This window comes from Pholcus phalangioides, unplaced genomic scaffold, assembly GCF_987345545.1.
Source record: "Pholcus phalangioides strain wild (caught in Gottingen) unplaced genomic scaffold, Ppha-v1.0 ptg000011l_1, whole genome shotgun sequence".
Lineage (NCBI taxonomy): Eukaryota > Metazoa > Arthropoda > Arachnida > Araneae > Pholcidae > Pholcus > Pholcus phalangioides.
This window is the reverse complement of record NW_028301604.1, coordinates 729,668-1,002,847: the sequence shown is the minus strand read 5'-3', so window position 1 is coordinate 1,002,847 and position 273,180 is coordinate 729,668. Positions and strand designations below refer to the sequence as shown.

The following is a 273,180-nucleotide window of genomic DNA, read 5'->3' as shown; positions in this document are numbered from 1 at the left end:
ATTGAGTTCGCTTAGAGATACGTAGCCCAGAAAATTAAGTATAAAATAATTAGCCGGACCTACTTTTGAGTTGGATGTTCATGCAATAACATTGATTTCAACTTTTTATCTATATCTTTTCAAGTACGAAAATGAAAATTAATGTCTCCGTATTGTCTTATATTATCCAACTGCATGGAGGAAAGAATAACAGGAGGTGACGCGACCAGCGCCTCCGTTGAGAAAGCACGGGGAATCTGGGTTGCCAGATGAAGCCAGTGATCGCTCTATTAAAGGGACCAAGTAAGCCCAAACAAACCGTGGCTTCCCATGCTTTCCTATGAGAAACATCCCCGTTTTTAAAAATCATTTAAAAATTTACTATTCACTTTAGGAACTCGATTTTTTTCCCTCAAATTCTTTGGATATATTTATACAATTGAACGAGAGCTTTTACAATTTTAGTTGTTATTTGTTTTCGAATATTAACTTCAACAATATGGAACCTTTTGCAAAAAAAAACCAAAATTTACCCATATCTTGTGCCACAAAATTTCTTCTCGGCATTTTAATTTAAAAAGAATTATGCCAAAGTATGTAACACCTCAGTGCTGAGAGAAATACAATGTTTAAAGACACTTGAACAAGCGGTGTTTGAAAAAATCTGACTTTTTTTGCGAGAAACATTATATATATGCAAAACATTAGCATATATAACATATAACATTACCTTAACATATATAGCTGTTTATATTAAAATATTGTAGAAATATTTCTCCATTCCAGGCAAAAACTCGAACACAGACACAATTTTAGATTTCAATTTAGAATTCAATTCGAAACTTTTTTGTGAAATTTTCGTACACATACCACTTTAAAAGCAAAGTAATTGGTACAAAATGAAGAAAAAAAAAAGCCCAGATTATTTTTCTAAATACTATAAGCCAGATAGAGATGACTTATCGCGGTTCGTAAAAAAAGTTTTTTGTTCTTAAATATTTTTTTCTCAATACATCTACATAGCGGAAAGTTCGGATGGGCGGCATATATTTAAAGTGATACGTATTCAAGAATATGAGAGTGGAACGGAAGAAGGGTGGCGAAATTTGTACAGCCTACAGGCAGAAAAACCATAAATACACTGTGGCGGACGACTTTCGAGCACTTCCAGTACTTTGAGGCACGGGGGCGGCAAAATGCTGTTTGCCCCGGACGGCTGAATCATGTTTGCCCCGGGTGGCAAAAATCCTAGCTACGGCCCTGTCAGAAGGTGCTCGAGCACCTCAGAACTGATTCAGAAATCAAAATTCCTTATGTAAAGCTTAAGACGAGCGCCCACGGGCCTGAAACACTTTGGAAATGTCCCGGATCTATCATAATGATGAACGAAACAAAAAGGCAACATAAACAGTTAAAAGAAAAAAATTATGAAATTGCATTTTATTGCAGCTTCATATTATTTTAATTAATCATATTCCCATAGACATTAATGTGATGCATCAGATTTTTAAAATAAATTGAAGCACTGAACTAAAAACTTATGACGAGTCGAGAGTGAAAAGTGATCTTCCCCTTTTTCAAAAATAAATTAAAAATATAACAACCACTTATATAAGGATAAGATTTTATTTTCCCCCTTTATTAGATCATGTAGCTTACCTGAAGACGCATTAAATGGTCATGGTGCTTAAATTTATTTAGATATTAATATTTTAAGAGAATTCGATCCGGCAAAACACATGTTAAGTATAGGGAAAAGAGCGGTTTGTTTGGGCTTACTTGTCAGCCCATAGGGTTGCCACAACGGCTTCAATTTTCGTTCCTGATGTCACCTCCTGTTATTCTTTCCTCCATGATCCAACTGCATCAATCCACACAGTTCAAGATGTTGTGAAATTAATTATAGAGCTATAGTTTATAGCTCTATAATTAGTTCAAGGTGACCATACGTCCCGTATTTCCCGGGACAGCCCCGGTATTTTCTGTTTTATTGGCTGTCCTGACTTTTTAGCAAAAGTGTCCCGGTTTTTCCCGTATTTTGCACGAAGCTTACTTGAATTTTTATTCTTTATTTAAGTCAAAGATTGAAATTATTTTCAACTTATAAATTATATTATGATAATTACAACTATAAATGAGAATATTAATATCCCACATTTGTCTTAGTGAACGTTTTTTTTTCGTGGAATTCATTTTAATCCACTGCAATTAGCAGTAATGCTGCATTTCCCGCCATTGTGATTTTTCCGTTATTTTAACAATATTTGGTGACTTTGTTCGGTTTCGGCGTCATTTTTGGCGATAATTGGCGATGTCCCGTATTTCCCCGTATTTGGAATCCCAATTTTCCGTATTTCTCTCGAGGAAATATTGTCACATTAGCTATAAAATTACATTGAAGAAATTCCGCTGCTTTATTCAAGCATGTTTTGATGCAAAAAATAGGCAGATAAATAACTTGAACTTGAAGAAAATTTTCGAAATATTAACGGCCGTATTCACCAACACAGTTTCAACTGCAATCGCAGGTTAAACGATCAGCGATCGACACGGATTGGTTAAAATTCTTAATTTAACCAATCCGTTTCGATCTTCAATCCTTCCACCTGCGATTTCAGTTGAAACTGTGTTGGTGAATACGGCCGTTAGAGCTCATCAAAAAGGAAAAAAACTATTCATTTTTACTTTTTTTTAATTTAGATTTGTTTCTTTCATGAGTCGAGCAGGAAGTCGCCATATTGGTTACCTTGTATGTCCCTCAAGAAAGAGGGAAATATCACGTGATCCAAAAAGCCTCATTGGCTGCCATCATGACTAGGCTGACCATATTTCCTCGAAAGAAATAAGGGTCATTGGGATTCCAAATACGGGAAAATACGGGACATCGCTAATTATCGCCAAAAACAACGCCAAAACCAAACAAAGTTGCCAAATATTGTTGAAATTACGGTAAAAATCACAATGGCGGGAAATGATGCATCGCTGCAAATTGCGGTGGATTAAAATGTATTCCACGAAAAACAAACGATCAAGACAAATGTGGGAGATTAATATTCTCATATATAGTTGTAATTATCGAAAAATAATTTATGAGTTGAAAAATAATGTCAATCTTTGACTTCAATAAAGAATGAAAATTCAATTAGGCTTCGTGTAAAATACGGGAAAAACCGGGACACGTTTGCCAAAAAGTCGGGACGGCCAAAAAAACAGAAAATACCGGGACTGTCCCGGGAAATACGGGACGTATGGTCACCCTAATCATGACGTATCCTCATGAATTTAGTACTATGCCCATATTTATCGAGGAAAAAGTGATTTGAGATGGAAATACGGGAGGTTGCCACGATCCACTTATCACTCCTCCTCCTAACCAACACCTTCTATAGCAGAAAGCCTCATCGCGAAGCTTTGATGTCACTGAAGTCGTCCATCCCACCAAGAACCCCTTTATATATCACAGCGGTATATGAAGGCGTCTTAATTTCACCTGTAGCCATTGGATATAGCTGTCCGACATATGCGAAATTTTTACTTTTTTTGCAGTATATTCAATAACTATAGGTGAAATTAAGGCAACTGGATAAGGAGCATTTTGTAATATGAGAAACCATTAAAGAAAAAAAATGTATGAACCTTTTTTTGTGGCATAAATTTGCAAATTTCTCCTAATTTTCAACTTTTTTTCTAAAATTATTATGAAAATAAAATCACACAGTAAAATAGGGCACATTAGTGTTCACGTCACGAGTGGCAGCGCTGATTGCAAACAAACATGAGCTGAGCGAGATTATAAAGGTAAACGTCATAGGACGTAGATGAGCCACTGTTTAAATTATTATTCTAAAAAAAATATGATATTAAATAAGACTTGCGAGCTCTTGAAATGAAAACTCCAAACTCTTGTGAATATCCAATGTTAAAAATATAATAATAGTTCGTCTCTAATTAGCGCTAAGGGTGCTTTTTATTTCTCGCATGTTACCCGTTTACGTGCGTTTGGCCCAATTTCTCTGTGTGTGGAGTAGAACCTCTCGATAACGGACACCCGTGGGACCAAAAAATTCTGTCCGCGGACGGGGAGTAACATTATACAATGGAACCTCATTTATATACGACCTTTTCATTTACACAACGTTTTAGCTTCTGTGATATATTGGTTCCTATGCATTTTACTTACCGCAAAAGTGATACACCGGTGGTTATACATAATCATCAATCGTCTCGACATGAATGAATGAATGAATGACAGAACTTTGTCACTGGACTTATCCCGTTGCCGAGATCTCTTCCAGCGCAGCTTCGTGGCAGAGTCTGCAACACTTTATTTTGTGTCCAAGAAAAAAAACCGTACAAAATTTTTACAACATATTTTCCCCGGACAAATGGGTACTGTCGCGATTAACAAATTTTGTGGTGATTACTGACGAGATTGGATTGGGAGTTGGAGAAAAGTTTCGGGATTTAGTTAATATGGATGAATGTACACATATTAGGATGGAGGTATGTTTTAAAAGCAATTGAGAGCCCCCCCCCCCCCATGCCATCTCATCTGTTATCTCACACTTGCCATATTATATACACAGGATACAAAAAGGAAAAGAAATGATAATCTTATTGTGGAATAATAATAAAAAAATATCCATCGGAGCGAGTCATCTCGCTTAACACCTCATTGGTGAGCAAATGGGTTTGATAACTTGCGGACTAGAAGCCAACATCAGTTTTATTGGGTTGAGTTCACTCGCTCCGGTGGATTTAATGAAAATATACAAAATAGAAGTATTGTGTGGGGGAATATGTACAATTAGGGATCACCCGTGCCATCTCGCTTAGCACCTTATTCGGTAAGCAACATGAATACAATATCGGTACGCACGTGTGTTGTGGACATGAAATGCATGAAGAACTTGAATAGAGGAAAGAGAAATACACATATACATTTTTTTCCTTGATGAGGGATGGTGTTCCGTCCTGTGGCGGGTTCTCTCTCGTGTCCGCGGTAGAGGTTCTTGGGGGGGGGGGGGGTCGGGGGTCTCCCTTCGCGGGGCGTGTTGGGGCGCTGTGGACCGGGTGTGCTTTCCCGGCCGGCTTGCCGGTTTGAGTTTTTTCCGGCACGCCCACGATCTCACGATCAATGAGCTTATATCGCAAAAGCGACAGAGCCTGGGCTTGCTCGGTTCTATACTATACTATACTACACATAAACACACATTTATGTACATATATATAACTGCCAGGTTGAGTCGTCTCGCCCTAACCCTATGTTTGTGAGCAATGTGGGCTTGGTTTAAATGAGGGGATTGTCTGGAGAGAGCCTTAGCTAGGATCAGCTTCGGTCTTGGTGTTTTGGTTGACTCGCTCTGGCTGGTTATATTTATATTTTTAAAAAAATAATATAAATAAAATATAAATTACATGTAATGGTTATTGTGAAACCATTCGTGTCGTCCCGCCTAGCACCCTGGCTAGAATAGCGGAATGAAGGACACTTGTGGTTATCACATTTACATCATTGTAACGGGAATGTCATAAAAATTCTTGTTCGCTTCCCGTTAGTACATAATATATCTTGTACATGTAATGGTTATGTATTAGTAGTGGCAGTCATGTGGATATGATTTTTGTTGTTGTTTTTATCCATTTCTGTTTTTCTCCCCCTTATTTTTGTAACATTTAAAACATTATTTTATAAATCTGGTGGACAGATTTTTTGTTTTTCGTTGGCGTGTATATATCTGACAAGGCTTGTAATCCTTGCTGCTGTGTTTTTGTTTTTGATTATTTGAGTGAACCATTGTTTTCTATTGTTTTCGGAATATTTGTACATGTGTAGATGTTTTGTAAATTTGCACTCTGTTGCATAGTGAACAGGAGTACCCACCATACCGCCAGTGCCGTCTTAAGGCATGGGCCCACCCGGGCACTGCCCGGGGACCTCAAGAGGAAAGGGCCCCCCCCCACAAAAATGAGATCTGGTTGAAATTTTAAAGAATTTGCCTGGTAGGGCCTCAGAAAAATCACTTGGCTGGGGGCCCATGATGCTCTTAAGACGGCCCTGCATAACGCAGGCCCATTTGTCTGTTCGGGGGTGTTTCCGTTCGTGTAGATATATAGGGAATGGGCCGTGTCCTGTTATGAAGATAGTCATCTCCCTATTCCAGTTTAGTGTGTTGTATGTGACTCGAGGGACAATTTCGAGCACTTTCCTAGCTGTTGTTCCTTGGTCCCAAATTTGTTGCCATTCATGGAGGGTTGCTTGTTTAAGTCGTCGCTTCAGGAGCGTTAGTGGGAAAGGGTTATCAAGTTTATTGTCACAGTTGATTGCAGCTTTGGCTAGAGAGCCTGCTCTCTCGTTTCCAAGATTACCTACATGGGCCTTGGTCCAACCTAGGAAAATTTTGGGTTATTTAATAGACGCTGCCTCAATACACGTACTATTGTGTTTCTATTTGTTGGATCTCGAAGTGCTTGAAGAGAGGAGCGGCTATCAGTTATTATTAAAACTCGTTCTTCTGCTCCCGCTGTGTATTGTGCAGCTGCTTCTATCGCTAACAATTCTGCTTGAAAGTTACTATTGTTTTTATCTAGCGCTGATTAGCACGTTTGCTTTTCTGTATTGTTTGTGTATACACAATAGGCTGCCCCGACGCCTTCATCGGTTTTCGAGCCATCTGTGTATATGTGGGTGTTTGCTAGTTTTATATCGTGGCCGTCAATCGAAATTTGATTGGGGATAGGTGAGCAGGAGAGGTGGTGGTGCCAGCAATGCTCCCGTGCTTCAAAGTTATTGGGGTCAAAGTCTAGAAGTTCTGGTTGAGTGTTTTTCCTAAACCTAACTGCGTTTGTGTAGACTGCTTCCATTTGGAGCTTTAGGTGTAGGGCAGTTGCCTGTGATCACCTGGAGTCCGAACGTGGCTGTTGTGTCATAAGCTTCGGTTATTGTTAAAAGATATTTCCTCTGTGCGCTATCTAGGGCCTGTTGTGTTTTTTTGGTTGGATGCTTATACCAAGCTGAGGCACCATGGGCTAAGAATCTTTCGACTACCGTCTTGTAATTTGGGGAGATGCGAAGATTACAAGGAAGAAAATTCATCACTGCCCCCACGGGGACTCGAACCCGGTCTCTCACTTGTCGGACGAGTGCTTTCCCATGTAAGCAGTGGAAGCGGATGAAACATTTCAACCTTTTAGCGTACGTATATGTTGAAAGGCTCCGTGCATGGACGGCGGCAGCAATCAACTAATAGCTCGTGAATGACATAGGCAACAAGATGACCACATGCATATATATAGAAATGTCCTCTCCACTTGTTAATACAAGATTCATTGAAAGACTGGTTATTTGTAGCGATGAAGATTACAAGGAGGAAAATTCATCATTGCCCCACGGGGACTCAAATCCCGGCCTTTCTCTTGCCGGACGAGTGCTCTACCATCTAAGCAAAAAGAATGCATGGTCTAACATGAAACACAAACGCGCTAGCGCGTTTCGAAACAGCTGTTCGCTCCGCAAACGTTAAACAGCATTCCTGTTGAAATTTATCGGGAGAAAAAGAACACAATGCATGCAAATGTAACCTGGGGAAGAAGAAGAAACCGTACGAAAATCTGCATCACAGTGAATAAAAGGCGCGGACGTAAGCCCTGTGAAGTTATTCCAGCCTGCAACTGTTCTAACAGTTGTAATGTACAAGATAATGGCACACTTCAGTAATACTGAAAAAGCACACATACATTTCATTTACGGAGCTGCAAACGGAAGTACCACAGAGGCAGCACGAATCTACGGTGAGCGTGTTTTCCACAGGCGGTTGCCCAATCCAAAAACATTCACGCGCTTGCATCAGCAGCTGTGCGAAACGGAATCCTTTCTTGCTTGCCGGTCTGATGCAGGTCGTAGAAAGGACTACCAGAACGGATGCATACGGTTTCTTCTTCTCCAGGTTACATTTGCATGCATGATGTTCTTTTTCTCCTTATAAATTTCAACAAGAATTTTAACGTTTACGGAGCAGCCGTTTCGAAACGCGCTTGCGCGTTTGCGTTTCATGCTAGACCATTTTCTTTGATCACAATTGCTTGTATTGGTCTGTACTATCACCTCTTAAAGTTTCCCCATCTTTTCTGAATCACCCTGTATACTATATATTATATGTTTGGCGATAAGTTGCAGAGGTAACAGCGGGAGACACGTTTTACTGGAAGAGATCGCCTCCTCTCATATCGCGCATGCTCAAGCGCATCTCTTCAAGCGCTTTGGTTCTGACCCGCTCATTCAACCTGCTCAACACTGCAGCGTTACTCTCGTGGAAAAACAATTTCAGAGTGCCGCTCTTCCCTGCAAGGGGCACTGCTGCAGGATGTGAAGGCTATGCCAACACCCGCTAAAGAAGACGTGCGTCTAAAGAAGAGGGGAAGTTGGCTTCTTTACGGCGTATTCACCAACACAGTTTCAACTGCAATCGCAGGTTAAACGATCAGCGATCGACACGGATTGGTTAAAATCCTCAATCCATTTCGATCTTCAATCTTTCCACCTGCGATTGCAGTTGAAACTGTGTTGGTGAATACGGCCGTTAGGGGGGTGTTAATTCACTAACTAGTGAATGACAAAAAATTAAACGTGATGTATGGTCATGGCTTCTTGACTCCGCTCTTTTTCTTTTCATCGGATTGGATCAACATTTTTGGCAAGAAAACCTTAAAAGCTGTAACTGACAGGAAATAAGTATGATGTTTTGTATGTGTTGTGTGTGAGAATCTAACTAAAAGCTAAGCAACATGAAAAATTTAAAACTAATCTGTCCTATGGTTACAACTTAAAAAGTTGAGTTACTGAGAAAGTGGTAAGATTTATTTCTTAATAAATTATTTGATTTTTATTTTACCAAATTTGTTTAATTTATTTTCTCATTTACAGTTATTCACGCACACACAGAACAATATTAAGACATGAAGCAATGTTTAAAGGGTGTATTTTTTATATGGTAGTTTCTTGTAAAGTTTAATCACTTCTTGAGTGGTTAAATCGACCTGTTAACTTATTTGGAGGCTTTCAAGTGTCCAAGTGTTTCTTATAATAATAATAACGTGATCTTCACGTATTCCCAAGGGATCAGCATGATCCGTCCAGGGAATTTGTTAGTGTTAGTAAACATCCATGCCCGAAGCAGGATTCGAACCCAGACCTGCCCAGTGAGAAGCTAGTTCACTAACCACTTGACTGCCAGGCGGCGAATTTCGCTGCCCTTTTATCAGAATTTCGTTTATTAAAGTTAAAATTGAAATATGAATAGGTGACTTGGGTCTAATCTGCTAATGGGAGGATTTTCTCTATTATGGTAATAAGAGAAGACCCCTCTATCGTGGTTCATCCGTCGTGAGAGCTCTCTCTAGGAGACAATGTACATTGCTATGTGTAATTTAAGGGTGAAATCTCTTTAAATTGTAGTTTGAACCAAACACTCACCAATGACACAAATTAACAAAAAAAGGGGCAAGATCCTACCTCTACTGTACTTAAGATCAAGACAGGGAAGAAACACAAACAGGACAGGGAGTTTAGGCCTGACAAAACAATAAAAATTTTCAGAGGTGGAATTAAAATATAGCATTGACTTATTCATTCAGACACGAAAATACTGAAAAAAAAAAAATGTAATGATCGAATTAGGTGCTGACAGGATGGATATTGGAATCCAGACTTGAGAATAAAAAAAAGTTACACAATTGCAAATATGGTCAAATTAGAAGTGAATTTTTTTTTTCATACACATGAAAACAATGTTGGCGCAAAATTCTCAAAATACAAAATTGTTTAACATCATTGTATTAAAAAAATTATGTAAATCAGCCATAGGTGAGGAAAGAATCGTGGGGACTACGTCGAGTTGGCATACTTGTAGAAATCTTGGAGAAATGTCACAGATAAACACGTCAGGAAACAGTGCATGGGGGATTAGCGCCCGAGTGGCACAGTGGTAAGATCCTCACCTTCCACTATGAAGGTTGCTGTCAAGATCCACGGGTTCGAATCCGAGCATAGAACGTCAGAAACAAGTTCTGCGACCACCCCATAGAGGGCACTTTCATTTCCCAATCAACTTCACTAGTTGGAAATTACCGCATGGTGATATATGACCAGAGTTGGAGTGAGGCAGGCCCGTCATTTAGGCTTTTAAAAATACATTAAAAATGGTATATATATAAATATATATATACATACATACATGAAACTTGTGGAAAACGTGAAACCAGCACTTGATGATGTTTTGATAGATAACTAATAAACAAGAAGAAGAATCTTCTCTTAGTAGACTTTCACGAATTTTCCTCACTATTGCAGAGAGTTTTTTGGCAAAGTCTGATGACATGGCGTAATCATCTTCTGGGATACAACTAATCAGGGAATTTTAAAAATTTCCTGAAAAGTCCCCTGTTGACATGTAGGGTCCATGGATTCGTGAGGTTGTCTCCATACCCGTACACGTCCATCAGCTCGAAGCAATTGGAACCGAGACTCGTCAGACCAGGCAATGTGTTTCCAGTTCTAAACAGTCTAATGTCTGTGTTGTCGGGCCCAGGCGAGGTGTAAAGCTTTGTGTCGTGCAGTCATCAAGGGTACACGAGTAAGCCTTCGGCTCCGAAAGCCCATATCGATGATGTTTCGTTGAATGGTTCGCACGCTGACACTTCTTGATGGCCGAGCATTGAAATCTGCAGCAATTTGCGGAAGGGTTGCACGTCTGTCACGTTTAATGATTCTCGTCAGTCGTCGTTGGTCCCGCTCTTGCATGATCTTTTTCCGGCCGCAGCGATGTCGTAGATTTAATTTTTTACCGTATTCCCGATATTCATGGTACACCCGTGAAATGGTTGTACGTGAAAATCCAAATTTCATTGCTACCTCTGAGATGCTATGTCCCATCTCTCGTGCGCCGACTATAACACCACGTTCAAACTCACTTAAATCTCGATAACCTGCCATTGCAGCAGCAGTAACCGATCTAACAACTATGCCAGACACTTGTTTTGTTATATAGGCGTTGCCGTACTCTGATTGGTTCCATATCTGTTTGTTTGCATACGCATGCCTACCTCCTACATGTGTACCAGAACTTCAGAGAGCATTGCTTGCTGAGTGGAGTGATCTTCCCCAAGATCAGATCGATAATTTGATACTCAGCATGCCTAGGCATTGTACGGACTGTATTTCATCGCATGGGAGACATACAATGTATTAACCATCATACCAACCATGTAATAGTAAGTTTTTGTAAAGGAGATATTTTTTACAATTGCTCCAGGGAACAAAAATCATAGTTTTTATGAATGGTATCATACATACACCATCGTTTTTGTTCTTTATCTTTTGTTTAATAAATGGGCTTTATGAATAAGTAACGTTTGTTTTGTTTCTGAACCTTTATTTGCCGGAGCTGGCATTATCCTCAATTTATGGACATGAGTGTAGAAATAACATTTACAACAAACTAAAGAATTGAAAACAGTGTTTATTTAAACAGTTATATGAGACTAGCTATAATACCCGGCGCTGCCCGGGTTTTCTTCAATGAGGCTGTTTGGATCACATGATATCTCCCTCTTTCTTTGAGGGACATGCAAATCGTGTCTAAGTTAATCAATATGGCGACTTCCTGCGCGAATCATGAAATAAAGAAATCTAGATTTAAAGAAACATAGAAATGAATACTTTTTTTTCTTTCTTAAGGGGCGTTAACTATTTCGATTCTTCCCCCCCCCCCCCCCCGAACTTCAAGTTATCCATCTGTCTGTTTCTGCTTCCAAACAATGCTTAGTTAAAGCTGTGGAATTTCTTCAATGTACTTTACGGGCCCATAATTAATTTTAAAACATCCTAAACTATATCCATTTATGCAGTTGAATATTAAAAGACAACACGGAGAACTTAATTTTCATGTTTGAGAAGATATAAATAAAAAGTTTAAATCAAAATGTTATTACATGGATATCCAACTCAGAAGTAGGTCTGGCTAATTATTTCATATTTAATCTCCTGGGCTTCGTATATCTCTAAGCGAACTCAATGTGTTTCAGAAATCGAGAATTCAATACAATTTTTAAAATTATTGATGTGACAGAAAACTCCACCAAATTTCTGCATTTCTACAGTAAAATCGGCAATTTTAATACTGATTTCTATGAGGATCCCCCTTTTCCTGACCCTCAAAGTGATGCTGATGATGATGTCTATTCAAAAAGCCTCATTACTGAGAGTATTGAACATGTGGCAAACCATTATAAAGGCATAAACTATTATACATATACTAACAGGATTAAAGAAGTGACAAACCATTGTAAAGGCATATACAGGTCTGAAACGCATTGCTAGAGAACCACGGTAACCAAAGTAAACGTTCTGAAAGTGATTGTTGGGGCCCAAAAACCATTGTTGCCCGACAGTTTTTCGCCCATTTAGAACACTTGCCCTGCTCTGACGAAATTTTAAAGTAGCCTATTGTTTAAGTCTGGTCTCATTTGGTATATATGCAAAATTTGGCGACGATCGATCTAAAATTGTAGATTTGTATACACACACTGACAGACAGACTGAAAATCAATTTTATATATATAGATATTAATTTACTATCAGATTTCCAGCCTAAAACCATAAATTTGGCGAAACAACTTAGAAAAAAAACCAAATGACACCTTTTTGAAATATTTTTGATTTAATTTTATTTTCTGCTAGTATTTTTTTTTAAATATGTTAGTATCATGAAAAAACCCCCAAAAAATCCAAAGGTTTCCACATAACATTTTGAAACTTAGAGGTTTTGGACAGTTTCAGACACTTTTGGATAGTTTTAGACAGTTTATCCCACGTGTCCTGTCCAAAACCCCAACCCTGGTACATTTACTAGCATTTATAATGCAATGGTTTTCCAATTGAAGCTGTATTCAAACGTGCAAAACAAATGCTTTGGGTATCAAGTCTTCAAGTCTTGTCAGCTCTACTTTGGTTGAGCCCAAAAACCCAACCCTGTTCTAAGGTCACGGGATGATTCATGCAAGAGGCAGGAGTAAAAAAAACAAAATATCATTTAAAAAAAAGCATGCACAAGATGAAACAGTGACAAACAGAAAGCATGTTCAATTTGAAAGAACACAAAATTATTAGAAAATTCATGGGAAGTTATGAAATGGAAAAGAAAAAACTTGTCACTAAATTTAAAAACTGAAAAATGTTTGTGATACTTCTGAAGGCTATAAGAATGAAATTAATTCCCATTTGCTGTTTTTTTTCATGATAGTGTTTTGGATAATTTTCTCTCAGAAGTCCTTGAAATAAGCAGAGGATGAAACAAAATGCAGGACATCACAGATTTATTCACAAAACACACACATATATATATACATATTTACAAGCAGTGGCTTCGAAATACAACAGATAAATAGAGAGTGATTTATAAATAAGACCTTGTCTTCTGACTAAAATTTTACAACTCCTTAGTTCCAGAAAAGTTGCGCCACTTATAAAGGCGAAACAGACCTAGAATGATCTTGATGATTCGTGACATCTTTATATTTCTGGTTTGGCATAATTACATTTGCAGAATCGGAGCTGTTGCCAAACGTGCCAACTTGGCAGCATTTAAAGAGAATTACATTGCCAATTATTTACAGGTGAAAGATGACATAATAAATGATAAATAATCACTATTTACATAATTTTTGTAACAATGGCTTCTCTCATTTCATTCTCAAATCTGTGGTTGAGGTTTTTTAAGAAAAATAAAAGAAATCTTTAATTTCTTAATTCTGTATTCTGCATCTTATTATCATTAGTGATTGTCGCTGTATGGTCATGTGGGCATCTTGCTGAATTCTACTCTGTCATCTTGAGGATCCAGGTTCGAACCCTGTTAACCGGTTGAGCGGTGAAAGGTTTTTCGATTTCTATTTGAAAAATGGCGTGAGGTTATACGGAAAAATACTTGTAAAATGGCGAAGTTTCTTTATCTCAAGTAGTGCTATTCCCCCCATCAAACATGCAGGACGACAGAGAAGGCGTGGTTGGTGGACTTCATCCAAGTGATAGGTTGGCTACACCTATTCCTCAGTGATCCTATTCTTTACTAATACACGCTCAACTTCAGTACCTGTTCTTTTGTTACAGTATTGGCTATTTTTTTCTCCCTGTCGTGGTCACAGAACATATTTAGAAGTTCATTTTTCCTATTGCTGTGGAACCTCGCTAAAATGGCACTTGATACAATGATATTTTTCAAGTATTGTTTGGAAATGTCTATATTCTAATGTTAATCGGCTGCCTCTCGATATAGCAATAATCCCTCTACAGCGATGTTTTTTCTTAGTCTGCTGACAATCGTTATATCGATGTTTCACTGTATGTGTATTGTACTTTTCTCATTAATTTATTGGCGAAAAGAAGCGTTTATATTCTGTAAATGCATAGCAACACTATAACAGGGTATTGGGATTACGCAACAAAATTTTTCTTTTCTTTTTTATTAAAAAAAATATTTAAGCCCGTTCTGAGTCTACGTAGAGTTTCACAGCGTTACAATCCTTTATAATCGCACTTCCTTGCAATTTTTTCGTTGCTCTTTCGCTGACGTTGCATGCGACTTATCATTTTGTGGTATCACTAAAGTATCTTAGCACATTTTATCCGAGCCGTAGTGATGCACTTTCCCAATGCATACTTTTCAGTTTAATCGAATAGCTTTTTCGCAAGGGAAAAAGCTGCACAGTTTTAAACAGTATAGGAAATCTATGAAAGCAACACACATTATGTGTGATAAGGCACAAAAATATACATATATGGTGTACCTTGAATTTCCTAGAAAGTTGAAAATAACAGTAGTCGATGATTTTAATTACATAAACATCGATATTCTATCTTAAAAATAATAAAGAGTAAATTTGAAATATGAAATGAATTGAAAAAAATACCTTCGTTTTTATTTAATCTATTTATACAACACAAAATGATTTATACTTCACATATAAAAACGAACTGATTATAAAATGTACCGATTTTATGTGTATATGGAAGGAAGCAATATTATGATGTATTTAATACATGCCATTAATAATTTAGGATACATTACAAATGCAAGCGTTTTAAAAGCCTATTTGAGCCTCGTTTTGCTGGGTGGCATGTTCAGCAACGCGATGTATCTTACAGAATTTTTTTTTTTCTTTTGATGAAATTTACTTTCTTTGATGATATACAGACCAAAAAAAAACAAAAGGTAACAAAAGAAATGGAATATTTGTCAAAATTTTAATGGAATTAACGATAACAACTGCTTTTCAGGGTTTATCTCAATGTAATGTCACATTCAGTTAGTCACATATAATTGAATTTTTACGCTTCGCGTAAGTTGCATGTGTTATCATAGGATTCTATAAACACATTTGAAGAAAAAAACCCGCATACATACACACATATGCAGTTGTACCCGCTTATAACGAAGTTAGAAAAAACAGCGAATGTATTCAATATACGAGAATTTCATTATATCCGTACCAGCTTGGAAAATGATACGATTAAGCGAATAACACATTTTGCACGAACGATGCACATTTTTCAGTAATCTGAACATTCTTAAAATGAATAGATTAAAATAATACATCTTAATAAAGATTAAAAATTTAATTGATGATATAATAACATTCCATATGAATAAATATGTGGCAATTATTATTTTTCTTGATATGATTGTAAATGTCAAACGTATTGTGTTTAAATCATTTTTTCCAATAAGCATGCAAAATATGTGTTTTGCATAAACACCAAACAATTTTTGGTCTCTTTTTTTTTTTTTTTGAATCATTCAAAGAGAATGAAAGAATTATACAAAACGAATTATATTCTCAAATCCGGACCACAATCATCTCATTCTTTTTTGCATGCATAGTATGTATTACGAAAGCTACTATATATATATCGAGTAGCTTTGTGTATCAAAAGTAGGCCTATACACAGCATAGGCGTTCTCAGGATTTTCTCAAGAATGGTGGAGGGGGGGGGGGAAAGTAAATTTGTTTTCTTCTGAAGTGGGGGGGGGGGAGTGAAGTTTTTACTGAAAAATAATGCTATAATCTCGGGCAAAGCTTGAAACCCAACCCCCCTTCTCCCCTTTTCATACGCCAACGAAACATTCTGTATTTGGGGGGATCGTTTCATGCCTTGATGCTGCTCAGAAAACATGTCAATTTCAATATTATTTTTGACAAACCGACATCTATGATTTTTTCCTTTCAAATTTCACATAAAGAAAAAATTCTTGTGTAGTAAAAGAAATTAAGATGTCGGATAAAACAGTAGATTTTGCTTTCGAAGACAAATTAAACATGCAGCACAATGTTTCAAAAAGGCCACATCACATACATTTTAAAATGAAGGAAGTCTTAGTTTTGACGTATACCGCGTACGAGCGATTTCTTTATAAAATTTAGTTTCTTTGGTAGGGTGCAATTTACATAGACTATTATTGCTTTCAAAAGAGAAAAAAAGTCTTTCTGATCTTTATATCGATCTCTAAGATATCGATATACCGATTCCTTCGATCGTCAGAGTTGCTGTCACTAACCATAATTATAAATGGTCACATTTATCACCAAACAATATGTCAACGTGACGATGACCCTAAATCATAAGAATCGATACATGGGGGCTGGTGAAAGCACAAAATTTGGACATTGGCTGGGCAAACTCCCAATTTCGGGCTTCGCCACTATTATGCAGGGTCACAACCAGATGCTTGGTCACCCGGGGCAAGTGCGCATTTTGGCGCCCCCTTGTAATGTTGAAGGTAAGGTTTGAGAATGAAATTTGCACCCCCCTCTGGTCTAGCGCCCAGGGCACGAGACCCGCCTGCTCCCCCCTAGTTGCGGCCCTGCTATTATGTGTATACAAATACAAATACAACGCCACAACAGGCAAATTGCCCAACGAGGTGGCTGACTTAAGAACATCATGGATCCCCAAGCCCTTTTTTACTCAACCTACTACTGCTACACCACACATGCACCCCGCCCACAACCCCCCGCGGAACCCCCAACGAATCGGTACATGCGGGAATGTGCGTGTACGTGTAGTGAAACCTGACACGAAGTTTTTTTGTTTCTCTGTAATGCTTGTTATGTGTAGTGCTGCCATCTGCCACCAGTTTTTCAAACTATGAGTGAAGTGTTATGATTGAATGATTTTTCGTTGTAGGACTGTTGCTCTCTGTGGCGAGACTTTTTAACGGGGAGATCGGCTCGCATTTGCGCCTTGAAGTTGGGAAGTTGGATATATATTTATTTATGCAGACCAAGAAAGAAATATCGTTGTATATTGGTTATCGTTATATCAAGAGGCAGCAATTTGACATTATAGTAGTGACATTTCCGCACAAAACTTGAAAAAAATATCACTGTTGAAGGATTTACCGCTTACTGTTGTAGCGGGGTTTCACTGTATTTCAAAAATTTGTAAAATATAATTAAAACATATAAAAAAAAATACAGCTATTGTGTATTAACAAATAGCACAAAATATTATGCAAGTCTCGAATTAAATCTATACATATAACTCAGAATAAATTCTAAAAAAAAGTAAATACCTGAAAAAAAATTTAATTTTAATTTCATCTTCCAGTCAATAAACTTTTTTGTTGGATTTTAGTGGATTGCATACGTTTATTTGAAAACAGGGCATTGGCACACAGGGCTTGAGTTATGAAGAGAGACTTAATTTTTTGAATATGTTTACATTAGATGAACGTAGGTGTCGAGGAGATATGATCGAAGTGCTCAAAATTTTCAATGGGATGGATAGGATGGACCATGAACTTTTAGTACACCGCCAATTGACTGCTTTTACAATTGGACACCAGTATCGATTGGTGAGGGACAATGCAAGGTTATGGTGTCGCAGGGAATTTTTCTCTGATAGTGTTGTTAATAAATGGAATAGCTTACCCCCGGAGGTAGTAAATTGTTACACAATTGACAAGAAATTTTAAAGAAATACGATAAACATGTTGGGGTAAATCGAGAAGCTATCCATTCTTAGAATAAGACAACCATAAGTATTCTTTATGGGCATTGTATAATATTTTATCATGTGTATATATTGTTTATTGTTTATATTTATTGTGTATATATTGTTTATTGTTTATATTTATTGCGTATATATTGTTTATAATTTTTGTTAATTGCATTTTTAATTGGGTTGCTGTACTTTTGAAATATATGACATCCATATTTTTATGGGCATCTTTTTCTCAGCCACCTCGTTGGGCATTTTGCCTGTTGTGGCGTTGTACACTGCTCAAAACAATTAGGGGAGCACATGGTTTTAACAAAATTACGCAAAGATGTATACCGATAAGTAACATAAAATGAATCAGCCATAATTTAAAGCCTAGCAGGAAACGGAAGAAGAAAACTTCATATGCAAATCAAAGTTCATGACGTCAAAAACCAGAAAAAGGAGATAAGGGCAGAAATCGGGATGTTGCAGAAACGTCGGTTTTACTGCCGTAACTGTGAAATTCGATTGCGCAGTATTTTTTTTTTTGAGACAAGGTGACTTGAGGATGTCTCAACAACGTGATTTACCGGAATCCATGGCATGGCGTGTTATAGGCAGACTGGAATCCGGGCAAACACAACGTAGTGTCGCGGACGCTGTTGGAGTCGCCAGAAGTGTTGTTGCAAGGCTGTGGAATCGATTCCAAGAAACAGGAAATGTTAGACGTCGACCAGGGCAAGGTCGGCCACGCTCCACTACAGCAACTGATGATCGGTATGTACGGTTAACAGCCCGTCGAAACAGAACAGAGAATGCTACGCGGCTGCGAAGATGGTTGCTCTTGGCAACAGGACGAAGGGTGTCCAGCCAAACAGTACGTAATCTGCTTCATGAGGGAGGGCTCTATGCACGTAGGCCAATGGTCTGCATTCCGTTGACCCCACGCCAGTGTGCGGCCCGAAGAAGATGGGCTGCTGAACATCGAGATTGGGAGCAACATGATTGGAGCCAAGTGCTGTTTACAGACGAGTCCCAATTCAGTCTGGAGTGTGACACCCGACGTGTTCTGGTATGGAAGGACAGGGGCACTCGAAATAACCCCGCATTCGTTCGTGAAAGGTCACAATACAGACGAGCTGGTTGGATGGTATGGAGTGGAATCAGCATAGGCGGACGTATGGACCTGCATATCATTCGGAATGGCACTTTGACGGCCCGAAGGTATGCAGACGAGATACTGCGACCTCATGTCATCCCTTACGCTGGAGCAATTGGAGATTCCTTTGTTTTCCAGGATGATAATGCCCGACCGCATAGAGCTCGTCTGGTGGAGAACATGCTTGAAGCTGAAACAATACAGCGTATGGAATGGCCAGCGTGCTCTCCTGACCTGAATCCGTCGCAATGCGTCGTCTGAGCATGTTTGGGACATGCTCGGACGACGCATTGCTGCGTGACCAAGGCCGCCTGTTACTGTCCGAGACTTGCAGATTGCACTTCTTGAGGAGTGGAACAGTATTCCCCAAAGTCTGATCGATAACCTCATCTCATCCATGGCAAACAGGTGTGCAGCAGTCTTAGCTGTTCGAGGAGACCACATGGCCTATTAAAACTCATGCATCATGTCTAAACAGTACTTTTTTTTATCGTTTACATGTAACCAAATTGTTGCCCTAAATCATTTTTTCATATTTTTTCCATATTTTCAAAGAATTAAAGCTTAATTCCAAATTTTTTTACATCTTTTTTCTGTATTGCGCATTGATACGCGTGTACTATCCATTGTATGCCAATACGTGGCTGTCTCGCACGGTTTTCTTCACTTTTTTGCTTGCTCCCCTAATTGTTTTGAGCAGTGTATTTGTATTTATTTACGTCTTTATATACAGTGAAATCTCGTTACAATGACACTCGATACAACGATAAATCCTACTACAACGATATTTTTTCGTCTTATTTAGCAATGCCTATAGCCTAATATTAAAGTGCTGCCCCTCGATATAGCAATAATCCTTCTACAACGATATTTTTCATGGTCCCGAGAATATTGTCATATCAAGATTTCACTGGAAAATTAAAATAAAAAAAACCAATATTTTTCAGAAAATTTTTTTCGTACATCTTCACATGTTGTGAATATAAGTGGGGAAAAAACAGTTCCCCTCCTTGGAAAGATAAACAGTTTCTCTCTCTCTCTGTACCACCCCCTCCCTAATTTCATTCTAACAATCTAGCACATTCTTACTTTCAAGATACCAGTAAAAACGCCACACCTTATTCTGTACAGACGGTATTTATTGTGATGGTCTATAACCAATTCATTGTACTGTTCAACCGAGCGCTTCATTCATTTGAAGGATTAGGAGGTGTTGAAGATGTCAGTCAAGGTACAATAGGTCAAGGGGGAAGGAACAGGTCTTCCATGACCCATATATTCGTCCCACCGCTCAAGGATTGGAAAAAGTTTGACCCATATATTCGTCGTCACCACTCAAGGATTGGAAACATTATGACCCATATATTCGTCATTGCCACTTGACTAGTTAACAGCACAATGGTGGTTGACTGAAGTTATTTTTCTGTGGTTTTTCAACTTCAAGGCATGAATACCAGTCGGCTCCTGTTTGAAAAATTTCTCCACAGAGAGCAAGCAGACCTTCAACATGATTACTTACATAACATTAAAATTGAAGCCTTTACCATCTTCACTTCAAAATCTGGATGACAGATGGCAAAGCACCAGTATGAACACAAAACAATCACAACTCTCAACATAAATGTTACACTCAGAACACACATTCAGACATGCATGGATTTTTCAAAAATTCTGCAAAGGAATATGTACGAGGTGCATGTACAGTTGAGTAGTAGTACTATCATTAGCAATTGTTACTTTTATAATAGACCTTGCCAGTCTTGTTGCAAAAGAGGGAAAATAGAAAATCACAGTGATATACCAGTAGGGTCTCAATGGAATTTTGTGTATTTATGGTCTACCCATAATTTTTTTAATGTTTTATCCTTCGAAATTGCTACTAAAAATTCTAAATTTTGAAATTAATATGCAGTGGAACTTCACTTAACGAGTGGTTCGGTTAACAAGCAATTCGCATAATGAGCAAAAATTTTGGGCAAATTTTGATTCCATTAATGAGCGATGATTCGCATTACGAGTAAAAATTTTGAACTTTGCTTATTTATTTTCACGTCACAACTGAGCTGATGGTTTTTCACTTTCGTCCACACACGTGCTGTGAAATTTTAAGTAATATTCTCCCCTACAGTCTCTGGTCAGTGTGCCTAACTCGAAAAAATTAACTCCCATACAAATTTCACTGTTTACGATATGAAACTAGCATTGTAACTATGCATATGCACTTAAAGCATTTTTTCAATTGCGCTTGGAGAAAACTGTGGGCTGATTGCATTATTGAACATGACTTTGAGGGGGCTAGTGCATGAACAAGGAGAGATTGCGTCCTTGGGGAAGACTATGGGAGTGGAGGTTCATGAACCCCCTCATTCAAGACTCAAGAACTAGTGGAAGAACATGGTCATATCCACAGGCGAACTGATGAATCTCCATCACACGCCACAGCATGAGCTTACGCACGGGACCTTGTCTGAGGAAGACAAAGAGAGAAATGAGGAGTCCCTCACTTCAAATGAGATTAAGAGATGTGTTGAACGTGGAATTCTGTGCAAAACTTTGTAGAAGAGAACCACCCTAAATAAAGCTGTAGCAGTGCGAGTAATAAATCTGTCCAATGCAAGGGCGTAGTGGGGGGAGGTGCTGAAATGTGAGAAAATGACTGAAAAAAGGGAGAAAGATGACCAAATCTATTGTTCTATCACTTTGCCCCCCCCCCCAAACGAAATTTCTGGCTACGCCCCTGGTCCAACGTTAGTACGATCTCTCATTTCTGAAATAACCAAAAGAAAAAAAAGATACAGGGTTCATACAGTCCTTGAAAATCCTTGGAAAAAAAAGGTTCATTTTCAAGTCTTTAAAAGTCCTTGAAAAATCATTGCAGTACTTGAAAAAAATAATAATGGTTTTCAAGCGCTTATAAGTGCTTGAAAAAAATTTTATATGAATTTCTTCCATCAATTTTTGTTCCCCCTTCAACTCAAAAACCCTCCTCTAAACCATATTCCACTAGGGCGAAAATGTGTAGAGCCACAATGATTACGTGACAATATTCAAAGCAGGACATATGGTCACGCATACCTGAGGTATTTCTATGCTTAAAAAGATGCTGGCTAAAAAACTGTGCTTGCGATATCACTTCGAAATATTTTCTAACTATTGAATGTCATTTGAATATATGTTAGCTGACCATATTTCCTTGATAAAAATACGGGAAAACCACCAATTGTCACCAAAAATGTTAACAGAGGTAAGCAAAGTTGCCAATTATTGCTAAAATTGCCAAAAAAAACCCCATCAAAAGCAGAAAACGAAGCACCATTGCATTGAAGCAGTAGATTTAAATGGATTCTATTGGGGAAAAAACGTTAACATCAGACAATATTTAAAGTCATAACTATATATTGTAATATAATTCATAGGATTGGGAAAATAATTTTAATACTTAATTTCAGTAAAGAATAAAAACTTCAATAGACTTTGTTTTTGAAAATATATGTACAATAATAGGACATTTTCATAAAAAAATTGGGATGGCAAAAAATTACATGAAATTATGGGAATGTCCCAGGGCATATAGTCACGCTAGATTACATGCTTTCTAATTTTTTTTTATCGAACGCTAAGTTGAATGCTGTTTCAAACATAAAATGAATTCTGCTTAAATGCCATTTGCATACTAAACTACAATGACGTTTTTAAAAGCAAGACCTTTAGAACTTGACATTGTCTACAAGTTGAAATGAGAATTATAATTGTTTTAAAAAATTATATATCTTTAAAAAAATTGGCATTTCAAAATTAAAAATGACTAAATGTTGAATATAAATTTAAAAAATCCAAGTAATTAAAGTTTTGTTTAAATGTCACTGTTTTTATCAACTGCGAAAATTACTGTCCTTGAATTTTAAAATCCTGCCTGGAAAAGTGCTTGAATAGTCCTTGAATTTTTTTTACTTTCAAAGAGTATGAACCATGAGATAAAAGCAAGAGTCATGGGTAGGGTTCCTTTTTAAAGTCACACAAAAGAATACAGAAGAAGTGAGTCCCTAAGTCACCCTAAACGATAGTCTTCCTCTCTCTGGTCGTTTAGAGCAAGTTGTAACATGTCGCCCTTTTGGGTCTCCTGTTACGGGTTGCGTTACCGATGTCCCAATAATCCTCCCCCTAGCTAACTAGTTAACACTAGGTCTTTCCCCGGTCAAGGATCCGGTTGTGTCAACGACCTTTGATGATTATGTTCAATATAAGTTGTTATTCTTTGTAAAGAAATAGTTATCAATTACCTTGTTTAATTAGCGGAGGGCCGCAGACTTCCACTGATTCGGTACAGTCTATTGTCTTGGTCTCACCCTCAATAGCCTTACCGATATCTGGGGTAAAGTCCGGTCGGCTGCATTCACGGTTATCGAACTATTGCCAACCAGAAATACAGAATATCCGAAATAATCCCTATTATGTAACGATATGTAGATCAACAGGAATGACGTCATAATTTTCCAGATGCGCCGGAAGAGACTTGTTCACTCAGTGTACCGAGAACAACCCTGTTTTCGACTATTATAAATAGGCTGGATAAACCTGAAACTTGGCATTCAACTTCCTAACCTCCGAGCAGTACATCATCGTGCTCCCCCCCCCCCCAGATTTGCAAGTCTATCTCCGCCTATGGTGGGGATGATGGCTGAATAATCTTTACTAACAACTAGATGTTGTTGTGTTAATACTAATGTCGTAAAAACGTGATTTACTAAGCTAGGCTACTCTGGCTGGTCCGGGTAGTTGGTTCAAACGTAATCTTCTAGTCATTAATAGACCGTTACTGTGCGTTCTAGTCCGATGGAATGTGATTCCTAGAAAGAGCCGGGTGAACCCTATAATGATTCAGCAACCTGCACTTATGTACAAATAAGTCTTCAACATGGCGCAGACGGTCGATAGCATGTTTCGCCGACTGCTGTGATTCAGCGAGATCTACAAGTGTTGCACTACTTAATGGTGCTCCGATCCCTTTAGGTTCCTGAGGTGAACTATCTTGAGAGATCAACGTTGTCCGCCTCACCTGAAAAAAAGGACACTTTCAACGTTGATCAACGACGTCACGCTGTTAATAGGAGCTGGTCCACAGCTGTATTTGGGTGAGACCTAATCTTGTCGTTTTGTGTATCGTTGTAGATTTCAGAATTAACATGTAATCATTTGAACTCTAACGTATAACTTATTTTAAGTACTTGTAACAATAAATGTTTTGATCTGGAACTTGCCTATAGTCCGTTTCAGGTTAACGTTGCAGTGAAGGGGAAGCTACGAGGGAACCGCATCACTCGTTCCTATGAGAACGAAAGCCTCTTAACCAATGTATCGATGCGCGGCCTCGGTAAGGTATGGCCGAATCTCGCCAATCTCACTGAGAAAAATATTTTTTACGTGTAACGTGATTGCACAGTTAAATTAGTAATAATTATAGAATTAAAAGAAAACCATTGCTGATACTTGCAGAAATTAAAGTGAGGTTTTTGAAATCATTTGTTTTGTTTTTTGATTAGAAAGTGTTTTAAAATTTAGAAAAAATAATTATCTTCTATCAGCGTGTCACTTACTCTTCATTGATGTGCCGTAAGTAACATTAAAAATTTCAAAAAAGTCATATATTTTTCTGCAATATTTCCCTTCCCTCAGCTGAAATTTATTTACAAAAAAAAATCCAAACAATATTATGAAAGCAACGACTATAGTTAAAATACTGTATATTAACCATGGCTCTCAAAAACTTGGGTGTTTTTAATTTTTTCTTAAATTTATATGGAACAAATTAATGTTAAATAAAATTTTTGAAGCCAATAAAAAAAAAAATAATAATAAGAAGCAGATTAACTCTGTTTTCACGTGTAAATGCAGGAATAGCAGCAAATAATAATAATGATACGGAAGAGAATAATACGGAAGAGATAATAATGATAATGAAATAAGAATTTTTCTACTCACTTTTCTTGCCGAAATTTCCGTCGCTCGACCTTACCCCCTTCTCCGAACGGTATACGTCGATGCCACTTGTTTTCACGACAGCTTTAGTCTTTTGTTACGGTTGATGTGGTGCGTGGCTATCTCTGGTGAAAATAAAGACACAACTGTCACATAAAAGATGAAAGCCCAAACCACTGTGGACCCCCCCGTCCCCCTTCTCATTTATTTTATCTGAAGAGACACTAAAGGCAAGGGGCATCGAGAGAAACAGGTGGGTGGTTGATGGCATCCGTTCGTGTGAGTGGAAGTCGCGACTCTGTCAACACTCTCCGTGATCGGAAACTAAAACTATCCCATAAACATGGCAAAAAGTAAATAATTAAAAAAAAGGAGGACATAAAACCAAAACTTCTGTACCCATAGAGGACCTCTCATAACAATATCGGTGCTCTCGTGGAAGAAAAACACTTCTTGTAATCTATGAGTGAATATCTGAACTCACTGAGCCTATTTTTGGGAGAAAATAAACTGATTGAATATTCGTTTTTATGTAAGCCTATAACTGCATGTAAAACTGAATGAAAAATTGTATCGTTATGGAAAATTCTACCAAATAACGAAAAAAATATAAATATACAGTATACAATTGTGTAATGGAAAAAACGAGTGATATTGGCGGGGAAAATTTCTAGGATATCGCGCCAGAGTGTCGTCGCCGTTGCTATGGATTTTTGATAATGGTAACCAATATTTTTTATTATTTAAAAATTTTAAACAAGTAAAGATCGGTTCAAAACGATGTTTTTTCAGTATTTTTTCAAAATCATATAAAAAATTGAAATATTCTGTATAAAGGTTCATCTTAAACTTCCGATATATGAGAACTATATTTTACGGCGAAGGAATACACTCTCTACCTTTCTCTTCACTGCAAAGTTAACCTGAAACAGACTATAGTTCATTTATTGCCTGTTGAATTGCTGGATCTTTGTAGCATTGTTGTTAAGCTACATTCCCATGATTCAAAGTTAATTTGTAAACATTATCGCAATGTATGTTTGTTTATGGCATTATATTTATTATATTGTATTATTTATTATATTGTATTATTTATTATATTGTATTATTTATTATATTGTATTATTTATTATATTGTATTATTTATTATATTGTATTATTTATTATATTGTATTATTTATTATATTGTATTATTTATTATATTGTATTATTTATTATATTGTATTATTTATTATATTGTATTATTTATTATATTGTGTTGCATTACTGAATAAATGATGCTTTTATTAGTCATTTTCACGTGAAAGAATAATTGTGGAAAAATTATCCAAGTTTCCATTATTTCCTATGAAGTTTGATTTGAATAACGAGCAATTTGGATAACGAGCATGTTGGCGGAACAGATTAAGCTGGTTAACGAAAGTTCCACTGTATGTGAAACATTCAGAAACAGTAATGTTTCTGAAATGTGAAATGAGTTTTTTATTTATGATCATTGTGGGGGGGGGGGGGGACACCCATAACTTTTTTATAAGAGTATTATAAAATTTTCATTGAGATATTTGAGTGCCTTATTTATTTTTTTTATTTAGCAATATTTTCACGTTATTTAATTGATACAACTGTCGCTTTTGATAATGGCTGATCAGAGTAAAGATGATTTAAATAGAAGAATGGAGGAGATAAGGAAGAAAAATGAACAACTAATGAAACGAAGGAGGGTAACTGAACTTTGGACTTTTTTTTGCATGAAAATGCCTGTTTCATTTTCACAAATGTTTTGTATAAATGTTTATATGAAAAAATTAAAAAAAAACCATATTTATTTAACGTATTTAACGTTTATTTAAGTATCATAAAACATTTCTCCAATCTAAACTTTTCCCATGTTTTTATACCAACAGTTGAAAAAATTAGCACTATTAAACAATAAAATTTGTGTTTTTGAATTGCTGTATATCTAAATACTAATAATTTGGTCAAAAAATTTCATCAAGAGCTTCATTCTTTTAAAAAGATTTTTCAGAGTATCTACTTTATTGACTTAAGAATATCAAATTACATGGAAATTTAATTATTTTTTTTCTATTCTGCTTGTAAGGAAGTTTTAGCTGACCAGCGTCAAGCAGAAGAGTCAGGAGCATCTATCACAAATATCTTGGTTAGTATTGGTTTTTATCAGAATATTGTGTTATCTTCAATTTCTGCTACACAAAACCCAATTTAACAGATGATTTGAATTGTATTAATGTTGTGTATCGATGAATTGCTGCTGAAATTTATTCATTATTGAATCATAATCGCTATTCAATTACTGAATAAAATGTTTCAAAATAAAACTAAAATCACTATATGAGTTAGAACACACTCTGAAAATTCTGATTTTCTATTGTCAATTATAGTGAAAATTTGATATAACCATGTTTTATGAATCAAGAAAAAAATTTTGCTATGGAGAGATTATCATTGTATTCAGGAGCATCATCATGTACTGCCGAACTTGCACATTAGTGTGGGTGGAAAAAAAAAATGATGTAACAGTTTTAAAAGTCAGTTGATATCTTTTGGTCATGCATCATACTTGAAGTTTATGGAAATTGACGAAATTATAAACATTTTTCTTGAATTTTTTAATATTACTTAAAATTCTATGATCAACACACTATAGTTTGTTATGCTTATTTTATGGTTCAATAAAGTAAAATAAATTGATGACTATTTTGATGTTTATTGGTAACAAGTTAGGCACATCTCTCGACTGCCTGAGTGACCGGAGCACATGTAAACTGCATGCAGGAAGACCACTACAGTAGATCATGTGTCTACTCCATTTCAATGAACACTCCCTCTCCATATTTTACAGCATATAGACTGCAATGAATCAATGAACGCCAAGACTCTCCCACCAGACTTCTTCCATTGCCGAGATCTCTTCCATCCCAGCTTCGTTACAGAGTCTGGAACAAAGTGTGTGTATCTAACAGTCTGGGTGCGAATGTAGTGTTTTGTGGATATTTTTAGTGCTGCCATCTATATTTAAACTGAGTGAAGTGAAATGATTGAATAATTGTACCGTTGTAGGCCTGTTGCTCTCTGAGGGAAGATTTTTTAACAGGGGGATTGAGGGGAACCACAGATATAGATGGTGCAACTACAGGACCAAAATCTTTTTCTGGGCCCATTGGATAACAGCTCCCTGTGGTGGAGTATTAATCTGTAGATTGTTTGATTTTAGAAGTAGACAGAAAGATGCTGAGCAAAGACCAGCAGTACTGTATTTATTAGGCATATCAAAAATAATAAAGTCTGGACATTGTCCAGAGCAGTATTTGACAACTTACTTAAAGCTGTTATTCCTGTAATTGAATGCAATCCGTTCTTTGCACACCCTGAAAATTTACTGTTGGCTATGATTGTTAATGACGAAACACATTCGAAAAAGCTTGGATATAGAAGAATTTTAAAAACAAGATAATTCACCTCTAAAGGAAAAACTATTTGACATTTCGTGCTACCTAAGATAAACTTTGAAACTACAGATAACACTGAGATAATTTACTGGAATACTTGCCTGTTGTATCCTCCCCCAACACTACGGGAACTATGTGATGTTGTATTATATCATTCATCGATTCCGACACTAACCGCATCAGAGGCATAGAAAAGTTTCTGTCACACTCAGCCAGTCGAGAGATGTACAAACTTGTTGTTGGGGCCTCAACTAAAGTATGTAGACATGAAGCTAGATGGAGAGCTAGAGATATGAAGCCACATCAGATCTATTACCAAGATCAGTTATGCCTGATTTATTCCAAAAGTCAGATTTTGAGCGTGCCAATTTTGACGACTAATTTTGAAATATAATATAAATTGCACACACGCTTATTTTAGATGGTTGATTGGGTAGGAGTGTGGGTGGAACTCGACATGCAGTTACATTCTGTGATGAATTCTAGGCCGTTTTGTTCTGACAAAATGGGCAGAGGTGCACAGTGAAACTTGCAAAAATTTGGTTAATTCTTGTGTTTCAAACACGTTGCACAACCAATAAACATCAAAATATTCATGATGTTTTAATTTATTTTACTGTGTTGAACCATAAAATAAGCATAACAAACTACAGCGAATTTTAAGTAATATTAAAAAAGTGCAAGAAAAATGTTTAATTTCACCAATTTCTATAAACTTCAAGTATGACGCGCATCTGAAGATATCAACTGATTTTACAATTTTTTATGCCGTTTTTCTTATTATTAAAAGAGACAACTTATCCGCACTATAGCGATTAGAAAATAAAAAAAATTTTTTGACCCACCCTATTGTACATCTCTTCTAGTATAGTTGTCCTTTATAGTTGTGTTGGTTTCTTCATAATATGTGATCATCTATCTCTTCTACATTGCAGGAAAAAGTTGATAAAATATCAGTTATGAAAGATAATCGATTTCCAGTTAAAAACTTGACGGAATACACAAAAATTGAAAAAAAGGAAAATTTACACAAAAATTGAAAAAATGACATGCATCATTCGGAAATCTGAAGTAATGAGATGATGGGAAAAATATGTGTACAGAGGATTCCGCTTATGGCATTTTTCAAAAACTGCTGTGAAAAAATATAAGTGTTAAAACAATTTGAAAAAGAAATCTAGATGAGTATTAGCAAAAGTTAGGAGAGAGACCATGAAAATAAATCGTACTATGTGGGAAAACGTTCTAAGTGGGAACATTATAAACAAGATCCGCTGTATCACTATGTTTGAAAGCATGGAAAATAAAACTAATTAAAATTTTCAGCAGTTTAAATTTGTAATATAAAGCATATATGTATTTAAAATATATATATTTTCATCTTAAAATAGAAGTGTAAAAAGCTCAGAGTAAAAAATATAAAGTTTTATATCAATTCTAATTTTTGTACTTAATTTTCCTTCTGTATTTTGATTTCTTATTTTTTCAAGTCTGATCAAGTTGTTGATTTGTGGCATATTTGCTTTTATATTAGAAAACTCAGAAAGGTGCAGGACAGAGCTCTGATAGTGATACAGAAGAAAAAGTACCAAATTACCCTGTTTCAAATGCTCATGAGAGAGCATGGGATAAAGGGAAGAAGGCGGGAAAGTAAGTATTTTGAGAGTTAATTTTTTCACTTCATATGGACAAGTTAAAAAAATGTCATTAAAGGAGTGAAGTGAAGTTACGTTTTGAGCACAATTTAAAGAAAAAATCACATGGAGTTGTCATGGGAAAAAAAATGCAAATGGCATCTCTTACTAGTTGCGACAAATGAAGGAATTCAATAATGCAAAATAAAACTTGAGCTTTTGGTCACAAACTTATAATGAATAAAGGGTTGAGTGAAATGATATTTTCCTCCTGGTTCATGTTAATAAGTGAAAATTAAAATTATTAAAATCATGTCAGCGGTAAACTAATTTCAAACCAATTCAGAAATTTAACTGCAAATTAAGTCTATGCTCATTTCGAATGACATCCAGTGCATTGCTATTCATTAATCAACTATGCAAAATGTTGCATGAAATAATTCATTGTTTTTTCATTCTGTATAGAATATTTTTGGATCATTTTTTTATTTAGTGGTGAAAAGTCTTATAGCAAGATATGATATTTTAAAAATATATCTTCTCCCTATCAAAATTTTTCATTTTTAGTGATGTGGATTATGAAGAAAAAGAAAATCCTTACGATCATGGAGGATGGAATTCTTGGAAAAGTAAGTATAACTTTTTATGATTCAGCGATAAAATCTGTGAGAGGGATTTCAACCGAATGCTCACTACTTCAGATTGTGTAGTGTTATACCTGTTCCAGCTTCTGAAGAGATCATTTATTTTCTTCTCCATCTCACTGTAGCCTTTAAACATATAAGTTTCAGTTCAAGAAAGACAAGTTCTAGTTGCTCTTGACTTTGTCTATCTTTCACACACTATTCCCTCAATTTTTTCTGTATATCTTTGGGGAAGGTCTCAATTTAGAGATTAAAGGTAACTTGAATATAACTACTTTATATGTTTTTTTAAAAATTATTTGCAGAAAAATAATTTTTTAAGGAACACTTGAGAATGGCCAAGAGTATTTGGAAACTTATAATGGGTATACTGTAAACCAGGGGGCTCTCTCTCAAACTTTTCCCACCCACTTGCGCCCCTTTCCCAAATCAATGATTATCCATAGCTCCCAAGAGCAGTTTAACAAAGAGTTGCTGCCACTCTGTGGCACACAGTTTGAGAACCCCCTGGTGTAAACTATAAATATTTCAAATTTTATAGAATGTTTGTGAACTTAGAAAGAGCTCAGTTTTGTTGATGTCAGCAGCGTCCTTTCAATTATTTTCTTGTTTTGCATTCAAAAACTCATACATACTTACACACACATATATTATTGTCAAGTGATTTGGTCACTATGCTATGAGATGAAGTATCAAGCCTATCTCTCCATAATAGGGAGAAAAACAGATATCTGATACATTGTTTAAGGATTTTTGACACAAAACATTTTGTATCTGAGTGTTGCAATTGTAACTTGGCTGTTTAGCAGTTATGATTCATGTTGTCTTTGTTGAGTCTTTGCAATATTTGTTGTAATGTGGGAAACAACATTTTACCTTAGCTGTAAGAAACAATTAAAATTACAACTCCTATTCAACTTCACATGTTTCTAGTGGTATTAAAGTCAGCAAAGTTGCAAAGGCTAATTTGGCAACTTTGCAAATACGAGTGTTAAATCACCATTGTCTCCAAATAAGTGTTAAATCGCCATTGTCTCCAAATAAGTGTTAAATCGCCATTGTCTCCAAATAAGTGTTAAATCGCCATTGTCTCCAAATAAGTGTTAAATCGCCATTGTCGCTAAATAACAAGTGTAAAATGACCATTTTTGCCAAATAACGAGTGTTAAATTACCATAGTGAGTTAAATCACCAAGCATTGTGTTGATTCTTCCGCAATTTTCTCTCATTTTACAATAATTTTTTTCTGAGTATAACAAGAAGCCAGCACAAATGATGTGTATAAAATTGAAAAAAAAAATCAATTTTTTATATTCATCCATCATCAGTTTCTCACTTACTATTTGAAATATAAATGGTAGCACTTCCCGAGCACATAACACTGTTAATTTACCCAAGAACATTTAAGGTTTTATGATTTAAAAACCATATTCATTCCTTGCTAACAAAGGTAGCTCAAGGGCAAAATTGCTCATGGGTCAGGCACCACTCTATAAATGGTGGCGAATTGGGGGGGGGGATAAAGTAAATAATTGTCAAAAAGAGTGTGAAAAAAAATTGTTGTTGAAGTTCTAACTACAGTAAAACCTCGATAAGTCGTCACCTCAAGTTATCGAAAAATTATGACGGCTTAAGCGGAGTGACGACTTAAGCAGAGTTCCATCAGTTTTAATGTGCAATGTTATGAAAATCGTATAAATTTAAAGTAATATGACATTTATTAATGTATGAATCAAAATAACAATATTAATAAAATTTATAGATTGCGAAAGAAAAAAATAATAGCAATTTTTTATGTTTTGTATCTCTTATTACTTAAATTATTGTGGTGAAATGTACTGTACACTTTGATTTATACTAGTAATTTTTAATTTAGACTAACAGAGCAACTGTTTGAATAGGTAGCTTTTCTTCATAACAGAACTCTCTATTGCACATTAATTTTACATATACATCAAATTTAATTTTAGTGTTTGAATTCTTCATCAGTAGTTCATGATGCAACTACAAAGTAATCTCGAACACTTTTGGCTTGGTGGAAAGGCCCTGGGCAGGGAAAAGTAAACAGAAGACCTCAACTTGGGAAAGAATGTCTAATTTTTTTCAACAAAGATATTTTGTTTAAATTTCAAGCCTTGAATTAGTAGAGTCCATGCTTTCTATGATTATTTATTATCCGTGCCCATTGCACTTTGACTTCAACTTTATTAATTTGATTTTTCGATTTAAATAATTTTTGAGTTCCTTGCACTATATGTAATCTTTGAAATATCAATAAATTTTGGTTTTGCCGGAGATGCCCTGGGGGGTGAAGTGCTTACGTTGGTTCTTGCGACAGAGCTTGGGTGTCTCGTGGTTTCTGCAGTTTCTCCAATGGAGCCCAGGCAGAAATGAGATCTAGCCTGAACAGTCCCCAACATTCCAAAAACCTTAGTTGCAAATGAACTTCTACAGCGTAACTTTCGTTACTTAAACTGTTCCGTTCGGGTATATAGGATTTTATGGTGACTTTTAAGCATATGGCAATAATGTTAACAAGCTTCTTTTAATGGGAGCCATAAAAATAGTCTGTTCCTCTTTCTCAAACTTTTTCATAGTGACGAGTTAACCGAAATTAGCGACGAGTAAACGATGGTTTAATAACATTGTGGTCTATGAGAGCTGGAAGGGTGTGAAGAAAAATGACGACTTAACCGAGATGACAACTTAACAAGGTTTTACTGTATTTACAATGTACAATTATTAATATAATTCTAACAATAAAATGTAGGATACATATCAATATATTGGGGGTGGGTGAAAATCCAGGCATATCCAGTACTTTTTAAGGTGCTGCTTGACACCTATGCATTTCCCAGTCCACTATATGCTCCTTTGCCATGGCAACATTTATTTTTTTCAATCAAAAAGACCTATAACACAAATATAAGTTCAATTACATATCCATTCATCACGATTTGGAAGATAGGTGGCACCAACTACTACTGTGCGCAAAAGTATAAAAATATCAAAAAAAAGATTGAATAAATTACTAATTTAAGGAAAAAAAGAAATTGAAAACTTATAGAAAATTTTCAGCCCATTTAAACTGCTGCTGTTCTAGGCAGTCCTGAGCGAGCAAAAAATGTTTCATCTTAGCATGGCCCCCACAAGAGTGGGGCTGACAAGGCCTGAAACAATTACCATAATTTTTTGTTTTATCAGGCTATAAATTCACTATGGAAGGGTCCCGATGTGGGGGGGGGGGCATGCATCTTAAATAGCTGGTGCGAGAGAAAAATTCGTCTAAAAAATATGGCTGCTTTTTTTTTTTCATTTTTGTTATCAATCCCAAATATTGTTACTTTAATTTGTTTTTTTTTTCTTCTTGTAACCTTAATTATGTTGCTCCAAAATTTCATGACTTACATCTTCGCTCTATAACTTAATTTTTGCTGCTCCAAAATATATTTCATCCCTATCATCATGACTAATGAGCAATTTCAGAAATGGCTGTCTGTATAGAAAGAATTTGAAATGTTTTGTAAATTTTTAGTTTTTTCGTGATAATCTAAATGCCCATTTCAGCATGTGTAAAATATTTTTTCAGTCAGAATGCATCAAAGTTATGTACTACTTTATATGAATCATGCTGTACAACATATGAAAACAGATTTCTTTAGAACAGTTTCTTTTAACAAAGTTGAATGGAAATATATTTTCCTAATACCATAATAACAAATGATTAGCAAAGTAAAATTTGGGAAAGAAACAGTTTCGTAACTGATGATCAGTGTAACTGTTTCCTTAAATCAGGCTTTGAGCATGGTAAAAAAAAAGTTCTACAGTGATACAGGTTCCAGAACAGTGGAATGGAATTTTTTCTGCCCAGAAAAAAATTACCATAATAACGAATGATTAGCAAAGTAAAATTTGGGAAACAGGATTTTTTTATTTTTTCATTCTGGTCATATGTTTTGACTAGGAGAATAACAATTACAAAACATCATACATAATTTTTTTTAATTTGAAAAGCTCTTATTTGCATTTCTTTTGCATGGAATATGAATAATTTAGTTTTTAGATTATGTAACTGAACTTGATTATTTATCTGTGTAATTAGATTACAAGGTTATATACATCTAGATCTATAATGATATTGCTGTTGCATGAGGCTGTATCGTTTGTGCAGATTTAGTTAAATGTTTACTTTTTGTTAGTGCCCTCTAGGGACAATGGTTATGATGCTCGTGCCTAGCACGGCAAATCAATTTTGGGAAGAAACTGATTCTGGTGTCTGACAAGGGCAAGCCAACAAGTGGTTAATAATATAGTATGAAAGTTTTATATGGATTTGATTTGGAAACATATAAGACTGTTTTTCTTGTGAAGTGCATCACCGATCTTCCTGATTAAAAACCAACAGTAATACCCTATTGCTGAAGAGTTCCAATGTCTCTGATAACGATGCTCCATAGTGGGAATGCCTTAGTAAAAGCATTCTTGTTGTTCATTGCTAAAAGCACCTAAAATCTTCAAAAGCAATCAAACTAAAATTGAATTATTAGTAACACCTTGGATCCCGTGTTCTTGTTATTGTCTAACGAATCATTCACTATGAAAACATAGTTATCGTCCTTTCTATTGCCAAAAAAGTGGTAGATAATCATTTTGAAAGAGAACTAGGCAGCTAATGCATGATTTCCCAGCTTGGTATAGAAAGTTGGATCTTTCAACATTTTTCTGATTGTATGTCCAACAAATATGCTCCCACTCAGCCTTCCTTCACTAAATTTGAGAACTATTTTGTTTAAATGATTGAAAAACTGACCTTTATTGAGAGCTGTTACAAAATTCTCAATTAAACCCAACTTAATATGAAGGAAGGTGAAATGTTGTTACTTGGCTCAACCAGTGGAGTATTCTTTTACATTATATCATTTCCACTAAAACATGATTTTATTACGGGCCATTCCTTGGCTTTAAAGTGGTTTTTGGTGTCTCTGCTGTCCCATAGACAGAAAAGGAAGTAGCAGTATTTTGTGAATCCACCCTGTTAACATGTAAAAAGGGGAAGTAACCATCACAGCATATCTGCACTCGTGGTCTTCATATCTTTGTAGCTTAATGCTTTTTTTAGAGTGTGTTGTATTTTTTATATATATTTTCTTCGTGATTTAGTGTTGAGCATTTCATTTTACTCAATTTTTTCGTACAATCTCTTATGTATATTTCGCATTGTAATGTATTTTACATTATTTTAATTTCTTTTTAATGTTTTTCATTTCCCTATTTTTTAATTATTATCTAGTTTTGGGTATAGTAGCTAATATATATAGCAGTGAATACCACATAGCAGCTAGATGATAAAACTGGATATTCAAGGTAGAATTTTTACAGATTTTCATGGTTTTTTTTTTGAACGATCTCAGAAAATGTTTTACACTTTGAACAGACGTTCCAAATCCTTTATGATTTTTAAAAAAAATGTGCATTAGCAATCTTGTAAAAACAAGGCGAATTTACACCATATAGACCGCTGTCTGAATGCCGGCAGATAGCCGCGAAAGCACCATGATTTCTGATATGTAACCAGAGGGGCAAAAATCCGCAAAGAAGTAAAAACTCCAAAATTCTCTTTGAAAATTCTATACACAGCCCCTCATTAAGGGAAACTAAATATCTTCAACAACCCGCGTGTATATTCTAGAAACCTTGCCACATGTATATCACTACAGTACAGTATACAAAGTAGTAAAACCACTTTTCAAGGTTGCGCGATCATGATAGACTGTGAAAAGAAGAAAAAAGTTGGGGAGGTTCTCTACTTTTTTCATCTTGGAACTTTCGTAGTGGACCAAATTTTTATGCGTCCTTTCCTGAAATTTTGTGTATTTGACGCGTTATAGCACATCAATTGCATCTCTGGAATCAGTCGGGTGGTAAGTCAATGGGAAGAATTTAGTGCAAAGCTATTGTCTGTTTTACATGACGTTATTCCCTTTGTTTGAAAAAAGCATGTTTGTACATTGCGACCCCCTATGGTTCACGGATATCATGCGTAGCATTTATCTTGGAAAGAAAAGATCATTCAGAGAGTACAAAAGTGGTGAGGTGATCTATCATTATTTACTGATAAAAGAAAGGCGTTGAAGAAAGCGAAAAGGAAGTTAAGTCTAGGTTGGCAGACAACATTGGCTCTGACCCAAAATTCATTTTTTAGATAAATCAGTTATTGGATATAAGGGGACAGTAGGCCCCTCTCTCGATAGGAGGGTCTAGAGTAGAGAGCAATGTAGGTATGTGTAGTGTTTTCAATGACTTTTTCGCTTTGGTTTTTAATAGAGAATACAATGTTCAATGTACAGGTGTTGCATGGAGTAATAAAATCCTCAACGATATTCAAGTGGAAGATGTGGAAGTCCTAAATCGTCTAAAAAATGTATGTGCAAGCAAAGCACCAGGACCAGATGATATCTGTCCTCAGGGAATGTGCTAATGTATTGCTGGGGCCAGTCACACGGATTTGCAGGAGTAGTGTTGCTGAGGGTATCGTCCCAAGGGATTGGAAATTTGCTATTGTTCCGATATTTAAAAAGAGGTAGTAGAGAGCCCCAAAACAGAATGTGCCAAAATGTGTGACGTACGTCGCAGAACAACCAGTGCTGTTGCAGAACAATCTGGAAGAATTTTAAGAATAGTGTAGAAAAACGTTATTATGTATATGCGAATTTTTACCGCAGAACATTTTCAGTCAGCTGAGGGCTTGTTGCAGAACATCGCAAAACATTCTGCTTTGGGGGTAGAGAGGCTGTGTCTAATTATCGCCCAGTGATTTTGACAAGCTCCCTCTTGAAAATTGTAGAAATTATTATCCAAAGACAGTTGGTGAAGTGGATAGAAGAGAATAATGTATTGTCAGATAATCAGCATGGGTTCAGGAAGGGGAAGTCATGTGTGACTAACCTCCTTTGCTTCTGTGATCACATGACTAAGGGCAAAAATGTAGATGTTGTCTACCTTTATTTCCAGAAGGCATTCGATCAGGTCCAACATGGTAAACTCTTGAAGCGTTTACACAAGATTGAGGGCAACTTGTTGAATTGGATAGAATCATTGTTGACAAAGATAGTTCTCAATGGGTTATGGTGAACGGGGAATTCTCTGATTGGACAGGCGTCACTAGTGGAGTTTCTCAAGGAAGTGATGACATGAAGCTAATGGGGGTAGTTGGGAATCAAAGCACTAGGGAGTTGCTTCAGACCCAATTGAACAGGATTGGAACATGGGCAAATGAATGGAGCATGACGTTTAGTGTTGACAAATGCATGGTTGCTCATTTTGGTTCGAACAACCCATGGTTCTCTTAAGAGTTGAATGGTGTCAATATTCTGGATGCAACTTGGTTCACTGATTTGGGAATTCTCATTGACGAGTGGCCTAGGTTTTCTGAACATTATTCAGCGGTGGGCAAAAAAGCAAATAGAATGCTCGGTTTCATTTTCAAAAAGGTCTCTTCGCATTCTCCGAAAGTCATTCTTCTGCTTTTCTGAGGCTTGGGACTGGAGTATGGTGTATTTTGGAGACCATACCTACAGAGGGACATAGCTCTTCTCTGCACCCCTTCAACCAAGTCTATGTGTGTCCTTATTGTCACACAGGGCTTGAGTTATGAAGAGAGACTTCATCTTTTGAATATGTTTACACACTAGATGAACGCAGGTGTCAGTGAGATATGATCAAAGTGTTCAAAATTTTCAATGGGATGGATAGGATGGACCATAATTTATTAATTCACCGTCAATCGACTGCTTTTACAGGGGGGACACCAGTATCAATTGGTAAGGGACAATTCTAGGTTATGGTGTCGCGGGAAATTTTTCTCTAATAGGGTTGTTAATAAATAGAATAACTTACTCTATAGGGGTAGTAAATTGTAACACAATTGACACGTTTAAAAAGAAATACGATAAACATGTTGGGGTAAATCGAGAAGCTATCCATTCTTAGAATAAGACAACCATAAGTATTCTTTATGGGCATTGTATAATATTTTATCATGTGTATATATTGTTTATAATTTGTGTTAATTGCATTTTTAATTGGGTTGCTGTATTTTTGAAATATATGACAACCATATTTTTATGGGCATCTTTTTATCAGCCACCTCGTTGGGCATTTTGCCTGTTGTGGCTTTGTATTTGAGAGAAATATAATAAAAAGACAAGAGAAAAACGAAAGTTGACTTCAACAGTTCTTTTGAAGTGGTGTTTGAAGGACTTGACACCAATTTCCAACAAGGCTCCAAAATTTGGAGCTCTTGGAGGTAGGAAATTCTATGTTATTTCCTCGAAAGTGAAAAAATATGCACATTTTTCAAATCATTCTGACTGGTGGTTCTTATTTCATAGTGTTTTGAAATCAGAACTTTAGTTTTAATCACCCTGTGTATTGTAAATCATTACTAATTAATCTGCATCAATTATGCTTTATTAAACACATTGTATTTACGTAGTTTTTATCAGTTTTTGCAAAATAGCTTCCTAATTAAGCATATTGAAAGTAACTGGTGAAAATATCTTTATATTAGGTTAAATATGGTTAATAATATTAAGAATTTTCAAATGCAAAGTGATTCCTTGAGTTATAAGCTATGAAATAAATAAATTGCAAAAGTTTGGTTCCATTGACCATTTATATTTATTTAGTATATTTCTCTTTCTGTTGTACATGCTCACTCTATTTGTATTTGTTCATATTATTTTGTATTTCTAACCAGTGTTTCTTTATATAAAGGTCATGTTTGTTTTTCATGTTTCACAGGAATTTAATTCATTTCAGGTTACAACAGAGATAAGAGGAGGGGTCGAGGAAATTTTAGTCGAGGGAATTATCATGACCATTTCATAATGAGAGGGAACAAACAAGGACATTTCTCTTCTGAAAAGCCTAAAACATTTATGTCCACTTCTGCTGCTAAACAAGAGTCACGTGGATCTTATCATAACTACATAATGAGAGGGAACAAACAAGGATATTTCTCTTCTAACAAGCCTTCTAAAACATTTATCTCTACTGCTAAACAAGAGTCACATGGATCTTATTCTGGAAAAGAATGGAAACCAAAATTAGAAGGAGATGGCAGAACATCATCATGGCAATCAAGAAATCGAAAAGCACAATCCAGAGGTAGAGGAAAGAGTGATAATGAAATGTATCATCACTATACAGATGTCAGTCAACCAATATCAAAGCGAGGTGACTTTCATAGGCAAGCTGGTGGAAGTTGGAGGAGACATCAAGATCAGTCTGCTGCAGAATGGAATACTGTACAAGAAAAAGAATCAAATGTTTGGCAAATTAATGAAGCTATTAAAGGACAATCAAATGCATGGTCAGATCTCAGTGATTCAGAAGATAGTCATGTTCCCGATTTAAAAATGCAGAAGTTTTTGTCAGATGTGGAAAAATATTCAACTCTAGGAAATAATGAGAAAGAAAATGCTGATGATAGAGAAATAGCTGTATCATATGAAGCTGTATTATCTGGACAAGAAAGTCAAATAGATCTGGGGAAAGGTATTAAAAATGAAGATAAAGCATTGAAAAATTATATTGCTGATGATGAATTGAAAGTTCTTCAGGAGTCCAATTCAGTTGAAGCAGAAGTGAAGGAAGAAAAAACAGGGAGCCTGCAAAAAGTAGAACTTGAAATTGATCGACCAGATGACCTAGACAGATGGAACAAAAATGAGAACAGTTTTGGTACTGCTTTGGGAAATGACCCTGATCACTGCAATGCCTCACAAAATGTGCCAAAGGAAAAACTTAGCAGTGGAGATGAAAAAAATCAGGCAGAATCCATGCTTTTAACAGAAAGTAACGTGAATTATGAAAAAGATGTTAATTTTATTGTATCTGTGGATAAAAATAATGACACATTATTTGAAAAAACCAAAATGCAAAATTTTGAACTTGTTAGTCAGTCTGAAACTAGACCAAATGTTCAAAATACAGGACATGTTTTACCTGAAATTGACAAAGATTACAGTGATTTCAGTTTGTCTGCTTCTAGAAACCAAATTTCAGAGTCTTATGCCTGTGAAAGTGACATATCTTCTCCCAGTGATGCTAAATCTGGAAGTTCCTTCAATACTAAAGTCAGCATTGACTGTTTTGATGGACAAGAATTACGTGAAAAACAAATCACCAGTTCACATGATCAAAACAACTTGAAGGATTGCAAAGTTGTTTCATCTGTAATGAACGATGACGACATTAATGGACAAGGTATACAAACATTTCTTCCTGGAGGTACTACAGAAAAAGCTTTGAACAATGATGTACAAATATTGGTTTTTCCTGAAGCAATAGACTCTCTACCATGTGATGCAGTTGATTCTGTTTCAGTAAATACATCAGAAAAAGCAGGTTCTACTTTGTATTCTGAAACAGTGAATTCTATTTTATTCAATGCTCCTGAAGCAGCTGGTTCTATTTTATGCAATTCTCCTAATGCAGCAGATTCTACTTTATGCAATTCTCTGGAAGTAGCAGATTCTACTTTATGCAATTCTCTGGAAGTAGCAGATTCAATATTGTGCAATGCTCCTGAAGCAGCAGATTCTACTTTATGTAATGCTCCGGAAGCAGCAGATTCAGTATTGTGCAATGCTCCTGAAGCAGCAGATTCTACTCTATGTAATGCTCCAGAAGAAGCAGATTCTACTCTATGTAATGCTCCTGAAGCAGCAGATTCAATATTGTGCAATGCTCCTGAAGCAGCAGATTCAATATTGTGCAATGCTCCTGAAGCAGCAGATTCTACTTTATGTAATGCTCCTGATGCAGCAGATTCTACTTTATGTAATGCTCCTGAAGCAGCAGATTCTACTTTATGTAATGCTCCTGAAGCAGCAGATTCTACTTTATGTAATGCTCCTGAAGCAGCAGATTCTACTTTATGTAATGCTCCTGAAGCAGCAGATTCAATATTGTGCAATGCTCCGGAAGCACCAGATTCTAATCTATGTAATGCTCCAGAAGCAGCAGATTCTGCTCCATGTAATGCTCCGGAAGCAGCAGATTCAGTATTGTACAATGTTCCTGAAGCAGCAGATTCTACTTTATGTAATGCTCCTGCAACAGCAGATTCAGTATTGTGCAATGCTCCTGAAGCAGCAGATTCTACTTTATGTAATGCTCCTGCAACAGCAGATTCAGTATTGTGCAATGCTCCTAAAGCAGCAGATTCTACTTTATGTAATGCTCGTGAAGCAGCAGATTCTACTTTATGTAATGCTCGTGAAGCAGCAGATTCTATTTTATGCAACACTCCTAGGTTTTCTTTTTGTGATGCTACCAACACACTAAACCCTCCTTTGTGTGATGCTTCCAATGCACCAAGCCCTCCTTTGATTGATGCTTCCAATGCACCAAGCTCTCTTTTGATTGATGCTTCCAATGCACCAAGCCCTCTTTTGTGTGAGGCTTCCAATGCACCAAGCCCTCCTTTGTGTGATGCTTCTAAGGCATCAAACCCCTCTTCATGTGATGTTGATAAATTGTCCAAAGATGACTCGTATCTTGTAGATAATGCTCCTATGGGGGCAGAAATTGATGCTGAAATGATTGATGAGGAAACTGAAAAACTTGAGAAAAATGAATCGCCATCAAAGTCTGAAGGCTCACCAAAAAAATCAGTATCTTGTCATAAAGATGATGATTTAGTACGTCTCTTTGACAAACCAAAATGAATCTGAAAACAATCCTGCCAGATCATGTAATTTCAAGTTTGAAAATAAAATTCATTGCATCATATTTTTTGTTTTCTTACCCCAAAATTTTATAAAAAATTTCAAATTTACTGAATGTAATTGTAAAAAATATCCTAATTAAATTATTATTTTGTAAGATGTTGAACCACAATTTATTAAAAAAAAACTTGGGAAGGATAACCATGATTATACTACCATTGCAGTTTCAATAGCAGGTGGTGTTTTAGACTGGTACATCTATTTATGCTGCAAGGTAATCTGACAGCTGAATGTACAGCGTATGCTGTCAAATCATCCAGTTGCATCTGTATTTAGGTTGTAAATCTGGGGGAATGACCTGGATTTCGCTTTTTCACCCAGTCTTAGGTCTGATCGGGTGTTTTCGCTGGTCTTGCCAGTCTACTAGCTGGAAAGGGTGGGTTTCTCACATACAGAGTTCCTTTATGGTATCCAGGCTGGGTTATAGAGATGCCGTTCAGGGCGAGGACTTACCAGCAAGACAATTCTCGACTGCTTGATTTTTCTTCAACAATGCTATAAAAAAAAAAGTAACACTTTTCTCAATTTCATCAGTTCCATGAGCTATTGCCATAGGAGCAATAAGTTTGGGACAGACTGGGAAGACAGTTGCAGCATTTTCAGAATACTGCTTGATTAGCTGACTACTGGGGAAATTTTGACAATCTTTCACATAAAGACATTAGTGACTTGATTGATTCAATGACAACAAATATCCCGCATAGCTGCCAGGTGAGTATTTACTCCTCTCTTGTCTCAGTCTTGTCAAAACACAATCTCTTGTCTCCATTTCTTAATAAATCACTATTTCGTTTCAAAATTTCCAATCATTTGCACACCCTCTTGAAAGATACATGCAAGGACGCCGGAACATATCTGCTCGTGTTGCTAAAGCAATACCAATCATCATTTAAAAATAGCTCGTATATTATGCTGAACGCGTTTTTTTATGTTTGGCTTGAAAAAAAGAAGGAATTTCAAATCACTAAATTTTATTTGAGTGATTTTTTCGCCTCTTTTACGCACTACCAACGGTAAAAGCTACCATTCTCTCTCTCCTCAACAGGGGACCTATCAATTGATAAAAAGCTTGCATATCCAAAAATGTCTAGCACTAGCTCATTAGCCCTGGGGATGACAAAACAGGATTTGGCTAAAAAGACATCCGTAACTGAATGCCATTGTCATCTACTTCCCAATATTTCTTGTATTCATCCTTCTCCAGTGATTTGTGTCCTGTTGTTGAAATTGTAGGGGAAAAACAGCAGTGTCCAGAGTGCAAAGCCCACGGGAACCATGACACTTGAGATGGTTTTGCAGAACACATGCAATTAGCAATAATTGAATCTGTCAGTTTTTTTAACTCAGTGAAAAGAGAGCCGCTGATAAGCATACAATGAGGGGATGCCTGTTGTCAAAGGTCCCTGGTTGGTTTTTTGAAATGATATACAGTATATTTTCCACATGAGGAAAAACAACTCGGTTTCTACAGTACAGCAACACCAATAATCCTGCCCCTCCCCGTGCTATAAATTTTCATGCTATAAATTCACTATGGTGGTGAATTTGCCTGCTTCAGGATGTAGGGACCATATCAATAGTTACCAAGAGGTTAGACAAGAAGCTATGCTGTGGCAAATTTTTTCAACTCATCTTTGGTTGTAATCCAGCTGCATATAGCATGGACCTTTTATTCCCCGTTCCTGTGCAATTCTTTTTGTCTCGTAGATAGATAAATTATGAAATTAATGAATTAACTACTAATCACCAATTTGCACTGTTGGAATAATGGAACCATGGCCTCCACGAGGGTCGGGTTAAGAGGCTCCAGCCTGGGGACTCTGGACAATTCTTAATTATTTTTTTTGTTTAATTTAAATGCTTTTTGCAAGTTAGTAATTCGGAATTTTTCTGGAAGAAATTCCTTGCGCTCTTAAGCAGACATTAATGGTTTTTTTTTTTGCAGTAGTAAAAAAAAAAAACACTTGGGAATTTTAAAAAAATTAGACGAACCTAACAAAATAATTAGGTAAATTGAAAAGTTTTTGAGAGAGATCAACTTTACCAAATGTCTGGTCTTGTAAACGCTAAAATTAGAGGTGAGAGATTGAGACGAGATATCTTGTTAATTTTGCTTAAAGGGTTGAATATACAGCGTGTATTTCATTAATTTAATAATTTATTAATGCTATTAATTGTATTCAAAATTTATTGATTACAGTTTCTAAAATGCATGCTTCTATAGTGATAAAAATTTCTCAGGCATGTCAAATTCAGTACTGAAATGTGATGTGCTATTATTATTCTACTTCCGGGATCCCGGGAAATGAGTTCAGATTCCAGGGAAATTCTCAGTTGAACTCTAGGTGCGAGATCGCGGAAAACTAGATCCCAGGAGAGAAACCTATAGTGGTGACTAGGGATCCACTTTTCCCTGCAATATGAAAAATTACCGATATGTACCGGATGACGGTTAATTATATTGTGCTGTTGCTTTGGTCATCCACTTCCGAAAGGAATTTCTGGCTACGGCCCTGATAGTACATGGCATAAGAGCGATATTTTTTTTTGTCAGTTTCTAAATCCTTAATTTTAGGTTATTTTCATTTTTTCCTTTATTTATAAATGATTTTTTCTTAGTCCCTATTTTAAAATTTTTTTCTTGCTTATTTTACCTTAATAAAATTTTACAGGCTTATTATCCTGAAGCCTCACATTTTAATTCTTAAGTAAACAAATTTTCTGAACATATGTATTCAATTTGAATGAGCTTCTCGGACTCCTTGCCAGAAATTCTTTCCGGGGGGGGGGGGTTTGAAGTGACAGAACAATAAATTTTTTCTAATATGTTGGGGGCAAAACCGGACCTCTCAGTTCCCCTCTCGCCATAGCCTTGCAGTTCGTGATTGTTTTTTGCCGACGGCTATCCATGCACACAAAAGCATGCACCCAAACCCCAATTGGTGACAAGCATCTTTCTTGCACAGCCAGGTGACACTCGCCTCTAGGTCGGCGTCATGGGAATATTTGAACTCGGTAAGACCGGGACCTGACTGTGGCGCGGTTGTAGGCAGTGTCTATAGTTTTGCATATAGAAATGTCCTCTCCACTTGTCAATACAAGATTCATCGAAAGACTGGCTATTTGTGGAGATGAAGATTACAAGGAAGAAAATTCATCAATGCCCCCACGGGGACTCGAACCCCGGTCTCTCGCTTGCCGGACGAGTGCTCTATCATCTAAGCTATGGAAGCAGATAGAATATTTCAACCTTGGAGCGTATATGTATATATATGTTGAAAGGCACCGTACATGGACGGCGTCAACAATCAACTAATAGCTCATGAATGACATAGGCCAACCAGATGGCCACACGCATATAGAAATGTTCTCTCCACTTGTCAATACAAGATTCATCGAAAGACTGGTTATTTGTGGAGATGAAGATTACAAGGAAGAAAATTCATCGCTGACGCCACGGGGACTCGAACCCCGATTGTTGACGCCGTCCATGTACGGTGCCTTTCAACATACTTATATACGCTCCAAGGTTGAAATATTCTATCTGCTTCCATAGCTTAGATGGTAGAGCACTCGTCCGGCAAGCGAGAGACCGGGGTGCGAGTCCCCGTGGGGGCAGTGATGAATTTTCTTCCTTGTAATCTTCATCTCCACAAATAACCAGTCTTTCGATGAATCTTGTATCTATAGCTTTATTCTGTCAGCGCACAGATGCAACCGCTGACGGCGGTTTTTTTTCAACCGAGAAAGGCTAACTACACACTACGGTTCGGCTGCTGCGGTTGATCTTATCAGCAACCGTGGGATTTCGCGTGGAACACACTGCGCTGTTACAACCGGGGTTTTTTTTTTTAATATCACAAGACATCTCGGGATTGGCTAAATTAGTTTCGCCAAGCTGAAGTTGGCTGCAGTGAACATGCGAATTCGTGCTCATTAGTTGCATTGCTGTAAAACCCCTCTTAACGGACAACTCTCAGATGCGGTCATCCTCTCTTTTACGGCCAAATAATAATTTACAGTTGTATAATATATAAAAGTATGTATCGCAATCCCCTAATTAACGGTCACCCCTCTTTCACGGACGAATTTTTTTGCCATGTCGGTGTCCGGAAAAGAGAGGTTTTGTTGTATATACTAATAAAAATTTTCAGGTAATTAAGTTATTTAATTTTTTGTAACAATATTTGCCGTTTGAAATTAATTCGGAGTTGAAGAAAGACAGCCTACAAGTTAACCCATTTTTGACCGCTCTTACAATTCGTGACCAAATCGCACAATTTTTTTATATATGATGACTGGTTGTTTAAATAACATATTTTTGAAGTTTCAAAAAATTGGACATGAATTTAGCACGTTTTTCTTTGTAATTAAAGTAAATTTCCAATTAATCATAATTATAATTTTGGGAAACCCTATTTTTGACAAAAAAAGTTAAGGAAAAAATTTTTTTTCTCCTATTTTTAAAAATATATATATTTCTTTTGATCAGAAAAAAAAATTTAGATAGAAAATCGGAATGAAATTTGAAAGAATTTCATGTTTTAAAACTAAAAAATCAAATTTGTTGGCCTAGGGTAGGGGGTCATTCAAGTATTACGGCAGCATCGATGGGGGGTTTCCGATTTCCTGACTTTTGATGACGAGGGGTTTGGATGATGCTTACGTCAGCAACCACCATTTATAAAAATATGAAATATTCTTAATGGCGTCCTGAACCAACAGTCTCCCTATTGATAAGTCTAGAGAGCCACTTTAGTGATCTCTAAATGTTTCCTGGATCCTCAGGTGATCTAGACACGTGTTTGGGAGCCGCTTAAGTACTCTCGAACTCGCATCATTCAAGCAATCCGTAATTATGCCGCGGATCATTAAAGTAATCTGGGAATGTGTCGGGGATAACTTGAGTGATGTAGAGCCGCACTGGGGGGGGGGGGGGGGTGCTCTAAAACTGTGCCAACTGTCACTCAAGGGATTTCTAAATGTGCCACGGATCGCTGAAGCGTTCTGAAACTGTTGCGGGTCACTTAAGTGCTCTGTGAATGTGCTACGGGCCGCCTAAATACTCTGGAACTGTGCCATGGGTCACCTAAGCGATCTGTAAATATGCTGCTTAGTTCATTTTTACAAAATTTGGTTTGAGGGGGCAGGCCACATCAGATAACCCCCGCGCCATATTTTGTCCACGGGCCAAGTATTTATCATTATATGGCTTAGAGGGTGGGTCACAATGAATTTCTTAAAAGGAAATTTTGAGTTCTTAGCCTTCGCGAATAGCATTGAAATTAACAAAAGTTGATTATACGTAGTAACATATAAAGGTATTTTCTTTCGCAATTTTGATTTTTAAAAAATATATTTTTTTCATTTAAAATAATGATTTTTTGATGGTTGGGGGGGGGGACAAGAGCCCTCCTATGTCCCCCCCCTCCCCGTGTACAGTTTCTGATCTCACCAATATGTGATAGGAGGTGGGAGGTAGAGATGGCGAAATTTTGCTGACAAAGGGGAGGAAAGGGTCAAAAATGACAAAAATTGCTGACGTTTTAATTGAACAGCCCCTAGCCAGTTTCAGGTTAATTTGCAGTGAAGAGGAAGGTAGAGAGTGTATTACTTCGCCGCAAAATATAGTTCCCATACATCGGAGGTTTACGATGATCCCTTTATACAGAATATTTCAATTTTTTCTATGATTTTGAAAAGAATACTGAAAAAATATCGTTTTGAACTGATGTTTATTCGTTTAAAATTTTTAAGTTAGAAATAAAATATTGGTTACCATTATCAAAAATCCGTAGCAACGGCAACAACATTCTGGCTCGATATCCTAGAAATTTCCCCCACCAATATCACTGTCGTGTTTTTTTCGTTACACAATTATATGTACCGTATATATATTTTTTATATCGTTATGTGATCGAATTTTGCATAATAATACAATTTTTCATTCTATTTTACATGCAGTTATAGGCTTACATAAATACGAATATATTCAGTTTCATATTCTCCCGAAAATAGGCTTCAGTGAGTTCAGATATTCACTCATAGATTACAGGAAGTGTTTCTCTTCCACGAGAGTTCCGATACTGTTGTGAGAGGCTCTTTATGGGTGCAGAAGTTTTGGTTTTAGGTCCTCCTTTTGCTTAATTATTTATTTTTTGCCATGTTAAGGGGATAGTATTGGTTTCCGATCACAGAGAGTGTTGACACGAATCGCGTCTTCCACTCACACGAACGCCATCTTCCACCCACAGCAGGGGTCACCTGTTTCTCCAGATGCCCCTTGCCTTTAGTGTCTCTTCAGATAAAATAAGTGAGAGGGGGCCCACAGTGGTTTAGGCTTTTATCTTACAGTTGTATCTTTTTTTTTACCGGAAATAGCCACGCTAAAAAGTTTTCTCTGCTCTTCCATTCCTGAATACTATATTTTTGGTTTTTGAATACTCGCTGTAAACAAAACTCGATAAGAATCATCCGTAATAACCATGAGCAGCACATCAACCGTAACAAAAGACTAAAACTGTCGTGAAAACAAGTGGCATCGACGTATACCGTTCGGAGGGGGAAAGGGTTGGTGAGCGACAGAAATTTCGGCAAGAAAAGTGAGTAAAAAATTCTAAACTTTTCCGTATCATTATTATTATTTGGTGCTATTCCTGCATTTACACGTGAAAATAGAGTTAATCTGCTTGTTCTTAATTAATATTACTATGAATTATTCATATATATATAATATATATATGAAAATATTACTATGTTTTTCGAAATTTTTAGTGTAACTTACGGCACATCAATGAAGAGTAAGTGACGCTCATATAAGATGATTATTTTTTCTAAATTTTAAAACACTTTCTAATCAAAAAAACAAAGCAAATGATTTCAAAAACCTCACTTTCGTTTCTTAAAGTATCGGCAGTCGAATCCCGTTATAACGAACTCCCAAGAGACCAGAGAAATCACTTCGTTCTAACGAAATTCCAGGTTTTTGCATTGTTACTATGTAAACTTATCTCATAGGCGGAGATAGACTTGGAAGTCTGGGGGGGGGGGCACGATGATGATGTCAATTCATATATACACATATACATTAGATCTGCCCACTCCACATTTGAGGCTGGGGGGGGGCCACATGCCCCTCCGTATCTCCGCCCATGACTTATCTGGAGAGTTAGAAAAGTTTTCGTAAAAACCAGATTTTCGCTACAACGGTATTCGTTGAAACGGGATTCGACTGTATAAGAATAAAAGTGAAATTTTGGTACTATTTCCGAAAACAAGCATCGTTTCTCCTCCGAATATTACGAAGAATATATGTGTGGATAGGGGATACACGCTTCTTCAGCATCGGATGATAGCATTTTCTTCTCGCGATATGGCGTCGGGTTCAGTTAAAAATATTTTTTTTTTTGACTAGAAAATTTTTTTCGGCGACTTACGTAGTGTTTTTCTGTGAAAGATAACGATGGATAACGAACGCTGAACGCACGACTCTTAAGATTGATTCAACTCAATTCTCAATCGATTCATTATCAAGTATATTAATACAGTCAAATCCCGTTATAACGAACTCCAAGAAACCGGAGAAATCACTTCGTTATTTCGAAATTTCGTTATAAAGGAATTCCAGGATTTTGCATTATTCCTATGTAAACTTATCTGGGAGATTAGAAAAGTTCGTTAAAACGAGACATTCGCTATAACGGTATTCGTTGAAACGGGGTTTGATTGTGGTATTACTCAATGATATATATAATTATATTAATAATCATCTCTCAAAGAATTTTTCGATTGTTTTTTACGTTTAATTAGTGTAGTTTAATCTGAAATTTTATTCAGCTGAAAGTTGAAATTCGTTGCAGTCTAACGAGATTTCTGATCAGGGCCGTCTAAAGAGCATCGTGGGTCCCTGGGCCAATTGGTTTTTCTGAGATCCTACCTGGTAAATTCTAGAAAATTTTAACCAGATCTCATTTTTGGGAGGCTCCTCTTCATTAAGGAGCCTCTGGAAATCAATATATAGGGATCGACATATAGGGGCCGGCCAAAGCCCGGCGACAGCTTAAATTTCGGACATTGGCTGCGTCAACTTGGCTGGCCAGTTCGCGAAGTGACCAACTTAGGGCTTTGGCAGTAACATATTCATCTTTTTGATATGATTGTCGCGGAAACATTTCCGTCCTAAGAACACGACATCAGTAAACTTTTTAACTTGGACAAGATATCTACTCAAGGTGTGTCTAATTGACAAGAATAATTTTAAGGACGAGATGACGTAAATGCTAGATGACTTGAGTCGGAGGGAGGGGGGGGGGGAAAGGAGATGTAAGTCATAGTACAGTCACTGGATATATATAGGATATTCCTATTCCAGTCGCCTTAAGTCGTAGTACTTTTGTAAGACAATTTTTTTTGTAAAGAAAAGATTATCCCGCTTTTTGAAGTTGTTCTACTGTGCAAGAATAAATTTAAAAGATTGGTGATCTCGGTAATGATGCACAGGGTCGAAACTAGGGGGGGGGAGGGGGCAGGCGGAGCTGATTCCCGGGCGCTGGACCAGAATATACGCAGAATTCACCCTTTGACTAATACTTCTACGTGCAAGGGGCGCCGAAATTTCGGTTTGCCCCGGTTGACGTATATGACAAAAGATGTACAAATGAACACGCTAAAAATCACATCATGTTAGTTTAATCAAGAAAGTTATGAGAAATAGTTAAAAAAAAAAATTCAGAAAAAATCACACACGTTCTTATTTGAACATCACACACTTTCTTCACTGGTTTCATTCCACAGGCTCCTTAGTCATGCTTTCAGCTTTAGGAGTGAGAGGTCGCAGGCAAAGCTGGCATACTCTAGTTGGCTTGTTTGGGTCATTTTGACTCATTTCTTGAGCGATATTCATCAGATCCATGCGTGAATCCAAACTCAATTGGCGATCCGTGTTTGAGAGCACTTTTATACGACGATTCGGAGTAGGACTGTTTTTCACAATTTCGCTTAAAGTTTTACTGAAATCCGAAAAGAAAGAGTCCCCGGTTTCTGATAGGATTGCAGCAAAACTGCCATCAATTACTCGTGGTACCATAGGAGAGTTTGACAGTAACAAACTGGTTCCGAAATGAGGATTCTCTTTGCGAATCTCTGCAAGTGGAACAGCTTTACGTATTTGCGAGGGCCGCATGAGCTTTGAAGTGTGTTCCTGGATAAGCAGCCAGTCTCTGTTAATGTCATCAGGTGTGGTGTTCTGGGAAGTTACAGTGAACCGAATGACGTACTTGCCTTTGAGTGAAGCGGGGACACAATGTAGCAATCCAGTAAAATTCAGTTGTTTCAGCAGATCCTCCGTTTTTTCATTTCCACCCTGCATTTAAAAAGATGACTGGCTGAAGAACGATTTGGGAAACACTAACTAAACTTCATCTCACAATATTGCAAGTAAATGCACTAAAACAAATTATGTGCACAGAATATTTTAAAATATGTAATCTTAATGCAATGGAAATCGACGCGTTCTGGTGAGAACGTGGATGTGAACTAAGTTTTTTTTGCCCATAAGTTCATAAAAGTTTAAATTTATTAATATTTATCGATTAATTTAAAAAAATGATTTAATATCAGGGACTCGTTTTTTTCACTAGCATAATTGTAGCGATTCTACCTTCTTTCAAATATTCAAACAGTCGACGCTCGGTTTTACGAACCCATATGGACTTGAAAAATCAGTTCGCAAATGGGAAAGACGTTCAACGGAATAGTATATTGTTTAGGATCAGGTGATTAGTTCGTAAAATCTAGCGTTGACTGCATTTATATAGCCTCTGTTCTAACATCTTGTTCAAATATGATTCTTAGAACGCTTCAGGTATGCGAAATCTGTTATACGCAAGAATTGGATGAATAGAACAAATAAAATATAAAGGGGGGGGGGGTAACTATCGACCGCCCAATAATTACACACGCGATTCCTTGTGAAATACTAATACGGAGAAGTGTTTTCCGTTTTTGGATCGGACGAATATTAAGTGAGTTATAAGGTTTTGAAATTTTGTGACGTGTCATTTTTCTAACTGTCAGTTTTGTACCAAACTCCGAACGAAAGTACATTTCTCCGCCAGCAGTGGGTTGTCACTTCTTAAAAATTAACAAATATTTCACCACATTAGAAGCCAAGTTCGGCCTTTTTCCTTCACGATTGGCTCTTTTTCTCTCCATGTAGTGTGATATTATAACCTTGTTATTACGTATAGCTTACGTATCAGGTTCGTCCTCTACGTTGGCAAATTTATCACCAGATTTGTAAAGTGTTAGTCAAATAAGATCTACTTGAAAATTTTTTTAATCAAATCAACACTTTTTTGTGAAAATGTAGTAATTTGTATACTACAAATCTAACTCTTTCACTATTAAGTCGAATTTTTGAGGGAAGGTGCATACAGTGTGTAGTGTTTACTACTCGATCGTTTTTATACGCTGTCGTTTTAAATCAGATCACATGTTGCTCAACGAAACAGGACAATATTTTTTGAGGTATTTTAAAATTTTATCGAAACAGTCACGTACAAAAAACTTCAACGGAGATTGCAAAAATGGTAGCTTGCCGAAGGTGACTTGTAAAAACAGTAAAATAATAACAAGGATTCGATCAGAAACTTTCAATCAAACTAGTCATTTTATGAATTGACATATTCAAAATAATTATTAGTTTTGGATATTTTCTATTGATTATTCATCTGGTGGTCTTCATACCGATTTTTGCATGTTGAAATGAAGATTTTTCATTTCCTTTTGACTGCAGTTGATTTTTATCGCGCTGAAATATTAATAAATATTTTTACTTTACCTTTTCACAAGAAAAATTTGGATTAGTTTGAAATTTATCCCAGCCTGCATGATTCGCACAGAACTTGGCCATTTTTTCAGATGAAGGTTTATTTTGTGGCGTATTTATTGGATTGGATTTCGATTTTTGTGGCGCAAAAACCAATTAGGTCAAACTGCGTCAAAACGAATGACTAATTAAAAATAATTGTGCTTGTCATGTCAGGAAAGGAGGCGTATTTATAAGTCCCCTCTCAACAGAGACGGACTTCAAGATATCGCCGCCCTAAGCACTACTAATTTTGCCACCATTTTGCTCTTATATGTATTTCGTTTCTTAATTTTTTTTCCCGAAAAATCATGCTTACCCCTCCCCAGCTTTTGGTTTTCGAAATGAAAGCCACGTCTTTACTGTTTATTGTTCTAAATATGGTTTTGAGTAGGGGCCTACTGTTTCATACGCACATCCATAACATAAATGAGATGCCGTAAAAATTTTAAACTATAATTGCTAGTTATCATCGTGACAATTTGTAACTGTGATCAATTTCATTCACTATGTTCGTTGTGTTACTCAATTGATTGTGTTGCAGAGTTACAATCAAAAGCTGTGATGCAACATGTAAATCTTCCAAAACTTCTGAATCGGAACTGGAAAAAAAAATCTCATCTCAAAATTGTTGGAGATACTTTATTCATTTAAGAGGTGTCACGACCCCTAAAGTTGATTTTTCAAACATGACTTTAAAAAACATTTCATTCGATTGTGAAAATCAAATGCAAACAATTTCGTGTCAATCGGGTTAATTTTTTTTTCAAAATAAAATAACTAAGAAAATAGAATAAATAAGAAAAATTAATGAATTATAGTGTATATAAACGTGAACAAGAAAAAGAAAAAACGCTTTGAACGCGATTTTCACAAATTGCAGTTTTTGAGCTCATCCGTTTAAGATATGAAGAAAACCTACTACACCAAAAATTCTGAAATTTTGTAGAAATATTTATACGGCATGTTTTAGTAAGATGAACCTCCAACTTCGATATTTGATCATCCGTTAGAATTTTATGAATTTTAAATTTTGAAAAAATGTATAAATTTCAATAATTTGAATTCAACATTTGTTTTAAAAAATACTTGGGTTAATTTCTAAATCTTAGGTTCATTTTACTAACACATGGCGAATAAACATTTCTGCAAAATTTCAGACTTTTTGGGGTGGCAGTAGTTTTTTTTTTTTTTTTAATCTTACGGATGAACTCAAAAACTGCAATCTTAGGAAATGGTAATAACTAACCACGTAAAAACTGGAAAAGTGCACGCGCACACAAACGCATACAACAAAAGAGAGTACAAAAAACTGGTTTATTTTCTCGATTTCTTAGGGTTATATGAGTCGTCCAGTTGCAAAACTCGTTAAACGCCAACCAGATTTTTTTACAGAAAGTGAAAAAAAAACTTTTATACAATGTGTTTTTTGAGCTGACTCTTGTTAAAATGTTAATGTTTTATGCCGTTAAAATTTTAAATTTCAATCAGTCAGCTCAAAAAATACATTCTGCAAAAGTCTCTTTTTCACTTTCTGTGAAAAATTCTGCTTGGCGCTTAACGAGTTTTGCAACTGGACGACTCATATTTTTGTTCAAGTTAAACGTTTGGTGTACGTTCGGTGAATTTGGCAGGATTTTGAAGTGACGTCATCAATTTTTAATGCGTTATAACACATTAATTATGGGTCAAATCAAAAAACTGGAAACACATTTCCATATGAGTTTTCCCACAAGGAATCACGTGTATAATTATTGGGCGGTCAGTAGTTACCATCCTGTATAATATGATCGTACAATCAGATCAAAAAACAGAGCACTTCTAGTTGAATTTTTTTTACTTTCTGCGCTTTCAAATACGATGATACTTCAACTCACTTAGGCCGGGATTACACTATAAAAGTTTTGTAAAAGCGGTTGTATAAAACTTGAAAAATATAACGAATAAGCTGATCGGTTACATTCGAGCCAATGCAATCGATCATTTTATTGGTTTTATTTTTCAAGTTTTATAAAAGCACTTTTACAAAACTTAGTGTGATCCTGGCCTTAGTCGTAATAATTGTATAAAAGAACTTTTCTAAAACTTTTATAGTGTAATGCCGGCCTAGGTGCAGTTTATATTCATATAAAAATATCTACCAATTACACTATCGTGTTTTACAAAAGAACTTTTATAAAGTTTTATAGTGTAAAAAATTTTTTTAGATATATGTACTAACATTAATTTCTTTTTTAAGCTTTGTGACAGAATCAAAAAAACATTCGATAATTTTACAAGAGAAAGTACACGAATAATGTAGAGTAAGAGTCCGTCATAACGACAGTTCGCAATCGGAGGGAAAATCGTCGTTATAACGGACTTCTCGTTACAAACGAATTTTAGTTTCTTGCACTGTAGAAACATATAAACGAGGAAAAAAAAACTACAGTGGATCCCAGTTATATATAACGTTCCCGAACGTTTTCCTGCTTATTGCGATTCATTTTCGTGGTCCCAACTCTTACTAATATTCATTAAGATTTCACGTGTTTTTTTAAAAAGCCTTTTACAACTTTTTTTCCATGATAGTTTTTTGAAAAATGTATGAGAGGGATCTAGAGAGAGAAAGAGACTAGAGTAATTTACCTTTCATTTTAAACTACTTTTGCTCAAATATGCATCTGGAGTCAACTGCTTATGCTTATACAATGTAGGATTGTATAACAAAATTTTGAAATTTGTGGAATGCAGCAGTTTCTGCAACTGGAGTATTCGTTGCATTATAACAATGTTCATAACATTTAAGGCAGAGAAAATGATTAAGAACTATTTGCCCCGTGTCCAGTTTTGGAAGATTCCAAGAAGTGTGTGTGTGTGTGTGTGTGTGTGGGGGGGGGGGGCTTTTGAAAGAAAATAACCACGATGTCAAAACCAGAGCTCGTGCTCGACTAACACACTTACAGATAAAATGATATGCTTTTTAACCTCCTATATGGATAATAAGAAGATAAGATACAGAATGTGAAGGTACTGACATGCACCTAGGCATAGGAAGTAAAGAAATTTATAAATTTCCACTCTCTTTCCAGTCACCAATCCATTATGTGCATAATTTTTAAAGAGAGGGAAAGAAAAAGATGCTTTTCCGTGAGAATTTCCGTGTCGTTATAGCGAATGTGTTACGATTTTGATTTACACTGCTGGCCACCGTAAATGCAACACCCAGAAGGAAGCATGCAAATAATATGAAATTTACAACATGCATTAGCGAAGGTGAGATATGCAAATGATTAGAATTTCAGCGCAGACGCACATCACGCGCGCCTGTGGCGCCACTTCAAAGCGCTATTTAAGGCTTGGAGATTTCGACGATTTGAAGTACGGCAATTGTGTTTTTCTTGTGGTTTTTTCAAAAAAACGATCAATTATGCCTCGTAGAAAACAGCGATCATCTTTTGATCAAGTATCCGAGTTCGACAGAGGAAGGATAGTGGCCTACCGAGATTGTGGATTATCTTTCAGGGAAATCGGTAGTCGTGTTGGACGAAACCAAACAACTATAATGCGGATATGTGATCGTTGGATGCAGGAGGGTACGACGGACCGACGTGTTCGATCGCATCCACCTCAGTGCACCACTTCACGTGATGACAGGCGTATTGTGCGTATGGCAGTGACGGATCGCTCAGCCACATCACGAACCATAGCACAGCACATTCAGTCTGTACCGCATCATCCAGTGTCTGCGCGTACCATTCGATGCCGTTTACAGCAGAGTGGTCTGTCCGCAAGACGTCCATTGCTTCGTCTACCCTTGACGCAGAACCACAGACGTCTCCGCCGCCAATGGTGCGATGAAAGAAGGATGTGGACGGCACAATGGAATGAAATTGTCTTTACTGACGAGTCACGCTTCTGTCTGCAACACCACGATGGTCGGATTCGAGTCTGGAGACACCGTGGAGAGAGGATGCTGAACAGCTGCGTTATGCACCGCCACACTGGTCCTGCACCGGGTATTATGGTATGGGGCGGTATTGGATATCACTCTCGCACTCCTCTAGTACGCATTGCCGGTACTTTAAAAAGCCAGCGCTACATCTCCGACGCGTTGGAGCCAGTTGTCCTTCCTTACCTTCAGGGCTTGCCCACAGCCATATTTCAACAGGATAATGCGCGACCACACGTGGCACGCATTGTCCAAAGGTTCTTCGTCAATCGCCAGATTGAATTACTTCCCTGGCCAGCTCGCTCTCCGGATCTTTCGCCGATAGAAAACATGTGGTCCATGGTTGCTCAACGATTGACCCAGATTACATCCCCAGCTGCCACACCAGATCAACTTTGGCAACGCGTGGAAGCTGCTTGGTCTGCTGTACCCCAAGAACACATCCAAAGTCTCTTTGAATCAATGCCGAGGCGTGTGGCAGCGGTGATCTCCAACAATGGCGGCTACTCTGGCTACTGATTTTGGCAGGAACCACACTTCACAGAAGTCTATAAATTTAATCATTTGATGCTTGGTCAACATGTTATCTACAAAATAAATATTGTTGCGATATCTCTTGTCTTTCTTGGTGTTGCAATTTGGGTGGCCAGCAGTGTATAAATAACTCGCTATGAGCGAAAAAAATATTTTTTTTGTATCATCAACATTAGCTCTTTGACAATCGCGTTCGAATTACTCGTAATAACGAGATGCACATACAGGCTATACCAAATTGTTTTTCCAGCGTATGACGTGTTTTTTTTATTACTATATAAACGTGATCATCACGTATTGCCAAGAGATCTTTACGATCTGTCCAGGGAATTTGTTGCTGTTAGTAAACATTCATGACCCCCAATCGGGATTTAAACCCAGACCTGCTGCACAGTCAGAAGCTAGCTCCTTAACCACTCGAGTCGAGTGGCCTGCATCCGTTGACTTTAGAAACATATTTTCGGTTACAAAAAGTTTTTCAAATGACGTGCGGATGCTTAAAATGTCAGAAATATTTTTGAGGATTTGTATACGTGAAAAATATAAAAAAAATTACATTTTATACAGAGCCTGTGAAATAAAACTTCCAATTAGTGAAATGTAAATCCTGCTCCAGAAAGTGGTTTGCAAAAATTTAAATACTGTATATATTAAATTATAAAAATTGAAATATATTTAAATATGAATCGAAATGTCCGACTTTAAAGTTTCGAGTACTTATCGCCAATAATTGAGGTTGAGAGCGTAGTTCATAAATTGCAAAATGGAATTACCATCGTAAAATTACGATGGATTTTATCAAATATCTCGTTAATTATTACTAGGGCTGGGAATCGATTAAAATTTTTAACTGGTAAACCAAAACTTTTTATCGATAAATTGACTGATTAATCAAGCTTTAATCGAATATTTTTTGTAACTATATAATATTACAGTATTATTATACAGGGTGGGTAAAAAGTGTGTTCGTAGGAACTTTAAAAATGAATAAAAACCGCAAAAATAAGCATCGCTAGATCACGGGAATTTTTTTTAAGACAGGAGAAAAAAAAACTAAAAAAAAACAGCCGATAGGTAGCGCTGGTTCGAGTGAGTTCATTGGAAATATGCAAATGAGACGCTTATAAGAACTTGCGTTCCTAATCCACAATCAGTTCACCGTGGTAAACCGTGTATGTGAACCTGCTGCACTCTGCCGTTGCTGGATTTGGGACTCTCCTGCAATATGTTATCCCCTGTGGTGGTGGTCATGTAGAACACATACTGCTGTAATAAACGATTTGGGGCATTCTATTCGTTATTTGCGCATCTTTTCTTTGACTTGTGTATGTCAGCGCCACGGCTGTTTTTTGTGATTTTTGTTCCTGTCAAAAAAATTTCTGTGACCTAGCGATGCTAACCCTGCAAATCGTTTTTTTATTTCGGTTATTTTTCCGGTTTTTATCAATTTTTAAAGTTTCTACGGACTTTTTGCCCACCCTGTATATACTATATAATATTTGGTGCTACAAAAATATATTTTATTCATTTCACGCACCTCTTCGATAGATGTAAACAAATATAAAAATAGATTAAAGAAGAAATTAAAGGTGCCCGCTGGAAGCAATTTAATATGGTGAACATGTTTTGTCAAAACCTTCTTCACTTGGATCTTGTCGTTTTTTCAAAAAAATCGGCTATATTAGGTTATAGCCACTGATTTCGAAATCACTTTTGATTATACTGTCGCTTGTTTCCCTGGAAACTCCTCCCAAATGGTACTTGTGAGGAGAGGAGGTGATGTTTCCAAGAATACGAAATACTACTGTTCATAATAGAGACAACAAATTTTGGTCTTGTCTTTTGAAACTCCCATCAAACTCAATTTGAAACGGAAATAATCAGTTTTCGTTGAATCAAATTGTATTTCCCTCATGCTTAAAAAATTTGATCAAAATATTGATTCAAATACTTATTTTTAAATGAGAGAGATCACTCATCCAAAATATATATACCCAGTGGCCAAAAAAAATTAGGAGCACCCTGCTACCCACCACAAGTATCGTGTGGGACCTCCTCTGATTTTGATGACAGCAGATATTCTTGTAGGCATGGAACTCTACAAGTTGCTGAAACCGTTGAGGAGGAATGTTAGTCCTTGCTAATGGAATGGCAACTCTTGATTCCCTCAGATCAGAAGGTGGTGTTTTTGGAGCTTTTAACAGACCTTTCAACCTCGTCCCACAAATGCTCAATTGGGTTGACTGAGGGGCGATTAAAGTAATTTAAACTCTCGAATCATTTTCCTCAAACCAATCTGAGGTAATTCCAGCCCCGTGGAAGGGTGCATTGTCTTGCTGGGAATAGCCATCATCATCAGGAAATATTATGGCCATAAACGGGTGGAGGTAGGCGCTGGCATTAACGGTTTTTCCAATGGAAATAAGGAACCAAGAGTATACCATTAAAATGCTCCCCAGACAGTGATTCCGCCACCACCCGCTTGAACACTTGCCATGTGGCATGCCGGATGCATGGCTTTGTGCTGCTTGCGCCACACACTGATCCTGACATCAAAGTCATGGAGAAGAAATCTTGACTCGTCAGGAGTTCCTTCTTCCATTCATCAAGTGAAAGGATGGCGTCACTCTCCGCTATCCAAACAAGATTTTTAACAACTGACTGTTGCGAAGATGAATTTTTGGAAAGAGAAAATTCAACTGCTTTTTTTTTTGCGGGGAATCGAACAAACGTCCTTTCACTTTCCGGGTGAACGCACTAGACTACAAAGGCAACGAATCTCTCAATCTTTCCTTGGAGTTCGTATACACTGAAAGGGACCGTATATGGACTCCGTACTTGACTTGGGTCAAGCTCACAACTGCTGACTGCGGAGTCACGTCCGGCCGTCCATGTACGGTCCCTTTCAGTGTACGCGAGCTACTCTGAATATTGAGAGATTCGTTGCCTTTGGGACGTGAGTTCGATACCCCGCAAAGGCAGTTGAATTTTCTCTTTTCAAAAATTCATCTTCGTAACAGCCAGTTTTTAAAACCTTGCATTCATCAAGTGTCCGATTTTGGCGTTCTCTAGCCCACAAAAAGCCGTTTTCTTCGGTTTCGCAGCGAAATCAAAGGGGTTCTTGTTGGTTGCCGGCTATTAAAACCAATTTGTTTTAAGATCAGTCTTGTAGAGCGTACGGATATGCTTTGCAATGATCCTGCGTGTTGCATTGCGTTGCAAGTCGTTGCGTTGTAGCTCTTCTGTTGCTGCGCACAATGTGTGTGTCAGTCGCCTGGCACCTGTTTCGCTCCCAAGCGATTTCCGCCCACTATTCCGCTTGAAGTTTTTCTGGCTTAACTGCCATTCTTTGAAAACTAGAGATACTGTTGTACGAGAAAAACCAAGAAGGTTAGCGGCTTCGGAGATATACCGGAACCACCCCTTCTGGCGCCCACTATTATGCCGCATTCAAAATCACTCATATCTCTTGTTTTCTCCTTGAACAGGCAAATTGCAACGTTAACTGGTGCTTCTGAGCAGAAAAAAGCTTTTTATCAGCAAATCCGGTTTATTATGTCCGCGCACGTGCTGCATGGATGAGTCGAAGTTTGAGTGAGAGGTGTTCTTAATTTTTTGGCCACTGAGTGTATAGGTACATAATTTAAGACATGTAATCGGTTTCTTTAAACAGATAAACAAATCAAGTTAAATCACAAACTTTTTACGCAGATTTTGCTTGAATTTATCGAGTCGATTTAACTTAACTAAAATTTTCTACTGCAATCAACAATCGATCAATCAACCGACTCGCTGAATCGGACCGGCCCTAATTATTACATTTAACAATGCGGAATTTTCTGTTTATGGCTTTTAGTAGCAGGATGTATATTTCACTAATTTAAATTTTTAGCACACAGTGTTTGTATGAAGAGTTTATTTAATTATTTTACGTATACAAAACACCCTCAAAAAGTTTCGATAATTTATGTAAACTGCACGTTGTTTGAACATTTTATAATGGAATGCATGTTTCTGAAGTCAACTCTTGAAGAGAGATATACAGGTGCACAAAGAATTTGGAAATACTTGTATAATATTATTTCTTCATAGAGAGAATATTGACTAATAATTATTTTAAGAGTGATAATATTATATGCATCATAAACTCTTTTTAAATATACACTATGGTTTTCACCTTAAGTCTGAATACCACCATCCCTAAATGCCTTTTGGCGGGTATTTCGAATCTCTCGTCAGCAAGTACCATCTGTTCGAACATTTCTGCAAGACGAACACTCTGAAAAAAAGAAATGAAAGGGTGGTATTTTTTAAACTAATTTTTTTTTTTAAACAAATGGCCTGTCCTGTAGCGAAACACGTAAATACGAGGTTCGTTTGATTAAGTAAGGTAAAGAACGGTGTTCAAATTTTTTTTGGGGAAAAATTATTTTTTTTAACAGTCTTCAAACTCCACACACGTTTTTCAATTAAGTTCCTTTATCCGATCAGAAAATTACATTTTCTCCAACTCTTCAAAACAGTCACCTACAGCTGCAATGGGCTCTTCATTTGATGAATAATTTTTTGCATCAAGCGAAACTTTCAATATTGGGAGCTGGAAAAGGTCACGTGGGGTCAAATCCTTAGAATTTAGTGGATGAAAGATTTATGCAAAGCCTAATTCCTGAAATTTAGCGATTGTAATGGGGCATCTGTGTGGCATGTGCATTGGCTTGGTGAGGTAGGGCTTTTTTGTGCGCCAATCTTGGTTGTTTCATCTGCAGCCGTTCCCTCAAATTTCCCTGAAATATGACAATGTTCTCCAAGACCTTTAGCCAAATTTAAGGTCCTTACCTAAAGGTAGTCTATATAGACAATGCCTTGAGAATCCCCCCAAAATGTAGCCATCACTTGTTTAGTAGACAAAACAGCCTTTGCGGTGTCATTTCACCACTCTCCATCCACGCTTTGACTGTTGTTTTGGCTCTAGTATATAGTGGTAAAACCATGTGATAATCGACAATAACCAGCAGATAATCGACGCCGCCTCCTAACCAGACCGGGGCGATAGACTTGGAAGTCTGGGGGAGGGCACGATGATGTCAGTTCATATATACATTAGATCAGTCGACTCCACCTTTGACGCTGGGAGGAACCTCCCCCCGTCGCGATGAAGAGATTTTAGCAGGTGGTCGAGGAAGACCTGGGCGATGCTAAAAGCTGCGCTTGTAGTGAACCAAGGTGAAGTTTTTTCCTGTGTGATGCTTGTTACAGTGCTGCCATAAATTTTTCTAGCTATGAGTGAAGTGTAATATGGTTGTACCATTGTGGGCCTCTGTGGCGAGAGAAAATCGACGCCGAAGTTCTAACGGGTTATGAGACAAAACTGACAAATTTTCTTTTGATAAATCGTGACCAATCCCGACAGACATCTTGGACAAAGCTTTTTCGCCCACATCAGCTATCTCAGGCAAATTAATCTGCGATCTTCCATGACGATACTGGAATTTTTTCAATGATTTCCAGGGTTGTGGCTTAAACCAAACACCCAGGATGCTATTATTCCCCATAAACTTATTACAACTCAATCTGGATAGCCACTTCACCAACTCTGGCCATATCGCAATTTACTGCCATTAGTGAGATGGGTGATGATGGAAGCGAAGGCGCTGTCTATCGCCTCGAGTTCGTTAGGGAAAATATCTTATCTATAGCCTCCCTTGGGTTCGGACCCTGACAACAACCTTCACGATGGTAGACGAGCATCTTACCACCATGGCACGGATCTGGACAGCTCGCAACTATTTTAGATGAAAATATTCATCACTTCTCATTATTTACATTACCAGAATAATTGCTACAACCCGAACTTGGAACGACGCCAAAAAATAAACCACAAAGCTCTTTGTGCTCTAACTTGTTCTGACAGGTTTAAAACCTGAGTGGTACGTATAGTTAATAATTTGAAAGTGATCGTGCTGTGCTATCTCATAGAAATTTACCTAACTTATCAAATGACCTACATACTTATGTTTCTTAAAATACCGTAGGTCTTGTGGTCTGTAGTTCAAGCAAGGCCGCAACTAGAAACAAAAATTTACTTTGGCCCAGTGTCCATTTTGGCTATCCCCGTAATTTTGAACGGGAAAAAGCAAACTCAACTCCCTTCCCGATCCAGTGCCCGGGCCACACCAGACCATAGGCGTAGATAACTTGAAAGACTGGGGGGGGGGGCACGATGATGATGTTAAGGCTGGGAGGGATCGTATGATGTAAATTCATATACACACACATACATTAGATCAGTCGGCTCCGTCACTGACGCTGGGAACGGCGCAATGAACTGCAAATGCACCAGACCCACTGCTCTCTCCTGTTGCGGCCCTGCAAGTACGTATTAACGGAGTTGACCAAAGTGGAATTTTTTGACCAGGTGGCGTCTGCTATTTTAAAAATTTTAGACATGAAATTGACGATCCTATTGATACATAGAAAACGTATGCAATTTCAGCGAAAATTTAGCTTCCCTTTTGCGGGTAGTTTTACACGTTTTTATTCGTTCATGCGAGAGCTCATGCTACTCACTTTTCTTATGTGTTGTCGTAGGCCTTTGACTCCGAAGTTTCGAATGACAAACCACAGCTTTAATGCTCTGAATCGTCTACTAAGTGGAATCTGCCAATGCTAAAAATGAATTATGAACACAACTGCATAAAATCATTAATGGAACTGTATGATTTCAAAAGAACGAAAAAAAAAATCTAAATTTTATTTTGCTTTTAATCAAGTCAAAACAATTTTCTTCAAAAATGCAGACTTATTGAACTGAATCTCTTATTTGAACATACAAACACAAAGGCTACAACAGGCAAATTGCCTAACGAGGTGACTGATGAAAGATGCCCATAAAAAATATGGATGTCAAATATAACCAAAATACAGCAACCCAATAAAAAAGCATATATCACGAAAGAAATAAATTAATAATTAATACTATATAATGAATGTGCTGCCCATAAAAAAGACCATGGTTATCTTAAGCTAAGTATATATAGCTTCTCGATTTATCTCACTATGTTTATCGTACTTCGTTTTAAATGCGCCAATTGTATTAGAATTCACTACAGCTGAATGTAAGCTATTCCATTTATTAACAAAAAAACCCTTAGAGAAAAACTCCCTCCGACACCACAACCTGGAATAAAGATAGGAAAACACGATAGGAAAAATTGACATTTATGCAATAAATAAATAACTATTGTAGAGGTATAAATTAATTGAAAGACTATTTTTACGATATTAAGGGTTTTAGGTTTTAATGAATTCTACAGCGGTAATAATTTTTACTTCCGAAATGCTGGGAAAAATGACATACCGTGAAAAATCTTATAGTACGTTATAGTATTAGCGTGATAATGTTTTGGCAAGAAATTTGTATTATCTCTATTTGACGAATCGGCGATAAATATGGCAACCTTGTTCTAACCTAACTGCACATTAGAAAAGGAAGGAGGAGGAAAGAAAAAACATATAAAAGGAAAAATTATAATATACTTAACATATTACGGGTAAAACGGGGTTTCCCGTATTTAATGCTGTTTTTTTCCAAACTTTCCTCCGATTTTCGAACTCAGCAAATTAGAAAATGCACTTAGAAACGTGAATTTTTTTTGTTGGCAACAGGAGAGGCAGGGCAACAACTTTCTAATTGGTGTTTGCGGCACACGGGGACTATAAAAAGTTAATTTTTTTATTTTAATAACTATACAACCCCTTGAAACATGAATGACATATCTGAGTACTACACGTTATTTAAAAACTTTTTCTAATTGGAAATATGCCTCTATAGGATCGATGGTTCGCCAGAAAAATGCCATACTCCCTAATACATATGCACACTGTATATATTCGTACACAAAATTTGATATGACTCATTTGAAAATCTAACCTATGCAGCATAATGGAAAGTACAGTATTTTCGTAAATAAAAGAGGTTAAAGGGGTGAGAAAAATGTGATTATGGAGAGTGCAAAATCACGCGATCAGAACGCTTTTATTCTTTATTCGGAAACAGCTTGCGAACAAAATTTTAAAAGAAATAATTTACCTCCACTCTCTCTCATGGTTTCGATGCCGTTCATCTCTTCTTAACTGTTCAGCATATGTGCGATGGATTTTCTTTTATTAAATGCTATTTTTTAGACAAGGCGAGAGGTTAATTACCGGTTATTATTCATTATCAGAAGAAGCTATTTAGACCATACTCCTTTTTTTCTTATCAAATATATATACTATATGATTAATACTACTGTTTTTTCCGCGTATTTCAAAGCAAAACATCACAACTTCATTAATGCTATATTCAAATTCATAGAAATTTTGTTTTTAACACGGTTGTATCAATAATAGATTCGCTATGCTTCTGATTTCCGCAATTCTGGTTTATATTTTGTTTGGTTGTCACTGTGAAGTATGTATATCAGAAGTATCTCAACATTATAACATCACGTGACGCGTGAAATAAAGACGACACTCTTTGAGAACATACATGTATATTTTCGGGAACTGCGATATGTAAAAGTATGGAGCATGTGTTTACCATAAAGTCCACGGCCAGTCCTGAAAATACATAGTAAAAACTTTTGAAAATTGAAACGGTTGAAAAAATAATAATTCGTGAATTTCATCCGCAATTTGTGAGGAAAAATCTTAACTTATGAGAGATGCATAACTTTGATACTTTTTTTATGTATAATTCACAATCTACATAACGTACAAGTGTATTACCAGAGTTTTCATGCTTGAGATACAGTGGATCCACGTTGAAGGTACGATGCAAATATTCGCTTCTTTTTACCCTGCAAACGACAGTAGAACGTACGCATAAAATGTCATGATGTTCTTCAATGAAACGCTGCCAAAAATTTAGGACAAGAAAAAACATTAAAATACATAACCCCACGAGGCTATGGTCATGCGTCGTACATTTGAAACGTGGGTAAGAAATAATATCATAGACAGTAAAATTTTTTCATCCGTTGTAGAAATGTCTCTTATACGAGATATTTTCTTTTCTTTAAGACTACATATTAATTATATTCACATGATCGGCACAAAAATAAATGTAACTGACCACATAGCTGTGCAATCAAAATGAACCATCATCCATTTCGAAGGGTTGAAGGCGAATGAAGAAGCGTACTCAATTCCTTGCAACCATTTTCTGTATTCAGGGCATATAAAGGAAGTTCCGGCGTAAGCAGCGTCTGTATGAAGCCATATGTTTTCTGAAGCACCTATCGAAAGTTTTGGTTAATAATAATATTTGGTAAACACAGCACGTGAAATATCTATTGTAGATTTTATTGCCTCATTATTAGAGCAGTATGTTTGGATTTCTCTGATGTTCATATCCTTTACTGAGAGAGAGAGAAATAAGTTTTCTGAACCAATTCACATTCAGTTTAAGGATACTGATTAGATTCATGGTTTGAGAGAGTTGTGAGGACGCAAATTTTACCCTTCAACTCCTCCTTCAACATTACAAGGGGACGCCAAAATGCGTGCATGCCCCGGCTGACCAAGCATCCAGTTGCGGCCCTGGTTCGACCAAGGAGAAGCGACGAATTTTGTTATTCAGCAACTTGTACCCACTCATTCAACATTACGGGGAGGGGAGGAATTGAATACATTTTTGGGCGCGGTAGCCCAAGTCGGTAAGATACTCATCTAAAATACCAAAGGATGTTCAGAGCTGTCGCGAGTTCGATACCCGGTTCGTCGTTGTCAGAAAACTTTCCTGACATAGGGGGTACAACAAAAACGGTGACATGACCACAGAAAAAGATTGCTACCGCAGGGAATCCCACATCAAGGAGTTAGCGCACCAACCTCTGGATGAGTATAAAAAAGGCTGCCGTTCGGAATCGGCAATAAATTGTAGGTCCCGATCTAATTAGCCATCGTGCGCAGAAAATGACCGTGGTGCGACAAAAATGATCAAATAAATTTATTTTTGTCTCTGCTTATACACAGAGTATCTAATTGTGGCCCTGAGGTTGAACAAGCTTAAATTAAATCGATGTGGTATTTTTCGTGAGAGTCCAGACGCGGATATTTTTGATAATCTTGAGTTTTTGCTAATTTTAAAAATTTTGATTTTAGATATCAAAATTGTTTAACCCTTTATTATCCTGACGGTACTTTAAAGTATCTGGTTAGATAATTTGTTTTGAACTAACTAATTGTTTTAAAAAAATTGGTTTTTTGTCTTTAATTAGAATTAAAATGACCTACCAAATAATTTACATGGTAACTATTTATTATCATCATTACATTTATACTTTTACTTTAATTTATTACAATTTTTTTCTTATTCTACTTTTCACAATGTCGGATATAAACGGTTAAAATAAATTCTAATTTTTATCTCTTGTTTGTTAGGTACTTACATATAGGTCCAATCTCTTTCAAGCAATCGAATGAACAAGCTCCAGTAGTTCCGAGCGTAGCGCAAAGCTGAAAATAGAGAACTTCGTGCATGTGAAATCATTAAATTTCAATTTAAGAAACAAGATTAATGTCATTGAAATATTTTGTTCTGACAAAAAAGGCGAGATTCACCAAGATTGTTAATTTTTGAGCTCTGCTGTATCATCGTAACGAGCAACCTCATTTTATTATATATGTTCGAAATTTCTTCCTTTATGTAAAGGTGTTTATAATAAAAGACAAGAACAACATTTTCAACAATATTGCATCTTATGCTTACGAAAAAAGGAACAAGTCCATTGTCTTTGTCTTTAGCAATAGCTTCTAGCAATTTATCCTTACGAAGACAGTAGTTTGAATCGCTTTCAATGTAGCGCATCTTCACTAGACCAATCAATCCAGCCTTTTCAACTGAAGAATGAGCCTGTGAATAATTATAGGGAGAATTCTGGATCACTTCAATTCATTCGAGGAATACTTCTAAATGCACATTTCCCCTTTTAAATTCTTTATTTTAAACACAAAATCATCAAATCACTAAAGCAGAATATTTTTTTATCAGGCTTTACGTCTTTAGGGACATGTTTTTAAATTATCACAACCACAGGCATACGCCGGATTTTCTCGGGTGGGAGGTCATTTTTTTTTCTTCTGGAGGGGAAGTGGTAGAACCCCCCCCCCCCCCCCACTCCTGCGTGCGCAAATGATCATAACACATGAGAATCTTAAAGACAAAATGTTAATGTTTGCAAGATGGGAGCAAAGGCTTAAATCAGTAGTTACCAAACTGTGCTCCGAGGGAAGACGAGAGTAAAAAGGAGAGGGCAAAACTTCAGTTTTGTGAAGATTGTATAAGGACAAGTGAACACACACACACTAGTGCCCTGTGACCTAAAAGTTTGGGAATCACTAGCTGAAATATTTGAAGCATTTAATATACCTGATCTGAGGTATAAGCTACCAGTTGACTGTTCAGTTCACCATTTCCCGTGTATTTGCATTCTTCATTCATTTTTCTTATGGTTTCATTACGGGCTGCAAGAAGACAAACTAAAGTAGCTTCGCTAGATGTTGTCTATAGAAAAAGAAAAGTATGACGATTATGCAGTTAAGTACAGCGTGTTAAAACTTGTGAAGCACAGGAGAGGATAACAAGACGCAAAATACTAAATGGATGAATATAGGATGCAAGAACAAAAATAGCATAATTTTGGTTATTACCGAAAAGTTAAATTTTAAACGAAGAGGTTAAGGTTATGGAAAGGAGGTTAAATCATGAATGATTCATATGCATGTTGGAAAAAGAACGGGAAAGGTATTTATAAATTATAAGAGAACACGCGGGTTTCTTTTTCATTCACGTCATTGATTTTTTTTTTTTTTGGGTCATAATCAGTGACGAGGTTTTTGAATTTTTTTGAATTTCGGACGCAATAACTTGCCTGTATGACTCCACCACCGGTACTATTAGGTGTTTGATGCAAAAACTCGGACGGTAAGCCAATCATTTTCGCCAACCAATCCATCACTACAATTTCAAGTTCTGTTGACGCTGGACTTGAAGCCTAAAAGTATATAATTAAGCTATGCGGAAGTTTGAAATTGCTAGCAAAAAAAAAAATTCAAATACAGCAGTTAGTTTTCATCTGAAATGGTGAATTAGAAAGTACTTAGTCACACACACATATAAAACCCTCAGTACATTGTATTTTTAATCTTAAAATTGGATAACTTTAAATAAAAAAAAAATTTATAAAAGGGAAAAAGTTCAATCACACATTTTTTTAAAAAAGCAAGATCAATAATGGAAATTAAATTATCTTTGATTAGAGCCAAAGTATCTATCGTGAAAACAAATATATATATATATATTCAAGCAATGAATCTGCTACGTGCAATATGTAGAATATTTAATGAGCAATCCAAATCGATAGATAATGAAGCATTAAATTTTATTGCGTAACTTGACAAAAATAAATAAAGCTTTTGCAGCGCAAAAAAGGAAACTTGAAAATTCATACCCATGTGAAGCCCAGACAATTTATTCCATCTGCAAGCATGTCGGCTAATAAAGATGCTGGTGAATTGAGAGCCGGAAAATAAGCATGCATATATGGACTTTGCCAGTGAGTAACCTGCAATGAAGCCCGCAAATAATTGGAAATATAATCTCGACAAAGAAGCGATCACAGATTCATACCCTCTATAAGGTTTATTCATAATTTTACTTGTCCAAATTCCTTTTTATAAACCCCCCTTTTTTTACTGCAAGAAGACATATCAGTGTTATTCGCGTAAAACAACTCCAAAGTGCCATGCAGATTGTGGTGGCGTTTCAGTAGAATTTCTCATTATAACCTTATTCGAAAGACTCGAAGAATGTAATAGAAGTGAAAGCTTAAACTTTACCCCGGGCATAATCACTCTTTCAATATCGTCCATTATTTCTTCGAATTTTTGGCCTTCGTAAGGAGCGGAATCTGGAAGGGTATGCCTCATGTATCCAGGTTTCACATTAGGGTATACTTGACGACACCGGATTGTTTCTAGGTAGTTAGCTATGAAATCTATCATTTCTTTACCTGTAAAATGAATTTCCGATATAAGAACGTAACTCAACTTCGATAGAAAGTTTCAAGTAGAAATAAAATTGCCTTTAAAATATCTCTTACATATCGAATTTTTACCATTTATGTAAAAAAAAAAAAAAATTAATACTATCTCCCCAAGCAAACTCACCTCTAATTCGATATTCTTCGATGTTCATATTCGAATATTTTGATATTTTGTTTCTCGAACGGGAAAAAAACTGTTTTTCGTATGCTTGCGGCAAAAAAAATATTCCTAAGAAAAAAAAGAACAATCACACAAAAATTCAGTTGGAACTCTTGGAAACAAAGATGCAACATACAACTTGTATTAACCTTTTCAGCGGCAATCCTGAGATATCGTGTCAAACACTTGATCTGTTTTATTTCAATTACCCCGAAATATCTCATCTTCTAAAAACGCGTTGAAGTTGTTTTTACTACAAAACATGTTTTCCATTCCCTCCTCCGATCAATCAACTACCAGTGGGCGGAGTGAGCTCTTGTTAAAGGCTAGATAGGAAAGGGAGCGAGAGAAAAAGAAAGATACGCTCACACAGTATAAATAATATAAAAAATATTCTTTTCCAAAAAAAGTATTTCTCTTCCTAGAAAGCCACGCACGTCATGACAGGTATTGTGTCATAGTGAGGAAAATAAAATTGGTGGGAGGACAATTTTTTTTGTTGGGAGAGAGGGAAACAGAGTTATCAGCTCCGCAATCGGAAAAAAATAATTCTTCTTGAAAATAGGCGGCAATTTGTGAAGATTTCGAATTTGAAATGTGGCAGTTATAATGCGAATCAAGAAAATTTTAAAAACCACTTGAAGGGTTTACTATGATTATGCAAAAAAAAAAAAAAGAATTATTGTGAAATTTTGTCCCGATTTTCATCAAGTAACAACTATTCAAGTGGAATACAGTCAACGCTCGTTTTTACGAACCCATACGGACTTGATAAATGGGAGAGACGATGAAAAACCTGCGGTAAATAAAAAATGAGTTAGTCATTATTGATGATTTCCATAACAATAACTTATTTTTGTTTACTTCATCGCAACATTTTGGTAAATATAAGAATCCGTAGAATTGATGTAGGACAACATTCCACGCGAAACTCACTTCTCTGAAATATTTTCAGGATAATGGAATGCCACTGGAACCACTTACCATAGAAACGATCTACAATCTTTTGCTGATCTTTGATTAAATGACTCGATAAAATTTTTGAATTCCGTAATTTTTGACAATTTCTTGTCTTTGTAAGAGTTTGTACATTAATTTCTTTCAAAATATTTTCATCCACGGTCAAGCACAATCTTTTCTGGTTTGTTAACATTGCGAAAAGGAAAGTAGACGAACAGCAGTTGGCTGAAATGGAGTTCGGTCGACTCTCGACGAAGAAATGGCCTATCAATAACTTAATGTAGTGTTTCTCAACGTGTGATTCACGACGTCGCCAACCTTAGTTAGGGGCGTCGCGGCGAGCTAGATATATTAGTTTGTGTGCCTATTTATGTTTTGAAGCAGTGCCGTCTCAACGCATGGGCCCACCCGGGCCTCACAAAACGAGTACCGGTTGAAATTTTCGAGAATTGGCCAGGTAGGGCCTCAAAAAAATAACTTGGCCCAGGGGGGGGGGGGCTATGATGCTCTTAAGACGGCACTGCTTTGAAGTGGTTCTTAACATTTCTGAAATTACCAGTTTATGCAATCACAATGTACAAAAAGTTAATTACGTTGTCAATGCATCTTCAATTCATGGTCACCACCGGTAGTGGTGATCAATCACCACATGGTGTGTTGGTGATTGACTATTAAGACACGTAGAACACCCAAATTGAAGTTTACCTTTAATTACAATGAACTCGGAGGTAGCAGGAAGAATGAAATAACCAGGAGGAAAATGGAGAAAAATAGATAGTTGATAGAAGTGAGAGTTCGTAAATCAGTGCGGATTTTAACATTAGCTCTATGGCATGTGGTTTGGGACAGAGGACCAGTTCGTATAAAAGAGCGTCTTCGTAAATTTGAGATTTGTAACTAGTGGTTCAAGTCTCAAATTGAATGTGGATGCGAAACCACACCAGACTGGTGTAAAGAGCTATTTATCGTACGGTTTCTTAACCAATCCTTTAAATGTCAAAATCATTGAGTATATCTTTTGAATGGTATGCGCGCTAACACTTGGGTATCGATACAACTGCAAAATGTTCCGGAGCGACCAACTTATTTTATAGTCACCCTGTACAGTATTCAGATGTATCAAAACAGTTTATTTTATAACTAACTTATCACTTTGTTTGAAAACCTTCGGAACGGAGTATGAAGTGAATCTTGATCATTAGCAATTATAATTTTCAGAATATAACTGAAAGTGGAACATAACTTAGTGGTTTAATTATTTATTTTCCGTTTAAACTATTTTTTATTTTATTTTTTCTTATTGTAGAGTCTCTGGAGAAAACATTTGAAAATACCTTTTTTATTGCATAATTGGTGTGCAAAAATTAAGGATTAATTGGTTTTTCTAATGTAATGTCGTGCAAAAGTGCTCCAAATTGACAAATAATACCATAAGATCCACAAGACGTAAGAACATGGGAAAAATAAACAAAACTTTTCAAAAGAAAGAAATCCATAGGATTTAAAAAAGTTTTTTATTGAAAAATTAGCTTCGAACACAATTGGACAGGAGACCGGAACGTCCACGTGACAAGTGACTGGCCAATAAAATCCAGCCTTTAGTAGGGGATATGATTACCCGACTGCTATGCGGGATTTACGTCGTCTGCCCATGCTGAGTACAAGGTTGTAAGGAGCTGTTGAGACATTGCTGCCCATTCCTGTTGTAGCGCCAATCGCAGCTCCGGAATCGTTGCTGGCGGCTGGTGATGTGCTGCCAAGCGTCTCCCTAGACTTCCTCCACACTTGTTTGATTGGATTTAAATCCGGAGACCTTGCCGGCCAATCGTTGCGTTGAATATCTTCACTCTCCAACAGCTCTGCGACAGCCACTGTACGACGAGGTGTAGCGTTGTTGTCCATGAAGAGGAACTGAGGACCCATAGACCTCTAAAAAAGACGCTCGTGAGGAAGGAGAACCTCAGTACAATAGCGAGCACCAGTGACTGAACCACCTTGGAAGACGTACGGATACCAAGAATGATGCCTCCCGAACGAGAACTCCGCCACCTCCAAACCGGTCTCTTTTGATGATGTTGGAGGGTTATTGCGTGTTCCCCGCTCTGTCCAGATGTGTATGCGTCCAGAATCACTAGTCAGACTAAATCTGACTTTCATCCATAAAGAATACTCGACTTCAATTTTTCAGCTTCGTCCTTAATTTTTGCACACCAGTGTATAACTTTGTCACAAGACTGCGTAACTTTTGAGAGACAAGAATTTGTCAGTCTTACCAGTTTAAAAAGTCGCTGTTTGCATCGAAAGAACTAAATCAACGTTAAAACAACTGCGTAGAGAATGTACAAATGTAGTCAAAATTATCTAATTAACTTTCCGTCAAAAGGCTTCTCGGTTTTTTCCCCGCACGTTTCGAGTTTTATCTAATTGTATGCATCGAACGTAATGTAACAAAACTCTGATTCACTCGACGTAGATTAGTACTCGTTAAATGTTTTATTCCATGAAACTGGACCATGTAAAACGATGACAAACTCATACACAGGGTGCATAGCAAACAGGGGGGGTTATGGTATTTTACTGGCGAACCGTTGATCCTAGAGGCATGTTGATCCTTCCAATCAGAAAAGGTTTCCAAATAACGTGTTGTACTCAGATATGTCATTCATGTTTCAAAGGGTTGTACAGTTATCAAAATAAAAGAAATAAACTTTTTATACACTCCTCGTGTGCTGTTAAAACCCAATTAGAAAGTTGTTGCCCTGTCTCTCCCGATGCCAACAAAAGAAATTCCATGTTTCTAACAAGAAAAGGGTCCAAAGGCGTCATCCTCAAAAAGTTTCAAAACATTATCACTAATTCTGCTCATTCAAATATGCACAAAAATAAAAAATATTATGGTCATTCAAAAAAAAAAAAATTGCAAATATTAATATTTTGAATGCCAATAAAGGCTAAGAATGAAATTGAAAATCCCGCAACCTAAAGTCGTGGAGCGGCGCCATTCAAACAACACAAGATGAGATACGGCACAGACAGAGAAAGAGAGAAGAAAAGAGAAAGAACTAGAGTTTCTAGAAAAAAAAAATCTGGAGAAAAGAGGGAAAAGAAGTTTTTATAGATATCGCCAAAAGAAGCGCGAGAAATGATGAGTAGCCAACTGTTGAAATTTTAATAATTTTTTGTAGCTTTAATAATGGTATTCCGCAGCTAATTTTTTGTTTGTATGTGTTTCTGGGTGAGATGAATGTACTTTAATTTTTTCATAATTTCTTGAGGATGACACCTTGGACCTTTTCCTTTTAAGTGCAATATTCACTGATATATTCGAATTCGAAAAACGGAGGAAATTCGGGGAAAAACATCATCAAGTGTGGGTAAAACTAAAACTGTTTTTCCGCTTTTAGATCTATCTTTTTGAATTCGTTTTTTGAATTCGAGAATATCGCAGTGAATATTACACTTAGAAACGTGGAATTGTTTTGCTGGCAACAGGAGAGGCAGGGCAACAACTTTTTCATTGGACTGGAGCACAGAATGTCCGTATAAAAGTTAACATTTTTATTTTGATAACTATACAACACCATGCAACACGAATGACATATCTCAATACTACACGTTGTTTGAAAACTTTTTTAATTGGAAGTATACCTCTAGGAACAACGGTTCACCAGTCAAATGCCATACTTCCTATTTTCTATGCACCAAGTTAAATTATTGATACCTTCCTGATATAAATATCCCAGTAAGCCACGCAAGCTCAACTCATGATCAACGAGGAAAATAAATACACGGTCACAACAGGCAACATGCTCAACGAGGTTCCCATAACAAATATGGATGTAATATATTTCTAAAAAAATACCATTCATATATATATACATACATACCATTTATGAAATCACCAGTTTATTACAGCAACCCAATTAAAACTGCAATTATAGAAACTAAAAACTAGTATTAAATATAGTACAATGCCCATAAAAATATTTATGGTTGTCTTATATATATGCCTAACAAGGAAAGGGTCAGAAGGTGTCATCCTCAAAAAGCTTCGAAAAAATTACCACTAATTCTACTCATTTAAATATGCTCAAAAATATAAAAATATCCGGCGGAATTATTATGGGTCACTCAAAAAAATAGTAAATAATATTTGAACACCAGTACAAGCGAAGAATGAAATTAAAAATCCCGAAATCCTAGTCTTAGAGTGACGTCATTCAAACAACATATGATTAGGTACAGCTAAGTAGAAGCTTAGCTTCTGCTTTAGAAGGTATTGGTACAGCACAGATAGAGAAAGAAAAAAAAAAGAAGAGAAATACAGTGGAATCGTTTATACGTCGTTCGGTATATGGTTATATGACGTTTGGCTTCCGTCGCATATTGTCACCGCAATAGTCATAAATTTCAGGATGATTGCTGACATATACGAAAATAGTCAGTGAGCTAGCTGATGGTTATTTAGAGCGGACTCTAAAGTGATTTGTTTATTGCTTGTTTCTTGGAATACGCAGAAGCGGTGAGTCCAAAAGGAACGGGTTTCAATTGTTTTGACGGGCAATCTCCTTTCAGAATTTTTCTTCTAATGTTTTTAGCGTCATCCTCAAAGGGTAAGAAAGTCCACATATTGTAAGCAATTGGAGGGTACAAGTCGCCACTGTGGTCGAGTGGTCATAGTGACGGAGCCCCACCGTCGCCACAGTGGTGGTAGGCTGAAGTTGGTTTTCTGTGGTTCTCCTAACTTCGAAGCGCAAATGCGAAGCGATCTCCCCGTTAAAAAGGTTCGCCGCAGAGAGCAACAGGCCTACAAACAGTACAAATATTCAATCATTACATTTCACTCACTTCACTTCTGAAATATAGATGGCAGCACTAAAAAATCAGACACAACACTAGATACGCACTCAGACTGCTAGGTTCCCACACACACCTGAACTTCCGGCACAACTCACTAGATAGTAAATTGCCCAGGGCGATAGACCCGAGTTGTGCTCGGTTTGAAAGAAAGAAAGGAGGATACAGGTCGGCCGATAAGAAACACATACGGTACACATACACAATAAGTTCTTTCGATCGTTTCCTGTGGAATTTTCTTTCGTTGTGGTGCTTTGCTTGCTAGCATTGTCAAATCCGCCGTTCATAATGTCGACAAAACGAAAAGTGCTTTCTTTAAAAAAATAACTGGAAATTTTGAAAGACTTCAACTAGAATTTTAAATTCATGACGAAAGTCGATCTTGCAAAACAGTTGAATATCCCTGTGGCAACTTTGATTTTGTTTCTCTGCTTTATAATCGTTTTCAAAGACCAAGCTGCTGGTTGCAAATCATCTGCTGCCAAAAAAATGTGATTCCAAGATGGGAAATTTTCCCAATCGAGAAGATCTTGTTGCAATTTTTTACCCAATGTCGTACTCTAATTTTCCACTAAATTTCATATCTTTAAGTGATTTGAAATGCGCGATTTAATCATTTTTCCCTCAAGTGTTATTGAAATATTTTTTATAAGAAATTGAGATTCAATTAAACACATTGAATTTAAACACATTATCTAAGGCTGTGTGTATGTGTGTGACGGGGGGAGGGGGAAGAAAAGTCATTTTCTTTAAAAAGTCTCAGTTTAAAAGACACATAATAGGACGTTTTGTCTCGGCCTCTTGAACGTCGTATAAACGAGGCTCCAGTGTTACTAGAGAGTTTCTACGGGGGGAAAAGCTGGAAGAGAGAGAGAGAGTTCTCTCCATAGATATCGCCAAGAAGCTCGAGAGGCGATAAGTAGCCAACTGTTGTAATTTTTAATAATTTTTTGCAACTTTAATAATTCAACTCAATTTTTTGTTTTTGTGTGTTTCTGGGTGAGATGAATGTACTTTAATTTTTCATAATTTTTTGAGGATGACACCTTCTCACCCTTTTCTTGTAAGTATGAATAGCTTCTCGATTTGCCCCAACATGCTTATCGTATTTGTTTTAAACGTGTCAATTGTGTTAGAATTTACTATTCCTGTGTGGTAAGCTAATCCATTTGTTAACAACCCTATTAGAGAAAAATTCCCTGCGACACCACAATCTAGAATTGTCCCTTACCAATCGATACTGGTGTCCCCTTGTAAAAGCAGTCGATTGACGGCATATTAATAATTCATGGGCTATCCTATCCATCCCGTTGAAAATTTGGAACATTTCGATCATTTCCCCCCCCCCCTCCTCCCGACACCTACGTTCTTCCGATGCAAAGGTATTGAAAAAAATGAAGACTTAGTTCGTAATTCAATCCCTGTGTAACAAGGACACGCGAAGCACTTCTCTGCGCCCCTTCAAACAAGTCCATGTCCCCATATGAAATGGTCTCCAAAACCTTACAGCATACTGCAGTCCACGACGAACTAAGCTTCGAAAAAGTGGAAGAATGATTTTAGGAGAATGCGAAGAGACCTTTTTGAAAATGAAACCGAGCATTCTATTCACTTTTTTGACCACAGCTGTGTGTGAACAATGTTCAGAAAACCTAAACCTCACCGATTTAGGAATTCAATGAGAATTCCCAAATCGGTGACTCTAGTTGCATCCGGATAGTGACACTATTCAACACGTTAGAGAAACGTGGGTTGTTCGAACCAAAATGAGCGGCCATGCACTTGTCAACGCTAAACGTCATGCTCGATTCATTTGTCTATGTTGCAATCCTGTTTAAGTGGGTCTGGAGTAACTCCCTATCACTTTGATTCTCGACTACCCCCAGTAGCTTCACGTCATCTGTGAATTTGCTAACAATCCCATCGATATCCTGATTGAATTTATCGATAAAAGAGAAAAAAAAGTATGGGACTAAGGACACGTACTTGAGGGACTCCACTTGTGACTCCTGTCTAATCAGAGTTCACCCGTTCTCCATAACCCGTTGTGACCTATCTCTTAACAACGATTATATCCAATTCAGCAATGTGGCCTTTTGAGTCGTTTGATGTAGTCCGTAAATTCAAACCTAACACGATGATTAATAAATAAAAATGTGAGGGTTAAGAACGATTGACGTTAAACATGAGTTTTAATAAAAGTACTTTTCAAAACTGTTTTGTTTTGAAAAGCAGCAAAACTTTCTTTTACAGTTTGTACTCTAAGAGCATTGGTGAACACTACATGTGAGTCCATGTAATTGGCCCCGTTGAAGGCCCCAGTCGTTGATTGGCCCCACGAAAAATAATAATACTGGTTTTCGTTTTAAAGTCATATTTCGCTATTTAAATTAAAAAAGAAAAGTCTTAATTATAAACCATTCTATTTGATTGTGTAACGTGACCACCTGCGAAACATACAAATTTTACTGCTCTCCTTGTGATTTAGTCTAATTTTCATATATTCTAATGACTACTCACCCCCCGACCACCGCAGGCGACAGGCCGCTTATTCGTTCTGTGTATAGGGCTTTGATTGCGATAGGTTTATAAATGGATCAAAAATTTATTATATAATAAATCTATGATCCCTTTGGTTGAAAATAATCTCCCACAAGGTTGAGCATACTTACGGTCATCGATTGTTAAGAACATTCTTACTAAAATGCAATGCAACTACATGGTTGATATCATGTGGAGATATCATTTATCCATACCCAACATCATATATACACGTATAATTAAAACAGTTACGGAAACAAAATCGTGATAATTACATTGTAAATTGCCAAATTAGTTTCAGAGATGCACCATTTTCATATGCTTTCCACGTTTGATAAAAAAAGGTATCAGTGCTTAGAAATGCAAAAGCAGCTTACCTTCAAACACAGCCTATTTCTTGGAACTAACGAGCGAATGGCTTACTAAGCAGTCGTTTCTGACTTTATTTTGAACGTAGACGGCGTACTTATGCGAGCGAATAGAATCGTCATGATATGAGCAACTATCGTTCTGATACTTTTGCGCCTTACGTTTGAGTGCATCGACGCTGCTATGACGTCAAAATATTTTGCTGAGACACATGAGAATTTTTCCAACAAACATGTATCATATAACAAAGTACAGAATCCCAGAGTACTGAGCTAGTAATTTCATAAGTCAGAGATGAATAGCATCGGGATATCTTTAGACATATTATTCCCTCGAGTTTACCGTTGGAATTGCTCTTTCTGAAGATATACGATACTACAGCAAAGTCTTCTAGGGTAAAGGTGATGAAAGCAAGAGAATTATCATGACGTTTTCCTAATGGGATCGACAAACAAAGAAAAAAATGGTCTTGTATTGGATATGGGAAAAAATATTTCCTTGCCTGAAGATTTTACAAGACAAGCATTTCGAAAGAAATAATCTCACCATTGATAACTTATCCAAGACGATGAATGTTAATTTTTTCACGAAGCTCATATTAATTACAGTAAAAATGGAATAAAAGTTTTACATCCCCAGTAGGAACTAGAAATTAGAATCTGAAAAACAGGGAAATCAGAACCTACCGATTAAGTCTGACGCCCAAAATGAAATCTGAATATTAATAAAACTTTTCGCTAAGATTAGGGGCGTTGATACTTCAGCGGCAATTGCCCCCCCCCCCTCCACTGAAGGGTCTGGGGGTAGAAAGCATGTGTGGGCCATTTGATGACTTATTCACATCACTTTTTCATAGAGAAGGCAATATCCTAAGTATGATTGTACCACGGGGTGATAGAGTCCTTAACGATATTCGGGCGCAGTAACCCAGATCGATAAGATACTCGCCTAAAGTACCAAAGGGTGTTTAGAGGTGTCGCGAGTTCGATACCCGGTTCGTCTTTGTCAGAAAACTTTCCTGACACAGGGGTACAACAGAAACGGCGACATGACCACTGAAAACAATTGCTACCGCAGGAAGTCCCCCATGGAGGGGTTAGCGCACCAACCTATCGATGAGCATAAAAAACAAGCCTGCCATTCGGAATCGGCGATAAATTGTAGGTCCCGGTCTAATTAGCCCTCGTGTGCAGAAAATGACCGTGGTGCGACAAAAATGGTTAACTATATTCGACACCTCATCGTCACCGCGTGAAGGCGTCTTTTTCGCTCCCTCCCTCATTCCGTTGGCAAATAGCCAAAGTAACATCAATGGACCGTATGCATAGGTACTCGGACTCGGGACTTCTTAGAACCTCTTCACACGAAGATACTGTAGTCTTATGATTAATAGAAGACTCGGTACCCAGAGGATTTAAGGGCCTCCTCACACGGGGCTACTTTAATCAAACTCGAGTAGCCTCAACTTGAGAGTTTGGTTTATTTGAACGAGTCGAGTTGCCCAATCTCCCTCACACGGTGCTCTTAAAAAAAATTCTGAAAGCCCGAGAAAATGAGTAAAAACGACAGTGTTTAGTTCACCTTCCTTATCTCCCTGTACATTATGAATCGGGGTAGGAGGAAAATTTTTAGTGATTCTAGCAGTGATGAAATTGATATTTTATTATAATTATAAATAATTATCAACCTACACTATTATATCCGCAAAAAAAAAGAAAAAAAAAAAAGATAGAGACGAAAATTATGGGTATATCTCCATACCTTGAAAATAACATTCAACGTACACTATTCGTTACGGCCAACAGGAATCGGATTTCTTGCATTATACGGAATTAGAAAAGAGACTTGAATGGAATTAATAAATCAGCTGGTTACCTGTCAGCCCTGATGAGAGAGACTGCTAATAATCTTTAATTAAGGTAAGTGAAATTCACGTTGTAAATATCCAATATATGGAGGGAGTTGTACAGTTAAACCCCACTTAACAGACACACTTCAGATACGGTCACCCCTCTTTTACGGTCAAATAATAATTTCCCCTTATATAATAAAAGCATGCATTTCAAACCCTTGATTAACGGTCATCCCTCTTTTACGGTCGAATTTTTTTGTCTCGCCGGTGTCCGCAAAAGAGAGGTTTTACTGTAGTTCTATAACATGAAAAAGCTTCGATTTTTCAAGAGCTGACTATGCTGCTGAAGAGTCAAAAAAACTGGTACACCTGCCTAATATCGTGTAGGGCCCCCGCGAGCCCGCAGAAGTACCGCAACACGACGTGGCATGGACTCGACTAATGTCTGAAGTAGTGCTGGAGGTAATTGACACCATGAATCCTGCAGGGCTGTCCATAAATCCGTAGGAGTAAGAGGGAGTGGAGATCTCTTCTGAACAGCACGTTGCAAGGCATCCCAGATATGTTCAATAATGTTCATGTCTGGGGATTTTGGTGGCCAGCGGAAGTGTCTAAAGTCAGAAGAGTGTTCCTGGAGCCACTTTGTAGCAATTCTGGACGTGTGGGGTGTCGCATTGTCCTGCTGAAATTGTCCAAGTCCGTCGGAATACACAATGGACATGAATGGGTGCAGGTGATCAGACAGGTTGCTTACGTACCTGTCACCTGTCAGAGTCGTATCAAGGGTCCCATATCACGCCAACTGCACACACCCCATACCATCACAGAGCCTCCACCAGCTTGAACAGTCCCCTGTTGACATGTAGGGTCCATGGATTCATGAGGTTGTCTCCATACCCGTACACGTCCATCAGCTCGAAGCAATTGGAACCGAGACTCGTCAGACCAGGCAACGTGTTTCCAGTCCTCAACAGTCCAATGTCGGTGTTGTCGGGCTCAGGCGAGGCGTAAAGCTTTGTGTCGTGCAGTCATCAAGGGTACACGAGTGGGCCTTCGGCTCCGAAAGCCCATATCGATGATGTTTCGTTGAATGGTTCGCACGCTGACACTTGTTGATGGCCCAGCATTGAAATCTGCAGCAATTTGCGGAAGGGTTGCACGTCTGTCACGTTTAATTATTCTCGTCAGTCGTCGTTGGTCCCGTTCTTGCATGATCTCTTTTTCCGGCCGCAGCGATGTCGTAGATTTAATTTTTTACCGGATTCCCGATATTCACGGTACACTCGTGAAATGGTCGTACGTGAAAATCCAAATTTCATCGCTACCTCGGAGATGCTATGTCCCATCTCTCGTGCGCCGACTATAACACCACGTTCAAACTCACTTAAATCTCGATAACCTGCCATTGTAGCAGCAGTAACCAATGTAACAACTACGCCAGATACTTGTTGTGTTATATAGGCGTTGCCGTACTCTGATTGGTTCCATATCTCTTTATTTGCATACGCATGCCTGAACCAGTTTTTTTGGCTCTTCAGTTTATATACCGAGGGAAAAAATACAACTGCGTTTATCTTGGAGGGGAGTACGGGCTTTTCTCATATACTCCCACACGCACGTGTGTGTTGTCGTGATCAATATTTATATTGCAAACTGCATACATTCCATTCGAGAGGGATTTGGGGTTAGGGTTGCATCAGAGAACATTTCTGTAGAAAATAAAAGTTATATATAATATAACTGTTTTTATCTTGTTAAAAAATTCAGCTTCGGGCACCTAACGTAACAATTTCGACCAACGAAAATATGAAGGAACAACCGATTGCGCAACAAATGTTGGCGTTCGACTAACATGCAAGTCGCCAAGTGACTACGTTGAGTAGGATATTTCGTTGCTAGTGCGCCAATATTCTCGTGTGAGGAGCTTAATTGAAATATACGTGTTCAATCCTCTCGATATCCAGTCTCCTATCAGTTGCCAGCCATTAGTATCCCCGTGTGGGGCCTCCTCACACGGGGAGTAATCCCTGCCTTAGGCCCGCGGATCACTTAAATAATCTGAGAATGTGCCGCAGTGATGTAGAACCGCACTGGGGGCCACTTAAGTGCTCTAAAACTACGTCACATGTCACTCAAAGGATCCACGGATCGCTTAAGTGTTCTGGAACTGTGTCCCGAGTCATTAAAGTGATCTGAAAATTTGCAACGGGCCGCTTAAATGTCCTGGAATTGTACCACGGGACACTTGAGCGATCTGTAAATGTGCTGTGCCGCTTGGTTCATTTTTACAAAATTAGGTTTGAGGCGGCCGCATCAGATAACCCCCAGGGCCATATTTGGTGCCGCTGGCCAATGGCCTTTATGCGATTTATATGGCTTAGAGGGTGGGTCGCAATGAATTTATTAAAGATAAATTCTGAGTTCATAGCCTTCGAATAACATTGAAATTAACAGAAATAATAATTATTATAATAACATATAAAGGTATTTTCCTCCAAAATTTCAATTAAAAAAAATTTTTTTTTTGTATTAAAAAAATAAATTTTTGATCGTGGGGAGGGGGGGCAAGCGCAGCGCGTGCCCCCTATGCCCCAATATGCGCTGGGATTCAGAGGGGCAGAGCTGATGACGAAATTTTGCTGACAAGGGGCAGGAGGGGGTCAAAAATGGCTAAAAATTTGCTTACGTAATACTTGAACGTGGCTCCTAATCCTTTCTTAAAGGTTTTTAGTTCTTTGTTATTATTAGCCGTTTTATGTGATTGGGTGGACATCGCGATGACTTGGGTTCGATCCCAACAGGCAGCATATTGGTGGTCGGCTGAAGTTAGTTTTCTGTGGTTGCCCAATTTCGAGGCGTGAATGTGAGCCGATCTCCGTTAAAAAGTCTCGCTCAAGTTTCCTAGACTACTACTCTAGGAATGAAAGCTGGACAAATGCAGAACTCTAGAAAGTAAATTTGAAGACGCCGTAGACAAATGTATTGCTCGGCATCACAGTGCAGCACCTCCTAGAGATAGAAGGCCTCCGCAGTCTGCTTGTGACGTCAGTAATGTAGTCCCTCAGAATATTCAGGGGAAAAAATTCCCTGCTCGTGCCAAGTATTACCGTTGTGAGGAAAAGAAATGATCGGGCTCAGAATTGGCGATTTCTATGCCCCACATCCAATCACTATGCGGTATTTGTGAACCAATCAGGAAGATTCTACGCCAAAATAAGGAATGAAATAGGATGCTTTGTTTCAAAATGTGGCAAACTTGGTAGGTAGTCTGAATTACGTTTATGGCAAACAACTGCAAAGGCCTATCTCTAGGAGGTGCTGTACAGTGCCTCTCGGGCACGGTCCGGGGCCTCAAGAGGGGAGGGGGTGGGGGAGGGGATCTTAAAAATAAGATTTGATTGAAATTTTCGAGATTATGCATGTAAATTTGAATGGTAGGGCTTGAGAAAAATCACGTATAGTGGGGGCCCATGATGATTTTGAGACGACCCTGTTCCACCACATTTCCGGAGCACGTACAAATTTTAACTGGGCTTGTATTTCTTTCAACCACATGGCTCGTTACTATAAAAAATATTGATTTGGGCGTATAAACTTCTATCACGTTTGGACAAATGTCTGAGTCTTCATCTAGGAAGCCTTGAGAATTCCCTACAACGGTAAAAATAAATATTGAATCATTACCATTCACTCGCAATTTGGGAAATACAGGAAATCGGCAATTATCACCAAAAATTATGCCAAAGATAAGCAAAGCTGCTAATTAATGCTAAAATTGTCAAAAAATCACTAATACACACACAAAAATCACAGATTTAAATTTTACAAATTAAAAAAAAAAGTTTGACATTATTCATGTCCATACAGAATTTTTAGTCATAATTATCATAATATAATCCAAGTTTGGAAAAACCATTTTAATCCTTGATTTCATTAGAAGAATAAAAATTCAATTAGCTTTGTGTGCGGAAAATACAGGAAAAAAACGGGACATTTTTCGAAAAAAGTCAGGATATTGAAAATTACAGCAATACAAGTTATGTATATGGTCATCGTATAAAACAATAACTTCCCAGATGCTGGAGGATTTAAAGCCTTAGTCACAAAATCCTGTATAATTAAAAAAGAAAGATTGGTGAAATTCACCTACCGGCCATATGATCCTAGTAGCCGAAAGCCCTGTATAATCATTATTGTATTGTATTGTATATACCGGCCATTTAAAAAGTTGAATATTTGGATTATTTTTTGTTTTTTTTGTAGTTTTACTTTTTTTTTTGCTGTGGGTATGCTTCAAATTTATTGATGTAAAATTTAGTTTTGTCTGTGTAGAGTAAATCAAACATATTTAGAAGGTTTTGAAGAGAAATGTATATTGTATTTTGAGTTGATATTTCCTATACAGTATACTTGATACTGATTACATAACAGAATTTATTTGTTAAACTATAATGCGCCTCTATGAAGGAATTCTAGTAGCTCTAATTTTGAGTAATAAAACTTCAAAACCCGCAAGATGGTAATTGCAAAGAAATGTGTATTGAATCGACCTTATGTATTAAAATTTTTTTTTGCTCTTTAAATTTACTGTAAAAATCATTGCGTGTGTGGAGGAAGCGCTTTCTTTTGTCTTGACTGAGGGGTCAGTCAGAGGCAAAGATGCATTAAGAGTAACTTTGAAGTGGCTTTGGTCAGAAGTATTAAACCCATGATCATGAGAGACTAAAAACGACCCGAATTGCTCGTTCTCCCATGCAAAGAGATATGGGGGGGGGGGGGGGAAAGCAATGCTCCCAGAACCAAAGATGCATATGGGGTAGGTGATCTACGTATATGTATTGATATCATTGTGCCTCTTCATTGTTCTCCCTCCCATGACAGTACTAAATCTAAAATCCCAGGAAACTGAGTAAAACGACAGTGTTTGGTTCACCTTATCTCCCTATACTTTATGGTATCAAATATCTAGCAATGATATGATCCTACACTATTGTCTCTTTTATTAAAAGAGAAACGGAAGAAAATTATGGGTGCGCCCATTCATTGTAAACTATTTATTATGGTCAAAGAATTTAAGGAATCTAATTCCGAATTCATCATATTCTTCAAATGAAGAACAAGACTTACCTGGAGTTAACACAAGGTTGATTGTACTCCTGACATACATTACAGACACACCACAATGGGGGAATGTGTGAGCCCAGAGAGATGAACAACTGCTAATAACCTTGAGGTAAGTCAAATTCACGTAGTAAATACCCATTATTTGGAGAAAGTGGCAGTTCTACAAGAGGAAGCTTTATTTTGATGATGAGCAGATTATTCTTTCATTGTCTCAGAGTCAGAAAAATTGTGTTTATCTTGGAGGCTATAGGTTTTTCACCCATATACTCCCACACACACACGTGTGCTTACGTGATCTATATATTTACTTTATACACATTCCAGTCAGAAGGAAAAATGTAGGGTTGTGTCATGGAACATTTCTATAGAGTATACAAGTTAAATTGAATGCCTCACCACCTATCGTACAATCTCGAACACAAAATTATAGAGAAATATTTTGGCAATCGCAAGAGTCGTGTAAGAGTTCAGTGCGACTTGCATTCCAAGTCGCCAGTGACCCAAGTGTGGGACACAAAGTTTTCTGGTATCTATACGTGACTTCAGTATCCCAGTGTGAGGAAGGCCTATATATGTGTATTTTTTAATAAGGGATCATATTTTTGATATTCCTTATCTATAAATTGATAGTAAGAGGGGGCTTAGTTGAAATGAAAATTAAATTTTCATAGTTGTATTTTATTCTTGTTTTATGCCTGTTATTTTGCAGTCAGCCATGACTATAGTTTATCTCAGGGGCGTAGCCAGAAATTTCGTTCGGGGAAGGGGGGGACCAAAGTGACAGAACAATGGATTTGGCCATCTTTTTCCCTTTTTTCGGCCATTTTCTCACATTTCGGGGGGGGGGGGACCAGACCCTCAAGCCCCCCCCCCCTCGCTACGCCCTTGGTTTGTCTAGATCTCGCCCTGTTAACATCAAATGTATTGAGTAGCACAGAAGTTTTTGTCCACTTCATGTTTTATTATGTGAGCGGTAGGCCTATATGCTAAATTATAATTAAATTATAGAATTTGAGATTAATTTTCCATGAGCGTGGCCAGTGCCAAGCAATCGTTACTTTTGCAGTGGTCAATTCAGTATGGCTGAAAATGAACATATATAATTACAAAAAAAATGCAATTGATTATTCAAAAACCAATTTAATAAGCTAGTCTTAATATGCAATAGAAATATGGCAAGAAATGTGGAAAAACTGAAAAAATTAGGCACAAAAAATTGAATTGATGAAATATGTGATGAAAAAAAAAATATATATATGTATGTTTGGTAAAGGGTTGTCATAACTAGCAAATACTAATGTGGCGATCAGGGTTGCCAATTATAGTGTGAAAAAAGAAAAGTCACCGTGTTGGTACTAGAATTTATGGAAAATTAACCAAATTTGAAAACAATTACCATTTCTTAATGAAACTGAAAAATTAACTTAATGAAACACATGATAGCATTGCATGCTTTAGATTAAGAGCAAGAAAGTTTGGAACAACAAGACAGTTTGATTAACTGGAGCAGTCAAAATGTAAATGTTTGATATTGTAGAAGGAAATTATTCATTGATGTGTGTACTTGGTGGTAAAAATTACAGTGGTAGCTCAAGTTACAATTGTCTCGCACTTGCAGGTTAAGACAACCAAAAAAATTTGCTAGATTCTTCAATTTTAGAACTAGGCCTAATACTTTTATTTTGCATACCCATATATGAAACACTGTCACATAATATTGATTTTTATACGAGTATTAATATTGTTGAAATGTGGAACAAATTAATGAAATTATATTTCAAATGAAAAAGCTTACTTTGAGATTAATTTCTTCATGAATTCATTATTATTTATTTGGTCATCATAGTGACTAAAAAATTGATATTGGCGCCTAAAATTTTCTTTGTGTAGTTATTAAATTGCAGGCTAAGAGCAGCACAAAATGTTTGGAATTTATAGCTGCATATCTGCTAACATGAAAGAGGGTCACTATGCCCTGAAAAAGTAAAAGAAACATTATTTTAGACCTTTTTCTTTAAAAAATTTTTTTTGGCATCTGAAACATTGTTCGGGCACCTAGATTTTTTTTTGTGATGTTTACAGCAGTGCTGGACAAATTCATAGCCAAATTAACTTATTTTTTTTAAATGTTCATAATTTAATTTTTGTTTTCAATTTATTCAAGTTCATACATGGTTGTTTAGCATATCTTGAATAGTTTTAATTATATTTCACAGAATATGCCAGTACCATCTGCTGGACCTTATCAACAAGGCCCTAGTTGTTTTGATCGAATGAAAATTGGATTTGGAATTGGTTTTTGTGTTGGTTTAGCATCAGGTGCATTATTTGGTGGCTTTTCTGTTTTGAGGTAAGTTATATTTATTTTGCATGAAGGATTTGAGTTCATTATGCAATACTATTTTTCACCTGATTTCAAGTGTATGTTAAGTTGGGTTAAAATAACTTACTATACGCACACTAGTATAAGCCAAGTAATTTTGTTAAAAAATTTGTTGCTATATTAATTCAACTTTTATATGGGCCACATTTTGGGACGTATACCTTTCAGTGGATGTATGCACTTGATTTTGCTTCTGTGGTGGTCAAGTGGTCAGAGCAATAAACTCATATTGCAAGGACCCAGATTTGAACCCAATGAACGCCACAGTGATGATTGGCTGAAGTTGGTTTTCTTTGGTTCCCACCTGAAGATGCATATGTGAGCTGATCTCCCCATTAAAAAGTCTCGCCACAGAGAGCAACAGACCTACATTGCTACAAATATTCAATCACTGCACTTCACTCACAAGTTGAAATATAGATGGCAACACAACAAACACTATATACGCACTCACACTGTTAGGTACGCACACTTAGCTTTCGGCACAACTCTCTAGGCAGTAAATTGCCCATGGCAATAGACCTGAGTTGTGCTTGGTTTGAAAGAAAGAAAGGTATCACAAGTAGAGTCCCTTAAGGAAGTGTCCTATATTCCATACTCTTTCTTTATCTATCAACTCAATCAGGGTATCAATGGCATTGTTAGCAAATTCGCAGATGACGTGAAGCTGGGGGGGGGGGGTACTCGGGAATCCAAACAATAGGGAGTTGTTCCTAGCCTTAAATGATACACTCTAAACATTCAGTGCTCTAGAGTGTGATTTTCAAAAAGGGTGCTAAGATTATCTTTTGTCATACATATTTCTTGTGTATGGTGGGAGTTTGACCCTTTAATAAATAGTCGTAGATGGCCAAGGTTGGTGGGAAAGAAGCAGAAAGAGCTCATCAGATTGATTGATGATCGCTCGCGCCAAGAGCTGTTGTGCAAGACAACTTCCTCTCTTTACTTCCTAGGAGGCTGGGTCGTGTCGGAGAGCTCATCAGAGGCAGGAACAAAAAAAAAAAAAAACCAGTCTGAAGCAGAATTGGAATAGCAGAAAAAATTTACTTTTCATCAAAAATTATAAAATATGTAAAATGTGTCTCAAAAATTTGAAAATATTCATTATCACGGAAAAAGAGTGAAATATGCAAAAAATAATATGCAGAGACATAGAAATTTGAGCCTTAATTATAAGCAGGGGCGTAGCCAGAAATTTCGTTCAAGGGGGGGGGGGAACCAAAGTGACAGAACAATGGATTTGGCCATCTTTTTCCCTTTTTTCGGTCATTTTCTCACATTTCGGAGGGGGGTACCCCCTCGCTACGCCCTTGATTATAAGTAACACTATGAACATTTTTGAGAGAGTAATAATGTTTTTTTTTCTCAACCTATTTATTCTACTACTAAAAGGCTGTAGACTACATAAAAAATTACAGTTGTCAAGTTATTCCTGAAGTTTTAATGAGTCATAGAAATTTTTTTGACTTGAAAATTTTGTAACTAATGAATTATTTTCTACATGTAATTCCCTAATTAGAAATCATATGAAGTTATAATACAAATCAAATATTACTTGTGTGCGTGTGTGTGTTACTTGTGTTCTATGGTGTATTTTGTGCCATATCTATGCTCATTCCTTATTTGTTATGCAATATTATACCCCTCTAGCTTGCTTACTTAATATATTTCATTCTGCATCTGACTAATGCATAGTACTAAAGTCTTAAAGCTTTAATTGAAACATTGAAACTTAGAGATATGAATCAGGGGTCTGTTTTTCTGAGATTTTTCCTTATTTTTGTGAAAAGGGTCATAAATTTTGTAAAAAATTAGTAATTTTGTGGTAAGCGAAATCTAATTCGCCATGAAAGAAATTAAATGTCAAATTTATTGTTTCATTCATTTGTATTTTGTTAAGGGTCCGTTTTGCAGATCCAGAATTTTGTGAAGGCCTGGAAAACAGACTGAAATCAAAATATAGTCTGTTTAATGATTAGTGCTTTGATTTGAACCTTTATAAAATGGAAATCTGTCTAAAACGAAAAATTTCAGTTCCTTCATGTTCCATTTCATAACAGGTTTCATTGTATTTGCTTGTATGTAGAATGAATGCATTCAATGCACCTCATCTTTTTTTTTAATGTGTGCACATTTTATATGATCAACAACATACAAAAGTGACATTGGGTGCTACATTATTTTGCTGATATGAATTTTTTCGCTGTTACTGCAGGGGCTGCTTAAGCCAGGGTGTTACCCGGCGGCAGCATAGACTTTAGTTAGAGTCCAAAATTATTAAAAGTGTCACACAGTAAAAATTCACATGACATCACCCGCTTGAGCCATACTTCGATAACAGAGATGTTGAGAAAACTTAAGGGTCTGGGACCTTGATACCAGAAACAAGAATGTAATCTACCAGGGGTGGTTCAAGACAATCTCTACCCATGCAGGACTTATTTTTTTAGCTTTCTGCCTATCCTCTCCTCACATCCTGCATTAGGACCCCTAGGCTGGAATCTTTCATGGCCCTTAAGCCAGATTTTTTATGGGCCCCCTTCTACAGTTAGTTTATAATGTAAAATAATAGAATAGTCCTGGGCTCTAGGACTGAATCCCTGCCAGCCTCACCCTCGTGGAGCCACACATCTCCATCACAACTTATAACAACAATTCCTAGAAATTTTTTTTTTCATCCTTTCATCCAGGATTTGGTGTCCCCCAGAGCAGCAAATCCTTTTCTTTAATTTTTTCAAGTGAATGAAACTTTTTTCACCCATTCACTTTGAATTTAGGACCCCTCTTAAGGAGCGCCCCTGTTGGGCTGCAATGGGTCACATAGCCTAAGAGCCGCTCCTGTACTCTATCACAAGGGGCAAGTGTGCATCTTGGTTTCTTCACCTAGTGTTTTTCCAGAACAGTGAAATGAAGGCAACAAAAAAATTCGGCTTTTATTCTCTGGAGCACCAAAAACACCTTTGAAATAAATTTCTTAATAAAAATAAACCTCATATTATACATCACATTAAACACTATAAGTGCTGTTTTGAGGATTCAGTGATCTTTCCAGGGGCGTAGCCAGAAGTTTCGTTCGGGGGAGGGGGACCAAAGTGATAGAACAATAGATTTGGCCATCTTTTCCCATTTTTTCAGTCATTTCCTCACATTTCGGGGGGGGGGGGGGGGACCAGACTCCCAAGTCCCCCGTCGCTACACCCTTGTATCTTTCATTATTAAGAACTATCAAATAATACTGGACTAAAAAGTAGAAAAATCTGCTTTAAAAGTGGGATGTATGATCACGAACATTTTGCATGCTAAACAATAGTGTGCGGCTTTCTTCTGAAAAAAAAAGTTTATTTGAGGTCCCCCTATATATATAAACTGAAACCATGTCAGCTCCCTGCCAAGGTCGCCTTTAAGGTGCGGTACATGAGGCTTTGCACCCGGGCAGCAGGTAAGCTCATACCATCCCTGTGTTACTGTTCTGTATTTATGAAAACAGTTTGTGATTGTCTGTTATGAAACTTTCCCCAGTTTTTGCTAATCATTCAAGAGGTGCCAAGGAGATCTATTTTAATTTTCCACATTGCACTTCATGATTTCTGACATTTTTTATTTCTATGAAAAGCACATTTTTTATGGCCCACTTTCATTCACTTTATTACATATTACTATGACTTACAGCTTGCTATCAAGGTTGTTAACCAACCTATGAGACTCGTTCAATTTCTAAGCACTTTTTAATGTTGAAAAAAGTTGAAGTGGGCATTCAATTATCTATATGCCTAATTACATCACATTAACCACTTTATGATCAAGAACATAATATTGCATCCAAATGCCAGTGGAATAAATTGAAACAAGCCTGTTTTCTTTCCTCCTCATCACCACAAAAATTTGTTGTAACCCTATGAAAAAAAAAAAATTCTTTTTACTTTCGTGACGAAGAGGTAAAAAGCTTCTACTATAGATTCTAAAGTTAAATAGGTTCTACTATATACATGTGCATAAGAGGGGAAAGAGAATAGGTAGGTGAGCGTGAAAAGAGAGATACACTTCGTACCTATTATCTCCTATCTGTAAGTATTACAGATAAGAGAGAGTATAGTAATATACTGTTTTCCTTTTTTTTTCTTACTTTTCTATTTTTTCCCCTTTATTTTTCTAACATGCCATTATGTCAGCGAAGTGGTTAAAACCCTATAGTTTTGCCAGTTTTCAGATCATTTTTAATCATCTGCATTGTTTTTAATGAGTTGTTAGAAAAATAAGTCCAATGGAAATATTTAAATATGGAATAATATTTAAATGTATTAAAATTTAGTTGATTAAAACTAGTGACACAACTCTTTGTGAATACCTAACAATGTAGTTTGTCAATATTTTATCAATTAAAATGTTAAAAAATCACAAATAAAATCTACATTTCCCTAATTTCTTTTAGCCGTTCTTTACAGCACTGCTCTTCAAGTCAGATGCTAAGGTTGTAAAACCACCAAAAAGACTGAAGTAAAAAGACAGAAAAATCAAACACCTATTGTGTGCCAAAACATACATCAAGATCTTTATAAAGCAGCTCGCTGTAGTGTTCAGCATGTTGAACATTGTTAGAACCAGGATTGGGTTTTTGCTGGGACAGTGGAAAAAACCGGGAAAAAATGGCGAAATTGGCAAAAATTATTATTTTTACTTAACACAACCAAGCTTAGTTTTTCAGTTACAAAATATTCTTTTCAATACAAAAACTTAAAAAAACATGCGAAACTTATGTATGAAAACATATCCAAAAAAAATATGCATTACCCAGATTTGTTATAAAAAATTCATAAAAGATTTTATGGTCATTTATATAATTCAAAACAGATAAATCCTATTTCTAAATTCTATGAATTTTTACCAGTGACAAAAAATGTGGCAAAAATATTTATGGTTATTTATTTATAGAATCAAAAACAGATGAATTCAATATTTAATTCTATGAATTTTTGCCAGTGGCAAAAATATTTGCTTTATCCAAATAAAATATGCATTATCCAGATTTGTTATAAAAATTGATAAGTATAAGGCTTCATAATTATTCAGAAAATTCGAAACAGATAAATGTAATTTTTTAATTTTATGAATTTTTGCCACTGGCAAAAATATTGCAAAATCTGTTTTTACCATGGTTTTTTCCACTGTGGCAAAAACTTGGCAACCCTGGACAGAGAACACATGCACACTTTTCTGATGACTGTTGGTTGCCGCCAACATATTTCTCTGTGATGTTTGATAATAGATATACTTAATTATAAGAAACCAATATCTGCAATTGGTACAGTAGTTAGAGTACGAGACACACATAGCGAAGGTTGTGGGTTTGATTACCTCAAACCCTGCTGAGTTTTTTTTCCTCATTACCATCTTCGTTTTTTGATGTGTGTGATCTTATATATATTTATTTTGATAAAATTTAATTTTTTTATTATATTTAATTTTTTAAACTGTTGTACAGGTTAAATGTGATTCATTATATCACCACTAATTGCCAGATGTACGGGGCTAGGAGGTTGTTTCCAAACACTGAACGTGGCAAAACACGTACGGGGCCACCCCTGTACAATAAATTATTTATTAGTTCACTAAAAAATGCTTTAATTTTTTTTCTGATTTAATCCTTTTACAATTTAATTTAAATGTGGTTCAGCTGCATCAAGTTGAAAATAATATAGCTCCTTATATTATATATATACTATATATTATACATTTGGCGAGATAAGTTGCCAAATGTAACAGCGGAAGACACACTTTACTGGAAGAAATCTCCTCTCATATCATGCATGCACGTTCTGACAATGTTCAACTCTCTCAACAATACAGCGAGACTCTCTCATGATTTTTTAAACCTTCATTTATTTCTTAGGATTTATGGTTCAATCGCTTGGTCAAAGCAAAGTCTGCCATATATTGTAGGTTTTTTCAATCTGCTAGTAGTAATTACAAGATTTTTCCTTCAACTTTGAATTTAACAAGTAATTTTTACATTAAATTAGATGGACACTGTGTGTGTGTGTGAAAGGGAATTCGTGAAAATTTAAATTATTGATAAAAAAAATTAACTACATTATTTTAAGTAATTTTTCATTTAATGTTCATTTTATAACAATTGTAAGTGTTTGATATTTTGGGTTTCTATTTTTAGGTATGGTGTTCGAGGCAGAGAGCTTATTCAGACTGTTGGAAAAATGATGATACAAGGTGGTGGTACTTTTGGAACATTCATGGCTATTGGAACTGGAATACGATGCTGAAACTTATAAAAATTTTATACAAATGTGGTAAATAAAATTTTATGTACCACAAAAAAAAGTCAAACATATTCATAACATCAAATTTATTGTGATCAATCAATTGTAAATTAACACACACAGTGTAAAGATATAAAATACACACACACACACACATATATTCATCACATTTTGTTTCTGTAATGGGTTCTTCAATGTATAAATTAAAATCTGTTTTCTCACATGAATTTATAGTGTTTGTGATTTTATTGTTGAACAATCATTATTACATAAAATCCTTTTACAATAGTATTGATTGTTTTTAAATAATGAAATTTTTAGTTATGCAAATTTCAATGAAACACACACCACACAAAGTAATATGTTTAATTTGTGTCTTACTTTTAGGTAAATATTTTTGACTCTTTTGAAGTATATAGAATATAAAAATAGAGATATTCACACACACATTTTTCTTTCAATTATGCACAATTGTTTTTAATAGAAGAATGAAGGCTTTTGTGTGCAATCTGTCTCATGATGAAAAGCTAGTTCTAGGTCAGGGATCCTTGAATGAGAAAAAAATTCACTCATTTTTAACTGGCTAAATACTGGATATTATTTAATTGGTACAGGGGGGGGGGGGTCCATTGAACGCAAAAGGTTAAGAACCTTTATTCTAGGTTGAGGAGACGTGGTCAAGTAAAATTGATCTTTCAGATGTTTTATCAATATCTCCAAGGGGCATCTATTGTGGTGGCAGGAACCAAAGGTGGTGTGATCTTCTTGATTATCCAGAGGTGACTAGGGCAGAGGCTGGGTTACTAGTGCATGTGGTCAAATATCTTTAAAGATGCTAGGTTTAGGTTGTGTCAGTTCAAACATAGCAATAGCAAGATAGTTGGTTGAACCAGTAAGTGGAGGGCTGGGTTGTCTGGATTTTTATCGAGTATTTTGAACTGGAAGACAAGTTTGATTGAATTGAATTTTCTGTTGAAATTGGGATGGAGTTAGGTTTTACTGTATTTAGTCAAATTGGAAAAACAATCTTTAATGGAATCGCAAGGGACCTAGATTTTTTTCCATTAAACACAGGTTTCCGCTTAATGGAGGCTCAATTGACAGAATGTGTAAAATTATGTAATGAACTCGTATGTAGTTGAAGTAAAATGTAATAAAAATAAATCAATTGAAAATAAACTAATTTAAATCTACATAAAATAATGTGTAAATTATTTATTGTAATATTACTAAATACTTAGGTTTTCACAGCATCTATGAAATTTGGCCCTCACTGTTCATCTGAAATGACTACATTTACATTCTTTTTGACCTTCTCTGAAATTTTCAATGAAGCTATCAATATTTGGGGGGGGGGGGGGCAACAACATGATTTTGCTGTCTCGACCACTGAAAAATTCGATGATTTTCCACGTAAAATTTACTGCCTCCTAAATTTTTTTGCCCGAGTAATTCTTCCTCCCTTCGCCTCCCTTTAATTCTGACCCTGCTGAGTACTTGCAACCACGGGCATCTTGTGAGAAAGCATCTTGCATGAAATTTTGTAAGTCTCGTATATCATTTGGAAATCTAACCATTACACTGATTTCTCGTATAAAAAAGCCAGCTTTGCCGAAAAATTTTGTTACAATTTCACTCAGAGAGCAACTGCTTCACTACATATAGCTTTTCAAAAATCACAGCATCAATTGCGATGATGGTTTTTACAAATCTAAACAGTGGGGGAAGTCGAAGTAGAACTCGCATTGGCAAGTAATTCCATTAAAAATTTTGATAGAAGCATTAATATTTTGTATGATCTTTTAAAATGTTACAGTTGAAGTGTTTATGTGAAATTTTCCCTTAAAGGGTATTATTGTCCTTTCTGTTTCCGCGTTAGACAGTTTCCGTTTAATCCAGGTTTTTTAATGTGCATTTTGGCATTTAAATCACGGGACCACAGCTTTTTTCTGTTAAAGACACAGGTTTTCACTTAATACAGGTTTTGTTGAAGACAGGTTTTACTGTATATATTTTCTCATCTGTTACTGAGTATTGCACCTGTATGAATATAGAAGCCATTGAGATCCACTAAAACCATCTCAATTTAGAAAAGAAATACTCCAAATCAACTGCATTTGACTCCTAGTTCTTGGAAATATTCACTGAAAAACCAGTCAACTTTCCTGCGATTGATTGACAGCTGGATACCAGTCCAAGGCAACCTAAACATGGCCTCTGTATAAATACCAAAAGAGCTCTAGCCTTCTAAGTTGCCTAAGGATTATCCAGGAAATCACAGTGACTAGCGTCTTTCACAATTGTAGATGTTCCACACAAATTTCAGCAAAATATCTCCGGAAATTCAAATTTCATTGACAGTCTTGAACTCAGTCTTGAACTGGCACCTATTTTTTTTATCACATTAACAATTATTCCTATGTTTCACAAATTTTTCGTACAAAATTTAGGATTTTGTTAATAGGTCTAAATATGTTCTTGTTTTCTAATATAAATCTGCCAAAATTGAACAAAAAAAAATTGTTGTTGGTTCTTTCAAGCCACTTTTTTTTACCTTGAACTAATCAAAAGCTCTTGTATGAAATAGATTTTTTTTCTAATGAACACGTGTATAACCATCACATCAATGTGTGTGTTCTGTTGGTGGGGGTCTAGTATATATAAGTTTTCATTTTATTTCTAGAAAGCAAACTTGTAGAATATAATACTTTGTTATAAACGAAGTGATACAAATCAGTCAAAATGTGAAATGTACTGTTTAATTTATTTTTAGAATATTATGTTCACACATGAGTTGCTTAAGCCAAACACATATCCATCCTCTCTCTGAATTTGCTAACTGTCCCATGTTACCAAGCATTGATAAAGAAACAAGTTATGTGTAGGCAAATTATTTTGCTCTTGGTGATGAGGGGCTGTCATGCTTTTGCGGATTATTCTGCTACTTGAAGCAAATGGATTAATTATGCTGATCTAACAATATGCCCATACTTCAGCTTTGAGTTCATTTTAGGGGAAAAGTGGTTTATTCAAATGTATTTTTGTTAAGCTAATGATTTATAACTTTAGTCTCTAAATACCCTGTTCAATGCAGTTGTAGACTGCACATCTGGTTACATGAAAAATTGGTAAATATAGCAACAATGTTTTATTTAAAACTTCAATAACTTTATTGAATTATGATGACCATGACTAAAATTATGAATTTTATTTCAATTATTCTTATTGTATTCTTGAGCACTTGAGAAAATTGACTATTATTTGAGAATAATTTGTGTACTCTCAGTGCAAATGATCATAAGGTCTTTAAATATAAGTTAGAATGAGATAGCTAGCTATTCAGAGTATATTGTGATATATTTCTTATGCAATAATGTGTAGGATATGGGGGTTAACAGAAATATTATAATTCCATTTAAATTCTGGCATTCAAACAAACTAAAATTACAGCTTTGCTATAGCAGTTCTCGTGCAGTAATATACAGGGTGTTAGTAAAGTGTTTAGAAAAGACAATGGGAGGGATGATAATACCCATCAAGACGAACAATATTTACAATGAAACTTATGATCACAATCCACTCAGTGTCAGAAAAGCAAAACTTGACAACATGTCCAACAAGCACAAGAAATTCCTAGAAATTTGTATCTGGCGAATGATTGACGGTTATGCTCAGGAGAACTGCTGCTTCTCCAACAGTAGAAATGAGAACTTGTTCTTCTTGGACGTGTTTCAAAGTTTTGTTTTTCTGAGTAGATTGTGACCACATAGGTTCCATTGCAAATATTGTTCATCTTGATGGGTACTATCATCCCTCCAACTTTTTCTAAACAGTTTACAAACACCCTGTGTTATCACTGCCCTGTTAAAAAAAAAAGACAATATACTATATTATCTTGCACTTTTCACAAGCTTTAGGCGAAAGTGCTTTGATCTGAGGTAGTTTCTGTTGCTCTTAGGATCAGTGATAGAATGATGCCGTCTGAACTTTCAAGAATGCTTAATGACTGTGTTTATAAATCAATGAACATTTTTTTTTCTCTGAAGCCTATGAAATGTTCTAGAACAATGTGTGTGCGTGTGTGTGGTTCCCAACCTTTTTTCCTTCCCGCACCCCTTGGATAATAAATTTTTTTTATATGTTAGAAAAGGTTTATTTTCTGTAATTGATTACATTAATTATCTGATAATTAATTTCTATGAATTCTTTTACTTATTGTTTAGTGTCTTTTCGGCTATGGCTAGTATTTAATTTTGGCTTTATTTTTTTGAAAATCATTCAAAAGTGAAACTACAGAAAACTTACTATTTTTTTTAATGTTTTTTTGAGATTTGGGAAAAAAGATCCATTGAATAGTTCACTTATTGATTCCAGCCACAACTATAAATTAATGTTTCTTTGACACTTGGCTGATTTTTTTTGACGCTTTTCCTGAGTCGTGTGTTCATGACAATATCAAATAAAAGGTCAACATGCTAATAATACGAAGTACCAATGTAAACAAACCACGAAACAGTTTAGGTAAATACATAATAGTATTTTTTCATAATAGTAAGAAACTTTTACAATGCAAAATTCGTGTGATACATTTCTGCGAGCAGAAGTCAGACGATGGGGGGGGGGGGGGGGGAGGGTTTCGGGTTTGCTGACTTTTGATGACAAGGGGGAAGGGGTTTGAATGATGCTTACGTCATCAACCACCCTTTATCAAAATATGAGGTAGTCTCAATGGCATCTTATTGGGTGTACAAAAAACGAGAAAACCTTTCCCTAGTTTGTGGGCTCCTGAACTCACATTCTTCGTATTGATAAGTCCTCTATAGAACCACTTCAGTGATCTCTAAATGTCTCGCTGATCCTTCAAGTGAGCTGGAAATGTGTCCGGGCCACTCAAGTGTTCTAGAAATGTGTAGCGGGCACTTAAGTGCTCTGGAACTGTGCCGCGCGTCACTCAAATGATCTGTAAGTATGTCACGGATCACTTAATTAATCTGGGAATGCCCCGCGGGTAACTTGAGTGATGTAGAACTGCACTGCGGGCAGCTTAAGTGCTCCAAAACTATGCCACATAAGGGATCTCTAAATGTGCCACAGACTGCTTAAGTGTTCTGGAACTCCGCCGTGGATCAGTCAGTTGATCTGTAAATGTGTCGTGGGTTACTTAAGTGATCTGTGAACGTGCCACGGGCGTACTTAAAATGATCTGAAAATGCGTCACGGGTCACAAACGATCTGAAAAAATGCGCTGCTTAGTTTATTTTTATAAAATTAGGTTTGAGGTGGAGGGCCACATTTGGCCCGTGGGTTTAGCATACATGACTTAAGAGGGCAGGTCGCAATGAATTTCTTAAAGAAAAATTTTGTGTTCTTAGCCTACAAATTGCATTGAAATTAACAGAAATCGATCATAATAACAGAAAGGTATTGAGAAATTGAATTTTCTGGATGTTATGCCGACACTGATGTATGGAAAGAAAAAGTTTCCAAACATCAGTTTCGGAATAACATCAAGAAAATTCAATTTTTCAGTATATGTCAGGCCGAAAAAATACCATCTCTTCATACTGAAAGGTATTTTCATCCGAAATTTCAATTTGTTTGCAAATATTCTTTGCATAAAAAAATGTGTTTTTGATCATCGGGGGGGGGGGGAATAGAGACGTTCGCGTGCCCCCTTTCCCCGCTTATGTCTCTTCTGATCCCAATGTGCGTTAGAAGGTGGGGGGGGGGGGAGTGCTGACGAAAATTTGCTGACAAGGGGGTTAGAATTTTTCTGATTTTTGCTGACAAAAGGGAGGGGGGGGGTCAAAAATGGCTTAAAAATCTGCTTACGTAATACTTGAACGGCTCCTGAGGCGTCAAAATATTGGTATGATTAATATTTTTTTCGGAATTGAAAAGTTCAATTTTTATCATTTTAATTTTCTTTAATAATCAGTCAACATGTTATTTTTTTCCATCTCGCTCTCTCCCGAAATATTGCGTGAGATATTGCGTGGCCTCATAAAATAAAGGCGATGACAAATGCATGCTTAATTCGCATTAAAGGCGATTACTTGATGGTACGTGGAACCGAGTCATCAGATCGTCTTTGGAAAGTTTCCGGTGACCTTGTATTCTTGCGAGCCGTGACTTGCTACGGTGTCTCACCACGACAAACCTTGAGGAAGAGGGGCCTCTGCCAATTACCTTCTAAAGCAGAAGCTTGCTCTAGGTGTTGCCTCTGCTCAACACCTCTAACAAGGATAGACCTTCTCACAGATGCTTGTCAGGAGATTCCGTAGATCGTCTCTTTAGAGAGGTTCACCAGAGTTTCAACAGACTCGCGCGTAGTAAATTTTCCTTACACTTCCTTCCTGTACCGTATTTCCGAGTGTGTCAGCAATTGGAGCAACTATGCAGGAGATACAAGCCCAGTCCCACAACTCGGAAGGATAATTACTGGCAAGAGCATGTCACGACAGCTCTCGTAGGAAAGTAGGCTCAGTCCCACTACCCGGGGAGGAGAAGTCACCGGTGCAATTATTTTATGTCAGATAAACAGCGATCAAATCAACGAAGGGGGTAAGCTCAGTCTTAGAACTCGGGAAGGAGACGAAACTCAAACCGGCAAAAGCATGGCAGTGATTAGAGTAGCAGTAGAGGCTATTAAGCTTAGTCACACAACCTCGGATACAGAGAATACATGCAATAGACGAAAGCATGTCACCACAGCGAACAACTCCAGGCACGAACGTAAACTGAGTCCCACAACTCCTGAGGGATACGTAACTACAACCGATAAAAGCATGCCAGTAGCGTTCTTGGAGAAATATAAGTAGGGTTGCAGGCCCGTCTTCCAATTCCGGAAGGATTTTTGTGACATAAACGACCTCCAAGATAATGCAGGTATAAAAGATAAACCTCCAAGATAATGTAGATAATGTGTGTGTCCTACGTATTATACAACATTTGGAACTTTATTTCTGTAATTACAAGTTATCTCGTATGTTAACGCCGTGGTTTACAACGGTTTTTTTGCCATGCCCCATCTAAGCATCTGTAAAATCCTGATGTCCCCCCCCCCCCACCCACATAAGCGTATACAAGGAAGGGGTTATGGGGGGGGGGCTTCTAAATATATTTTTTGAAAGAAATTGAAGTGTCGAAAAACACCTTACATGATGTTTTAATCAATATCTGTATACAGTACCCCAACCTATGCCATCCCGATTTACGCGATTTTCTGAGAAAAATGCTTGGTTCTTGATTTCAGCATATTTCTTACGCGTTAGGCTGAAAACATAGTGAGGCGGTGAGCAACGCAACGAGGGGAGAAGAGATTGGAGTAGCGAAATCAAATACACGGATTCCAATTTTCCTGCGTATAGTGGGTAGTGGGGCGTAACGCAGCAAGACGGGAACTCAGCGACAAACGATAAAAGCAACGGAATAAAGATATTTTGATTTCGCTGCTCTGCTCGCTTGTGTGTGGTTTCAAGATGGCCGTCAGAGGACTTGTTTTCGCTGTGAAAAAACCGTAGTGAGATAAAAAATATCAACCGAATCGTTGATGTTTATTTAGTTCTCGACGTACTTCAAAATGGTGTGGGTGATCAAATGGAAGCAGCAAGTAATGAATAATTTTCATAAATTTCCCGTGTAATCTTTTTCATACACACATGCTTAGCCAAACCGAAAATGATATATATTTTGAGTTTTACGAATTTATCATGCACCGTGTGTAGGAAAATATATTTGAATAGTCTGAATTAAAAAAAAAAACATCATGTATGTTTGTTTCTGTGGAAGAATTAGCAAGCTTTATTTTAAGAAGTCACCAACAAATAAGGCAAATACACAAAAAATACAAAAAACTCCTAATGCATTTCGACACACAATGGACGCTCTCTTCAGATGAAAAAATATTTAACAACTAATTACGCTGACCGAGGATCCCACTTGGGGTGAATGCCAAATCTTAACTCTCGATTGCTCAACGGAAAAGTATTTTGTTTCCATCTCATCTAGTATCCCATAAGGATAAGAACATAGTGGGGCGGCGAGCAAAGCAACGAATAAAAAGGAAGAGAAGCGAGATGAGACTATATAGTCACGAGAAAGGAACGTTGCACACATAAAGTGGGGCGTCTGATATATCAGAGAGTATATCGAGCAGAAACTCGCAATCGGCTTGGTTTTTTCAATTAAAGAATGCTCCACATCTTTAAAATTGGCAAAAATTTCATAATTATAAGAACCAATGCTCAGATATCAAAGAAAAAATGGTGTGATGAATACCATTATTTTTTTATGGATAACTATGGAAATATTCCACTCATATATTTTGGTCGCTTTCTTCCCTAAACCTTTTCCAGCGGCACTTCCCGAAAAATCAATTATATTTTCTACTAAATATATGAGTAAACAATTGAGAAAACAACCAACTTTATCAACGAGCCCCCCCCTCCCTCCCTCCCGCCGTTTAAATTTGGATTATTAGCATAGGCGGAAGGGTGAAGGTGGAAAATTCTGTTCACTTCAAACCAGGATGTTTTTGTTGGGGACTTGTTAATATTGTTGGGCAAAGTCGATCTACCCTTCCATGTTTTAGACGGCAACGGGCCTATCGTGATGAATACGTTGTTTAACATTTTTTCAAGCTTTATTTGTTTATTAATTTTCTGTGTACCGTCAATATTTCCATACTGGAAGAGTACCGAATGTTTGTTATGCTGGATTTTTGTGTGCTAATAATTACTTTTCTTGTATAAAAAACGAAACCAACAAATATTCAAGCAAATAAAAAAGCTATTTGAATGGGGGGGGGGGGGAATTTTTCACCTCCACCCTTCCGCCTATGCTAATAATACAAATTTAAACGGCGGGAGGGAGGGGGGGGGCCTCGTTGATAAAGTTGGTTGTTTTCTCAATTGTTTACTCATATATTTAGCAGAAAATATAATTGATTTTTCGGGAAGTGCCGCTGGAAAAGATGTAGGGAGGAAAGCGACCAAAATATATGAGTGGAATATTTCTGTAGTTATCCTTAAAAAAACAGTGATATTCATCACACCATTTTTTCTTTGATATCTGAGCATTGGTTCTTATAATTATGAAATTTTTGCCAATTTTAAAGATGTGGAGCATTCTTTAATTGAAAAATCCAAGCCGATTGCGAGTTTCTCTCTCTGCTCGATATACTCTCTGATATATCAGACGCCCCACTTTATGTGTGCAACGTTCCTTTCTCGTGACTATAGTCTCATCTCACTTCTCTTCCTTTTCATTCGTTGCTTTGCTTGCCGCCACCATGTTCTTAGCCTTATGGGAAAATAGATGAGATGGAAACAAAAAATATGCAGGGTGCATAGGCAACGGTGCATATGTGTGGCATTTTACTGGCAAACCGTTGATCCTAAAGGGATGCTTCCGATTAGAAAAATCATGTGTAGTACTCAGATATGTCACTCATGTTGCAAGGGGTTCTATAATTATTAAAATAACAAAAAACTCTTAATATCGTCCCCGTGTGCCCAAAAACCCAATTACAAAGTTGTTGCTCTGTCTCACCGGATGCCAACTAAAAAAATCCATGTTTCTAAGTGTAATATTTACAGAGATATTAACAAAAAAACGAAGGAAAAAACGGTTTTCCGCATTTAATGCTGTTTTTTCCTAACTTTCTCCCCGTTTTTCAAATTCGAATATCACTTGGAAACATAGAATTGTTTTAGTTAGCATCTGGAGAGACAGACTAGCAACTTTCTAATCGGGTTTTTGGGCACCCGGGGACGGTATAAAAAGTTATTTTTTGAATTTTAACAACTATAGAACCATTTGCAACATGAATGACATATCTAAGTACTACACGTGATTTGGATATTTTTCTAATTAGAACTATGCCTCTGAGATCAACGTTTCGCCAGTAAAATGCCGTACGCCCTGCTACCTATGCGCCCTGTATTTTTTTATGGTGTTATAATCAAGCAAAAATTCATTGTCCATTCAATGAGAAAAATACATGCAGCCTGGCTGAGCAGATTTTTAAGGTGCTAAACGTAGAAACTATAGGGAAGTAGCTGTGAAGATGTAAACTTAACCACAGATTTTGAAAATCAATTCGAACCTGAGAACCATTTGGAAATATACCTTTCATTTTTGAAGAATTTGTTGGTCACCATTTAATACGTTGAGTTCAAAATTATGCTATTTAAAATTTGTTGACAATGTTCCAGTAGAACATTCCAGTAGTACTGAGTACTGGAGAGTGCCAGTTCTCTCCAAAAGATTTTTGTGCCCTCTCCTGAAACCATCCACTCTACCATAGTGTATCCCCCCTCATGGTACGCAATTCTTATTATTCACAAAGTGAACTTTTATTCACGTGGAGGAAAAACCAAGAAGGTCATTTACTTGGTCTAATCTAAACTCTAAAGCTTTCAAAGAATACACTGAAAGAGAGAAATAAAAAAACAAGAGGACAGTCGAAGAACTGAGAAAGAAATCACTAAGAAATTGTTTAAAAAGTATAAATTAGAACTGATTAAAAAAACAGCAAAAAAGTTTAAAAACATTTAAATAGAACACTGAATTGCATGAATATTAAATAATTTGATAATAAGCATAAGAAATTCAAAAAAATGCACTGTCGAAAATTTATATTACCCGTCTGTGAGGCATCGGCTCTACGTTGGGAATCACCGGGTTGACGGTTTAGGAATTGGTTATTGAACAACAATAAGATTGGACATCCTGTATATCATTTTACGTGAGTATCACCGCAAAAAGGTACTCAAGAAGCGCACCCTGACGCCACGAAAAAAAGCGGAAATACTGTAAATGTAGTTTTATTATTCTATTAGATAAGTGGGATCCATATAATTTTGAAAAACTTTCTCGTTTCCACGAGAAAATTTATAATTTATGCTTGAATGCATAGTATAAATGTATAGACTAAATTAGTTGAACAGAGAAGAAACACATCCATAAAAAACATGAAATACATACATGGCAGAACAAGAGAAACTGGAATGTACGTGTAGAGAATAACGTATTTATTGATACTACAGTATTTGAATGTCCTAGTGAAGTAGATCCCGACGTCTATACCAGACTCTCACGTCATGTTCCCTTCCTCAATGTTGAAGTTCGATGGATCATTGATTCGATGAGAAAGACTTGAAGACACAATTTTTGTACTTTCAGAAGATGAAACAAAAACTACTTTACTAAAAATATTCATGAATTACAGTGATACGTATAATATGTGAGCATCGTGTTTCTATATAAATTCACATATTAAACTTTTCTTCAAACTTACAATTTTGAAAACGGAAACAAGGAATTTCATGCTGCTAAACTCAACTGAATTAAAAATTTCATAATAATTTTTATACGATTGTAATAATTTTTACGCTGTCTACAATTTTTAAAATAAAGTTTGAGATGTCTGTAATGGAATATGGGATGATATATTTTGATATTGGTTATTTTATTTTGCTCAATTTAAAATGATATTGACTTTTGTTTCAAATATCGAACTGTTGTGTACTATAAAGCTTCGAGTGTATAAGGTAGAAACCCTTTTTATGAAGGAAACAAACGGCACATTTTATTTTTTTCCCCAACAAATTAAGATTTTTTACTGCTTCAGCAGTTTAACGCTGTTACTGTGAAATTAGGACGCAGACTTGTTAATTCTTTATGTAACTGTTATAAGAAAACAGCTTTATGATAATGTTACGAGGTTACAGCTATATATTATTTCCAAAGAAAAAAGTAAGATTTAAAATATAGAAAAACTAAAGATATGTTTTCGAAATTTAGGAGGTTATTTATCGAGGTAATTTTTTTTTCTCTCCGGGGAATTGCTATATGAAAAATGATGGTGACAGGAGTTAATTTACTCCATTTCTTCACATAGTTGAATATATTACGGTACTTCCGTTGCTGGTCGAGAAAATTTTCAAGATGGGCTTTCACATTAAATGTAAACGGCGTAGCCTACGTAGATATCTCACGCTGGGAAGCAAATTAAAACGCACTGCTTGACATTTTAACGTTACCTCAACTCCATACTTTTCCTGCCAACTGACTCTTGATGCTTATACATTCGCGCCTCAAGTTTCAGCCTTAATTAAAACAACATAGCAAACTTCAAGTCGGTAGAACGAATTATGACTGTGTGTAGAGAAAGAGATAGAGACAGGCGTTTGCTATCCTTATTAAAAAGGTTAAGTGTTGAAAGTGCGTAATAAAAGTTTACAACATTTAAGTAGGTTCTCGACATTCAACTGCGTGCATATATTTTATTAAGGATATGATCAGGGCAATTACTTATATCGTTGAAATTTCACAATCTGCCTTTAAATATAAATTTACGAGACATGGGTTGTGAAAAACTAGAACACACTCGGGGAAATATACGCACTATGAAAAATAATTATGACAGAGCTGCAAACTTCGAAAAAATGTAAATTTCGCTTGTTTTGTAATCTGCACAATATAAAGTATTGATTGAATAAAAAGTGTACGCAGAGTGGCTGAAACGTTATATTAATGGCAAACGTAGCCTTTAAATGGAAATTAAAGTAAATTATGAAGGGAGTTTCCTACATTTTAATGTAGGTGGTGGAAAACTGTGCATTAGTAGAAATATCATTAAAAATATTAACCATTGATTGATTTCAAATTTGGTAAACATATTTTCGATTGCATGTAATTCAATGCCAGTATAAAATTTTACACATCTTTAATGCTTAATTTTTTACAAATTAAAAAAAAAAAGCATTATTAACAGCTTGCGTGCATGATGAACTGGTACGATATCAACGTACTTGAATAAAAATAAAAAAAATTAAGGGAACTTTATTTTTAGTTCATAAAATGACGAAAAAGATCCATTCATAATACTCGAGTCATAAAAAAAATAATTTTTGTTTGAATTTTTAAAATTTAAGTTTACGATTGAGATGAATATAAGATTGAGCCAATGAGAAAAATCTCAATCATTTCATAATTTTATGAACTAAACAGTTTCCTTTGTTTTGAATCAACTTTTATTCCATTACATTGATGTCACGCTATTTTATTGTGTGTGCAAGCTGATAATAATGAATTTTTTTGAAAATGTGCAAAAAATTAAGTAGTGGAGATATGTAAAACTTTGTACTGGCATGTGACATATGCGGGCATTGCATATACAGCGTGCATAGTAAACAGAGGGTATGACGTTTTACTGGTGAACTGTTGGTCCTAAAGGTATACTTCCAATTAGAAAAAGTTTTCAAATAACGTGTAGTACTGAGATACGTCATTCATGCTTCAAGGGGTTGATAATTGTTAAAATAAAAAAATTTACTTTTTATACAGTCCCCGTGTGCCCCAAAACCCAATTAGAAAGTTGTTGCCCTGTTTCTCCTGATGCCAAAAAAAATTCCACTAAGTGTCATATTCACTGAGATATTCGGATTTGAACAACGGTGAAAAGTTGGAAAAGTCAACTATAAATGCAGAAAAACGTTTTACCAGCATTTGACACTGTTTTTTTTCAATTTTCCTCTATTTTTCGAATTTGAATGTGTCAGTGAATATTGCACTTAAAAACATAGAATTTTTTTTGCTGGCATCAGGAAAGACAGGGCAACAACTTTCCAGTTGGGTTTTGGGGCACACGGGGACTGTATAAAAAGTGAATATTTGTATTTTAATAACTGTACAACTCCTGGAAACATGAATGGCATATCTGAGTACTACACGTTATTTGAAAACTTTTTCTAATTGGAAGTATACCTCTAAGATCAACGGTTAACCAGTAAAATGCCATACCTCCTGTTTGCTATGCACCCTGTTTAATTAAATATGCAGGGTGATTCAGAATTCATAGGACAAACTTAAAGGGGTAATGGAATACACCTAAACAAGCATTTTTCGCCATGGAATGTGTGGTCGAATTAAGGTGTGAACACATTGGTGACACATTAACCTCTTTACTATCACGGGCGCAATATTATGACCAAACACCAGTGGAATAAATTCAAACGATTTCCCTGTGTTTTCTTTCCTCTCTCTTCACCATCTCATCGGAGCTTTATAGTAAACCTTGCGTTTTCTTTCCCTCCTTTCACTTTTGATTTTTTTCCGCACGTATAATGTTCCTTTCTATGCATATAAGAACGAAAGAGAACACGTCGTGTGATGGTGAAAAAGGAGGACTCTTAAAAAAATCTCTTTTATCAACCTTACCTATTATAATTTTCACTTTTATATATAATGTTTTCTTTCCCTCTTCTTTTTTCTAACGTGTGATTAGGTTAGGAGAATGTTATCAAATTTATCGCCTATTTTTCAAATAGAGATAGTCCAAGTTTCTTGCCAAAACCTTGCACGTGAAGAGGTTAGTGACTAATTTTGGCGATGAGGTCTCAAAGGTGCCAATCAGAATCACGTGCACGATTCCTAGGAGATGGACTCACAAAAAGAAGTCGAGTGAGAGGAGATATGGTGGGAGACGGGTGCCATGTAATGAGCTCGACGTATCTAATCCGTTAAAGCAGAAATGTAGTGTTTGAGTAATTTATAATTTTTCCCAGCAAAAATGGACCTACGCCATTATGTTTGAACTATATGCATCCTCGGGGATGGCTGATAGCACATATCGTAGTAAATTCGTTGGAAAAGCATTATAATTTTTAATCACTGAAGTGCTATTATGCACTCTCTAAAAGTACCTCTAACGCCTTTGCTATTGCGATTCGATCACACATTCCATGACCAAAAATGCTTGTATAGATGTTTTATATCATCTCTTAAAGTTTGTTCCATGAATTCAGAATCACCCTGTATGTATACTAAATTTGTGAAATTAACCTATGGTTAAATAATATTTAAAAATATATTTCTACTAGAACATAGCTTTTTACCATGTTAAAGAGTAGGAGACTCCCTTAATTAACGTAATGATTAGTTTTCGTGTGCATTTCTACCTTAATGGCTAAACCATCGATACCAAAAAATGATCAGTTTGGATAAATCATGTCTTCATGATAGAGAAACTATATTTTTTTAGTTTAGTTTGAAGAGATAAATAATCATACTGTAATGTATTTTGCTTTTTTCGCAGTAGCGGACAAGGACAACTGCACGTAAATGTATTCATCCTCTCGAATTATCAGACTTCGATATGCGGCGGCTATTAAAGTTTGGTAATTTACTCCCATGAGGGAGGGGACATTCGAGGAAAAGTTTAGTCCACGTTACACTGGAGAAGAAAAAAAAAGGAAGCGAAATTCGTTAAAGGATCTTTCACTTCATGAGCTTGGGTTTCGTAAAAGTAATTTAGATTATCTATTTCGATACAGCAAGTAAATGGAAGAGGATCCAAAACCCAACAACGATGCGAATTTCAATTTCGTTTTCTCTTCGGAGCTGTTGGAAAAAGACTAGTTGAAGTGAAAATTTTTATCTTCTCGAGCCATGTCCTCATTCTATTTCTATTGGAAGTCGTTCGTGCCGATGTCGAATTAATTTTTTTCTTTTACACATCGCCTATCTAACGCAATTTTTTTTATTAACACTTACTTTATAATTGGATACTGTTTTCCGATCTTGGTACGTATAACATGATGAGGATTTCTATATAAATCAAGCCATATTATAGCTAGAAAAGGAAGTCCAACTATGATTGTTATCACTGCATATGTTTTTCCCCAGCACATGTATTTGTAATTAAAAACATTCAACAACGTAATTTGAAACATAAATTTACTTGTACAACACACTTACCTCTTCCTTTTTCTCTCTATGAAAGCAGGATTAACAGCTTCATATATATAGTCTAAGATTTATCAGATGATATCTCAAAATATGCGTGTTATTTGGATTGCTTTCTACAAGTAATTAAACTTTTCGTATCTAAAGTGAGTTAGGTAGCCGTATTTGATTGTTATGCTACAGGTTAGATGCTACCGAATGCCTACTGGATAGCATGTACCAAATTAAATACCGATTTAGTACTCACTTTTGAATCGTTTTCAATTGCAATCATGATTTGATTTAAACTAAGGCTGGTCCGATTAATCGGGTCGGTTAATCGATCGATTGTTAAACCCAGTTAAAAATTTTATTCGAGTTATTCGACTCGACCAATCCGATTAAAATTCGATAAAAATTTGTGTAAAAAGTTTGTAACATTTAACTTTATTTATTTAATGAAACCGATGTATCGTTGATTAAATTATTTATTAAGAATATATTTATGTATCTCTATTATCAAATAAATGACTAATGTGTAAATTAAATATAATATGTAAAAAAAAAGTAATGTTTTTCCAAAAATAAATAAGGTACCTTCGAATGATATGTTCATGCTACGACCCAATGACTTTTCTTGAAGCCTGTGGTTTAGGAAATTCTAAAAAAAGTTTTTGGTAAAAAAAAACCATCTTGGAATGCTGTTAAAAGAAAAAAGTCCAACTATGATTTCCCCCCATAAAATGGGGGGAAAATACAAAACTTCATTACACGAACTTTCTGTATAAAAAACCGTTGATATTCTCTCATGAGCAACGAATACAGTATAGTACATTCAGGTGATATGGAATGCCACTCTTATTTTTTCGATTATTCCAATATGAAGCATGGTAGAAACCCGAAACCTGTATTTCTATAAAATTTAGTTTCTTGTGTTTGCATTAGCAAGTGTATCGTGTTTAAAAATAAATATTATAACTAAGGAAAAAGGCTTTTAAAAAAATACTTTTCTGATTTTGGTGGGGTAATATGGAATTGCGCCGAGTAATATGGAATAGAGATCTCAAAATGAAGAAAACTAATTCCAATTGAGAGATCAAAAACAAGATTTAATGAGGCTATGAAATGCAAAATAAAAATTTTGTTGTTTGTTTTTGTAGTTGATGATGTGGTGTCATAGTTTGCTTAAAAAAGTCATCAATGTGATCTTCCTATTCTGCTCCAAAACAGTCAAGGTGGGCCGGTCCACAGAAAACAGGACACACATTATTTCTAGACCTTTCCTCTTTTATTTTACTAAACTTTCCATCTTGAAGAGATATTCTATCTCAACTCAAGTAATATACTTATAGTATTCCCTATTACCCGACACACCATCTGTGAAAAAATAGCGTTCCATCTAACCGGAGAAAAAATTGCGAGAGAAAAATTATCACAGCACAATAAAATAAAACACTTGTGATGTACATTGTGCTTAGTTTCAAATTATTGGGCACATTTCCAATAATTAATATACACTTTCGAAAACTTGAAAACTTGCCCAAGTAAATTTCTGAAAGTGGAAAAGTAAATATTTTCTCCCAAATCAGCCGTGATGATAGCGACAATCGAGTGACACTGACTCAATATGGGGGAATGACACATCATGGGGCATTTTGAAGTTGTTTATCAGTGTTCCACTTGGACAGATAGATAGATAGAACAGCTCACAACCCCGGACTGATGCCAAGCAACTTACTCCCGATACCTAAAATGTGGCAGGGTTGTGTCGGAAAAACTTAGCGAGGATTTGTAGCAGTAGCACCCTTGCCCCGTGTTCGTAAATTCGAGGCCATGCCTGATGGCAGAGAAAACCTGATGTTTCATATTACACGACTATTTCATATTACCCGACTATTTCATATTACCCGACTATTTCATATTACCCGACTATTTCATATTACCCGAATGTACTTACTATATATAAATTTGTCCAAAAAAAACCTGTCAAAAAAGCATAATCCTAATCCAAACAATTCTATATTTACAGGCCTACTTTTATATTGAACCACATTAGAATATTTGCAGTCGAAACAATATAAAAACTGTACATGCAACGAAACAGGAGTTAATTTCAGTTTAAGGTCAAGGCAATAGTAATCGGAAAGAAATGGCAGACACACAAAAACGTAATGACAATAAAAACGCGAGTTTTTTCTTACGATACTTCAATACAATTTGGCGAACGAACTGGTGCTAAATTACGCATCTCCATCAAAAGATATGTCACATGTCTAGCCTAGACCTATAGTTATACGAAATATTAGCACCATAGGTTGGATTCTGTTTGAAACAAGAAAAAGCTAGAAAACTGGGCAAATATATATTATCAACTTGGGCACAATTCCATCAGACACCTTATTCTTGTTGTAGTATCACAAACGAGAATTTTTGAAATTCAGTGACATTAACAAACTTTCTTGAATCTTACACAGTGAGACGACTCGATGTGCCTATCAATGAGATCGATGCTGATGCAAAATTGATGAAAATTTTTTAAAAAAGTTAAAAAGAACAAGATTCATTCTTTTCATTTTTTTCATTTTTTTTTTTGAGTGTGTGATTCTTAAGTGTTAAAATGTTCCAAATGCTAGGGGATGGTGAATAGTCTAAGGGAATAGCGAGGATGAGAAGAGAACGGTCAACGAACTCCTTTATCCGCACTCCAGATAACACCAAAAAAGCTAGAATTTATGACGTGAGTCTCCAGGAATAAAAAAATAATAATAAAAGTCCAACTTCGCTCTCAATGGCAAGAAATTTCGAATGCTGGCGGCTTAAACCAAAATATCTTATGTCTGGAAGTAAAAAATTGCAACGTTCTTTCCGTGAAGTTTTATAACAGATTTATTTATATCGAGCAAGAGATTTGATGGTATATATATATACTTTCAGTGATTTAAAGATCACCAGCTTTAGACATCACATATTATCCAGCTCAAGATTCGAACCAGTCCAGTTCGATAAAAAAAGAAAAATAATAAAAAAAACAACAAAAACCTTAGGGGAAGTTGTGTCCAGGGTTTGTTTCTTATAATTTCGGGCCCTGGACAAATATGAATTTTTAGGTCCCTTATAAAGTACATTCGGGTAATATGGAATAGTCGAGTTATATGAAATGCAGTACCAAATTTTCTCTACCTTCAGTTATGGCCTACAAGTCAAACAGTGATAAACAACTTAAGTATTCTATTCTCTGTCGGGCCTACCTTGATTGTTTTGGGGCAGAATAGGAAGATTGCATTTGTGACTCTTACAAACAGACAATGACACCATCGCATCATCAACTAGAAACCAAACGATTAAATTTTTATTTTGTCCCATACTCATTAAATATCGTTTTTGATGAATTGGAATTAATTTTCTTCATTTGGAATCCCTTATTCATATTACTCGACTATTCCGTATTACCCCAAGAAAATGATTTTTTAAATGTTTTTGTTCTTAGTTATAACATTTATTTTCAAATACGATACACTCTTGTCAATGCAAAGATGAGAATCCAAATTTTATAGAAATACAGGTTTCATGTTTCTCTACCATGTTTCAAATTGGAATAATCGAAAAATAAAAATGGTATTCCGTATTACCCGAATGCACTATACAGGGTGTTTTGAAAGTCCTAATTCGGATTTTATCTCATCAACCGTTCGTCGTAAAGTTATGGTTCTAATTTAAAAAATGCTCAAAATATGTTCAGAAATCATTTATACGGTCCTCTCGTCCTCTGATTTCCAATTAGAAAGTAGTTGCTCTGTACCTGCTTAGGCCAACAGAAAAAAATCCGTGTTTCTAAGTACGATATTCGCTAAGATATTTAAATTCAAAAATTGGAGAAAAGTTATGAAATAACAGCAAAAACAACGCTCCTTTCCCTCATTTTTGCTGTTGCTGTCCTTTCACAATTTTTCACCGGTTTTTGAATTCGAACATCTCAGCGAATATTGTATTTAGAAACTTGGAGTTTTTTTGTTGGCTTCAGAGAGACAACTGTAGTGCCAGACATGACCCAGGCTCTGTCCCATGAGGGATAAAAGGGCATGGCCACAAGGGGTTGGGCCACACTGGAGAGAACTAAGTGCGCCTGGGCAGAAGGCTTGGATGCCGAGCCCCCCCCCCCGGTCCGGCGCCCCCAGCGTTCGATCTTCACGATTGGGATTCCAGACCGTGACGCCCGGGCACCCCAACCACCATCACCCAAATACAAATACAACGCCACAACAGGCAAAATGCCTAACGAAGTGGCTGAGAAAAAGATGCCCATAAAAATATGGATGTCATATATTTCAAAAATATAGCAACCCAATTAAAAATGCAATTAACAACCCAGAGAAACTTGCAGCCCCCCTCACTGTGGCCCGAATAACCGACTCAGGCGCCTCCGGTCAGACCCCTCCCCCTCCCTTCCGCAACCCGCTTCCGCCATTTCCCAGGTCGCTTTAGTTACAACAAGAACATTTACAGGATAGTTTATATTTGGTGCTGGGCAGTGCCTGTTCGTAGCCGCTTGCGGGCGCGACTGTTGCCTCTACATGGCACGGCTTCGCAAATATTAGGAGTTCTTCCTCGCGACAAATGTGCCATCGGGGCGCAGGAAAATCATTTCTGCTATTTGCCTCAAGAGAGACAGGGCAACAACTTCGGAATTGGGAGTTAGAAGACGGGGGCAACCGTATAAACATTTAGATTTTTTATTTTGTTACACACTGTATTTTCATTCTCAAAACTGTTACAGAGTAATTTTTGAATGAATTTTGAGTATTTCTTAAACTGAAACCACACCTCTACGAGACGGACGGTTGATGTGATAAAAGCCGCATTAGTACTTACAGGACACCTTGTATACTGTAGTACAGTTCGAAATTTTCATCCTTTTTTTTTTACATTCATCTAATAGGCTACACTCATAGACTACTGAGTAACACTGATGTAAGTTTAGTTATCTATGGTTAACATCGTGGGTGGAGATACGGGGGCAATGCCCCCCCCCCTCCAGCGTCGAAGGTAAAGCCGATGATGTAATGTATTTGCGTATATATGAATTGACATCATCATCATCATCATGCCCCCAAGAACGATCGTGCCCCCCTCAGACTTTCAAGTCTACCTTCGCCTATGGTTAACATACACAAAAAAAAACCCCTCGAAAACTCTGCTCTAGTAAATACAGTGGATATCCTGCTTCTAACGTTTTTCAAAAAAAAAAAAAAAAAACCGCCATGAAGAAACGTTGTAAGCGGGAAAACGCTTTGACCTGAATGAGAATTACTTAGAGTTGATACCCCGAAAATAAGTCGCACTAAGCGGGAAAACTTTATAAGTGGGAACGTTATAACCGGGATCGAATGTATAGCATTAAAAATATTATTTAACCATTGATTTATTTCGAATTCGGTATAAATATTTTCGATTTCATATGCTATGTCATGCTAAAAAAAAATATGATGTTTTACATATCTCTAATACTGTTTTTTCTTTTTTCTTGCAAATTTTCAAGTATTAAGAAAAAAATATGTTAAAACACATTATGCGCATGATAAAGTAACGACATCAATGTAATTGAATGAAAATGAAATGTTTAGAGTTCACCAAATGAGGCAAAGCATTTGAGACCCCCATTCATGAATATTTGATTAAAAATATTTTTAATTTCTTAAAATTTGAATTTTAAATTTAATTTTAGATGAAATTTGAAAAATCGCATTTTTAAAATCGAAATTTTTTTCCATGCTCAGGCATTAAAGTAACAAAAGCTACTATAGGGTGGCGGTGATGATGTAGCTCTATTCATAGTTCAGCATTATACATGGTGATTCCATAATTATTCCCCTTGCCGCTTTTTACTGTCGAATCGTTGATCGTAGAGGCAACTTCCAATTAGAAAAAGTATCCACATAAAGTCATTTATGTTGTCATAGTGTTAAGTGGTTGTATAGTTATTAAAATAAAAAGTTAACTTTTTATACGGACACCCTGTCCTAAAAAACCCTATTAGAGAGTTGTTGCTTTGTCTCTCCTGAGGGGGAAAAAATCCATGTTTCTAAGTGCGATATTCGTTAGGATATAGTATTTAAAAAATTCGCGAAAGTTAGGAACGAACAGCATAAATGAATGAAAGAAGCATTGTCCGTTAGTTTTGCCGTTCTGTTCTCCTCAGGAGAGACCGGGCTACAACTTTCTAATTGCGTTTTTTAAGACAGGACGTCCGTATAAAAAGTTAACTTTTTTTATTTAATTAACTATACAACCCCTTGCGACATGAATGACGTATCTGAGTTATTTGGAGACTTTTTCCAATTAGAAATATACTTCTAATATCAACGGTTCTCCAGTAATGGGATGGATAGGATGGACCATGAACTTTTAGTACACCGCCAATCGACTGCTTTTACAAGGGGACACCAGTACCGATTGGTGAGGGACAATGCAAGGTTATGGTGTCACAGGGAATTTTTCTCTAATAGGCAAGTTAATAAATGGAATAGCTTACCCCCGGAGGTAGTAAATTGTAACACAATTGACACGTTTAAAAAGAAATACGATAAACATGTTGGGGTAAATCGAGAAGCTCTATCCATTCTTAGAATAAGACAACCATAAGTATTCTTTATGGGCATTGTATAATATTTTATCATGTGTATATATTGTTTATAATTTTTGTTAATTGAATTTTTAATTGGGTTGCTGTATTTTTGAATTATATGACATCCATATTTTTATGGGCGTCTATTTATTAGCCACGTCGTTGGGCATTTTGCCTGTTGTGGCGTTGTATTTGTATTTGTATAAAAGGCGGCAAGGGGAATTATGGAACCACCCTGTATAATGCATTAAAAGCAGTAAGAAAGTAATGGAAGTATATACTGTAGGTATATATATGAATATTTCTCAGGAGAAGCTCCAAAATGAAAGGCAAAACACTTGAATATAAGATGAGCACCACCAACAACACTTTAACAACCTTTAAAAATGCCGTAATAACTATTTATGCTTCCATAGAGCACGATTTAAAAACTTTCCGTATCACTGGAAACTGGTTTCTTAGAACAAGAAATTCGCATTAATTTTTTTACCCCTTACATTTTCACACACACAGATTTTGTTTCTCCATTATGAACCCTCGTAGCAGATCACGCATAAACACCTATTGCTGAAAAATAAAAATCAGTACGTAATATGAAATGCAAATTTCCATTTAACAGAATTCAGTTAAAAAAGAAACTAATAAAGCGTAGAAAATCGGCAAATTAAACTCACAAAGCCAAAAAGGAAGAATATTTAACCCTTAAGTACAAGTACAATGTGAACACGATATCATAAAAGGCGTATAGTACCCGCCTTCTCTATTTAGTTCCCTATTATTAGCGTTAGTGGAAAATATATTCTTTACGTGATATATTTCTGCTGAACGGCAAGCAATTATCTGCCTACACGATTGCTTACATAATTCATACGTTGTTGTTACTGTACGGAGACTTGACTTAAAACACCTTTTTTACGTAAAAAAAAAAATCATTAAAACTTTCCGAATCTATTTCTCTAGAATGTAATATTTAGCGAGTTTTAAACAAGTACCAGGTCGATACTTTAACTGGTGTAATAATAGATAACACTGGACGAAAATTAAATTGCGTCCGACATAAAAATATACGATTTCGAACTGTTATGACCTGCTGAATACGAATATCACCATGAAAAAGTTTTATTGGCTCCTGTGTTTTTGAGAGAGATTTACCCTTTTAATAGTTAAAAAATACTTTACGAGCCTTATTTTACGGTTAAAATGTGGTAAGGACCCCCATAGAAAAACGTTACTAGGGAAAATGGTCAACATTGATGCTGGTTGGCTACTGTCGGACAATTGTAAGCGATGCTTCTTATGTCAATTACAAGCGCATTGCAAAACGAAGTAACGCCGCTAATTGAACTATTGTGCTGTGATACTTTTGCGTATTTATGTATTTTTGTTGTGTTTCTTTGTATTTGTGTTTTGATTCTAGGTATTTGTGTTTTGATTCTAGGTATTTGTGTTTTGATTCTAGGTATTTGTGTTTTGATTCTAGGTATTTGTGATTTGATTCTAGGTATTTGTGTTTTGTTTTTATGAACAGGCGTCCATAATTAAAAAACCCTATTTTAAAGTAGCCTACAGGCGAAAGCAGTCATCAGAAAATTGTGAAATTTTGTGGAGGACTTCATGAGGTGATGGGAATTTGCTTCGGGGGGGGGGGGGGAAGAGGGGGGGTTAGTTGCACATGTCGCCACCAGAGGGCGTTTTATTAAGAAATGACACATTTAGGCAAACGTTTACAATTTTAACAATTGTTAAACCCTTTTACAATTGTTACTGCAACAAAACATGCTCCACGTGATAGCCATCATTTTCAGATATCATGTGAAATCGCAAGATGGCATGCTCCACAACTGACCGAAGTGTGTGCGGGGAAATGTTCAGCACGTGGCGTAAAATGCTGCCTTTAAGGTCAGGTAAAGTTCTTGGATTGTTACGACTTACCAGATGTTTCAAATGCCCCCAAAGCCAAAAATCGATGGATTAAGGTCCGGGGATCGGGGAAGCCATAGATTAGGGAAGTGCCGGCTGATGCCACGTTCTTCTGTATAAAATGAAATGCGTTTTAAGAATATTCTTAACACACACTACAATGTGTGGAGGAGCTCCGTCTTGCATGAAGATTGTGTCTGCAAGGCAGTGACGTGCTTGCAAGAGCCGAAACGATTTCGTTCTGTAACAGCAATGCATATCGCTTCCCGATGATCGAACATGTCATTGAACCTGTAGAACGTAACTCCTCGTAGAAGTAGGAACCGAGAATAAATGATGCAGTAAATCCACACCATACCGTCACTTTTGGTGAATGCAACGGAACCTCTAATTAATCCTCGATTTAAGGGAAAACCGTAGCCAGTCCAGCTTTTTACGATTAAATTCGTGTTCAGCATACCAAATTATAGAAAAAAATGACTATTTTTGTTTCGGACGCAGAAACTTTGTCAAAATTTGTTGTTCGGTGATAATATTAAAACGTATACACCAGTGTTTCTCAACCCCTGGGTCCGGACATTAGTCGAACCGGGCCGTGAGTGATTCATTGTTTCATTTTTCCGATTGGAGTTTTTACTTGGGATTCAAAACCTCCCAGAACCATCATTGATCCACCTCCGAATTGGCTTTTCGAAAATATGGCTCTGCCACGGCGCAGGTCATGCCAGTAATATTTAAAACCATTAGGTCCATCCAAATTGAACTTCTTCTCATCCGACAAAACATTCTCGTCCCACGTAACACCGAAAGATACATGTTGTTTGGCCAATGTGTTTTCATATCTATTTCCTCTGTGCTGTTTCATAAGTGAAGGTTACACACACACACACAGTTTAACGTGTTTAAGGCAAGTTGTATTTCTCCTGAATCACACATAAGTGAGATTTTTTTTTTTCACGTAGAAACTGCGGATAATCATCTTTTTTTGATGAATGATGAGAGAAAACTTCTTGTGTGCAACCTTTCAGTCCACAATTCCCGGGCCCATTTAAGAAACTTTAACGAACAGTTTTCAATCTTTTAATCCTTCTCGGAATTTCATTACTAGGAATCGCAGTTTCTCTCAGAGCAAGCGTTTCGCCCCTTCAATATCCAATAAATATGTTGCATTTAGCATTTTCATACTTTCAGAGCAAAATTTGACTTCCCTGTGCATGACTGATCAAAACCGTCTCGACTGTTAGGCCAACATGAGAAAAATGCAAATTTCTTTCCCTGACATCAGAAAACACGCGTGTGTGTCCGTATATATTTTTTCCAGGTTTTTACCTTTACTATAATTTAAAAAAAAAATTTCCGGAGCAGTAGAGTGCTTATCAAAATTATTTTCACTGGAAAATGTTTAGTTTCACTTGTAATTATCGCTCTAAAAGTTTCATATATATCTGCATCCATAAGTTTTCGAATTATGACGATTTTTCGGTTGTCTTTAAACTTTTCTCCAGTACCTTACACGATGAGATCCGGAACTATGACCGAGTGCTATGTAAACGCAAAATCATTTACAGTGAAACCTGCATAAAACGGAAGATCAAGAGACTGAAATTATTTTCGTTCCAGACAGGTTTCCGTTTCATAGAGGTGCGCATAAAAATATATGCAGTGATTTATTTCTATCGTTTACAAAACATGTTTTGAGAACATCACCCCAACTTCTATAAACCAACGAGCGTTAAACAAGGACATGCATATTATTGTTTTGAATTTTTTTCATATTTGCTGTTTCGAATAACTATACATTTGAAATTTCATATTTGCAATTTGATCAATATGCATTTTTCATCAATATGCAATTTATGCTGTTGTTGCCATCTTTTCTACATCGATATTGTTAATACCATCAAAAAATACGCTCTTATGTATTTATTCCCCGCAAAAAATTGTATTTGATTAGTTTATTATAAAAATTCACTAATATGCATTGCCCCTGTAAAGAAGTTTAGCGCATTGCATTTTTGTGTCTTACACAGAAAGTAGCAATAACTGTTGATTTCCTAGTGCAAGATGTTGATGTTATCAGATGCCTTCAGAAGAAAATAAATGACAAGATGGAGTTAAAATTAAATTAAAAACGATTTTGAGCAAAATGTTAAAAAAAATATCGTTTTTTATAGCGGTTTCAAAAATCTCCTAAAAATATCGTTATAGAGAGATTTATCGTAGTAAAGGATATCGTTATATCGAGTATAGTTATAGCAATGTTTCATTGTTTTTAAAATAAAAATTCAGAAATTGCATAGCTTTCTAAAAAAAAACAGTGACAAGAGATCAACCCCCCCCCTCAATAACGTTTATGAAAGAAAGATTCTACATTTCTGTAACATTTTTGTGTTCAAATTCAATACGCGTTTCTTGTTGCTGTTGCTGGTGGCCATCTCTACACCGAATGAAAATCTCCGCAGTAGCCAAAACACGGTATCGCTAAATTGCGAACAATAATTCAGTCTCCCTCGCGTATTACTCTCTCGAAATTATCACTTTTTCCAAGAAATAGGAGTGTTTTCTAACAAAAGTAATTATTTACATCATAAATGGAATGCTAAACAAGCTTTTACTAAATTTTGAAAAGTAAATCCGCTTCCCTCTCAAGCCCGACCCCCCAGAACCAGTTCAGATAGAGATAATAAGCACCCTTTTAAGCATCCGTTTTTCCAACAAGTGAAAGAGTTCGCCTAACAAAAGGGGGGATCAGAACGACTCAACTTTCCAAAGGACAAAAAAACATGCACTCGGCCAAAAATTCTTTCCGTTTTAGAAGGTTTTGTATCTACAAATAGACTAAATATGCTTTCTGTTTCTGCGTTAGACATTTCCGTCTTAAAAAGGTTTCCTATTATTGAAAAAAAACATTAATTATTCACTACACTACAGTATATATTTGTTCCATTTAAGGCAGGTTTCCGTTTCATACAGTTTCTGTCTTAGACAGGTTTCATTGTACTTCTATCTAAGTATGGGGTCCTAGAACTATGGGGTCCTATGGGGTCTGCTGCCCGAGTAGCGCGGTGGTAAGATGCTGATCTACCACTATATAAAGGTTACCGTCAGGTCCATGGCTTCGATCCTGAGGAAGAATATAGACAACAAGTTTTTTTTCCGTACCGAACCTGAGGCGACCACCGGTAGATTGCACATGCATTTCAAACCAACTTCTTCGGTAGTAAATTGCTGCATAGCGGTGTGACCGGAGGCACCATGATGTTGAGATGACTCTGCATGTAAGACCTTATGAATAAAATTTTTGTTCACTGTAAATTTATTTAAAAAAGCAATTCAATCAATAGAAAGGGTGTCCTGGATGATAGAAGGCGGTGGAGCTGGATAATATAGAAGACCACGGGAAGAAATAAGATCCAAAAGAAGCCGTGGGTAAAAAAAAGAGGTTAAGAAACACTGATCTGAAAGCATTGAAGAGTAAAGAGCTGCGAGATAACGGCAAGAAAGGGCTAGAAAAAAAGCATTTTTTGCCAGGCTAAGCGTTTAGTCCAGCCAAATCGGTATACAATGAGCATTGTTTTGTTTTTTAATTGTTATTACTGAACATGCGGAAGTGTTTGATTCGTGCCAAGTGAAGTTGAACATTTCTGATTCTTCAACGATCAAACACATTCCCGAAAGATTATAAATGCTATTTAACTGCGAAAAAAAAAATTAACTCCATTTTTATACATAAACGTTTTCTTATTTTTATACACAAACATTTCATTTTTATACACAAACATTTCATTTTTATACACAAACATTTCATTTTTATACACAAACATTTCATTTTTATACACAAACATTTCATTTTTATACACAAACATTTCATTTTTATACACAAACATTTCATTTTTATACACAAACATTTCATTTTTATACACAAACCATTTTTATGATAAAATTATGAAATATTGCCTGTCTCAAATTGTTTGCACGTCGGATATCTCTGCAATCGTTGACTTAACATACAATGAGTTACAAAAAGTTTCCAAATGACACGCGGTTACTCTCAAAATGTCTTAAATTTCCTTTATACATACAAAAATAGAAAAATCAACTTTTTAGACCCTATGTGCTGAAACTTTCAATTAGTGAAATGTAAGTGCAGCTCCGAAAAGTCATTTACAAAAAATTTCATGGTTTTAAATGCAATGTTAATAAAACTATTTGACTTTGAAGTTTTCAGCATTTATCGCCGACGATTAAGGGTGTGGTTCACCAATTGGGAAACGTAAATTGAAATCAAAGTTGTAAAATTTCCATTAATGAAAAAAATAAAATGATTGAGTTCATTTTGTAGTCGGCGCTCGTCACAGCAACCGGTACGATAGGTCCCAAATATGTTTCCTATTTCCGCCTTGTTATTTTTTATCCGATATAACGACCAGTAAATGTCATTCAATCCATTACAACGTCCGGACTCGGCTCGGCCCTTGTTTTTTTCTACCAAAATCCGTCGTTGAGTGTGTTTGACCAACACCTCCCTAAAGAAGACCCCCCCCCCCTCTTCTTTAGGAGGGTGTTGGTTTGACCCTGACGCTTGAACAAGAAAGGGTAACAAACATTGTTGTTTAAAGTTAAAACACTGTCACTTCTACGGAAAGCTTACGGTTAACTAGTGTCATGACTGGAAACACACACACTTCGCTCTTACCATTTTGTTTTATTTTTTCACAAATGGTGGCACACTCTCTCTCCACGTGATTGATTTTTTATATTATTTCTATTTCATTACTCAATTTTTCTCAATTTCTCAATGGGAGAATATACAGTCAAGTGAACTTTTAGTATTTTGCCACACGTAGCAAAAAATAAATGTAGCTATATTCAAAGTTTAATACCTTTAATATGCAGTATGTTTGTGAGTACAATGTACGTACTATATTATGTATTTAATTTTTTTTGTAGCCTGCTACATTTTTCATTGCAACATTATGACAAAATGAAAGAGTTTTTATTTTACTCCGGTCAATACAATATACAGTTTTCCGGAGAAGATAGACTGTAAGGTATTTCTAGAACGTTCGATATATAATGACCTCCCAATATAGCGTCCGTTTTCCGTAGAACAAAGAGGGTCGTTATAACGAGCGTCCACTGTATTTATGTAGAGTCCTTAAAAATAACTTTTGTGTCAAAATGAAAACTTGCCAACGCAGTGATAAGTTACTAAAAATCATTGTGATTTTATATATTTAATATCTCGATAAATATTGCATTTAAAAATATGAAATTTTTTGCACAAATGACTTTTCAGAGCGGAATCTACATTCGATACTTAGAACTTTTAGCACACGGGGACTGTATAAAAATTTCTTAAATTTTTTTATGTGTACGACCTTTCACAAACAAATTTAGAGAGTAACTGCACGTCATTTGAAAACTTTTTGTAATTAAAATTACGTTTCTAAACTCAGCGTTAGCAAAGATATAAGCTGTGCAAACAATTTTGGATAACGTGTATATATGCACTGCCTGCTAAAAAAATTAGAGGATATGTATAATTTATTTAAATTTATTAATTTATATTTAATAATTTAAATTTATTAATTTAAATTTATTAATTTAAATTTATTAATTTAAATTCGTTAATTTAAATTTGTTAATTTAAATTCGTTAATTTAAATTTGTTAATTTAAATTTGTTAATTTAAATTTAACAATTTAAATATATTAAATTTATTTATTTAAATATATTAAATTTATTTATTTAAATATATTAAATTTATTTATTTAAATATATTAAATTTATTTATTTAAATATATTAAATTTATTTATTTAAATACACTGCTGGCCACCGTAAATGCAACACCCTGAAGGAAGCATGCAAATAATATGAAATTTACAACATGCATTAGCGAAGGTGAGATATGCAAATGATTAGAATTTCAGCGCAGACGCACATCACGCGCGCCTGTGGCGCCACTTCAAAGCGCTATTTAAGGCTTGGAGATTTCGACGGTTTGAAGTACGGCAATTGTGTTTTTCTTGTGGTTTTTTCAAAAAAACGATCAATTATGCCTCGTAGAAAACAGCGATCATCTTTTGATCAAGTATCCGAGTTCAACAGAGGAAGGATAGTGGCCTACCGAGATTGTGGATTATCTTTCAGGGAAATCGGTAGTCGTGTTGGACGAAACCAAACAACTGTAATGCGGATATGTGATCGTTGGATGCAGGAGGGTACGACGGACCGACGTGTTCGATCGCATCCACCTCAGTGCACCACTTCACGTGATGACAGGCGTATTGTGCGTATGGCAGTGACGGATCGCTCAGCCACATCACGAACCATAGCACAGCACATTCAGTCTGTACCGCATCATCCAGTGTCTGCGCGTACCATTCGACGCCGTTTACAGCAGAGTGGTCTGTCCGCAAGACGTCCATTGCTTCGTCTACCCTTGACGCAGAACCACAGACGTCTCCGCCGCCAATGGTGCGATGAAAGAAGGATGTGGACGGCACAATGGAATGAAATTGTCTTTACTGACGAGTCACGCTTCTGTCTGCAACACCACGATGGTCGGATTCGAGTCTGGAGACACCGTGGAGAGAGGATGCTGAACAGCTGCGTTATGCACCGCCACACTGGTCCTGCACCGGGTATTATGGTATGGGGCGGTATTGGATATCACTCTCGCACTCCTCTACGCATTGCCGGTACTTTAAAAAGCCAGCGCTACATCTCCGAGGTGTTGGAGCCAGTTGTCCTTCCTTACCTTCAGGGCTTGCCCACAGCCATATTTCAACAGGATAATGCGCGACCATACGTGGCACGCATTGTCCAAAGGTTCTTCGTCAATCGCCAGATTGAATTGATTCCCTGGCCAGCTCGGTCTCCGGATCTTTCGCCGATAGAAAACATGTGGTCCATGGTTGCTCAACGATTGACCCAGATTACATCCCCAGCTGCCACACCAGATCAACTTTGGCAACGCGTGGAAGCTGCTTGGTCTGCTGTACCCCAAGAACTCATCCAAAGTCTCTTTGAATCAATGTCGAGGCGTGTGGCAGCGGTGATCTCCAACAATGGCGGCTACTCTGGCTACTGATTTTGGCAGGAACCACACTTCACAGAAGTCTATAAATTTAATCATTTGATGCTTGGTCAACATGTTATCTACAAAATAAATGTTGTTGCGATATCTCTTGTCTTTCTTGGTGTTGCAATTTGGGTGGCCAGCAGTGTATATTAAATTTATTTATTTCAATATATTAAATTTATTTATTTAAATATATTGAAATTTGGTTGATGATTAGCTCTTGTGACACAACTCTGTGAATATATAACAATGTTACCTGTCTATATTTTATCAATTAAAATGTTTAAAAATCACAATTAAATAAAAACTACATTTCCCCTAATTGTTTTGAGCAGTGTGTAAGCCTATATATAATCTTAAATTTAGAACATGAAGACGGGATATGAACCTATTACAATATTTCTTGGCTTAAATGACGCATTCGAAAAAAAAAATATTATTCAACGTAAGCATCGCCCAGAAGAAAATTTAAATTCAATCTAACCACTGTTTTTTGTGTATTGACGTTTACGACCAAAAGATGTTATTAGCAGGATCCAATGTATTTTTTTTCCGGAAACTAACGAAAGCCCGCGAAATCGAAAAACAAACCGCGCCTTGATTGATTCGTTTCGAATTTGCCGCATCAAGCGCATGTCATAAACGAGTTACATAAACAATCGTAGTGTGTAAAAGAAGACACGCATTAAAAGTTGAAATTTTCGCGAGTCTTTCGTCCCTCTCTTGTGGAGAAACATCACACACATTCAGTGGAAAATATTTTAACATTTTTTTTTTTTTTGCAAATGTCAAGTGAACGTAGCTCTTGGCAAAAAAGTGTTGGCGATATTTGGCCTCGTCTCTTTCTCGCGCTGACTCAACTCACTCATTGAGTTTTGCATTTCCACCACACGAGACACGAAAGTGAGAGAGAGATGCTGTCACACAGTTGAGCAAGTAGTCCTTTAAGTAGGAGCATCTCTTACTTTTTCCCCTTCCGTTTCCTCTCTTTAGTCCTTAAAACTCTCTCTTAACTCTCTCTTTTCCTCTCCTCATCCCATAATATATTTCTCTCTTACTTTTACTCAAGTAAAAAACCAAATATGTATCCGACTTTGTTGATCTGGAGTGATTCAAAATAACTTGACTTCCTTCAGATTTACCTCTTTTTACGTCAAAATATTCGTAATAACTTAATCTCCAATCCTTAAAATTTCTTTGAATTGAAAAAAGCAAAAAGTAATGATATCAAAATAAAACTCGAAAGAAATGCACAGTTTTCAATATTTATTTAAATTTTAGTGGGCAGTCTTCGTAAGATCTAAAGTAATGATTATTTTAAATTATGTTCTAATATCGAAAGAAGTTTTGAACGGATTAATTTTATATTCATGGTATCTCGTAGAAAATTATTATCGATTATAAATTAAATGATTTCAAGAGAGATTTCCAAAAACTTTTTTAGTGATTCTAATTAGATTTTAATTCAATTAATAGAGTTTTTAAAGACAGAATTTGTTGGAGATTCAAGTTTTTGAATTTTAACTAACTTTCCGCTAACTTTTCCCCGTCTTCGGTTTCTGTTTCGTGATGCTCTGACAGTGAATTTTTTAATTTAATTTTTTTTTGTTTAATTTATATAGATTAACTGATCGGGAAGAACAAATGTATTTCAAAATGAACTGCAGCGAAGCTATGAAAATCGCACTAAAGGAGCTGGTTAGTGTCCCGTCGGGTGGTTGAATTAATAAGAGATATATTAAAAAAAAGTTTTTGTGTATGTATATATATAGATGAAGATCCATCGAAAAAACATTACCAAGAAAGTTTGCGAAATGAAAAAAAAGTGTCGTCTATTCATCCTATATCTAACGACGTATATGGTCGTCGCAAGTTGTACGGCCGATGAATCATGCTCGAAAGACTGCGTTTGTTCCGGCCCGGCCGATTCACGACGTGTCGACTGTTCCAACATGAATCTCACGGCGATACCGACGGATATCGAGTCCTCCACGTTGAACCTGTAAGTAGAAAAAAAATATTTAGAATTTCGTTCACGCAATTTTTATGACGAGATGACAATCTTTCTTGTTTCTTTTCTATACGGTATATCTAGATTAATTGGAGATTTCCTTTCACACACAACAAAAACAAATAAATCACGTATCTTATACCCACCCCATAGTGTTTTATTTATCGTGAAGTTTCGAAGGCTATACGTTTTTGTTTTTTTTATATTTATTTTGTTTTTGTTCGAAATGGAAGCTATGAAAAATGATGTAAGTAAAATCTTTCGAAAGTTTAAACATTGCGTTATTTATTATATACATTATTCATTTTTTCCACATATACATTTAAGCACGAGAATTTCAGACGTGGGTTGAGTACATTGGGTTTTCAGACGAATTTAGTAAGTACATTATTTATTGATTTAATTATTTTATGATGTATAATCCCTGCCGGTCAAAATATTGTGGAACGTAAGTATTTATCAAACTGACAGTATCACTGAGGGGAATCGCAGTATTTCGCGAATCGTGGGTTTATATTTATATTCACTAAGCTATTTATATTCGACGGCCAATAAAAATTTTAATAACAAGTATTCTTCGTTAAGGGCACATAACATGAATTTTAGAAATAATTCTAAAATTGATTACTGGAATCAAAACGGTGTAAAATAGAACGTAACTGAAGCCTTTTAATGTACGAAATAATTAATTGAGTCGGAGAAAGATGAAATTGAAGTTCAGTAGAAAAAATCTTAACTTTCTATGGTCTGTTTTTTCACGGGAAATCACCATACATGTATAATGAAAAAGTTCCTTAACCCTCTAGGTCCCGTGTATATTTGAATATACATGGCAAATACATGATCAAAAAAGAGTCCCGATTATAAAAATTTCTTTTCTCTTTTTTTTTTTTGTGCCAAAAATATCTTTTTAAAAATACGGCTATTATTAGAGGTTCATAAAATTTCACCAAATTGAAGAAATTGGAAATGAAATTCAAAGTAAAAACTACAGTGAAACCTCGTTACAACGATACTTGATATAACGACATATCCCTCTACAACTATATTTTTTCAAATCTTGTTTGGAATCGCCTATAATCTAGTGTTAAACACCACTCGATACAACGATATCCTTTACTACGATAAATCTCTCTATAATGATATTTTTAACAGATTTTGAAACCGTTTTGCAAAACGATATTTTATTAATTCACTCAAAATCGTCTTAAATTTAATTTTAATTTCGTCATTGCTTTCATTTTTCCAAGAGCGGCCAATAACATCGGTGTTTTGTCCCGTATCATCACCGAAAATGTTGATAAAGCTGTTAGTGTTACTACTTTCTCTGTAGGACACCAAAGTGCAATACGGTAAACTTCTTTACAGGGGCAACGCATCTGAGTGAATTGCGTTAATTAACTAATTAATTTCAGTTTTTTGTGACCAATAAATACTTTAACGGCACGTGATGACAATGTTGCCTCTCGATATAACGATAATACCTCTACAACGATATTTTTTCTTGGTCAGCAGAATATCGCTACATCATGGTTTCACTGTACCCAACTTTGATAAACAAAATTTTATCTTTTTATAGATAACATTAACGTCAAGGCGAACTATATGATTTACCCTTAACTAACCATTTTATCTAATTAAAAATCCTCTCTGATTAATTAAATTCCTGTGCTGATGTATTGTTTCAATTAAAAATATGCTAACAACGCTAGTTTACATCCGTATTTGTAAAAAATAAATTCAATATTTTTTTGGGGGGGTGAACCATAGAAGGTTAAAATGCTAAATCAATGTTCCCAACGTGGGCAATCATATTGCCCCCGAGGGGAAATGTCCCAGGGCGGTAGAATCTACGGGTTTAACATAAGGATCCTACGGGTTTAACATAAGGATCCTACGGGTTTAACATAAGGATCCTACGGGTTTAACATAAGGATCCTACGGGTTAACTTGTGTTGGGGGCGATGGGAGAAAAAATTTCTTAGGAAGGGGGCGATGGAACAAAAAGGTTAGGAAACTCTGAGTTAAATGATGTCTAATAACCTTTGATTTATTTATTTATTATTTATTCCAATTGAATTTCTTGAATGAATATAAATTGTTAATTGTTAAATAAATTGACTTATATGTTCTCAAAATTGCTGATTTGAAAAATGATTCAAATGTAAAAATTAAAATTCAGTTTGAGAATACAGACATGTTTGAAAAAAATTTCTAGAAAATTCAAAAAATCAACAACAATCAATAAATAACTGCAATTTTTAATAGCAACTTTGTCACCGACAACGTTTCCTACCAAATTGATTAATTGACGTAAAATCCAGACTCGCATTATTTAATAAATAAATAAATAAATAATAATAAGTGACATGTTTTTAAAAGCAATTTTTGCAATAAAAGGTATTTTTATATTCGGTTAAAAGCTTGGGTTCGCATGAAAAATTGGCTTATCAATTATTGAGCGATAATGAAAGTTTTATCGTTCATCCATTGGCCTCATTACTTTCTTCAGCTAATCATTGTCAGGTTTTCAAAGAAAGATGTTGGGGTAAAGAATAAAGAATGAGAAAAGGGGGACGTTGTGAATTACGACGAAAGCTCGGCCCATCCAAGAATGAAGATGACAAGGTGTATCCTTTTAATTATGTCTCGGGCCTGAGATGTGAAGGCAAACCTCCCTTCAGATTAATTGCAACCACCACAGCAACATAGAATAATACTCGAAGAAAGAAAGAAAAAGGCTTGTCGAGTCATGAACCGTAAGTCTGAGAGACAGAGAGTCTGAGAGTGAGATCAACCGAAGCTATACGACGTAATTATGGGCTGCGATTACGTGCTTGGCCTGTGTGACAACCGGTTGGGTGAGACCGGCCATAGATCTTTGTTACCACGAAATGAGTGAACGCATCTCTCAAAAAAGAAAGACTAATATCTATCGCTTTTCTGGCATCGACCAGTTGTAAGGCAAACTGTTGAACCTCGAAGACACGATGTGTTTCATTTTCCAAAAAAAAATATTATACCATTTGTGAAAAATAGTAGCTAGCCTTACATACAAAGATTTATGATCCTAACTCTTTTTCAAAACCACTTGTACACTGACAGTAGATATTCTGTGTATGTATATATAAATATGCTTTAAAACCCATTTATTTTTCAACTACAGTTATCTCTCACTTATACAATCTATCGTTTATACGTTTCTCTTAGTTATAAGACGATTTTTTTACACTCCCGGCTGAAGATATCGGAAAATAATGTTGATTTTCATTCACACTTAATATGGCTTTTCATTTATGCGACTCATTTTGCGATGTACCTCCAGGCCGGGGTTACACTATAAAAATTACATAAAAGATCTTTTACAGAATTTAAAAAATGCAACCAATGAGCTTATCGGTAACATTCGAGTGAATGTGAGTGTAACCAATAGGCATATTGGTTGTTTTTTTCACGTTTTGTAAAAGACCTTTTATAAAACTTGAAAAATGCCACCAATAAGATTATTGGTTACATTCTAGAAAATGCAATCTTATTGGTAGCATTTTTCAAGTTTTATAAAATGACTTTTATCAAACTTGAAAAATGCAACCAATAGGCGGATCCGTTAACTTCGCTCGAATGTAACAGATGTGCTTATCGGATCTACAATTTATTGCCGATTCCGAACGGTCAGTGTCGCTCGATTGTCATCACGGCTGCTGTAGGAGAATATTTACTTTTCAACTTCCAGAAATTTACCTGGGCAAGTTTTCGAAAGTTTTTATTAATTATTGGAAATGTGACTATATTAATTTGAAACTAAGCACAATGTACATCACAAGTTTTGCATTTTATTTGTGTGTGCGGCCCAATTTTTTTTAATATCGTGACCATCATATATTCCCAAGAGATCATCACGATCTGTCCAGGGAAATTTTAGTTAGCGATTCTCTCTCCGTTTAGATGGACAGCTATTTTTTCCTAGATCGTACGTCGGATATTAAAGAATACTATAACTATTATCTGAGCTGGGGTAGAATATCTCTTTAAAATAGAAACATTAGTAAGATAAAAGAGGAAAGGTCTAGAAATAACACGTGTCCTGTTCTCTGTGGGCCCATCTTGACTGTTTTTGGGCAGAATACGAAGATTGCATTTGTGGCTCTTGTAAATGGACTATGACATCACCGCATCACCAACTACAAAAACAAATGATGAAAATTTTAGTTTTGTTTGTCATAGACTCATTAAATCTTGTTTTTGACCAATTTGAATTTTACTTCGGTACTGGCATCTATCAGTTTTCATGTTGCACATTTTCCAAATTTATTCCCCCCACTTTCACTTATACGCCTATCTCACTTATGTGTCTTTGTCTTTCGTTCCCTTCCACTGACGCATAAGGCCGTGCACATAGTGCGGTGGCCAAGAAGTACTGTAGTGCATAATAGAGACTAGGACGAAAAAATTGTATTGTTATGTTCTACACTGCTCATACTCGACAAGCGCGGCGAAAAAGAGAAAAAGGCTACTCAACGAGGTGCGCGATTCGAACAAACCTGTTTTCACACCGATCGGCTGATTTTCGCTATCTACTGAATGGTCTGGTTCTCCCTTTTCCCCTCTTCTGCGGGGGGATCATCATCATTATCATCATCATATCGTTACATTTCATATATAATCGCTCCGGGTCATATTTTCTCTATCCTCCTCCTGTTTTACTATGTGCGGACATCTCTTCCTCTAACCCTATGCATTTTTTTCTTCCTTCTCGCGATTCTTGCAACTCGTACCTCTTCGCTCCACTAAAAGAGTGCAGCCTGAGTGAGCGATCACTGTATACCTATTATTGATGTTCCATGTTCAGATAAATTTATTATTTTGAAACAAATGAAAGAAAAATTCGTATGAGCGAACGCGAAAAGAGTAGCTACTTTTATGTCGATGACCGATTTTAACTTTTATGATCAGTCTTTACTATCCTTGTTAACATACCAAATAAATGTTGATTGATATCCCAATCAATCGTAACACCAATCGTAAAAATCATCATCATCGATAACTTTCAAATGCATGGTCATGTTTATGACGGTTTCAGACATCATCTTCCATTTTTATCTCGATGTGATCTTGAAGGTATCGAATAAATATTCGACAGGGGAAAATTTCTGAAAGCCGGGAAGGTTGATAATTTCTAATAGTAGTTGAGTAGAATTTTTAGAGCTTCAGCAGAAACTTGAAAGACATGCGAATGCGAAGAAACACTTACGTAAAGAATTTGTAACTTTATGGGATTTCGTTCCAGTCTATAATTCATTGATACACTACTAACGGAACCTTTAGAGACACTCTCTTAATATTTCATTGATAACTGCCATGTATAAAACTGATGAGAATAAAAAGTAAAGTTAGTGGAAGAAAAATGATAAAAGTAATAATCACTCCAAATTAAATTAATGATACGTAAGTTAATGATTTCATTAATCATAAAAATATACAGGGTGCATAGCAAACAGGGGATTTGACATTTTACTGGTGAACCGTTGTTTCTAGAGGTACACATCCAATTAGAAATAATATGTAGTACTCAGATATACCATTCATGTTTCTCAAGGTGTCTATAATTATTGAAATAAAAATATCAGCTTCTTTACACTTTCCCCGTGCGCCCCAACGCCCAATCAGAAAGTTGTTGACCTGTCTCTCTCGATGTCAACAAAAAAATTCCATGTTTCTGAGTGCAATATTCACTGAGATATTCGAATTCGAGAAACGGAAAAAAGTTGGGAAAAAGCAGCTCTAAATTCAGAAAACCATTTTATCCGCATTAAACGCTGTTTTTTTTTTCCTTCTAAATTTCTTCCGTTTTCCAAATTTGAATATCTCAGTAAATATTGCACTCAGAAACGTGGAATTTTTTTTTGTTGACATCGAGACAGACAGGGCAACAACTTTCTAATAGGGTTTTGGAGCACACGGGGAATGTGTAAAAAGATATTTTTATTTTATTTTAATAACTATACAACCCATTTAAGATATGAATGACATATCTGAGTACTACACGTTATTTGGAAACGTTTTCAAATTGGAAGTGTACCTGTATGATCAATGGCCCGCCAGTGAATTGCCATACCTCCTGTTTGCAATGCACCCTGTATATCTAGCAGCAGCAAGAAAAAGAACAGCTGAATAAGTGTTTATAAATTTTTCGTACGCTTCTTCCCCCTTGTTCCAGAGATAAATTTCGAAATTTGACAAAACCAAAAATTGTTGAAATTAAAATAACAAATACACAGATTAACAATCAGAAAGAGATTTTTTACAACTTATCAATATGAAATATTTGCAAAAATAAAATTGTTATAAAAAAATCTAACCGATCTTTTTTATTTGGGAAACTTCCAATTTATTTTCTGGTATTATAACGATCAAAAAGATAGAATCGCGGTAAATTATGTGTCGTGTATGCACTTATAATTATTATACAGGTGATTCCATAATTCCCGTTGCCGCATTTTATGACGAACCGTTGGTACTAGAGGCATACTTTCAATTAGAAAAAGTATCCAAATAATGTGTAGACCTCAGATACGTCATTCATGTTGCAAACGATCGTATAGTTATTAAAAAATATTAAAAAAATTTAAAACTTTTTATACGGACCCTGCCTACCCTGTCCTCAAAAAACGAATTGAAAAGTTGTTTCCCCGTCTCTTCTGAAGCCAATAAAAAAATTCTACTTTTTCAAGTGCGCGCGCTCTACTTTTCCAATATTCGCCGAGATATTTCAATTCAAAAAGAGGGGAAAATTGAGGAAAGAACAGCATAAACTAACGGACAGCGATTCTTTCCCTCGTTTATGCTGTTCTTTTACAACGTTTCCCAGTTTTTTGAATTCAAATATCTCAGCGAATATTGCACTTAGAAACGAGGAATGTTTTTGTTGGCCTCAAGAGAGACAGGACAATGACTTTCCAAATGTGTTTTTGGAGACAGGGTGTCCGTATAAAAAGTTAATTTATATATTTTAATAATTAAACAACCCCTAGCAACGTCAATGCCCTTATCCGAGTTCTACATGTTATTTGGATGTCTCTAGGATCAACGGTTCACCATTAAAATGCGGGAAGAGGAAATATAGAATCACCCTGTATATTATGCTGAATTTTATTTCAAAAACTAGGTTTTTTTGGATAGTTTGAAATGAAAGGCTTTTCAAAGTGGCAACCATTCTTGAGCACAATTGGAATACAATGTTAAGAGGTTAAGTGTGTGGTTAAAGAGGGAGCGAAACCTGATCGGAAAGTTAAAAGAGCAGCTAAATTAGGCATGTTCCTTTGATGTATGTCTTGTGCTTGTGGTTTGACGTCCAAACCGAACCAGTGGCTAGGTTAGGAGTCAAGTTCTTTTCTTGATGGGACGAATGTAGCACTTGAGATCGAATTAATGATTAAAAAAAAAGAAGTAACGCCACTTCTGGTAATACCATAAAAGAAAGCAATTATGTGACGTTCACAAACGGGTCCATTGTATCTCATCTTTGCTTTGGATTTTTATACTCCAGCCGTTTGTTACCAATACATAGTTTTGAGAAGAGAAAAATTTAAAATGTATGAGATCATATATAAAAAATATACAGTGTAACTTCAGTTAACGAGCTTAATTCGTTACCCGAATCGCTCGTATAACGAATCAAACTTCCCCATAGGAAATAATGTCAACTCGGATGATTCGCTCCACAATTATTCTTCATTCACACAAAAATGACTAATAAAAGCGCTCTTCTCATCAATAATACAATACAACAATAATTTATTTAATAATGCAATACACCATAAGTAAGTATATATACAATACAATAATCTCTCAATCTGAAACAACTCTCATTTTGCAACGACCAGAGAGAGGGCTATTTTTTAGGACTAATTGTAATCACCATTTTTTTCTTTTTGTATGAATTTGAAAAGGAACTAATATGAATTACGATTGTGCTTTTGAGGATTTCGCGGAAATGAGAAATTGCATTGTCATTGACAGGGGCGTAGCCAGAAATTTCGTTCGGGGGGGGGGGGAAACCAAAGTGATAGAACAATAGATTTGGCCATCTTTTTCCCTTTTTTCGGTCATTTTCTCACATTTTGGGTGGGGGGACCAGACCCCCCAAGTCAGCCCCCCCCCCCACCGCTACGCCCTTGGTCATTGGACATATTTATTGCTCGCACACTGCTACAGCTTTACTTGGGTGGTTCTTTTCTGCAAAATTTTGCTCGGCTTTCCTCATCTCCGTAATCTGATTTGAAGTGAGGGACTCCTCATTTCTCTCTTCTTTAGACGAGAACCTGTCCATAAGCACTTGCACGGAATGGAGATCCATCAGTTTGTCTGTGGTCAGTTCCTGGATATGCTTCTCCACTAGTTCTTGAATGTCGTCCTCATATTCACCTCTAGTCACATGATATTTCACAAGAACACAACCTCTTTGACACTTTAATGAGAGAACTAAATGAAAAGAACTGTATGAGAGAATTTCAAGAGCTAACCCCCTCAAAGTCACGTTCAATAATGCAATTAGCCTATAATTTTCTTCAATTATAATTAAGTTTATTATGTTAATTATGTTATTATGTTCTCTTGGTGACTCCATCCCAGGCTATATTGATGATCTTGATGCAGTGTGTTGTAAACGGTGTTGAAATGTTTTTTCCAAACTCTAGGAGGGTAAGGTTTGTTCCCCTCAGTCATCTCCAAGCTTCGCTGAAATAGTTCTCTGGTTTCGAGCTTTTTAATGTTGGAAATTATATATTGGTAATTGTCGATCGGAAATTCGAGACTGAAGGGTAAAATATTTCAGCCACTTTATTGGGAGATTTGGCTGTTGGGGTCTTTGCATTTGTAGTTGTATATTACCCACAATTCCACAGTACGTGTGTGGGCGAATGCGGAAACTATTGGCTCAGTTATGATAAAGTGAAACTAAATGAACAAAGTGCAAAAATTTTTTGCTCGTAATATGCGAATTATTCATTAACCGAATCTTTCGTTATTCCACTGTAGAGATTTTATTGAGAATATAACTTGATTTTTCAGCTGTTCATTCGCAGATACTGGGGAGAAAGTTTATTTACATCGCAAAAAATGACAAATCTCCTTGCACAGTCCAAACTCTGCAAATGTATACCAAGTTAGAAAATAAACCGGTTAATCCCTTAACGATCGGGGACGAAATATCTCGGCCTTGAATAAATGGAAGAAATATATTAAAGCTCTCTCTCTCTCACTTCCCACTTCATTGGTAACCCTGCGAAAGAAAATTGTCTTTTTTTTTATTTTCCTATACCCCAGAATTATCTTCGCTACGGTTTAACGATTAAAAAAGTATATATAAATAGTTCATAGGGAAAGGGTAGAGCTGGGATAGGGAGAAAGAACGAAAATCCCTCTCTGATCTCCTCTCCTTCATTTTCCATATGTAAACAATCATACCATTTTTGAAATTTACCTCTTCTAGTTCAACTGCACTTCATCCATATCTGTTACCAAAACCCTGTATACTTTGTGTCCTGTAAGTGCTAATGCAGCCTTTATCTCATCAACGGTCTATCGTAGAGGTATAGTTTCAATTAAAAAAATGCTTAAAAGTTACCCTGTACCAGTTTTGAGAGTGAAAATACAGTGTGTAACAAAATAAAAAAAATCTAAATTTTCATACGGTCCCCCTGTCCTCTAACTTCCAATTAGAAAGTTGTTGCTCTGTTTTGAGGCCGACAAAAAAAAATATCCAAGTTTCTAATTGCAATATTCGTTGAGATATTCGAATTCAAATATCGGAGAATATTTGGGAAAAAGGACATCATAAATGAGGGAAAGGAGCGTTATCCATTATTTTTTGTTCTTTGATAACTTTTCTCTAATTTTTGAATTCAAATATCTTAGCGAATATCGCAGTTAGAAATATGGAAATTTTCTGTTTGCCTAAGCAGGTACAGACAGACAGACATGGCCGATGGCCGCCCAGAGACACCATCTTGGGATGGTTTGCGCTCTCCCCGCCAAAGGGATGGACGGTCTCGGAGAGCTTAAGCTGGTACAGGGCAACAACTTTCTATTTGGATGTTAGAGGACAAGGGGACCGTATAAAAATTTAGATTTTTTTATTTTGTAACACACTGTATTTTCACTCAAAACTGGTACAGGGTAATTTTTGGACGCCTTTTGAGCATTTTTTAAATTGGAATCATACCTCTACGACGGACGGTTGATGAGATAAAGGCCGCATTAGTACTTACAGGACACCCTGTATAAAGGGTTTAAGCAGCTAATTTTTTATAATCCCGTAGGATTCTGATAAAACATCGGATAACTGGATGAAACCACTGAACTGAATACTTATTTTCTGATTTTCAAACACAACGTAATTGATGTTGAACTTTTCTGTTGGTTTTTATTGTCCACCTATTTGTATAAAATATGTAGACAATATGTTTGTTGTAGAAATTTAGAGGGCACAAGCTATAAAAGCAAAATTTTGTAATAAGGTAGAAGGTAAACAAACTTGATGAACACTGTATTTTTGCATGACCGTATAGGTGAATATATACTGCATAAGTGAATATTTTTTTACAGTTCCAACGGTATCCACTTAAAGATTAACTATCGTAGAATGAACGTAAATTAAGGAAATATGGTAAAAAATAAGGAGCAAACACAATCTTTAGCCACATTTTTTTGATTTTTAACCTCATAAATAATGGTCATGAAACACAGAGCCACCCTTAGGGGGTGTGCGAGAGGTGCGGTTGTACCTAGCCCCACGCTTTATGAGGCCCCCTACACTCGCAATGCATTATTGGAGGCTTTCACCAATTCCTAAATTTTCTTAGAATTTTCAAAAAAATTGTCATTAATTTTTAATTTTCATCAAATCTAAAATCATTTTTTTCATGGATTCTGAAATTTCATCAATTCTGGTGTTATTTCTTTAATAGATTCTGAAATTTCATCAATTCTGGTGTTATTTCTTTAATGGATTCTGGAATTTTATCAATTCTGGTGTTATTTCTTTCATGGATTCTGAATACATTACTTTTTTCATCAATTCTGAATTCTCATTTTGGTCCTGGAATTATTTCTTTCAATTATTTTTAATGAAACATTTTTAAAATTTTTATTAGTGTTTCGGGTCTTATTTTCCTCATTAGTTTAAAATTACATTCAGTGCTTAATTTTCATAATTTTTTTTGTTAATTTGCATTTGTGCTTTTAACATTTTCTGCGAACACCCTTCTAGCTACAATTGGTCAAATTTGCTAAAGACTTGCCCATTCCACCAGCTTCCGAAAGAGCTTACAATAAACCATATCGGTTTTCTGGTTCAGGAGAAATTTAATCTTTTTCTTACAATACATCATTGAAATCAGCGTTTGTCGAAGTAGATATTCGGCGAAAATTCGGAATTGGCGGTTACAGATTTTGGCGACAATTTGATTTTGCACAAAAAATCCTATATGGTGATACTACCTCTATCTACAGGATATCTGCATTTAATGGCGAGCTACAAGCACTGAGAGATCGGTGAAGTGAAAAATCGAATTGTTGCCAAAACCTACTAAAATTACTTCGAAGAACGCAGATTTCAGTGATGTATTTAAAACCAACGACTAAATTTCTTCTGAACTAGATGACTAATTTGGTTAATTCTAAGCTCTTTCGAAAGCGGGTGGAATAAACAAGTTTTGGGCAAATTTGACTGATTGTAGCTAGAAAGGTGTTTGTGGAATTGGCAATTAAAAGTTTTGGCGACAATTCAACTTTGAACTTCGCCAATATTTCAGCGCCTGTAGCTTGCCAATAAACCCAGATATATCAGTGAAATTGGTGTGACCTTATAGGACTTTTTTCTGCGCTTTCCAAATATGTGCTTAGTTTGTGCGTAGGTCTCTCATAAACTTCACAAATCTGGGTTTTTTTTTAGACTTCACGCATTATTTTTCCCATAATCATATCCACCATAACTCGAAAACGGTTCGGAATAAGACAGGGTTGGCAGATTGTTTCATGACCTACTCGGGCTCGTCTATCACCCCCTTTTCATTTGGCAGAATAAGTCAGATTCACTCTGTATAATATATACAAATATCATATTGACTATGAACATCAGTTTGGAAAATAGATGTTCAAGTTTTTTAACCCATTAAAAATAATTTATGCTGTTTAACGAATAATCATTTTGGAACGACGATTATAATTAATCAATCATCAGGAGAGACACCGGTATAAGAAAACTGAACAATAGCCCAGATTCTAAATTATATTTTTTAATTCCATGGTTGAGGTTTCGATAAACCTCAAATCGTTGACAAACAGTATTGATATTTCACTTTCATTTTATTCGGTTTATAAGTATGTATGGTATGACAATTGAATAAAGGGACATTGACTCATCGAATGATCTCAAGACAATAACAGTTTGACTTGATGAAAAAGAAATCGACGTATTATGTGACTGCTTCAATTAATCACTCCCACAAAAATCAATTTTAGTTTCACGTTTGACAATTTGGTCCTTTTATCAAAAAAATTTCATTGGCGCTTGACAGTCTGGGAATTGTTTTAATGGAGCTTTCTTTTTATTTCCTATCTATCGATAGAAAAGATGTCGTTATTTTCTTGTGATTAATATTATTATTCCACCTATGACAGAATTCGTGGAGTTTGAAATTTGAATCAGAATGAAACAAAATGATTTGGTCGGGGTTACGTTATAGAAGTTGTGTTAAAAGATCTTTTACAAAACTTGAAAAAAAAAACCCAAGCAATAAACTTATTGGTTTCAGCCGCTCGAATGTAAGAGATGCGCTTACTAGTTGCATTTTTCAATTTTTATAAAATAACTTTTATCAAACTTTGTAATCTTAGCCTTGGGAATGTTGTTTCATCTCTAAGGCCGGTATTACACTATAAAAGTTTTATAAAATTCCTTTTATAAAACTTTAAAAATCTAACTAATAAAGTTAGATTAAATTAAATTATTAATTAATATAAATTATTAAAAACTATTAAATCTAATCTAATAAGGTTACATTCTAGAAAATGCAACCGGTGAGCTTATTGGCTGCATTTTTCAAGTTTTATAAAAGGACTTTTACCAAACTTGTATGTTATCAAGAGGCTCTACTGTATACAGGGTGTCCCATAAATTCGTAAGTAGTTTAAAAATTCATAAAAATGGAAGGAATTGGTATATTTGAATGCGAAAAGTTATTCTCATGAAGGGGGATTGTTTTTGCCACAGAAAAAAATTTAATTTTTTGTCGATAGAGGGCATTGAATGGAAACAAATTTCAGAATTCCATTTTATCAATCTCTTCTGTGTCCGAAACTTTCGTAAAACTTCGGCCGGTGATTCGTGACTGAGGTAAAACAACTTCACCAATAGTGGTGCTTTATCCATCAATGTCAACATCATAATGAAAACTTCATATAAGCATCACTAACAGTAAAATTCAGAAACGAGCTGTTAATCATGCATTTTATAGTACTCAGATTTGCATATTTCTAATGGTTTGTTTTCGGACAGCTCCCTCTATCAACAAAAATCTCAACTGAATTTTTTTTCTGTACCAAAAATAAAAAAAAAGAAGAAAAAACCTTACTCTATTTGTAAAAATAACTTTTCCGCAAACTGCATTCGAATATACGAATTCTTTCAATTTTTTTAAAATCAATTTTTACACTATTCACGAATTTATGGGACATCCTGTATATGGATCATAGCGGCTATTACGTCCCGATTACGACATTTTGAACTGAGTACGGAAATTTTTGACAATAAGGGAGCCTTCAGGCCTCCTACACGGCCTTCAGATTGAATGAAGACTTCGGCTCAACCTTAGCTTTGAAATACTGTATAAAGAAAGAGAAAAAAAACTTTGGACGAACTGATAACATAAACCGAAGTCCAGATAATTAAAAACGAAATTTTCCCCAAGCTGGTTTAGATCTGATTAAGGTCTGTTTTGCAAAAGTGATAATCAAGGCACCCGGATGTTGAGGAAGACATTTGCATTTTTCTGCTTTTTTTTTCACTTTTAGAGCATTTTTTTGGCATCTTCACGATATTTTTTTTTCACTTTTAAAATTTTTTTGACAATGGTAAAGACAAAATCATATTAATACTAATTGCACTGAGCACTTTTGAAAAAATATGCTTGAATTTCTTGGAAAATAAAATGAAAAGATGCTTTTTGGCTTCCAAACTATAAGCATACACAGGATTTTCAGCCCCACCCTTGTGGGGGCTATAACGCGTGTGTTTTATTGATTCATGAATTATAACTCGTTTATTAGAAAAATTGATGTTCTTAATGAAATCTAACGAGAGAGAAAAAGTAAAAAAACTTGAGAAAAAAATTTGCATACGAGATTTTGATGCTGTCAAACCTTTCTCTTTTAACATTCGAAAATGTGACTGGTTTTCCAAGAAAACTTTGTTTTATTAATTTGATGGAATTTTTTCCAATTTTAGGGGCCTTTTTCAAGTTTTTAGGGCATTTTTAGTCATTTTTCAAGATTTTTCAGGGCAACAACATCCGTTCCTTGTTGATAACAATACCCAAATGAACATTATCCGTGATTCTTATAAGCGGCGTCTACTGTGATAAAGTTCTATTAATCTACTCTGAGAGACGAGACAATAAGGGATGGTTGTCCAGATGAGAAAAAAAATTCACTCCTACATTTAAATTAGTCCGTCCTCTAAGCAACTGTGGGAGAATCGAAACCAGCTTGACCATATCCCCCTGTTTGCTGCTGTCAGCGATGTGCATTGGGATGTTCGCGTGAATTCATTCTGGAAGCAAAGACACGTTGCCACTGACAAGTCCATAATAACAAATCATCGATTCCCCACCCATTCGAAATCGAAACGCGATCACAGACACGTTCCCGAGGGGCCCTGCGATAGGTCGTGGCACGGGCTGACGTTTGCCACGAGCCCAAGACAAGTTAGACCGCTTTCGTTACACGCTTCACGGCAGCCTTTTGCTTACGACTGGCGATTCAGATGGAATAATAATTAGCTTTTTACGAATGCAATACGCGAAACAGATGGACGAGAAGTTGGTAATCAGATATCTATTAACAACAAGCGGCTCCTTTGCGATCCACCATTGGGTGTTACGTTTATGTAAACCGAGCATAAATCTACCGCGGAGATTTTACTGTTTGTTTTTCCTTTTGGTCTTAATGATACCATGAGGTAGATAATGTGAAGAATCAATTGACTGCGCGTACAACCACGAAATATATTACCACTCTCTCAGCTTAACCACGTTGATGGTTTTATTGTTCCCTTTGGTATTGATATACAGTGATACCTCGGCTAACGAACGTTTCGACTAACGAATTTTTCGGCTATGGATTTTTTTTTTTCGTGATTTTTCTGCCTCGGCTAACGAGCGTGATTCGGGAACGAATCATCTTCGTTAGCCGAGGTATCACTGTACTTGGACTAAACAAAAAATAATATTTTTCTTGACTTTCACTTTCTTCTATAGATATTTGCCTAAAATTTGTGATTTACAGTGCGTATTCTTTTCAAGTTGTATATGTGTAAACCGATGAAAGGAATGATAATAGCATTTGTAGATTGAAGATGTATGCAAATTCCCTCTCATTCTTATAAATGCCGTTTTCAAAACACACGTAAAATAATCGTGTTGTTTTGTAACACAACTTGAGTCACGAAAACATGTTTCAATGGTTATGAACTGCACTAGGAATACTATAAAAGCCTGAAACTAGCAATGTTCTATTAAGTAAGATGAATGTCAAAAAGTCCATCTAGGAAAATTGATGAAACAAAGTTTGTATTTAATGGAATACACTAAGTAAGTCACCAGTGTTAAGAATGATGAACTTCAATTGGAACACTTTTAATGAAGTTTTCAACTTCGTCGACAAACAGTAAATGAAGGTCAAACTATAAAGAAAGGAATTACAAGTTTTTCGAACCCATGATTTATCATTTTGAAAAACAAATCTTTTGTTAAGGTAAAGTTGAATCATGGTCACAACTGTAAATCGCAGACTTTGTGTATTAAGGGTCAGAGGTTAAAAAAACTCATTATTTTCGTAATTTGGTTTTAATAAAGCCGAATTGTTTATAGAGAGATGGACAAAGTATTCTTTCATAATCTATATAAATAAACAAACACCATACTTAAATAAGGAACACCTGGGGCAAACAACGATTGTTATTAAATTAAGGAAGTGAATTAAAGTTATAAAATACATGAAATATATTAGATTTAAAATTCTACTAGATTGAATAGTAGAATTAGATAGTCATATATTTTCAAGCATTTTTAGGGCGTTGTTGTATTTCTTCTAGACTTCAAACTCACGTTTGAGATCCAGCGTGGAAGTTTATGCATTGGATGAGTATTTTTATAGACCGCAGAAACTGACTGAGATTCAAGGAAGAAACGTATGAAACCTACTGTATATTTGTCTCTCTAAAGACAATGCTAATCCAAACACGGTGCCAATGCTACCATTAATAGTTTTAAATTGAAGCAACCAGCGTTCGCCACTTTACATATAGATGCGCGATTAATGCATCAAAATTCACCTTTACTGCTCCAAATTTTGTTCATGAGTGAAAATACCATTCAATTTTTAGGTTTTTTTCAATAGAGTGTTATTTCTCTATTTTCAAAAAAGAAATACCCCTCTTTTTACAGAATTACCCTTTACAATTTTGAAGAAAAGTGATATTATACTCATCAAAATTATTATTTCTTATAACACTGGTTAAAACCATACAAAAAGTCAGGTTTCCTATGAAGTATCAAATTTACTTATCAACATGGGTTTTCATTTCTGCCAAACTTAAAACATGCAAGGGAAGTTTTTTTCCGTCAGCAAGGACAGGATTTTCACTCATGTAAGATCGGAAAAATGTCCAAATGATGAGGCAAGTTATTTGAACGGCAGGAGAGATATATAGTAATATACAATCTGACATATCTAAGTATATTCGGGTATTATGGAACAGTCGGGTAATATGAAATACCTGATTTTCTCCGCTTTAAGGTATGGCTGCCAAATGGAACAGTGATAAAGTACTTGAAAATGATCCCATGATGTTACAGTGTCAGTGTCGCTCGGTTGTCACCATCACCACGGCTGCTATAGGAAAAAGAACATTTGTTTTTCTACTTTCTGAAATTTATTCAGGCAAGTTTACAAAGGTGTTTGTTAATTATTGGAAATGTGCCCATTAATTTGAAACTAAGCACAATGTACATCACAAGTGTTTTCTTTTATTGTGCTGTGCTAATTTTTAGCTTGCGATTTTCTACGGTCAGATAGAACGCTATTTTTTCACAAATGATGTGTCGGATAATATGGAATACTATAAGTATCAACTGAGTTAGGCTAGAATATCTTTTCAACATGGAAATATTAGTAAGATCTCCGTTTAGATGGACAGCTATTTTTTCCCAGATCGTGCGTCGGATATTAAAGAATACTATAACTATTATCTGAGCTGGGGTAGAATATCTCTTTAAAATAGAAACATTAGTAAGATAAAAGAGGAAAGGTCTAGAAATACGGTGTGTCATGTTCTCTGTGGGCCCACTTTGACTGTTTTTTGGGCAGAACACGAAGATTGCATTTGTGACTCTTGTAAATAGACTCACACCACCGCATCATCAACTACAAAAACAAACGATGAAAATTTTATTTTTCATTGTGACAGACTCATTAAATTTGTTTTTTATAAATTCAAACTAGTTTTCTTCATTTTGAACCCCCTATTTCTTATTACCCGACTAGTACATATTACCCCACGAAAATGATTTTTTCAAATGCTTTTTTCATAGTTGTAATATTTATTTTTATACACTTGTGAATGCAGAGACAAGAAACCAAATTTTATAGAAGTACAGGTTTCAAGTTTTTATCATGTTTCAAATTGGAATAATCGAAAGAATAAAAGTAGTATTCCATATTACCCGAATGCATCTATTCATTACTTCATAACGCATGTCCACACACAAACTGAATAAAAAAACCTTGTCTTCTCAGGTGGGAGCTTTGTAACTTTTTTTTCTAATTTACCTACGCAGATTTCTTCTCTTACCGAACCATCTATGTAATATATCGGACCATCGTTATCAGTTTTCGGTCAATATTAATCGTTCCTTCATGATACCGGTTCTTGATATTTCGTTATAGGCATGAGAAAAAATATTGAATATTTCATATCGGATAATAGTGTGTATATATAACTCATTTGATTCACAATTTTCAAATGAACTTTGTAAAAACACGCATTGTAAGACTACCTCGATGGTTTTAGCAGTTTCAGTCCTTTGACATCACTTTCGATCGGTAAATGTCGATCGGTAATCACGTATTCGTAAGTTGAACCTATTACAACGTTGTTTTTTAACCTTCGCTACTTCGGAATCAGCTTAATGGAGGTAGAAGCGAAGAGGTGAAAGGTAGTATCTCGGCTGATGGCTGCGCAAGATATCCCTTCACTGCCCATTGGATACATTTTGTTTATTATCATCTAAACAACTCGCTAAACAAGTTATATGCTCTTATGCGAAATAACGATGGCATAGAATGTACGAAAGAGTTAAATATAATTGTTCTTGACGGATGATATTTTGAAGTCTCCGTGATGTTATTGCTCAAAAGGTGCCAACGAAGAATTTAGGAGGAACAGTGCCCCTCTCAATATTGATGCTTTGGGCAAGCCTTAGTCCCTCGTTCTGCCCCCGAGGCTGGATGAGAACTCTGCAAGGGCTGGGCTAAAGCTGACGTTCATATCAGCCCTCTCTCAAAGGAACCCTTTAATTAAGTAGGCGATCCTAATCACAGCTGCCGTTGCATCCAGCAAGCAAGTGGCCATACAACTTTCCGCCTTTCGAGGAAGCGCAGATTTTGTAGCTCAGATAAGAGGTCAAGGCGCAGAAATTCTTCTCTGTCTCTTTGGATATAAGAAGATGGAGAGAGAATAAAAACACCAACAGAATTTGAAGCTTTCGTGATAAACGAGGTTTTTGTATTATCATTATTATAGGGCACTATGAAGGCAAAAGCCCTGCACGTGACTTATATAGCTGTCCAAAGTGGCGTGAAGCATCCCGCACGTGACGCGATATGGCCGAGCCATAGAATAACTCCCGCGATCATCGACCACGTAAAGTTAAGAAAAAACGTTTTTTTTAATTTATTTTTTTTTTATTTTGTCTCTTATGTAAACTTCTTTAGATTCATTACAGGAGTTTCGGACAAAAATGATGAATCGTTGTCTGTTTTCTTTTGCGCACGAAGCCAACAATTCATTCTCACGCTCTCTTTCACATTTCCATTTTATCTTCATCTTCCAACAAAGCTGCAGTGGCAATGTAAGGTATACAAGGTGCACGATCCCATTTTAACATTACGAGAGGAAAGAAAAAAAAACCACGTACAAATACAATGTTACAAACCCCTATGCCTATGTGTCTATGATGATGATGATGATGATGACGAGGGCGGTTCTCTTAAGAATCGAAAAGTAAACACTGTGTAATTACCAGCAAGCTATTACGGAAAATTCAATATCAGTTAGGTGAGTTTTTCGGTAGCTGGTAGGCAATGAAAATACGGTAGCCAGGCATTATTTGCCTCAATTCTCATTCGCGGGCAGAGAATACACGCACCCATAGAAAGAGATATATATATAGAGAGAAGGAGAGGTGTGTGTATGGATATAGGATAGGCCGCGTATAGTAGGATTCTCTCTTTTAAGGGAAGCTATTACACTTTGACTGATTAAGTATCAAATCTCGGGAGAAGAAAAACAAATGCCGATCATATACATCACAAGTGACAGATTTTCCCTTGATTTTTGATCATCGAAAAAAATACTAAATTCTGGTATGAATCAAAACATGATCGTACGTATATGAGTTCTTTTCTTAACCCTTTATTTGGTACTGTTGCTCTCAAAAAAGCAACTCGAGAGTTTCTTATATTTTTCAAGTAAAGGTATTTTGAGCTCGTTTTGGCATTGATGCTTCTAAGCAACTTCTAAACATTCAATTTTTAATTGTGAATTGTTATGCGAATTGTTCATGAAGTTTCTATAATTACCAGCAGAATGGCTCAAAGGTACACGTCTCCTACTTCTTGACAAGCTAAGCAAAAACGATTTTCGACCCTTGCATTTTGGAAGGAAATGCCATGTGTGGAGGAGTCATATTCACAATGTTTTCAGTGCATTCTTCAATAGTGATAAAAAAAAGCAAGTTGGCAAACAATAAATGTCATTTTTGTATTATTCTAATCTATGTAAATCATATACATACAGTGTATGTTGCTTAAAATCCAACACCCCATATTTCCTTAAATATTGGCACAATATTTTTTGGTCATGAAATGACATTCAGGGTACCTCATTTGCTTAATATAGACCTTGAAAATTTTTCTCTCCTGGATATTTCTATGCTTGTCAATTAGAGGGTTAAATATAATTGCACATGAGATAATTTCACGAAGATTGTTTTTAACATGAAAAATATTAACATACGATAGCCTAATTAATAAAATAAATTACAAAAGAAACATTAGATCGTCCTGAAAGTCTTGAGCGTTTTCGAGGAGCATGTTTTAGAAGCCTATAGGTTGGTTCTATCATATTGAAATAAACATTTTATGTAAACTTGGGGACGTTGATATGTCCACCATATTTCTAAATCAAAATTTATTTATTTTGAATTATTGTTCCGAGTATTCAATATAATTGATTGTTTATTTTAATCACTCGATAATGTAGTGCGTTCAGTTTAAAATTAGAACCTAACTATGTGTAATGATTTTCCGATGAGTAAAATTTTAAATTAAACAGTTTTTTTATATGAAGGTAATTCTAATGAAACGTATAAATATTTATGATGTCTTCAAATGAATCAGCACTTCGACGGTTTTGTAAGTTTTAAATTCAAGAATTTTTCAGTCTAGAAGATAAAAATTGCAGTGGAGATGACGATTTTATAAAGCCGAAAACCAAAAAAAAAAATCCAAAACTTGCCACTTGTAACTCAGCAGACATGTTAAAAATTTCTAAAAGAACAATTGAGAGAGAGACAAACATTGTCTCACAACTAGTCAGGTAAAACTGTATGTATCGATATTCAGGGCGTAACTTGCTTCTGAAATGCAACCAAAAAGACATATTTTTTGATCACTCAAAACCATAGGGTAGGCTAGAATGTTTTACCAAATCCATCTAACTGTCCAGACATGCACATGATCTCACTTTCATTAGTTTCACTCTCTTCAAAACTTTTTATGTGAAAAATTATTCGCTGATATAAATACTTTAATGAGTTTTTTCGCGTAATAATGATTATACATAATGCAATAAAATATACGTAATACAAACAACACCATGAATAAAAATACAATAGGACAATTTTTACAAATTAACGTACTCTAGTCTAAACGACGAGAGAGAGAGAGAGAGAGAGAGAGAGAGAGAGAGACTTATCGTTTAGAACGATTTACAGACTCACTGTTGTTTGCAAACTTTTTTGCGTGACTTTCAAAAAAGAACCTTATCCAATGACACTTGCTTTTGCCTCTTTTTGAGGATTTCTGGGAAATGGTAAATTGCAATGGTCGTTGGAGAGATTGCATATTGCTACAGGTTTATTTGGGTGGTTCTTTTCTACAGAGTTTTGCACAGATTCCCACACACACACACATTCTACATAGCTCTCCAATCTCATTTTATGTGAGGGACTCCTTACTCCTCTCTTCCTCAGATACCGTCCATGAACTCTTGCTGGCGCGTGAAAAAGAGATCTATAACTTCATCTACCGTCAACTTCTAGACATTTTCCACCAATAGTTCTTGAATGCCATCCTCATGCACCTCCTGTCCATGGTGTTCTCCAAGCGCAAAATCTCTTCCACAAATAGTGGCTCCTGTTCATGAGCTAGCCTTTTTATATATATAAAATCACGTTCAATCATACAATCAACCCAGTTTTTTTCCAAGCATAATTAAAAAAAAACCACTTCAGGTGCACATATGCATCGCTGCTATGTTACATCTAGTTTCGTATCGTAAATATTCACACTCGCACGTGTGTTAATTTTCCGACTGAGACACGCGTACCGGAGACCGTCGGCGAGAATATTACCCTAAATTCCATAACACGTGCGTGGGCGAAAGCAAGAAACCATCAGCTCCGTTGTGTTAACGTGAAAATAAATAAAAAGCGCAAATTTTTGCTCGTAATGCGAACAATCGCTGGTTAATCGAGTCAAAATTTGTTCAAAATTTTTGCTCTTTATGCGAATTGCTCGTTATAACCGAAGTTCTACTGTACTCCCATAAACACACACAGAAAAAAATCAACAAGTTTTTCCTATTGTGCTTGTTACGCAAACATTATATCATTATAAAGAATAAAATAGAGTATTAAGTTCATTGTTAGCCGTATTATACAAAAACATTTCAAGCCCTGTTTGTTCCCTTGAGAAATTCAATTCCTCTTGCTGCTAGCCACTGTTTTTGATGGTATTTCAAGACAGTTTTCTTCACGTATCATTTATCTACTCACACTCATATAGAAGAGAAAAAAAAAACCAAGTTTTACCACAATGCTTGATAAAAACGATGTTAAAACATAAAAAATTAATCACGCAACATTATTTTCTCATTGCTGTTCTCTCGCGTTCCACAACGCGACCCTCCGCAATTCATAAAACGACGGACAACCAAAACGAAAAATATCTACATTTTTTTTTATTAAACCAGTATGAATACTCAAATCTAAGAAAAAACAGGAAAATAATCAAAAATGAAATAGTAATAATAACAAAAAAACAAAACAAAACGAAATTCAAAATAACTGGAAAGAATCCAGTTTTCGCCCTACATTTAAATACATTTGCACTAGTCTCGTATCTGTATATGTATTTATAAATCGCTGCCTTTCTCTTTTCAATGCATAGAGAAACAAAAGTACTGAAAGAAAGGCCGAAAATAGTAAAAATTCAAAAAATAAATAATTTAAAAATATATTTATTTGGGGGAAAAAAAGAGAAAAATGGAAAGACTTGGTACATTCTTATCTTCCTATATCTATTTGAACCGTCTTATATTTTTCTTTCCGAAAAAAAAGCTAAAAAAAATATATTATTTCTGTTTCGAAGCTCATGAAAGAGCTATATTTCTTCATAAAAATACGCTCGAGTTGATTTCGCTTAGTTTCCTACGGCAATAGAAGCGGTTACGGTCGGTAGTCGAGACTTGGCCAATGGTTGCTGCCTGCCACCCATCCACGGACACTAATTTGATCGAGTACTCCAAAAAAGAAATAATACATACCGTAATTTCCGGTAGATAAGCCGCTGGAATGTATAAGCCGCACTAAGAAAAATGACCGGAGAAATAAAAGGTTTTTGTAAAAAAGAAACACCGCTGCTCTTTACGAGCTACACTTAAGGTATCCGACTACCTTAGAACTTCTCTATAAAATGGTACTTGAATGAACTTTAATAAAAATTTTAAAAATAAAGTGACTCAAAATAGTGAAAACAATAATACATTTTGCACTACCTATGTCATTTTCTATGCAAAAGTCATTTTTATGTCACATTTTAAGCAAAATTCATGTAGTATTTAAAGCACGATTGCAAAAAATTCTATTATGAATGAAATGTTTTATTTTCACAGTACATTGAGCTAGTAATGATGCAAGTTATAAACAAAAATTTATAGGATTGTATGTTATGCTCATAAGTTACCCCGAAATCTTTTAATGTACATGTGAATTTTTTGAAATTTCGTTTAAAATATTGCGATAACCTCTCAGACCGTAGCATTTATTTTTATGAATTTTCAAAATGTTTTTGCATTTCGATACTCAAAACATCAATTAAAAACATAAATGTTAGCAAATCTTGATTTTTTAAAATTTTTAATTTTTTTGTGAAAATTAATAATTCACTTCGTTCAATTTTTTTAAAGATAATGCACGGTATATTCATCTTCATATACAATTTTTTCCAGAATTTTATTCCTAAGTTTTATGTAATAAATCGCACTTTTCGGGGAGGCACTTCCTCCTGGAAGCCATCTTAAAAACCCCCTGAAAGTCCAACTTTAAGTGCTGTCCTTTGATGAAAGCCCTCAAATTTCATATTAATCATATTTCTAATTCGAAACGTGCACAATTCTTTAAGTCAGAGCTTAACTCTTTGAGATCAAAATAAAAAATTATACAGAGAGAAAAAGCAACCTATACAGGAATTGTGGAATCAGGGTCACAAATGGGTAAAACACTGTAATTAGAAAAATACATGCGATAACCTTAGATTTTAGTTCATAACTTTAACAATATATGGCAGAATATCTTGTTAAAATTTTGTAATGATACAATTGATAGATTTTTATGAATCATGTTTCAAACTCAAGTAAAAAATGTAAAAAAAATAGCATTCTCCGTAAAACACGTTTCTATTCACAGATCACTTGATGTAAATTTTATTCCGTGAAAATTTCGCGGAATCTCCGATGTCGTTATATCCGAGTTTGTCTGTAATCACAAATATTTCGCAGTTTTTTTGTAACTCGAGGCATTTAAAGAAACCCTAAAATTTTCCGACTGGCACATTGAGAATCACTAAATTAGAGAAGAATGGGATTTATTAACTTCCGAATTTTTCCCAAAGTTACGTATAGGTAAATATTTTATTACAATGAGAGTTTATTTTGATGTGTAAGTATCAGCATTCTTTAAATAATCTTCCACTACATTTTTAAGATTTTTCATGATGTTGCAAGTGTGAGAAACACTTTTTTTTTTAATATGAAAGTCATTTTTACATTTTTTATTGCTTCCTAGAGTCAAAATAGCCAAAAAAAAAGAGAGAGAGAGAGAGAAAATAACATCAACGATCATCGCTTATGTTGGAGCCGCGAAACTTGAGATGGCAAGTCCGTGGGAGTAAGCATAAATAAAGCCATAACCAAGTTGCGCAATCGACTATAATGCTTCTGATATTTTTAATGCTTTTACGAAATGAGGTAAGAGGGTTTTCAGGAATGGGGTATATGACCTTTTCATATACACTTAAGATGAAATAGAACAACGTCAAGCCAACCAGGAGGTCTTCAATTTCCGTGTTTCGCTTCTTTCTTCCGACACGAGCAGAAAGAAACTCTCATTCCGATATGATGACTTTTGCTTTTATATGCGTTAAAAGCAGGATGTCCCACTCGCCATTGGCTCTGGACTTTTCCCACCTAACCGGAAAAATAATCAACTTATACAGATGGAATTACAAATTGACTTACCTTGGCAACATCTACAACAATCTACAATGATGTGTTGGTGTGGTGGGGGGAGACTTGGTTAAAGAAAATGTATTATCACCATTTGTACCCTATTTTACGGAATAGAATCATTATTTTTGGTCCAAGGCTTTTCACGCTGCTCTGAATCCACGCCTGCACGTTGTTTTATGGCAGGCATTTCAATCCATTGCTTGCGAGCTTCCCCTGAAAAAGAAAGACTAAAGAAGGTTTGATGATTGTATGGGATTTTGTATTCTTGAGGCATTTTATCGACATCCCATTCAAGAATGACCATGCATTATGATACGGCATGATGCTGACTTGAGAGTTTGAGCATTTGTTGGAGTCGATGTATTGGTGATCTAATTTTGATGGCCACAACTCGTCCTCGTGACTAGAAAATCGTTGGAGATTTCTGCTCTATGGGGTTGAATGTTGACGTAAAATATGAAGTGCTGAAAGTAGTCACCAATTGTTTGAAGACACAAGTTCACTTTTATATGGAGATGTCTCTATCTAATGCTGCAATAAGTTGTGTGTGGATTATGCAGTTCAGATTAAGGTCTTCTTGATATTTTTGTTTCATCGCCTCACTTTTTGAACCAACCCATTGGATATTATGTACCTGTAGATTCTATCGCATAACCAAATCATCACGAATTGGCTTAGGCTTCTAAAAATGGATGAAAACTGTCTACCCCGAAAATTTGCTTTCTTGAACTCTGCCGGTACGCAGACTCGAAAAACTGGGCAAATTCACTCAAGTCCCTGATAATCTGGCCACGCACCCTCTTTGCCTCTCTCCAGCACTTTTAACATTTCTTACTAATAACTAAATTGATATCTCTCTTCAAGAAGACAGATTTCGACTGTCCGCTTCAACATCATTCCACTTTGCCGATGATTTTTAATTTACACTGTCCTCGCAATCATACCTTGTCTGCAATCTCCCTTTGGCGATTCGTAGGAATATGGCCAGGCTACGCCTTTATCCTTTTATACTTTACACTAACAAAGGTATATTGCACAAATTTAACCCTGATGAACCTTATCAGTTTCGCAACCAAATAAACAGCCGCTGTGGTGGTCGAGTGGTCATAGTGACGGACTCGCATCGTGGGGACCCGGGTTCGAGCCCCACCGTCGCCACAGTGGTGGTCGGCTGAAGTTGGTTTTCTGTGGTTCCCAACTTCGAGGCGCAAATGCGAGCCGATCTCCCCGTTAAAAAGTCTCGCCACAGAGAGCAACAGTCCTACAAACAGTACAAATATTCAGTCACTACACATTGCTCACTTCACTTCTGAGATATAGATGGCAGCACTGAAAAATCATACACAGCACTAGATACGCACTCAGACTGTTAGGTACACGCACTTACACTTCCGGTACAACTCACTAGGTAGTAAATTGCCTATGGCAATAGACCTGAGTTGTGCTCGGTTTGAAAAAAAAAAAAAAAAAAAAAACCAAATAAACAGCCATAATGATCTCTACCACCTGTTTAAGGAATGCACCATTTTTGTCCTTCAAAAAACATACATTTCTAAATACCTCCGCAAAAACCTATTCCCGATCAAACTTTAATCGAATTTTTAACAACCCTTCTCTTTCTTTCTGTCTGAATTTTTTTTTCTGAACCTGAGGTGACCACTGATAGATGGCGCCTTCATTTCTGACCCAACTCGATCTGTAATAAAGTGCTGCATGGTGATATGACCAGAGTTGGAGTGCGGTAAAGTAGTAGTAACAAAACTTTAAGTTTTCTTTGATTTATAGGTGTAATAAGCTTGACATGTTCAACAGCTATAAATCTTCTGCTGTTCCGAACCTGTCAACGATTTTGACCAATGTAGTAATTTCGATTTACAAATAGGCAGAAAAATTAATATGGTCGATGCAGAAAAAATTGAATCGAATGGTCGGTGACATCCCCGGTTTTTCTCTGGTTTTTTTTTTTATCGCATTTACTCGGTATCGATTGGGCCTCCCTCACTTATTTTTCTGTCCTAATCTTAGACTTGATGGCTAGTTATAGATCAGTGGCTTCCGGCAGTGGGATGACTTATCTTTACCACGATGACTCTTACTAGGTATTAGGTACTTCGTCATGAGACCTAAGTTGTCATTTCGCGTCTTCCTCCCATTCACTTACACGTTCTGACAGATCACTTCTTCCGTCTCGTTACCACCGTAATTCTCTTTTCTTTTCTTGGATTTTTCTTTCCTCAGCCTCCATCTTTCTTTCGTCTTCTTGTTCCCACACACACTTTGTCTTTATCTTTTTCTCTCACCCATTTCCTAAAGATTTCACGGCAGCGGCTAGCGATATAAAAAAAAACGCACCCGACACGAACTTCTCACTATTTACGAGCGAGGGTCCGCTTTAAGTGCGTGTTGCAATTACCTGATCAGTATCGATGAACGCTATTATAGTCATTTCATAGCCCCCCCCCCCTCCTCACCATTACCAAGATAATTTTTTCCGAAATCATTGTGATAGGTAATTCTGATGCATGAATGACTTTCATATTCATTCATTATTTTTCCGTTCAGACGTTTCTGTCGGTTCGTTGCACTAGAAACATTTTACTACCCGTTATTACATGTTTCGGGGCTTTGTTGCCTTTTAAGAACACTGTACTTCTCGGAAGAATATATTAAAAAAGATAATAACAAAAACACGTAAAAGGATTGTTCCCTTATCAACATTTTTCTTTTGCTAACCGTGAAAATTCTTAATAGATATTAAAGAGTGGTTCGTGTGATGTAACAAATAATGGGCAAACCAGAGTTTATTTAGGATACATCAGTATTTTAAGCGGCTGTTTCTGTCCATTGTTCTTTGTACAGGACTTCAACCCCACATCCTGGAGCCAGGAGTGAATTCATTACGTTGTGTCAGAGAAAGGGTGACTTACTGCAGAAACGGCTGTCCCATCACTATAAGCAAAAATGCTCACTTAATTTTTTTTTGTGAAAGCTAAAACCTATTTTAATATTATTTATGATATTATTATTTCATATTTTGATATTAACAATCATAAATCCTGTTTTGATAGGCTTACCAGACGTCCGTATAGACAGTACGTATGAAGATTCCGTCCGTATCCACACCATACATATTGTACCCCCCCTCATGCCAGAAGCATGAATGTGCAAATTTTCACTTTTTGGGTATATATATATATCGGCTGGTTGAATCCCTTATTTTTCTATCTAAGATTTGTCGGAAACACGAATGTTTAACCCCTATCGAAATGTATGTTACTAAGCATTTTAGGGAAACGATACTCATAGAGTAACATGGGTAGAGTAAACATTCAAACGTCACTTCTCCAGTTTTTTGGAAATTTGTACATTCACGCTTCTGGCATGAGAGGGACGATATACCTATAAAATACACAAATAGCTCCAACGTCCGTATTTTTAAATATCAAAAACATCAATCAATTTAAAATGAGAAAGAATTCCGAATAAAATATAAAAATAAATTATAAGAAAAATTGTACGTTCCAAAGCAAAACGAGAAGAGGCTGTAATGTTAATTATAGCTAAGTGAGCCTAAAATACAACTACAACGTTTCCAAGTTGATGACTTTTATATAATGTATATTTATACTTTATATTTTTTTAAATTACTATGCATCAATTCTTTCTCACCAATTGTTGAATAATTTCTTTCATTAACTTTTAAATTATTTCTTCATTAGTTCTGTTCAGCGTGCACATATTTTCAACATTTCTGTAGATTCCGTAATTATGCGTGCTTTTTGGAATGCCAACTTCCTTTCTATCTCTCAAAATATGTAACATCGGGGGCTCAAGGGGTATACAAAAACAGTGTTTTGGCTTTCAGGTAACCAAACATTTTAAGACGCGCCTTCAAGCAGATTTTTTGTGGGCTCCTTTTCTATACCCATTAAATTGATTTTCTTTTATATTATGTAGTGTAAGAAATCGAAAAATAATAATATAGTCCATAAGCATGGGCTTCATGGGTATCGTCAGTTTCTTTTTTGTGTGGATATCCATGATCTTAACCAATGAAAATTCACTGTAATATTGTCACGTGGGAACTAAGAATTTCAATGAGTTGATTAATTTCTCATTCACAAACTAGATACAAATTACGCGCGGGTATTAAAATATGTAATAAATCCGAAGAATTTTACGCTTTCACAAGAACAAGATTTTCGTCTGGAGAAATTCCGAAATAAAGTTAAAAAAAAAAAAAAAGTTATATTCCTTTTCACATAAAAAACTCGAGTTCATTTTAACGCAGCTCAACATTTCTCCCAAAGGAATTCCGGTTTGAAGTTTCCAATTTTTCTTCACTAGTTGCAAAATCTTTTGAGAAGTTTCAACGCGTTGAAAGATTTTTCTTTCTTTATTATTATTTTTTTCACTCACGCACAGTTATTGTTACACTCACTTTTTAACAGCCAACGCAAAATGGATTTTCCACTAGAACTATTCCTGGAACCTTTTACTTGACTAAAAACAGTTTTACGAATTTATAACAATTTTCAGCAAGAGAAAGATTTCATAAACATATTGTTATATATACAGTTTCAGTTTTGTAAAGATTTAAAAAATGAGGAAAAACGTGACATCAAGTAAGACCTACATGATTCGTCAGGGAATAGCTATTTCAACTCAGAATGTATGGACACCCACGACTGACGAAACTTCATTGAGATGAAAATGGGATATCCAGCCAAATGTACGACTACTAAACTGCACATGCACCTCGTCCATATTCCCCAGTGGAACTTCTAACGAATTGGTACATGCTGGAATGTGCGTGCCCGTGTCGTGAATCTCACGGGGCTTGTTTCTGTGTAATGCTTTTGTTATATATATAGTGCTGCTATCTATTTTTCGAAATAAGAGTGAAGTGTAATGATTGAATAATTGTGTCGTTGGAGGCTTGTTGCTCTCTGGCGAGACTTTTTAACGGTTCGCGTTCACCCCTCGAAGTTGGGATCCACAGAAAACCACCTTCAGTCGACCATCACTTAGGCGGTGTTCGAGCCCGGGTCCTCGTGATGCGAGTCCGTCACTATGACCACTCGACCACCACAGCTGCAGCCATATGTACTGGATATCAATTAGTTTTATTACCAGTAGTTACTGATGTGACCGTATTTTATCCAGATTTAGGTTGTTAATACCAATTGTTGTAAAAAAATTGCTAGTCTATGACAAAACTTCCGATTATCAAGAAAATTTCTAAAATAATTTCGACTGGCGAGAAATAAAGGGCTGAACTTCACATGAAATCTGCAGTGAATTTAAATATTATTTTTTTCAAAAAGGAGAGAAACCTTATAAATGACAAATGTGCGAGTTTAATATTAATACATACATAGTGTGAAGTTAAATCCTTATATACTAAGGCTGGTCCCATTAATTGATCAATTGTTAATCGTAGGTTAAAACCTTTTGTTGAGTTAATTAACTTGATCAATCCGGTTAAAACTCGATTAAAATTTTCATTAAAAGTTTTTAAATTAACTTATTTTATTTGACGAAACCGATTAACTGCCTTAAATCATGTTCTTATACATAACAATCTAAATAAGTGACTATATTTAATAATATTCTTGGATCAATAATTTTATCAAATTTTTCAGCATTGGGATTCAACGAAAACTGTAGATTCAATAAAAACTGGTTAGGATTTCAGTTCCAAATTGAATTTGATGGGAATTTTAAAAAAAAAGCCCAAAATGTATTGTCTCCACAGTAAACAGCAGTTTCGGCATATAGGGAAAGTCATCCTCCATCAGTTTCTTCCTAGTACCATTTGGGAGCGAAAAACCTCTTAGATATTTCCTGTAGTTTCTAAATGTAACAAGTAACAATGTGAAGATCGAAAGTAGCTTCCAAATCCGTGATCAACCTAAAATAGCCAATTTCCTAACAACCGCTAAGATCCGAGTTAAGAAATTTTCAGGATGCGACAAATATGTAGCATATTAAATTGCTTCCTGCGGGTGGCCAAAATTTCTTAATCTACTCCTATTTCATTCCATTTGTTCAAATCTAGAGGATGGGAACGTTTAAATGAGTAAACTATATTTTTATAGTATACCTTTTTTTTTATTATTATACTACCCATATTTTTATAGCATATATATATATACACCCCTACATAGCACCTATAAACCACTTACCCATATTTTTACAGCATATATATATATATAGTTGCCAATACTACGATTGTTATGAATGGTTAGCGTTCAAAAATATTCGATTAAAATTCGATTAATGAGTTTATTAATTAATTAAAAAGTTTTTATTAATCATTTAAAATTTTTAATCGTTTTCCAGCCCTATATTATATACCCTTTAACTTTTGAAACGCTGGTGATTGAATATTTCTAATTAAAGGTAAGTTTCTAATATATATATAACGTGCAAATTTTAAATATATGTATCATTTATATTACTAGAAGCCCTATATGTACTGAGATTGAGATACAAAATTTAATTTTCTATATGGTCCCCTATACTCTGACTTCTAATAGGAATATTGTTGTACTGCCTTTTCCGAGCTCAATGAATTTCATGCATCCAAGTGTAATATTAACCGAGATATTCTCTCTCTCGAGATAGAAAATTGCTGAAAATTAGGAAAAAGAGCATAACTTATACTAAGATACTGAAGAAAAAAAATTGAAAAATTCTTTCGCAGTTCGTTTTTAAATTTTTTTTATAAATTCTGAGAGGTCCCATTAACATTCAATTAGTAATGACTTATATTGGCTAATATTCTGCTTAAAAACATGGAATTATTTTTTGTTAGGCTCAAAAGACACAGTGCAACAACTTCTTAAGTGAAAGTTGGAGGACAGGGGAAACGTATAAAAAATAAATATTGTATCTCAAAATAAAAAAAAAATATTTAATTTTGAAATACAATAATACATATACGGTCCTCTCTCTCCTAGTAGAAGAAATGGCATATGTAAAAAATGGGCACGTTATTTAAATACTTTCTTCTAATTAAAAGTATGTTTCTGTAAAAAACAGTTCAAAAGATAAAAGGTTTATAAGGTTATATGACTTTACGCCCTGTATATATATATTAATAGCGATAAAATTATGAAATTTTCATTATCCCTGATTTTAGTAAGTATAAAGAATTAATGTATCTTCATTGATAATAACGGGCATTTTTTTTATTAAAGATTCACGAAAGCCAAAAATATAGCGAAGCCAAGTAAAATATTGGTCATACCGTCACTGCCCAAATTATCACAATCAAAACAAAATCACGCCAAGCTAAATGTTATCAATGCTGGAAGAAATACGTACCTTTGGCCAACTGAGGTTCAGCCAACATTACTGACTCTTAGTTTTGTTTTGCATCAATAATACAAACAATACAATACAATATATTATAATTTTTATCGCAGTTGAAAAAGTTCTTTCTCACATTCGAAATCGAATCATATACAATAAAATCTTGGTTTAACGTCACCTTGCTTCTGGAGTCATATCTATTCGGTTTCCAGGGGTGACGTTATATCTGGTTCTGACTTGAAATGATGGTCATTTTTAATTATTAATTATTAATTATTAATCATTAATCATTTTAATAGAATTACAGTACGGACTTGGACAAAATCTTCAAAATACGGATGTCTGTTAACCCTATTAGTAGAATCACCAGCTACAAAGCCATCTATTCGACAACAGGGATTCAAACAATGTTCTTATATGAATGAAAAGTTTATTTCGAACTCAGTGACGTCAATATATACCTAAAGAATTTGAATGTGTGTAATTTATTTTGTAAATTGTGTATATTTCCTTGTATTAGTTATTTCCGAGTTTTTTACCCATACGCATTGCATGTTTGAATATTATGCATGTTGTTGTTGGCCGTCAACAGTTGTTGACCAGATCTTACAAATTAAGAACAAAACCTACGGTGCCATTAAATTGAGCGAGTCAAACTTGAATTTATTATTGCCACGCCTCTGATCAGTGAATTTGCTTCGAAGCAATGAGAAATTTCAAGTTTATAAACGTTTATTGGATATTTATTTTTAATGGCATACAGTGAAAGAAAAACCCAAGAAAATGCTGCCTACTGTTTGACTGATCGTCAATATTGATAAACAACGTGTTTTTGATGATGAATTATTTTTCGACACGTATTATTTGATCTTGACATAAACAATATTATTTAATACTTATGATGAAAATATAATTTTTTGTCAAGAAATAAGAGAGAGCGTGATATATGTGTAGATCTTTATTTTTTTCACCAGAATTATGGCATATATCGTGGCATATATGGCATATCGTGAAAAGACTGAAGAGTGCACTTTTAAATGGATAATATACATCGTATAACATGATGTTCTCAAGGTTGGATTTATGGGTTTCCTCATCCTTTCTTCCATTTCAGTCAAATTCGCTTAATCACACAATCTCCAAATTTGCTGCTCAGGGTGATTACTAGGATTATCAGATTCCAGAACTTACAAATGAGGTTGTTCCATGTGCTCTCCTTCTTTGGCAACGTCATTTACCTATGTTTACAATAGATGGCACCATTATTTTGACAAAGATCAATATAGTCAGACCTAAGTATAACGTCACCTCTGGGAATCGAATAAAAGTGACTATACAGGGTGCATAGACTATACTAGGGGGTATGGCATTTTACTGGCGAACCGTTGATCCTAGAAGTATACTTCCGGTTGGAAAAAGTTTCGAAATAGCGTGTAGTACTGAGATATGTCATTCATGTTTTAAATGGGTTGTATCTATTAAAATAAAAAAATATATTTTTACACATTCCCCCGTGTGCTTCAAAACCCCATTAGAAAGTTTTTGCCCTGTCTCTCTCGATGTCAACAAAAAAACATCCCATGTTTCTAAGTGCAATATTCACTAAGATATTCGAATTCGAAAGACGGTGGAAATTTGGGAAAGAACACCGGGTAAAAACAGTTTTACCCGCATTTAAAGGTGTTTTTGTCCCAAATTTTTTCCCTTTTTCGAATTAGAATATCTCAGTGAATATTGCACTTAGAAACATGGAACTTTTTTGTTGGCATGAGGAAAGACGGGGTTACAATTTTTTTAATGTGTTTTGGATGTACGCGGGGACTTTATCAAAATAAAATAAAAAATTAACTTTTTATAACTATACACAACCCCTTGAAAAATTAATGACATCTGAGTACCACGCGTTATTTGGAAACTTTTCTCTAATTAGAAGTATACCTCTAGAATAAACGGTTCACCAGTAAAATGCCATACCCGCTCTTTGCTATGCACCCTGTATAAGTTGAGTAGTATATTAACGAGCTATTCTCTGATTTAGCAAGTAAGTGAACATAAGCTCTGTATGCATGTATAAAAATTCACGTTCAGAATTTGTTTTACACGTTGAAACAGAATGTTGGGTCAGAACTTATCAAGGTATAGATATCTTACTTATTAAAATAACAAAAAAAAACAAAAAAACAGATGATTTATTTCGAAATGATTGAATGATTTAATGGAAAAATAAAGAAATATGTAGACAATCATTAAACTTATGTTCACACTATTTGAAGAAATCTGATAATACAAGGTTGTGTTTCTCTGCAGACTTGTTAATTTGAACCAACTCTCCTAATTGTTTCATAATGTTACAGTTTTCTTCGGTAAACTCGGATGTTGTGAGGAAACTTTTAACAATATTCAACTCTGAGAAAGCTTCGGACGTGGATACGATGGTCTCGGATTTGCAGTCGCTTTCATTATTACCACTTGAACATTCGTTTTATATAATCTGATACCGATTCAACAATCTCTGTTAAAAAGGTCTCAGAAGAAGTGATGGACATTGCTGCCCATTGTGATATATTAGATTTCATCTGGGTAGCTGCACCACAAACATTCTGGAAGTTCAAGTCATACCTTGACTTGAACCTTTTATCTATTCCTTACCCGCAAAAAAATTTGTAAGCGGTAAAGTATAACACAGTGTTGCGTCAGCCGAGACTTTAAAAATATGTTATAAGCGGAGTGATGTCAAAAACCATAGACGTTTCACCGAGGTCTTACTGTAATAGTTTCCCATCCAGAGCAGAATTGTTGTTAATTTTTACTAAATCTAACCACTGCCCCTACCATATCCCGGGAAAAATATATTGTAAAAATTATTATTTTTTTCTTTTTGACTCAAAATAAAGTGTTCCGTACTCTACCGCGAAGCTGGGCTAGAAGAGATCTAGACAACGAGATAAGTCCAGTGGCAAAGTTCTGGCGTTCATTCATTCATTGCTCCTACCATATTCTAATTGCATTATTGCTATATTGAATCTATTATGCCTGGAAACTATGTTCAACATTTTGACAGCATCTGCTGCAGATTGTTCGCGAACAAAAATATCATCTGACACCTGCTTGGAGGCGATATTGGTTCTTGTTTTCTGTGAATTTCAACGCTTGTTATATGTAGTTCCCCTTATGCCAGAAACATGAATCTGCAAATAGTTGGGGGAAAGAGCTTGCGTGTGGGAAATGACGTTTGAATGTTAACTTATAGATGTTATTTTCCTAAAATGTTCTGTAACATTGTTTCAGTAGGGACGCGTTTGGAGATAGATTTATTTGCACAACAACACAGATGAATACAAAACAAAAAAAAAACCGGGGATTAATACCCAACATTCATTTTATACATACAATATCGACAAAATTATTAATTAATTAGGAAAAGACAAAAAAGTCAGATTCATGGAGGTGAGCGGACAATATGGCTCCTATCTTCCATCGTTGGTGCATTCAGCAATCTTGTGTCCTTCTTGACCACAATTCTTGCAGCACTCTGTTGCTTGGAACTTTTTAATCATGCGGCCAAAACTCCAGCATCGAAAGCGCTGGAGGGGGCTCTACATATTCCCTCACTGTGTTACGAGTCCACATTGATGTGTCATCGTATTGAAAGTCCGTGGATCCACTTGCAGAATCCAGTTCATCCCTCCACTACGCGTTACAAACTTCGGGAACACTCGTATCTTACCAGATTGCAAAATAAGGGATCCAACCAACTTATAAAACAAAAAAGTGAAAACTTGCACATTCATGCATCTGGCATAAAGAGGACGATGCATTAAAAGAGAGCAAACACACAGATGGACATCGAATGAATTTTTTCCCCAGAGAGGTAAAAATAATTTCGGAAATTTAAAAATAACAACAAAAGGGAGAATTGGTGAAAAACTATGAGGATCCTTAGGCTTTGTCCAGACTTGTAAACAATATTGCTGAAAAATTGTGAACTTGTTTCGCAACAGTTCATAAACAGCCCTCGCAACATTCTGCATACATTGCCACAGGTCCAGATTACTAACAGTGTTCGAGCGAACTTTTATATACAAAAGCTAGATAGTCATTGTCAGATAAGTCACACACATTCATATTGCAAATAAAAAAATTAAATTTTTATACGGACACCCTGTTCAAAAACCCAATTATAAAGTGGTTGCACCGTCTTTCCTGATGCCAACAGAAAAATTCCACGTTTCTAAGTGAAATTCAAATATTTGAATTCAAAAAACAGAGAAAAGTTTGGGAAAAAAACAGGATAAATGGGAGTAAAACATGCTCCGACGACACTAACCCTCCTCTCACGTGAATATGTCTGTGAATGTTTTTTTAGAATGGCTTCTTTGTTACATTTCCTTGGTACTGACCATCTTGAGATGCGTCACTATTACTTTCTTGATATAAGTCGGTATTGCATTTTTTTAAAATATTTTAATAGCTGACTAATATATGATTTGTACGATTTATACATCTCCGTCATTAGTCTTTCGTATTGTTTTTCCGGTTTTCCCGTAATTTACTGTTTAATTATTTATTAAAGACCAAACCCATTTTTTCTTGGAAGTCTCAGTAGTGGTTTTACTCATACTTGAAGAGTATTTTCAGTTTTTATCGTTTAATGTTAATGAGCCGTAATCTCGGCAGCCACTTTGTCTCTCGAGGCGGTGCCCGTTGAGTGATAATGATTGATTCGTGTTTGTTTACTTGCCCAGTGTGGTACGCTATTAAATATTCTGTACAGGAAAAACAGCGAGACCTCGATTTCCATACGCACAGGCTGCCACGCTCAAATTACACCCCTTAACTCATGTGTCTTTGCCAGACGGTTAGGTTTGCCGTATTTTGCCCAAGTACATTCAGGGACTCATCGGTGAACGCATTTTAGTATGCAAATTCCTTCTTATAAAGTATAAAAAAAAAAATTCAAGACATGTCGTTCAATGAACTTATGGCCCATGTAAGGAATTAATCTCAAAAGGATTATGAATAAAATACTGTAATTTTTTGGATGGAAGAAAGATCAACTATTAATACAGTAAAAAAAAAAAACCCTCTCAACTGTCACCCCACAGATTCGATCATCCCTCTTTTACGGACAAATAATAATCAAATTTTAAGGCTTAAATGAGAAATCCCTTTTTTACGTGGTCAATCCCTCTATCACGAACGAAGTTTTTTCTTTCGCCGGTGTCCGTAAAAAAGGGGTTTTACTATGCAAATTAAGAAACGAACCAAAAGGTGCATTTCAAAAGACTGAGCACTTGGAAAATTTTCCCTTATATAACCTATTTTTGACCCTTTTTCAATTAGTAACCAAACTACATAATTTTTATATACAGTGAAACCCCTCTTAACGGTCACCCTATTTTACGTCCAAATAATAATTTGGTTTTGTTTTAAAGGATTCAATAGGATATCTTCTCTCTCCTTTTTACTGTCACTTCTCTTTTACACGTGAATTTTTTACTCGCGCTGGAGTGCGCAAAAAAAAAAGAAAAAAAAAAAAGAGTTTTAATGTACATTGATCACTGGTTACTTAAATAACATATTTGAGAAGTTTCAAAAACTTGGATAATAATTCAGTATTAGCTTTTCAATTGATGTAAATTAATTAACTTTATTTAAATGAAATTGCTAGTAATTATGATTACAGGAAACCCCTGGTCCGTGTAACAAAAACATTTGGAAGGAAAAATGAACAATTGTTTTAAAAAATATTTTTGCGCATGGTCAGATAAAAAATTCCAGATTAGAAATGAGGATGAAATTTCCGAGAATTTCATTTTGGAAAAATATAAAAAATGAAATCTTCGCGTGAACAAATTTTGAAAATTACTATTACACTCCTTTGACCTCCTAATTCCCAAAAATGTTCGTTTCATACAAAAATTTGAATTAAAATTACTTGTAGACAAAAAAGACAAAAAAAAAAAAATAGGAAAAAAAGTTTTCAGACAAAGCGTTGCGCTATTGCGACGTCTGTCAAAAATGGGATTTGACACTCTAGTCGTATTTGGTTATAGAGACACAAGAACGTGAAATTTGGTCATTTTAGCCGAAGTTGAGCTTTCTTTTTCTTCTTTTTTTTTTTAAATGGTTTTAAATGTCGTATTAGGTTTTGTCACATGAAGAGTATATTTCACCCTAATATAAATAATACAGAATACCAGGAGACAATGTTCATATACAGACATGCAGAATACACCTTCGAAATCCGAAATGATAAAAGTCACAAGAATGAGTTTTTATATCCCTGACATATTCCTTGAAGTGAATCAAGGAATCCCTTCAGATGAAAGATAAATCTCAAAAAGATAACGAAGGCAAGAAACTATATGGATACTATACAAGGAACATGCTGTATAAGGATTCCCTGCTTCTAAGAACTGTGTTCTAAAGAGAATTTCCATGTACATCGGATAGAAATTGCACAATGATTGCTATCATGTAATGGATCCTCTTTTTATGGTCATAGTTATCCAGGGCCGGAACTAAGAGGGGGGAGGTCAACAGCCCCGGGTGGCAAAATTTAGGGGATGGCAGTTTTAGGTGGGAACAAAGAACACCGTTATAAAATTATCGAATTTTAAAGTTGTGGGGGGAGCGGCAAAATAATGTTTCTACGGCCCTGTAGTTATCAACAGAAAAGATAACCAAAAACAATATGTACAGAAAACTGGCTGTATGAAGAGATATTGATGATGAAGAGAAAATTCATCTCTGCCCTGACTGGGACACGAACCCTCGCCGAACGAGTGCTCTACCAACCAATCTATGAAGACAGAAAATTCCCACCTGGGAACGTATGTATATGCTAAATGGCTCCGTGCGATGGACGGCGGCAACATTCTGGTAATAGCTCGCAAATAGCATCAGAGCCACCAGATGGCGACGTACGACGTACATGTAGAAAAACGTCTTTTTACAAGTACATATAGCCAAATATTCCATCAATTTGTTGAGCTCAAATTCTAAGAATTTCTGGGAAGAAAATCACAAAGCGAAAGCAAAAGTGGTGAAATTGTGTCGTTATATCTAAGCTCTTGCATTTGGATGATGTGATACGAGATCAGTTGGTGAAATGATGATTACGGTTGAAAGGACCATGGTGGCCAGAATGTTTCAATTTCGGATGTTTCGTCTAAATCTTCGATCATATCTTCAGTGGAAATGAGAGCAAAGTTGATTGAATCTCTCGGCTAACCACAGATGATTGAGTAATATATATCGACAGCCGGTTCATATTTAGTTTATTCTGTTTTATTTTATTCTGTCGACAGTGGAAAAAAGTTGAATCACATCAACTTCATTTTAGATATGTATAAAATGTTTAGAACTGAAATTACTTCTTTAGCACCCCCGGAATCATGATTTTACAGCGATGCCAGCCGTCAAAGTCTGTGCCCTTTTCAGAGTCCCTTCTGTTATCCCATGAAATATTATCCACACTAATAAAAAAAACTTAAATTATATGAAGCCTTTCTGCTCATATAACAAATGATGTTCATCTCAAATTATTTTTTGAAATAGTTTTTCCAAGATAAAAGCTTCTTACACACAGAAAAAAACATGACGTTTATTTTCCAAATTCAGGCAGTCTCAATCACTTTGTAACCTAAACGTCTAAAAAACACGAATAGCGGGAAAAACCACTCCCACTGAACATATTAGTTACAACATTTATCTCTCTATATTTTACTTAATACACGTTAGAATGAAATTAGAACTAAAAAATTAAGAAAACTAAAACTGAGCAAACAAACCGGCTAATGAATCTCTTTGTCAATGATCACATTTTATTGTTTGGGTAACAAAGACCAAAACAAGATGGCACCCGTACTATATAGGCGTCTAATACTCTCACACACGTGTATGTATTATTTATTTACAAACATTCTATTTTTTTTTTCTTATATTACCGTAAACCACTCTATTCTAAGAATTTGCCGAATGCGGAGAGAATAATAACAATATATATATATAAAAAAACACATCAAAACAAATCGTTTTTTCTAGCCGCGGAGAGTCTTAAAGCGATGGTGGATTTCAGCTTCTCCGCCATCTATCACTTCAAGTACTTAGAAAGAGACCACAAAAACCTTTTAGCTAATGTAGGATGCGGCTAGCTGCGTTATTGGAATCTTGGGTCTTTTTTTTTTTCGCGTGGATTGAGGGAAAAACGACGTTGGTTTTTATTTATTTATTTATATAATACAGTATACACGTGAGTGTGTGCCGAGGAACACACCAACAGCGCAATCGACATTGAAGCTAATGGTGGAAGCGTTCGGTGCTATTCCACATCACGATCATCAAACGGTAACGGAACGAACGGCATTCGGTTCATCTACGGTTCCAGAACAGCATCAGTGACGTGAGGGTGTAATTCAGCAAAGAAAGAATGTCGTATACTCGTATTTATATATATATATATAAATAAAAAAGACCAGGAGCTAAAATGGAACATCTACATAAAGTAGAAACGGATGAGGAGTGTTCAAAAAAAAAAAAAAAAAATGGCGCGAACGTAGTTGCCTCTGCCTCATCAGCACCCTTCAAAAGAAAAAAAATGCCTTTCTGTTTGAAGAGAGTAAAAATACATCGTAACTCACAATCACGCTCTTGTTTCACCAAAAAGAACGGTTAGCGTAAACAGATGCGTGAAATGCGTCTTCTCCGCGGTTAATCTCGTGTAATCCTTGCTTACAACTCCCTTTGTCTACACTAGAGATAAATGTCTTCATTTCGCATTGAAAAATGCTGAGGGTGCCAACGAGCTACCCATTTACCACCTCAACGCCTGCTGAAACGAATCCGCGCTGTACCTCACACCCGTTTTACGAAGAGAGATCGTTTAATCCAAAGGTGCTCAACCTTTAGGAGAGCGCGGGCCACTTAAGTGCTCTGGAACTGTGCCACGTGTGACATAGATGATGTAGAAATGCAACGAGGGCCACTCAAATACTCTGATACCTTGACACAGGTTACTTAAATAATCTGCAAATGTGCCACGGGTTACTTCAGTGATTTGGGTGTGTGCCGCGGGCTGCTTAAGTACTTTGGAATTATGCCGCGGGTCACTCAAGTGATCTTCAAACATGTCGCTGATTCCCTTAGGTGATCTGGAACTGCGCCAAGGGTCACTCAAGGGGTTTTTTAATATGCCCGCTGTTCCCTTAAGAGATTTGCAAATGTGCCGCCTGCCACGTAAGTGATATGAAACTGCGTCGCGGGTCACTTAGGTGATATATAAATGTACCGCTTAGTTCATTTTTACAAAATTAGGTTTCTAGATTAGGTCACGTGCCACATCAGATGAATCCGAGGGCCACATTTGTCCTGTGGGCCATGGGTGGCAATCCTGTGGGATGTGCGTGTATAGTTTATGGTATCCGTTCGTTTCTCATCTGCATGCTATGAAGCATGCTTTATATAAATATGACAAAATCGAATACAATCGAACTCGGTTGTTACGATACTACTTCTTTCACTGTTAAACTGCTCTTATCTACAGATGATGAGCGTATAAGGTGGTTAGATGAGGTACTTGTGAAACAGTTAATCGAATCCCGGAATTCATTATTAAAAACCGGGACATAAAAATGTAATTCATTAATAAAATCCGGGGCATTCTCAAAACTCCATTTGGTAGGCATTACAGTGTAAAATTGCCAACCTACAATATGAATCATATTATATGCTGCGAAAATATCATCACGTTACTTCCACACAGCGGTGCAAAAACGAGTAAAACATCAGGATTAGACTATTATTGTCGCACGTTCTATTTGTACGGGATTGAAGAGCGTACGTCATATGAGGAGGGAGTGTGTTACATTACGTACTAATAAATTACTGTGGGGGGTGGGCGCTCAAGTAATCTGAGCCCTATGTCCAACGTCTATGCTTTCAGTTATTTAATTACTGTGAAACCTCGCTACAACGATAAATCCCATTTTTACATCAGTAGTTATCAACTTATTCATCATCGTATCATTATCATCATTCTTTTAGAATCTCATTCTGGAATTTTTTTTCACTGCTGTCGCTTCTACATTCATATCCCAACTTCAAAATCTTTTTTTTTACAACAATGAAAATCTGACCGTTCTCTGATGCATCAAGGCCGTGCTCCCGTCACCGGCAATTGATGCAATAAATATGTAAAATTAATTAATCCGTTTCTAGTGCGAACTTATACGACAGTACTTTAAACCTGCATGCTTAACGCAAAATTAATGGAAATCATTAACCCTTTCAGTGGCATTGATGAGTATCTCGCCTCCTTAAAAGTCACTTATTTTATCATTTGCAAGCCCAGACATTTTATAAAGTTGATTTCTTAATGAAACACTTTTCCCTACACCCCTTAGTTTGCACTCGCTAAACATCGGCAGAAGGTCTACTTCATATAAAAAAATATGGCCTCTTACAGGGGGTTCAGCGATTTCTTCTGTTCCGCTTAAGGGGAGTTCATACCTTTAGCATGGTGAAAAACTATGCTTTAATAGAACTAGTATTAAATAGTTATTTAACCATCACTTTTTATTTCAAATGTTTTACACATGTTTTTGATTGTATGTGTTATCCTATGCTAATATTTTGCATATCTTGGGTACTTAATTTTTTGTAAATTTAAAAAAAAAATGCATTCAAATATTTTGCGTGCATGATAAATACCATGACATCAATGTAATTGAATAAAATTTGATTCAAAATAAAGGAAACTGTTCAGTTCATGCAGTGAAGCAAAAGGCTGAGATTTCATTGATTAATCTTATTTAAAATTCAATTTTAAAAATTCAATTTTACAATTTAAATTCAAAATTTTTGAATTTAAAATTCAATTTTAAATAAAATTGAGCCAACGCAATGAAATTTCAACCATTTGCTTTATTTTGAATCAGTTTATTTCCTTTATTTGTAATCAATTTTTATTCAATTACATTGATGTCATGGTATTTTATCATGCGCGCAAGCTGCTTTTAATACATACTTTTGAAAATTTACAAAAAATTAAGTACAAGATAAGTAAAACTTTATGCCAGGATAAGATAGCACATATAATCAAAAACATGTGTAAAAAATTTGAAATTAATCAATGGTTAAATAGTATTTTTAATGATATTTCTATTAGAGCATAGTTTCCATGTTAAAGGTATCAACTTCTCTTAAAGGAATGTGACTGAAAACGATACCAGACAACTAGAGATCGCCTGGTTTCATTAATATGACTTATTATCGCCCTCAAAGCCCTGTCAAAGCCCTCAAAATCTCTGCCTGCGACACAATCTGGGCCCAATATCCTCCAAGCATAATTCATGGATCTGTAAGTCACTTGCTGCCAAGCTTTGTCAACAAAAACCATTCAATGGAGAATATTAATATAATGTTTCTAGAACTTACAGACTGACTGTTTAGTTCTGTTTCCAAAATATTTTCGAAAAAATTATTGATTCAAAGCTTTCACGAAGTTTAAGATAACCTGGAGATTCATAGCCTGAATAAGAAGAGCCGTATTTAAGGGCGGGAACTTACTCTGATGAAATCTAATGCTTTAATCAGCTCTTCGAGAAAAAAAAATCATGTGGCTGTGTATGACTTCTAAAATATGCTTCGTTTTCTTCGTTTCTCTCGATGTTTCGTTCTTTCTCCGTGTTCGAGGTGCTTTTCACTGTTTGCGTTTTCGTAAACCAAATCATTTGTATTGTTCATAAACCGAATTGTTTGCAAACCGAGGGTTGACTGTATAACAATAAAAAAAAAACACACGTTGCAAGAATATTGGCAGAATTCACAGAAACCATGGATTCCTTATGGTATATCCATATCAAGCTATATATCCGATCCCTTTCTCCAGACATCGGAATTCTTAAAGCGACTGACTACCTTTAAATCACCAATTTTGTGGAAATTGTGGAATTTTTTTTTATTTGGGCGTGAAAGAATTTTATTCACAAAATCCAAAACTGTTTTATTCTCATACATACAAAAAGTAGAAATAAAGTTATAGCTAAGTTAATTCATCTGAGAATCAATGGTTTCAAAGGCAACAAATAATTTTCAAAAGCGTTTTTTGAAGATTCTTGTTTTTCGTTACTTAGTTGCATGTGCAACTTAATTGCTCAAAAAGTATGAAAGATAGACTTGGCTATATAAAAAATATTCGTTTTTTGTCAAAATTCACGATTGTTTCATAAAAATTGACAATCTCAGAAAACATTTAGTGCATCTGAGAACTTTTACTTCATCGCACAGACAACTGCTATAGCAATGTGCTGCTCAAAATAATTGAATATATGCGATATTTTTTAGCGTACAGTGTCTGGCGTAAGTGCAAAAATAACGGACATAATGTAAAATATCTCCAAAAGTTATCAAAATATCTCAGAAATTATACTAAATTTCCATTTCCTTGATTTATACTGAATTATGATTAAAACCATACGTTTTTGTATACACCTCAATGTTTGAAAAAAAAAGTGCCTCGAATGTAGTCAGTTTGCCTTAAATATCTCTCTAAAACGTATGGAAATGTATGGGTCGCGAGTTCGATACCCGGTTCGTCATTGTCGGAAAAATTTCCTTACACAGGGGTACATAAAAAAAACGGCTACATGACCGCAGGAAAAAAATTGCTGCCGCAGGGATTCCCCCATCGAGGGGTTAGCACACCAACCCCTCGATGAGTATAAAACAGGCCTGCCGTTCTGAATCGTCAATAAATTGTAGGTTCCGGTCTAATTAGCCCTCGTGTGCAGAAAATGACCGTGGTGCGACAAAAATGATCAAATGGAAATGTATGGAATGAAGAACAATAACTTAGTACGCAATGGAGACGAGCTTCGATTTCATAGAAATGTTACTGTAACAAAAACAAAACTTGGAAATTATTATCGAGGTAAGCTATAAAATTATTATGTCAAATAAGAATGATTTAATTATAATTATGCCAAGTTAAAAGACATTATTTATTATAATTATACCAAGTTAAAGACTATTATTATGTATTATAATTATGCCAAGTTAAAGACTTTAAAAGTAGCTAGAAAATCTAAAGAAAGAATAACCACCACCCTAAACGTGAATTTTTATGATCGTGGCTCGAAGAAGATACAAATCACTCTAGTATAAACAAATCAAAGACTGAAGCACATAATGTTTGGTCTAGGTACAGGGGATAATACTCGTGCACAGATAATGGTATATTACGCACGCATTTAGAATAAAAACGCTCGTAGATGGTAGAAGAGGCGGTTCCCCTTTACTCAACATGGAAAAAGTTGGGAGGTTTCATGGTCATAAATTTCCACCCATCTCCTTCCTTCGCTTTCACTACTTAACGGGCGTGTTGAAGATGGACGAGCAACAACATGAATAGCCTGAATCATTGGTTGTTCTCTGTTTATAGTTGATGGGATTTCTTTAGACACGAAATTTTCCAATAACGACAGCTAATTTTGGTTTCATTATCAAACATCATTTAATGAATCACTTTTGAGCGATTCATTTTCTTTCCAACCCCCGAAAAAAACTAAAGCGGCACATTCCACAGCTATCTTAGAAAATAAAAAAAAGTTCCAGACTCTCTCTGTGTGCGAGTAAGCCGAGCTGGAAAAGATATCGACAGCGGAATAAGTCCGATGGCAGAGTTTTGACGTTCAGCTATCTTAGAAAGAGTCACTTTCATGCCACATGCATTATGCGCGTAAGTCGAGGAATTAATTCATTGGAGAGATAGGGGGGGGGGGCGGGATGTGTACTTCACCCACCTGTAAAATTATAATTTAAATGGATAAAGATTACACTATGTTTATTCGTTCTTTGCGTGTAAAGTTTGATTTCACTTGATTCATGGTTAAACGAAAAACTGTTAAAGTGGAGTGTCCAGTTAAGCATCCTTGTGTCATTAGTACCACCCTGAGATGATCAGAGACCATAATAGAAATGCATGGCTAAATGTGAGAACACTGAGTGGATGACATGTTTTATATACAGGGTGATCAGCGAATAAGCCCTTATTTCAAAATTAAATATCTCTACAACAAAGATTAATAGAATTATGCGGTAAACGGTACGTTTATTAGCAAAACTGTAAGAATGTTGTACAGAAATTTCGAAAATTTAGTTTTTTTTTAAATTTTTTTAAATTAAAAAAAAAACAAAACTGGAGATTTTGGGGTTCCGAAAATCCTCATTTGTGTGAAGAGAAACCACTGCATTCGCCTAAAGTTACTGCATGGGCTGCGGTATGAGCCAGAGGCATTATCGGTCCCTTCTTCGTGCGAGAAACGATTACTACTGAACGTTACGTTACAATTTTGGAACAATTTGCCAGCACACATGGCGCATACCGCAGCCCATGCAATAACTTTAGGCGAATGCAGTGGTTTCTCTTCACACAAATGAGGATTTTCGGAACCCCAAAATCTCAAGTTTTTTTTTTTTTTTAATTTTAAAAAATTAAAAAAAAACTAAATTTTCGAAATTTCTGTACAACATTTTTACAGTTTTGCTAATAAACGTACCGTTTACCGCATAATTCTATTGATCTTTGTTGTAGAGATATTTAATTTTGAAATAAGGGCTTATTCGCTGATCACCCTGTATATACAGTATATTCGGTTTCTTTTTCTTTTTTTACATTTGCGCTGGGGAAAATACGTTTACCAGTGGATATATTTATCCATAAGCATGTAAAGTACAGGGTGGTCAGAAAGTTTATTTGTCGGTTTGAAGGGTTTTGAGAGAGGGTGCGATGAATGGATTATTGCGAAATTTTTGATAAATCTGTTTTCTTTCAGCACGAGCTCAAGATATTTAGCATTACACTGTAACAGTTTGGTTGCAGAATTTCGAAAAAACTGCAATGGCATCACCTACATTTTATTTTAGAATCGGAACAAGTCCGATGGGTCGGAACAAAATACCCGAAAATTTTGTGGGGCGGAGTGCATGTGTGGGCCTCCAAAAAATGGCTCGGGGATTCATGATGTTCTTAAGTCAGCCACCTCGTTGGGCAATTTGCCTGTTGTGGCGTTGTATTTGTATGTCATTCAGGAAGGGGGGGGGGACAAGGAGAGAAAACAATTTCTTGGGGTGGCGAGGCGATGAACAAAAAGTTTTAGTAACTACTAATGATCTACACAAACCGTACATGTACTGCATTTGGTGATTTACTCGCTAGAATCGGTGGGGACGTGGTGATAGGGGTGCACAAAGGGAGCCTATGGGAAGGGGAGAGCTACGTACTACCTCACAAAACCATCAGAAATTTAAAAAAAAATCAAAATATCAGAAGAAAACACCTTTGCACTGTCACCTTAATTAATTTCTGTAAACTTAAAATGCTTTTAGAAGATTAGTAAAATTTCTTTAAAGGAGATTCTTGTGTGCCCCATCCGAAAATTCGATCCTCCGTACGTCTGAGAACTTACAGTCCAGAGTGGTGGTTTGTGCACTATGCCTAACTTTTGAATATGAGTGTTAAGTAGGACCTTGCTGTGAAAGCCCTCTTACACTTTTCACGCCTTTTTTCCTCTACTTTTTTGGAGGGTTTTTGCAGACCCATCTGGACTTGGAGTGAAAATTTTAACTCTCTCTGTGGTTTTTCGTAGAGTGCTTTTCAGATTTCACAATGAAATTAGGGTGATGACGTTGCATTTTTTCGAAATTTTGTAACTATAACCGCTGCGTATTGCAATGGTGGAATGCCAGGTATCTGGAGCACATGCTGAAAAAACCAGATTACTGAAATTTCGTATGAATTCATCCATCATAGCCTCCCGCACGACCCTTCAAACCAGAAGAAACTTTCTGACTACCTTTTATATTGCAACGAATGATATCACCGGCAGGTATAGCGGTGTGGTAGTATGCGTGTCTCTCATCCCGTGATCTCTGGTACGGACAAAACAATGTTTTTCAAGGTGCATCTGTGTGATTTCTAGAATGTTCTCTCAAACTGGAAATACGTTTGATACTGATTTACATACTAGTTTCTGGAATGTTCCAAGAGCAGTATATAACTCGGCACTGAACGATTACGTGTGCACTCAATTCTCTCCTGTAGTGATCACCTTCACGAAGTGTTTGAAAGATAAGACAAATTCATAAGTAATTCGCGTTGTTAAGCCTCGATTAATTCAACAAACTACATGACAATACGAAACTAAAAAATAACTGATTATTTTTAATAATCATTGTTTTTTCTTGAATATTCAATAAAAATAATTAGAAATTTTCCCACTGATACAATTCGCTGATTTGTTTTCTTTGTCCTTCGTGTTCGATCATTGCAGGAACCTACAATTGATTTTTCATAATCGATGAAGAGAAAAGTTTTGCCTTTTGTCAGATGTCGTGGCTTAAAGCCAACTTGAAAAAAGTATTTGGTTTTGGATACAAACGCTCTTAACTTAATTGCGTTTCCATTAATTAAGTTCCCTTTTCTCACGAATCAACTTTCATTTTTCTCACAGCAGTATAATATTCTCTTTTTCATGTATGCTGTTGTTAGCAATTGGGGAAAAAATCGCTGATGTATCGAAAAAGCATTAATCATTTACTTAAAAAACACAGATCTCTCTTATATTTTTATACCAGTTTTATTATTACCCTCGATGTAAATTTTCTACTAAAAAAAAATAAGAAGAGAAAGAGCAATTTTAGCGATAATGGTGAAGAGACTCGCACATAAAGGATCTCCTTTTCAGAATAGTAGAAGTTTCCCTGCCGTAGTTCAATGTTTTCGCCATTAGCATATTTCTTTCGTTTACTGACAACATTCTTCGTGGTTTACGATCCGTTTCGCTCTTATTAAATCAACAAGGAACTCACGAACTGTTCGTAGAAAGGAAAAAGAAAATATAAATCTTTCCAATCAAATGTTTTTCATGCAATATTAAGTGTTGTTCTGGAAGCCACAATACAGTGGAGTCGAGGTCAAGAAGAGTGCATCAATTTTTCATAGCCCGAGAGTCCACATCCATTTATCATCAAAGTAAGCTTAGTTACCGGCCACCGGCCAAATGAGTATTGACTTGTGTGAGCCGAGATAGAACATACACAAGAAGGATGGAATTATCTGCTTAAGCCGGCACAATGGAAACATGATTCTTGATTCAGGGAGAAAGAGAAGTTTCAGTGTGTTTACATCAGGTTCCTTTCCGCCGAGTTTCGTCTCTTCGGCACCATTGAGTTAATATCTTTGGTTCAATAATAAAGGAATTCCAATCTACGCGAATAGCCATCGAGCTTGGTGGCTTTTATGTGCATAATATTGAATATCCGTTTCGTTTTTTTTTTTTGTTTTTTTTCGTAAAGATCTTAAGTTCTATGAGTAATTGAGTTAGTAATACATTATTTCCATGTAAATTTTTAAGTACCTATTAGGTACAGGGCGATTCATATAGAACCGAGTCCCACAAAATGAGGTGCATCACAAAACACACCATACATAGAAAAATGTGCTTGACATAATAATGGACCTTGGATTGTGTACTGTACGTTCGAATGCCATTCATTGTGATTAGAGCAGGTGTTGAAAGAGGGTGCCGTTTTTTTTAAGGCACGAGCCCTCAATATTTCGATGATTGTGCTGATCGCAACAACAATTCTATTTTTCAAATTTTCTAATGTGTGAGTGTGAGGTTTGCTTGTGTACTCTGGTGTACATCCTTCGGGAACGTTTTGATACCTCTCTGAGATGTGAAATAGGGTGTCTCTGGTCCTTCAATATTGAATGTGTACACTTTGTTTTTCAGAAACCCCCTCCCGTAAAAAGAAATCAATGCTTCTGATATCTGAGGATCTTAAGGGACTTACGTGTCCTTGAACTAAGCACCGTATGTGCTGCCACATGTTTGTACCATCCACAAATTTTTCAACTATGCCACTATATAAAGCCGAGAGATGTCCTAATGTTAAGTGGTTATACACCAACTTCGGAATTATTAGCCAATTCATTTGGTCAGTTCTATAAGAATCTCCCTGTAGAATAAAGTAGAACCTCAATTATCCGGGAAGTGAATTAACCAGGGGTAGAAAAACTTCAAACTCCAGAAAGTGAAAGAGAACTGAGCATGAAATTATTGCTGGGATAACTTAAATTTAAGGGTAATACTGTGTAATCAATATCGAGAAGGGTGATATTATTTGGTACTTATTATTATTGAAGTTATGGTTATTTGTTAGGAGAACGAGAAGCAGAAAACAATGATTGTTTATAATGACGTCCCTGAAGCCTAAATTTGTTTGCTTGACTTTTAGTCAGGACATCTGACTTGCAAGGGGCCCTGGAAAAAAAAAAATCTTTGGATTATTATATTACCAAAGTGTTTGAATTCTTTTTGGGGCACATAACATTGTAAGCAAGCCAAGGTAAATACCACTTGTCAGTACAGAAATCAAGCCCGACTTGTCCAGTGTCTACGTAATTGTATAAATAAGGTCTTACCTTTACCACTATCCTTAATTTTAATTGTGATTATTCGACATGCAACATGAGGATAAACACAGAATTCATTTTAAACCGGTGAAATTCCTAGATATATTTATTTGATCCATTTTGTGAATAAGCCATGATGCAACTTATATTTTATTTTTAATGGTTTAACCATGGTTTTCAGTTATCCGTGATCGTCATCCCTATCATTACCCCGGATAATCGAGATTCTACTGTATATTGAGTGCTTTGAAATACTGTACATTACGAACAGAGAGAGCTACAAACTCGGTGTTGTGCTCTGTGCGACCGTACTCCGAGTGACCAAATTAAGTCCAGTCGCGCTCTGAGTGACTAAATTCTTCTTCATTCTCGATTTGGACAAATCCTTTTTTTTTTTTTTGAGATATTTCTACGATAATAGAAAAAGATTTTTTCGTGGAATTTGTGTGTGTGTGTATATATATATATCGACTCTAGATTTTCTTTCTTAATACTATCCGCCCCTCACCCGGCACCAAAAAGCAGAACTTTACTGTTCAGCTCTTGATTTAGTTTTGAACATCGAAATGTAATTGATGAAAGACACCGCTGCACGACTGTCTGACTTTTAGGCACCCTAAATTGCCATGTGTAATTATATACCATTGGTAATTATTGTTTCAATTTATATTTCCCAGTGGCACACTATTTGGTAATCCCTGTGATATATGCTCATTGGCTATAATTAACCGGATGACTCCGTTTTAATCCCAATGAATTACACGCACACACAGTAGGTCTTTTCAAAATCTGAATTTCTGACTTACAAATAACTCGATTTACGGAACATGAGTAAGAAGTTTAGATACATACAGCAAAAAATTTGAAAACGAAAACAATTAGCAACAGAGGCGTGGACACTTTTATGAACGAATTGAAAAGTGTACAAATTATTTTAAAAAAGAGATTTCGCTTCCATCAATACATACAAAACTGCATATAGTAATACCCCGAAGTTACGCGATAGATGGGACAGAGGACATGTACAGTACGAGGACCAGGTACAGTTTTCCATAGAAATACATATAGATATTAGTTAATTGGGACTAAATTTTTAAATGAACACCTGTTTTTTTTTCTCACTATGGCTGTAATGCTATAGTACTCTTCTATGGCTTCATAAAATATAACTTGCGTTAAGACGGCAATTCGATCCAGTAAAAAAAAAGTTATTCTCCCAAAATCTATGCAAATGAAAGTCGTGTTCACGCTTCAAATGCTTTGATAACACTTAGGTCCATCGAAAGAAATGAGCTGCTTGGAGGCAAGAAAACCACTTTCAGGCATGATTCAAAATTAATTGAAAGTTACAGACCAGGTGAATTGTCATTTAAGAGCAACACATTGAACAAATAATATTTCAAACTGGCGTTGGACTACAGGTATGAAATTGTGACTTTGTAAAAATCATACAAATTATAGTCTGATCGAATACAACAATTCTTCACTTAATACTTCTCTATTATTTCAGTAATAATCCAGTAAATATGATTGAATCTCAGAAATGTGCATTTTTCACAGAAAATCGCATAACTCCGAAATCGCACTACTCGGGGTATTACTACAATAAGTTCAGTCAATAGACTACCAGGGAGAGGACAGCACGTAATTATGATATCATAAGATAAGGGCCCGTCCCTATAGTCAAAGTGAGGAATGGAAACGATTTGGTTGCACGGAGCACGTTTTTTTCCTTGGTCGCTCAGAGCACGTAACCTTCGTGTTCTCTGCACGTAACTTACAACTTAGATAACGGCGATTCCGCCCAATCAAATGCAACAAACAGCAGCGCGGAAAATAATATAACCAAGGGAGAAAATCAAAATTACAGTTTTTACACAGCTCAGCTCCGAATTAAAAAGTATCAATTAATAAACTTTACGTCACTTTCAATTATATTGGACGAAATCTACCCGTAAAATTTGGATAAAAACTCACCGAAATATAAGTAATTTTGAAATTCTTGATGTTTTTGCTACTTTTTAAAAGCTAAATTTTCTAGGTCTTGAAAGGTATTTGGAGATCGTTGAGAAATGTGTGTAGCAAAAATCAAGAATTTAAATTATCAATATCTGATCAAATTTGTTTCAGTATGATCGAGAGTTTAATAAATTTTTCTAATCGAACTTAGTATTTTTTGGATTGTGGACAAGCAAATACACATACAACGCCACAGCAGGCAAAATGCCCAACGAGGTGGCTGAGAAAAAGATGCCCATAAAAATATGGATGTCATATATTTCAAAAATACAGCAACCCAATTAAAAATGCAATTAATAAAAATTATAAACAATATATACACGTGATAAAATATTATACAATGCCCATAAAGAATACTTATGGTTGTCTGATTCTAAGTATGGATAGCTTCTCGATTTACCCCAACATGTTTATCGTATTTCTTTTTAAACGTGTCAATTGTGTTACAATTAACTGCCTCCGGGGGTAAGCTATTCCATTTATTAACAACCCTATTAGAGAAAAATTCCCTGCGACACCATAGCTTTGCATTGTCTCTCACCAATCGATACTGTTGTCTCCTTGTAAAAGCAGTCGATTGGCGGTGTACTAAAAGTTCATGGTCCACCCTATCCATCCCATTGAAAATTTTAAACACTTCGATCATATCTCCTCGACACCTGCGTTCATCCAATGTAAACATATTCAAAAAATGAGTCTCTCTTCATAACTCGAGCCCCGTGGGCCAATAAGGACACGCGTAGCTCTTCTCTGCACCCCTTCAACCAAGTCTATGTCCCTCTGTAGGTATGGTCTCCAAAACCTTACAGCATACTCCAATCCAGGACGAACTAAGCCTTGAAAAAGCGGAAGAATGACTTTAGGAGAACGTGAAGAGACCTTTTTGAAAATGAGACCAAGCATTCTATTCGCTCTTGACCACCGCTGAACAATGCTCCGAATACTTAAGCCGCTCGTCAATGAGACTTCTCAAATCGGTGACCCTAGTTGCATCCGGGATAGTGACACCATTCAACTCGTAAGAGAACCGTGGGTTGTTCGAACCAAAATGAATGCCCATTCTGCAATCCTGTTTAAGTTGGTCTGGAGCTACTACCTATCGCTTTGATTCCCGATTACCCCCTTTAGCTTCACATCATCTACGAATTTGCTAGTAATCCCATCGATACCCTGATCGAGTTTAGAAGCACATAACTTAATTTTTACAATTCCCCGAAATTATTATTTTATTCGCCGCTGTTTGTTGCATCTGATGAGATGCAGACACTTTACTATACCAGTATTCAAATTGTATATTGATGTATCTCTTCATTCGAAAATCATTTCAGGTCGAAAGGAATTTCTAAGCACTCCGTTATACCGTATTCCATCGCATTAACCGACACGCCAGAAAACAGTGAGGAATGCCTGCATATTCGCATTTTCTGGCATGCCGGGAAATTAGAGTCACAGTTTCTGGAAAATTCTCGAATATCTGGTCTCTAAGAATCTATTAAATTGGCTAATTATTTGAACCTTGTCGGTTTCTTGTATTTTAGGAGCCTTTCTGTTCTAGAACCTTTATGTTTGCTTTTGCTACCACATGTCGTGATTTATTGAAAATGTCCAATTCTAATTATATTCGTCCGCATAGATTAGGTTATTCAAATAGATATGCAAATAGATAAAGAAATAGTATTTTTGTATTTTTTTTAAACATGTGTAAGATTTGAACTGGCAGAGTGAAAAACTAAAAAATTCACTGCAAAACATGGTATTATAATACAAAAGTGACAGCATATTTCTCCAATCTTCTGAACATGAAGAATCTCTGAAAGATGCAAAAAATAAATAAATAAATAAATAAAAAGAAAAAAATAATGCATCTGTATCTGATTAGGGTGAAGATAAGTGAGATAGAGTCAGAGCAATAAGTAAAAGCTAAATGACTATCGCACTCTATCACTAATGCTGATTTTGATTATCTTTATCGAATTTTTCTTCAAAACACGTTTGCTACAATGATAAACCATTATTTTGTTTTGACTTGTCTATTCCGTGCTTTATATAAATTGATATCAATCTTTTGTGTGTTCTATGATCCCTAATAGACCTCACTTTTTCCGGCATGCCGGGATGTGGTCTCTAAAATTCCAAAAGCTTTATTCCCCGAGTTTCATGGCATGCTGGCTGATGCAGGGGAATACGGTAATAAGAATAAACATAACATTGTTCTGAGATTTCGGAAGTTTCTGTGTATCATAGGAAAGTCCTTTTATGCTGGAATAACTCATGAACCTCCCTCTTCTTTCATCCTAGAAGCATACTTTCAATTAGAAAAAAAGTATTCAAACAACGTGCAAAACTCAGATATATATGTTTATGTGTCATTCATATTGCAAGGGGTTGTACAGTTATTAAAATAAAAAAATAACAATTTAGTTGGTCACTTTGCCCAAAAAAAAATTTAGAAAGTTATTGTTCTGTCTCTCCTGAGCCTACCAAAAAATTCTACGTTTTTAAGTGCAGTTTTCACTAAGATATTTGAATTCAAAACCTCTGAAAATGAGAGAAAGAACAGCATACGAGGCGTAGAATGAGCTTGTCTGTTAGTTTATGCTGTTCTTTCCTTCGTTTTCAGCGATTTTCGAATTCAGATATCTAAGCGAATAATGCACTTAGAAACATGATTTTTTTTAACTCATGAGAGACAGGGGAATAACTTTGTGGCTGGATTTTTTCCCCAGACATTGTGACCAAATATAAAGTTACTTTTCTATTTTAATAACTATACATCCCCGTAACCGAGGCTTACACGTTATTTGGATACGTTTTCCAGTTGGAAGTATGCATCTGGGATAAATGGTTCGCGAGTTATTCCACGATAAAGAGACTTTACTATGCTGCACCCTAGTACATAACAAGACTTTCAGTACTCAATTATGAAAAAATGAAATGATTATCATAAAAATGTTTGGTAGGTCATTTTATTAATACCTCAAAACTAAAAAAAATAATTGTTTTCAAAATATTATTCATTACACAGCGATTTAATTAACCAGGTACTTGAAAGTTTTGTCTCAGCACTAACGCTTACAATTAAAACGAAAAATAACAGTTCACATATGTTGAATCATACATATAATGAATATTTATTAATTTCACCGTAAAGAAAGCCATAATTTGTTTCATACATTTGTTTACACATTTGTTTCAAACATTTATTAGGGAGCGTTTTGTAAAAACAGTGTTTTACTGCATTACACAAAGATGTATATATAATGCAGTACATATTTAAAAAAACTAATAGTCCTGCACTTGTGCTATTATCTGGTAACTGTAAAGCCCTCAAATTTTAAAATACCAACACTCAACAACGTATGTAATGGATTTTACGGGGATTAAAAATTTTGTAATAGTTTAAAGTACCGTCAATATACTGGAAGGGTTAAAATGTATGAGTAACAATGGTATAAAGATGAATAAAAAGTTCCTCAATGGCTAATGATCGCACTTGTTACGATTCCATCAGACAAATATTTTCTCGTACAGATTGTCACGAACGTGTCTTTACGACATGAAACCCAAACATAGTATGTCGGAAACTAATCAAACTTTTTATTAAATTTATGATTTGTGAAGAAAATATACGAGATAAAAGTAAAATCTATTTTCTACACTAATCGTGTGATATATATATTCTATGCTGTCGGTGTCATTTAACCTAGCCGTGAAGAGGATATAGCCTGCTTAACCATATGTCATGTTCAGCAGATTGACGATGCACCAAAAGAAGTAAGATAAAAGGAGCTGTGTTGTTGCAGCTCCATTAGGGGGAGTGTAGAAAAACTTCTGGTTGTGAACGATTTTCTTTGCAAGGGTATGTTTTCCAAGTTCTGATAACGTTTTTCAACACAAAACCGTCTCACAGGGTAAGACTATGGCTATAAATTCGTCGGTCTTTCCCTTCCCAATAGAAGTAAAAGGGTGGAAGGTATCGCAAGCCGAAAAGAACATTGGCGTCGAGCAGCTGCATTTGATATAACGCCAATCTTTCTTTCGCTGTTTTGTCAGGAAAACTATTATAGAAGGTTAGGAAGCCGATCTTTCCTCAACACCCTGCCTATGCACGGTCTATGCTCTTTTAGCTTTTCTTTTCTTATTGCTGAATAAGCGTAGGCAGGAACGTGAGTTCAGCTTCGCACATCATCTTTACAACACTTCATGATATAGTACTTTTTTTTCGTAATATTTATTTTGCAATTTTTATCACCCTCAAAGCATTTGCATAATTTCTCTCGCGTGATAAAAATGAGATTAATGTACATGCTGCGCACAGATTTAAACCACTTCTTTTTTCTTTGGAAGTGTTCGACAATAAATATGTTTAGCCACGAAGTAAGATTAACAACTATGATTTCCAGTATGAAATATTACGTCGCTTGTTTTTTCTATATACATATATTTAAAGGAGTTTTTCTTCCAATTTTAGATTCTCTGATGTTTGTAATTTTAGATCCACCGATTTATTATGTAAAAATATTTCATTGTTTGAGGTTATGTGATTACATGGAATAGCATAATTTTGAAACTTTAAAAACAAAGCAAAATATATTGAAAAGTTCTTATGTCGTAATTAAAGTTATTATAGAAATGAGAATGAAAATAGATGTTAACCGTTTATATTTGGCAATGTCTCTCTCAAAAGCAATATGGTTTTCTTATATTTTTCAAGTAAACGCATTGTTGAGCTCATTTTTTTGAGCTCGTTTCGGCATTAATTCTTATAAGCAACTCCTATACAGTAGAGCTTAAAAGTCTTTGACAAATGCAATAATGTTTGTAACGCCAACTCATTTGCATACACTGCCTTGACTTTGACTTAGCTAAAGCAGAAGGAAAATATTTATCGACATTCTGTAACTGAAATTTCTTTGTGTGGTAAGTGAGCTTTTATTTTCTAATTATTTTTGGGCGGATCGAAAGTGTTTTGACAAATATAGTTTAATCAAAAATATGAAAGTAATTAATTCTTATTCCATATAAATTCATAATAGAATAATGCAGAACACAATGAAAACTCTAAAACATAAAAAAATTTCGGTGGACTTTTTTCGGGAAAGCGTAATAAATCTGTGGTGTTTGGTCAGAACATAACTCCAAAATCACATTTTTGAGATATAAGCATTTTCATTGTCATTTAAAAATCAAAAATAAAGCATACACACAAATACAAATGAAAATACCATACATCAGCATGTTGTTTAGCCGTACGCACGTATTTGTGAATTTATCTCACTTCTAATTAATTATAATTAGTAAGACTTACTTTTAGATCAAAATGCCAATTTTTTGAAGATATCATGTTCTGACCAAACATTATATCTCCAAAAAATGGCATTTGATCACAAGCTCAAGTGGCAAGTAATTTTCGTATTTCAAGACAGTTCATAATTTTTAGAACCACGTTTAATAATCTCGGGAACCTGTGAAAATTAATTTTCTTTCAGTACGATCAAATAAGACAATAGATAGGATAGATAGAGCAATCATCAAAATGCAAGCACAGAGAGGTTCTCCAAATGTCGACTAAGTGAAAAACCTAATGAATTTTATTCAAAATAGGGACTGAATGTGAGTGTCATCACATGTAAAACGTCGGCTGAACATCATAGGCTTGTGTGGTTGTCTTTCAAGCTGAGAAAAGAAATCGTTATTATTTAATTACAGAAGGGCAAGAGAGAGAAAGGAAGAATTATGTCAATCATCTTATTTAAAAGAGAAACAATACAAGGTATACAATAGTTTGACCATAATATTTAATGAATATAAGGTATTACAGGTTCTAATAGCTAGTTATAAGCTGAATTATAAAGAAACTATTAAGATATTATAGTTTTTTATTGTTTAACACGAAGACGCATGTGGGAATGCATCTCTGCTAAAGGTGTCGATCTTTTATTACCTTCTGAAAAAACACAAGGGACACAAAAAAATTTCATACAAAAAAATATTTCATAACCACGTCCTTTATGACATGACACATGCCGCTATTACCGATATTTCAGCACGATAATGACCGTAAATATAGCTCAACAGTTATTAGATATTAAATGAAAGACAACAAAATTAGAGTATTATGGTTGTTGAAGTCAGAGCTTAAATACCATCAAGCATTTATGGATTGAATTTGATAGACGAGTCAGAGTCAGAAATTATGTTAAGGCAACTGACTACGTGCGGGGCACTTTTTTACAAAACTGGGTGATTGTTACAAAACATGTGTGGTTATAATCATAATACTGTATAAAACAAGAAAATTCACTGAGATATATGAAATATTTCTACAACTTTTTGAGAAATTTTTTATTATGTCATCAAAGTTAGCTTATTTTCAGCACTTACGCCAGACATTGTACACTGGAGGAACCGCGAGTTTGTACAGACATTGTACACTGAAAACTACAGAATATATTCGAATAGTTTTGGTGCTGTATGTTGCTATGACTGTTATCTGTGCAACGAACTAAAAATTTTAAGGCACACAAAATATTGTCTGTGATATGGTAGTTTTCGTGAAACAATACGTGAATTTTCACAAAAAAAATCAAAAGTTTTTATTTAAACAGCTGTAAAATATTGAATTCTAAACATGGCCAAGATCCTAGATTATTGCACAGCTAATGTTATCTGGAACTCTGTTGAAAAATTTCATGAGAATATCTTTTAAATAATAATCAGATAATCCGATGAATAATCGGCACAGTTTTTGAGAAATTTGGTTTCGCGTGGAATAAAGTAACGAAACAATGAATCTTAAAAAAACGCGCTTGAAAATTGTTTGCTGCATTTGAAACCATTGCTCCACATGATTTAAATCAGCCATAAATTTTTTTTTACTTATTGCATGTATAAGAATGAAAAATTTTGGATTCTATATAAAACATTCTTGCGAATAAATCTATAAAACCATTTTCGACAACTTAAAAAAAAATCGTCACTTGAACGTAGTCAGTTGCCTTAATTCCATTATTTTTCAATTGTGTGAAAAAAAGAATGAGAAAAAATACCCACTGACCATGGGACAAGCTCATTGAGTCCAAGTGCCAAGTACGAGTTTTACAATCCAAAGGTTTTCCAATGAAGAGTTGATTTATTATACTTTATTGTAATGCTCATGACATGGCGGATTCGACTATTTATTAGTTGTTTGCTTTCTAGTTTGTGTTAAAAGACTTTGTCCCACCATATAAGTAATTAAGTATTTTTCTGATTTTACGAAGTGTAGATAAGCAATTTTTTGGTCATAAAAGTTTGCAATGAGATTCGGTGTTTGTGTTTCAGAGGATAGATTTCATTAAGAAATTCAAATACCAAATTTGCAGACAAATTTATTGTTGGCAAAAGATTTTCGGGAGCTACTGTGCATTCAATTTTTACTTGAGATGTTCATGCAGTTTCTATAATTACCAGCAGTATGGATCAAAGGTACACATGTCTCCTATTTCTTGACAAGCCAAAAAAAGCAAGAATAATTTTAGATCTTCCATTTTGGAGGGTAATGCCGTGTGAGGAAGAGACATATTGCTGCGCATTCTTCAAAAATGATAGAAAAGCAAATTCGCGAACGATAAATGACATTTTTAAACTTTCCAAATCTACGTACTTTAAATCATATAAATATAATGTGTTCCTTGAAGTGCAACACCCCATATTTTTTAAATATTTCAATATTTTGCTCCGACAGGTTATAAACTATAAAAAATTCCTACAATATACTGTCTTTTAGGTAATTTTGTTCTGATATTAAATAAATATAATTCGCTAAATTTTAGTGAATGAATATAGGGCTCTTATGTCGTGAAATGAATTTATTGCTATGAGCCGTATTCGTTATAAGGGATTACTGTATTTTACGGCTCTTAATATTTTACAACCCAATGCAGCAGCATCTTTCACACCTGTCCGATTCCGGTCCCAAATATTTTCATAAGTAAATTTGAAGTCAAATAGTTTGCAATAGAAAAAATTTTCTTTGTTTTTCCCCCCTCTAAAAACCCTAAAATTGTTAACATTTATCATTTGATTGAAGTTTAAATAAAATTTACCAATACCCAATTTCAACATATAGAGTATGTCAAAGAAAAATGAAAATTTTCATCGTTTATTTCTTGTAGTTTTGATGATGCGGAGGTGTCATTTAGTCTATTTAAAAGAGTCACAAATGTAACTCTAGCCCAACTCAGATAATACTTATAGTATTCCATATTATCTGACACACCATCTGTGAAAAAAATAGCGTTCCATTTAACCGGAGAAAATTGCAAGATAAAAATTATCACAGCACAATAAAATAAAACACTTGTGATGTACATTGTGCTTAGTTTCAAATTAATGGGCACATTTCCAATCATTAACAAACGCCTTTGTAAACTTTCCCGAGTAAATTTCAGGAAGTAGAAAAACAAATGTTCTCATATTGCAACCGTGGTGATGGTGACAACTGAGCGACACTGACTCTATAGCATCATGGGATCATTTTCAAGTACTTTATCGCTGTTCCATTTGGCTGCCATTCAAGTCAACTGCAGGATAGAGAAAACCTGGTATTTCATATTACCCGACTATTCGATACTACCCACGCGAATGTACTATGTATTTCCTCGGGAAAGAATAATGTAAATAAATAAATAAAATGGCGTCGTCACATTATTTTATTTTTTCAAGAGAATTTCGTGATATTGAATGTGCATTCATCGGGTTCTCTTCTTAATACGTGCCGCGAGAAAGAGAGAGAGAGTAAGAGTTTCCCATACAAAATGTCTCAAGGGTCTAATCATAAAAAAGTTGCGTGAGTGGAGAAGCCCAATACGGCACGAGTGCTCCGTCACAGCGGCCTAATTAATCTAAAGAAACCACCTCCACACCGCATACTGTAGAAGGAATAAAAACGTTTCTTGTGTGTGGCACTTCCATTGGGGATAAATGCAGAATAAAAAAAAACTGATCTACCTCGCTAAAGAAATATCTTCCAATTTACAAATTTCCACTTTCGATCGTTTATTCACTTGGGGAATCATTCTTCTGTTCCGTGATACTTCCATTTTTAAATGACCGCAATAGGAATATAAGAAGGGGTGTTTTTTTTTATTCTTTCGGCTAAAATAAACTGGCAACATGACAGCAAGTACACGGTAGTGACCAGTTGATTATTAACAAGCTACGTCATTATGAATGTATAAATGTTTTTTTTTCCCCGAGACCTTACACTGGGGATATAAAGGGTTATAACTCAGGTTTAAAGCAGCGGGTGGTGATAACCCGGTATATTATAATATGAGCGATAATACAAAGTAGGACGAAAAATAATTTTTCTGATTAATCGTTCGAAAAGTAATACGTGCGTTTCTCTCAATTAATAATCTAGGATTAACCCCTCTCCTCAAAATTAAAAAAAATAATTGGATATATATTAAAATTTATCAAGCTTCACAGAATCCATTACGACAACAGTTTAAATACAGTCAAACTTGGTTAATTTGAAGTCCAAAGTCACTGGGAAAAGTTCGAATTATCCAATTAATCTACCCTGGATCCGTAAAATGACTACAAATTGCAACTTAATCATCAATATTTATATAGGATAATATAGTTATCAATAATTAAAGTTTTATCATCAGTTGCGAAACTGTTTCCCAAATTTTAATAATTTATAATTGAGTATATGAATTTACAGTTTTTAATTGATGTTAGCTGCTATATTACTCCACTGTTTTGGAATCAGCATCACTGCAGAATTTCTCCATTTTCAAAGCTTGATTTAAGGAAACAGTTCAGGATTATCCGTTATGAAATTGTTTCGCAAATTTTGTTTATCTTTATTTCCTATCAAAGAAATAAACTTTCATTAATGTATTACAATCTAACTTTACGATACTTTTCATATTCTGAATGACGTCAAAAAAGATTCAGATTTTGAACGTTACACCTTGATCCTATAGGTTGAAAGCATAATCGGGATTAAGTGGTACACAGTTTCGATGTACTCCAGCTGAACAATGTTAAAAAAGCCATTAAGTTATCAAAAAAAAGAATAGAGAAAAACACAATTTTCAATTTCAAACTTTTATTAGTCTTTAAAAATTTGTTGTTTAACAACTTAACAGAAAAAAGTTTGGCAAGGAAAGTCTAGAAAAGCAAAATCTGGCTTCTTGTAGAATTTTCTTTTCTTTTTCAAAGTAAATTTGCTCATAAAAATCATGATTTTTCCTACAATTTCAAATTATCAAAAAAAAAAAATCGAGTTGAACAAGAAATTTTAACATTAAATTGGATAGAAATACTCAAGAGGAGTTTGTAAAAGTTGGAATTTTCTAAAATTTGAATTAACCAAGTTTTACAGTATTTAGTACAAATTTAAATTAAGATATAGAAATACAGTATGAGCTAGTGACAAGCTGATATTCATCTTTTACGGGAACTATTTCAAAGACGAATTGATTAGATATCTCAAATTATGTACCTATATACATAGTGCCTCACAAAAATCGTATGGAAAAGTTGGGAAAGAAGCGTTGTTCGTTAGTTTTTGTTGTTCTTTCCCAACTTTCCTCCGATTTTTTTAAATTCAAATATCTCAACGATTATGCACAAGACATCCATAATGAATAAAGACAAGGAAAAAACTATCTAACTAGGTTTTTGGGCACAGGGTGTCCGCATAAAAGTTAATTTTTTTATTTTGATAACTATACAACTCCTTGCAACACGAATGACGTAGCTGAAAAAAATTCCTGACTTCGCACATTTATATTCACAAAAACGACTTTAATATCTGTCACCGTTTCCTAGACCGTTTTTCCCATTTTGAAAACCGTCAGTCGATAGTGGGACACTACATTTTTGATAAGTCACTAAATTTAAAAATATTTGAATCAATACTTTGATCTAATTTTTTGGCATGGGGAAATACAAGTCGATTCAACGAAAAATGTTGATCGCAGTTTTAAATTGTGTTTGACGGGAGTTTTTTAGAAGACACGTTTTCGAAATTTATGTCTCCACTATGAACAGTAGTTTTTCGTATTCTTTGAAGAATCAGCTCCTCTCCTCAAAAGTAACATTTAGGAAGGGTTTCTAAGAAAACAAGCAACAAAATATAATCAAAAGTAGTTTCGAAATCAGTGACTCAGCTAAAATAACTGACTTTTTAAAAATACGATAAGATCAAAGTGAAGAAATTCCAGATTCTGACAAACTAGGTTCAGCGTATTAAATTGATTCAAGCGGACAGCCTAAGCTTCTTAATCTGTTTGTATATTGGTTTATATCCGGCGAATATGTGCGTGAAATGAATAAAATATGTTATGGCGAATCATTCGCCAGGCCGGTAGTACCGCATATCTCATATTTTTACAGCATCGATTATTATTATACAGTTACGAAAAATATTCTATTTAAATTCGGTTGATAAATCGATTAATCGCTTAAAAATTTAAAAAAAAATCGATTCCCGGCCCTAGTACAAACTAAAGTGTTCGTACACCCTTAAAATATTGAATCGACCATAAATACTGAAAAAATCGTACTTCCAATTAGAAAAATTGAGGAGCTTATTTTCAAAAGGGTACATTTTCACTTTTGTTAAATTTACCCGGAATTTGTTTGTTTTACAAAGATAGAAAATATCCCGAAAGGTAGCATGTAGGAATGGTAGAAGAATGTTTAAATATTGTGTTTTTTAGTCAACATTCAAGGGAGTTATCTAAATTTGGAGTTTGGAGTGCTCCCTCCGTTTTTAAAAAAATTAATGGAAAGGTTACGTTTCGATTAAAATTTAAGCTGAAAAATAAGCTCCTCCAATTAGAAATCCAAAATAACGTATGGATTTCATATATGAATTTTTTTTCCTAAGAGGGATGTACTTAATTCATTTTTTTACACACCTTAGGGGCTGTTCAAGTATTACGTCAACAAATTTTTAGCCATTTTTGACCCCCTGTCCCCCGTCAGCAAAACTCTGACCCCTCCCCCTTTGTCAGCAAAACTTCATGAGATCTGCCCCCGCCTCCGAACGCATATTGGTAGGATCAGAGACGTAAGCGGGAGGGGGGCATAGGGGCTGTGTCTCCCCTCGATGATCAAAAATTTATTTTTTTAACGCACAAAAAATATTTTTTTAATTAAAATTTCGGAAGAAAATACCTTTATACGTTATTTTAATCAATTTCTGTTAATTTCAATGTTATTTGATGGCTAAGAACTCATAATTTCTCTTTAAGAAATTCATTGCGACCCATCCTCCAAGTCATATATGGCGAACCCGTGGGCCAAATATGGCCCTGGGGGTTATCTGATGTGGCCTGCCGCCGCCCTCAAACCAAATTTTGTAAAAATGAACTAAGCGGCCCATTTACAGCATTTAAGCAGCCAGTGGCACATTTTCAGATCACTCAAGTTGGCCTGTGGTACATTCACAGATCACTTAAGTGACCTGTGACACAGTTCCAGAACACTTAAGCGATCCGGGGCACATTTAGAGATCCCTTGAGGGACATGTGGTACAGTTTTAAAGCACTTAAGCGGCACCCATTGTGGTTATACATCACATATACATAGTTAGCCGCGGCCCATTTCCAGATTACTTAAGTGATCTCGGATCACTTGAGTGATGCGTGACACAGTTCCAGAGCACTTAAGCGGCCCAAGATCACTTGGATCCGCGAAACATTTAGAGATACATCACTAAAGTGGCTCTGTAGGGGACTTATCAATGGGAGAATGCTGGTCCAAGTGCCCACAAACTATCGAAAAGTTTTTCTCGTTTTTGGCGTACCGAGTAAGATGCCATTAAGAATATTTCATATTTTCTTGAAGGGTGGTTGATGACGTAAGCATCATCCAAACCCTCCCCCCTTTTTTCATCAAAGTCAGCAAATCCCCCCCCCCCCATCTATGCTGACGTAATACTTTTGAATGACCCTTTACCTACAACTTACAGCCAAAAAATTTCCGTTCTGCACTTAATGAGTCACAAAAAAACGTTCCATGTTTTCAAATGAAAGAAAAGCTGACATGTAGCACAATAAGCAATTTATCATGTTGTAAGGGGGCATTTCAGAAGTCAGAAGAGTTTGCTGTTACATGTAATATTGTAACTACAGTCAAATCCCCAATGTGCTAACAGCGCCAATTTAGAAGAGAAGCCAATTACAGCATAAATTTGGTGGCGAATAATCATAATGCTACCTCTCGATATAATGATAACCCCTCTACAAAGATATTTTCTCTTGGTTCACAAAGTCGAAATATTGAGGTTTCGTTGTATTTTATAGAGAAATGATGGTGTTTTATCGGCTGGAAATATACTTAGCAATAATTTTTTCTCGATGTTATGAAAATTTCAGAAAAATCGATTGCTAAGTATATTTCCGGCCGATAAAATACAGTAAAACCTGTACGGAACGTCAACAGACTGAAATAATATTACGTTTTAGACAGATTTCCGTTTTATAAAGGTGCAAATGAAAGCACTAATCAACAGACTATATTTTGATTCCGTTTAAGACAGGTTTCACTGTACTATCATTTATCTATACTGTTGTCATCTGGGGCAAAATTGTTGTAGTTACCCACTTCACGTACAAGCTTTTTACAACAAATTTGGATTATCTTCGTTTGATGAATTGGCGATGAATCTGGTAACCTCATCCTAACCTAACCGCACGTTAGAAAAAGGGAGGAGGAAAGGAAAAAATATATAAAAGGAAAAAGTGTAATAGATAAAGTAGATAAGACAGTTTTTAAGAGTCCTCTATTCACCCTCACCCTACGTGTTCCCTTTCGCTCTTTCATATATATGTTACTGCCAAAGCCGGAAGTTGGCCACTTCGTGAAGTGGCCAGCCCAGCTGACCCGTCCAATGTCTGAAATTCGGGTCTTTGCCGGATTTTACCGGCCCCTATGTATCGATCTTTATACATCCCTATATCGATCCCTATGATTCGGTGTCATCGTCGCGTTCGCGTATTTTTTTTGGGATAATTATGGCCATTTATAATTAGTCACAGCTAACCATAATAATTATGGTTAGAATATCGATATCCTAATGATACATGCATAGGGATCGGCATATAAGGGCCGGCCACTTCGCGAAGTGGCCAACTTCGGGCTTTGGCAGTAACGCATAATAGAAAGATACATTATATATGCGTGTGGAAAAAAATCATTCACAGGAGCATAGAAGAAAAGAGAGAAAGAAAATCTTCACGATGGTGAAGAGAGGAAAGAAAACACTTGAGAACTTGTTTGAATTTATTCCACTGGTGTTTGGACGCAATATTGCGTCCGTGATCGTAAAGAGGTTCAGGGAGGCTGCAATATCTCCACTCAGTACATCACGCTAGTAATGCGTGCTATATGAAAAGGAAAGTTGTGTCTCCGGTGTATTGTTCACACAGTTGCCCAGTATGCAAGAGGAGACGGGTCCGATTCCCGGAGGAGACAACTGACTTTTCTTTCGAAAGATTGAAATCGGCATAAAATCCAGATAAATCTATTGCTAAATATATTTCATCTCGATGCTTTCTATAAAATTACAGGAAACTGTATAAAATAGATCGTCTGTGACAAGACGAAAAGAACGGAACATTTCGAGACTAGTTCGTGAAATTTTCGGAACCTCTTTGAAAAATTCATTTGAAAATTTACAACTGTTTGGATATTTCTTCTATTCGATTTGCTGTTGTTGTTGCTTTATCTCGTGTGAGGTCGTCTTTCTTTCTCAGATGTCAAAGGATTTTCCGAGGGAAACATTATTTTCTTCCTTTGAGTATGTGATCCTGCAGTTGACTTGAATCTTGACGTGGATAGCGTTTCCTTTCAAATGCTTTCTCACTGCCATAACTTCCTTCCTTTCTTCTTTTTTTTGTTATTATTATTCGTTCAATGTCTCTATCTCTATTTCCTAGTGTTTTTCTTCTTCTGTGTCTTCTTTATTTTTCTCCTAACTTCCAGACAAAAGAAAATAGACGTGACGGGAGAGAAGAAATCCGAAGAAATGACTCCGAGGAAATGGCGTTCCATGGCATCATTTCATTCCTTGTGTGCGCCATTCCTTCTTCGGCTTTTTCTTTCCTCATTTTCTGTCCACTGCCTCTAGATTCACTCATTCATTTGTTTGTTCAGTTTGTACGGCAACTGCTATCTCATTCTAGTTTCTATCGTTTTTTCCATACGAATGAGTCTATGTTCAAAGTATGGAAACACCCGTGACTGGATATGCTGAATGATATTTTGTCCCTTTTTTTAATTAAACGGAAGATACCAATAAGATACGAAACATTTCTACTCTGTTCTCTACGCGACAGTGTTTCAAATAAACGGAAATGGGGCTCTTCATTGGCAGAATCTTACCACGTGACGGTTGATTCTAATGCCATATGTCAGACGATGAAGAATGTAGTATAAGATACGTTATGAGCATCTGTGTTTCATATAAAAGGAAAAAAAGTATTGCTGTTGAAGACGTATCTTAGTTGGCACCATGCAGTTTAAGAAAAAAAAACCTATTATTGTTTATGGTCGACATAAAGCAAAAATTGTCCCTTGATAAGATTCAGAGAATGACGTAACTTGCTTTTTGCTCGTATTCTCTAGTAGCTTAGGAAATATCATAGAGCAGCGGTTCTCTACCTTTTTTGACTCGCGGAGCCCTTTCCAGTATATAATTCTTATAGCAGATCCTTGTTTGACTAGAGCCCTTTTTTTGTGTATAATTTTTATTTTGAACCCCCCCGTAGACCTCTTTTTTATTTATCTATCAAATTTACTGATTTATTTTATTTTCCTCGAGTCGCCGCGGAGCCTCTGGGAAGTGCACACGGAGCCCCAAGGCCTCCGCGGAACACCGGTTGAGAACCGTTGTAATAGAGCAATAATAATACTAGAGGAAGCGCGAGGGCTTACAATGGGAAGGGAGGATCCGAGTCACGTAACTCACGTCGAAAGACTGCTCAGGGAATCTTGCTCGCACCTCCACGTGCTGTCTTATTTTTGATCAGAATGGTCACCACTTGGGCAGGTTTCGGATGTTCTAAACGGTTTAGGAAAGGAGGACCAGTATCCTTTCACAAATGAGTATTTTTTTCACTAAAATAATTCTTTTTCGATTGATTTGTGTCAGTTACATGTCAAAATGCCCTTTAAAAAGAAAATCAATTAATTAATTAGTTAATTAGTTTGAGTTGATATCTTTACTAGGACCATTTGAGTTAAGTTTTTAAATTTTATACACGGTCAATCCCGCTTATAACGTTTTCCCGCTTACTACAACGTATTTCCGTAGTCTCTCAACTTTAAGAAATTTTCATTAAGATTTCCCGCTTACTACGTCTTTCATGACGGTTGTTCGAAAACGTTATAAGTGGGATCCACTGCATGTAATTTTTAAGTTTACCTTGAAAAAGAATCATTATTAAGCCATTTAAAGCCTTAAAAAATGAAAGTACACACATATGTGTACCTCTGAAGCAAAGAGGTTACACACATGTCGTATGATTTATTCCATATTTATCGATATTATCGATTTATCACTTTTACTGTAACATATAAATTACATATTTGTTGTACATTTTGTTTCCTGTGTGAGTGTACATATATATATTTAGAAACTGCTAAAAAAAGTTTATTTTTTTATGAATTTTTTTGTTTATATTCACTTTAACGTATTAAATATTCGCGAGGATTAAAATTTAAAAACTCAAAAGTCCTATGAAATTATTAAGGGCTGTCCCTAATGTAAAATAAAAAACTGTTTTCTCTTTTCAATATTTGTTTATATTATAGAATTGATTTGTTTTAAAATCTGAGATCGCCCTAAATATTATATTTTACAAAAGAATGAATTAAATTAATTGTGAACAAATGAAGAAAACTTTTCACCAACTTGATCGAGTCAAATTTCGTTACTGCAATATCCGAGCGTTAACACGAAATCACTAGGTTTTGCGAAAACACGCCAAATGTAATGGCGCAGAACCCGCTTTTCCCTGACAATATACTGTTTATCTTTTCTTCAAGTTCCACAAGTTTTATGAATAGTGAGTGATATATATGCTGTATATCTTTAGTCTATGGCAGCGGCTCTCAACCTTTTTTGACTCACGGAGCACTTTTCAGTATATAATTTTTATGGCGGAGCCCTGTTTGACTCGAGGAACCCTTTTTGTATATAATTTTTATTCCGGAACCCTGTAAGCTTCTTTTTTTATTTATCTATCAAATTTACTGATTTATTTTATTTTGCTCGAGTCGCGGCGGAGCCCCTGGGAAGTGCAAACGGAGCCCCAAGCTCCGGGGAGCACCGGTTGAGAACCGCTGGTCTATGGGAAACACGGTTACGGATTATCGATATCAAGAAGGGATTAAATACAAATACAAAGGCCACAACAGACAAAATGTCCAAGGAGGTGGCTGAAAAAATATGCCCATAAAAAATATGGATGTCGAATACATATCTCTAAACTATATCAAAAATACAGAAACCCAATAAGAGCAATAAAAAACCACTAATTGTGATAAAATATACATATACTGCCCATAAAAAATTATGGTTGTCTCATCTAAGTATGGATAGCTTCTGGATTTATCCCAATATGCTTATCGTATTTCTTTTCAATATAGCCGCTAAAGTGATCCATTATTCATTTGTCTTTTTTTTTACAAGTAAATTGAGATCAGATGGATAACGTGAGGTTATTAATTAATATTTATTGGTGACAATTTTCTGCTTCACCAAATGATAAATTAGACAGACGATTAAAAAGTTCAATTTTTTCCCACCACTTTTTATATTGTTTTTAAAATGAAATTATAAAACAAGATTTTTTCCCCCTACCTTTTACATAAATGTCAAATTTTTGAGCTCACTGTGAATTTCTGACAACAACAAATTTAAAATCGTAACCACTTCGATTCTTCTAGTAATACAATCTTCTCCGAATGTATCAAGTTCTTGATAAGGAAAAATTTTATCGATCTAAATGATTGATTAGAACACTCTTTTTCAATAAACAAATGCATTGTCTAAAATTCTTGATTAGATATAAATGTATATTTGCATAAACGCTTAAAATCGTTTCTAAACAATAGATTCCGGTCTGGCTAGATCTCAAGTGCATGGAACTACAGTCAATTCAACGATAAGTGGAACTGCGATATAACTCGAATATCTGTTTAAGCCTAAGTTTTCACTAGGCCCCAGAACATTTTCCGTATTTTAGTATTAAAATTTTCCCTTAACTCGAAGTTTTTGAGGATGAGAGAAATTTGAAAAATACCATTTAACAAAATTACAGAATTCAGAATTTAGCAATAGAATATAGCATTTAACAAAATTACAGAATTCAGAATTTAGCAATAGAATATAGCATTTAGCAACAGAATTCAGCATTTAACAGAATTCAGCATTTAACAGAATTCAGCATTTAACAGAATTCAGCATTTAACAGAATTCAGCATTTAACAGAATTCAGCATTTAACAGAATTCAGCATTTAACAGAATTCAGCATTTAACAGAATTCAGCATTTAACAGAATTCAGCATTTAACAGAATTCAGCATTTAACAGAATTCAGCATTTAACAGAATTCAGCATTTAACAGAATTCAGCATTTAACAGAATTCAGCATTAATTTGTCTGCTGACAAAAAGTAAATGACTTTCTCATGAAAGAAAGACAAAAAAGAGAGAGGGGAGTGAAAAATCACTGCAATTTATGACAAAAAATGATCTTGTATACACTCTCACTTCATTTACAATTCGTTTCATTTGTACAAGTTTCATGTATGCGTCCGTTTCCATGATACAGTACGTCTAATTTATTGCTAAATATCCTCATTCAATAATTAAATGTGATTAAATTAGAATAACTTACCTTTTTCGAATTTCTTCACCTCCAATAGTTTGATATGTTTTATTAAAACGATATTCGTAATTAGTGCTGTTATTTCAATGTCTTTATTTTTTCGACTATGAAATTGAAATTTCCGATAAGTCGAACTAACGATAACTCGCAGTTTTTCGTCGGCCGCTGCACATTAGTCGAGATTTGACTGTATATAACATTACCTCAACACAATCATTTTCCAATTACAGTCTCATATACCCGTTAGTCTTGATGTATAATAATCTAATACAAGTCATCGATCTGAATGGAAACAATAGTTCTTTAACGATGATGCGAAACACCCATGGAGATCACATTTCAGTGTAACGTCACCGTTTTTCAAGTAATATCGATTTAATTTATATATAAGCGTGGACATTTATATTTTTGGCATAAGAAAATTATAAAAATACATATATATATTTCGCGGAGACTTCTTTGAACCAAAAATCTCATTCAGCAACTTTTGCAGGCCCATGAATTATTGTATATCTGGCAATAGATGCATTATGATAAATGTCCAACTTCCGTAGTTGAGATGCATTCACAATAATCTATACTACGGGAAGTTCTGGTGATAAGAACCATCGTCCATCTGTCTTTCTGCACTGTGTCCAAAGATTTTCTGACAATAGATGACCGATGAGTTCTTCTGTGAATCAGAATATAATCCATTCTACCCACTCTTTTCTTCCGTCCATTTCGAAAAAAAATCATAGCTCTGACTGGACATAATACTGAAGGACGTGAAAAATTCTACGCTGACCCTTCATGGATACGAGGAGAATACGATTCAATAATATATATATAAAAAGAACCAACAAAAATATATTAATTTCATGATTATATCTATCTCTGCATTTTTGAAATGCTATTACTTTATCATAGAGACGCAATTCGATCGTAGAGATTAATAGCATCTTGTTTCATCTAAAACGTCCCGAAACGCGCGTCAATTCATACACCAACCCATTAAGCCAATCTGTATCTTGTATAACAATTATGAGAACACATTAAGAGCTTAATTGAATTCAAATCGAATGAATCTTAGGTTGTAGATGGCACACATCTCAGAGTATTTCTACGCCGAGACATTAATATGACAGTGAAATGAACATTGTAGTCATCCGCCAGTCTAAGAACTTGGGGCGAAACAATAAAGAGTGATAAATGAGCGTTCTCTTCTTTTGTGCGTTCCTTAATTAAAGTTTCACTATTTAAGTGAAAGAATTGCAGCAACGTCTTAGATTAAACAAAGAAAGCTTTCATCTATTTCATCGATGTTCCGGTGTTAACTACTTGGTTGCGACAGCAGATATTCCATCCGATATCAACCAGCTGCTTCTAAATATCGATCGCCAGCGATGACGCACAAACTTCAAAAGAGAGAGGAGAAAAAAAACATCCAGGAGATGTTACTTTTAAAGTATGGGGACCTCTTTCTTCGTCACAGCATGCACATTGTAATTAATGGCTTCCAGCACATACCGAAAGTAAACTGGATTCTTCTTTTAAATAAATGCCTCTTCTTTAAAAAATAATAATAAAAACAAAAGAATCTTCTTCCTTGACCCCTTCCCCTTGTTTTCAACACTGTTTAACGTTAGCCAAAGGGGCCCATTTCCTTTGGCCCCAAAAACCATTAGTCTCTGTTACAGACAGAAGTTCTTCAGACTTATTCCTCCTGGCAATTATTTTTCTTAATAAAAACAAAAACAAAAAAATGTATATTAAGAATTTTTAAACTAGTTATGACTTGTTTCTTATCACATTTCCATAAATATTGGTTTTTGTTTTATGTCTGTAATTCATTCATTTCTGCTCATTTAATAGTAATTACACCAGGCAACAAATTTTAAAAAACTTTTCTGCGTCATGAATAAAAATAGTCTATTCTTATGTAATTCGGTGTGCTGAATACGAATCTAACCATAAAAAAGCTGAATTGGCTCCAGTTTTCTTGGTAATTGCACATTTAATACATATGTAGTAGTACAACACAAATACATTGAAACACAATGGAAAAAATAAATATGCAAAAAATGACATAAATGTATGGGAACCTCGCAAATATATAGAGATACAATATTGATATGCATAAAAACTCAACAAAAATGCATAGAAACACAAATATATTTCACCCCTATAGTTCATTCATTCTTAACAAAGTAATATTTACGATAAAAAAGCCGATAGAACTTCTTCATGGCGATATTCATGTTCAGCAGGTCAAAGCCATTCGGAATTTTTTATTTTCATGTAGGCAATTCCATTGTTGACCATAGACATCGCTCGTAAAGCATTTTCTAACACTTTTTCCATGGTAATATCTCCAAAAAAGGCCGATAGAACTTTTTAATAATGATATTCGCGTTCAGCGGGTCAAAACCGTGTATTTTCATGTCGGACGCACTTTCATTGCTGTCCACAGATACACCTCGTAAAGCACTCTTTCACACTTTTAACATGGTAATATTCATTGACAAAAACAAAACGATTGAAAAAACCGAAAGAAAAAGGTTTTGTTTTGAAAAAAATTTAAATTCATGTAGCTCCCCAAATACGTGAAGCAGGTCGTTGAAAAAATTTAGGTATATATTCGTCGCCGACAGAACATTTACCTGTACCAAATTTGAAGAAAATCCAAATCGGTCATGGAACTTGATTTCAATGTTTTTGGTGAATTTTTTATGGGAAGAGCCTTGTGTAAAACATGAAATATAGAGCACATTTCCTTGCAATTTTGGGATCATTCCCTCCTCTACACGTTTACTTTCTCTGATAAGTATTTCAAATGTATCGAGTAACGCGTTCAAGGTGTTGCATTCTGAATGGCTAGCAGTCTCTTCGTTTTACCAATTCGTATCGACTTTTATTTGAGTTATGTATATGGCTGGAATCAGCATCACATTAATTTCTCTTTCTCTCTCGTTAATATGAATAATTTGAGTTAAGAAGGTCCTCCTTTATTTTTAGAGTAGTTTTTTTGTCTTTTACAATAAATCAAAATATCCTTTTCTTTGATCTACTTGTTTAATGGGGGATACGACTTCGGTATGAAACTAATTAAGCACCCTAAATATAAATTTCTAGTTTTTCCCAATTTCGATTTTTTTTCCCCCTTCAAATAGAAGGAATCAACATCTAAGAGAGCATAAAATGTTTTTTATTCTCAATGTTACTTCATAGGATATTAATATTTATGATTTGAAATACTAAAAAATAGAACTCGTATATTTCATTTTGCATCAAGTGAGCGACCAACGCCATTGTTGAAAGGGACAACAGGATCTTTTGTGAAAAAAACCATAAATCAATGAATGAATTTAAAAATGTCATCTGTGTGTGTGGCAATAGGATTCCAGGCTCTTCAGAAATCTTCTTCGAATGAAATACAGCCTTCGCTTTTGGCTATAATTTTCGTTTTATGACCTGTTAATGATCCGTGACATTCATACGCACGCCATGATTTCAGTTGAAAAAAAAAAATGGGGAAAATTGAGCTTCATTCATTCAAATCTCTGGGGAGACATCAACCAGCTGTAAAAAAAAGTATAATGAATTATACAAGATATACTTCTACGTGAGATTCCCCTCCCATCCTCTCTCACTTCATTCACATAACATCACTTTGTATTTTTCTCATAGTAAAATTCCATGCCTTCGTTATGAATGACCAAGCTGTATAATATTCTTTACGAAATTCCAAAATGCGTAAATTCCCAACATAATGATTTTTTTTCCCGCCAAGTAGAGTAACACGTACATAAAGTTCCGATGAGTGTTATGAAATCATGGGAAGCGATTGCATAATTTTCGTTGATGGAACCTCTTTGACTGCCAAACAAATCATGTTTTTACGATAATTTTTTTAGAGAAAGATGTACTCTCTCCACTTGTTAATACAAGAGAAATATTGAAAAATTGATAGATTTTGTAGAGATAATGATTTTTGGAAAAAATTCATCTCTGCTATTACCGGGTCCTTCAAATGCCGGTCGAGTGCTCTACCAACTAAGCTATCGTGACAGATAGGACATTTAACCAATGGAGCACATATATATGCTGAATGGTACCGTGCAATTGCCGGTGACAGCAATCAGCTAGTAATGGCTCGTAAATGACATCCGACCACCAGATGGCGACATATATTTAGAGAAAGACGCACTCTTCTCTTTATAATATAAGATATATTATAAAAATTTCAATATATCTTTATGATTATTGCTTTTGTAGAAGACAAAATGAATTTCTGGTTATGCGAAGTCCACTCCAGCAGAAATCTGCGGAATTCCGCAGCGCAAAAACCGGTGTTGAGGAGTCTTGAGCACAGCGCGGGTGATTTAAATTGTCAATTTTTCGCCTAACCACACTACAAAACCGGTTTTTGCGCTGCGGAATTATGCAGAGTTCCACTGGTGTGGAACCGGCTTAAGAATAGTGCTGCACTTATAATCTCGTTGTATTTTTACGGGTTTAGTTTGACTTGGATTAACGAGTAATCCTAATAACGAAAGTATATCGGATAGATGGCTAAGCAAACTTGAGAAGCGAGTGTTGATTTATACTTGGAATAATCTTGCAGATCTGCAATTTATTTTGTTATTTTCATTCGAATCTCAGCAGTATCATATGGTTTAGGGGTCATCATCATTTTTATTTTATCTTACCTACTACAGCAGTTGTGAATATTGCATATATATATATATATATTAGATTCGAAAAAAAAAAGAAAGTACAACTCAACATCCGTAAGATTCGTAAATGGATGTCTCATGCTGCGTTTGAAATATGGCTTTATCGTATAGTATAGACTTCCGTATTTGTTTACCGCGAAGCGCGGCTACTAAAAACATCACTAGTAATATTTGCGAGGCTACTGTACTAGTAATAGCTTTTGTTTTTGCAATTAAATCGCACGAGAGATGTTGCTGCCATGGTGACGCCATTTCCTAAGGTCTATATCACATCCGGGATCAGATACTTAGTACGTGAGAGTGGCAAAAAAGCATAAAAGTCACCGAACTTCCCTAAGACAATCCTTTATTCTCCGTTTTCGATTCATTCCCCCACTCATTTTTTTCAACATCAATGCAAATACTATGTCCATGTGTGTGTTATCTAACCTATAAAGAAGGCGCCGTTCAAGTACTATTACGTAAGCAAATTTTTAGCCATTTTTGACTCCCTCCCCCTTGTCAGCAAAACTCTAACCCCCTTCCCCCCTTGTCAGCAAAATTTCATCACTGCCCCTACCTCCTAACGCATATTGGTGGGATCAGAAACATATGCGGGAGGAGGCCATAGGGAGCTCGTGCACCTCCCCCCCCCCAGACGAAAAAAAAATGTTTATTCAAGAAATATTTTAAAAAAAATTAAAATTTCGAAAGAAAATACCTTTATATGTGTTATAATGGATTTCTGTTAATTTCAATGCCATTTGAAGGGTAAGAACTCAGAATTTCTCTTTAAGAAATTCATTGTGACCCACCCTTGACCCGCAGATCAAATGTGGCCCTGAAAGTTCTGATGTGATTTGCCCCCCCTCAAACCTAATTTTGTAAAAATGAACTAAGTGACACATTTACAAATCGCCTAAATGACCCGTGGCGCAATTCCAGAGCATTTAAGTGGCCCGTGGCACATTTTCAGATCACTGAAGTAGGATTCAAAGATCACCTAAGTAACCCGCGACACAGTTACAGAACACCAGAACACTTAAACGATCCGTGGCACATTTAGAGATCCCTTGAGTGACATGTGGCACAGTTTTAGAGCACTTAAGCGGCATCCAGTGCGGTTCTACATCATTCAAGTTAGCCGCGGCCCATTTCCAGATTACTTAAGTGATCCGCAGCATAATCACGAATCACTTGAGTGATGCGTGACACAGTTCCAGAGCAGTTAAACGGCACGGAAACATTTCCAGAGCACTTGAAGGATTCGTGAAACATTTAGAGATCATTAAAGTGGCTCTGTAGGGGACTTATGAATAGGTGGAATATTAGTTCAGGTGTCCAATAACTATCGAAAGGTGGTTTTTTTCGTTTTTGGCGCACCGAATAAGATGCCATTAAAAATATTTCATATCTTCATAAAGGGTGTTTGATGACGTAAGCATCATCCAAACCCCCCCCCCCTTGTCATCAAAAGTCAACAAATCGGAAACCCCCCCCCCCCATCATCTATGCTGACGTAATATTTGAATGACCCCTAAGAACCCACGGGGTGTTTCACAAAAAGTGCCCGAAAGAAAAAATTCTACAGTTCATTTCAAAACTCAAGTGAAATACTGTATGAAAAATTATTATCAGCACAGAAAGATGAAAATGTGATGGTTGAATCTCTTAATAATGATTTCATTAAAATATCAACCTTAGAATTTATATTCCTTTCGGACACTTGGTGAAACACCAAATATATTATACCACATAAAATGTTTTAAATTTTATTGTTACGGATAAAAATTCATTTCAGCCTGATTGCAGTTGGTATACTCAGATGCTATACATTGTACAAAGCGTGAAATTTTTCAGTGAAAAAAATATGCAGTACATATAAGAAAATTTTTAATCGAATTTTTTTTTTAAAAGACTTCGTTGAGAATAACAGTGGAGAGGGTGTTCCAAAACGACTGAATAACCTATCCATGAAAAAGAAATTCTTTAGCATTCTTTCAAAATTTTCAAATGCAAATACAAAGCCAAAACAGACAAAATGTCTAAGGTGGCTGAAAAAAGATGCCATAAAAAAAAATTTGTGAAATATAACTAAAATACAGCAACCCAAAATAAGAGTAATTAACACGGAAAAACGAATGCAAACTGAAATAAAACTAATAAAAATTAATGATTAAGGTAAAATAAAATAAATTGCTCATAAATAATTATGGTTGTCTTATCTAAGTATGGATAGCTTCTCGATTCAACCCATTATAAACATCGTATTTCTTTTTTAAAGGTGTCAATTGTAGTAGAATTCACGACTCCCGCGGATAAATTATTCCATTAATTCACAACCCTGTCTGAGAAAAATTCCCTGCTATACCACTCTGGAGTTTTCCCTTATCAATCGATACTGGCGTTCCCTGGACAAAACACTCGATTGACGATGTAACTCATGGTCCATCCTATCTATTCCGTTGAAAATTTTAAAAACTTCAATCATACCCCCCTCTTCCAACGCTTGCGTTTCTCCAATGTAAACTTTTCAAAAAATAAAGTCTGTCTTCATAGCTCAACCCCGTGTGCCATCAAGAGCACTCGTGGCTCTTCTCTGCACCTCCTCAACTAAGTCTATGTCCTTACGTGGGTATGGTCTCCAAAACCTAACGACATGCTCCAGTCCTGGGCAAACGGAAAACTAAGTCTCGGAAAAGTGGAAGAATGACTTTAGAACCCAAAGAGACCTTTTCAAGAATGAAACCCCGAGCATTCTATTCGATTTTTTGGCCACCACTGAATAATGTTTAGAAAACCAAAGCCGCTCGTCAAATTCCCAAATCGGCGACCCTAGTTGCATCCGGGATAGTAATACCATTCAACTCGTAAATGAAACGTGGGTTGTTTGAACCAAAATAAGCGACCATGCACTTATCAACACTAAAGGTAATGCTCCATTCATTAGCCCATGCTGCAATCATATTCAAGTTTGTCTGAAGCATTTCTCTATCGCTTGGATTTCCGACTACCCCGATTAGCTTCACATCAACTGCGAACTTCTAACAATTCCGTCGATACCCTGATCGAGTTTATCTATAAAAATGTAAAAAGTATGGAGCCAGGGATATTTCCTTAAGGGACTCCACTTGTGACACCTGTCCAATCAGAAAATTTCCCGTTGATCATAACCTGCTGTGACCTATCTCGCATCCACGATTCCATCCAATTTAATAAGTTGCCTCTAACGCTTATCTCATGTAAACGCAAGATAGACAACGTTGACGTTTTTGCCTTTGATCAAAACGTGGTCACATGATCATAGAAGGACAGAAGAGTAGTTATACACTTGAGTTTCCCTTACTTTTTCACCCATACATACATTAGTCTCGTTCATCCACTTCACTAGTTGTCCTTTGATAATAATTTACAAAATTTCGAGAGGGAGCTCGTCAAACTCACTGGACGATAATTGGACAAGGTTTCTCTACTATCCTTTTTAAATATCGGAACCACATTAGCATGCTCAATCCCGTAGGAAGATACCCTCAGCAACACTATTCCTGTAAATCTGTGTAACTAGCACCAACAGTTTATTAGCACATTCCCTAAGGACCCTAGGATAAATATCATGTCATGATAAAAATATCATGTTTCACAAACATGGTGTCGCGTTTGGTTTTATTTTTTTTTTGTCCATGAAGACAAACACAATTGTTACAATCGTCTGGATCGCATAATACTGTAGCTGGTGTTTCACAGAATTCTTTCGCCAAAAAGGACTATTGAAAAAAATGACATCCATCAAAACTCTTTTTTTCGATAAGAGGAGACAGTTTCATATTTGTCAGTGTCAAATATATCTTTTTTTTCGATATTTTCCATGAATAAGAATTTTATTACACGAATAAGGAAGTTCCATACGAGTGAGTGCGTGATATTCTCTGAGATCGATCATTTCATCCTGTCAATATTGACGGACACTTTCGCTACTGGGACCTTACTCTCGATTAGATTCTCAACCTGTCTCGTATTTATCTATCTACCAAATCTAAAATTTATTCGTTGATCTCAACGTTGCTATCTCTGTATACTGTATTTTTTTATGGGAATAACACGGAACATATTATTTATTTATACAATATTGTTGGACGAGGCCTATACAAGAGAATGCGTTTGATACACAACGTTGTGACAGATATTGTTTTACATTGTACAAAAATTCAGAGATCGTGGGAGAAACGACAATAGCGAAGGGGTGTTTGTTCTAGTCAACTATGGTATGAGGAAAGAAGCTCTCTGTATTTAAAACAATCAGTAGAAGCAAAAATAGGTTTTAATTTTAGGGGATGGTTAGGTCTGTTAATGAATGAAATAGGATGGCTTAGTTAAAATACCTGAAGTATCAAAGCTTAGATGACCATGGAAAATCTTATATAGCATGGTCAATCGAGAAATGAGTCTGTGAGTAATGAGAAGGGAAGATTAAGTTTCGTTCGGAAACGGAATTAAAGGACCAGCAGTCTTAGATAAAGGGTTGATTTATTTTGGATTGAATCAAGTTTCTCGATATTCCTGGAAGTGCAAGGGTTCCAGATTTCAGCTGCATAGGACAGTAAGGGAGAAATGTAAGTTTTGTAACAGAGGAGTTGGACATCGTGAGTGGAATGTTTGAGGTTGCGGCGAAGGAAAAGTTCTTTGAGACATTTTTGGTAGATGTGATCAAGTAAATTGACAACATGCCCCATGAATCCACTCGTGTCGTTTTATCCAATAGTTAATTCTTTAGCCGTTAATCTTGGAGGAATATTCCAAAACAACTTATAAACGTTGTCATCTATATCGCCCTAGAAATCGTTCATGTCAAAAAAAAATATTCAATAACTAGTTACAAAATTTGTATTTTCATACAGCCCCTGAGTTCTATAAGTCACATTTAGTAGAAAAAACATCTGTACACATATCTTAAAAATAATGCGTGAGAATCTTGCGTGATAAAAAGTGGAACTTCTTATCTTCAAAGCACGAATTTGACGTCAGTTACCCAGACTAAATTAATTGGGATCAAGAGGTTTGGTTGATCATTTGATCATTTTTGTCGCACCACGGTCTGCACACGAGGGCTAATTAGACCGGGACCTACAATTTATTGCCGATTCTGAACGGCAGCCTTTCTGATATTCATCGAGAGGTTGGTGCGCTAACCCCTCGATGTGGGACTCCCTGCGGTATCAATCTTTTTCTGTGGTCATGTCACCGTTTTTGTTGTGAACCCCTGTGTCAGGAAAGTTTCTGACAAGGATGTACAGGATATCGAACTCGCGACACCTCTAAACATCCTTTGGCACTTCAAGCGAGTATCTTATTGACCTGGGCTACGGCGGCCAAGAATTTTTCAAGTCTAAATAGACCGATGGGTCACTAATTTGATCGTGTTGTTGATTTGGGGTTTTAGAAGTGTTGACACAAATAGTCAACTTGAGCTTAATTTAGGGGATTTCAATTTCTGAGTATATTCTGTGGGGTGCTCATGTAACTTCATAACATCGTTATAACAGAACCATGATGCAAAATACCATGGGTGTTGGAGCACCCACTGCATCCCCGTACCCATCTTTGACTCCACTGTTGATCGCTGTGTATGGCAAACAGAGTATGATCAAACAGTGTGGAGGGGGATTATAGAAATCTTTCACTAATTCTGAAATTATCTGGACTTCATAATCTCATCTTCACTTATTCTAGAATTCTTACTATCATTAATTTTCAGTTGTTTTATTCCTTAACTTTGGTTTCAATTTTTTCATAAATTTGGAATTATTACTTTCACTTACTCACTCACACACACACACACACACACACAATCAGTCAAAATTATCATTATTTCTGGAATTATTTCTTAAATTAATTTTCATTTTTAATTAATTTTTGTTTGTTATAAGTTTAATTTCTTTGTTTAGATATCTATCAGCATTCTTGTGAACGTGAATATCACGTGAAACAAACAGCTATCTGGAGACTGTACAAACCAACTACGTAGATCTCCAACGCCACAAGGCTCACTCGCGACCAAAATTAACTGCAACGAACGTGTTCGCCACAACTCATCGCCCGAAATGCGCTGCCCTGTGGAATCTGGCTGTGATATTAGGGTACGTCCACACTCATAGGCGTACGCAGAATTTTCTCGGGGGGTTTCAGATTTTTTTCCTTCTGAGGGGGGGGGGTTACTTTTTTTTCCTGCAAAATAACACTATAATCTTGGCTCAAGGGGGGGGGGTTAGAACCCCAGAATCCCCCCTCTTTGCGTACGCTAATGTCCACACTCATATACAAAATCACGCAACACGTGTTCTGCGACTTGTCGTTGGACAAATCAATCGAGCGATTTGTTGCGCGACTTTGTATATGAATGTGGACGTACCATTATACCCTGCGATTTCTTCGATAAACTGAGTCACTAATTGTGTACAGCTCTAGAGTAGTCGATGCTCACTTCTATACGTTGGATGTGAAACTGTCAAAAATCACGGAGAATCTCGAAACGGCGAAAAAAAAGATCTGAGCTTCGTATGAAGTGAGGAAACCTTTCGTTCGAGCTCTAACATGTAAATAGGCAGATCGACCGTATGGAAGACTACGAAAGGTTTAAAAATTTGATCTTTGAGAACATCTCAAGACCACTTGAAAACGTTGAGATCGACTGGATTAGCGTAGCGAGAGATATACTGACGTAAAATCTACAGTTGCAATACAGGTGGGCAACAAGTTTGATCGTAAAATTCATCGACCGATTGCAACGTGGCGGTGCCTTCCATGCTTTTAGAGAATCCCGCCGCAAGAATTATCCTGCCCTGAGAGGGATTCGTGTCGATGAGGACTTCTTCTCGGCAGCTACTCGCAAAGGCAAGTATTTGCTTTACCGCCCCTCCCCCCAAGAATTCAAGCATCAAATCAGGTATAAGAGTCAAGACCGCTACACACTAGTCTAACTATATAGTGTAGTATGTTTCGGCCTTAAGATTTATTAATGACATTTACTGATTGATAACGAAGCGGACACAGCAAACACCAATGAAAACTCTATTGTGGAAATTGAAAATCGCGCCTCAAAAGTGAGATATTGACACTGTTGTAGCGGGAGGAACCACGAAAGGTGAAAATCCCCCCATACAAAAATCAAATGAATCATCAAATAAAAAATCTCCGAAATGCTGTTTCATAACGTGTGTGGCCTAAGTGAAAAATGGCCTGAGTAGCATGGAGAAAAAACAAAAACGATGGTAACCGTCCCGGGCCCCAGGATTGGAATCCTGTTAGTCCCACTTTTGTGGAGGGGGTGCTTGAATTTTGGTCATTCATATACTTAGACACGCTCTAGTCTTTTGGTCGCTCCCTGACCTGGGTCCCTTGTCCTTCAGGTCACTCTTAGTCATTCACATGCTTAAAAGAACACGTTCTAGGTCCCTCTTTTGATCACTCCCACGCTTCGAAACTCTCTAGGTCACCCGTTTTGCCACTCACTGACCTAGTCCCTCTCTAAGCAGAAACGGATTTAAGGTTTTACTTCCTGTGGTCTATACAAATTTTTCTGCCTTTCTCCCATCCTACTAATTTTCTTGACCACTCATTCCTCAAATTTGCCATCCTGGTCTATAGCCCACTAAACCCTCTTTTAAATACGAGACCGCACACTTACAAAAACGAACCACTTTGAAGCATAAATAGGCAAATACATCAATATCTCCAGCTCACCACGACGCCCCCTTGGAGCCGCGATACACACTGTGGGAAACACTGTTGTAGATTGAAACATATGCAAATCCGTTCGTTCTCTTTGCTTCTATTCAATTCGGCACTATCTATTAACACTACGACACACACAAAAAAAAACAGCATTTGTTTTTTCTTGCAACGTTTGTGTTTATTCGCAAACAATGAAGAAAGATTAATATTATTTTTCTTTAAGACATTCATTCTTTTTTTTTGCTAGAAACTTCCGCAAAGTTATGAGGAAGTTGTTTCAAAGAAGCAATAACGTTATATACGTTTTATTCTTAATGCTTAAGGCGTCGTTAAAATAACGTGTAAAAAAAAAATTTTTTTTGGAAAGCGGGAAAATTGAAAAATAGTATAAAATAAAAAGTAGGAGCTGCCGTCGTCTGGGTGTCGTCTTCTTTAAGACAGTTTCACACCATCGTCAGCGTGTTTATTGCCCCGGAGATGCGTTGGGTGTGCCAACTCCTAAAAGCCATAAATTCCCGAGATATTTTAAAAGATGCTCCACGGAAGACGATTGGTAAGTTGCCAGGAGAGAAAGATATAAGGTATGACGTGATTTTTGATGTGATGAATGTAGGCAGCACCTGCTTACCAAAGGATTATTGGTTCAAAAGAAAGTTATATAAAATCTCATTGGATTTTCATAGCGTCATCCACACTCCTGCTTCTGGCATTAAACAAAAAAGACAAAGCCTTATGACCGTCTGACCTCGATTGTTTGATTTGTTCGACATTTTGGAATTGGTTCGATCGAAAGAAAAAATTTTTCGATGATATATCATTTTTAATGTCAAACTAATCAATAATACAAATATATATCCGGACAGTCATTATATTTTATACTTGCCCATGGCAATCTAAACAAATGTTGTGATATCTTTGAATTTATGCTCTATATTTTTTAGTTTTATGTTTCAGCCATCTCTCAGTTTATGTGTTGCGAGTTATGTGATGAGTACACGAATGTTACTCATCTATTAGGTTAGTGATGACATTGATAGTAGAGTTGATATACATACTTGTACTGACTGTATTTGATAACACTGTATAACTTCGAGAGTCGTCTTAAGAAGTTCGGAGGCCTTGTACTTTAACATTGAACCCAGGTCATATATTAATGAATATAATCAATGTTGGGGGCCCCTTTATGACTCCTGAGGCCTCGAGTGAAATTTTCTACAAAAAAAGTATTTGGAGCAACTTCAAAATGTATGATTCTTCTATTTTCGGTAAATAAGCCGCATCCAGAAAAATGTACGGAGAAATGGAAAAGTTTTTGTAGAAACGCCGCACGTAATTTCATGTACGACCTAAAAAATTCAAAAATTTGAATGTCAATTTTTTTACGTTTAACTTGCTTTGTATTTTCTTTGAGAATTTTATAATACTACTAATTAAACATTAGACATTATTACCTATTTCCAAAATGTCTATAAAAATGTTTTGGAATCCCTCAAAGTTAGATTGAGAGAGAAAAAAAAGTTAATTGATTTTGAATTATCGCTATATAAGCCAAGGTTTTACCAAGAAAAATTACGGTACTTCATAAATCTTTCAAAATACACATCTATAAATGTATCACAGCACATGAAACGTTTCAGTTACACAAACAAAAAAAAGTGAAAGCTAATCAACTTCGAAATACGAAAATATCCATCATAGAAGATAATTTCAATTTCAAAATTAATTGAATTTTCCAGATTTTTTTTTCATAACTCAGTTGTATTTTATTCTGCTTTGCCTCCAAAAAAACCTCTTTTCCCCCGAGAAATATCTCATACTAATGACAAAATAATGACATTAACATTAACCTAATTCTAAGTTTTTTATTCAAACATTTCCCCCAAGAAAATTACGTTGACGCTGAAAGCGTTTCGAATCAAACATTGAAGTTTCAAGCTGAAAAAACGAGTTCAATATATTTTTATTCATTTCTACATATTAGAAGAAAATACTATGTCGAAATGAGATCGATTTCTTTATTGAAAATATTTTCACTGGAGAGGCAAAATAACACGAGGTGGTGTTTGAGTCAAAACTTGAATTAATTTGAGAGATATTATGGTAAAAAATTTAACAATATATATACCCAATGATTCCAAATCACACGGAGTACAGTGATGTTTCGGCTTACGAATGTTTTGGCTAACAAAGATTTTATTCTTAATTTCTCTGCTTCGGTTAACGAATACCGATTCGGCTAACGAACATTTAGCAGATGCTAACCTGGTACAGTCACGTTGTGAGCCGAATTTTTTGTGCCAATCATCCCATCAGAATTACTGTCATTCAAGCCCGACTAAAGGCCCATTTTAATACTGTATAAAAATGCAGTTTTAATATTTGTCAAATAAAAATTCACATATGTTTAATGTATCGTCATGAGGAATGTTTATAAGCAAATCCTCAAAATCATAGCTTTCGACAGATTGTATATTTTTCCATTCCTGAGAAATTCCAAAACTTTATTATTATTACAGTATTATTAATGAAACCAGTACTTTCATTTTATCGATTTCACCAAGAATTTTTTTTGAGAATGTGAAAAAATTTTAAACCAGTTTTATAATCATAACTGTTAGTATTGCATGTAACGTATCTAAATTTTACAGGATTTTTATGAAATTTAACAGTGATGAATAAATATGGAAATTTTAAATTGTCATTAGTAATTTTAAGTTTTTTGAAGTGTGCAAGATTTCTTTTGTGAATTTCCTTGATGGGTCTATCAACTTTAACATATGTGTTATAATTCATGTGCATTCTTTGATTAATAAATCCTTGAAAAGCACTTTACAAATAATAAAAAAATTATTATCTGCTTTGTCAACAACTGAAATGATGAATTTTTCCTGAAGTTTTTTCACTTCTTGTAATAATTTTTTATTTGCAAAAAAAATCATCATAAAGATTTTTTTTGTTAACTTAAAAATACTTTAATGTCCTTAATAATACAGTATTTCCATTCAAAAAAATCATTCACATGTCGGACATATTTACGTGAAAGTTTAGATATGTATTGATTAATTTCAGTGGTTATATTGTTTAATATATCATTATTGGTAATTGTTTCTCAATTTAAACTTGGTACCAAGATTGAAAATATTTCTCAATTTAAACTTGGTACCAAGATTGAAAATATTTCTCAAATTAATGCTGTCAACAATATTGATAAATCACCAGTGATAACGTGTTTATAGTCTTTGTCAATATAATGTTTATAACTAATACACTTAATCGTTACAAAAAGTCTTTACTATCAATTTCGTTACGATTTTTACTGTAGTATTTGTAGTTACAATAATTTCGATAGATCTGGTATATCTATGGGGCAACTTTAGGAATACATGTTTTCTTTTGTGGAAAAATTATATTTATGTAATAATAAATCATTATATTTATGTAATAACGCAGATAATTTTAATTTATCAAAGATTTTGTCAGGAAAAGTAATAACACAATATTCTACTTCTTGTGTGGTTTGTTTTTAAGAAAGTTTTTCAATATTATCAATTTTTAGTTTATATTTGATTAGATCAAAAATTAACAGTTTAATGTTTTCATTATTAAATTCGAAAAGTTCTAGTTTATTTTTAACAAACCATATATTAACTGTTTAATTCTTCAAAGAGAGTATCTTTTTTCGAATAGTATTGACATTCAAATTAAATAGTGAGCAATTAATTTCTTCAAATACATTTTTAATGTTGACTTTGTTTTTTATTATATATATATATATGGCAAGGTTCGCAATCTTCGTAATGGAATTTCACTTTTGATTTCTTTGAAGATTTCTTTCGAGTCGTTTTCTTTTGAGACGAATCGTGTTCTTTCATCTAGGACAAAAGCATGCATAATGTTTTATGAGAGCCGAATTCAAAGAAACGCATTTGGATATTTTAGATAATTTTTTTGTTTCCATTTTTGAGGGGGGAGGGGATATATTCCCATTGAAGAAAGATCAGTTATTCACATGTCATTAGGCAATTGCATTTCCTTCTAGCCTAATTGAAAACGATTAGCGAAAGACAGAGAAAGCATTGAATTCGGTCTGAAAGTCGGGTATTGCCCGGAACGCGTTTTCGGGAGATAAATTTGGTATCTTTCTCTCTCTCTCTTTTCTTCATGTTATTCGATCTATTTCTTTTTATTCTGAAATGTCGTCTCGCTTTTGTTCAGTTTATCACTTTCAAGAAGAACCATTGAACCATGAGCGATTGGAGACGACGGCGACGACAACAACAACAGCAAGCAAAACGCTGGATATCCATTCATTAATGCATATATCCATCTATCCGGGAAGCACACGTGATACTAAAAAGATCCATTCTACGACTAAAATCTTAGCCCCCCCCCCCCTAGAATGTCTTCTCTGTTTTTTATTTTTTTGCTTATTAACGATTCATCTTTGCATATACAGCACATGTTTTTTCGGTTGAACTTTCTCTTAGCCTTTGTTATCTGTGAATAAGAAACTAGTTCACATCCATTTTATAGCGTATTTTGAACGCATTTTTTTTTCGCAAATATACACTGAGCAGCCAATTTATTATGACCACCTTTTTAGTACTTCGTTGGGTCACCTTTTGTCTTTAATACTGCGTCGAGTCGATTCTTCTTGCATGTACTCCACGAGAATTTGATAGGTGGCTTGTGTGGAACCTGGCATCATGCTTGATAACCAATAACATTTTCTAGTTGTGTGAGATTTGATGGTTCGTGACCGAGCTGTTTTATGGTCTCAAATGCTCAATAGGATTAAGATTTGGAGATTGTGGGGGGTACTAAGTCAAGTAAACTCTCCGTCGTGTTTCTCAAACCATATTATGTGAGCAGTATGGAAGGGCGCATCATCTTGCTGAAAGTATCCATCTCCGTTTTGATAAAATCAACATGATAGGATAAACAATTTAGTAAGGATGTTATGCGATGAACCCTAGTATGAAAGGAAAAAATTTCCCAAACCACATGACTTGCTTCCAACAGCTTAAAGAGTTCCATTTGAGAGTTCACGTTTTCATGCTGTTTCCAAACAATTCCCACTTGGCCATCTGCAAGGTGTAACTAAATTTGTGATTCGTTGAACCACATAATCTGTTTTTAATTAGCGACCGTCCAATCCTTGTAATCCTGTTCACAAAACGGAGACTTTTTTTTCTTGCCAAATGTAGACAGAAAAAGTGTTCAAACAGTGCGTTCGGAGATTACTTGAGAGGATCCTTCATTAAGATGTGCTGTAATTGGATGCACTGTTACCCTTCTGTTGTCTTTCATAAGTCTTGAAACTTTCCATTCCGCACGACTATTCACTAGTTGATGACGTTGAGAGCCAATTTTTTTACTGAAAGTCGAACCTTTAAACACTTTAAAGGACACACAGGACTATTGAACGATCAAACGATCAAAAAATCGAATTTTTTTTTTTTGTTTTAAGAAATTTTACGGATCTTCTTTAACATTTTGATGTCTCACTTTTTGTTCTACGAGCAGTAGAAATCGAGATAGATGGGAAGAAATTCAAATTGAACGGCCAAATTTATTCAAATTTTTCATGGTTTCTTCTCCAAATACGACTTATATCACCCATCTCATGGATCAGCATGTCATTTAACCTTGAGAAGGTTTACATTAAATAAATTTTTCAGAGATGTCACACTGACTTTTGGAAACATTATTTTACTGTCCGACATTGCTCATAGTGCTTTTTAATAAAACTTGATAGCAAATGACTTACAGAACCGTAAAGTTGATTTGGAAAAAAGGCATCATAGTCAAATTGCTTTGCAAGCAGAGATTTCGACATCTTTGACACTTAGATTAATAGATGAAATTAATGGGATTAGGCATGATTCCGACTCTGCCCCAGTATGGGATATAATCCCGTTATCTCGTAAAGTTGGATTGTTTCTCGCTAGGCGAAAGTGTTTCCAGTGTGAATATTGTGATTTCAATTGGTTTTACGTTATACACTTGAGCGTAAAGCAGTGTTAAAAATTGCTGCAATAAAAATTGATAACAGAAATCTTCGGGGTTTCGGGAACGAGTTAATCCATTTTGCACATCGATTTCCATAGGAAATTTTTTTCTGTTGTCACAGTGTTGTGTCACATTATAAAAGTATATTATTATCACACTGTGTGACCGTTTCTCAACCACCCCGTTGGGCATTTTGCCTGTTGTGGCCTTGTATTTGTATTTAAACACATTGGTGACAAATCTTTTCGACGAGGTTCCTAAAGGTTTCAATGGGAATCGCGTACACATTGCCGGGAGATGGGCCCACAAAAAGAAGTCAAGAGAGAGTGCCATGTATTTGGCTCACCATATCCATCCATTGGGACCCATTTTGGGTTGGCAAAATCACGCGATCATCATCTTCGAGCACGTTTGGTGCTTGTGAGCGTGGAATATGTGTAGAAATGGCAACCATTTACTCCACAAGGCCAGTTAAATTCCTGAAATCATAGAATCAGTCTATGTGAAATACAGTATATCCAAAACTTATATGAAAGCTACATATCATACACATTTAAAGGAATTTCGTAACTATGCTAAAAGTAAGGAAACAAAATATGTATTAAAAAATCAGCTCTTGAAAGGAAAAAAAAGGACACAGAACCAAGATTGGCCATACTTATTTTTCACGCCAATTCAACGTTGTAAATGACAAAAGTTCTGGAAGAAAAAATTTTTTGGCGTGGGAAACAGTAACGTCTATTGTACATAATTTAAAAAAATGCATTTTGCGCCTTGTGTCCAGAGTTATTTTTATGCTAGAATAATTCATTGCTCTTAAACAGGTGAATTTTAATGTCATATGCACCAATTATTTCGCTTCGTGTAATATTACATTTCAGTTCTATTGATTGATTTTAATGGCTAAGTCTTCGTTATGTTTTTAGGGACATCAGTTGGAATGGGATCAAAGAATTGTCGAGCGATGCTTTCTCTGATTTGGAACGTCTTGAAGAACTGTACGTACCAGTTAGTGCACATTTCTGTATGAAGTTCCCGTATAGTAAACGTGGAAATAATACCTATAAATTTTCATTCATTTTTGACAGAAACCTGGCCAATAATTTCCTCACATCGATACCAAAGAGCGTTTTCTCACAGTTAACATCTTTAGAAATTTTGTAAGTCAACATTAATGTATTACTTAAGTCGTCTATACGATACTATACCATTTTTATTTTTATATTTCATTATATTGTTCATAATTTCAGCTGCAAAAATGTTTCTTAAATTACAAAAACATTATTTTTGTAGTTAAAAAAAATTGCATTATTTTTGTGATTGTTCCTGAGAGTCGTATTGTTGTTGTTTTAAGTAAACATTTTCATTTCCGTTTCACGCACTGATAACATGAGAAACGGAAAATAAAACAAATCCTATTTTTTTTTCCCAGAAACAATGACCCAAGTATTTACAATGGTACTTCCGTTTCTTGCTTTGTAATGTATTTTGTTCCCCCCACCAAAAAAAACCGGATCTTGTTTTCCAAAAGCAATTATTTGTCACAAAGTAGCTTCCCTACTGTGCGAAAAGCCATAAAAGCATTTAATGATGTCAGTTGTAAACATATCAGGCTCTTATAATGAACATACGTGATGAAGAGAGTAGTACATCACCGAATAATATTTAAAGAGAGAACATGTAGGCCTACTATTCATACTAAGTATTATAGTGGTCCAAACAGTTGCTTTAGTCACGCATCAGTAGAATTCTTGTAATGGTTATGTAATGATAGAGACTATATATCCAAAAGTATGGTGTTTCCGGGAATCTTAAGATTTCCCGTTCCCGAAATCAATTCTGGAAAATCACAGTTGCGTCAAAGCAATACTGTAATAACAACGCTACATTAAAATTTTCAACAAAAAAAAAAAACTAGTGGGAAATATTTGTTGAAAATTCCAGCATTGCTTGAGAAAGAAATATAGGAAAGAAAAAAAGATGGGCTGTTAGGGGGGGTCTTCTCCAGTTTCAAATCCTAAACTGTGCCAGCCAACCTGCAAAAAATGCCTGCTTAATACTTTCATGTTGAGAAAACTATGGAAAGTTAGCCTGCGAAGTAAAAAAAAAGTCGTTCTTCCCTCTTTCATGGGACTAATTTTTATGAGCATGTTCAATGGAAACACGACAGATGAACACAAGAGATAAGATCTGAAGAGAAGCACTGGATTTTAAGTAGAAAGGGTTGGATAGGTCTTTGGCTTTTGTAGAAAACGCATAGCAGATTATCACTCGGGCTTTGATTCATTTTTATCCAGCCCAGATCACAATGAAAGGCTTTCACAATTCCAGGAATAGACAAGCCAAAAATGTGAATGAAAGAAGAGGATATACAACCTATATACAGGGCCGTAACTAGAACCTTGGTCGCCCGGGGCAAGCGCGCATTTTGACTCCCCCTTGTAATGTTGAAGGAAAGGTTTCAGAATGGAATTTGCGCTCCCTCGGATCCAACGCCCGGTGCACGAGACCCGCCTGCTCCCCACTAGTTGCGGCCCTGCTTATATAGCCCTGATATACCTGATAGCCCTGATCATCTGAGGATGATCTAGATTTTTTCAGTTCTTTAAATGACGTATAGATGGCGTACGCATATATGTATTCTAGTCTTTTTTTTATTGTTATATTTTCTAACTGCTGTACAGGTATGCGTGTACTAAGACGACTTCATATACGTGTATTAAGGGGTTCTAGCTTGTACTATGTGGGTGATTGTACGTTGTTGAGTGGTGGGAGAGTGGCTACCTACCCCCGATCACTCTTTTGTGGGTTTGAACCCAGATTCTCAGTTTTTGTATCGCACATTCTTTTTCGCGATCGGGGGGATTATAAATAAAGTTCCCATATAAAAAAGATAAGTGTGATAAAAATATGAAAACATTTATAACCTTTCTTCTCTTCATTAAACTGACGAGCGGCGACACGCTATGCAAATGAACGGAACGTTCCCCATTCCGGGTGATCCGATCGCCACCGATTGCCGGAATCGGAAACATGGGCGGAGATACGGCCCCCCCCCCCCGCGTCAAAAGTGGAGTGGGCAGATCTAATGTATATGTGTATATATGAATTGATATCATCATCATCGTGCTCCCCCCCCCCCCCAGACTTCCAAGTCTATCTCCGCCTATGATCGGAAACACCAATAATTTTTTCTTGGTGTTTTTTCTTTTCTGTTAGTCGTTCGAAACCTCAAAACTAAAGTTAAAAATTCAGGTTTTTAACCAATCAGAAATGAGGCGGGTTTCCAGAATCGGAAAAAAGCGCACTATATGCTTGTACCTTAAGCCGGGTTTTTCCAAGAGTAGAATTTCTGCGCTGTGTCCAGCGTGAAAATGAAGATTGGTTAAAAACCTGAAATTCAGAGTTTTCACGCTGCACGCACTGTAGAAACCTGCTAATCAGCGTTTTCACGCTGCACGCGCTGTAGTAACCTGCTCCTAGGAAAACCTGGCTTCAAGCCGGGTTTTCTGAGTCGAAAAAATCTGAATTTCGGACTTTCAACCAATCAGCATTTTCACGCTGCACACAGCACAAAAATTCTACTCCTAGGAATACCCGGAAGCCGTGTTTTCCTAGGAATAGGTTTCTTGCGCCTCGTGAACCGAATTAGACCATTTTGCGCCTTCAGAAACGTGTAACATAATTACGCTACGCGTTTGTATTTTCCTAACGTGTATTTTCCTAACGTGTATTTTCCTAACTATCAGATCAGGGCGGCTATGTTATAGTATATGGCCTTGGCATCAGCTACTCTGTCGTCTGCATGCTCCGGTTTGAAGGGAAGGGAAATAAAAGACAAAAGAGTGAAGAGAATATCGGCAAAACCACGGCGTACGACGCATTTGACTCCTCCAGAAACAGTCAGCCAATCACGCCTGACGTAAAGCACTGTCGTGAGGCGTATTGCGCTCTGTAGGAAAACAGTCATGCTGCTTTTCTTATTGGTGAGTGGGTGGCGTGTCACGCTGGGCGAATCACGTTGCGCGCGGCACAGGAAACCTGCTCCTAGGAACAGGGCCGCAATTAGATGCTTCGTCACCCGGGGCAAGTGCGCATTTTGGCGCCCCCCTTGTAATGTTGAAGGAGAGGTTTGAGAATAAAATTGCAATTCCGCGTGGAGTTGCATGAGAACCCGGTCTAAGGTTAATTGAAATTGTGCGGGGTATAAATCAAATATTTAAACATTAAAAAATGTATAGAGAGTAATCGAGGCACCGAACTTAAACGTCGCACAGTGAGGTATTTCACCAAAAAACCTGGCCAAAATTATTTTTCAATTTTTAGTGCGGTATTTCGTGCTGAAATATTAACTAATTTATCACTAAAATATAAAAGAATAATGTTATGTGCAAAATTGTGTATAAAGTATGAGCATATGGCAATATATCTGACATATATACAGGGTGATTCAAAACCCAACGTACAAACATATAGGGGAATTAGAAAACACAAGAACAAAACAGAATCACATAGGAATGCATCACAGTTTTTTTTTCTTGTTCATAACTGTTGATAAGAACTTTGAGCACTTGTGAAACTTGACGTGTACACTTACTGTCCAAGAGTAAAGTATCACTAAATAAAGAGTTTTCAGCCCATTAGTCATTTCTGCTAGTCATTTTGGCTAGTCATTTCTGCATCTTCGTTTATCCTCCAGCTGATCAAGTTGGGGTTGCCGGTCATACATTCCTATGTGATTCTGTTTTGTTTGTGTTTTGAATCACCCTGCGTATATTATATAAGTTCCATCATCATATTCAAAATTCAGTATATCAATTAAAAAGAACGCTAAATCAACATTGACGCATTTGTACATGTCTGTTCTAGGTTTTCCAGTCATGAAAAATCTGATTTTCCTTAAAAATCCCGAAAAAAAGGTTAATAGCTGCGAGAACTGACGTGCAATTTCTAACCACGTTTTCAGATCAATCCGTATCCAAAACATGCTTCCACGTGGCCAAACCCCGACGGATGGTAAGAAACCAAGATTACCAAATAAGCCCCCTGTCTATTCAGCTATACAAATAACTTCGTATAGCTGAATGCCTAGACCCATTTTGAAAAAAATCGACTTTTGGCCTGCTTTTTTAGTGCAAATACCCCACTATGCGTCGTATAAACGGGCAAAGTTGTAAAATGGGTTTCCGCATTGTAAATTAGGGATTTCAAGAATTCCCGAGAAATGCAATTTCCCGTTCCCGATAGCTTAAAAATGTCAGGAATTCGGAAACCGTAATTGAGGTCTTGTTTTATAGGATTTTCGTGTATGTTCAAATATTTTAATATTGTTTATGTGATACTAGCATATATATTATCTTCTATAAAATAGGCATTTGAGCTCCAATCGCCTCCATGATTTATTTACTGAGAGTTTTGACGAAATGAAAAATTTGAAAAAACTTTTGCTTGATAATAATGACTTGACTGAAGTACCAGTTAATGCTTTAACACCACTCAGTAAGCTAGAAGCACTGTAAGTGTCCTTTTTTGTGAATGATTCTTCAATTAACACGGAGTATTTTAAGTTACATTGAAAAAAAAAGCTTAACTCAAATTTTATTTTTGCAGAAATTTGGCATCGAATAAATTGCAAGAAATTCCAAATTTTGCGTTCAAAACGTTGCATCGACTTGTTATTTTGTAAGTATGTCACTAGTTGAATGTTCATTTGTCGCTATAACGTAACATTATACAACCTTCTGGAGGAACTATGATAGGTGTTGTGAAAATTGAGATTTCGTGAAGTTTGCATTGGGAAAACTAATATATTCCTTGAATAGAGGCTTACAAAATTGCATCAATATAATTAATATATGGAAACGTGATAGTCAACTGTGTGAATTTTTACAGGATAATTATTCTCATAATTAACAGAAAAAACTGAAACTACGCACCAACTCCGGCCACATAGCTACACTGCAATTTACTGCCGTTATAGAGTTGGGTTGGAAATGAAGGCGGCATCTTTTGGTGGTCGCATCAAGCTCGTTAGGGAAAATATCTCATCGACTTTCTTCCCTAGGATCGAACCTGGGATCTGACAGCAACCTTGAAGGTGGTAGACGAGTAGTTTTGCATAGCTTATCAGTTCTGCTGAGAAGCTGAATTCACATAAGCCTTCATATTATTATAAGTCCGTTGTAACAATAAAGTACCGTTGTTTCCCTGATGCGGAGCTACGTCGAGGTGGACTCAACATAGGTCCGCAAAAGGTTGAAGGCAAATTTGCTCCGATATTTACCAACACTAACTCGCTGTATTTTAATTTCAGAATTCTTCATTCAAACAAAATCGACAAAATTGAATCAAAAGCATTTGATGGATTGAACTCATTGAAAGTTTTGTATGTACATTAGTCCCTTTTTTTTCCAAAATCAATTTAACTTTTTGGTTTATGAAAAATTTTGACTCTAATAATAACCATGTATTACAACCATCTTTTTTTCTGTAGGGAAATTAATGGAAATCGACTGGTTGAGCTCCCTGTAGCTATATCAAGCCTTTCACTTTTGAGAGAATTGTGAGTACCATTTTTTTTTTTTTATCATTTTCCTTCGCACCACGGTCTAATTAAACTAAAACCTACAGTTTAGAGCAGTGTTTCCCAAAGTGGGCAACATCGCCTCCCTGCGGGGAGGGAGACGGGAAGGTGCGAGGAGGGGGGGGGGATGGTAGACTCTGCTCGACGGAAGTTTTCGAAGTGAAGAAATTTATCCAAGCATGGGTAAACGGCGAGAGTGTAGTAATTATGACTCTCAAGGGGTCTCACGACTCTTTCAGTAAGAAAAAAGGAGAAAAATGTTCCCTTACTTTGAGTGGTTTTCAAATATCACCCAATCAATTCAAAACTGAAAACAAATGTTGTTGAGAACATTTCATATATTCATAAACATTTTTAATTTGTTGCCCTTGTTTGTATACTTTTTTTATAAAAAATTCAAATTAAACAAAAATTCCAGATTTTTTTAAACCGCAGTATACCACCATCCGTAAGATTGTCAATGAAAAAAATCAGATAAATTGAATTTTGTGGCACGAAATTAAACTAGGTGAATGCCCAAATCGAATAGACCTCTATTGTGGCAATCGACAAAAAGGAATTATTTTAAAAAAATTTTAAACACAAATTTTCAAAATTTAGTAATTTTTGAAAATGTATAAATTTATAAAAATTGGAAAAACAGTCGGATATCTACAACTGAGGTCTATTCTACTAGTATATGTTACATAAACACTTGCAAAATTTCAGAAAATTTATCCGTAAGATAAAAGAAAAACTATTGGACTAAACTCCGAAAACTACGTTCTGAGTAAATCGCGTTCAAAAATGTTTTAAAGTGAAATTTAAATACTTTTTGTTTTCACTCAATTAAAAGTGCCCCTTTTGATATACCGAACCTTCTTGGTCAAGGATATGTTTATTTGCTTCACTTTCACGCATTCGTCTTGCTCTCCTGGCCTCTAATGTGGTCAAGTCAGCACGTCTTTCAGCAACTCGCACACGCTGCTCATCTGCTTTTGTAGCTGCTGTATGAAAAAAGCAACCAGGCTCCATTCCTAGTGAACTCAGAACCTTTGCCCTAGCAGTTACTCCCTCATTAAAACTTATTACAGCTTCATTGCGAGCAATTTCTGCTATTTTTCGCCCACATCCTGACACTTTAGGGCAAAATTTCCAAATTAAGTTGTTTAGCGACTCGACTTGTTGCTTTGAGTTTTAGCTCCCAAAAATCTCTTGAGAAGTTCAGGTGCTGATAAATGTATAAAAACCTTTTTGATCTGTTTTGCAATTGTTGGAAGAACGGGGTTCCTATGATGATACTGATGTACTTTACCTTTGAGTGACTGTTTATATTTTTGGTACTTACACCAGGAGTCTGGACCTTGAGGACAAAAGAAGTGCATCGGTTCAGCATCAGTTGAGCAAGTACGGCAGTAAATTGCCCAGACAGCTTTCCGCATATCTTCTAACGAGCCACTGTCATTTCTTATTGCATTTCCATAATGACATGATAACTTATCGATAAGTTTGTTAGTTAGACGTCCTTTTCCGCTGAGTGGTTTCCCCCATCTTCAAGTTTTACTCCTTTCATTTCAGTTTTTAATTTGCGAAGTCTAGTCCCCATGCGCTTTTGAACATGTCCCACACATTCTATTTTAGTGATTTCCACATCTTTTTCCATAGGGGGTTACGTCGACTCACTTCAAGAAATGTCTTTGCATCACCATCACCAATGTATTGCACATATTTCACACCCCGTATCTCAATGGATCGTTCGAAAATTCGCTTCATACCGTCAACTTCCATCTTCCCTGCTGATCCCAAATGGTTCTGAATACATTCATGGGAAGTTGAAGCAGAAAATTCACATTTTTTACAGTAACTTGACATTACTTCGGTGTCTATAGCTTTACCGCTTTGTGCACCAACCACAGTGCATACACCAATCCGAGAAGTATGGCCCCTAGTTTTCCAGGTACCGTCTCCACTTACACAAATCTCTGTGGATCCAGTGAGAGAAATTTCATTCTCAGCAGCTTCTTTCATAGAAATTATTGCCACATTTGAAGAAGCATCTCTAATCTTATTTGTAATTTTATCATAGGCATTTTGTGTGACAGATGAAGGAAGATTCATTGTCGCACAGAATGTTTTTAGACTCGCCAGTCCTTTTCCTAAACAGCGCATAGCATGTATGGCTCTTCTGTTTATCTCAGCAATCTGATGGTTCTTCCCAATCATTCAAGAAGACCGTATCGGCTTCAAATATTTACATTTACTACAGTTTATGATGAAATTTGATGCTAAAAGTCTCTGATTTGACCCTCGGTTACATCAATTTCACCATGACAAGTTTTGCAGCACAACAAATTCTTTAAATTTGAAATAAATAGGGATACTTCAATAAGTCTATAGCCTTCAATCGAAGACGTTGCAGGGCTTTGTGGAGTCTTGAAGCTAGGAACACTCAAGTTCAGTTTCTTTGCAGATGCACTTGTGGATGCTGTGTAGTTCATCTTTTCACTCTTAGGAGTATACTAGTTTCCATAAAAGCTACGCTTTCGTGATCTGTACCCACATTGCTTCAAGTACTTTGAATTCATTATCCACGAATAAAGAGAAACAAATTAACAAAAAGTATATTTCAAAAACCCAATATTAAGAAAAACAAGATCAAAAACAAAAATGAGACAACAGTTTTATTTTCTTCCCGAATTCGATCCAAAAAATTTCACATTTTTTTATTCTTTTATTTTATTCTTTTGTTCATTTTACGTTTGTAAGTAGGAAAAATGTTTAACATTTCGAATATTTTTAAGCATTTAGAACATAGTTCTCCAAATTTTTTGTTCCACTGCCCCTTTCATCAGAAATGTTTTTCTCCCATCGCCCCCCAACTTAAGTGAACTCATAGGATCCTATGTTGAATCCGTAGCTTCTATCACCCTTCCCCCCCCCCCCGGATCATTCCATCGCCCACCAGGGGGCGATATTGCCCACTTTGGGAAGCACTGATTTAAAACGACTTTTTTTCACTGCAAATAAAATATTTTTCCTGGAAGTTGTCTTTTCTTTTTACATTATCGCCTAACTGGTAAGTTACATTTACGGTTGTGCATATACAAAAGACATTGCTAACTACCATTTAGAGGGAAACTATGTATACGACTAATTATTAAAAATAGAAGAGAAAGGGACAGAGAAATGAGTTTGGAAATCAGTAAATATCCAAAAACACGGCCCGCACGGCGCACGGACAAAACAGGCAAAGGGTTAAATATTCTTAAGATGCACCCCGGGTTACTTAAGCCCCGTTTACATGGGAAATGGAAAAAGCGGGTTTCAAATGCGCTTCAAAGATTTTCACCAAAACCGGTTTACATGGACCGGAACTTAAATCCCACTTTTCAGATGTCGTCAGAGGTCACGTGGGTCGGCCGGTATTCACAATTCGCCACGCAAAGGATTACAGGAAAGAAGGTTACACTCCCCAAGTATCCCCAACAAAGAAGGGACAATTCCTACTCCCTATTACTTTCCCCTACGAGGGAAAAATGACGTCAAGCGGCTGCTAGAACTCCCTATACTACCGCAATATTGCACATGTAAACGGGACTTTTAATACTGGAATGGTGGCGAACGTTACTCAACTGATACGTGAATTCACCACAGGTGACATAAGTGATATAGGAATATGCCACGGGCCACTCAAGTGAAGTGGAACTGCACAGTGAGTTACTTAAGCGATCTGTGTATATGCTGCCTAGTTCATTTTTAAGAAATTATGTCTGAGGTCGCTGCTACATCACATGATTCGAGGGCCATTGGTTGAGCATGTATGTTTTAAAACCAATTCCAATCGGTTCATCTTACGAACCACTCAATGAGCTGAGGGTCAGTTGCACTCCCCGCAAAACCTGACAATCAAACTCCTTCCCCTCTTATCACATGGATTAGTTGCAAGAGTGTCATCAGACTCTGTACGTACGAACCCCTTACATTCATTCAAACTGAGCACAACTCCGGTCTATCGCCATAGACAAGGGATAGGCTGGAAGAGAACCTGCTAACTAATTTATATACCTATTCCCCCCCCCCCCCACCAGACCAGAATCAGAATTTTACGATGGTGACTGGCCCTTAAAGCGGGCCATTAGCCAACAAACAGGCTGGGGCCCCTTAGGGACCCCCGGTGAAGGGACAGACAAGGGAGTAATGTATGTATAAAAGTGAGAGAATGTATGTGAGAGGAAAGGGGTGGTAAACAAGGCTCTGGTTCTATGGGTAGGTCTGTTGGTTTCTGTTGCAAAACTTGGAAAAAAACGAATCAGCCTGTTAGTTACATTCGCTGGAATGTAACCGATAAGCTTACTGATTGCATTTTTCAAGTTTTATCAAAGAAAATTTTTAGTTAAAAAACTTTTACAGTGTAAACCCGGCCTAATCTAAACTGGAGAATCATGTGTAGTTTTCTTTATTTCATACTTTTATGCATCAATTGTCAAGATACTGCTATTGCGCACTTGCAAATACAGTATGCTTACAGGGCATGGAATATGTTGCTCGACGTATCCTATGACAACGCTTATCAAGCGAATGCACTCAAACTATATCATCTCGTAAATGAATGAAACGTAGAAAAATCTTTTCGCGATGAAAACATCAGCTGAGACCATCAATCTGCTCACTTCCGCAACAATTCCTTTTGTTACCAGTCATTCAAGCGTTCCAAAAATATTAATATAGATAATGATATATATTTCTATATACTTCCTTATATTCGCCAAACTGTAGTAACGTTGTTGCATTCTTATGTCCGTCCATTACATATACAGGGTGGTTATAATAATTAAACTGACATTACCCAGACATATGTAGCACCCGTTCTGGTGACATATTTAGTTGAAATTTGGTACGTGCGTTATGTGGACCATGGGGAAAAGAAAACTGCAATAAAGGATAGTTCAATTTTCACTCACCAGGTGAAAAAGTGGTGCTTAAAAAACCAAAAACACAGATTGTAAACATAAAACTTTGTTTAATTACAGCATCAGTTTGATTTGTAACGATAATTTGCATCATTCACATGCTCAAGACCCTAAAACAGTGTTTCTCAAAGTGTGCGTTCGCGACTCCTAGGAGCATCGCCAAACTTTGTGAGGGGCGTCGCGGCAATCTAGAGATATTGATTTATTTGCCTATTTATTCTTTGAAGGGGCTATTTTATACAGGGTGATTCAGAAAAGATGAGAAAAACTTTAAGAGGTGATAGTACACACCAATGCAAACAATTGTCATCGAATAATGCATGGTGTAACATGAAACGGCCGCTCCGCAAACGTTAAAACGGCATTTCTGTTGAAATTTATCGGGAGAAAAAGAACACCATGCGTGCAAATGTAACCTGCGGAAGAACAAACCGTATGCAAATCTGCGTTACAGTAAATAAAAGGTGCGGGGGTCAGCCCTTCGAAGTTAGCGCCTGAGTGGCGAGGTGTTAAGATGCTCGTCTACCACCGTGAAGGTTTTTGTTACGGTCCTGGGTTCGAACCCGACAGAGGATGTAGATAAGATCTAATTTGAGGCGACCACCAATGGACAGCGCCTCCATTGCCAACTCGTTGATGGCAGTAAATTGCAATATAGCGATATGGCCAGAGTTGATGCTTGGTGCAGAAGCCCTGTGAAGTTATTCCAGCGTGCAACCGTTCTAACAGTTATAACGTACGGGATAATGGCGCACTTTCGTAATACTGAAAACGCAGACATGCATTTCATTTACGGAGCTGCAAACGGAAGTACCACAGAGGCAGCATGAGTGTACGGTGGAATGGAAATGCATGCCTCTGTTTTTTCAGGATTACTAAAGTGCGCCATTATCCCGTACGTTACAACTGTTAGAACATTTGCACGCTGGAATAATTTCACAGGGCTGGCGTCCGCGCCTTTTATTCACTGTGACGCAGATTTGCACACGGTTTTTTTCTTCCCCAGGTTACATTTGCATGCATGGTGTTCTTTTTCTCCCGATAAATTTCAACAGGAATACCATTTTGACGTTTGCGGGGCGACCGTTTCGAAACACGCTAGCGCGTTTGCGTTTCATGTTAGAGCATGCATTCTTTGATGGTTTGTATTGGTGTGTATTATCACCTCTTAAAGTTTTTTTTCATCTTTTCTGAATCACCCTGTATAGATGAAAATATCTACTAAATATATATATATTTACCATGATTACCCATTATTACCATTAACTATTTACCATGAATTGACCAATGGAGACGTGGATGACAAAAGTTTGAGAACCATTGCCCTAAAAGGTTTCATCATAAGTGGCACTTATGATGAAAGCAACGGACATTTGGCAAGTGCCCGTTATGCGCATTCAACACTGGACCGATACTACACAAACGATGCAACTTGCAATTCGACGAAGGTTGTATCAGTTATCGTATATGTCCAGTGTGTACTTTGCCTTACTAAGAACTTCTGAAACAGCAATTCATTTCTTTCTAACAAAGAATGTTTAGATTCTACTGTCTTCATAAAAGAAGGTGCAACACCCCATCTTGGCTGACAAGTGAAGGAATTGTTTCGTGCTCCCTTTAGAGATGCTCGAGTAATTTCGAAAAATTTTCTGAATGCGTAACCTCCTCGTTCTCCAGACATGAATCCCTATGACTTCTGGTTGTGGGGATTCTTGAAAAATCAACTCCATGAAGGAAGCACACGGACTGTGCCTGAATTAAAAGCAAACATAACACACCATGTTGTTGCCAATCCTCAAGAAATGCTTCGCGTTACTATTGAACATACTACAACACGTGATGACACATTGAACGAATCCCGTGATTAAATGGAGTTTTATGTTTACACTTCGTTTCTTGTAACAAATGCGCCACTTTTTTTACACGTGGTGGTCGAAAATCGAACTATCTTTTATTGCAGTTTTATTTTTTCCCATGGTCCACATAACGTACAGGTCAGCAAGAAATAAATTTCCCACTTTAGAGAGGTCTGGAGTGTGTTGTACTGCTACAAATGAATCTAAATTTGCACAACAGATTATTCAAATGATGCACTTGTCATTTATTAAAAATAGTACACAAATCCATCGGCAGATGGCGCTGGAGCAGGTGCATGAATATTGAATATGCTTGTATGTAAAATATAAAGCACTGAAACTGCTCAATATGTCTCCCTTCATTTTGAACAATGTGCTATAATCTCAAAACCATATTTTTAACAGCTGAACGTAGTGAGTCTGCCGGAAAATCTAGACCATGGCGCCGAATGTTGTCCTTGAGATCTGGTACAGATGCAGGTCTTCTACGGTAGACGGTGTCCTTCAGGAAACCCCATAACCAAAAGTCATACGGAGTGATATCCGGTGAGTGAGGAGACCATGTAGTAGTAAAATTCTGGTTGATCACCCGTGCATCTGTGAAATGCTTTTTTTTAGCAATCACTTCAGAGGGCCCAAAAATGTGAGAAGGTGCACCATCCTGCATAAAATGATGTCCTGAAAGCATCCACGCTGTTAAAGTTGTGGGATTACAAAATCCCTCAGCATATCATGGTACCGTTGTCCTGTTACGGAACAGGTTTTGATTCCATTTGCGATTATTTCTTCAAAAAAAATACGGCCCAATGATAAAAGTGGCCGTAAAACCACGACATGCCATCATTTTTTCAGGATAGCATGAAGGTTTTCCACTGCTCAAATTCGACAATACTGAGTGTTAACTTGGCCATTGAGGCTAAAGTGGACTTCGTCAATCCACACAATGTTTCATGGCTAAGTGACGTCAACTACCATTCAAGCAAGAAACTGAAGTGCAAAGATTTTACGAATCTCTGAGTCCCCTTCATGCAACAGGTGCACATGTTTGATTTTGTAGAGATAAAAATGCAAAATCCGCTATATGATGGTTAGTATAGTAGAATACGGCATATCCATGGCACGGGAAACAGCTGACACACTCACACTACCATGTGGCGATTGATACGACCGCAGTAGTCACATCTTCGACGCAAGCAGACTGGGTTCGCTTTCGCCCTCTACCCGGAAAAATACCAAGTTGTCCAGTTCTTTCAAATTTCTTAACGGAGTTTTGTTGGTTCTGGTACAACAATTTTACCAGTAAAGCTTTTTCTTGCAACGTAGGCATGATGTGCAGATACGTAACCACTACTATTAAACCTCACATGCACCTCGTCCACATTCCTCTGCAAAATTAGACATACTGGAATGTTCGTGTTAGCGTTATGAACCTGCCGTGAAGTTTGTTTCTGAGTAATGCTTGTTATGCGTAGTGTCACCATCTGCCATCAGTTTTTCCAACTATGAGTGAAGTGTAGTGATGGAATAATTGTATCGTTGTGTAGGTCTGTTGCCCTCTGTGGCGAGATAAGTAACTAATGCTCGTATTCAATCCGTCAACGCCTTCTCCAACGAATAATGGCAATGGGCAGGCGCTACTAATGGTGTATCACGTGTTCAATATATGCAAATAAATACCATTCGTGTTACAGCTCCACATATCGACAGATTTTTATACTAGCTTTTTTTTATTTGATACATCATAAAAGCACATTATTCAAATAATCTGTCGCATAAATTTCGTCTCAGTTTGCAGCAGTAGAACACACTCCAGACCACTCTAAAGCGGGGAAATTATTTCTCGCTGACCCAGTATATAACAAGTTTCACCAAAATGCGTCACCAGAATGGGCACTACATAGTAATGTCGATGTAGTTATAACCACCCTGTATATAAGTTTCTCTAATCTAGTTTGATTTCTCAAAAATTTTACTCAGACCGAAATAAAACAATGAATCACATAATGAAAATTAACATCTAACGTAAGTAGAGCCGTTATTTCAACTTTTTCCGGGGGGAGGCAAAGTACACATACTCAATGTATGCATACATATATATACCATTTCTAGTGTATTTTTTAAAGCCGTGGGGAACCCCCCCCCCCCCCCCCGCCAAATGACGGGCCTGAATGTATGTTAAGAGAATAAAATATATAGTAAATAATATGTTTACTTAGTTAATTTTTTTTTACATTTTTCTAGGACTTTTGCCGACAATGAGATAACGTTTTTGGACAGTAACAGTTTCAAGTGGAATAAAGAGCTAAATTTGTTAGAACTTTCGGGAAACCCTATTCATTCAACAGCTGAAACGACGTTTTCACAATTGCCACATCTTAAAAAGCTGTAAGGAAATTATGTGTAGTGCAATATAATTTTATTTTATTCTATAAATATCCATCGAATACAGTAAATTTTCGAATATCCACGCAGCTTAGTGTCTCTGGGGCCACGAATAATTTGCAAATTGGTTTAAATTTGTAATAGACAATAAAAATTCGACAGCGGTTGAAAGAGTATTTACTTATTCAACTGTTATTTTAAAATACTTTGCTGCGTGAATTTCGTTAACACAGAGTATCTATAGTTGACGTTCATTTTAATGACCCCCATCGTTAAACGGAAAACGGGCGTTATATTGGAAGGTCGTTATATCGAAAATTTGAAAATAACTTCTCAAGAGAATTCCACATTAGGACGGATTATAAAATTATATTTTTCATTTTGTAAGCAGTTGCGATGAAAATGCAGGTGGTGAGAAAATAACAATAAACTGCAAGCACGCACATATCAGCCAAATCTTCCAATATCAAACTGCAAGGTCAAACACAATTTTAGCAAACTAAAAATATGGATTTTGTTAACTTCTTTGCAAAAAAAAGTGGAGCAGATGGAGCAGACAGGGCTGCAACTAGATACTTGGTCAGCCGGGGCAAGCACGCATTTTAACACCCCCCCCCCCCCGTTACGTTGAAGGAGAGGTTAAAAGGTGAAATTTGTGCCCCGTCTGGTCTGGGACACCAGACCCGCCTGCACCCCTAGTTACGGCCCTGACAGCAGAGCTAAATTCGGAAGACGTATTAGGATAAATGGTATATGTGGGTCGTTATATTGGATGAAAATAAACACTAGTCGAATGAGAAACAATTTGGGACTTATCGTACCGATCGTTATAACGGAAACTGTCGCAACAACGCATGGTCGTTATAACGGGCGTCAACTGCATAACTAAAAATTTAGAGTGTTTCACAGCTGTCTATATCTTTAAATACAATCAGAAAGCCACGGAACTTTGGGAACGTAATTATGAAGGAATAGACTATGAAAATTGGGAGGAAAAAAATTAGTTCCACCACGAGAAACTGTGTTCTACTCAAACTGTAGTTCATGCTAAACATGAGCAAACCTGAAGGCCCGTTTACACGCGGCAAGTGATTAATTCGGTAACTTACCGATTGTTCTTTAAAGTGTCCAAACGATAAGTCATCAAGTAGACGCTCATTGGATAATTTTTATGGAGGCCAGGAGCAACTAGCGCATGCGCGCTTCAGTCTACTCAAATCCACGGAGGGAGAGACGCAACGCGCGGGAGAATAACAGTAATAATTTTTTATTTATCTGGCATTCAGAGAGGTGTTTTTTTTAAAGCTCATAGCGCTTTCGTAACAATGGATGAAGATGATCAGGTAGAACTTATGAATACTGTGATCAGAGGCACATTATACGATTTTTTTTTTTAAAGAATAATATAAATTTATTCACTTTCTCTTACACAAGAGGGGGCAAAACAGAATGCACAACATATTATAAACTTATGTAAATCATCGAGAGAAGAAATATAAGATCTCTATTTCTCCTCTAAGATGTAAATATTGATTATATGATATTTTAATCGAAGTTAAAGAGGAGATAAATTATGAATTATGTAAGCCGAAAATATGGGAGAAGATTCTTGGCATTCGTAGGAAATTCTAAGGGTTAAAAATTAAATAATAAAAATTCATTAAACATAAAAATTATTTCCAAATTTTCAAAATTATTTTTTTAAATTTAATCTAGATGCTATCTTTATGTTAAATATTTGATTATGTATTTTTACAACAGATGACAGCAAATTCGTTCTGGACGAGAGAAATATTCGAAACCCCCTCCCCCGTGTCCAGTTTTTAATATATAATAAATCCTCCACACCAGCACCCGATATATTTTTGAATCCTCAATTTTTTTCAACTCCTGACATCACGTCGACAGAATATTCCATAGCTTTATCCAACATCGAATAATTTTTAGCTTGTTTGTTAAGGTAATTTTCATTTCTATAGTTCAACAAACATTCATGGCGAAGATATTATTCAACAAAACTTGAAGGTTGTGTCCCTCTGGCAACTTTGCCATACTGTATTTCTGCGGAATTCTAGCGAAACGGTAGGAGACGACGGAGCATAAACAGGTTCACGCTTGAGATCAAAATAACCCCCCCCCCCCGAGATAGAGCGAAAAGACCCCTCTGAGTGGCAGGCCACTCCCACTGGCGCATGCGCATATGTCTACTTAACCGGACAAAAAAGAACCGTTTTTATTTCACGAAATTACTAAATTGTGCACTTGCCACTTACCAACTAAAGCCATGTAAACGGCCCTTATCGTCTGCATTGCATGCATTGTAACGTACTTGGCAACTTAAAATTTAGTTACGAACTTAATCACTTACCGCGTGTAGACGGGCCTTGTTTTGTTGAATTTAACTGATTTCACTTACATTATTTGGGTTTATGGCAATAGTTTTCATTCAAAGTTTTCATCATATTTGTAATTAATTAATTAATTTATACAATATTGTTGGCCCTGGGGCCTATACAAGAGGATGCGATTAAAAATGCCAAAGATATTGTTTGATATTGGGCAAAACACTAGTCATAGTGGGGATTGTTCCATTCACCAATGGTATGAGGAAAGCTGTATTTAAAGCCGTCAGTAAAAGCAAAAATAGGTTTTACTTTAAAGGAATGATCGAGTCTTCGAGAGATGTAGGATGGTTTGGCTAAGATACGAGAAGTATCTATGTTGAGTTTACCATGAAAAATTTTATATAACAATGTTAATCGAGAAATGAGACGAAGAGTAGAGAGGGAGGAGATGAAGTTCGTTTTTGAGTTCGGAAACGGAAGATATAACCAAAGTCGTGAGTAAATCGAGTGGATTTATTTTGGATTGATTCGAGTTTGTCTATGTTACTGGAGGTGTAGGGGTCCGAGATTTCAGCAGCGTAAGAAAGAACGGGGAAGATATAAGTTTTTTAACAGAGTAGTCTGATATCCCGAGTGGAATGTAAGGTTGCGGCGGAGGAAGAAAAGTTTGTTAAAACTCTTCTGGTAAACGTAGTCAACATGTTTGTTTCAACGTAGGTCGGCTGAGATCATGACACCGAGGTATTTGATTTGAGAAACTTGGGAAAACGTTAAATTATTGATGGTACGAGTATTCAAGGGGAAGTAATTTACGGGTAACTTTCATGTGAACCGTTTTTGAGATATTGATTGACATTTGCCATAAAGAACACCAGTCCGCGATGGAAGTCAAGTTATGTTGAAGTTCTTGATCAGATTGATGGTGAATGATACGGTAAGTTACAGTCATCAGCAAATAATCTAGTGGTGCACTTGAGGGATTTTGGGAGGTCATTGATGTAAATTAAGAAAAGTAACGGGGAGAGGACCGATCCTTGAGGGGTCCCAGGCATTACGGGGGCGGATGGGGAGTTATGATCATTAAAATGGACAAACTGTTTACGATGTTTCAGGAAAGCCTCCACCCAATTAAGTAATTGTACGTTGAGGCCAAGATTTGAGAGTTTAAGGAGAAGTTTATCATCGGGAACTTTATCAAGGACTTTAGAGAAATCTAGGAAAACGATATCAGTTTGTAGGTTTTATCAATGGCTCCCGAGAGGTCGTGGATGAAGTAACCAGTCTTCATAAATTTTGTCATCAATCAACGTGCTTTTGCATATTCTTTCAACAGGTAGAGATTTGATGCTTCTAAAGCAGTGAAAATTTCCGCTTTACCCGATTACAACAGTTGTTCTTTTATCACTGCCATCTGCCAAGTCATCCAAAAGTATCAGAAAAAGCAAACATTTGATGATTCGAAAAGCATCAACGATGCAGTTTTCACAGAAATAGAGAGGAAAGAGTTTTTCTTTTAATAAGAAAATTCCCAGAGAATACAGTATGTACTAACAGGTAGCGCTTTCTAGTCATACACCACAGGCGTGGATCCAGAGTAATATGTTGGGAAGGGCAATTTAGTGGGAGCAAAGGGCGTACGGTGAATATACGTCCCGCATTTTACGGACGAAACCATCATTTTCAATTTAATTTCTGGCTCTTTTTGGCTTCATTTTTCCAGGTTTTCTTTGCAGTATGTTATATCCGAATCATTTTCTAGGTTAACAGTGTTTTGGTGTGTTATATACACAGCGTATGTTTCAAGCAGGGTATGTAGTTACAGGTACAAATATACATGGAAGTGAATGGGCCAAAAATCGGGGATTGTAAAATCGTATGTTATATCCAGGGTATGTTATAAGTGTACTCCACCGTATCTAGACATCCTATATATTAATGGAATTAGACTATATCTAACTCCCATCACGCAGTAAAGAAATTAATTTCTACATTTTTTTAAGGTACCCGATTACGTTCGAGAGTAATTTTCTTTAAATAATACGGGAATGAACTTTGATATCATTTTTTGATAGAAAATATCCCAAAAATAGTGAAAACAAAAATTGTGGCCTACCAATGCGATTTTCTATGAAAAGGTCATTTTTATGTCAAATTTTAAGCAAAATTCATTTAATATTCGAAACACAATTGTGAAAGATTCCATCAATGGAATTTTTGAACATTTTTACAGAAAATGCAGCTAATGATGATGCAGGAAAAATGTAAAGGATATAATTGTATGGTATGCTCATAAGTTACACTCAAACCTGTTAATGTAGGCCTTCGTGTGAATTTTTTGAAATTTCATTCTGCATATCGTCTATAAAATGCTGTAAGTAGGCAAATATATAAATATATGTGGTAAACCCCCCCCCCCCTGGATTTTGGTTCATGGCCACAACGATATATAGCAGAACATTATATCAAAATTTCGTAATGATACAATAAACAGATTTTTAGAAATCATGTTTCAAACTCAAGTAAAATGCCAAAAATAGCATTGTTCTTAAAACGCATTTAAAGTTTTTAATCATAGATTACTTGTATGTAAAAACGCAACATTAAAGTAGAAGTAACTTTGGTGCTAAGCATCATATAACCAAAACATGGCCTGTTTTGGAATTACAACAAATAGGTTTTCATAAAAAAATAAACTGCAGACAGCTAAAAACACGCCAAATTAAATAATTGACACCTTGAAAAATAAATAAGGTTCTTGGTATCTAAAAGAAAAATGAAAAACCGTAAACGTAGTTTGTGTTTTGTTAGCGCCATCTATCAGCAAAATAATTCAACACTAACGCATTGGAAACCACGCGAGAAACATGTTGCAAAACTCGAAAAAATGTAATTAACTTTATTTACAGAGAGTTTTTGAAAGACTTTTTTCTATTAATGTTGTAAAATATTAATGAAATACAGTACTTAGTGGTTTTCGGGCGGTGTTTACAATAAATTCATAGTACTGGAGACACCCAGATTCTGTCGTAAGAAGCAATTCGGCCCCCTGAAATTATTTCTCACCTTTATTCTGAATTTTGGTAGAAGCTGAAATTATTTCTTGCATTTATTCTGAATATTTATTTGGTACTGGAATTATTTCTTGCTTTCATTCTGAAATCGCGACAGTACCCAATTGTCTGGGGAAAATATGTTGTAAACGTTTGTATGGTTTTTTTTTCTTTTTTTGACACAAAATAAAGTGTTCCAGACTCTGCCACGAAGCTGGGCTGGAAGAGATCTCGGCAACGGGATAAGTCCAGTGGCAAAGTTCTAGCGTTCAACCATTCATTGCTTTCATTCTGAATTGTCATGATTTTAATTTTCTGAATTTTTGATTACCCTTTCCCACAGAGTATAACATGCGAAGCTAAGGGGCCCTAAAATTGTCAAGACGCCTCTAGTTGCGCAATTACTTTCACACAGGGCCCCGCGTCGGGGTAAGGGTAGCCCTGGGACCAGAGCATAGTTTGGTACAGGCAACCAAAATTTATTGATAAGTCAAAGATTACACATAGTGCATCGTGATTAAAATTATGTAAATCGAAAAATCAAACAAATCAAGTTAAAGTCAAAGTGCAACGGCCACCGATAATAAACAATTATAGAAAGTTGTATAAAATCATATCGCAAAAGGCGCAATCAGAAGTTTGATCGATCAAAGACTGCATGACAGAAGGGCGAAGCACCAATACCTTCTAGAGCAGAAGGCATTGGTCTATTCTCTGCTCTAGAAGGTATTGGAAGCACCCCCATTCCGCTCGGACAGTTCAATCCACCCAGTCTAATTCACTCGTCATCACTGTTGAAGATCTTGAAAATTTCTCCGGGACTTCATTAGATTAGGGATTCATCCTGATCCTCGCTTGCAAACAGTGCCACGAGCTCGCTGTGAGGGTGAAGACGAGGCGATCTCCTTAACGGAGGCGCTGGTACCGGAGTTACAGGTTCTGGAGGAGTAGGATCCCTTATCTTCTCTGGATGTTGCTCAAGGAATTTCACCATTTTTTCTTATCTTTACTGCATGTGTGCCAGTAGGGAAGATCAGTGCCGTCTTAACGCATGGGCCCACCCGAGCACGGCCTGGGGGCCTCAAGAGAAAAAGAGAAGATGGGCCTCAGATGAATGGGAAGTAGTTGAATTTTTCGAGAATTTGCGAGGTAAGACCTCAGAAAAATCACTTGGTCCGGGGCCCCATGATGCTCTTAAGACAGTCCTGGGGAAGATCGGGATGTGATTTTTATATTGCTTGACAAATGCTAAAAAAAGGACCAGTCTTATTTTTCGCTGTATCTAACAATAGACATCCTTCAAAGAAATGAAAGTTGACACATTTTTAATAGACAACCTGAAATATCTTTATAATGCAAAATGAAACAGATATCACCATATTGGGAAAAAAGAAAAAGTAGAAAAGATGCTCCTTACAGCAATTGTAAACAATTACGAAAAATGCTAGTTCTGCTGGAAATGAGGACAGATATGAGTTCGTCAGTATGGAGTGTGGTGACCTCTGACACTGATACCCATTTCGCATTTGTTGTGTGCATGCTGTTCACTAAATTGTTGAGGAGAGCTTAAGGGTTTTTGTCCCATTCGTCCTTCAAGGCGATTTTGACTTTTACGACTTATTTGAGGAGAAACGGACTTTTGAGTTTTCCCTCTGCATAACGTTATTGCATTTTGCTGAAGGGGCCTCTAAAACATGCTTTGGTCTCTGGTCTCGAACTGGTTATGAAAGCCATGCTCGAAGTGAGGGAATCGTTTATCAAGTTAACCACTTTACGATCGAGGACGTAATATTGCGTCAAAACGCCAGTGGAATAAATTCAAAAAAGTTCCATCTGTTTTCTTTCCTCTCTCCTCATCACCACGAAGCTTTTTTTTGTAGCCCTATGAAAAAAAGGAGTTCTTTTTTACCTCCGTGATATCCTTCTATTACATACATATAAGAGCGAAAGAGGACAGGTAGGTGAAAATGAAGAGAGAAATCTACTTCGTACCTACTCTATTACATGTAAGGCTGCGGTTATAGTGTAGCGAAGAGATACGAGAGCAACTAGGAAGGAAAAATGCATCGGGATGGAGGAAGAGACGTTGGCACTTAGTAAAGGAGAAGAGGATAGAGAAAATATCCGGAGGGGTTTTGAAATGGAAAAGGGTGTGATGATAGTGATGTCTCTCTAGAAGAGGGAGAGAAAAAAAAAGGGAAGAATGACCAATCGGCAGACAGCGAAATTCCCCGCATCGAGGTGAAAACAAACACCGTTGTTCGAATCCCGCACCTCGTCGAGTGCTTCTTTCTCTTCCTCTATAGTATATGAGGTGTAGAACAAAACAATACAATTGTTTTCGTCGCTAGTCTTCATTATGCACTCCCGTACCTCGTGGTTGCCTGACTATGTGTTCGGCCTAAGTATTACAGATCAGAGAGGAGAGATAAGCGTACATAATATAGATAAGTCTCTCTTATACTTATGCATTATACTGTTTTCCTCTCTTTCATTTGTTTTCTTTCTTACATTTCTACTTTTTCTAACATGCGGTTAGGTTAGAACAAGGTTACCATATTTATCACCGATTCGTCAAACTGACGATCCGAATTTCTTGGCAATCGCTTGTAGCACAAAGCGATTAAAATTTGTTGAAAAAATTTTTGTTCGTCTTGAAAAAGTTACTCGCAATCCAAGGATTTACTCTGCATGTTTATAATTGAAAATTTTGAAGCCTCCGAGTTCATACGACAAGGCTGTCGATACAAGATAAGCTCACCCAAGACCCATTTTCTGCTCGTCTATGAACCATGCAAAATCAAAGTGTAGACGCAAACACCTGCTGAATATCATCAGCAAACTTGCTGAGGCGTCGATACGTGCCAAGTCCCGCTATGCATTTAGATATTTCATATTCGGGACATGATTTTAGTAGCGTCGGCTGTGAATATGGTCATCAGTAGGGCATTTGTGTCATGCATAGTTAAGCGATTCGCAGAATATCTCGTGAATTTATCGCTTCTCTCTCTATATATGCGTGTCTCTCGAATTCCAGGACATTGTCTGATGCCCGTCTGTTGGAACATTTTCCGAATCTCTCGGGAACGAGTTCTCTTGAACATCTCCGATTAGACAGGGCAAGAATCATGGCTGTTCCATCGAACATTTGTGAAATGGTGCCGATGATACGAAGCTTGTAAGTATTTGTTTTACATACAGCCTTTTAATTATACGTATTTATTGAAGTTATTAGAAACTGTCAAATTTGACATTCCATAAATGAGCAAATTAATTTTAAAATGTAAAATATACATAGAGATAATAAAAAAAACAACACAAGGGCATTGTCACGTTGGCTTTGGAAACGTGTTCCCACATAAAAACTAGGGCTGGGAATTGATTAAAATTTTGAAATATCTAGTCAAAAAAAAATTTAATCGATTTTTTTCAAATGCCAATCATTCATAGCAAACGTAGTATTGTATTGATGTCGACTAAACAGGCTGTTCCAAATTTTTTGCACAGCGGATACGTCTACAACAGTCGACTTCAGGAACATGCTTTTCATTACAGAGAGTTTTCAAATGACGTATGGTTACTCAAAATGTCTTGAATTTCCCACGGGGTTGTTATACGTAAAAAAATAGAAAAATTAACTTTTCATGTAGATACTGTGTGCTAAAACTTCCAATTAGTGAAATGTAAATGCGGATCGGAGAATCATTCACAAAAACGTTCATATTTGTAAATATATTTATCAACGGAGATATTCGACTTTGAAGTTTTCAGCATTTATCGCCAATGATTCAGAATTGTGGTTCACAAATTGCGAAACGTAATTTCAAAATTCAAAGTTGTGAAAATTAGGTAAGTGTCAAAAAATGTAATCGTTATTTATTATGAATAAAAAAGAAATAAAATGACGAGTTCATTCTATTTGTGTGCGGTCCCTAAAAATGGCAACTTTCGAGCCAACTAATCCTTGCCAACATAGTTGTATGTTGCCAAAACATAGTTATTTTACACAGAGTGAATATAGAAAAGTATCTTACGTTTTAGAAGTGGACGAATATTTTGGGAATTATAACATTTTGACTGATATGGGAAAGTGTTTTCAGTTTTTTGATTCGACCAATAATTAGAGTTACAACGCTTAAAAAATTTATCACGTAGTTCATAATTTTTCCAAATTCACACTGAACGTACACCAAACGCTTAACTTGGTGTTTTTGAAGTAGATAAATATATATGCTATTAACCTCAACAGAAATCGAGAAAGCTAAAGAGATGTGTAAAGCAGTTTTTTTTCCTTGCACTTTCCGAATTTTTACGTGGACATTTCTATTTTTGTTATACCCAAAAATAGAAATGTTTTCGCTTCGATCAAATGTTACTACAACGTCTATACTCATTTTATTTGTCTCGTTTAGATGAATAAAGTATCTCTAATAATTTCGAGATTCCCCCCCCCCCCAGTTCCAATTTAGATGCTTTGGGAAATTTACATGTTTCATCATGACTTTTGATTGTAATTTTGCATCCATTTAACTTGATTAAGCTTGTTGAATGACATCGATCATAGTTACAAATTGTTATGATGAAGTCTAAAAAATACACGTTTAAAATTTTTACGGCAGCTCATTTATGTTATGAGTGTGTGCATGAAAGAATATTCCCATAACCATTTAGAAGAATGAACAGTAAAAGAGATGGCTTCGACTTTGAAAAATTGAGAGCTGAGGGAGGGGGTATAATTTTTCAGTAAAAAAATTAATAAATGAAATATAAGGGCATCTCAAAGGGGCGGTAAAATTACTATAGTCCGTTTCAGGTTAACTTTGCAGTGAAGAGAAAGGTAGAGAGCGTATTCCTTCGCTGCAAAGGGTGTGGGTCATAATCCCGACAGAGTCGAATTTAAAAATTTAATTTCGCCGTATAAGCCGCACTTCGCTCTTTCTGTCGGTATTCGCATTTCTCGAAGTGAGAGGCGTTGGGGCGCCAATAAGTAACTCACGTCCTGTACGGGCGTAACTCACGTATTTTTATATAACACACATCTATAAATAGATGGAATTTTTTGAAGTCATGGCGTTTTTGCTAAACAGAGTCAAAATGTAATACGTACTCAATATATTAAAATCCGATCCCTAATATTTTGCGGCCAAGCGTGATAGCACCATTCGCACTTGCGTAAGTCTGGCACTAAACGCACATCAAATTTGACTTCATTTGGCTGAATAGTTTTTACCTATTAAGCAACAATCATTTTTCAATTATGACTATCCTGTACTTGTATTCCAAAACTGTGATAAGAGCTTTATTTTTCTTTAAATAATACTTTCATATACACACTTACAGGAACCTGAAATCCAATCAGCTGACAGAGATACCACATTTCAATGGGTGCACCCAACTGCGTTTGGTGTAAGTACCAAAAATTTTCGTATCGTTTTTGTGTTCGTATCTGCACACCCTTCCTCTGTGGAAAAGATTATAGAAATTTTTGAAAATAATAGTATGCACAGCACTGAGGTAAGTGGAACCGCTTTTTTCATTAGTTCATTTTTGTCTCACCACGGTCATTTTCTGCATACGGTGAACAATTAGACCGGGACCCATCAATTTAGCAGAGATTACCACATTCACGTTTTTGAATCATTCTATTTTTAATGCTAGTGCAGTGGTTCTCAAACTTTTGTCGCCCGTGGCTCCCTTGCCCAATTCATGGTTCGTCTACGGCTCCCTTGAACAGTTTGGTAGATATGTTTTCATTTAAAAGAACCACATCAAAGCATAACTAGGCGCACAAATCAATATCTCTAGCTTGCCACAATGCCCCTGACAAAGGTTGGTGACGCCCCACCGAGAGTCGCGAAGCCCACTTTGAGAAACACTGGGCTAGTGCTTTAATCTCATTTTCTTCAGTGTCCTCTTTTCAGGATTAATTTTAATTTTTATTGGGCGCTGGTTCCACTTGCCCCCTCAAGGAGGCAAGTTTTTGGAATCTGAGGCTGATTGTGCTTTAAAATCATTCATAAAATGATGATTCATAAATAAAACAAGTTTAAATAAAAGGAAAAAAAATCATTTAAATCATAAAAGCTCAAACATCTTATTGTTCTCGTATACAAAGCGAATTAACTACCTTAGTATGTATAAAAGTAACAATGTTAATTAACAACTTCAGTATGTAGAAAAGTCAATATAAATAGTACTAGCTCCTCCCGTAAATATTAACCGACATTATATGAGGCAAATGAGAAGGGAAATGTGAATTTTCTCGGACTGCCAAATTTGAGAGTTGAAGGAAAGAACAGAACTTCATCACCTCTAATGATACTTTAACTTTCAATGTTTGGCTATTGAAGGTAGATGTAATAAAAGATTCTTTTTCCAAATTTTGGTTCCCGACGATTCTCAACTTCGTTTAGTTGGTTTAGTTGCCCAACGAACATCTTTATTGACTTTTTATTTTTTGACAACCAGTCACCAACCTTTGCTTCTGAAATTTCTGAAATTTTTTTGATATTATTTCAATGAAATTTTGTTCTTTCTCTATTTCGAAACACTCATAAGTCCATAGAAGCAGCTATGGCTGACTCAGGAGCTTTATCTTTTTCTTCACATTCGTATTACAGTTGGTAAAACCAGGGCTTGCAAACAGCTGGCCCTGGTGGTGATTTTACGTGGCCCGCGAAAAAATTAATTTTTTTTTTCTTTTGATATTGGTTTCGATTGACAAAATTCTGGTTAATGTAGCAAAAAATCATTTCTGATTTGATAAGAATAATCAGTATTTCCAACACGCAAACATAAAACCTCTTTAAGCACACACACACACACACACAAAAACCTACTGTGGGGTTTATGGAAGTAGCAGCAACAGATTTTCTTGCACAATCATCAAAAATTTTCCTTTTAAATGTTTTTCCATAAAAATTCAAAACTAATGTGCTGCCGTTTATTGGTAAAAATATTCCGTCACGCATTATGTTAGCAGGAAAAGCAAACTAGAAAAGCATTGCACAAAAAATTCAGAATAACAAATTTCGAAAAAAATATTTTTTTATGAAAATGCATCTATCTCAGTTAGTCAGTCAGTAAAAATTTGAGTCTGGCCTGATAAGAAATTGTAGTCCACGCTGCAGCTATTTGCGCAGTTTCCATCTGCGCTGATTTCGCTGTCTATGAGAGAACATGTAAATACACTTTTCCAAAAATGAAGAGTTCAGTTAATAATTCATCAATAATTATTTATAATTAGTATTTAATTATATGGAGAGTTTAGTTAATTAGCAATAAATCCCATCAAAATGTTGGTGGCCCACGATGCCATAGCAAGCAATCAAACATACTGCGACTTATATGCCGGAGTTCTCTCCTCTTGTGCATGCGGCTTATATACCAGAGTTTTGTCCGCGGTGCGGTCTCACGATACTGCGTCTGACCATTATGCTGGCCGACTCTTATAAAACCAATGCAAATAGGTACGGGGTTAATGTAAATGCATTGGGTTCGACTTGCAGCATCACAGGGAAAACTTGGAGAACGTGTAACCCTTCTGAATCCTACTTTACCTAAAGAGATATCATAATTATACTAAAATTACATAAAATAATAAGGAAGAAATTAATACCAAAAAACCGATATTAGGCCAACTCGAACTTTCAGGAATAGTTGAAATGTAAGGTAAAGGGCACAACAGGTAGGGACATGACCACAAACCAAACTTCTCCATGTAAAAGCTTCTTATAATATTGAATGAGCAGCTATCGTACCAATTATATTTTTACTGAAAAATTAAGAAAGTATGAAAGAAAAATTTTGCAAGAAACCGTTCCCAGAAGCTAACTGAATTTTACAAATCAGGTGTGGTTCCACTTACCTCAGTTTACTTTATATAAATGTAAATTATTGTAAATTACTTTTTATGTGAAACACAGCATTCCCTTTCTTTTTCCAGGGATTTGAGCTGGAATATGATAAAATCACTGGACGACGAGCCATTCCGTTATCAAAGAAATCTGATTGATCTTTTTCTTAGTCATAATGAAATCGAAAGTATAAATGAAAATTCGTTCAAAGGCTTGGTAAATCTCCAAGTTTTGTACGTATTATTTTAATGCAGTATATTTTTTATTACTGATGTATTACCTAGAACCTGTCATTTCAACAGCGTGAAGCATATTGTATCTATCAATTTGAATTATCATCTCTGTTAGAATTCATATGCACATGCGCGTTATACCTAAAATCCTTGAGCCGGGTCCACACCCGCAGCGCTATGCCGTGCCGATGCACGGATAAAAATGATAGCCACTCAAAATGAATCAGTGGGCAGAACGTTTAACAAAGCGAAGTGTAAGTGATCGAGAAGCTTATTCCATGTGGAACAAGTGCTAGCACTGATAATTTCGGCAGACAGCGATGCGTGTCGAAAGAATACGGCTTTCTAAATAGAATGCAAACGAATGAGCCAATATCTTGTGTCGACTTCCAGTGGATCGGGCTCTGATGAGAGCGGGGATACGCAATGTTGCGCTGTTCACAATCCACATCGACCGCGCTGTGCTCAACTCCCCCAAAGACTGATTTTTCGCTGAACAGCTCTGCGGGTGTGGACCCAGCTTTTGATAGCTGAAAGTATTGCCATAGACCATCGACTGGTGCAGATATAGATAATTAAGGGTCATTCAAACATGACGTAAACAAAATTTTCGCCATTTTTTACATCCTCTCCTTTTTTATCGGAAAAGGTAAGCAAAGCACCACACACGGGAATAGGGGGCCCTAGCAAATGCACCACCCCTCCCTCCATGGGTGGTTATGTAATACTTGAATGGCCTCCAAGGTTGTGAAATATTTTGTAATATTTGCACGAGTTATGGATTATTAGTTTCAATCTTTTTTAGGATAATGCTGGTTATACAGTAACTGTATTACCAGTATCCTAACCACAGATTTAGTTACTGCCCGTTCAGCATCATCCTAAAAATAGTTGAGTCGGATAATTCAACTGATGCGAATTGCACAACATCTTGCAATCTTGTGCTTCGTAAGACGCTATTCATGTTAAAAGTCGAGGATTTTCACAATATATTTACATCTGCAAAAAGTTAGTGGTCTATGGCAATATACAAATTTCCTTAGTTTCAACTCTCAACTTTCTTTCTTTCACTTTCTCTTTCAACTTCCTCACTCTGAAAAAATGTAGGTATATCGCACATGCACAAATTATTTTTGACGAAGTTGCCAATTGAAATTGGTAAATACAATATGCATTACCCAATATAGGAGGGGGTTAAAGTCAGAGTGGTGTAAGTCACATTTTCAACAATTCTGACTCAAGTCCAGAAATGCAATCTACAAGTGCCAAACAGTTGGAAGGAAAAATTAACTAAGTTTCAGCTTCAATAGCTCGCCACTAGATTGTGAAATCACAAAATTATTGACACAATTATTACAATTCTAATATAGAATGTTTTTCTCAAAATGAGGATCAACTTACACCACTTTAACTCTTTCATATATATATAGTATATTCGGGTATTATGGAATAGTCTGGCAATATGAAATACCGGGTTTTCACCGTTTTTAGGCATGGCTGCCAAATAGAACAGTGATAAAGTACTTGAAAATAACCCCCCGATGCTATAGAGTCAGTGTTGCGCAGGTTGTCACCATCACCACGACTGTTATAAGAGAACAGTTGTTTTTCAACTTCCTGAAATTTACTCAGGAAAGTTTACAAAGGTGTTTATTAATAATTGGAAATGTGCGCATTACTTTGAAACCAAGTACAATGTACATACAAATGTTTTATTTTATTCTGCTGTGCTAATATTTAGCTTGCGATTCTCTCTGGTTAGATGGAACACTATTTTTTTTCACAGATGGTGTCTCGGATAATATGGAATACTGTAAGCATTATTTGAGTTGGGCTAGAATATCTCCTGAAAATGGAAAGTTTAGTAAGATAAAAGAGGAAAGGTCTAGAAATAATGTGTGTCTTGTTCTCTGTGTTTTTTCCTTCTCTCTATTGGGCAGAATATGAACATTGTATTTGTTACACTGGTGAATAGGCTGACACCACCACAACATCAACTACAAGAAACATAAAATTTTTATTTTTGTGTGATAGACTCATTAAATCTTATTTCCGATCTATTCGAACTAGTTTTCTTAATTTTGAAGCCCTATTTCTTATTACTCAACCAAAAATGATTTTTTCAATTACTTTTTCATAGTTATAATACATATTTTTAAGTACAATGTACTTGTTAGTACAAACACAAGAAACCAAATTTTATAAAAATACAGGTTTCTACTATGTTTTAAATTGGAATAATCGAAAAAATAAAAGGTATTCCATATTATCTGAATGTACTCTACTAACTCAAAAATTTAAAAAAAAAAGTCTGTTTATAACAATGATTTTTATTTGGAATGTCATTTTGCACATTTAAGTTGACTGTTGAAATTCTACAGTATAATCATTAGTCAGTATCTTGATTTTTCTGTTACTTAGTTCAAATTAATTTATTTCTGATTCTCTTTTTAATTGTATTTAGAGATCTGGAAAGCAATGTTATTAAAGACATTCATCCTGATGCATTCATGTACTTTAAGGATTTAAGAGATCTGTAAGTCACAGAAATCCTCATTTCTCTTTGAAATAACACAAGAATTAGCGTTGTTCAATTGAAACATGAACTACATTTTAGAAACTTGCACTTCACTGTATAGACACATACACTATAACACTGTAATCGCTACGACAGAATACTTATGACTTAGAGAGAAACTACTAACAAATTTATTCTAATATTCAAGGCAACTCTCTCCCAACGCTGAACAAGTTTCTCGTCAACCAACAAGAGACTCGTCCAACCAACTCTTCCACAATATTGCAACCTGCTCCATTGGAGGTGAAACGCTCATCCTTCAGAACCTTATCCAGTGGACATAGAACAGATAGTTACAAGGCTATTGCGTAGTCACAGTGATGGATCGCATCGCGAAAACCCGAGTTCGAGCCCCATCGGTGGTCGGCTGAAGTTGATTTTCTGTGATTCCCAACTTTAAGGCGCGAATGCGAGCCGGTGTTTCCATTCACACGAAAGTCTCGTCATAGAAACCAACAGGACTACAACGATACAAATATCCAATCACTTCACTCATAGTTTGAAAGATAGATGGCAGCACAAAAATTTTACACAACACTAAGCACGCATTCAGACTTTTTGGTACACGTGCCCACTTCCAGCACAACTCATTCAATAGTAAATTGCCCATGGCGATAGACCAAAGTTGTGCTCGGTTTGAAAGAGCGAAAGATGGTCTCAAGGGAAAATACAGGAGCCTCTCCAGACCTATATTTTTGGTGTTCCTCTTCAATTTATTTCATTCCCAACAATTCCTTGAAAAATGCTTTTTTAATCGCTTTATTTCATGTATACATAATTATGATGGACGCTGAGGAAATGAAATACTGTGAACTTTTCGATAATTGGGGGATGCCAATGGGAATGAACAGTTTGTCCACTAACGGGAAGTGTTCGTTAATAGATGAAATATATTTAAGCCCCATCCTCTTGGTAAAAAAACATTTAATTTTCTATCAGGTCACTCAGTCCTCTCTAACTTCCTATAATTAAGTTTTTGTCCTGTCTTTACTGAGCCCAATAAAAAAACTTCCATGTATTCAAGTGCAAAATTCACATAGATATTGCTGATTGAAAGTTAAGGGGAACATCCCAGTATTTATAAAAGTTTTAACCCGTCCAGTGTTTCTGATGTAATATTAAGTCGGAAGTTTTTATGGAAGAAAAAAAAACGCCATTCTTGCCAAATGTGTACCCCAATTTGAAATAAGAATGGGACCTTGAGAATTTTCTGTGTGAGTAGATAAAAAGTTTTTCACACGAAATCTTTTCTTTTTTTCCTATGCTTGTCTTTGCTTGAGGGGTCGTACATTAGAATAATTTCATAGAGAGTATTTGAAACAGACTTATGCGTTATCAAATTAGAAATTATATCAAGTACAATATGCAAAGGCGTGAAGTTATTTTATTGGGAAGTCTCAAAAATATTTTGGATGGGAAATATCTTTTGCCTTCCTTATTTGATGAATTTTAATAATTAAGTATTTTGGAAAGTAATCATCAATCGAATTGATTCGTTTTAGGAACTTGGGAGCAAATCGTTTCCCTCAACTTCCGACAAGGGGATTACATAATGTAAGAGCATTAAAAACTTTCAACAATAGAGAACTAAAAGAGTTTCCTAGCATCGATAGCTTTCCACGAGTCCATACGTTAGCTCTTTCGTATGCCTACCATTGCTGTGCTTTTAGTAGTGTTACATCTGAACCTCTGTCTAAAAGCACGTCTGCTTTCCAAGAAACAATAGTGTGGCTCACAAAAGACGATATCGACATGTCATCTTTAAATATAACGGACTGGCTTGGATATGGTAAGAGAATATATAAATTTTTGAAAGAATATAAACTATTTCTTAGCAGAGAAAGTTACAAATTATTATAACATCACAAAAATATTTTTTATGTTGATGCAGAAAATTTTTCTTCAAAATTCGAAGAGTTTGCTGGTGATCTGTGGAAGCATTTTGGTATTCCTGACAATGTGGCACAGTATGCTGAAGAGTATTTCGAGGATTCAAAGTCAAACTATGGCAGTGAAAGCAGTACGATCGAACACACATATTCAGTACAATGTTTACCAGAGCCCGGTAAGCTCGATGCATACTAAGTATATACAATGTACAGTCGACGCTCGTTTTTACGAATCTGTACGGACGTGAAAAGTAGTTCGTAAAATCGGAAGTTTATAAATGGGAACGACGTTCAAAGGAATACTGTAGTATATTGTTTGGGACCAGCAGATCAGGTTGTCAAAACACGCAGTTCATAAATTGAAGATTCATGAAATTAAGCATCGACTGTATATACTAAGTATATAATGTATAGTGTGTATACACAATGTGTATACTTGAATGGCATTGTTTGTAAACGCATCATTAGTATTGCTTCGTAATACATACAACTGAAATTACATTCTAAATTTTATGTAGGTCCTTTCATGCCGTGCAGTGATCTGTTCGGTTGGTGGAGTCTCCGTTGTGGTGTCTGGGTGGTATTTCTTTTAGCACTTCTTGGCAATGGAATTGTAGTCATCGTCCTACTAGTCGGAAGAAGTAAAATGGATGTCCCTCGTTTTTTAGTGTGCAACCTAGCTGGCGCTGACTTTTTCATGGGCGTATATTTGGGCATGTTGGCGGTTGTGGATGCAAGTACTCTTGGCGAATTCAAAGTAACTCCATGCAAACTCCTTATATGCAATAATGAATTTACGTAATCATATTCTTTTAAATATAACTAAAAAGTTGTATATAAATAGCAGAAAAACCTTGCTTCTCAAAAAACATTTATATATTTAATGGTTTTTTCAAACTACTATATTTCTCTCTCTATAAATCATGCTCAATACATATACCTACATATACCAGGAATATATTAACATCTACTCTAACGTAAACATCGATAATTTGTTTTGAACATTTACACATTTATTCAATCATGAATTACTGATTTGTGCACATTTTGCATGCATAATGTCATTCCTTTTAATGAAGAATTTCTTTTTCGGATGCTTCTATATCAATCTGCTTTGGATGCTTTTATTAAACTTGTAATTTTCTCTTTTTCTCTGCTAGGTTTCAGCTATAAAATGGCAAACATCATTGGGCTGCCAAATAGCAGGATTTCTTGCCGTGCTTAGTAGCGAGTTATCCGTTTTCAGTTTATCTGTCATAACACTGGAAAGGAATTATGCAATAACACACGCTATGCATTTAAACAAGAGACTGTCACTCCGCCATGCTGGGTATATAATGCTTGTTGGATATACGTTTGCTCTCGTGATGGCTATATTGCCTCTCTTTGGAATTAGTGACTACAGAAAATTCGCTATTTGCTTGCCATTCGAAACAGAGGATATCATCTCGCTATGTTATGTAGTTTTTCTCATCCTGATCAATGGTGTAGCTTTTCTGATTTTGATGGGGTGCTATCTAAAGATGTATTGTGAAATTAGGGGATCTCAAGCCTGGAATTCTAATGACTCGCGGATTGCTAGAAGAATGGCTCTGCTTGTGTTCACGGATTTCGTGTGTTGGGCTCCTATCGCATTTTTCTCATTAACAGCTGTTTGTGGTGCTCAGCTCGTTTCATTAGAAGAAGCCAAGGTTTTCGCCATATTCGTTCTTCCGCTGAACAGCTGTGCAAATCCCTTTCTTTACGCGATATTCACAAAGCAGTTTAAGAAAGACTGCATCCATATTTGCAAAAGAATCGAGGAGTCAAGAGTCACCAGAGGTATCGGAAGAGGAAGACATAGTTCCAACTTTTCAAATCTTCATGCACCAATAGGAGCGAATCTGGGTGGAATAGCTGCTCCTTTCTTAGCCAGCAATAGCGAAAATTCTCAGGACAAGATTCCCAATCCAGAGCATGAAGTGTGCAATTGCGGTGTAACGTGGAAGCCTGCCGAGTCTTCAAACAAAAATTGGAAGCTCTGGGCTTTGAAATACCTGCTTTGCAAAAAAAAGGATGACAAAGAAGGAACTTCAAGAAATTTCACATATGCTATCGGAAAAGTTCAGCGCAAAAGTGAAAGAAGAAACAAGCATGCATCTAGCATTTCTAGTGAAAACTTTTCATCACGCTCAGACAGCTGGAGACAAGGTATGTACAATTTTGGATACCAAACAAGTAACTTATTACAGAGGAACTTTGGTTCACAAGCATAAAATTCGTTCCGTGAACGTACTCGAAATTTTCGGCAATCTCCGAATTCGTCCAAAATATTTGCTCGTGTAATCCAAACACTTGTAAACCGAATCAGTCGTTAATCAAGGTTCCAAAGTATATATTTTGTTAGTCTTAGATTGGTAATTGATGCAATTAGAAAACACGGTTTATGTGACACGTCCTGGTTGAACTTAATGAATAAAACTTGAAGTAGTATTTGCATTGAGAAGGAAGCAGAAATACTAACAGGAAAAATATTCCAAGGTGTCGTCCTCAAAAAATTATGAAAAAATTATAGTACATTCATCTCATCCAGAAACACATAAAACAAAAAATAAGCGGCGGAGTGCAGTTATTAAAGCCGCAAAAATTATTAAAATGGCAACAGTTGGCTACTCATCGCCTCTCGCTCTTTTCTTGGCGATATCTTTAAAAAATTTCTTTTCAAGTTGTTTATACACTGTAGCTCTTCTATTTCTCTTCATTTTTCTGTGCTTCACCTGGTCATGTGTAGGAAGCCTAGAAATACTAGCGGGCTCATCACTAAGAGTGGCAACCCTTGTGAGCCCGGTAATGGCCGAAAATGCCTCGGAAATTGTAAAAACAATCATTAAAATTTCACTCCACAAAGAATATCTGGTAGGCGACCACGTACCAGTATTAAAAACAGGAAAAAAAAATAAATCGAAAACATTTTGAGAAATAATGGTTTAGAATCAGGGCAGTCATTTCAATTTTTTTCCGGGAGGGAGGCAAAGAACATGTACTCAATGAATGCATATATATACATTTGTATATATACAGGGTGCGCAAAAAGTCTGTAGAAACTTTAAAAATTCATGAAAACCTGGAAAATAACCGATATAAAAATGGTTTGCAGGGTTAGCATGGCTAGGTCACGGGAATTTTTTTAAGATGGGGAAAATAACTCAAAAACAGCCGATAGGTGGCGCTGATGCATACAAGCCAAAGAAAAGATACGCAAATAACGAACAGAATGCCTCCAAATCGTTCATTACAGCAGTATGTCATCTACATGACCACCACGACAGGGGATAACACATTGCAGGCGAGTCACAAATCCAGCAACGGCAGAGTGCAGCAGGTCCGGATGCATACATGACCCCTCTCGGCGGATCGTGTCTTTCACTTTCGACAGATTAGATGAACCGGATCGATACACCCGGGATTTCAAATATCCCCATAACCAAAAGTTTATCGGTGTCAAATCTGGAGACGGAGGAGGCCATGGAGGAACCTGCAATGCCTGCTAATGATTTTGTCTTCCCCGAACGTCTGTATCAGGAATGCCTTGACCGGGGTAGCAGTGTGACTAGTTGCTCCATTTTGCATGAACGTGATGGTAGAAAGCGGATCTCTTTCACACAAACATGGCATGACCTTCTCGCTCAGAAGCGTTAAATAACGCTGCGCATTCACCGTAGCCGCTTCGGGCGCTGCGTTTCAAAGAAGAAGGGTCCTATGATAAACGAACCTGTGAACCCACACCACACTGTCACTTTTGCGGAATGCAATGGTTTCTGCGTGTACTCACGTGGATTAGACGTCGCCCAGATGCGACAGTTATGGATATTAACGTCGCCATAAAGCAAAAAATGAGTTTCATCTGTCCACAAGATGTTAAAGGTCCAGGTAGGATTCTGTTCGATTTTGGAGAAAGCCCACGTCGCGAATGCTTCTCTCTGTACGGTATCCGTAGGGCATAGAAATCGCCAATTCTGAGCCCAATCATTTCTTTTCCGCACAACGATGATACTGGCAGGAGCAGGGAATTTTCTTCCCTGAATATTCTGAGGGAAAATGGATTACTTGCTGACGTCAGAAGCAGCGTGCAGAGGCCTTCTATCTCTAGGAGCAATGTATGCAAGTCCATCTTAAGAGAATCAATCATGAGCCTCCGGGCAAAGTAATTTTTTTGAGGCCCTTTATCTAGCTATAAATTTTTCCTTTCAATTTAAATGCTCACACTCGAAAATTTTTACCAGATTTCAGTTTCATGAAGCCCCTCTGTACATAATGCTCCCGGGCCATGTCCGGGTTGGGCCCACGCTTCAAGACGGCACCGGCGGTAGGATTGATGTCATGCCGATTCCTAGTTCCTATCCGGCGGTTGAGAAACACAGTAGCTAGACCACAGAGGCCTGTGAAAGAAACTATAGCATTCACAAGTGTGGAGCTGGCAGGGCTCAAGCCCAGGAGCCCGGGACAGTTCTTAAACATTTTTATTCATTCATACTATAAAGTTGCCCTGTGAAAAATCTGGTCTAGGACTCGTACCTAATTTTTAAAATCATTGCATCAAATTTCAGTGTCATGAGGCACCTATGCACTTGAGGCGGTGCCGTCTTAATGCATGGGCCCACCCGGGCACGGTCCGGTGGCCTTAAAGGGGGAGGGGGCTCGTGATAATGAGATATGGTTAAGATTTGCGAGACTAAGTACGCAAATTGATAAGTAGGCATTTCACTAGTCCGATAGAGGGCCTCTGAAAAATCACTTTGTCCGGAGGGGAGATAATGCTCTTAAGATGGTCCTGACTTGAGGCCGTGCCCAGGCCACACCATCTGTAGCAGGCCTACGCGCGAATTCATGACATCACTGAAGAAGTCCATTTCCTATAGTCATTGGATATACTGCAAAAAAAAGGTATCGCATCCGTCGCCCTGCTATATCCGTGGCTACTGGTGAAATGGACTTCTTCAGTAACGTCAAAGCTTCGCACGGACGGCTTCTGCACGATAGATTGTGTTGGCCCGGGTAGGTTTTTGCTTTAAAACAGCCCAAGAGCATGCCCCCCCCCCACAAGGGCGGGGCTGACAGGGCTCTAGTCCTGGTACCCAGGACAATTACCATCTTTTCGGTTTTTTCATGCTATAAATGTAATGTAGAAGGGCCCGTGAAAAGTCTGGTCCGGGGACCCGCCAAAGATCCCAGCCTAGGGGCCCGATCTAGAGTATGTGGGGGCCATGCCCAAGAGAGCATCTCTAGCTCGGACTTACTCAGCTTTTCCCAGAAATCAATTTATTCTGTAAAAAAACTTATTTTTTCGTAAATATAGAAAGGGGAGAAGGTTACTGACTATATGAAGAAGAAAGCTATAAGCCGCAGCTTTGTAGGCTAGAACAGCGTTTCTTAACCTTTTTTCTCCCGTGGCCCCCTGTCTTACCTAGTCTTCGATCCTCATCTAGAAGCAAGATCCTTTGTACGTATTGAATTGATTTTTTCAGTGAATTTATACTGAATGAAAATTTTGCAAATAAGATTGTCCTCCAGATCACTGGCCTAGAATTTATTGAGCTCCCCGCTAATCCGAGTTCTATTCAGGACCGTCTCAACATCATGGGGGCCCCCTAGGTAAAGTGATGCTATGGTAGTCCCATACTTAGCCGGAAATAAACAGCCTACATATTTCCTACTTTATTTAATATTTTATTGTAGTATACAAAATATCATAAGGTGGGGTCACTTATGGACATGAGACCCCCGCTCATGACCCCTCACAAGAGTGGGACTGGCAGAGCTGCATCCTGGGGCCTAATATGGTTTTCATAATTTTTTGTTTTTCACACTATAAATTTAATATAGGACGGGGTCTGTGTGAAAAATCTAGCCGGGGGCCTGCGAAAAACCCCATCCTAGGGCAGTGGCGGATCCAGGGGGGGGGCGATGGGGGCGATCGCCCCCCCCAAGAGCCTTTAAACAATAGGTGAAGGGGCGATCGCCCCTCCCAAGAGCCTTCAAGCAAACATAACTCCAGTTACCTCACTTTTTTTCTTTATTAATCCTTAATTTTTTAAATTAATTTCCTTTTTTTCTCAAAGTTCCTTTCCCTAAAATTTGTTCCCCAAGTTTCACCTTGAGATTTCTTCTGCTGGTAAGGTCGAAAAAATAAAGAAGTCATAGCCGGAGGAGGGTCAATTGTATTCCCACCAAGGTTCTACAGGGATTCCATACGATTCGGCTGTCACGCTGCCTTTTCGCTTACCCCCTAGCGCCTAAGGGCTCGTGTAGAGAGGCAAAAAAATGTACACCCTTCAGTTTTCTTGGTAACGCGCAATAAAGCACAAGTCATCCAATAAGATGAATCATCGTTTTCTAGCCTTTGTTATCTCTTTTTTTTTAAATTCAGTCCTGAAACCCGCAAGCTTGACGTGAATTAAAAAATGACCATGTCTTCGAAAAAAACTGTTTTCAGTAAGCAAAAATTTAAAAATTTTAAAATAAATGGATGTTAAGAAAATTAATTCTATTACTTTTTGTAGCACATCTGGGGTTTTCCCAGAGAATGAAGCTGCATTCGCTTACGGATTCACTGATAATGACATTAACGGGGGGTTCCCCCACAGGGTGAGGCTAACAGGGCTCAGGACGATTCTTATCATTTTTTGATTTTCACTCTACAAATTCACTATAGTGGGGTCTAAAAGTATGAAAAATCTCAGCAAAGCCCCCCCCCCCCTCCTCGAAAACGTAGCTCAAAAGACCTGCGCCAGAAGGTGAGCATTTGAACACACATAGTTTCTCTATAATATCTATGAAAATATAGGCCTCTGCCCCATCTAATAATTAAAGACTTTGTAATTTGAAATAAGTACCTGGATTAAACATTATAAGTGGATCGCGCGTACAATGCTTTTCCAAAAACCGCCATAAAATCGTTTTAAGCGGAAAAACGCTTTAAACGGGAAATATTAATATTTCCCGTTTAAAGCATCTCTATGGTGTGAGCATTAGTTGAAGATGGAACCACGAAAATGAATCGCACTAAGCGGGAAAAGGTTCTAAGAGCAGTGCCGCAACCAGATGCTTGGTCAGCATCTTGGTGTCCCTTGTAATGTTAAAGGGCAGGTAAAATGTTGAAATTCACGCCCCCCCCCCTCCGGTCCAGCGCCCGGGACACCAAACCTACCTCCTCTTCCCATGTTTCGGCCTTGAGGAACGTTATAAGTGGAATCCACTATATAAAATTGATTGTGTGGAGTCGGATGTTCTGCGGGAATTAAATTTAACCACCATCTTTTCAGACAAAAAATCTGAAAATTAATATTGTGCACTTGATAATCATAATTAAATAATAATGAAAATCATTTCAATTTTCATGAAAGTAAGCGTTTGCTATTTAACGTATCTGTGGCGAAAAACTGTTTTTGAATAGGGTTTTGACAACCATATAGTCTGCACAAAATCGAATAAGAAATTTATTATTTTAAATTGCGCAATATTAGAATTTCATTAGGAAGTTTTTTTACTCTTAAATTTTTCTTAATTATGCAGACAAATATCACCCACATATTTTATTGAAATATGCGTCAATTATTTCTTGTTATCGAAAACAGTCTATACTTGTTTCAATAACTTTTCAATGCTATATTTTCATATTTAAAAACATTTTCATATTTTATCTTGACGTCCTATTCGAATAAGCAAGATTTACCATTTAGTATTTCGTGTATTTGTGTTTCCAAGATTTTATATTTCCTGATTAGTAATTCTCTGAAACTCGTGCTAAGGTGGTTCCAAATTAAAGTTTTCATCCTTTATGAGTTGTTTATTTGAAACCGAACCAGAGATTCAGGTTAGGAGATTGAGAGTAATTTTGATGTTCAGTCAGAAGCGCATTTACGGTTTTGCCGATTTGAAGGCTATTCAAATTTCACCGCCCTTCCACTCTAGTCTAATTTTCTCGACTACTCTATCCACGAATTTTCCATCCCATGTTATAGCCCTCCCCCCACTCGTGCAAGTACACCTGTATTAAAGTCACTCTTTTAAAGGTCCGTCCCACGAGAGTTTGCTAGGTGACGCTGGATAAGATAATTAAAGTTAAAGATAATAAAAGTCTTTGTCAGGATCCGCGGTCGTCTCGGGCCTCGGGGAAGCAATAATTTTTAAGGCTTTCAATACAAAGGCAGAGGAACGAGCGTCTTCCTTTGTGAATGACCGAACAAGCACGGTTTACTTCACGCCGGCTGTTATTTTTGCGGTTTATGTCCGACAAAGACTTTTATTAACTTTAATTATCTTACCCAGCGTCCCCTAGCAAACTCTCGTGGGACGGACCTTTTAGTCATTTACATGTTTGCACCCTGTTTGGCCACACACGTGTTTGACGCTGGTTTTGGTAATTGTTTCGTTACTTACACGCGCTCTAGACAATACCGTCTTAACGCATTCCCCGCGGGCGGGGGCCTCAAATGCAGAGGGACCTCTGGTTTAAAATTTTAAAAGTAAACGTGTCTCGCCAGGTAGGGGTCTCAGAAAAATTACTTTTTCCGAGGGCCCAGTATACGCTTCTGACGGCTGACTCTAGGCCACTCACTGAACTGGTCCCTCACTCTTTATGTCACTCATTTGATCATTCATTACTCCCGCTCTAAGTCACGCTTTTGCTCATTCACGTGCTTGCAAACTCTCTAGGTCACTCACTGACACGGTCACTTGCTGTCTGGGAAGAGGTGGGTTTATTTGACAGTTATAAAAATTTCACCGCCCTTCTCCCATTTTGCTAATTTTCTTGGCCACTCAATCCTCAAATTTGCCGACCTTCTGAACTTGCCGCCCTGGGCTATAGCCCATTTAGTTCTGTAAATAGGACATTGTCTTCAGTAACGAGGCATGAGGATGGTTAAAATCAGTGTTGCAAAAAAAAAAATTGAGGGGAAAAACTGAAAAATTACCAGCAAAAAAAAAAAAGGCTGATGGAATTCAATTTTTCTAGAACTAATAGAGATATGAATTATTAGTACAGTAGACTCTCGCTAATCTGGCACATATCACACCAGGGTGTACTGGGTTAACGAAATCGCCGAATTACTGCAGATTGATTGAAAAAGTCCATTTAAATAACAAACTTCTGCTCATAAACATGTGCGCACTGTTTTCCTCTTCTATGCTCGGAGAAAACCGGCCTAAAAACACCGGATTACTGGTGGGATTATTGAAAGTCTGACTCTATACGTAGTAGGATGGGAAACTTTATTTGAAGACAAAAATGGGTTTCAGACGCAAAATATTTTCATAAATCGGGTATACAAAGCTGGAAATTTGTGATTTTTTAAATTTTATCGTCTCGTTTGAAAATTATAAGTGATAAATGAGGAAGTTAAAGGTATTATTTGTAAATACAGACATGTCATAAATGGGTGTTTTATTGTGTGTAGTACTTATTTTCATTTTAAGAAGGGATACAAGTTTGGTGTGCTATAAAATTGTTCACAGAAAGAAAAATTAACTGTCTAGAACGTGAGTAACTGAAAGAAGACTGCTTAATGTTCTTTACATCAATCGCCAAGTCCTCGAAGCGTATACGTGAACACGAAAAGTTGCTGGAGTGAGTGTAGCTCGGCTTTGGATGCTTGAGTTTCCAGCAGCGGTTCCGAACCTTTTCAGTGCATACGCCAAGCAGATCATGAGTAAATACTAAACAAGGTATTGAGCGAAACAAGAGGGACCACCTTAGGGACCCCATGGATGGAAACAAAGTCCCTTTGGTCGGGTCCAGTGCCGAGTGGGGAGTACTGAGCTGATATGAATTAGTACGAGACAAGCAGAGCCAGTTGAGGGCCCCACATGGATCTGCCGGCAAATAGATAGAATTCTCTATCGAACGAGACAGACCACAGAGGGCTCACCTGGAATCACTGATGTAAACAAACCTCATTTGGCCGATCCCATCACCGGCATTCAAAATCTGAACAGGGAAAACATCTACCCTGTGCTGTACTGAAACCGAAACTGCCTTATCACGGACCCTACATATGAGAGGACAAAAGCTGCGCCGCATAGGTTCAGCTTTTTATCTGAAGCCATGAAGTCATTTAAAGTTTGAGCGGTCACAAGAATTTTTCGCAAGCTCAGTGCGACTCGTTACGGGTAAGGGGGCTGTCGGTGTGCGCGTAGTAGCCTACCTATTTATTTGATAACTACTTTGCTGTTGTGCGTAAAGTTCATGCTCCCAAGGGTGGAGCTGACAGGGCCGGGGACGATTCTCATCATTTTTTTTGTTTTTTTAAGCTATAAATTAACTATAAAGGGGCCCGTGAAAAGTCTGGTCTGGGGGCCCACTAGAGGCTTTAGCCTAGGGGCCCGCTCTAGGATGTCGAGGCCATGGTCAGGGCTTTAGATAATTTTTTTTTCCTTCAAATGTTCAAGGATCGTCTCTCTTAAACGAGGTTTCTTGTATCTGAGTTAGCTTAGAATTCATTTCCTCTGGTTGACCGAGATCCTTATTTCATTCATATTAATTTGCCTAATTGTTATCATAACGTCACAAAGAGAAACGTTTAATACTTTCACAGGGATCAAAAAAATTAAATTTAAACGGAAAGTATCTCTCTACTTTGACTTGAAAAGCTGGAAAAAAAGCATTTATCGAATACATTCGGATGAATTTTTATTTGTGCGCATTGTTTTGTCCGGTTAACTGTGAGCCTTAATTTTTAATTTTTATCAAGCGAAGGAGGAAGAAATAGTATTCTAGGAACATTTTAAAATACCAATTCTTCATACGCTTTTCATATTCTGCTCTCTTTTCATCTGCAAAGTGTTTATTTATTTGTACAATTGCTCATGATACTGTTAATAAAAAAACATTTTTAACTGGTAATGTGCATCAGAATTCCTTACAATGTTTCTAAATATAACACACATTATTCAGTCTGCACCTCAAACTTTAAATAAGTTTTTAAATAAGTATGCTGCATATTGAAAAAATATAATTTTTATAAATATAAATTTTAATTTAGATTTAATTTTTAACTGCCTTCAATTTTTAATTAATTTTTATTTTCAATTAAAATGTAATCGTAATTAATTTTAATGTTAATTTTAATTAATTTTTTAAATGAAAATTAATTGAAAGTTTTAAATAATTTTAATTCTTAATTAATTTTTTATTAGTTTTTTTATTTTAAGTACGTTTGGCACCTGCGGACACTAGGTTGGGTCTCACCGATCGACATCTTCATTGTGAAAAATCGCCCCCCCCAACACATCACCCTGGATCCGCGCCTGTCCTAGGGAACCTGCTGCAAAAAGTAGACATGAGGCCCAAGTGGGTCCATGCCCTAAGACGGCCCTGATTTTGTTGGTGGTTTTGTTGGATTGTGTAAGTGTATAGTGACTAATATAAAAGTATTTGTAGTGACCGGGTGGTAAGGCAGCACTCGACAACAGTGTGTGCAGGAAAACACATCGGAGGTTTAATTCATTAATGTGAACTTATTAATAAAATACCAGCTGTCGAAACCTTCATAGTAATAGCGGTGATAGTTATTTCTCTTCCTCGTGGTTAGCATTATCTTTTCTATTATTTTTAGTGTAAGCATACTCCTGTACTACCCGAAGAGAAGAAAAAAAAGTTATATTTAAAAAAAACACTCTCTCTCACCAAAATTTAAACAAAAGCTGACACCATCCACTGGCAGTTGATCCAACAGATTGGGGATACAGAGAAAAATGTTCTTAGGAGAAACCCATTTCACAAAGTATCTTGGGCTCGTCATTGCCAAAATAAGGTTTTAAGGAGGCGAGATAAAAAAAAGTGGGAAAATACAAAGCATCGAAGATAGAAAATAGTAGGTGAGATATATCTCGTAAACGACGCAGATTGGGGTTAACCAGTCATCTAGCCAATTAATTCCTCTGTGTGTGTAGCCGGTCAATTTGTCGCGCTCAACTCGTCGCGCCTCAATTTGTCGCGGTACAAATTCGTCGCAGTGTCAATTCGTTAGCGCCCGAGTGGCATGGTGGTAAGATGCTCGTCTACCATAGTGAAGGTTGTTGTCAGGGTCCCGGCTTCGAACCCTCCCTAACGAACTCGAGGCGACCACCGATAGACAGCGCCTTCGCTTCCAGCCCATCTCACTAATGGCAGTAAATTTCAATATAGCGATATGGCCAGAGTTGATGTTTGGTAAAGTAGTAGTAGTGTCAATTCGTCGCAGCTCCAATTCGTAGCTGTACAAGTGTGCCGCCGTGTCAATTCGTCGTGACGTCAATTTATATATTACAGCGCAGAGTCGAACCGTCGATTCTTCACTGTACATGTTCCACGCGAGGTTGTATGTAGGTTTTTGTCTTACACGTGAAATAAAAACATGAACAAAAGTGTACACGCAATTAACTGAAAATAATTATTTTTTGTTAATGCAAAAAGGTCATCGAAATTAAAATTACAATATAAATTACATTTAAAAATTTAACTGCGTATAAAAGTTCAATTCTATTTGAAAATTCAATTATAACAATTTGAAATGTTAAATAATTGATTTTCGCTGTGATAAAATTTCAATATCATGTGGAAAAATTTCGGTTTGTATGATATTCCCCAAATTACAGTGAGCCTATCTTTAACGGTAAATTTCTATCTGCCCCATTACAGTACATTAACCATTACAGTATCTCCATAAGAACCTGAAATATTTAATTAATTAATAATTCAATTAAATTAATATTTAATTTTCACCGTATAAGCCGCACTTCCCGCTTTTGTAGGGATTTCTATTTCTCACAGCGAAGGGAGTTGGGCGCAGATCAAGGGTGGAAATGTACAGTGCTTATGAATGACGATTCGATGAAATTTTCATAATGCCCACAGGATGAGCACCGACAAAGGCAATGTAATCACCAATAAGAAAGATGACTATGGGTCAGTCGCACAGATACAATATAACCATTAATCTTATTTTTATAATCAGTAGCATATCTTTGGCTGGCTTGTTTGAATATTTTCACATAGTTTTCATTAGCGTCTAAGCTTTTGGCACAAGGTTGGTGTATACTACATATTTCTGTTGGCATAAACATGGAATATTGCAAAACCGAACGTGGAAATATGTTGGTTTACGTGTGTGTTTAAAAGTTTTTTCCCCCATAATTCATGTTCCGAAATTAGAAAAACTTTTAATGCAATTCAATGAATTAGCCTATTATTAATTTTCTTTATTTGAGTTTTTTTGTTGTATCTTAAAGAGAGATACAGGTTATACGGATAACAAAACATAATGTAGCACTTTTTAAAATTAAATTGTTTGAATTCAATTTAAATTTCAATAAATTGAAATCTTCTACGTATCTTTAAAACAAAAGAAAAAAATTATGGTAGTTCAAGATACCATCACTTATTATTCTATAAATCATCATCGGGTTTTTACTGCGATATTCAGGTTATATAAGTGTTTAAATAAAATGATACTCAAAGCACTGAAAATAAATAAAGGTTTAGATATTGTGGAGTGTTTATATGTACGATACGAATTGTTTTTAAAATCAAAATTATCCTAATAAATGTAGGCTATAATCAGAGGGGGATTTATAGTTTTCCCACCTGTGGGCTATTCAAACCTTGCCTTCCTTCTTCCTTTCTAATTCATGTTCTTGATCACCAATTACTTAATTTTGGTCACGCCCTTTCACTCGAACTTGTCATCTTGGGATAAAGCCCGCATACCCCCTCCCCACCTAGGAAATATACCTCTGAATATAATAATCTTACATTGTCTGTTAATGTTAATTCACTTGTACTGTAAGAAGAAATTTTTACTAATCGTTGACTGGAGCCGTAGACCAAGCACACCAACCTTGTGCCAAAAGCTTAGACGCTAATGAAAACTATGTGAAAATATTCAAACAAGCCAGCCAAAGATATGCGACTGATTATAAACATAAGATTAATGGTTATATTGTATCTGTGCGACTGACCCATAGTCATCTTTCTTATTGGTGATTACTAGAGCCCGGATTATATGCACTAAAAAAGTGGCAAAATATGCTCTAAAAATATGCAAATATGCACTTAAAAATGTAAAAATATGCACTTAAAAATGCAAAAATATGCACTTAAAAATGCAAAAATATGCACTTATAAATGCAAAAAGAAGCACTTGAAATACAAAATGTGCACTGAAAATTCCAAAATATGCATTAAACACCCCAGAATATGCATTAGAAATCTTGAAAAAGTCAAAAATTCCGAAATATGTATAAAAAAAGGGAAAATATGCATTAAAAAATACACCATGCAAAAAAAGCGAATGTGTTTTTAAAATACATGTTTTCTATTAGTGCATATGTATTTCATTTTTACCAAAAAATATCCCCTCATATATATGTATACAGCATATGCAAATAACTTCTACATATTTTTTATTCAGGCATTTTTTTAGTTTTCAGTTTGTTGTAGCTGCTCAATAACGAAAATAGCAGTAATAAAAGAATTTCGACACTATTTCTAAAAACAAAATTAACATTTTGACACATCTCTAGAAATAGCCTTACAATAAAACAGTTAGTAATCGTAAAATACTTTATAAATATGTATTAATTCACTAAATTTCACATACCGGGAAAAAAAATCGATGTTATGAAAATATTATGAACAATATTTATTTGGAAAATTATAAAAAAAAAAAGTGAGTTTAAGTAAACCTTCAAAAATATGCACTTATACTGGAAATTCTTTGATTTTATGCATTTATATGCATTAATACTAAAAAAGGCCAAAATATGCAAATGCATATGCACATATGGATTTGCATATAATCCGGGCTCTAGTGATTACATTGCCTTTGTCGGTGCTCATCCTGTGGGCATTATGAAAATTTCATCGAATCGTCATTCATAAGCACTGTACATTTCCACCCTTGATCTGCGCCCAACTCCCTTCGCTGTGAGAAATAGAAATCCCAACAAAAGCGGGAAGTGCGGCTGATACGGTGAAAATTAAATATTAATTTAATTGAATTATTAATTAATTAAATATTTCAGGTTCTTATGGAGATACTGTAATGGTAAATGTTGGCGACTCTCGAAGGGGGGGGGGGAACTCTCGAGCCCATGGGGCAGATAGAAATTTAAAGATAGGCTCACTGTAATTTGGGGAATATCATACAAACCGAAATTTTTCCACATGATATTGAAATTTTATCACAGCAAAAATCAATTATTTAACATTTTAAATTTTTATAACCGAATTTTCAAATATAATTAAACTTTTATATGCAGTTAAATTTTTAAATGTAATTGATATTGTAATTTTAATTTCGAGTGTCATGTACATGAAGTTACATACAATGGGCTAATTAAAAGTCTGATTTCATTCTTTTCACTCGAGAGTTGTTACTTTAAGAGTTGAAAAAAAAAATCAAAAATCGATTGACATTTGCAGTGGTGTCAGAGACAGAGATGCTGTTGGTGCCCAGGGTACTTTATGGAATGGGTATGAGCACCCAGAGAAATGATTCAGAAATCAAAATTTCCTACAAAATTCCTACCCACAAGTTCCAAACACTTCCGGCATCCTTGGCCAGTCAAAGTTGCCGACATGAAGAAAACATTGAGGACATTGAGGGGGGGGGGCTGAAAATCTCCATTCATTCCGTTTATAAGGGACTCAAACCCGTTCTCAGGGACTCAAATCCCGACAAATAGTGAGAAATGCGGCTTATATGGTGGAAATTAAAATTTATTTATTTGATCTGAATTTTTTATTTGGGTGAGCTCTTCAACATCCCTCACTGCGAGAAATGGAAATCCCGACAGAAATGCGGCTTATATGGTAAAGATTAAATTTTAAAAATTTAATGACTTCAATGAATACTTTCCTTCATTTGTTAAAAATTAAAACAGATGGGAAGGGGGAACATTTCCAATAAATGAGAAAAAAAATTAGTTCCATTTTTTACGCCTAAAGCAACTACCCTATTTATAAGATCACAACAAACATGAATTTTAAAGCAATTCAAATTTGTCGCGATGGAATGAGTCTGCGAAAAATTTGTACCGCGACGAAATGAGTCTGCGACAAATTTGTACCGTGACGAGTTTGTCGACACGACGAATTGACGCTGCGACTAAAGACGAATTGTCCCGCGACAAGTTGAACGCGACGAATTGACCTGGACCCCTGTGTGCTACCAGCGGTACCCTTTTTTATGAAGATGCGCACGCTTTTTCCCCTTTTTTCATTTTTGCAAGTTTGAAGCTTTTAAAATATATTTTTCGATTTGAATTTTTTATAAAAACATTAAAACAGATGTTCTTTGCTGTATATTTTAAAATCACAAAAAATAATAATAAAAATTAATTAGAAAAACTAATTCGTTTTCTAAATGAGAAATTTTGAATTCTTAATTGATTTAAATGCAATGACAGCATGGTTTGTTGAAGTTCAAAATGAATGCAGAAAAATATTCCCCAGTAATTCATATTAAAAATGATGTATTGAATTTTATTTATAAAATGATACGTCAAAATTTTATATTCTTTCCTTGTATATTACTAATTATAAGATAGAATATACATAAAAAAACGCTTGAGGATGCAGCCATGCCACAAGCGTGGTGAAGATAATAGTAATAATATAACCCCAGACCTTTTTTTTAAATATGACTGTTCAACTCTATCTAGCTCCACCGTTACTTACGTCCGCAACGGCAAATGCCATCGTAGTCAGATGACTGGTTAAGAAACTAGCCTCACATCAACAGCTTCGTGTAAACAAGAAATTTCAATTTCAACACCCTTATCACTTTGGAATCGACCGGTACTTTTGGTGGTACTATGGCAACGGATGATTTGATTTCCTAAAAAAAACCAAACATGCATACATTAGATACCTATTTTCTAGTCCCCATGGCTACCTGGCACCTGATATTTGTGAATCCCTGCATAATATAATACAATTGAAATAATAAAAGAGTATTTACGTAATTCAGATAAATTAATAATTATAATACCTTAGTTCATATCAAAAACAGATTTATCAATTTAGATTTACTGTAAAGTTTTATCATGTTATGTTGATGATACACGGATGAGTACAGAACCTAAATATTTTTTGAAAACTTTTTTGAATCATAATAATGGAACAATGTTTCGTTTTTTATTATATTATACCCATTGGCTTCAATGCTGGAAATTCACTAATGATTTGAGAACCATAAAAACTGATGCTTGATATACCCCCAGCGATTCAATTTTTTTTTCTTTCTTTTTTAGTGAACATTCCTATGCGTCTGATACACAGAGAAACGGGTAAATGCTCATGGAAATTCCATAGAAAAGCTTCTCAGGATTCCAATGCTTCTTGCAGCCGTCAAGATTCTTCCACATCTACATTCCGTATGTCTCACTCAAGTTTCAGCAGTGATGCTTCGACACAACACAAGCCATGGTGTCCTTCCCACCCTGCAGCATCTATACCAAGCTGTGAAAGAGAATGCCATGTTGCCATCGGACGAGATGGCAAACCTAAACTCTGTCGACAAAGTGCTGTAGAAGAAGCACATAGTATAAGACGTTGCATCAAAACGTGTAATCAGAGTAGTTTAGACACATCGGAAAATTTAAAGACACTCAATGAAAAGCAAAATGAGAGACTTTGCACATTTTGTTCTAAAAGCAACACTGCTGGATTTACCATAATCTATAAGAGTGAAGACTCTGAGGGTAAAATCGAGTGCTATCACAATAAATTAGCTGAAGTTCCTTATGAAAGTAATAGCGCGCGCGATGAACGTTATCCGAAAGACGAAAAACATCATTTGCTAGAGGATAAACTTTGTATTTCGAATGACTCCAGAAACGGTTTTCCCGAAAGGAGAGCTAATCAATCAGTTTGTCAGACCATTTCATCTGGACCAACAGATACTAAAATACCATTTGAGGTATCCGCCACTTCTGAAGTACATGTAGTTTCCTCTTGTTTTTCAGGTGACGCCAAGACTAATTCCACATCAGTTGCCCACGATATATCATACCATAATAGCTGTGATCCAATGATTTCACGTTTCCAACAAAATATGGAAATATCAGTACCCGAAGAGAAATGTCGGAGCTTGACCGATATTAATGACATGCAGTGTTCGATAAAAAAACAAACACAACATTATGGTGATTCCTTCTCTAGGACACTTCCATTCGAAAGACCCCATTCATCTAGTCAACAAGCACTTCCAAAAGATTCAGAAAGTGGAAAAGTTGAAAATAGTCCGGTGAATAGATTTAACTTTGAAAATCTGAGTAAAAACAGTGTTTTGACGAATGAAAACATGCAATAAACATCAATACATTTCCATTTTTCCGACGAAAGGGAAAAATAGAATTGAAACAAACACGAACGCAGTTTAAGAACATGTATGTTGTTGTGGCCCACACAGAGCTTCTAACCAACAAAAATAGTCATGAATGTAGCCAAAATGATACTTTCGTTGTATACTGATCTGTATCGATTCTACTTTGTATAGTGACAAAAGATTAATCCAAAGATAAGCTTTATGATGTTCATCTTTCGCTGCATGTGAAAAAAAATTACCTTATAAACATATTACATATTTCTACATAATTTGTGAAATGATGCTTTTGTGTATCACTTTTTTTTGACAATTTTATATATATATATATATATATGCAGTATATATATATAATATAAGACGAAAGTTTTCAATTTCCCTTACCAGAAATTGTTTCTGTTATTAATGCTAAATAAATTTTCGATGGAACATTCTTATTATTTAGAGAGAGATAGATGGCTTTTTCTCAGCCCAAGATATCAAGGAAACAGTTATTTTCCGGATATTATGCTGAGGTGAACTCGGAAAGAAAAGTTATCACGTCTCCGCCGGGACTCGAACCCGGGCCCTCTTGCCCGGTATGCAAGAGAGCCTGGGTTTGAGTCCCGGCGGAGACGTGATGACTTTTCTTTCCGAGTTCACCTCAGCATAATATCCGGAGAAAATAACTGTTTCCTTGAAATTCTTATTATTGTTCATTCGAAAATTCTTATGGTTAAAACAGTTGTGCATTCATAACAGCATTATTTGCTTGTGTAGAGTATCCCATAAATTTGTAACTATTCAAAAATTGGTAAAAAATTGTACGTTGTTAGCAAAAAATAAATGAAAAGTTAAAAAATTAAGTTGAAAAACAAAACTTTGAACAAGTTTTCTTTTACTTTCTTTTGGACTGATAATGAACATCACAGCAACACCGTCTATAGCGAGATATAACCTACAACGGCTATAGCGAGAGAGGGGACGGAGAGGACACTCCCCCTCCCCTTCCCGAAATGTTGGAAAATGATGTGTAGTCTCGATAATCAGAAGTGAACAGGACTGAGGCCAACTCGGATTACTCCGATTATCCAAAAAACAATAGAAATCGGCTTTTAATGAGGACACCTTAGATATGTATTTTTACTCTCACCTATTTTGTTTTTAATTCGAAATGGTTTAGTTCAGGGGTTTCATAACTTTTTCCACCCGTGGCTTCTTTTCTTTTTACCTTACAGCAAGCACTCGGTTTACGAACTCAATTCGTTTCTGAGGTCCATACGTAAACAATATTGTTCTCAAACCGAAAAAATTTTTCCCATTGAAATCAATATAAAATGAATTAATTCGTTCTTGGGACCCCGAAGATTCCGAGTGTAAACTTTTATGGCTGCTCCTGTGCATAACACAAAATCAATTCAAATCATTAAACTAACACTGAAAACGCTTACCCCTAGAGAGCGGCAATTCCAACCTTACAAAATAACGGGCTTACGGCTTTGGTTCTGTCTCGTTATTGGATATGTCCAGTTTCGTTACTATCATCTGTAATGTCATTGTCAACAGGGCCGTCTTAAGAGTATCATGGGCCCCTGGGACAGTTCATTTTTCTGAGGCCC

At 36.1% G+C, this 273,180-nt stretch overlaps 4 protein-coding genes across 7 annotated transcripts; 3 read left to right on the top strand and 1 right to left on the bottom strand.

Annotated features, from left to right (window-relative positions):
* Positions 1-8,653: 8,653 nt before the first annotated feature.
* On the top strand, positions 8,654-42,791 carry LOC149079918 (uncharacterized). Of its 2 annotated transcripts, XM_089238805.1 has the most exons (7): positions 8,654-8,828; positions 24,186-24,307; positions 26,744-26,872; positions 27,253-27,312; positions 30,156-30,271; positions 30,823-30,884; positions 39,720-42,791. In XM_089238805.1, the coding sequence occupies exons 3-7, from the start codon at positions 26,789-26,791 to the stop codon at positions 42,632-42,634; spliced, it is 3,237 nt and encodes a 1,078-aa protein (XP_089094931.1). In that variant the 5' UTR covers positions 8,654-8,828; positions 24,186-24,307; positions 26,744-26,788; the 3' UTR covers positions 42,635-42,791. The 2 variants fall into 2 exon arrangements, with proteins under 2 accessions (XP_089094931.1, XP_089094930.1); XM_089238804.1 differs by lacking the exon at positions 24,186-24,307 and having other exon boundaries at positions 8,658-8,828.
* Positions 42,792-51,476: 8,685 nt separating this feature from the next.
* On the bottom strand, positions 51,477-71,331 carry Hdc (histidine decarboxylase). Its single transcript, XM_089238562.1, has 13 exons — positions 71,239-71,331; positions 70,909-71,081; positions 70,521-70,634; positions 69,942-70,064; positions 69,440-69,574; positions 68,780-68,923; positions 68,460-68,526; positions 67,142-67,304; positions 66,796-66,866; positions 66,608-66,627; positions 64,594-64,692; positions 62,204-62,305; positions 51,477-52,055 (listed from the first exon to the last, which is right to left on the bottom strand). Exons 1-13 carry the CDS (start codon positions 71,264-71,266, stop codon positions 51,477-51,479), a joined length of 1,818 nt encoding a protein of 605 aa, XP_089094688.1. The 5' UTR covers positions 71,267-71,331.
* Positions 71,332-86,021: 14,690 nt separating this feature from the next.
* On the top strand, positions 86,022-95,859 carry LOC149079916 (reactive oxygen species modulator 1-like). 3 transcript variants are annotated; one of them, XM_089238795.1, is made up of 3 exons: positions 86,022-86,139; positions 89,194-89,327; positions 95,527-95,859. In XM_089238795.1, exons 2-3 carry the CDS (start codon positions 89,197-89,199, stop codon positions 95,633-95,635), a joined length of 240 nt encoding a protein of 79 aa, XP_089094921.1. In that variant the 5' UTR covers positions 86,022-86,139; positions 89,194-89,196; the 3' UTR covers positions 95,636-95,859. The 3 variants fall into 3 exon arrangements, with proteins under 3 accessions (XP_089094921.1, XP_089094922.1, XP_089094923.1); XM_089238796.1 differs by having other exon boundaries at positions 86,025-86,135; XM_089238797.1 differs by lacking the exon at positions 86,022-86,139 and adding an exon at positions 86,959-87,086.
* A 32,002-nt stretch (positions 95,860-127,861) lies between these two features.
* On the top strand, positions 127,862-272,102 carry LOC149079915 (uncharacterized). Its single transcript, XM_089238778.1, has 18 exons — positions 127,862-127,942; positions 128,617-128,996; positions 220,441-220,512; positions 220,603-220,674; positions 224,886-225,029; positions 225,125-225,196; positions 225,828-225,899; positions 226,008-226,076; positions 235,144-235,287; positions 243,717-243,857; positions 246,020-246,085; positions 248,625-248,768; positions 251,233-251,304; positions 252,849-253,135; positions 253,238-253,411; positions 253,754-253,992; positions 254,396-255,425; positions 270,510-272,102. The coding sequence occupies exons 2-18, from the start codon at positions 128,767-128,769 to the stop codon at positions 271,568-271,570; spliced, it is 4,089 nt and encodes a 1,362-aa protein (XP_089094904.1). The 5' UTR covers positions 127,862-127,942; positions 128,617-128,766; the 3' UTR covers positions 271,571-272,102.
* The last annotated feature ends 1,078 nt before the right edge of the window (positions 272,103-273,180 follow it).

Coding starts and splice junctions, on each gene's coding strand:
- Hdc (XM_089238562.1), bottom strand. CDS start 71,266: ATGAACATCGAAGAATATCGAATTAGAG. Junction 68,924..69,439: donor TAGCTTATACCTCAGATCAG/GTATATTAAATG, acceptor AATTATTCACAG/GCTCATTCTTCAGTTGAAAA. Junction 67,305..68,459: donor GAAAGAGATTGGACCTATAT/GTAAGTACCTAA, acceptor AACTTTCGATAG/GTGCTTCAGAAAACATATGG.
- LOC149079918 (XM_089238805.1), top strand. CDS start 26,789: ATGGCTGATCAGAGTAAAGATGATTTAAATAGAAGAATGGAGGAGATA. Junction 26,873..27,252: donor AACTAATGAAACGAAGGAGG/GTAACTGAACTT, acceptor TCTGCTTGTAAG/GAAGTTTTAGCTGACCAGCG. Junction 30,272..30,822: donor AAAGGGAAGAAGGCGGGAAA/GTAAGTATTTTG, acceptor TTTCATTTTTAG/TGATGTGGATTATGAAGAAA.
- LOC149079916 (XM_089238795.1), top strand. CDS start 89,197: ATGCCAGTACCATCTGCTGGACCTTATCAACAAGGCCCTAGTTGTTTT. Junction 89,328..95,526: donor GGTGGCTTTTCTGTTTTGAG/GTAAGTTATATT, acceptor TTCTATTTTTAG/GTATGGTGTTCGAGGCAGAG.
- LOC149079915 (XM_089238778.1), top strand. CDS start 128,767: ATGAAGATCCATCGAAAAAACATTACCAAGAAAGTTTGCGAAATGAAA. Junction 225,900..226,007: donor TTGAACTCATTGAAAGTTTT/GTATGTACATTA, acceptor TTTTTTCTGTAG/GGAAATTAATGGAAATCGAC. Junction 251,305..252,848: donor TTTAAGGATTTAAGAGATCT/GTAAGTCACAGA, acceptor GATTCGTTTTAG/GAACTTGGGAGCAAATCGTT.